This window comes from Ipomoea nil, unplaced genomic scaffold, assembly GCF_001879475.1.
Source record: "Ipomoea nil cultivar Tokyo-kokei standard unplaced genomic scaffold, Asagao_1.1 scaffold0805, whole genome shotgun sequence".
Lineage (NCBI taxonomy): Eukaryota > Viridiplantae > Streptophyta > Magnoliopsida > Solanales > Convolvulaceae > Ipomoea > Ipomoea nil.
The window spans coordinates 533,008-787,022 of NW_017617233.1; the positions used below are offsets into that span (position 1 = coordinate 533,008).

Here is a 254,015-nt window from a genome sequence, read left to right on the forward strand (position 1 = left end):
TCATATAATAACACTCATATTGTAATCTCGATTTTAAAATTATTATACTTTTTTCTTCTTTAATTATCTGCAATGTGGGCGATTTTAACCAGATTACTGAAGAATGAATATTCAACGCGAAATGTTATATTACAGAAATTCTTAACAGTAACTAAATAATTTCACAAAAAAGTCTGTATTCTGTCCCCACAAATGTTATATTACATAAATTCTTAACGGTAACAAAGTAATTATTCATCGGAGGGAATGAGAAAATTTAATAAAATTACTCAGTTCTTTTAGACAATTTTTGTAATATAAAATTTTATTTCAAATACAATAAAATTTGTTAATGGCTTGGTTAAAATTGTACTTTATAAATAATTAAAAGGGAAAAATTGATTAGAGTTATAATTTAAGGAGTAAGCTAAGTCTACAATATGAACATAATTAAAAGATTAAAATTGTCATTTTATTCCCTTATCTTTATTGAGTAATAATGTTACATCCTCTTTTAATTCCACCTCCTTATGTAATAATATTTGAATAATTTTTAAAAAAATATTTGATTAAAAAGTATGTGTATATATAAAATATTTGGTAGCGTTAACTATCACATCAAGAGGTAAAAAATTATGAGGTAAAATCAAGACATGAAAGTATCATTATTTTTATAAAATACTTCAATTCATCAATAGTTTAAGTGTCAATTTTTTAACCCTACAAATGTGTAATAACTTGCAAATTACATAGGAGAAAATGAAAAATAAATTACACTAAAAAAATTATATACAAAGAATTTGACCGGAAAGGTGTTGGTGAGTAGGTGGCATTATTGTAATTGAGTGTCTCAAAACTTAATTAATTAATCAAATTAATAATGAATATAGTTTAAAAATAGGCAATTTAATGATAAGCACAACAGTAACATTTGAATTAAGGCCTAAATGAAAAAAATTAAAAAAAAAAATAAAAATTGTCCACCAGCCCGGATTCTCCGCGGCCTTGTTTCAGACAAATTTTCTTCACTTCTGCCGCCAGTGCCAAAAGTCACTGCTTTCTCAATTACTGTTTTATTACTGTTCTCTCTCAAATTTTTTTATTATCCTTTTCGGAGATATTTAAAAAAAAAAAAAAAAACATCTTTTTAATGATAATTAAGTGCAGTGAAACATGGTCTAGTTTGACGCCGGATGGCAGCTGAAACCGCTCTTTTCTCCCCGTTATAATCCTCCACTTGCTTCCCCTTTTTTCTCCATCTCTATTCACACCAAAAACCATAAGCCCTTCCTTATTTACTCTTTTCTCTCCATACCCTTTGCGTTCTTTAGCCTGTTCTTCCCTGGGGAACCAGAAAGATTGAGTCTTGATAACAGCTTGCTTGCATGGCTTTGATCTGTAAAAATGGTGTAGCTTAATCAGTCTTGTCAGTACAACGTAACAACGTTTGTGTTTTTCTTTTGTTTGTTGTGTTTTTTTTTTTTTTTTTTAAATTTGTTTGTGATCAGAAATGGCTCCGGCGAACAACTGGTTGTCGTTCTCGCTTTCCTCCATGGGAATGCTGAGTTCCTCCTCGTCGTCGTCGTCTTCGCAGCTCCATCATGAGCCCACCGCCGTCAAAATTAACGCTCCGTTTGCCGCTTCCGATTCGCCCCATTATTACTTTGCTGATCATATCTATGGCGGCGGCAACGGTATAGTAACTAACGACTACTCTTTTCCGTGTTTTCTTAGTTCTTGCACTCTCGCACTCATGGGACGTATATATACATGTGTGGAAATGGTTGTGTTTCTCAGTCAAACGTTTTTGTTCTCAGAATCCTCAAAATAATGTTTTTTTTTGGCATGGGAAAGTGGGAAGACGACAAGGGAGATGGGAGCTTGTTTTGGAATATATTTCTGAGGTTTTTTCGTGTAATCTTTGTTGGGTTGCTTGGCCTAATATAGTTAATCTGTTTTGATTTTGTTGTGGGTTATATAATCCGGGTTTGGATTTCGAATCTAGTGTGATATGATGGTTCTGTGATTTTTTTTTTTCTTGATTTTCCGGCGGCTTAAGAGCTCAGCTCAGATCATAAGTTGGGTTTTCTTGATTTTCCGGCAGATTGGACGAACGGGAAAGGTCAGATGGCTGGTGGGCTGAGCTTGAATGGCGGCGGCGACTCGTCGGTGTTCCATGGGTTTATGGAGGAGGCGCAAATCCACCACCAGCCGCCGCCGCCGCAGCAGCAGAAGCAGCTGGAGGACTTCCTCGGCGGCGACTCAGCGGCGGCGTTGGTTCGCTACTCCGACAGCCAGACGGAGACTCAAGACTCGTCGCTCACCCACATCTCCACCTCCGCCGCGGCGGCCTACTTTAACAGCCGGCAAGATCTGCAGTCCATACCTGGAATTCAGGCCTTCTCCACAAACTCCGGCTCCGACGTCGACGACTCCGCCTCCGTCCCCCGGACTCAGGCCATCGCCACCGCCGAGTTCACCGGCCATTCCATCGACTCAGTGAACGCCCTCCCCTACTCCCAACGCCCCACCGGAGCTCTATCTCTCGCCGTCAACCCCCAGACCGCCGAAACCGCCATTGTTCCCGTCGACTCCGACACCTCCAAGAAAATCCCCGACACCTTCGGACAACGAACCTCAATCTACAGAGGCGTTACAAGGTACCAACAATCCAAAGATCAAATCTTTATCATCTTTTCCCCAGAATTTACCCACTTTTACATGCAAGATTCAAAGATATTCTTGACCCAAAATGAGCATGAACAGTAAGCATTAAAAAGTGGGTTTTCATGGCTGTAGACACCGCTGGACAGGAAGGTACGAAGCGCATCTATGGGATAACAGCAGTAGACGAGAGGGTCAAGCCAGAAAAGGGCGTCAAGGTACAGTCTTTCTCTTTCATTCACAGCCCCTTTAACTTTTGGCTCATATATTTATGTATATGAATGGATTCATATCATATCAGAGATGAGCATTTTTGACAGCTTTCAAGTCACCCTTTAATGGTGATTGATTGAATGAATGATGTTACTTTCCTTCATTCCATCAATGGCAACTATTCTGGGTAATTTTGTACATGTTGTTTGATCATCTTTTTCTCAGGTGGACTGAATCACGTAAATCTTGTCTTCTTTAATTGTTCTGCCATTATTATCGTTTCTTGTTCTCGATAATCTTGATAGCTACCATTCTCTGATCCTAATCTATGGTCTACAGTCTAGAAGCTATTGGGGGCTATGTTAGTTCCTTTTCTTTGTCCAGATAGGCCGCCAATTCCCTTCATGGTTTCTGGGACATCTCAGTTTTGTTGTCTTCTGCAACTCTTCTGATTCCATCATCAAGAAAATGAGAGATCTTAGATTTGTCCAAAAGTTCTTTAGCAGCAGCATCTAAATACACAGTACACTTATCTCACCCAGTCTCTGAACTCATCTGTATCTATCACAGATTTCAGATATCATCAGAGATTGCTTTTTCTTCAACTTTTACTTTTATTTTTTCCTTTAAAACCTCAAGGGGGGCCATGGGTTCTCATTAGGTTTGACCAAAGTCCACATTTTTGTTGTGTGCCACTTTCAAGAATGTGTTTTTGCTGCTGTAGCCTTAAGAAAGGGAAAAGATTGCTTTAATTAGTGTGGGATAAGCCTAAAAACACAAGAAACTAACATGACTGAGGTTGTTTTTGTCTTATGTTATGTTATTATCTGGGTGGCTAAGGTTTAACTCCAAACCTTAAAACATGACAGCTAAAAAGATGTATGGACCACAGCTGAGATAAACATGGCTCTAAAAATTTTAACTTGTTCAGCTATAATTGGTAGTAAGGCTGTTGTTACTAAAACAAACCTGGCATATGTAACATGTTTACGTTTCGTTGGTTTGTGCAACTTTAGTTGCGTGTTATATTTGCTGTTTCTAATGGTTGTTTTTGCCTTATTTTGCACGAAATGGGATGGCGTTTTCGCTGCTGCTATTCAAATTGTGATATTTCAGTGTATTTGGGTAAGTTTCCTTTATAGTTTACAGAAATTAAAACTGCTTCGAAGTTTGTATGATTTTGCAAGTACTAATGGCGGGTTGTATGATTTGTGTAGGCGGTTATGACAAGGAGGACAAGGCTGCGAGGGCGTATGATTTGGCTGCTCTGAAGTACTGGGGTGCTACAGCGACCACCAACTTCCCAGTAAAAAAACATTATTCTTAGCATCGATCATTGTTCCTCGTTTGATGAAAAAAGGAGCTGACATGAATGGTGAAATGCTGTTTTTTTGTTTCAGATTTCGAATTATACCAATGAACTGGAGGATATGAAGAACATGACTAAGCAGGAATTCATTGCCTCTCTTAGAAGGTTCGATTACTTAGCCTAATCATAGTAGCAACAAACTCGAGGAAATGCTTGCATATGTTGCAGTTAATATGGTCTTTTTGTAATGAATCTTCTGTTGTGTGTATCAGGAAAAGCAGTGGTTTCTCGAGAGGAGCATCTATTTACCGTGGTGTGACAAGGTTCGGGCTATTCTCTGTGATTCCTAAATTCTATTCGGGGGTCGTGTTTTACTAAACTTTTGTTTCCAGGCACCACCAACAAGGGCGCTGGCAAGCAAGAATTGGTCGTGTTGCTGGGAACAAAGACCTGTACCTCGGGACATTTGGTAAGTGTACATTTTCTCGCTACTCTAAGTAGATGGAGATGAGGTTCGAGGTTGAAATGTTGGTTTTTTTTTTATGGTGGCAGCAACCGAGGAGGAAGCTGCAGAAGCGTATGATGTAGCTGCAATAAAGTTTAGGGGAATGAGTGCAGTGACTAACTTCGAGATGAGCAGATACGACGTTGATACCATACTGAAGAGCGCCCTTCCGATTGGCGGGGCAGCAAAGCGCCTTAAGCTTTCGCTGGAGCCCGAGCAGCACTCCCCCGCTCTTAGTGGTGGCAGCAATAGCAGCAGCAGCATCAATTTCGGGGCAATCCCGCCTGTCTCTGCCATTCCTTGTGGTGTCTCGTTCGACTCCTCTGCTGCAGCATTGTACCACCACCACCCGACCCTCTTCCACCACCTCCACTCTGGTGGCAATGCTGACCTGTCTGCCGACATCCCCGCTGCGCTCCCGTTTCAGGCCTCCCCAGCTGAGTTCTTCATCTGGCCTCATCCATCCTATTAACATGAAAAACGAGCCTAGCCAAGCTAGCTCGAGCAACTTGGCATCTTCAGCAGTTATGTTCTGCTAGTATATGACCTTTCTCTCTTGTTTATTGCACCAAAAATTGAAGTAAACTGACCGCTCATCTGACCCGAGGAACAAAAAACAAAAACAAAAAACAAAAAACATTAGCATAGTAGCTTTAAACCGGGTTGGCTAGAAGTAAAAGGTTTTATTTAAGGAAGAAAAGCTTTAGTTTTCTAGGTAGAAAAGCTGGAACCTTTGTAAGTACCTTCTCTTCAGCTCTAGTAGTAGATGCTTGTGAGAGCTTCACAGGCATGGGGGGAACTCGTTGTGGAAAGTTTTTGTTTTTCTTTTCCCTATTTCCCCATCTTCTCGAGTTCCTCCCCCGTTATTTTGCAGCAGAAAAAAACTCACCAGAATGACAGAAACATTATATGTAATACAGATTTTAGGTTCATGTTTTCTGGCATAAAATGTCTGCTTTCTATTATTCATATGTTGTTTATGTTCATTTCAATCTGTTTTCATGTTCTTGTTGCCATGTTACAAGCCTCAATTCATAACCGAGAAAGGAATGGAATAGAGAAGGAATATGCAAAAACCGAAATGCAGTATGAGCATTTCTCCTTTTACTGCACCATTTTCTGCTGCGAAATATTTGTTCTTACAGACCATACTCATTTTAGAGCTAATAGATATATACATAGAATCACTCCATAACGAGCTGCATATGGCGATTTAGGTCTCTGAGGTAAGTTGTGGAGGTGTAGTCTTCCAAGTCGAAGGAGCCCAGGAGAAGCGCTCGCCCTTCTGTCGACTTGTGTTTCAGATCCACAGCCTCGCTCTCGCCTTTCAGGAGCTGAACAACCTGCAGAGTTTAGCATCTTTTAAGGTTCTTTTCGGTTTTGGGGGGTGTTAGGAGAGGTTTTTACTTTTTAGGAACATGTAGGCTTACCCTCTTCATGCTCGGGCGCAATTTAGGGAGGCAATGAATGCACGTCGAGGCTGTGAACATGGCACGTTTCATTTCAGGAACATCATAGGCATCTCCAAGACGAGGATCTGCTAACTCTTTCGTGTTGTTTTTCTCCAGCAGTGGTTTTGCCTAAATCAAAAAAACATCATAAGCCATCATGGTTCTAGGTTCCCCGCGTTTTCTATGATACTTATATGCTTACATACCCAAATAACGAGGCTTTGTCGTGATGAATCAACAGCACGACGCCCAGTAATGAGCTCCAGCAGCAACACCCCGAAGGCAAAGACATCAGTCTTCTCGTCAACAACCCCGTGCATAAAGTATTCGGGTGCCAAATATCTGAGAGCCAAGCAAAAATGAAAACAGATAACAAAGGATGATAGATGGTTTATGAAATTTGGCATTTGTCCCCATACCCGAAAGTGCCTTCTATAGGTGAAACTACATGGCGAGACCATTTCTCTGGGAGCCATTTCGCTAATCCAAAATCTGATATCTGCATCACAACACCATACAACAAAAACGAGCTTTGTATATATTCTTAACAACCCTTAACAGAACTAATTTAAAACCTGGGGTTCATAATCCTCGGTTAGTAATATGTTCGAGGCAGTAATGTCTCTGTGGATTATACGCTTCTGGCAATCCCAGTGAAGGTACTGCAAACCTTCTGCTACCCCGACAGCAACCTTAAACCTTATTCTCCACTCTAAACTCTCTTCTGAACCTGCAACGTATCCTTAAAGTATCAGAACAGTAACAACATACATACTGATCTATACTAGTCCGACAGATTCTGAGGATCAAAACGAGTAAATATAATCCATCACCGTGCAAGACAGAAGCGAGGCTGCCATGAGGAAGGTATTGGAGAACGAGGTGCAAACCGCCATCAGCACTGAAGCCAATTAACTTTACAGCATTCGGGTGATTGATATGGGCGATGATGCCCAGCTCAGACAAGAAATCTCCAACTCGATCATCATCGTTCTTGTCCTTTTTCGTTATCCTTTTCACTGCAACAACCTCGCCATCAGCTAAGCAGCCCTTGTACACCTCTGCATGACCCCCTTGTCCAATCAACTTATCTACAAAACACGTTAAGTCAATCAAAGTCTTCGACTTTCCAACTCTCCCCAGCTCAATTCATTAACATTAAATTCTCCAAAAACAACAAAGCTGATGTCAAACAATCCCCTTCAGCCACCCACCCCACCATATGGACTTTTATAAGTACACAAAAATAAGAGGCAACCTAGGATGACAGGGAATGACAGTAACTGCTAAATTGGCTTCAAAGGTATTGTTTTGGAGGGTAAAAAAATTTTTTTTTTTTTTAATGACATGATATTTTGAACAAAAATAATAATTTTTTATACATCTTACATATCTAACTTTATTTAAGGAATAGAATAAGGTTGAAACTACCCAAACTAACTCACCTAATTAGAATGAAGTAAGGGACTTTGACTTGTTAAAATATGGACTTCTTTCATGGGCAAAAATGGAAACTACCCCAAAACTCTACCCTTAGGCTTCAACTACTTTTGGCCTCAAAAGGCGAAGACCTTAGCCCGACAGGATTATAAAGGGGTAAATGACGGTAACATGATGGCCTCTTAAGTGATAGGACTCTGCTTGGTATTTACAGGGAGCCCATCACAAAATAACAGTATTTCTACGTCTCGACTGAACAAGATTATAGACAGGTAAATAATATAGACTGACGTTCTCTTATGTGATGTGAGAGTGATGATTCAATCTTAAGTTTGGCATCAATTTATTACTTGAGTACCAACTGAATTGCCCGTGTGGGTCCCCTCAACTACTTTTATGTTAACGTGGTTGATACTAAAAAAACATCATAGGAGTCAATGTTTTGCAGCGCCGCATTTGACTGCTTTGCTAAGGAGGTTAATGCTCCACCATCAAAAGTAAATGTGATCTTAAAGGTCTAAACTACACAAAAGTCTGTACTTTTTTCATGGCAAACAGAGACACAGAAACTGCAATACAATACACCACCATAGAAGAAAACCCAGAAAAATCTCATCTTTCAAGAAAATCTTAACATAAAAAATGGAGTAATTAAAGAACGGGTAATCAATAATGGTTACCAGGGCTAAAATTATCAGTTGCCTGAGCGAGCTCCTCAAGGGTGAAGCTTCTCCAAGAAGGTTTTGGGATTGGAAGATGACAAGAATCGAGTATGGTTTCCTCAGAACTGCGGATTCTACCCAACACCTTCTTTTTTCCGGTCTTCTTCTTCTTCATCATCTGCTCAAACCAGTTTTTCCAGTTCCAGTTCAGCCCTCTCAGGCCGCCGGCGACGCCGCCGCCGGGAGAGTGGGCGATTTCCTCCTCCGACCCGAAGCTTCCGCTGCCGAAATCGGAAGAAACCGATAACTGGCGTCTCTCCAAGACTCCCCTCGGCGATGAAGACTGTTCCTCCTTCTTCTCCGTCTTCCCGTCTAAAACCTCTGAAATATTTGCCTCTTTCTCGTACTTCTCTCCATTTTCACGAGCTTCAGATTCCTCTGCATTCATCGTTAATGGGTTAGCGGGAAAACGACGAAAAGATTCTACGAGAAAGCTTCGGAGATTCACATTAGAGCGCTCTGATACTGAAGAACATCGGACATGAATACAATCTCGGAGGGAATGATTTATATTTAGAATGTCGAGATTTTAGCAGTGGAATAATCAACGTGCCAAAATCAAAGCAAATTGCCTTAAAAGAATCTTGGCCGTTGACCGCTAATTTCGTGATTTTTGGCGCAACTAACGCACTCAAATGAAACGAACGATGAGTCAATAACCAAACCCAACCAAACTAACCAAGTAATTTCTTAGTTCTGCAAAGGGTATTTTGGTCCACTGACTATTGGGGTTGTGTTAATTGCAACATTTGACTTTCAAAAATGTTTATTTAGTACCTTGACTATGCAATTTCTATCAATTTTGGTCACGCCGGTCAAATTGCCGGCCAAATCTCACCGGAAAAATTTAATAGGTCAATTTATGAGGGTATTTTAGTAATTTTACTCCTCTTTTTTCTTCTCCGATGAGCTCCTCCATTTCCGGCGATGTTCTTCAGGGGATTTGGTGTGCTTTTGAGTGAGAATTTCACTGATGAGAGGCCAAATGGATTTTGAGTCCTTTTTGAGTGAGAATTTCACTGTTGGTTTGTGGATTCTTGCTTTGAAATTAATTGGTTGGAAATACAATACATGCAGGGCGGCGGTGAGTGAGCTGTGAAGTGTGAGATTGGGTTCGGCGAACACACAGACCCACAAATTAAAGATGGCTGCTGGATTTCCGTGCCGGCTGAACAATCCTCCTTCTTCATCACCGTCGGCGACTTCTCCGCGAAGAATTTTGGCTTTTCCTTGACCACCGCAGTGGGCATCTCATCCCCCGTCGACAACCACCCGGATTTACCAAAGCTTCCACTACGGCAGAAAACTGGGGGAGACGCCAACGGAGCATCAAAGTCGTCGAGCAACTGACGCCGAATAGATTCAAGAAGAAGTCACCGGAAATGGAGTTGCTCGCCGGAGAAGAAAGGAAAAATGTAAAATGACCAAAAAACCCTCATTATTTGACCTATTAAAATTTTCCGGTGAAATTTGGCCGGCAATTTGGCCGGAGTGACCAAAATTGATAGAAATTGCATAGTCAAGGTACTAAATAAACATTTTTGAAAGTCAAGTGTTGCAATTAACACAACCCCAATAGTCAGTGGACCAAAATTGAAATTTTCTCTTTGGAGTTTTATGGCTATGTTTGGTAAAATAATAATAATAAGGATAAAAATGAAAAAAAAAAAAAGGGGGAGTTACTAACTTATTTGTAAAACGTTACTTTAGGTAGTGTTTTAAGTTATAAGCTTATTTTAGGAGTATTACCAAATAAATATTCTAGCTTATTAGTAGCTTAATTAAATTAAACTATAAACTCCTAAATAAGCTATGTCAAACCGAGCCTATGTATGTTTCCCGCTTAGAGTTGACTAATACTAAGAGCATCCCCATTAGAAAATTTAGGACCAATTTTTGAGGAATAGTGGGTGAGGTGGAGGAGACTGGAGAGAGGATGAGATGAAAGAAAATTTGAGGTCGTCTTTGCAGTAAAATGGGGTTTTTTGTCGAGATGTGGACCCCATCAGCTTTATGAGCTGCGCAACTTGCGCGCCCAGCGAGCGCATGTCATGCACACGCTTGCTGTGACAAAAGGTTGAATGAGCTACACCTCGCGCCAGACAGTTTGTGGAGGATAAATTTTGACCAATAGGAGCTATATTTTTGCTCACCCACACTCCGGCCCAACAATTTGTGAGGGTAAATTATGACCAACAAAGGCTATGTGACCAGTTGAGTTGTCCATGCAAACAATCTCCAGAATTTCTATCTAAGGACGTTGAAGGAGGTAAATAATGAATCAACTAATCAGTTCTGTATTTTTCTTAAGCATACACCACTCATATTCCAATATTGTAAGACTAATATGCATATAATCCGTTCCAACTAAAATGGGTGGCCAAATTATTGAAACATCATTCTTATACTTAAATGTCATGAATTCAATTCTTGACAGTACTTTTTCGATCGAATCCGTCGCACAAAATATGCTTAGTACGATTTATTTCACATATATAGTTTATAGATTATTACACATGAATGGATTTTATAGACATATAATTAAGGCTTAATTTTAATCTTTTTAACATAAAACACACATATAATAGTCATTTTTTGTTACATGTAATATATGAACAAGCTGCTTATGAACTATTAAATTTATACAAATTCATTGTAAGTATTTTTTTTATTTTTTTTTTAGAAAACTTGTAAGTATTAATATACAAACATTTATTCATTTATACTTATGGAGCAGTGAAAATATATTTTATGATTTAACTTTTTATCTATATGAGCAGCTCAATTGTTCATATGAATGAAGTTTGAAAATAATAACATCTGAAAATAAATATAAATAAAAATATAACTTTTGTGTTCACTGAACTGAATTATCATGATTTACGTCCCCTAACTATAGCAACAACAATAACGATGAAAATTCTCAAAATTAGGGTGAAACCTCTTTGATTTGTAATCCCCTTGGTCAAAAGTTAGGAACCAATCTCTAGAAGTCAGGAATATGTCAACAGAGGTCACCAGTCACCACTCATCTTTTTAGTACATCTATGGAGCTTCGGAGAACCCAATGAGTAAAGAGCATGTCGGATAAGCTAGACCCACTGCATTATATTGTTGGACGACTAAACTATTTTTTTTTTTTTTTAATGATGATTGTAGATTATAATTGAGGTTATGTACTTATAATTAACATACTCCCTATTATATATATTCAGTCACAATATAGTGATTGTTAAGAAATTATTTAGGACTTAATTATAAACTGTTGTGGATTCCAAAGTTTGAAATCAAGATTATTGAAACTGACATGCATTTCTTTGTTGTTGGCCTAATATTGCCTTAATCTCCGGCCAAATGATACCAATATTCATCACCACAAGTTGATAATGACCTCTATCTTGAACTAATTAATCTTTATCAATATAATTTTTAGATTATGATGTTTGCTCTTGTTAAGTTACGTGTCCTGTTCATTTTAAAGTATTCGTATTTGCTCACATAAATACACAATCATTATCACTAAACCGTCGGAGGCGGTGGTGACAGTTATGCATAACTTGGATGATGATCTAGAGAATGCTTCAACACTTGTCAAAGACTGCAAATTCCTTCTTCGTAACTTCATTGATATTGAGTTCATACATACGCTAAGAGAATGGAATAAGTGTGCTGACCATCTGGCAAACATTGGGCAAACCGCGTCCTGGGGGACTACGGTGCTTGAGTCACCCCCGGGTTCCATCATCCCTCTCATCGAGGCAGGTGCCTTTGGTGCTAGTACTAGGAGAGTTTGGTAACTCTCTTCCCGTGTCTAACGGGTCACTCCACAATATATATATATATATATATATATATATATATATATATATATATATATATATATATATATATATATATATCACTAAGCCGTGCACTGTATGCTCATTCTGAGCGTGACCCACAAATCCACAATCACAAAAATTGTTATTGATTATCTAAATATATAAATTATGTACTCATATTTCATATCTCATATCTATTTTTCAACACTTAATATATTACCTGAATCAAAATAAAATAAAATATTTCATTGTAAAACAACCCTAATATGTATATATGTTACAATACTCACCCTTTGCATTGTAAATTGTTCCACTTCAAATAATTTTGCCAAAGAGACATTTGAAATATCTCGAAGATACAGTCAAATAAATTAATAAACAACCCTAATTCAAGTCAACAAGTGTTGGAATTTCCTAGGTGGGAAATGGACATTAAACCAAGTTTAACAAAAGCATGGGAAACATATGGGGCCTATAAGACATTTCGCATTAAACACATGGATCTGTATAATGTGGAATTGAGTGTTTCTATATTTCCACTTTTTATATCTTGGCTAAATAAATTTAATATCCGTTTAGAAACTTGTAAAATGTTTTTTGATTTTTTTTTTTAAATAATTCATGTTTAAAAAATATTTTAATTAATCTTTTGATCTTTAGATAAATATGGGAAAACAATTAGGTAAATAATTGTTTGGTTTTCGTATATACTTTGGAATTGGATTTGCATGCTACGAGTCTCGGGTCAGAATATGTTAAAGACTCCCACTACCACTACTTGATTAAACTTATCAAATATATTATGTGATTAAACTGTAACTATTCAACTATATAATACATAATAATATTTATAATATCTTATAATAAAATGATGTCAAAGACAGAAAAAATTAGTTAGGGATTGAGAGTTTAGCTAGACAAGACCAAAAGTTTGACAAATTCAATTCCTAACATCAGTTAGGATGGATGTTGACTTCCGATTACTTCAAATTCCATTATTATCAATATTTTTTAGGTGAGTTATTTTTCATTAAATAGCTATTATTGATTCAAAATGCTAAAATTCAAAAAAATATTTAAAACAGCTTTTTCAGTAAACTTTTTGAGAAAATAATTTTGCATAATTAGTTATCAGCTATTTATCTAACACTTATTTACAATCAGTTAATATATATTATCAACTAGCTTAGTCAAACATACTATTTTAATCAGCTAAAAGCGAATACATGATAGTGAATTTTTGTTGATAATGGTTGTCAGGTTGTTCCTTTCCCATGCACGCTTTAACTCACCTTTGTCGCAGCATATGAATCTACGTACTAGGAAACAATATGATTTGGTCATGTCTTATCGCATAGTTTATGGTAATTGCAACACTATAAAAAAAAAATGGATATTTCATGCTAGCAAGCTTGGTTAGGTTGTCTCTTATCCTTGTTCATATTTCATTTGACTATGTATATATCTTGACAAAACCAAAACCAAAACCAAAAACAAAAACATAAAGATCTATCTCAGGCTGTTTTGGTAGTCCAAATTCACTAGGTTGGGATATGATGTTGTGTCATGTGTTCAAGTGGTTTGGGTTGAGACTTGAGAGAGATGTAAACCAAATCCAATATAATCATCCTCTCCATTGTATGGGCTTATGACAACATTGCAAAACTATAAAATTGAGGCATATATATGATGTCAAACACCATAGAGTTGCCTACTAATATTGACAACATGTTGAATTTTAATTACATTGGCTCTGAACTCGCTATGTAAAAATGACATTAAATTTTATAATTATTACAAATTTTTAAGTTGTTTGTTTGTCTGGTGTGATAAACAAATCAGAGGTAACTAACATACCTTAAAAAGATTTACGTTTGTAAGTAAAGGTTCTCTTAATGAAAAATAGATTATTATTTCGGTTGTAAATTTTGTTTATATTTGTGTATATGTAATGTACAAAAACACACAATTTTATACTCCATGGCTATTGACTTTTATGGTTATTGTTTAAGGTTGACACATGTGGAAAGTGGATAGTGATTGAATTTGTACTTGAGTTAACAAAGGGAATGGAGATTGGAGAATGTAATCATCTCATGTGATAGTGTAACATTCATAGATAAAAACAAGTTTGATACATGATATGGATAACACACTAACACCAATTAAGTTGGTCAAACAATTGACTCGACAGAGCATCTGGAATAATGTCAATTATGGTAATTCAGCTGAACACAGAGATTTGATCTAGCTTTATCACTTTAAAAAGGTGTTTTTACACTATAGCTGGTGAGATTCGATCCTGAATCATTGCATTTAAATTTCACTAGTGGTCAACTGAGCTGTTTATGTGATTACTTAATGATTAGGAAGAAAGTGATGAGTTTTGGGGGTTTCTATGGCTGCGAAGGTGACATAATAACCTTTCCACATAAGCATCCTGCCTATCCTTGTCACAGAACAATCCCTTCATCTCTTTTATTTTATCTCTGTAAATCCTGCCGTCTTCCTCCGCCACCACCAGCCGTACCGAGTTCGCCACCGAGTCACGCGTAAACGACCCGTCTCTCGGGTCTCTCGGGATCGGATACCCCATCTTCTTCTCCTCTATAACCCTCGAGTTTATTCCCTGGTCCGACAAGAATGTTAACAGAACTAACGGCTTCTCAAACTGTATCGCCTCCACCACCGAGCTCCACCCGGAATGTGTCAAGAACCCGCCGACCGAGTCATGACTCAGTATCCTGAGTTGCGGCGCCCAACTCGTGCACACGACCCCGCGGTTTCTAGTGCGCTCTTCGAAGCCCTCCGGCAGCTGTACTGAGTTTGAATCGGTGTCGCCGCGCTTGGTTCTGAGAACCCAGAAGAATGGCAGGCCGGAGAGCTCTAAACCCAGTGCAATCTCGGTGAGTTCGAGTTGACTCGGTTTCACCTCGCTCCCGAACGCTACGTAAACTACTGACCGTCTAGCTTGATTATCCAGCCACCGTTTCGTCTCGTTCCATGACTCGTTCGTGCCGTCATCGCCGCCGTCAAAACCTGTCGTCGGCAGTTGCCCCACCGGAAAAACCTGTTTCCCGTGGATCTCCTCCAGGACGTTTAACCATTCCGGCTCGAATTCCGAGCAGCTCCTCACCGCCAAAACATCGCACCGTTCAGCGCTCGACTGGAAACGGAACAAATCCGAAACGTTGTCTTCATCGCCGGCCACGCTGTCGTTGAAAATCCTCAAAACTTCGTGAAGCCGATAAGCAACCGGCGTATCGAACCGCACCCATTTTGGCCGGACGGTGAATTCCTCCGCCGTCGTCCTCTTTTCATACTTAACATCCGACGGTCCAGGCCCAATGAAGCCCAATAAAGCGGCAATGTAGATACTGAAGAAAGCCGTCGAAACACCGAATTCCGACGCGACCTCCGGTACCCAGTAAGCATCGAAATCGAACAAAACCCAATCTGGACGATATTCTTCAAGAAACTTAGCCATGGCTTCTCGGAGACCATCGTGCGCTTTCTTGAGGTACTTCACGTCGTCGTACGGGAGGTCGATGGTGGCCTCTGCGTTTTCCGGCAGGTTTGGTATCGGCGGGAGAGGAAGCTTGACAAAATTGATGAGAGAAGCTAGGGACGGGGGGAGTTTGGGGAGGCGATCGATGTTTCTGGGAGTGGAAACGAAGGAGACTTTGTGACCCTTTTGAGCTATGAGCTTGGTGAGCTCTAGAAATGGAATCATGTGGCCGAAAGCTAACCATGGGAACATCACTATATGAAGCTTGCAATCTTGATCCGCCATTGATGGAGGGGGACTGAGCTCTGTTACTACAAGCTTTATGCTTTGTTCACTTAGCTACTTGTGATTATATTGGTATACATCATCTAGGCCAGCACTTTGTTACAAAGGAATTGAAATTCACGCTATTATATTAGCAATAATCAAACACTATTTAAATTGAAAAATTATATTTCACGATCATTTATTCAGATTAAGCCCACACTTATTATTCAATATGGAAGCCTGCAAGAAAGAGATAAGGTGTCACAACATGCCAAGTGCCAACAGCCATAAACAACTACACCATTGGGCCATCTCATCTCATCTCATCTCTATGTTGCAAATTTTCCCATAAAATATCATTTGAAGTTATTTGAGTTAAGGGTATTCCGAATATACTGATTTTGTCACGTTTAATCTTACGCTTTTAAATTTACCTCCCGTGGTCTTTTGACTTCAAAATTATTAATATTTGTAATCCAAGTTAATCACACGTGATCCTTCAACTATCAAATTTTAATCACTCATGGTCCTTTCAAAATGACCGTGACTAGTTAAAATTTGAAAATTGAAGAATTATGGATGGTTAACTTGTACTACGGATGGTAACAATTTGAAAGTCGAATGACCTTAGAACTAAACATGACAAAAACACTATACTCAAATGACCGTAGATGGTATTAACTCATATCATTTATACTAACCAATGGAGGAGCACTACCTTCTCAAAAAGAGTAATTTAGTGCGTGAAACATGATTTTTGTATTTAAAAATTAAAAGTGTGATTCTTATTTCTTACAAACATTCTCTCTGTTGTCATACAAGATCTTCTTGTTGTAGTTTACTTATGTCTAGTTTATAATTATATTTTTTTTAGTGAGTAAAGAAGAGCTAAGTTAGTTTATAATTACTACAAGAGAACAGAATTTATCTCATGCACACTATCCTTAATCTTCCTCTATTTTACATACTATAATATACATATTAGTTACAAGGAACACTATCCTTGTACCAAATATAGTTAGTGGCCTTACATGTAAGTAGTGAACTTAAATTTATTTACCTTAATAGAGAAAGATGTGGGACAACCATCTTATTACATGATTTATTTTATTTTATTTTATTGTTAGGGATGGACAAAGATGTTTATACCAAAATGCCATCGGTATTTGTTGCTCCCAACAATGTTTTATATTTTGGCATTTTGATATATCAAAACTCTAGTTTAAATCATTGATTACTAAACGTATATTTTGATAAATATTGATTGTGATTGATGGGAACTTCAATTACTTAATATACTATAATAATATTTAGTTAGAATAAAATATATCCCATCAATATAAAATTTTAAACTAAGTTAACTTTAAGGTGTACATGAAATTATAAAAAAAAAAATTATTTTTTTTATTTTGATAATTTTGTAATTATTAAACATTTATTTAATTGCATAGCAGACTTCATTTGACTAGTCTATATCTATATTAGATAAGAGTTAATATTGGTTTATTGTTTGATTTTTTAAAATTTTAAATTGGTATATACATGTGTGTTCGTTTTTAACTTTGTCCGTCCATAAAATGATACAAAATTGTTCATCAAGAATCAAATTTGATTACTTCCATTTTATATAGTTGATAAATGATATAACATAAGTAGTCAAACATTAAGCATCTAATATGACATTATCCATTTTGTATGAAAATTTATAAGTTAATATATACCCAGAATAGTCATTAACTGTGGTGGTTTTTTATCAATTCTGTCATGTTTGTCTTTTGTAACATAATATAGTCTCAAACTTTTGTGTTTTTACTCAATGCATACATTCGTTTACATTTCTATCCATGTGCTGTTAAATTCAATAATATTTTTGTAATTGCAATAATCTCTTCTCTTTTATAGGAAAGATCATTTACAGTGATTAATTAGCTTTTGTTTATAAAATTGCCTGATTAGTTTTGGGTATTTCCTTATTTTTTCTCTCAACTTTAACACATGATGAAAATATATACAAGTGAAATTATCTGATAACATATGCAACTAGGACTCTCTGGTGTTGCTGGAACCAGGGTTCGGTAACAACCTGATGACGTCAAGATTGCAATTCGAAGGTAACCAGGTGAAAGAGGGTAGATTATTGCAATTACAAAAATAACTTTAGATTTAACAGCAAATAGATGGAAATACAAATAGAGGAATATATTGAGTAAAATCACAACAAATTGAGATTAAATTAGGTCACAAAAAAGGTTAATTATGATTGTATACAAAATAAAATTAACAAATAATCCTACCAAAAAAAATTAACTAATAATATCTTAATTAAAAGAGGGTTAAATTAAGTTTTTTTTTTTTTTTTTTTTTTGAATGCTACTAGCTCTATTACATTGTAGTATCTGTTCATATACTTTCTCAACCTACTGAAACACAAAGAGCCAAATGGAAGTCCAACCCGGATACCATTAGACCACATAGTCCTGGTGGGTTAAATTAAGTTATATCATCTAAGTTTTCATGGAAAAAGACAAAAATAATTAAATGCAAATTTTATGGTACCGATTGTATTTGGTACACTCATGTGTTGTATATAATCATTTGCTGACTAGAATTACACACATAAATTTATCTAATGCATATATACTTTTGAAGTTTTAAGTAGTCATTGTGTGTATTTTTCATCACCCAAAAAAATAAAATAGTCGATGATCAAATTAATAATTTTGAGATTAAGATGACAAGTCAAGGGGTGATTGACTGATTGGGGACTTTTGTGCAAATTACGGAAATTGGGATGAAATTTAAAAATATTATTGCATACTTCAAACTACCATATTCAGCAGTTTCATTCGCTCTCCCCCGTGCTCCGACACTCGTCCTCCTGCCAGCTGTCAATCGCGTCACCTGATGTTCCCGCCGCCTAACGGCGACGGCTAACCGCTTCAACGTCGTCGATAGCGACCGCTCATTATATATAAGAATACAATACAGAGTATTTGTTCTTGGCGAATACACATAGGGAGTTAGGCAGAGGCTTTCTGGAAAACTTTCTTTCATTTCTTGCAACCTCCCTCCCGGCGCGAGCGGAAATAACGGAAAATGAGCAATCGCCGCGACCAGAAGGGAAAGCATCGAGCTGAGACGCCGCCTCGTCTGCCTCCGCGGCCCGTGATGAACTTCCGCATGCTCTGCCACGTGGATATAGTTGGCGGCTTTATCGGGAATAAGGGCACCGGAGTGGACACCTGGATCACAAAACCGGGTGCAGAATCGTAGTAATGAGGCCTATCCGGAACTGCCTCGAGCGAGTCATCAATGTAACCGGAAACGCCACTGTTGAGAGGGACATCGTTGTAAACGAAGGTACTGGTGAGGCGGAGCTGGTGCATGTTTCTGCTGCGCAGAAGGGTTTACTTAGGGTTTTTAGTGAGTTTTGGAGTTGGAAGGGAATGGAGGCAGGGAGGGCAGAGCAGTCGGGTGTAGATTGGTTGGAAATTCGTTTCAAATTAGTGCGGTAAGGAGGATACATGATGCTATTTGGAGGATCCATGGAGCAAAGATTCAGGTTATGAACAACAAGGAACATCTACCAGCTTGTATCTCCAAGGACGACGAGTTGATTCAGGTGATGTCTCTGACGTTAGTTTTTATGAGTAGAATCATGGATACTAAGTTTATCTTGAGTCTTGACTGAGAATCTTTATTGTATCTGATTCTTTGGCTAGTGTTCTCCTCATTATCTATTCATGTTTTTAAATTTCTTGTTAATAGCGGGGAAATGTTGCATTGTTTGCATAGGTCTTCTTCATGGAAAAAAACATATAGTCTTTTCCTTTTTGTTTCTAATTGTCCTTAATCTTCATCTAAGAATATTTTGAAATTGTTGTAGATAATGGGTGGAATTTTAGCTGTGAAGAGAGCACTAGTTTCTGTGTCTCAATGTCTCCGAGATTGCGCAAGAAGGATACAGGCAAACATGTCTCAAGTGCCACTTAATGAAAATCTTGCAGACCTCTTTTCTCTGGACAGTGCTGGTGATACATTTCCAGTCGGGCATTCAGTATCAAAATATGTTGAAAGAGTTCTTACCATAGATGAAGAGAATGCTCAACACAAAATTGCTTTTAAGCTGCTCTGTTCTAACAATTCAGCTGAAGGTGTGCTAGGCCAGGGTGGCTTTGTTATCCGTGCTTTGGAGAATGACACAGGAGCTATTATAAGCTTTTGTCCTCAGTACATGGGTCCAAAGATCGTGTTGCCACCATATATTCATTCGGGGTTCGCTTTGATTTCCATCTAAAGTATTGTCATTCATTAGCACTCATTTCTTTTGGTTATTGCTAGTGTTGTTACACAAAATGGCTGTCTAACATTATCTCTTTCTCCCTATTGGTACACATTCTTGTGTTAATTGATTGCTGGAAAATCTTCTTTAGAAAAGATATCCACGTGTTGCTTGGAACCCACCGCGTGAGGGGGCGTGTTGAACACCATATGTGGAACCTATATCAGTGCAAACTGTCCTTTTTCATCAATCTGCAGGCATCAGAGCTGATGTGATGTAACTAGAATTGTGGCAGTTGCAATTGTCTCCTTGTGTAAACTTGAAATTTATCCGCGAAGGCCGGCCTCTCTGGACAGTGCTCTTTTTCATCAATCTGCAGGCATCAGAGCAAACTTGTCCTTTTTCATCAATCTGCAGGCATTAGAGCTGATCTGATGTAACTAGAATCGTGGCAGTTGCAATTGTCCCCTTGTGTAAACTTGAAATTAATCCGCGAAGGCCGGCCTCTCTGGACAGTGCTCTTTTTCATCAATCTGCAGGCATCAGAGCTGATCTGATGTAACTAGAATCGTGGCAGTTGCAATTGTCCCCTTCTGTAAACTTGAAATTTCCGCGAAGGTTGGCCTCTCTGGACAGTACTCTTTTTCATCAATCTGCAGGCATCAGAGTTGATATGATGTAACTAGAATCGTGGCAGTTGCAATTTTCCCCTTATGTAAACTTGAAATTAATCCGCATTCAAGACACAAGAGCTGTTATAACATTTTCTCCTCCAGTAGATAGCTCTATTCGTGTTGCCACAATATGTTCATCCGAGGTTCGCTTTATTGTCATTCATTAGCACTTATTTCTTGCCCTATTGGTACACATTCTTGTGTTAATTGATTGCTGGAAAATCTTCTTCAGAAAAGACATGCAGTGTGGCCTTCTGCCCAAATTGCTATAATCCGAGTTTTTGAGAAATCAATGGAGGTTGCAATCGAATGGGGAGTATTTGCATGTTTTCACAAGGGGACAGTTGTAACTTGCAGGATTGTAGTTACATAAGATGAGCTCAAATGTCTGATTGATGAAAAAGCACAACTTTGCAGTGATATAGCGTCCACAACTGGTGTTGAAATAAAGCCCAAAGCCCTCACGAAGAAACCTAGTTTATCAGGATTTAGTTGCAAAAAATGAACATGTTATCGAGGTATTAGCATAAATGTTGATTTTTCCTTTGAGTTAACCATTGCTTCAGTGGTTCAATATGTTTGTTCTTAGTGTTGGGTAAGCTTGCTAATACTTCTAGAATCAAGCATTTCATTAAGAAGGTTTTCTCTTCTCCATAGATCGTAGGGGAGTACTTCAAGGTAAAAGTGGCTCTCATTCAAGTTACTTCTAAGCTAAAGGAGAATTTCTTCCTAAGTTCTATTTCTGAGGATGAGCAGTATCCAACCTCTTCAATGCCCAGCAATGAAGTGCAGTTAAATTTGCCTCCAGAAATGGATTGCATATCTGTGGAGATTGAGGTTCCTGCACGAAAGATGCATCTTGTATATGGCAACAATGATTCCACTCTCACCAATTTGAAAGAGGTAAAATCCCAATTTACCTTCCCGCTTTCTACTACTATTCTTTTATTAGTACTATTAGTTGGTTTTTACCGTTTCCTCTCCTTTACTTCTTAGGCGTCAGGCGCTCAGATCACAGTGCAAGATCCACTCCCTGGAAAGGTGATTATATCAGGCACAGATGAAGCAGTACAATACGCACACTCCTTACTTCAAAACCACATACTCCAGTGAATGCATTATAGTTAGTCAACAATTTTGACAACAAGTATCCCTTTCCAAAGAGTTCATAGCTGTCATACATTCACTGGCCTGGAAGTACATGTGTAACATCTCAATATGGATATACGCCCTGTAAACATTGTATACTTGTATTAGGGGTCTATTAGTCTTAAATGTTACCCCAGTCAGTTTTGTTCAACTTTAGCTTGTCAAGGACAGGGCAAATTGCCATGATCTATATTGTATTCAAGTAGAGGTCTGAACACTAAAGAATGGATTTGATAACCAAAGGGGTCATGGATATCATCATGGCTATCATCTTTCATCTTTTGAATCTTTCATCTTGTTAAGAGTCCCACATCTATAAAATAAGAGAGAACATATGGGTTTATAAGGCCATGGGTTAGACTTGCTAATTGGTTGGATTCAATCTTTTAGTGTGGTTTGGCCCATGTGCATTATAGCTCAGTTGAGTGACCATGACCCAATCTTAAATTATAACATGGTATCAGAGCCTGTTCGGTCCACTTTATAACATGGTATCAGAGCCTGTTCGGCCACTTTGGGTTCACCCGGTTATGGGTAGCGTCCAAGCTTAAGCCCACTTGTTCGGTCCACTTTGGTGGCGTCCAGAGCTTTCGTTTCAGGGGAGGGTCTGTGGGCTGGTCCAATTTCAAGTGGTCAACCGTGTTCGGTCCACTTGGTCCACTTTGGTGGCGTCCAGAGCTTTCGTTTCAGGGGGCACTTTGGTGGCATCCAGAGCTTTCGTTTCAGGGGGAGGGATTTCAAGTGGTCAACCGTGTTCGGTCCACTTGGTCCACTTTGGTGGGTGGCGTCAAGTGGTCAACCGTGTTCGGTCCACTTGGGCCACTTTGGTGGGTGGCGTCCAGAGCTTTCGTTTCAGGGGGACAACCGTGTTTCGTCCAGAGCTTTCGTTTCAGGGGGAGGAATTTCAAGTGGTCAACCGTGTTCGGTCCACTTGGTCCACTTTGGTGGGTGGCGTCCAGAGCTTTCGTTTCAGGGGGACAACCGTGTTTTGTCCACTTGGTCCACTTTGGTGGGTGGCGTCCAGAGCTTTCGTTTCAGGGGGAGGGATTTCAAGTGGTCAACCGTGTTCGGTCCACTTGGTCCACTTTGGTGGCGTCCAGAGCTTTCGTTTCAGGGGAGGGTCTGGTCCAATTTCAAGTGGTCAACCGGTTAGATTCAATCTGTGCATTATAGTCCAGTTGAGTGACCATGGCCCAATCTTAAATTATAACACCTCTATTTGATTAGTTTTTGAATTCCAACCTATATTGTACTCTGTAATTAAGTTCTGAGAGATAGGGGGCAATGGGGCATTGACTATCCCCGTACAAGACAATACAGTAATCCCAAGGTGGTGTGTGTGAATGCATCGTGTATGTGTGTATGGAGTTTTTACGGTGCCGTTCTTTTTGTATCAAGTACAACTATGTAATCAGTATTTGTGTCAACGGTACTTAACATTTATCTGGTACAAAAAGATATCAGTGTCAATGGGTAACTTAAGAGAGAAGTAGACAACACAAGCAAAGCATTTATCAATGGGGACCAAAAATAGACCCAACTAAAACAATCTTTCATAACTTTAATGAGAACATTCAAGATCTTTCATAACTTTAATGAGAACATTCAAGCCTCATTATTCTTGCTCCAAACATATAAGAACACTGGTGCTCATGGCCATGTGATTAAAATGAGGATGTTCATATTTGCATTCATAGAATATATCATTTTTCCTTAAAATTATGGCCTGACTTTAATAGACACTAACAAGATCCCACACATGGTACATACATGCAGCTTTCAGGACAGCTTCGATTTCTAGGTTATTTACTCGATCATAATTCATCATTTGACAAATTAGTAGTTTAAAAGAAGGCATCAAATAATACTAGAAACCTTCTAAAGTGTCGATCAGCAGTCGTGCTGTGTTGTACCTATTACAACCGCGTAGGTATAGCAGGTTGTATTGAGTATTGTTACCCAATAAAAGCTGCTACACTTATGTGGTTGTACTAGGTACAACACGGCACTGGTTCTGGTTTACACCGTAGAAGTTCTCATTACTCTTATAATCAACAACATTTCAAAGTGGTCCTATTTCAGATTGTCAAGACTGAGGATAGCATAACAAGTGTGGATATGGAGTTAGAGCAGAGGTATTACCAGCCTGTTTCTTGAGGTGACTAAGTAGTCGCTCCACCATGGAACAGGTGCCATCATAGTGCAGATATAGGAGTTGAAGATGAGAGCCGCTTTCCTGGAGATACCGATGAAGATGGGGGAGACATGATAGGGTGGACCAAACGGCAAACTAGTCTACTTTGCAGGCTTCCAGCTACCTCATTTCCAGAGTTTCATACCTCTTTTCTGGATAACTGTACATCATGTACCAGAGTTTCATACCATTAAAGGAATGGATCCTCTGCTGAATTCACTTTTTTTTTTCTGGCTTTGGTTCTTCATACTTTGTGAATGTTTAGTTGTTTACTGCGAATCGTTCTTTCTAGTATTAGGCAATTCGTTTTATATATATATATATATATATATATATATATATATATATATATATATATATATATATATATATGCTAGTCTTGAACATTGGTCCCCTATTACATGGTAACAACGAGAACATCAGGTCACACAAGGGGACAATTGTACCTGCCACGATTCTATTTACATCAGATCAGCTCTGATGCCTGCAAATTGATGAAAAAGGACAAGTTTGCACTGATATAGGTTTCACATCTGGTATTCAAATAAAGCTCATACCAAGAGACTTGCTTCATCAGGATTTCTTTGAAGAAAATGAAGAAGTGATCCAGGTATTAGCATACTCTACTTTAATCTACTTGATTAGAAGCATTACAAAACTTTGACGTATTTTAGTAATATTTTAGTAATGCACCTCAAGTTGCTTCTAGTATGGGTAGGTATTTGTGCATTTTTAAGGTGTGAAACATTGGTTGTTGACATAAGACACATCTGCAAATAAACTGCAAAACTTAAATGCTTTTAGATGCATCTTTGTCACTTGGATGGTTATTGGGTCTACAGAAATTGAAATATAAAGGTTTCCTCTTCCATAGATTGTAGGGAAGTACTCCAAAGTAAATTTTGCTCTCTTTCAAGTTACTGGTAAGCTGAGGAAGAATTTCTTCAATACCAGCTCCACCAGATTTAATGCATTCTACACAAGATGGCTGTCTAACAATCTCTCTGTTATCCGTGCTTTGGAGAATGACACAAGAGCTATTATAAGCTTTTGTCCTTCAGTATATTGGTCCAAAGATCGTGTTGCCACCATATATTCATTCGAGGTTCGCTTTGATTTCCATCTAAACTATTGTCATTCATTAGCACTCATTTCTTTTGGTTATTGCTAGTGTTGTTACATAAGGTGACTACTGTCTAACATTCTCTCTGTCTCCCAATTGGTACACATTCTTGTGTTAATTGATTGCTGGAAAATCTTCTTAAGAAAAGAGATCCAGAGTTCCCATCCGCCCAAATTGCTGTTGTCCGAGTTTTTGAGAAATTCATGGAGTTTGCTCTTGAATGCGAATTAATTTCATGTTTACACAAGGGGATAGTTGTAACTGCTAAGATTCTAGTTACATCAGATCAGCTCAGATACCTGATTGATGAAAAAAGGACAAGTTTGCACTAATATAGGTTCCACATCTGGTGTTAAAATAAAGCTCTCACCAAGAGACCTGCTTCATCATGATTTGGTTGAAGAAAATGAAGTGATCCAGGTATTGCATACTCCACTTTAATCTACTTGATTAGAATCATTACAAAACTTTGATGTCTTTTAGTAATGCAACTCAAGTTGCTTCTAGTATGGGTAGGTATTTGTCTTTTAGTCTTTGTGAGTTAACGTAATAGATAGCTAACGGATAGAATTATCAAACGATATGATTCAATGTGAACTAACAACGGAAATACTAATATCAAATATAGAAGTCGTCTGTATTGAAATACGCAGTTATGAATAATTTAGCCAAAGTAATAAGAATTAGGACTACCATGATTCCAAATACAAAAACTTCAATCATTTCACTTTTCAGGTGGTATCAGAGCACACCGTTCACATCATGTGGTATTAGAGCACACAGTTTACACCATTTGGTATCAAAGCACACAACCTCAATTGTCTGGTCAATCCCAGTCCCAGTCATTTGCTCAATACCCTAAATCCCCTTGTTGTTCTAAAAGTACCTTATTCTCATGCCCCCTAGTATGTTGATTTTTCCTTTGAGTTAACCATTGCTTCAGTGGTTCAATATGTTTTTTCTCAGTGTTGGGTAAGTTTGCTAATACTACTTGATACTGCTAATTATACGTAAGCAATATGGAATAACTCGGGACCGAATAAAGCAAGTAAATGTCTTTATTGATCACGGTAAAGGCCCTAAGTACAATCTACTTGGTTGCTCTGAGTACCGACTGACTGCGGTCGGGATTCTCTAACAACAACCTATCGATCGTCCAAAAGTCCCCTACACTGTAGCTACTGTAGGTATTTATAGCCGCTATGCCGGGGACAGGATTCCAGCCGTTCGGCATGCCCTCCACGTAGCCACCACGTGTCATCCTCCCGGGTGCCCTGTCTGTCGTCGTAGAGAGTCGCCACGTGTCTTTCGTCAGCTCTCTTGCCAAAGGGCTACCGCTCGGCGGTCGACACCGTCGCTCGGGCAACTCCCGGTCGGCTCCCGACCGGGTTCTTCACAAGGAGCCCGACCTGCTACCTGCAAAGACAAAGAGAAAAAGACAAAGGCTTCTCGGTCGTGGAGAAGCTATGTCGGTCGGGATATTCCCTACCACTACTAGAATCAAGCATTTCATTCTAAAGTCAGATTCAAGATTGTGCATTCTTAAGGTGTGCAACATTGGTTGTTTGACATAAGAAGAGTTTCTATTGTACGGGAAATTAAGGGAATCAGTCAAACTTCTTTAGACACATCTACAACTATAAATAAACTGCAAAACTTAAATGCTTTTAGATGCATCTTTGTCACTTGGATGGTTATTGGGTCTATCAGAAATTGAAATATAAAGGTTTCCTCTTCCATAGATTGTAGGGGAGTACAAAGTAAAGCTTGCTCTCTTTCAAGTTAATGGTAAGCTGAGGGAGAATTTCTTCCCAAGTTCTGTCTCTGAGGGTGTAGCATATGAGCAGTATCCAAACTCTTCAATGCCCAGCAGAAGTCACGATGAATCCAGTCAACAGTTAAATTTGCCTCCATAAATGGATCACGTATCTAACCTTTCTTCTCCTGAAAAATTTGTGCCCAACCTCGGTGGTCCTCATAAACTGTTGTCCAAAAAACAGGTAAAAAGACATCTCTTGGTCACTTTGTATTTCCATTCCTTTTAAGTTGAGTTCCACGGTGACCTCACTTTTTAGAGGGGTTTCTTCCTCAGAGGATGAATGAATGGATGTGAAAGGTGTAACAAATAAAACTGTGGAGATTGTGGTTCCAGAACGAAAGATAGATCTTGTATATGGCCTTGAAAGTTCCTGTCTCACCATATTGAAAGAGGTAAAAGCCCAATTTACCTTCCCGCTAGTCTTTAGCTTTCTACTACTATTCTTTTATTAGTACTATTAGTTGGTTTTTACTTTTTACCATTTCCTCTCCTTTTCCCCCCAATTATACTTTGTAGAGCTCAGGCGCTCAGATCACAGTGCAAGATCCACATCTTGGAGAAAACAGTGGAAAGGTGACTATATCAGGCACACCGGAACAAGTACAATTCGCAAAGTGCCTTCTTCAAGCCTTCGTCTATATTAATCCATAAAAACTACCACTTCAATACCAGCTCCACCAAATTGTATGCATTCTAGTTACAACAATTTTGCCGAGAAGTATCCCTTTCCAAACAGTTCATATAGCTGTCTGATGTTATCACATATGTGCTTGTTTTTATGGTTATTTTGAATCATCACAGTAATTAAGCTCTTTAATTTTGCTTATTTAATACATGTTTTCCTTGCTATTATCATTTAATTATGGTTCGCACTTGTTTTGAATATTTTACGGTGTTTGTTAGTGTTTTTGAACCATTTTAGGTTAAAGATATGACCAAGGGGAGTTCAAGGATGAGTTTGGAGCAATTTTGGATGAGTTCGGGGCCCAGTGGACTCGACGCGTCGAGCCAAGGGCTCGACACGTCGAAATTTTCCAGTAGCTAACTAATTCGCGCACAGGAAGTCTCGACGCGTCGAATATGCGTCTGTTTCTGGGATAAAAACAGACGCTTAAAGTGGCGCAGCTGGGCAAAATTCAATACAAGCGCGAGATCTCTTTTCCTAATATCAATTGCGCGGATTTCAAGGCTCATATCTCCATATTAAAAGTTAGCAATTCAAGGAATCTTCCAAATTCTAAATATCATTAAAGACGACAATTTCTTTATTTAAATATAGGAATTAGAATTTGAGTCCAATTTGGTACAAGATTCCTATTTCATCTCAACTTTGTACCCACTATAAATCCCTCCTTCCTCAACCCTAATGACAGAGACGGAGACCGAGAGAATTCAGAGATTCTTGGAGACAAGAAGGAGAGAAATCAAGAGCCACAAGTTGTCTTGGAAAGCAAGAAGAAGACTAGGGAGATTTGGGAAAATCGTCTGGTTAATTCTTGTACTCTTTTGATGATTTGTAATTCTTTATTTATATTTGATATATATAATTTAGTCATGCTTGGCTAAATTCTTTAGAGATTCTTGGGTAAAAGTGTTTATGAACCTATGTGCTTGAGCTCTCAGTTTCTTTAATATATTATTATTTGGGTTTAATACTTGTGCTGCAATCGTGATAATATTGTTTGATGCTTGTAATTAATGGCCATAGTTACTAGCTTCATAGCCATGTTTGTGTCACCAATGGGAGTTGGGGCATAAATTAGGGTACACACAATTGCACCTAATGGTTGGACCTTGGGAAAGGGGAACTTATTAGGGGAAGTTTATTCTAGATTGTTGCCAATCGGGAGATGGTAGTAATTAGGAATAATTGAATGCTGATCTTCGATCTTATTGGGTGTTTAAGCCACGGGAGTGGAAATTCACTAGGAATAGAGATTACGGGAGTAATTCGATTCCACTTTGCATTCCCACACAAATCTTAATTCCAAACTAAATATTGCAAACGATAATTGGCACTAGGTGATTAAATACTTGAATCCCATGAATCTCAACTTCTCTCTAATTGTTTTCAAAATCCTGAACCTCTGTTTTATTTTATTTATTTTATGCCAATCAATCATCTAAGTAATTGTTAGGATTAGCTCTAATGAATAAGTTAGTAACTAGTGCTTGATACAACCACTTCCCTGTGGATCGATAACTCGAACTCCGAGAATTATTTGTTTGCAAATATACTACGCATCACTGTCATACATTCACTGACCTGCAAGTACATGTATAACATCTCAATATGGATATAAGCCCTGTAAACATTGTATACTTGTATAATTGTATTGGGGTCTATTAGTCTTAAATGTTACCCCAGTGTGATCTATCTCAGTTTTGTTGAACTTTAGCTTTTAGGATCCATTGAGCACTTAAAAGAAAGATTTACATTTCAAAGAAATTATACCCAATATCTGTAAACAGGACACATTATTAGTCTTAAATGTTACCCCAGTGTGATCTATCTCAGTTTTGTTGAACTTTAGCTTTTAGGATCCATTGAGCACTTAAAAGAAAGATTTACATTTCAAAGAAATTATACCCAATATCTGTAAACAGGACACATTATTCGTTTTGATGGTTCTTTTCTGAATAACTGTACATCATATACCAGAGTTTCATACCATTAAAGGAATGGATCCTCTGCTGAATTCACTTTTTCTTTCTAGCTTTGGTTCTTCATACTTTGTGAATGTTTAGTTGTTACTGTGAATCGTTCTTTCTAGTATTAGGCAATTCGTTATATATATATATATATATATATATATATATATATATATATGCTAGTCTTGAACATTAGTCCCCTATTACATGGTAACAGACGAGAACATTGGCAGGCAGGAATGCAGGATTTGTCCCTTGTTTTGTTCTCAATTCATGTTTATATAATCCAATCCACATATATATAACCTTGCTATGCTAAATACTATATATGCCGTGATCTATGATCTCTCTTCTTCTGAGATTCCAAAGTTGGGTTTTAAGAACCTGTGATTTCGCATGAAGACAAAACATAAACATCATAAGAATTCCAGTGTTTTGATTATACAGTAGATTTTACTTTAATGTAAGTGCTTCTTTAGGCCTCCCCAGTAGTGTCAACACTGTTGCAGTTATGTGTCTGGAAGATAACCCTGCTGCTTCCATCTGATCTTGGGGTGACCCGTGGTCGATGTATCTATCAGGAAGAACCATTGACCTCAACTGCACACAAAATTCCAATCCCATAATGAATCAGAATCCGTTTTAAATGTTACATTCTGGAAAAATTAGGATACATACCTTAAGTGGTCCATCCAGTATGCCATTTAAGCTTAGGAAATGTGATACATGGGATCCAAAACCTCCTATTGATCCTTCTTCTACAGTGATAAGAATTTCATGCTCTTTAGCCAATCTTGTTATAAGATCAGCATCTAACGGTTTGCAGAATCGAGCATCAACCACTGTTACTGATATGTCAATGGAATTCAGCATTTCTGCAGCTCCCAGACATTGTTGGACTATAGAACCGTATCCCAAGATTGCAACTCCACTGCCTTCTCTCAGTATTCTTCCCTTTCCAATCTGTTCAATTTGAGCTTGTTTTAGTAATTCTGGTTTGGCTCTGTGATGAACTATTCTGAATTTCATAAACTAGTTAACTTGGTACCTCAAGTGGTGTTCCTTTGAGGTTAGGAGGAAGCGGTACACCAACCCCGTTTCCCCTCGGGAACCTGAAACAGGATGGCCTATCGTCGATTGCTGCTGCTGTGGCCACCATGTGCATCAGCTCCGCTTCATCTGAAGGAGCCATGACCACCATGTTGGGCAAGCAAGCCATGTATGTAATGTCAAATGCTCCACAATGTGTCGGTCCATCTGCCCCAACCAATCCAGCTCGGTCCATTGCAAACCGGACAGGCAACTTCTGAAGATCAACGTCGTGCACTACCTTCACATTCATATAATCAATTTCCACTGTAAGTATTCTGAATTGAAGCATGTGCTCCATCTCAACTAAAAGTCTAAGCTGATAGTTGGATTGCACATTAATGGCTATATGCTCACATTCTGAAGTACATTAGTAACCGGTCAAAATTGTTCACCTGATCATAGCCTCGCTGCAAGAATGATGAATAGATAGTGCAAAATGGTTTAAGGCCTTCTGTGGCTAAGCCAGCTGCAAAAGTGACTGCGTGTTGTTCAGCAATGCCCACATCAAAGCAGCGCTCCGGGAACTTTTTCTGGAAGTAATTGAGGCCGGTTCCACCGCCCATAGCTGCGTGGATAGCTACAATCTTGTCATCTATTTCAGCTTCTTTTATCAAAGATTCAGCAAAGTACTGAGTGTAAGAAAGCGTTGGTGATTTTGACTTGAATTGCTTTCCTGTTCTGGGATCAAATTGTACCACCCCTAAAAAAAAACCCGAGTTTAGTATATTCCATTCTTGAAAGGCAAAATCTTTTTTTTTTTTTTTGAGTTGTGTGAATTACCATGCATTTTATCAGCTGCTGCCTCTGCAGGGGGGTATCCTTTTCCTTTCTCGGTTACAATATGGATTAGAACTGGTCCCGGTGCTGGCATTGCTTTTACCTTCTGAAAAATGGTTACGAGATCATCAAGATTGTGCCCGTCTACTGGACCGATATAGTACAATCCTAGCTCCTCGAAGAGAGTAGACCCCGAAGCACTTAACATCCCCCTTGCATATTCATCTACTTTTGCTGCAACTTCATGTGCTCTCCCTCCAATTTGCTTTGTCACACTCTATAAACAGACCATATGTATTATTGTCAAGCCATATGAAAATTGAATTATATAAAGATGGATTTACTTACTTTTGCAGCCTCGCGGAGTTGTCTAAATTTGGGACTTGCTTGGAGTTTGGCTAAAGCAGTACTGAGTGCACCAACAGGAGTAGCTGGGCCGTCGAGTGTGGCTGTTGGTAAAGAAACTTGCTTGTTGTCGTTGAGGACGACGATGAGGTTAGTATCGAGAAACCCTGCATTGTTCATCGCCTCGTATGCTTGTCCTGCTGTCATTGCTCCATCTCCGATCACTGATATCACATTATTGTTCTTCCCCAATAGGTCTCTTGCCACAGCCATACCAACACCAGCTGAAATGCTGGTTGAACTGTGGCCTACACCGAAAGCATCATACGTGCTCTCGTCCCGTTTTGGAAAGCCTGCTAGTCCTGAAGTCTTCCTTATGGTGTGCATTTTAGACCTCCTTCCTGTCAAGATTTTATGTGCATATGTCTGGGTTTTTTTTTGTCTCTGCATTAGTCTAGTCTTTTGAAGAAAAAACTTTTTAACGAAATGGAGTTTAAGTTCTTACTTGATGGCCTACATCCCATATTACTTTGTCATCTGGGGTGTTGAAAACATGGTGTAGAGCCACTGTCAACTCCACCACTCCTAAGCTAGCGCTTAGATGCCCTCCGGTTTTGGCTACGCTATGCACAATCTCTGCTCTTAGCTCTGCTGCTAATTGTTCGAGATCCTAAATACAAAATTGACAGTAAATTAAAACATCATTAATGAAGAATGGTTTGTGTAATTGTGTGTACTACTGTTATACCGGTGTAGATAGGTTCTTCATATGAACTGGATAGTTGATGGTGTCTAGCAATGGTGTAGGGGGTTTATCACCTGAGAAATCAATCTCCCACCCGTCTTTTTCTTTTCTTATCATCATCATCTTCTTCGAATCCCCTTCTGGGCCGCCATCACAAGCTCTTATGCAAAACTGAAACAACAACACCATGATCGATACTCAGTCACTATTCCATTCAGATTCAGCCATTAAAAAAGCTTGAAAATCTCACCAACTAACCTTACTGCTTCCAATGTTGTTGTTAAGTCTTCTTCTAGCTGGTGTGAAGCAAGGCTGGTGTATTCTTGTGACTAGCCCGCAAGAAACCGCCATGTCTCACAACAATTCGATCAGCCTCAAACCTCAATCTCAGAGAATTTAGCCTTTAGGCTTTGAACAAGAAGCTAGGTGGAGTTATTGATAACAAACAAGGCCACGATTTATACTAAGCAGTCTGTGGTAACTTCCATGTAAAGAATAAAGGCATTTTCATCCCTGTAAGAGATTGGATCTGATTATTTTATATCATTTTTTTTAAAAAAATTATATTTTAGAGTATTTGATAAATAATTGTTAGTTAATAGCTGGTAGCTGATTGGGTTATAAGTGGGTTTGACTAGCCACTAGTTGATAGAATTAACTGTAGAAAAGTATTTGGTAAATTAGTTCTTAGTTGATTGCATGCAAAATGACTTTCTTAAAAAGCTGATTGAAAAAGCTACTTTGAACAACATTTTGAAACAATAAATTGTTATAAAAACTAATTAATCAAACACTCATATTAATTGTTTAACCAAGTAAAACAGTTAATAGTGATTAAATAAATCAAAATTAATTGATAGACTAATTATTGTCCCAAACAGGTCCTTTATTTTAGTTTAGTTGGTGTTTGGCTCCGGTGGGCAAAACACAGGCTGGCTGGTGTGGGATTACATAATCCCAATTTTATTGAAAAAGAAGCAAACTTTATGGCATCATCAGCAGTTGCAATATAGAGTAAGACAACTTGAGTAGATGCCTGACAACTATTGGATGTATGTCACTCTACATTATTAAAATTTGTGTTGTTACCTTAGCTCATGTGTTAAGTTGTGTGAGTCTTCCTTCCTTACAGATTTTAAATTGGTTACATATAATGTTTATGTAAACTTTCTTGTCTCTTTGTGCAGGAATCACTCAATTTTCTCCATTTCTCACAGCAACCTGATGCCATTGTCTGATGTCAAATAGAGGAAGCTAAGGTTTCTTGATGCTTATCCAGTTTGAATGTTCAAGTACCACGTTGCTGCCGGCATCTGGTTAACGACCACTATTCACTTTATATGACTTGGTCCGATCCCAAACAATAAGTTCTTGATACTTTGTTTTATTTACGAGAAAATTTATAGTCGCGACAGTTCACTCTAAGTGAAATTTATCTTGTGATTTTAGTCGACAAAGAATCATAAAGGAGGTAAACTAATCTGAGTTGTTCATAGTTATTAATCTCAAATTGAGAAGGCCAAGAAGGTGTTGGTTGCCATCACTAATGTGGTATGTGAAACTTTTAGACTACCACAGTAATTAAGTTTTGTTTTTACTTCTTTTTTATGGATTTATTTTGTCAACTTGGTGTTTCTTATGTGTCTCTTTGTTTTTCCAAAGTATATGCATTTATTGTCTCATATTTTCAATGTCTCATATTTTTAAGATATTGAAAATATGAGAAAATAAATATATATAATTTTGAAAAAACAAAGAGACACATATAAAAGACCAAACAAGATTATTAATATCTTTGAATATCTCAATAGATTACCTTTTTCAAAATTAGTTTTTGTTTTTGGATCCAAAAAGTTGGTCTTTAACAATAATTTACCAAACAGGCAAACATCTATATTAGTTGGGCAAATAGCTCAATAAAAAAGTTACAAGCTATACTAAAAAGTCATTTACCAAACATGACATATATCCCATGTCGTTTTTCATCCCTTAATTATTTGATGAATATAATGAGTAAATAAGATAGGTAAAATGAGACCTGGTGTATTTTTTTAATTTTTTTTTTCAAAAAATGGAAATGTTGCATAAAGAATTATATAAAGTATATTTTTAAAATTTGAACCCCTAATTTAAAGGACTCACCAATGCTCTTTTTCTAAAAACTGGTGGAGAAAGTAAATCGTTGAATATGCATTAACTGCATCACAACTGTTGGCAAAGTAAAGCCTCTCAATTTATTTTAACTTGGTAGATCAGTTGAGCTGCGTCCAAGGTAAGAGGAGAAGGATTCTTCTAATTTTTAAAATTTTATTTATTTATTTTTAAACATTGAAAATTATAAATGCTTGTTTGGTAATGTGATAATGTCGGACTACTAAATTTTAACATGTTAGTTTTACGTCACTAACACATTAATGTCTAAAAATGTAGTATATGATAAGAGTAGTAAGTCTTGTCATATGAAGAAGAAAGTTGTGCTCCTAATTCCCTATATAGGATTATTATTATTATTATTATTATTATTATTATTATTATTATTATTATTATTATTATTATTATTATTATTATTATTATCATTATTATTATTATTATTATTATTATTTAGTGAAGAGATAAATCCTCAACCACTACTATTTGAGAGTATGCGTTAGATAAACACAAATAAAATGTTTATTTTTCTTTATTATAGAAACACACAAACAAAGTAGAATTACGTAAAATGTGGTAATGTGCAAATATTACAAAGCACAAACTTTAACCGATTAAGCAAGAATTTCACAAAGTATAAGAGTTTCGATGACAAGCTAGTTTAATGTAGTAATGTGCAAGAATTAAAAAGCACAAACTTCAACCGATTATGCAAGAATTTCACAAACTATTTAAGAGTTTCGATGAGAGACTAATGAAACTAACGTTTAAAATTCTTCTCATTTTTAATCTCTAAAAAAAAAAAAAAATAGCCAAATTAAAGATTGTTCATTGTAGGAATCTTCATTGGGTTCTTAATTAATTAATTTTTGGGTATGGCAAACTGACAAAAGGGGAATATAATGAAGCCACCATTTTAATCACACTTGATTCTTCCAATTCCATATAATTAAAGACTTCCAAGTACTATGGTTTACATACGTAGTATGTATGATCGAATATTATTTAGTCATGGATGCTTATCTGCTTGGTTGCACTTTTCAATTTTGGGCAACTAAAAATTTTATTCTATGAAAAAAAAAAAAAAGTAAAAAGAGTTTTCAATTCTTTAATTATTTGTCTTCTATGTCAAAATTTACAAAATATAATCTCACTTTTGTAAGATTGTGGTGGATCATTTGGCAAAACATATATAATTAAGATTGGGAAGAATATATAATTAAGATTGATAGCACTTTTCATTATTTACACATAATTTTATTTTAACCAAAAAAAAAAAAAAAAAAAAAAACTCAATTATGAGAGTTTGTAATATTTAGAAAATTGACATATCATTTTTCTAGTTTTTTCCCCCTTTATTTTCCAACCGTTAGTTTTTTTTTCTTTTTTTTTTTTTTGGGTGAGATTTTCCAACCATTAGTAGATTGATTGCTAGCATACCTTGTTCTCTTTGATCTTGATATATATATATATATATATATATATATATATATATATATATATATATATATATATATATATATATATATATATATATATATATATTAATGGTGTTAATGATTGTCTTTAATTATATTATTTATAAACGTATAGGGACGTACTAATAAAGAACTAAATTGCACAAATTAAAGTAAATGAAGTCATGAACGAAATTATATTGAGTACAAGGACGTTCTAGGTACTTTAGTTAATTTAAAAAAATGTTTGGCCATTATTTTTATTTTACGCAAAACAAGCAAATAATTATTATTTTAATCTTTAAAATTATAAATAATTAGAGTCTCAATTGTACTATTATATAATTTGTTCATACCTACAAAGTCAATACACGTGTGTTTGTATAGTTTGAGATAACGAGAAACAAAATTCAATTAAAATACTCAATAAATAAAATTATTAAAATTTTAATTATAATTATGAAAATGAATAAATTATATTAAAATGATAATAAAATATCTTGTATAGAGAAGAAAATAGTATATATACCCTACAATATAACTAACCTTATATTATGTAAGGAAGCAAAAGATATGATTTTGAAGGCAATATTCAAGTTGGCTTTTTGCCCATAAAATTAGAAAATGATAGTATTGGCTTTGGACTTTTGTCCAAATTACAAAAAGATGTTGGAAAATGAAGTGGCACCAACTTATAATTATATATGAAATGTGTGTTACATTTCCCATGATTTATCATTTTCAAATCTTTATTATATTCCATATCTCTAGGTAGTTAGCTGCTTGTAGTATGTATATATGCAATGCACGCATTTGTGTGATATATATTGGAATTAAAAGCATTTGGATAACTTAGAACACAACGTAACATAACACAATGGGAAATGTTGATTCGGAAGAGGTGAACGAGTAGGTGGAACATAATTATATTTTTATACAAAAAAATTTAAGTTTAATTCTTGTTGACATTTTAAAAATGGTCCAAAGATCTCCTATCAACACTTCTCATAAATGAGATAACGTGATCTCCAAATTTATACTATACAGCCTAAGTCGATCATTTGGACCGAATACAACCACTTAGGTCGAGGTCAAATATATACCAAACCAACTGTATCCAAACTACCATATTGTAAAGAGAAATTTTCACTCATTAAAATCTTTTATGATGATTTTTTATTCTTTACTGTACCGATGATTTTACCCATCAGTAATGAACAGTTAATTTTCTTGAAGTGGTGACTGAGTAATCCAAAGGCCGGGCAAACCATATATCATGAAGAAGCTAAGGCGGCCATGTCCAGATGCTCTGATCTCTTCAACTCTGATCTTCTCATTGTCATCTTCTTCTCCATTATTATTTAACTAAGTACATTCCGACAATCTCATTTTATATGTATCAGATACACATATTTACTTGTCACCTACGTACTTCCACATATATAAAACTCGTATTCATATTATTTCTTGTTGTGACTTGTGATGATGCTTTCTTGTTATCATTGTACCCAAATTTTTAATATTATATATAGAGAGGATTCCATAATCAAGTGCGAACTAACCTTAATGTGCGAATCTGCGAACTACTAAAAGATTGCACCGCACTGGATACGATTGTACTGCAAAGTTCCTTCAGGCATGTTTGGGAGCCGTTGCGGTGCAATCCTTCCGTAGTTCACATATTAAGGTTGGTTCGCACCTAATTATGATTATATATGTATGTGTGTTCTGATCAAAATTAGGATTTTCATGAGAACGTGCAAACTAATTTTATTTGCCCATATAAGATGATCAAAAGTTGGAAAAAAAAAATACAGTAATATTTATGTAATTATAATTGTGAATTTGAAAATGTCAGTCAACTATCTACGAATGCAATGTCAAACATTTTTAAATGTATAATCATAATTACAAAAATGTCATTACCTTTTTTTCATAGATTAGTCTGCACGTTTTCAATCTAGTTCTTAGTCAGAGCTTGCAAATAGATGTAGTATCAATTATATTATTGCATTTATAGATTAGTGTATATATAGTGTTTTATGATTAATTAATTAATATTTGTAATACAACTAAAGAGATATTTCATACATTAATAATTAAGAATCTAACAAAAAAAAAAAAAACAAACTTTAAATAAACAAAACTAATTGCTCTCATAATTTTTTTTTTTTTAAATAATGCTTAGATGAATTTATTTACTTTTCTGTCTCAGAAGCATCCCTTAAGACTAATTAATTATGGGATGCTTATATAGACAACCATAATTACTCACAATAATTGTCGTTAATGATGTGATGGTTTTGTTTCTAGTCTTGATTAATGTAGTACTACTTCATAGTAAAAATATAATGGATCTTTCACTATTAAGACTAATGGAGTATAATATTAATGTAGTAATAAACTACTAATATATTAATGTAAAATTTTAAATAAAGTGCCGTAAGTATATTTTACATTTGATAAGCATCACTAACAAAGTATCAAATGCAAAACGCACCTAAAAAAAAGTATCAAATGCAAAATATACTTACGGCACCTTATTTAAAATTTACATTACAGTGGTCAAGGAATTGGTATGATATTCATAAAGTTTGAAGTTGATTTTTTGTGAGAGTTACATATTAGTCTTCTTAATTTGTATATTGGTCTTTTTAGTTTAAGTCGGTCAACTATGAGCAAGTTAAATTAATTTATTTCATTGTAGTTTTTTATTAATTAGAATCACAAGATAGATTTCTTGCACCTAGAAGCGTACATTCGGATAAAGACGACAAATTTTATGTAAATCTAAATATATAATATAATATATTATAAAAAATTATAAGAAAAATATTATTTAGAAAAAAAAAAAAAGTAGTGGAATAGAATAGATCAGAGGATCTTATCAACCACAATGTCTTATCCTCTAACTTTATACTCCATTTAGGGAATGAAACAAGAAAATGATAGTTTGAAAAAATAGCTTAAAATGGTATTATAAGTGGTTTTTTTGTTGGTATAATTATTAGTGGGGTTTATTTTTGATTTGGATCGGGTCAAAGTGGATTCGGGTTCTTTATAGTGAGACGAAGAGATTGATATATTGTACGCTCAAATCAGATAATGGGTGAATGAGAAATTGATTGTCAAAGTAGACTCATTTGAGTTAGAAAATTGAAGGGAAAAAGTAAGCTTTTGCCCCACATTGGTTTGGAAAGTGAGTTTGCACCATTATTTATACAAGAGCCTTTCTAAAATTTACTAAATTGTATAGCATAAAGCGGTGTTGCAAAAATTGGGCCTCAGCACCTAAGCGCTAGGCGGTCCTCGGCCGCCTAGTGATTTTTTCAACCTTGGCATAAAGGCTATCTATTGCATGCGCTTGACTTGTGTATGGAAAGAACGTTTTGCTCGACTCGTGCTAACCACCAACCCGAATCTATTGCATGCGCTTGACTTGTGTATGGAAAGAACGTTTTGCTCGACTCGTGCTAACCACCAACCCGAACCTACACCGTATCCCTTCGTCCTTTCCTTCGTAAGGATTATTATTGGGTTTTTTCAATGGTATTTCCTACAAATGATTTCCCCCCAAAGGAGTGTGCATGAACATAATTCTCGTACTTAAAGTTATGAATTTGGTTTGTGATATCTTGCCAATACCTTCTTGGTCATGTCCATCCATCTCTTGTGTGATTTGCAGGCTATTACATAAAGAACAAAGTTTATCAAGAATACACACCCAGATAGTGACGGCAAGTTTCTCTCGTCACCAAAACAAAAATAATATTTTTTTTTTGGAATAAGGGTCTATCATTGAATCATTCAACCACACACCAAAATACAATTAGGCCATCGAACTAAAAAAAAAAAAAAAAACTACAATTGCGTCCCTGAACAACAAATTCATGCAATTTCACAAAAAAAAAAAAAAAAAATTACTTGTTTACTTGTTGATATATATGCTAATGTGTCGGTTACCAAATTTAAAAATATTTTTTTAACTTTTATTTTAATAATTTTAAATTTAAAAAAATTAATTAAAAAAAAAAACCTAGAGACGAAGGTCCGATTAGCCATGGAGAATCCTTCGTCTCCATGGTTGGACAGAGACGAAGGGATCCCCTTTGTTCCTTGCTGGTCAGAGACAAAGGGGTCCCCTTCGTCTCCAGCCAGCCAGGGAGACGTCTCCATGGGGATTTTGTTTTTGTTTAACCTAAAATTTCTTGAATTTGGTCGAATAAAGTTTGTGCTATGGATGTGATTTTGGGCCAAGAATAAAGGTTAGGTAGTATTGCTAATTTATTTGTTATCAAATCAAAGAATGTGTATGTATTGCCATATTTGGGAGACAAAATTGCAATACTGCATGCATTACCATCTACTAGCCTCCAAACATGCTAAGCAACATAGGCCATGGTACACTTTCTAATATAAAAATTCCCCATTTCTTTTATCTTGAAAATCCACAGCCACTATCCTAATGTGAATTTCCTATTTCTTGTACAATGTTGTATGTAAAACTAATGATTTGGAGGAAGCCCTTCTAGACGAATGTAATCATACATTACCCCTCTCAATATATAATTTCTAATCTAAGAATTTCTCATTTCTTTTATCCCGGAGACAAGGAACTCACATTCATTGCTCGATGATATGAATCGCCCCATTTCTTGTACAATATTGTGTGAAAAACGTACTAATCATTTGAAGGAGGCGCTTCGAGACGAATGTAATCGTACATTACCCCTCTCCAAGGACTGGAGCCTCTTATCTGCCTGAGAAAGATTGAGTTGGTTCCAGTGGCAAGAAGAGACCCTGGAACATCAACACAGAATAGCCAGTACAAGCCATGAATCCCATGTCTGGCAATTGCATTGTCTCTGCCTATGAAACCAGTTGTGAAATGTGGGACTTCAACCTCTGGATCATTCACTCTAATCTGAAGAACATGCAAAATCAAAGATTTAATTTTGTCACCCAAAAAAAAGACCTTTCACTACTAGAAATTGTGGAATTTCCGACCACCTGAAAGTGATCTTAAATCAAGCAAAAAGTGGTCGGAAATAGCAACAAAGGTTTTTCCAGATACCAAAAGTGGTCGGAACAAGATTTTTGACTTATTTAAGATCACTTTCAGGTGGTCGGAAATTCCATAATTTCCAGTAGTGTTTTGGGCTATGTTAGAACCCAGAAATCTTTGTGTTTTATATGTACCTACATACCTGCAATTCAGCTTCATGTGCTGATGCCAATGCAACCCATAGGGTATAATGCCCAGACTCATCAACGTTGTCAACCTCGAACTCAATTGTCCATGTGGTCGGCACATATGTCTTGTTTCCTTCTTCCCTGCAAGATTCCATTACATTAAAGATTCGTGAGTTCTACTGAACGATTTGACTTGGAGACAAAATTGCACATATATACATACCCGAGTATATATCTATTAACATGGGCGAAGAACCAATCAATCTGATAACTGCGAGTTCCAACTGCAAAAACCAAGTCCTGATCAGGGTACAGTTCCGTGTACTTGTCCCACAATCCATACTGCCTGAACCTGCAGATCAAAATCCCAGAATTGCAGAGATGATATATATATGTTCTTATGGAGTTTATCGAAAAATGATGAGATTTTGCCTACTTTTCTGAAGTGTCTTCTGAGTATAACTGGTTCTTGAGAGTTGGATAAGGATCTGGGATGAAAAACTCTGCAGCAGTCCTGTCAGGGATCCCGATTTCCCACAACGTTGGACCTATTCTGGGAGGATCAAACACCAGATTCTCCAGCCTGGTTCTTGATCCTGGTGTGATTGTAATGTAGGAAGTGTATCTGTAATCTCCCATGAACCCAGGCACCCAAGCATACAAGCTGTAATTCCCTGGTCTCACATTCTTAATCAAGAAATACCCTTCTGCATCAGTTTCAGTCCAGAACTGATAGCCCTGCAACACACAACTAACAAATTAAACATCCTTAACCACTTATCTATATCTTAAATTCTCAGAAATATCGAATTGTGGGAATGAATATTCACCTTGCTTTCTACTTGCCATGATCCTGGATCGCCCGGAGCTGCAAGCCCCACAGAAGCCGAATTTGCTGTCATTAACCTTTCACTAACATAGCTGATCGATCCAAACCAAAACAAAAAATTTAAGGAAAAAAGTTGAGCCTGCATGCATTTTTTGGGGTTTCATGCATGCATATATATAAATGTACAGTTTCACTATCAGATCGATAGAGGTACCTGTCCCGGACTAGTAACCGGCCGGTTACTAGGCCTCGCTGTTGAGGTGGATAGAAGTCTTGTGAGTGCGGGAAATTGTATGGCCAGTTTTCGGTTTCTATGAACATCTGCTCCTTTGCATCAGCCCAGAGATCAAGATGATTGGTGGAATCTGAGTTTAAATACATGAAAACTGGGCCAAAAACCTTCTTCCATGGCTCTCCATTCCTGAACTTTAATCCCAACTTCTCTCCACCATAGTGTGTGCTGAAAAACATCTGTTCATTCGATTCGTTGCAATATGCAAACATGGTAAGAAGCTAATATAAGATCAATGTGTTTTGTCTCAATGTCTCATTTCATGTATATATATAAGCATGTATATACTTACTGATAGAGTGATTGGTCCGGTGTGAGAAGTGAGATCTTGTTTTACAGGTCCGCCATTTCGAAACTCATTGCTCGGAGTGATCATCCAGAACCCGGTTGGTAAGTCTGGATTTATCCACCCATGGATTCGGTTATCCTTGTTTTCCACTGAATATTGGTACTTGTCATCAACCTAAATGCAACAAATAACTTTTTTTCAGGCTCTGATACCATGTTATATGTATATAGAATTTATGAATCCCCTTTACCTCTCCATTGAGATCAGAGTTTTGTGGATTTGTCAAGAGAACAGCTTCTGGGTAATCAAGAACTTTTCCCATTTTTCTGTCTTGGGCAGTTGGCATGATCCTTTGCCTCTCATCAGACACAGCCATGTATTGGAACCTAACAACATATACAACAACATAACAAAGCAAACCTTAATTTATGCTTCAGTAAGTTGAGAAAGTAACTATGAACAGATACTACATTGTAACATTCAATAGTACTAAAAAAAAAAAAATGTATGTAAAATGCTTACAATTTTTGGTCGAGCTTGAACACAATTCGTCCTTGGTAGACATCGATGTCTGGCCAACCATCTAAACGTTCAAAAATACCATAAGAGTAAAACCCACTGCATCCACGCAACACCACAAACCTGCAAGAAAATTACCAACTTTTCTTATAGGTGATCGGAAATAACTTCCAAATTAAATCTAAAAGTGATCAAAAAGTTTGTTTGAAATATCATTTTTGGTCAGAAATTCTAAGTTTCTGACTATTAAAAAAAAAACATAATAAGTGACGTGTTTTGATACGAAGGAAGTATTATATTACACGGTACCTTTTGTCAAAGTTCATGGGAAAATTGGAGCCATTAGAAGTAGTATTATCCCATGTCCTAGTGAATGAAAGCTCTACTTTATCATCATCTTCCATTATTATTGTAAAATTACTCCCTTCAAGCCTGAAAATATATATATTTATGAGACTAATCATGTTTGTAGCAGGTAAAATTTCAAAGGATAAATTTTAAGGTAGCTGCATTTTTAAAGTTTGAACTTAAAACTTTTATGTTAAGTTGGAAGAGATTCACGTCATCTCATCCACATATCATGAATATAATATATATATATATATATATATATATATATATATATATATATATATATATATATATATATATATTGGAAAGAATGAATATAATATATATTATTGTTACCGATAGAAATTCACTATTTGGAGCAGTAAATTAATTTTTTTTTTTTTTTTTTAAAAAAAACTTACTTATCAATAATGATACCAGGTTTATCTGCTTTGTTCCAAACAATGTCCCAGTACCTAAATTAAATTTGTTAAAAAATATTATAATTATCGTAATAAAATATTTACAATTTATAGAAGGATAAATACATATGGCATAAAATTAACTGTTGATTACCCTCTGTAATTATCTTCCAAATGCACAGTTTCCAGTAAATTATCAATTCCATTGTACTGTATTCCATTGACCTGTCCACCAGGGGTAGAAAATGTGATTCTGAGCAGACCATTATCCACCACCACCTATACAGAAAAAAAAAAAAAAAAAAAAAAGTGTAAAAACTAAAAAGGTTAAAAAGTCTAAAATAATCCACAGTTAAAAGTCATGGGCAATTCTTTATTTTGATTATTTCTCTTAATTAAATTTATTTTATTTTTAATTAGAAATTTTAATTAAAAAATAGTTGATTATATTAAAGTAAGAAAAGTTGTACATACTTGCCCATCATAATCTTCCTGTCTATGCAATTGAACCCGTGGATAGGATTCCTGTTCTGCATGGATATGCTTCTTTGGAATTTTCCTACAAAGAAATTAAATAAATTAAATGCCACTGTTATATATATATATATATATATATATATATATATATATATATATATATATATATAGGGTACTATTGCCTGTGACCTTTTGCAAATCATACAAAATATGTAAAGTATACTAAGAAGATTTGTGTGATAAATTTGACTGAAAGAATGTTAATAATAATCGTACTCGTAACTTTTAAGGACGATAATAATGTTCAACTCACTTACCTCTCGCCCATATTTTTTGGGGGAATGTTTTGATCATCATTACAAGAAGGGATTCAAGGGATTGTTATCAAGAAAATGGGAATTCTACATTTCACGGGTTGCACATAGACAAAAGCATTACATAAGCATTGAGCCCCACTCAGTCACTCACATATATTATTACCCCCTACATTTATCAATACTTCTTGGAACTTTAACTTTGTACCTAAAACATGCACTTATAACGTGGTCCTTCTTAATTGGTTAAAATTAAAAAGTTATAATATTGGTCACATTGGTAAAATTTGAAAATAATAACTTAGAATCGAGTCTCACCAACGACAGTGTGAAAACAACTTCTCAAAGTGAGGAAGGTTTCTGATGCGCAATAAGTAAAAGTAATCTAGTATTTATGTTCAACTGAATTACCACGATTTACATCATTTCAGATATTTTGTCGAGTTGGAGCGTGGGAATTTTTAAGATCGGGGATTCAAAGTTTTGGGAGAACAAGGTATAGGAATTTTCTAAAGTGAGGGGTTCACATGTAAGAACTTTGGTGGCTGGAACCACAACTAATAATTGTCCTCCGACTATGGAATTGGAGACATGTTCACGAGACTCGATTGTGTGGCCATCACAGGTAAAGGAGATAAAAAAAAGAAAAAAATAGTTTAATTACATGAATGGGCATACTTGTACGATCTGCTAAATGACAAGTGTAGGGATAAAAGTGGTAATTCTGTTGCAGATTGAGAATTGGGCTATTTCAAAGTGTATCCATATAGACATAAAATGACAAATAAATTTGAATAAATAATTCTAATGCATTTCTTAAACTAACAACCGACTAACTTGTCTATAGTTGACTAGTTCAAACTCATAGAGAATCGAAGCCAGTAATTAATCACAAAGAGTCAAACTTAGAATCTTATAATTAGTAAAAGCAAAAGCTGCATTTAACCAAGTTTTACTTTTCTGCAATTCCCAGAATGCAAAAACAAGAAGGTTGGTGGAAGCTAACATGAACTCCATGAATGATGCAGTTTCAATTCTCGATGAAAAATGCAGAAAAAAAAAAAGATGAGAAAAGGAAGAAGGAGAAGAACCTAACTGCCGTTTCAAGGAACACTCTGTGAGCAAAACCATCTGAAACACAATCGCCAGCCACACAATCATAAGCTGCTGCCACGACCGCCGCCGTCTCCGCCGCCACACTCCGGCGCCGCCCTTCTCCATCCTCGCCGGCTCTGCAACAAAACTGCAAAAAGTTAAGAACTGGTCAATTCAAAATGTGGATATATATATATATATATATATATATATGGCACGTATATATATAATATACTTACTTCAATAATACTTAACAGACAGTTGTTGAGCAATGGCAACAGAAATGGGTGTCTGACAAAATGTAATGTGGCGGTCAGGTGTGAATCTTTACAAAAAAAAACACTGTACTCCTTACGTTATAAACATTCTTAACACTCGTATGTATATTATGTAAGCCCTCAAACTGCCCATCATAATCATGGACACACACATATATATACATATACATTCAGGGTTAGGTGAAAACATATTTTCACATAAAAAATAGTGATTATTGTTTTGATTTATTCTGTAATAATCAACTGTGGGTTCGTTGTTGAAAAATAAGTACAAAATGGACGGCTGAATTTTATAAATATTACCAACATAAAATTTTTACAATAATTACAAAATTAATTTCGTATTGTTTTTACTAAAATGTTCAACCATTAATGAACTCGCTGGACGAATTAATTATTTCATTGTTCTCAAGTTCATGTGAGAACAAGTTCCCAGATAAAATATGTGAGGACTGATATGAATGGACAGTTGAGATTGCTAAAAATAAATGAAAAATAAGTAGAGTCAATTTTATAAATATTGTAAACATGTGCTATTTTTACTAAAATCTTCACCATTCTTTATGAATACTTAGAGGTGATTGTGATTAGCTTTTACTTTTTACTGGAAGATCATGTTGTCCTAAAACGTGACGTATGAGATTGAGTCCTTGTTAAATACGTTGTAATAAGTCATGGTGTATAGACCCATACCATTGTGTTGCCACCAATGAACTAAAGTCCAACACCAAAAGTCGGTTTAATTAGTTTCCATTAAAATCTTCAACTTTCATCAATTTCAAAGTTTAGTTTCGAGGACATTATTGTTGCTTGCTATACTAGTCAGTCGTGATTAAAAAAGAAATAATCATAATGAATAAATGTAAATATGTTATCGTAAATGCTACAAAAAAAAAAAATTAAATTTTAAACTCTTGCAATATAAAATTCTTTAAAAAATCTTTGGCTCTCATGCTGTCTTCTAGTGTATTTGTGGTGCATATACAACCTGATCAAGGTTATATTGCAATTAAAACTTAAATCACACAAACACAATCTTATTAAAGAAGTAAAAAATATTAGAATCTCAAAAATTAAGAACAAACTATATGAATAAATGTCACTAAGAATTCAAATTGCTATTGAAGTTTAGCTACATACATAACAATAAAGAAATCACCTAAAAATATAGTCCGATCCCAAGCTTGTATTTTTGCGCTCTTCCTCTTTCTCCTTTTTTTTTTTCTTTTTTTTTTTCTCGGAAGAAAACATATGCATATATATAGGAAGATATAGGTTGAAACAATTTTTGAAAGTTTCTAAAATTGATGGACGTGGATTCCTTTTTACCATGACTTTTTACATTCTTAAATAAATTCAAATTTAGACTATGATCTCTTCAAAAACATTATTCTAACCTTGTGACTTTGTGAATTAGCTTTCCAATATAACTTAAATCATCGGATCACTCTAGGCAAATATATATGCTTAAAAGACTATATATGAACATATTAAATACAAGCCTTAAAGCTTTCCTAATATATAATAGGAAAGTTTCAAGGATTTCAAATCTCAAGGAGCGTTCAAGATATTTATTTATTTATTTATTTTTATACGTTCTAATCTACTAGTAGTATCTGTTCAGCATAATGGTGATTTTTTTTTTAGTTTTTGGTGTAATATAATGGCGATTTTGATAAGTGCTTAATTGCGATTATTTTCAATACATAATGTTTTACTTGTATCTCACTTAGTTTGATGAAATATGATGATAAATTTATTAATATTTGATTTTCATGACATTTTAAGTAAAAGTGACAAAATATGGACTATTGTGACATATTATTAGTATTTTTGGTGACATCTCCTTCATATGAAGTCCAATCGAAGTAATTCAAATGTCTATGAAAAATCAAGACCATCTTATATATGTTTCAACTCATAATCTTTTTAGAGGAATTTTAACCTTTTTTTTTTGTTTTTGGTTATAGATGTAATGTCACCGTTTACTAAAAAGGGTGAACTTTTTTTTGAAAGCTACTGGCTCTATTACATTGTAGTATCTGTTCATACACTTTCTCAACCTACTGAAACATAAAGAACCAATAATGCCTCCACTGAGGCTCGAACTCATAATCTTCCAAATGGAAGTCCAACCCGGGTACCATTAGACCACATAGTCCTGGTAAAAAGGGTGAACTTAATACTATATTGTTGCTTTTTTGAAAATTGTGGTATCCTTTGGAATATTTCACATTAATTCTTGGTTCACATTCATTGTGAAATGTGTTACGTTAATAAGGAAAAAGTGAATTGAGTTGTCTCTTTTTCATGTATATTTATTACATCCTTTGAATTTTGGCTCTTGTTTTGCACTTAGAAGAAAGTGACACATTGGAAAAGCATGTTATATTAAAAGGTTTCATTGATTTCATTATTGGAATATTGAATTGATTGGTTGGTTGGTCAAAGAAATTATTGGGAAGATTACGTTATGTCATTAACGGTTAACCTGACATACTGTGATTAATTGAAAAAAATGGACGATCATTTTCATTTATTTTCTTTTTGTATATTACACTAGCTAGTACTAGTATTCACATTTTACAAGAGACTAATCCAAGCTAGTTCCGATCGAGTTCCATTTGGAGATAGTTCTTTCAATTTTTATTTTTTCATTTTCTTCTTTTAATAAAATTTGTAGATATACCAAAGGTTTTACTAGCCGAGAGTAAATTATGGAAATAATGAAATAGCATTGTGGGTGAGTGTCATGTTATCATGTGACATCCAACAGCTGAGAAGTCGTCCAAGTAAAGGATATAAAATGGACTGCCCATGACCATAAAAAGTATATGGTACGGTGCATATATGTTTGGTTGCTTCTCCCCATCACTTGTACACTTTTGCGTTTAAGAGGTCAAATCGCACATTATTATTAGAAGCAAAATTAAATGTTAATTGATTGATGACCATTTGAGTTATCTTGACAGAATAATTTGGTTTAATTTTTCTGCGATTTCACGGTAGTTGGAGAAAAAAATAATTGTCACGAAAGAGATGATCAAGCAGTTGAATGAGGATTTCCATACTAGAAAGTAGAAAGTCACAAGTTCAATTTGTTTTTTCAACATCTTTGAGTTCAAGAGCGAGATCAGATTTACTTAATATATGCCTTTAAATAATAGTTATGGGTTTCTCTCGATTGAAAAAAAAAAAAAAAAAAAAAAAAAAAAAAAAAAAAAAAAAAAAAAAAAAAAAAAAAGGAGTTGGTTATGTCTTAGGAAATTGTTGACCTGCCTGCCATTCTTTTTCACGAGTAGGTATTGTTTGATTGTCTTCATTCAACAAACCGTTGAAACACATCCAAATTAAACGTACTACTATTGATAATCCTTATCATGGTAAAGGTCACATTAAATTAATTAAATGTACTAGAAATTAAGTTTCGCCTATAAAGTAGAGATAGTTTAGTATGAGCTGTTATGTTAGGACAAAGGTTATTGTCGAATTGAATTATAAACTAATTTTTATAATGTGATTACTCAAAACTCAAAAGATGAAATACAAAGGTGATAAAAATTTAAAATGACTTTCACTTTCATCTATTAGAAGCATTCAGAAAAATCAATTGATCTACTAGAGTCAAAAGTTGATCAGTAGGATAAGCTTGTATCAATCATTATTGCGTGGATCATGATTCATACAGTTGTGTGGACCAATAATGATTGATTTATTAGGTGGCAAGCCCGGCTAAACCAATGGACTAAACTCTCTTTGACAACTCTAGTTTCATAGAGATATATTTATTCAAAAGTTAATATTTGCGTAGATTAAATGATGAAAATTTATCGTGATTATAGTAAACTCACTCATTTTACAAGAAACCTGCAACCACTACCTGATAGTATTTGTATGATCATAAATTACACATGAGAAGAAAATTGTACTGAAAAGATCCTATGCGAAAGAGTTGATCAAAAAAATATTCACAAAATACGAAAATCATACTTTACTCCCTTGACCACTTCATCCGCTACTTTTAACTAATGTTGTTGGAGTGTCCTAACATTGTGACATTTAGAGGAAGTAATAAAAGACATAATTAATGTAGGTGTTACCCACTATTGCCGCTCCAAAGTCTAAACAAAAACCTAATGCGTCGTGACTAATAAGTGTTCTCAATTTATATAGATGTGGCGGTTACATTTAAATGTGACAATACCAAATAGTCGATATCGAAAAGTAAAATTTGCTCAAAGTCAGGGATGTAATATGAAAAAATTAAAAGAATAATACTAAATGTGACAATGTCATGTCACAATAGTCAAAAATTAAAAGTGAAATTTACTCAAAATTAAAATGTGTAATATGATAAAATCAAAAAAAAAATGATTAAATGTAACACTACCACAATAGTCGAAGATTAAAATTAGAATTTGCTCTATACATATATTTTTTAATCTCATTTCCTTTGGTTGTTGTGTACAACCAACCACATGACTAGCACTCACTCTGACATTTATAAGTGATGGAGACAAAATTTGTACACCATGTTAAACAATAGTCAACAACCAAGTAGCCATGTAGAAGAAGTAAACTAGGAATAAAGGCATAATGTGGTCCGGTTTCTAGAGTAGGTATTGCGCACTTTTGCCGCCCCATTGCCCAAATTAAAACCCAAAATTCTGCCCGATGGTCAAGCAGGTGAAGTATGATTATTATATTAAAATGTTATGAATTCAATTTTTGTTAACACCTTATGAATTAAATATATTGTATAATTTTTTTAATGTTATTTATTCTCTCAATAATTTATGCATTATTAAATATAAGTAAGATTTATCTGTTACAAACTTTCAAATAATGATTCTTCATAAAAAAAACACACACATAAAAACCTAATGCGTTATGACTAATTGTTCACAATGGTGACTAACTATATGCATAAAGCTGCAAAGATTCTATATCATTTCTTTAAAGTTCTATGCAATGATGTTGCTTTTAAGCTCAAAATCGTAAAGAATGAAGAAAGTAAATTGATGCTCGAGACTTTACGGTCAAGTATCACTAATTTATATCTTTTAACTTAGAATGTTATAAATAAATAGCGTAAATTGTAAAATAATAAATTATTTTTTCCGTCTACAAAATATTGTCTCATCCAACTAGACATATAAACATTTCAGGTAAAAACATCTATTAACGTAAGAATATGCAGACTTCTTCAGTAATGCACGATAATCGCAAGATGTGCCTCAATGGCAAAGTGTCGAAGTGATCTGAGTGCTTGCTTATTTTTCAAGATCTTATTCCTTATAAGGAAGGTTCGAACCCATAACATTTTCTAGCCACTATAACCACACTAAAACTTTTACCACTGAACTATGCCTCGAAAGCAAATCCTGTCATGTAACAAGTGCCACACATAACCGTCTTGCGTCCTAGTATTGGTCATGGCCTGACCAATCATGCGAGGATAGGCCGGTAGATCATGGAAAATTATTCTGTGAATCCGGATTAAAATATACACAATTTAACTACATAATTTTTATACTAAATGTTCATAATTTAAATTGTGAATATTCAACATGTAAATTATAAACATTTAATATGTAAATTGTGTATTTTGGATCTGGATCCATGATATAACTGCTGATAGATCATCTGCCCAACTCAAAAATGGCCCATTAGTTACCTGGGCCCAAAAACTGTAGCCCAATAGCGTGCTCGTGAATAGCCGCGGGCTTGGCCCAATAAGGTATGTGGTTTTATGTTTTTTTGATGACGTATATCGATTGGGTGGGGTCCACATCGAAGCAACATGTATGCCACGCGTCCATTCGCCAACCTCACCGCCATTTCACAGCTTCAGAACTGAACTTTCCAGTAATTCCAGGCGTTACTCCGGCAACCGCTCCGATGTCGACCGTGAAAATAACACCGTCGGCGATTTCACTTCCTGTCACTATCAAACAACTCGCCTACCTTCACCGCGGACCTAGAATTCGGACTCATTTCGCCGCAAACCCGACCCGTCTCAGAGCCCATGGCCTCCGAAGAGGCATGGTCGTCACTGCAATGTCTTCGGCATCGGACCCTGTCGAAGTATGCGCTAAGGCCTCCATCACTATTCCCGACAGGCTAGGCGACTGTAAGTCTCCGGTACTCCATGCATTGCTAACTACTAACTTCACACATTCACACGCATTGCTGCAATTTTCAATTGCCGTACGGATTAATTAGCTCCGGAAATGTTAATAACTTGTCCTGTATTAAGTAATTGCAATGAATGCTGAAGAATGATAGTTTGGATTGCTCTTCGGCTTCAGGTCCCTTTACTCAGAGGGTTTTGTTGACTTTAGAGGAAAAGCATCTTCCTTATGACTTGAAGCTGGTTGACCTAAGTAACAAACCAGAGTGGTAATGTGAATGCTGAGTATGTTCTTCTTGTGATTGTAATCTATATTATACGTTTTTTTGTTATCAGAAACAGTTAGAATAACAAAATTTCTATTTGAAAAATAATTTTCTTATAGGCTGTTCAAAATTAGCCCGGAAGGGAAGGTTCCTGTGGTGAAGATTGATGAGAAGTGGGTTCCAGATTCAGATGTTATCACGCAGGCGCTGGAAGAGAAGTTCCCTGATCCATCGCTGAAAACGCCGCCAGAGAAGGCTTCTGTGTATGTTTTGTCTATCATCTTTTCTTAGTTGAATCTTGAAGAAACAATGTTGAGCAGTCTTGTTCTGTTTCTTGTTGTGCATGTCTCATTCATAGGTATTGCATATTGTTAGGGTACACACTGTTCCTATGAGGCTCGGTATTCAAATCTGTGTTTGTTCTAGTATAGAGATCCTTAGATGTGTGACCAGAATGATCTATTCTGAACAGTTACAATTCCTTGCTTTCTCCATGCCCCCACAATGCACAACATGCTAGCTACTCATAAGCCTTTTCTATGAGACACTCTGACCTGCGAATTAGCGCATATGGACAATATATTCTCCTCTGTCCTCAGCTATAGTAGTAAGCAAGGTCTAGCTTTCAACTCTGTGTTTCCGATGTCTATAACATCTATATTTACTTTCGAGTTGTATATGCAAAGTTTATGTCTCTGGGTGAGTTGTACATTCTCACTATCAAATGAGTTGCTTCCTTGAGCATTTTAGGCCACGATAGTATTATTTCCTTAATGTGTTTTATAGTGGATCAAAGATCTTCGCCAAGTTTATTGGGTTTCTGAAAAGCAAAGACCCTGCTGATGGAACGGAGCAAGCATTAGTAGAAGAGCTGACTGCTTTTAATGATTACCTTAAAGAAAATGTAAGTCATTTATCTTAGTGCATAAATGTATATCGTTTTGGTAAATTTGGAGGCCTGTAGTGTGCATCACGGAGATACCTTTGCTTTGGCGTTGAAACATATCTTCAGAGAAGTGACTGATCATTTCATACCTTATTTTTGGAAGGGCCCATTTATCAGTGGAAATGAGGTGTCTGCTGCTGACTTGTCTCTAGGACCAAAGCTGTATCACATGGAGATTGCTCTGGGGCACTACAAGAAGTGGTCAGTCCCAGATTCACTTATCTATCTGAAGTCGTACATGAAGGTATGCCAAACTTATTCCTGTTCTTTGCAAGAGAGATTGATTGAGAGGCCTAGAGAAAATAGGACAAAAATCTGGGTCTTGAACTGATTCTTGTTCTCTATTCATAGTAGCTCATGTCCATTCCCTCAAATCCTCAATGATCTGTTATTATCTCCAAATTACTGGTTATGTCTGTGTCTTTTCTGTTCATTGAGTGTTCGATGTTAATTAAATTCATGGCATGAAGCCTCGTGGAACTGAATTTTGGACCTTGCTACAAGTGACTATAGACCCAATTTCTTGTTATGCGGGCAGATTTTGGGATAATTTCTGACTCGCTAGTGTTTGTAATGTGCTCAGGACATATTCTCCCGGGATTCCTTTGTCAAAACAAGGGCAGTGACAGAGGATGTAATTGAAGGTTGGAGACCAAAGGTCGAGGGGTAGACGAAGAAACATTTCAGGATTACATTACAAACCGAGGTACATGCAGATAGAAGTTAGCAACCCCACTCTTCTCTCATTTTTCAATATGGTTTTGACAATAAGAAATATAACTTTGTATGCTTCATTAACAGTCATATACACATTTGTGACACAAACTCGTAAATTCTCATCAAAAGATTAAGCATGCTTGTCTGATAAGCACTTATTATAACTAAAATTTCCAGTCTTGATGGAAAATGCATAATTCTATGTCTTCAATCCTTCACTACCATTTCTCTATACAGCTGATCTGCTCTACTTAGATTCCCCTTCTCCAAATGGCTAGAAATCAATTGTTTGTAGACATCTGAACTTGGAGTTGAGCATTGTGCTTTCATTAAACCTAGATACTTATCTGCTTCACTTAGTCTTCCATGTTTACAAAGACCAATTATCAACCAAGAAAACGAAGAAGAATTAGGAGAGATTGACCTATACTCCATCTCATAATAAAGCTTGAGTGTTGCTTCAGTGTCACCTTCTTTTGCATAACCAGCAAGAAGCTGAGAGTATGTATTTTCATCAGGAACGAACCCTTTATCTAACAGGACAGTCAACATCTCATCAGCCTCCTTTGCATTGCCATTTTCACAGAGCTTTTCTGCCAGTACATTGAAAGCCAAACAGCTAGGAACAAGCCCCATCTGCGTCATTTTCTCGCAAAACTCCAAGCCTTCCTTTAACCTTTCTGCATTTGAACAACCCTTTATGAGGCTGTTGAATGTCTCGAGGAACGGTTTCATGTTCATCCTCTCCATTTCCTGCACCACCTCAATTGCAGCCTCCACCCTTCCCTCTTCACAGTATGCTGAAATGAAGGCATCATACACAAAAGCATTCCCTTCAAACCCTCTCTTAACCATTTCATCATAAACCTTCCATGCAGAATCCAAATCACCCATCTTCACCTTCCCAAAAACAATCAAAGAATAAGAAACCGTATCAACTATCATATTCTTCTGCAACATTCTCTTCAACAACATTAACCCATCTTCAACCCTGCCATCTTCTATCATCCCATGGATCAAACAAGTATTCACAACCACCCCAGGTTCACATCTCCTCCCATGAATCCTGCCCACAACATCCACAAACCATTGCAGCCTCCCTTCTTTACACAGAGCACTAACCATAATTTTAACAGTGGTTTGATTAGGGTTTATTCTTCTCTGAATCATATCCCCATATATATCCCAAACCATACCATGCTTCTGAGATTTTTGCAGCACATGAAGCAGAGTATTATAGCTAACAACACTAAGCAGGAATCCATTCTCATCCAAGAACTTGCAGACATCAAGAGCACTATCTACCAGCCTCAGCTTAGAACAAACTTGAACGAACAAATCAAACACGAAAGGTACAGAATCAGTGATCCTATAACTTTCAAGCAGTGATTCAAGAACTGCGAAAACGTCTGAATTGCCCAATGAGGGTTTGGTCAACACTGACTCGAGCAATGCCTTGGCATCCTTGATGAGCCTGGCCTTGACGAGAATGTGAACCGTGATGCAGTACGTGGAAACCCCATGGCGAAAGCTGCCGAGTTTGGCTGACCAGTGGAAGAATTTCAGAGCTTGCTTCGCATTGGAAGTGTCTTTAAGATTGAGGAGGATTTTGTTGACGAGTGGGTGGGTGAATTGGACGGAATTGAATTGTTGGGCGAGGGATTCCCAGGTCTGGGTTTTGAGAAAGGAATTATAGACGGCGGTGGCTATGGCGTCGTCGATTTGGAGCGGCGGCGGCGGCGGTTCCGTCGGTGCTCGAGCGTACAGTTTGGAGGTTTTGGCGGCTGAACGGCGGCTGGCCACGGAGAGGAAAGCGCGAGACAAGGTGGTCATTACCGGCGATCTCAAATGTGCTTAAGTTTTGCTATTTTTGGTTTTGGAATGAAAAATTAAACCCCGATGAATAAGATAAAGAATTCACTTTTACCCAGGCTCCACGGCCGGCGCCGTCTTACACGGCGGAGATAGCAGCTCAGCTCAGAGTGAGATCTAAGGCACTGAACTATTTGGAAAACAACAATTAGGGTCCGTTTGGAAATCCAGAAAATGACTTCTGAAAAATGTTTTCTGAGTTTTCAGTGTTTGGATGCAACAGGAAAATTCAGTCAACGGAAAATGTTTTCCGTTGACTGAAGAAAATGAAGCCATTTTGGCGGAAAATGACTTCCGCAAAAATGTGGGGAAGTCATTTTCCGCCAGAATGTTTAAACATACAATTCTACTCATTTTTCCATAAAATAAACTAAATACTCCAAGTTTTCCAAAATGCAACCGAACACGGGAAAGTAAAATGTTTTCTGATTCATTTTTCAGAAGTCATTTTCTTGCTTTTCAAACGGACCCTAAGTCATCATATTTAAATAACCTCTAAATAAGTTACTAAACTCGGAAAAATGGCAATTAACATTTTTAAAATGTTAACTTTTAATTTTTGTTGACTGAATTGTCACATATTTATTTTATTTTATTTTACTTTTTTTTTATTATTATTACGGAGTATAATTTACATGGATTATTTGTAAGTAAATTCTTAAATTAGACATTCAAATTCTAAATTCTCTCTTCCCTAATTGTGATTTTTTCTTCTCCTTCACGTAAGTACTCCTTTCTCTCCGTTGAACATAATTACTAATCTTATCGAAGTACAAAAAATTACTAATTTTATCTTAAGTATAAAAAATTGTAGTTATTATATAATTATTATTAATTTCACTAGTATTTTCACACGTGCGAATTCCACCAGAGGTCTATTGTTTTTTGTGACAATTTCAAATTTAATCCCAAACTATCGTTATTAATTATTACATTTTATTTTATGTTATAATTTCTTACGTTAATATTCTTATTATTATTATTAACACTTAATTACTTTGAGATATTATTATTACCCCTTATATTATTATTATTATTATTATTATTATTATTATTATTTTCCTTTCAAGTTTTGTTAGTATATAATGCCGTGAGGCACAATAATAACATAATCATAATTAAATATTCTTGTATTCTATTCCGTGAATCACAATAATAATATAATAATAATTAAATATTCTTGTATTCTACCATAATTAAATAATTTGACCAATTAAAAAGAGAGATTCTTTAAGAATTGGACGGGAAGTTAATGTTCATGATTTTGTTTTTATATATAGTATAGATAGATTACTTTTATGATTCTAAACAATTATTTTTTATTATTATTTACACTAATTACAAATTATGGTTAATTAAATTTAACTTTTCAAATTATTATTAATAATTATTACATACTAATTAACTAACTGGCATTATAAATGATTAAAGAATTAATGAGGGTTAACAACAATTATACGTATATACTATCTTTTTTTTTCTCTTATTGCTACAATACTATACACATGCACATATAATACTATAATTTTTGACCTTTTAACTAATTTTTCTGTTCTAAAAAAAAACTACGGAGTAATTTTCTTTTTTAAAAAAATTAAAAAAAAAAACTAATTTTTTCTTAATCAAACATGTCTTTAAAAATGTCATATTATAAAAATAAAAAAAATAAAAAATCCAGCCAAGTGAGCCAAACGTGTTAATGATTATGCGGGTGCGGGTCGGGTGCAAAGACGAGCATGACCTTATCTCTGGATTGGGGCTTGACCAGCAGCTCGGCGTCGAAACTCTTGACGGTGCCTTCATGGGTGTTGGCGGCGATGTGGAGGAAATACTTGACTCCGACCACCATCTGCTTCTCCGCCTTCACCACCTCCATGAAGCCCAGCAAATGAACCCCCTCCAGATTCTTCGCTTTCAGCAGCCCCTTGTTGTACTGCGACACGCAGTACCTCCCCATCGCCTGAATCTGCTTGTTCGTCTTCACGCCCTTCACCGCCGTTCTCCCCCCGGATTTCACGTCCAGATGGACGGCGCCGTCCTGCGTCGACCTCCCGCCGTTCACTTCGCCACTTGACAAGGCTACGACCACGACGGAAACGGCGAGGAAAAGGGTCATCAGTCCCATTTTTTTTTTCTTTTATTTAAGTACGGGTGGGAAGAGTATATATATATGGATTGTGTATGTATAGGTGTGAGGGATAGCACAGTCGGCGGCGTTGGATGGTGCTGCAACAATGGTGGGCTGTCGTGCCATTTCACTCAGTTTAACGAAACCAAAAAAAAAAAAAAAAAAAACCCTTTAAAATACAATATTATTGTTAATAGGATATTAGGGGCAATCGTGCATCCGTATGTACCATGCATGGTGCATACGGATTCCAAAACGACGTCGTTTTATTAAAAAACACGCGTCTCCCCTTTAAAAAAAATTCAGGTTCGATTCCCAGCAACAACATTATATTGTTCATTCATTTTGAAATTTTAGTTCATAGATTATGGAATTATAGTTCATTGATTATGGAATTATAGTTCATCGATTATGGAATTGTAGTTCATCGATGCTGAAATTTTAGTTTATAGATTATGGAATTTTAGTTCATTCATTCTGGAATTTTTAGTTCATAGATTAGATTATGGAATTATAGTTCATCGATTATGGAATTTTAGTTCATATGTTGTTGCTGGAAATCGAACCTGATTTTTTTTTTTTAAGGGGAGACGCGCGTTTTATTAAAACGACGTCGTTTTTGCATCCGTATGCACCATACATGGTGCATACGGATACACAACATAATTTGCCTATTAGGGGGCGTTTGGTAGGGGAAGGTTAGATTACTAGGAATATTAGATGCTTATGTGTCGTTATGCATGCATGGCGCTGCGTACACTCAGTCGGAGCCAGTCAGCCGCCCGATACCGAGGTCGCTTTTGCCGCCGTTAGCCACACAACAGCACCATTGTCAAGTCTGTCGAGTCGACGCAGGCTATACTCATGCGACAAACAAAGCCACGGTAGGAGCGGTCCTCCTCGATGGGAATGGAGAATATATTTCGGCGTTCATCGCCTCTCTCTCGAATTGTTTCTCCCCACTCATGCCGAAGCATTTGCATGTAAAGAAGCTTTGTCATGGTTGAAGGATTGCGGGGAGCGGTCTATAGAGCTACGCACGGATTGCCAAACGTTACAACGTTATCTATCTTCCACAGCTGCCCCAGTTCGTTCGTACATTGGCTACGCTATTGATAGTTGCAGATCTTACTTATCATCTTTTGATTACTGTTTATTTAAGTTTATTCTTAGATCAGATAATTTTTTAGCACATATTTTAGCTTCTTTAGCTTTTGATCAGACTGATAGTATGTATTGGGATTTGGTCCCTCCTGACTCTATTTCAGCTTATCTTTAATATATACCACTTTGGTTGCTTTCAAAAAAAATTGTTGGGAATATTAGATTACTATGAATATATAGTTGATGATTTGTTGTTTATGTTATAATAGTTATTTTTACCTTAACACCCTCATATTACAAAGGGAAAAGTGTCAAATTTGCCCCCTAAGTCAAGTGGATAGTGCAATTGGGTCCCTTAAGTGAAAAAAGCTCCATTTAAGTCTCCTAAACTGGTAAAATTGTTCAATTAAGTCCAATATGACTTGTTTATCAGGTTAAATCGATATGGTGTTGACACGTGTACTTCTTATTTTATTTTTTAAAACAAATGTTTTTTATTTATTAAAAATTAAAAATATTATTTATTATAAATTAATTATAATAATAATAATAATAATAATAATAATAATAATAATAATAATAATAATAATAATTACAAATAAAAAGAAAAAAAAAACAGCTACCGGCTGTCTACACTAGACAGCTAGTGGTTATCTTCCTTCTTCACGGTCGTCTAAGGAAGGCGGCCATGGACATCTGGCCGTTTTCCTTAGACGGTCGTGCGGCCACGGCTGTCCGTGAAGAAAGAAGAAACCACCGACTGTCCGGCGTGGACAGCCGGTGGCTGTTTTTTTTTTAATTTTAAAATATTATTATTTTTAAATTAATTAATAAAAAAATAATATTTTTAATAAATAAAAAGTATTTATTTTTAAAAATAAAATAAGAAAGACACGTGTCAACACCATATAGATTTACCTGTTAAACCAGTCATATTGGACTTAATTGAACAATTTTACAGGTTTAGGGGACTTGAATGGAGCTTTTTTCACTTAGGGGACCCAATTGCACTATCCACTTGACTTAGGGGGCCAATTTGACACTTTTCCCTATTACAAATCACCTTGCGAACATGAAAATTTGTCAAGCTGCTACAATATAATGTTTTATCTTTTCCAAATTTATGTTTTCCCTTATCTAGTCCTCTTTCATAAAAATAAAATAAAGTTCAAAATCAAGCTTTCACCTTTCTATGGACAAAGAATAAAGCAAATAAAAACTTAAGCACAAAAAATACATTCAATAACAGCTAAATAGCATTTTGAGAGAATGACGTGCGTTGATGTCAAGGGCAAAGAATAATGTAAAATGACAAGGGAATATAACATTACCTATGATGAATAGGGGAATCATACTTCCTCCAAAACAAAGAAAAATCTTATGTGAATGCAATATTTAATTCCAAGAGAATGTTATATAACTCCAATCAAACATAAAAATGTTATATAAACTCAATATAACCTTAGTTATCTTATATACCGGAATGAATTCAAACGCCCTTAAGATTCGACGAATCCGCATGCAAATTCACTTTAATAATATATATTAATAAATTTATTTTTAATAATAGTAATAATTGCTTGATTATTTGCTTAGGGTGGGTATTAAAGAAGCTTAATATCAAGGACTTGATATCTAGTTGCTCCCCTAAGTGGGAGGAGTCTCAATGGAGGCAATTAGTTTTCCCTTTGTAATTAAAAAAAAAAAAAAAAAAAAAAAAAAAAAAAAAAAAAGCTTAATTAGAATCTCAGATTGAGCTTCTAATCCAATAACAATACACTATACTTACATGCAATTTAATGTCTCATACTCCAAAATATCTATAGATTTCATTAATTTATTATCTTCATTTCTTTGGTCGCTCCGCTATTTTATTATTGAATTTTTGGCTTAATTGGGGTATGATAATTCTTAATATATTCCTTATTATTATCATTCAAAAAAAAATTAAAAATCAATTATTAATTTTCATTCAAGAATTTCACATTCATATGTTGTACCCAAGATCACCAAATAAGGACCTAAACTAATATTGTAAACAACAAATTAAAATCAATAATATGATATATATATTATGTTTTACGTCACATTTCATCTTTGAATCTGGATACATGATAATAACACTTTTTGTATAATAACACTTTTTGTTTTTAGATTATACCGCAAAATTATCTGCAAAATAACTTTCTTTTTAAAAAAAAAAAAAAAAAAAAAAAATTCTAAGAAAAGCATATGAAAAATAATTTAAGAAAAAACATAATGCCATTTCAACATGTTAAAAGCATTCATCTCTGACATTGAAGGAAACTAACCAACAACATCGGATCCAATCCCGGCCGGACATCGTACGAATCCGGGAACTACACTACCGGCGGCGAACAGAAAAAAAAAAAAAAAATTCAAATTAAACCCAGCAGGAAGCTAATCGAAGCCCTTTCATGGATTATATATATATATATATATATATATATATATATATATATATATATATATATATATATAAATTAATACAAGCGGCGGCGCGAGAGAGAGGAAGGCGCAAGGGTGACGAGCTCCTTAGAAGATTCGCCAGGGCCGACATACATCTCGGCGTTGAAAGTCCTGACTTCGCCACCGGAGTTGGCGGCCTTGATGCGGAGGTAGTAGTTGACTCCGGCCACCACCTGCTTCTCCGCCTTGATCACCTCCGAGAAGGTGAGCATCTTGGCCGTAATCGCCGGATTGTTCTTCTTCTTCAGGCCGTTGTTGTACTCCGTGATGCAGTCCCTTCCCAGCTGTTGAATCTCCGCGTTGGTCTTCACGTCATCGATCGGAATCCTCCCGCCTACCTTCCCGCCTAGGGCGGCTCCTCCCAGCTGCGCGCCCACCTGCTCGCCGGAGATAATGGCTACCGCCATGGCTACCAGGATAAGGTTGAATCCTCCAAGTTTCGCCATTATATTAAGTTGTTGAGAATGAACGAACGAGAGATTCTTTATTCTTTATTTTATTTTATTAGCAACAGTAGAGATCTGTTGATTATTATTTTGAGTGTGGGGATGAAGGTGAGGGGGTTTGAGAGGTATATATAGTGGCCTGGGTTGGTTGTGAGGGATTCCACGTTAAGCGGCGGCGGGTTGTTGATAAGATCCGAGTAATCTGCATGCATGCAACGTAAATAACCTCCTTTACGCTGAAATTGTCCAAGATTCTTATTGGCAATGAATCTCGCCTCTCCCAGTTCCAACAGGCCCCGTCCACCAATACTCGTTCATAACCGTTTCAGTATCCCTTCAGAGTCCCAATGGTAATAGGAACGCCATCATAACATAGGAGGGCATAGCTTGGATGACATTTTTAAGGAGACCTCTACTATACTTTGTTTATGAGGATATGATATTGAACCGAGCTCACTATTTCAATAAGAATGTCAACCCACTTTTTCTCAAACCCCTACGGTAGTCCCCTCATTCACTTCAACTTTACTAATAACTAAATTGGCTTCATTGGAAGTCATAGTGTAACTAGCATTTGCTGCTGCAGAATAAACCAATTTAAAAATGGAATAACTTCAGCTTTACTAATAACTAAATTGGCTTCATTGAAAGTCATAGTGAAATTGGCTTCATTGAAAGTCATAGTGTAACTAGCGTTTGCTGCTGTAGAATAAACCAATTTAAAAATGAAATAACCTGCTCGATAGGGCACGCCCACGAATTTGGTCAATGTGCTTTGCTCATGTCCACTTTCAACTTCTTTTCAGTACAAAGTCCATCATCATCTTAATTGTCTTACAAACATCAATTCCACGTTGAAATTCCTTATTATAACTTCTTCCCAACCTCCAAATATCCTCACCACAAGCCTAGATTCTTACTAACACATCCAGCCCCGTTCATTTATAGCAACAGTTGGAGGCTACAAATTAATAAACTTGGGATCATATGATATTTTAACACCCTTGCTTTAATTTGTACAAATTCAATGTTGACTCTCAAAATATCTATAAATTTCATTAATTTATTTGCAAAAATCAATTTTTACAAAAAAAAAAAAAAAAATCATTTTTCTTTGGTTGCTCCCCTATTTTATTATTGAATTTTTGGGTTGGGATATGATATTTCTTCTTAATATATTCCTTATTATATCATTCAAAAAAATAAAAATCAAATATTAATTTTCATTCAAGAATTTCATATTCATATATATGTTGTACCCTCACGTTCTTGAGATCAGATCACCAAATAAGGACCTAAATATTGTAAACAACAAATTAAAACCAATAATATGATATTAGAGTACATGATAATAACATCATTAGATTATACCGTCAAATTAAGAAAAAGCATATGAAAAATACTATCTAAATTTCTATAATTTAAGAAGGAAAGTTGTCATCTTTCCAGAAAAAAACATAATGGCATTACAATATGTTAAAGCATTCATCTCTGACATTGAAGAAACTAACCAACAACATCGGATCCAAACCCAGAAAACGTGGTACGAATCCGGGAACTACACTACCGGCGGCGAACAGAAAAAAAAAAAAAAGGAAAAATCAAATTAAACCCAGAAGGAAGCTAAGCGAAGCTCTTTCATGGATTATATATATATATATAAATTAATACAAGCGGCGGCGCGTCAGAGTGGAAGGCGCAAGGGTGACGAGCTCCTTAGAAGATTCGCCAGGGCCGACCACCATCTCGGCGTCAAAAGTCTTGGTGGCGCCGGCGGAGGTGGTGGCCTTGAGGCGGAGGTAGTATTTGACTCCGGCCACCACCTGCTTCTCCGCCTTAATCACCTCCAAGAAGGTAAGCATCTTGGCCGAAATCGCCGGATTGTTCTTCTTCTTCAGGCCGTTGTTGTACTCCGTGATGCAGTCCTTTCCCAGCTGTTGAACCTCCGCGTCGGTCTTCACGTTATCGACCGGAATCCTCCCGCCTACGGCGCCGCCTCCCAGCTGCGCGCCCACCTGTTCGCCGCAGATAATGGCGACGGCCATGGCTACCAGGATAAGGTTGAATCCTCCAATTTTCGCCATTATATTAAGTTGTTGATAATTAACGTACGAGAGATTCTTTTTTTAAAAATTTTTTTTATTTATTTATTAGCAACAGTAGAGATCTGTTGGTTATTTGATGAAGGTGATGACGGGTTTTGAGAGGTATATATAGTGGATTGGTTGTAACTTTTGTGAGGGATTCCACGTTAAGCGGCGGCGGGTTTATGAATTGAAACTAACCTTAAAAAAGTGATGGAGAAATTTGTTACGTTGATAAGATCCGAGTAATCTGCATGCATGCAAATTCACTTCCATCGAGTAATTAACGGCTCTAATTAAATTAAAATTACCAGATGGCATTGTGTGAGAGACCATCCAATTAATCTCATCCATACGTCAAAACTATGTTCAATCTTTTGTTCTAACTAATTTAATTATTCGAGTAGCTTAATAAATATTTTTTGTGCCAAATATGTAACTTGTGGTGTGATGATACTCTTCTAAACGAAAAGTCAGAGGTTCAAGTTAAAGATGTTCATAATCATGTTGATCATATGATATGAATATAAGTAGGCCAAATTAGCCCACTTATGGGGTACGTGTTTGGTATGAGAAAATTTCATAATAAATTAGGTTTTTGTATTATTATACAAAGGTATTTTAGTTTTAATTTTATTCATTTTTTTTCCTTTTAATTTTCAACAATTCTGTTCATGTATACCAAACAATAGAATTTGAATTCTCACTTTATTCTTTTTTTTCCCATGAAATTACAATTCATTTCCTACCTAATTTCCTCCTTCTAATTAACCAAACGCCCCGTTGGATAGAGACTAACGCCGGCCCTGACCATGTGCAGTGGCCCCCCATATTTGGAGCCCATTTTTTTAAAAAAATATTTTATTTGTAATCTATTGTTTTTATACTTGATAATTTTTTTTTTTAGAATTCCTAGATTCATCTTAATTGTAATTGAAAATTGATAGGATATATCCCTCGGTACCGACCACCTACACGTCTAATCAAATCAGGATCGGACGGTTCTGGACCCGGTCTACAGGTCAAAGTCAAGGGTGACGGGTCAACCCTGAGCCGGGTCAAACCCGCCACCTTAGACCTATAAAAGGGCTTAAAGCCCTCTAACTTGGGGGATCAGATTTATTCATTCTGGATGAGCTCACTCTCTCTCAAATTTTCTCACATACAAGAGTATAACACTAATAAAAAGATGATTGAGCTATTTCTTGCATGTGTTCTTCCTTCTTGTTCATACATTCATATACACATATACATCTAGTACATACAACCGACATCCAGAAATTAGTAGTATCAAAAATAAAATTTTAGAAAGAATATAATTGACATCGAAATTTGGGTGAATAATTTAAAATTTAAATATGCATGAAAAATGTCATTTTTAAATTTAATTTTGAATTGTTGAACTTTTATGCATTATATTTAATATTTAATTTGGACAAAAATTTTATTTTTATTTTTGTCATAAAATACAATAACTTAAAGTCCAACTGAGTTTTGGACTCAAATAACTTAGTTATAGAGATTTTCTAGACTTCTATCTTTATCTTTCACTAACTCCATTTGTTAAACAGGATTTGGCTCAGAATTCTCCTTTTTTTTTTTTTTTTTTTTAAATTTCAAGGTTTCTTTGAATTTGAAAGTTCTCACTTAGTAAGTTTCAATTTCGCCATATCCCTTCTATTTTGAGATGAGATGAAGATCTTGTTGTGATGTCACATTATTCCTTTTTTTTTTGTTCTTTCACACTTGAAGATCTCGTTGTGATGTCTCATTCCTTCTTAGCATTTTGTTCTTTCACATTTATACTCAGACCATTCAATTCATTAGATACTGATTCCTATATCAAAATAGTGTTTTCTCTGTTGAGATATGTTTCTTACCTTTATAAATATATCTCTTCCTATATCTATTGGAATAAATTATTTCTTACTTTTATAAATATATATCTCCCTATGTCTATCGGAATAAATTATTAACAGCACACCTATTTTTAATAGAATGGTACTAATAGAGACCACAATTATGTATATATATCTTGTATTAACAAAAAACAATGCCAGCCATTACAACATGTTGAAGCATTATATTAATTATTATATATCCGGCCATCTTCAATCATCTCTGATCGATCTGGCATTGAAGGAAACTAACCGCCGGGGACTACACTACCTACATAACTACCACTAAACGCATGCACGCATGACAAAATAATACCGGCCAGCCACTGCACGCCACGGCGGCGCGGCGGCGGACTGACCAGGAAAAAAAAAATGAAAAGTATGAAAATCGATCAATTTTGTGTGGCGGCGGCGGCGGCGGGTGAAAAGGCGAGCATCTCCTTAGCAGTAGTTTGAACAGGCTTGAGCAGCAGCTCGGCTTCGAAGGTCTTCATCTGGCCGCCGTCGGAATCGACGGCGTTGATGGTGAGGTAGTACTTCTCTCCGGCCACCACCTGCTTCTCCGCCTTGGTCACCTGCGAGAAGCTCAGCCTGCTCAGCCTCTTCGCACCGCTCCGAGGACTCTTCGTCGCATACATGCGCTTGTTGTACTCCGTTACGCAGTACCTCCCCATCTGTTGAACCTCCCCGTTTTTCTGCACGTCCGGGACCTCTACTTTCCCGCCTGAGGCCGGCGGCAACCCCTCCCCTTCCGCCGCCGCATAGCCTGCTAACCCTACAACCACGGAAACCACAAGGACAAGCTTCACTAGTAGTCCTCCTGCAACTTTCGCCATTGTTGAGCTGAGATTTTTTTTTTTTTTTTTTTTTTTTTTTTGAGAATAATCTATCAACAGTCGAGATCTGTTGTTTATTTTGAGTGTGGGGAAGAAGATGAGGGAGGGAGAGGTATGTATAGGTCTGAGGGTTGCCGCATTAAGCGGTTTCAGTTAAGATCGAATTGAAACAGCCCTTAAAAAGCGAGAAAGTTGTTGATAACATCCCAGGAATTAATGGAAGAAGATGCTTAATTTTTATTTATTTTTTCTGTTTTAATAATGGAAAGTTTTAAAACATAAAAATAGAAAACAAACTCAAAGAGAATTTTGAAAGGATAAGAATGAAGAAATTGAAGATAAAAATGAATATCTGTCATTTTTTTTTTATAATCATATATAAAAACTAAATGGCCACTGACGAGAAAGGGAGCTTGAAAAATGAAGGACCCTTATCCACTTTGTTCTATGCGGATAAATGCTCCAACATTATTTGGGATTTTCCTTACAAAAATGGAAACGAAAAAAAAAAAAAAAAAAAAAAAAAAAAAAAAAAAAAAAAAAAAAGAGAGACCAATGGTATATCCTTATCCACAAATCCTCTTCAAAGTTGGCAGAAGTTTTTACATTATATTGGTGTCTCAGTTTTTCTTATAGACACGTAATTATTATCTAAGGACAATATGTATTGAATAAATTTTGTGTTATAATCTTAGTCAGATAGTCGTAATTGAAAAATGATTACAAAGATGTAACCATGTATTGTAAATTTAGTCGGTAAAGAATCGCAAGAGGTAAATCAACCTAGCTTAAGAGGTAAACACGACTGTGGTTTGTTTCCGATTTCAAACCGCCAGTTTAAGGTGTTTCAATTTCCAATTTTAAGAAATCTGAACCTAAATATTTTGGGTTCCGATTCTGAACTATAATTGATATCATCCTTCGGTTCGGTTCGAACAATAAGGCCAATAAATTGTTTTTTTTTTTTGTCAAATTTAAAACTTTGTGATCGTTAATCTAATAATCTGATCAATTCGACTAGAATTATGTTGTTGTCTCAGTTTTTAGACGTCGCTGTAGAATGTTTTTTTATATAAAATTAGTTGGGAAGATTTAGGTATATTCATTTATTGTCGTTAGCGTTGGCAAACGAGGGGCCACAAGCTAAGCTTGTGGTTGCAATTGCGATTGTCTCAAATTTTTTCCTGGACCCATTTTACTCCATCTACCTCAGCACCCTCGTCTCCATCTCTCTCTGGGTCAGAGGTAAGTGAGCTCCTCAACTACTCTCTCTTCTTGATTCTGGCCTTTCTGTTTGCTTCAATCTTTCGCGGTTTCACTGTGAGTTTTGTTCATAACTCAGCATTAGGAGTTAGGACTTCATTGCCACTCTAAACAGTATACATGTTAGTCTGAGTTTTGCTCATAAATGTTAGTCTGTTGCAGCTAAAGATTTGATCTTTTTCTTTGCTGAGTCTTTCTTCTTATCTGGGAAAACAAGGCTTAGTTTCAAGATTTTCTTGAAACTATCTGGTCATGTAACAGATGCTAGTAACTATGTTTCCTTTTCAGTTTAGTTATGTTTAGGGGAAAATATAGATTTCACTGCTAGGTTAAAAGGATCACAAAAAGGTAAATAAGTCTAGGTTGTCCATAGCTGGCGAGCTCAAACTAAGAAGGCCAATCAGTAACCCAAAAGAGGTGTCATATTTGGTCTATTGGTGTTAAAATTGGACTGAATTTGAGTGACCCTAAATGGAGAGGGTGAAACAATAGGGTATGCCTTAATAAAGACTGGAACTTTGTTTCTTGATAATACAAGTATAAATGAGTTTTTGGTGTCCTTAATAATTAGCCTGGCAAAAAGATGCGTTCTCTGTTGGTTGTTATGAAAGTGCCAGTGATGTGAAGAACAATGCTATTTTTGAAGAACTTAAGAATCTAATCGATAGGCTCATTTTCTAGATTGTTGTCCTGTTTTGAGTTGGTAAATGCCTTACTAATAAGAATATCATAGAATAGTCGTCCATTCTATTTTAAGCATTCTTTTAGTACAATAACGTTCTGCTTTCTATTTTCATTCAAAACTCAAAATCTTACTTTCAGTCTTTCACTGGATTTAGGCTTGAGAATCTTTGCTTCTGGGCTCGACCCTTCAACGTGAATCTTGTGCTAGCGAGGTCTAAACCGAGTCTTGCAGACAATATAGATAATATGGCCAAACCTCATGGGATTATCTATTCTTCTCCAAAGTCACCTCAGCATCCGAAAATATATGCCAAAACTCAAGTGATTGAGCATAGCAAACAAAGCAATGGCTATCTCTCAATGTTAAGACTCAAGTTGTCTAATAAGGGATTCTGGCGAGCTTATAGGACGCCAAGTGGCTACGTTGCTACCCGAGGATCTTCTCTTTGGTGTCATTCTGCAGAAACGCGCCATGCTGAAACAGAAGAACGTGTTAGAGAGTATCGTGATAGTTCAGACACATCTAGGTATGAGTTGTTCAACGGTGAATTCTCAATCAATTTTCTTCCACATATATATAGAAGGAATTTGACATAGATTGCGTTTTATTGTATCAGTAGGCAAGGAGAAGATAAGGATCCAGCCTCACTTGGAAAATCTGTTACTGCAAGCCCGGGAATAGCCGAAGCTTGTAAATTTGTTTACAACGATGCAAAATTTGTAAACGAAAGGGCTAAGAACGACATTGTGTTGCTCTCTCGGTAAATCTTGTGCCACATATTGCCTGCATTATCCTAACATTCATCTACATGCCTTATTAGGTTGAGAAAGTAGTTTATGAACAGATACTACATTGTAATAGAGTCAGTAGCATTTAAAAAAAAAAAGACTATAAACGAGAAACTATTCAGGTACTTCCTTTTTGTTCATTTAACAGTGGAATAATGAGGTTGGATGCTCGTGCACGCCAAGATGTTGCTATTCTCGGTTCAGAATTTCTTAAACTTGATGGTAGGAATATCTGTCTTCGAATTCTCGAGCCAATAATTGTAAAAATATGATCTTTCGCTTATTAACTAGTTACTAAGGATCAGTCTTATCAACATTTTTATTGGTAGCCCGAGCTAGAGAAAACACGGAGAAGATTGACCATGATGTCAAGAGAAAAGCGGAAAGGCTTCATCATGTTGCCACTGTAAGATATTTTTCCATCCGTCTATATCGAGATCTTTAAAAAATAAAAATAAAAAAATAAAAAGAGAGTATGATAATTCCCTAATAATAGCTATCTTTCTTGTCAGATTCTCAAGAACAAAGCTCAATCAAGATTGAAAATTGCTGCTGACAAGCATTGGAGCGATGGTGCTTTAGAGGTGCTCGTTCCTATCATTTTTATGAACTTCATATTCCGTATTAACGATAGCTTATTCCTCAATTCTTTGATGTAACGAAGCCTGTATAGAATTGCAATGCAATAATATCGAAAGAATAAAAAAGCATTTATCTTCTCTGATACTCAGGCTGATTTGCGACGTGCTGATTTTGCTGCCAAACAACGTGCAATGGAAGATGCCTTTATGGCTTTAGAGGTAATATTATTACATAAAGTTGCTGTATCGGCCTTTCTATTTTCTTGTTGTTGCTACTTAAAAAAAATTTCGTTCGTGATAATTATGACATCAATCCCAAGCATTTTCATGATTCGTGTTAGGGTTGTGTCTGTTTATGAATGTGTCAGTTTATGGATAGGTACTTACAGTTATGTGTTTGTATATATATAATTATATATGTACTATGTTTCTTTGTTAGAAACAGACAGATAATATAGAATCATACATTTTCTATATCTTTCAGTCTTATATACGTTATCCATTCCTTGATTCTTTATCTTTGCTTCCGCCTAACTGGCGGGTGGTTGTTATTCTCCACCTGCCAGTTCATTCCATCTTCCAAATTCAACAATTCGCATATTTCTTTTATGGCTTTGCAGTTTATCAAAAACATCCACGATATGATGGTGAGCAAGATGTGCCATTTGTAAGTTCCTTAGAGATGGTGCATCCTCGCTTTAATTATTAAGGATTAACTGAATAAATTTCGGCACATTCACCCTGGCTGTTTATCGTCTACGTAGGAAAAGAAGTTCTCTGAATCCCAACAAAATGACGGAGTGCATAACACTAGAGAAGAATGGGAAAACGCTTAACTTTCTTCCCGGGGAAGTGTCTGCTGAGCGTATTAGTGCTATTCAGGTTAACTTCTCGACATCTGATGGTTGTATTGGAGGTTCTTGGACTAAATTCTATCGTATTTGATGAATTATTACAGGAAGCGTATTGGGATATAGCAGCTGCACTTTCTGAAGCGGATGGGATTGACTACACTGATCCTGAAGAGGTATCAACATCAGTGGAATAACGATGTTTTGCACCCTTTTTATATAATCGGGATATGCATTGCTTCTTTCATTTACGTTTCCGTTTTCTATTACAAGCAGCTAGAGTTGTTAGTTGCAACGTTAATAGATCTCGATGCAATGGATGGTAAAAGTAGCGTGTCTCTGTTGGCCGAGTGTTCGAGTTCTCCAGATGTCAATACAAGGTTTGCCAACAACTCTATCGTAATACATTGGCTTTAGATTCTCGCATTCTTAATGGCTCGAGACATTAAAAACACGAGCTTTAATGCCTAGCATTGTAGAAGTTTGGTTCTTGACATTTTAACCTCTTCTCGATAGGAAAGCATTAGCTAATGCACTATCGGCTGCACCATCCATGTGGACTCTGGGAAACGCGGGCATGGGAGCTTTGCAGGTATGTAGTCATAGATTCCAGTCCCCGTCTGATGCGAACTTGGTTGGCCCGATCTTCTCTGTTGAGCATATAGCCATTAATGTGCAATCCAAGTATCAGCTTAGGCTTTCAATTTGGTATCAGAGCCAAAGGTCATGGGTTTGAATCTCACCGCCACCCATAAGCGACTACGGTCCACGTGTTGTTTGGAACCCACCACACACGTGAGGGGGCGTGTTGAGCATATAGCCATTAATGTGCAATCCAACTATCAGCTTAGGCTTTTAGTTGAGATGGAGCACATGTTTCAATTTTCACTTCACACTCTAATTTAAAGAATATTGGTGATCTCTAATCTCCTATAACGTAAACACTAGAAGCCCTTTTATTGTGTTGCAGAGACTTGCACAAGATAACAACCCTGCAATCGCTGCTGCTGCATCGAAAACCATCAACGAATTGAAGAGGCAGTGGGAAATAGAGGAGGGGGACAGCTGGAGGTTCATGGTGAACGGAAAATCACCGGAAGATGACGATGTAGATAGCTAAGAGGATATACAAACACGATAGGAGATGTGCTCAACAACGCAACCACGTAGATATTTAGACGAGGTACTGGATATGATCTATGGATTAGACTCGATTACTCGTTAATCATTGCAGTACTAAAGTTACAAATCATGTAAGTGTGAGTTGTGACACTCTTGTAGGGTTTTAATGAATAAAATCATTGAAAAATCATCTGTTCTTGGGTAAAGTAGATATCTGTCAATAGCCATTAAACCTGCATTTGGGTATGCAAAGTTCTCAGATTCTTCTGTAATGGGTCATTGTGATTAGTACTAAATCCTAAATCCTTTTGTATATTTTTCTGCTTTCGGCGCAGAGTGAAGAACTGTTGTATAAAAACTGGTTTTCTATCTGCATATCTTCACAGGAAAATATCTTAGCTTTACAAAGATCTTAGAATAAAAGATATGGCTAAAGCCATTGCTCAAGGACTTCTCTTTGATTTATGAGAAAGTCGGTAGTTGCTATCCGAAAATGTGTTCTGAGTAAAGCCAGTTTTGTGAGTTGTGACTTTAGTCACTAGAGGATCACAAGGAGGTAAATCAGTTTAGGTTACTCATAGCTGATCGGCTAAAACCAAAAAGGCTAATAGACAATTCCACCAGGGATCAGATTGTTAGCTTGGTAACCATAGGGTTCCAAGTTCGACTCCCAGTGGGAGCGCGTATCAGTCTTCTTGGTTTAAGTTGGTCAGCTATGGACAACTTAGACTAGTTTACCTTCTTGTGATCCTTTGCAGGTTAGGGTCACAAAGCGAGTTTTACTTAGTGTATGCCTTCAAATAGTGGTCACTCAAAAAAAAGAATTTTTTACGAGTCAAACTTGGAACGTTGTGATTACTCGTTAATAAATTGCTGAAAGACTTTTGTGCAATCATGGCAAGGCATGGCATGACATAGTCCCTTTTACATGGATCCACTTTTTCCCCATTGTTTATACCAACCATGCTTTAGCTTTCCATTATGGTGTCACTTTTTGACAGCCATGTCCCCATCCCTTCTTCCATTCTTCACCTTTTTGAGAAGATAAAGAAAAGGCAATGAGTGCCTCCACAAAACAAGAGATTAGGTATCCCGGATATGATGTTAACATGTATTCATTCTATTCATTTAATAACATAACAGAAGATAAAAATGTAATCCATAATTTGTGATAAAGTTAACCAGTTTTATGAGTAGTATGAATATATGAAATATAAAATAGCTCTTTTTTCCTTGCCAGTTCAATGGTCCCAAAGTTGTACCTTTTTGAACATGAGCCACCAGCTCATTATTTTGGCTATGGTGGCCCTCCCAAGGGCTTGTTTTGGCCCGAAAATCGGGCCATGAGCGAGTACAATAATAACAGTCGAGATTAGATCGAGCATAAGTTATTATTTATGCATTATGGGGTTTTTTTTTTTTCCGATCTCTAAAGTAAAGTTTGTCGAAGTAAAAGGCGTTATTTAGCTGCTTGTTCACTTTCGGTTTAGCTCCAACGGCTAGAAAGGCTCCCCGAAATGATATTATGCCCTTTTACTTAGTAGTGTTTAAGAAGAGAGTACAAACTACAAAACCTGTGTGATCTTCCCAGCAGGCATCAATGGCTGCCAACAAATTTGCAGCAATGTTGCAGAGAAGTGCCCATAGTATCACTGCAGTTTTAGTGTCTGCAGTTCTTGAGTGGATTCTCATACTTCTCCTCCTCCTCAGCTCCACCTTGTCCTACTTCACCGAGAGATTCGCCGCCTATTTTGGCCTAAAACCGCCCTGCAGTTGGTGTTCGAGGATCAATCGGGTGCTGCAGCCCGATAGGAAGAATGCACATTTCTGTCGAGATCTTTTCTGTGAGGAGCATGCTCGAGAGGTTTCCGAACTCGGGTACTGCTCGAATCATCGGAGGCTTGCTGAATCGGGGAGGTTATGCAGCGATTGCTCGCCTTCTAGACTGCCCGAGAATGCTGCAGAGAAGACCACTGGAATCTCTGCAAGTATAGGCTTCTTTACTTGGGTGAGTGAGAGTGCAGCAGAGAATAATAGTTGCAGGTGTTCTTGCTGTGATGAGAGCTTGAGCAAGAAGCTTGATCTTCCTTGCCTGCAGTTCAAGCCTTCTTGGGATATTCTTCATCAAATCTGGAAAACCAGAGTTGTGAATGATGACAGATATGAAGAATTCGAACTCTCTGCAGATCAAAAGAATGGCAACAGAGCCAAAAATGGTGATAATCTTGCCTTCCCTGATTCTGATACAGAGAGTTTCAGTTTCGGGCCAATAGTGGAGCAGGATTGTTCGATTTCAGTATCGAATTTCCCACGCTACCAGAAGCCGAGTTTTCTTGGCAGAGACAAGGCTGATGCAGATGACAATTTCCCAGGTAAAATTAATCTTGACCACTGTAATTTTATGAGAATTTATCTAGTCTTGAAGACCTTTGGTCTGGCTCTGATACCAAATTGAAGCGTGTGCTCCATCTTAACTAAAAGCCTAAGCTGATAGTTGGATTGCACATTAATGGTTATATGCTCAACACAGACAACCTTTTAATTGTGAGCAGAGCATGAACAGCAGCAGAACTGTTTCAGAATCCTAAACGTTGGAGCTGAATCTTCAGACAACATAGTAAGCGTGTTGGAAGAAGGCGGGGACGAGAATCTCACCATTGAGCAGCTGAAATCCGCGTTGAATGCATCGTATGCAGAGCTCGAGGAAGAACGAAACGCTGCTGCCATAGCTGCGAGCCAGACAATGGCTATGATCTCGAAGCTGCAGGAAGAGAAGGCTGCAATGCAGATGGAGGCATTGCAGTACCAGAGAATGATGGAAGAGCAATCGGAGTACGACCAGGAAGCGTTGCAGATCCTAAACGATCTGATGATGAAGCGAGAGAAAGAGAAGCAAGAACTCGAGAAGGAGCTGGAGACTTCCCAGAAGAAGGTTTCATATTATGAATCCAGAGAAAAGACGAGAAGGAGAAGTAAGCAATCTCCTGCTTCTCCTCCCAGCAGTCCCACCTATGAAGGGAAACATGACAACATTAGTATTTCCAACGTAGACTTGATCGCGAGGGAATCAGACACAGATTCCCTTGAGCATATCAGCGTTCTTGACAAATCGGTGATAGAGTTTGAGGAAGAGAGGACATCCATCTTACAAGAACTCAAGGAACTGGAAGACAGGCTTTTAGCACTGGCAGACGAAAATGGTACACTTGAGCATTTCCCAGAAGATTATGAGAGCTATGTCCATAGCTTCCTAGAACAAAATGGGAATTCAATTGGATCATCAGAGAGAGAATCATTAAGCTCCACAGCAAAGAATCTGCTGCCCCTTCTCGACGAAGAAGCAGAATCCATCGAAGAAGAGCTTGAAGAACACAGTCCTTCTGTGATGATCAACAGCAGACTTGCCATAATGGAGGAATTCGGGCACGTGTACGAGAAGCTACAAGCTCTCGAAGCCGACAAGGAATTTCTGAAGCACTCCATAAGCTCATTGAAGAAAGGGGACAAGGGACTAGATCTCCTCCAAGAAATTTTGCAGCATCTTCGCGATCTCAAGTCAGTCGAATCTGCAAACTAAGCCGGTATATCATATCACTTTTCAAGCTAAATTTATCAATCAAATACTAGTATTGATGGCAGAAGCTCACATTTCATTGTTTCAGTTCTGCAAGGACATTCAACTTTGCTGGAGAAAGAGACTCCCAGTTGTAATGTGCACTAGAATTTGTGTATGTCTGGCCATGGCTATCTTGTATGAATATACTGTTTTACAAAACTACATTTACGGTTTATGGTATAGGCCCAACGGTTTAGTAGGTCTGATAGGCTTAATTGACAATGACCCGAATCACAAATTTAGTGGTCCAATCCACGACGATTGACTTGGTAAAAAATAGTCGATAGAATAATTAAATTATCATCAAACTAGCCGTTGGAAGGATTATTATGATCAATATAGCCGTTAGAGGCACTATGGAGGAATAATTTTTCACCATCTTGTCGGACCAGGGTGTGAAGTCCTTGGGGTGAGGGATTTCGCCTTTTGTGGGCAAGAGCTTCTTTGATGTAATATTTATTAACATGATCAAAATGTTTCAGTGGAAAGACAAGAAATGTATGTAAGAATTGTCAGAGAAAAACATCCTAAAACAAGCAAAAGAATTGCCTGTAAAGCTACGGAATATTAGGAAACAATGGTTACAACAAATTGGGGTCAAATAATAGGCTATGGTTTTAGCTCTGCTCATGAAAGGCCATCAAACTGAAGAAGACTCTTCAATGCTTGTTTCTTCATTATCTTTCCATATAACCCTCTCCCTAACTTCATTGCTTTTTCCATCTCCAAAACCCCTCCACCGCCACCACCATGGCCGCTGCTTCTCTTCAATCCTCGCATTACTACCTTTACAATCCTCTCATCACTGCCTACACCATTCACCACACTATCCACCACAGTATCCATTGTTGGAATCTTGCTTCCCCATTTCCTCCTCAACTTGTCTGATTCGAAAACTTCAGAATAGGCTCCCCAGAATGATGCCCTCAAATACCCTTTCGCTTTTCCCTTCACCATCCATCTCCTCATGCCTTCCTCCAATCTGTAAACCACTTCTCCCATATCTAGTCCCTTCTTGAGAAACACTTCGATTTCTTGCAATGCTTGGTTGGAATGTAAACCACACTCCACTTCACACCTCCTGCATTTGCACGAAAATCCCCAGTTTTTTGCCCACCCTTTGCGGCTGCTGAAGGGTAAAAGCACGTCAAAATAGGCAAACGTGAGCTCCTCGCCTGCCTTTATGTCCCTGGAAGCATGAACTAGGATGTAATCGCCAATGTGCAAGCGCCTCACATTGGGATCGCAGGAGTGGTTGATGAAAGAAGGCAACAACCACAACCCGATCCCGTGGTAATGGCTGTTTTTGCCCAAAACCTTAGCAGAAACTGCTTCTTCAACTAATGAATTCACATCTAATATCCCTAGTATTCTTTTCATATCAAGGCTCTTCCCTGAAAAGCGACTATCGTCCGCCTCAGGCCTAAACAGATCTAGCTGAGGAACATCATAAGAATCCTCGTTTTCACCTACTGATAGCTTACTAATCAACTCCCAGGTTCGATTACATCTTGAGGTCAATTCAATTACCTTATCAACAAAGTTCTTCCAAATAACTAACTGGGCATCTTCATGATTGCCAGATTGGGGCATTATGCCCCTTTCAATAGCAACAGCCCTAGTGACCAGCAACAAAGTCCCACTCTCAACATTCCTAGTGGCAAATAAGCCACGCCCACTAATCTCAGATTTCCGGATTTCCACTGCCCCTACATACTCTGCAAGATCAGGAACCTTTTCGCAGAAGCGATTCAAGGCCCAATTTGAGAGATCAAAACCGCCGGTTCTGGACAAAGCCTCAAGGTTTTTACACTTTAGTATATAGTCATTGAGGATTTCACCGTTTTCAGCATCATGAACATCGAGATTAGCTGCTCTAAAGCAATCTAAGGCGGCGGTGTACCTGTTGAGGGCGAGAAGGATCTTACCTTTGCAGAGGAGGGACTTGAGATGGGTGGTGTCGATGTTCAACGCCTCGTCGCAGTCTCGCAAGGCCTGGGGGAATTGGCGGAGGCGGAAATGGGATTCGGCTCGGTTGGAGAGAGCTAAGCAGAGGGATCTTTGGAGCTTGGCGAGGTGATCTGAGCTAGGGTTTTGATGGAGGTTGGAGATGTGGGAATTGCAGAGGGAAATGAATTGGGAGTAGACATGGCTGCACTCTTCCCATTCTTCTGTCAGTAGAAGCTCTGTGGCTTTGGATCTCAGTTGCTGCATTCTCTCCTCCGACTCCTCCATCTCCATTGCTTCACGTTCTGCTTCTTTCATTTTCTGCTGGTCTGTGCTCTGTGTTTTGTTTAAATTTTGTGTATGCACCGGCAAATTTATATTCTATCTGTTTCTTGTAACGGCTATATTTGCGCTTTTCCTTCTTTACACTTATATAAAAAGTAAAATTCTACTATATAGACTCCCAAAATTCTACTCCCTCATTTATACTTTCTCAGGTGGTAAATTAAGATTAGTTATTTTCATCATGTGAGTCCACAGAAAAATGTCTACATCAAAAACATGTAAGAAAGAGTACAAGTTGAAAGTTTAAAATAAGAGTACACCAAGTATTTTCATTAAAAAGAAAATACACTTGAATCATATTAACAACCATTTTTTTAAATAACTAAAGTTTTCCGACAGACTTCGTTGGATTATATCCTGGACTCATCAACCTGCTCTTAGACCCTTCTGATGCTAATTTGACACTGATTGAGCTTTCCATATACTTTTGCGAAAGATGGCTATAGATTTGACATTAACAAAACATTGCCAAATCATCATCACTTTTTGTTAAAAATCTAGTGAATGTCAAATGAACAATTCCATCACTTCCTCAGGAAATACATTCCATCCCTAAGTTCTAACTTCTCCTCGGCCACGAGACCAGATAAGAAGCTCTGAAGCTGTTGGAGTGACTTATCGTATGCTGGATCAGCAATGCAAAACATCTGCAGTGAAAACATCATGTTTAGGTTATCTGTTCATATACTGCAATCCTTCACACTGGAATACAACTGGTATACCTTTAGGGTATTATGAATGCGGTCCAATGCCATGCTTCCGAAATTGGTAAGCATTCCCATGATAAATTTCTGCAATCATAATGTACACATGTTTAGTTATCCACACTAATGTATGTCATAGAAACTCAATGGAGATGCTCAGCAATGGCTGATAATTTTTTTGGACAATGTTATATGAAATTGGAAATGATAAAATTTTGAGTGTTCTAAGAGATAAGTTATTATTAATGTTTTGATAAGAATCAACCTAAAATTACTTGCCATCGTAGCTAAGAAAGATGCTAGCATTGCCAAAAGACAAAATCAGACTCACAATCTTTGTGCAAACATAAAGGAACTCATGCATGGCTTAAGCTAAAGCATATATATAATTAACCACTTTTCTTATGTTAGCTATCCAAACATAAAAAAGCGCGTTGCATTATGGATTCATTAACTATTTTTTGGTGTATTGCTCTATGTTTAGATGGTTTTCGAAATAAGTATCCGATTTCTATAGGGAAGGTACATTGTGCTACAGATTCCAATGAGATGCGGTAAAATCATAGGTAATCTCAGTAAATGTGCCGTCAGAGACAGCATATAATGAATTAAGACTTGCCAACAAAAGAAGATTCTAATGGTTTCTAGAAAGAACATGTATTTCGCTTAGCTAGAAGATTGCGCTGTGAATATTCCAAAAGCAAAAGTATTTTGCCCGTACCTCATAGACAGTCATTTCTTTCCGCAACTGGTCCTCAACAGAGGCTACTGATCTCTCTCTGTCTTCTTCGCCTGCCAAAAGTTCATCACAGTTTCCGCTACTAATACCAGTTTTACCAGTATCAGTCAATGCCTCCACCAGAGTAAACAGGTGATCACTAGAATCTGGTCCCACTGATTCTGCAAGAACCCCCTAAATGGCCAACCAAAATGAGAAAATCCTTCTGCCAGTCTACTCTATTCTCTGAAATTCTGGAAAAGTATTTTTGGACTGACCTTGCTTATCCAAAAGTTTATTCTCCTATTTAGAACATCCACAGGTGTTCCCAGAGCAGCTGCAAGATTTTTAGATGTCCACCTGACACCCCATCAAGACATACAAGTTCAGCCACAGCACTTTGCCAAGAATCTATCAAAACAGAAGCAAAGGAAAAACAAAGATGTTTTCCACATTACCTCTTTTGATCTTGAAATTGCATAATAATGGAAGCATGAAGCGGGGTGCATGTGAACTGCATTGCTCTATCTTCGAATTCCAACTCCAGCTAAAATGGAATAGCAATAAAGAAATTACCAAGTATTCAGGTATAGCAGAGAATAATGGAACAATACTTGTATATCAACAACCTTCCATACATATTGGTTGGAAAATCAAGAAGTAGATAACTACTTTGAAGAGAAACATGAACCACAAAAGATTTAGCAACCAACCTTCACTGTACCAAGATTTTTCTTCCAATGCAGCTTTCTTGGGGTCTTAATTTCAGTATATCTTTTTGAATAATCACTCAAGAGCTGGTCTACAGGCCCTGGTAAGCTAAGTGGCTCATCCTACCCAAAAAAAACACAAAAACAAATCAAATAAACATTACCAATAAAATGAAAAGTAAGAGAAAACAAAGCCCACAAAAGGAAGCAAAGGAAAACTATTGATGGTATTAACAAAACTAAGAGATAGATGAAGAACCACATTCCTGAAAAGACCAACTGAGATGCTAAGATATGTTTTTATAGTGACATTGAACACATAAAGAAACATGAATACGTGTACCACCAGAAATACACCATAGAATTAGGAAATAGTCTAAGCTGTCTTTAGTAACATTGGATATTCAAAATGAGATGAAGGTGGTCCCAAGACAAATGGTGCATACCTGGATAGGTGGCCAGAAATTTGAAGATAAAATTGTAGCATTAAGTTTGTCCAGAGGTATCTCATGCTCAGAAACTGTATGAGAGTAGCAATCGATAAATACTGGGACAACAAAATTCTGGTATGAGAAAGCATAAAATATACAGTAATAATTAAGCATTACCTGGCTGAGGTTGATTCTTGAGCGTTGCTTTTATGTTTGTATTTGTTCTTTTTGAATCAATCAGATCATTGAGCATAATTTCACATTTCTGCATGCTGCTTTCTCCAAAATGAATCTACAAATAACAAAGAAATTTTTTAAAATGAATATGTATGTCTGTATGGTGTGCAAACCACACACCACCACCACCCCACATCCCCACCCCCCCCACCCAACCCCCAATAAAATTATAAAAAAATAAAAATAAATAAATAAATAAATAAATAAATAAATAAATAAATAAATAAATAAATAAATAAAAAACTAGTATGGTCACGAATTACCTTGAGAAGTTCCAAAGTACGTATTTCTGAGTCAATGTCATAATCAGATTTGTTTAACAGCTTTTCTGCAAGCATTACGCGATATTCATTAACCAACTGATCCTTTGAACCTATTATGTTGACAATCATGCCAAGTATGTCAACTTTTCTTCGATGCCTGCTTCCCTTCAATGGGTCAGCCTCTAGAGGGTCAGGCTCCCAGCTTAAAGTGTTTATATCATAAGCAAAATATGTCAGTGGTCGAGCTCAAGCAGCAAAAAATCATTTTCTTTGCATGAATAGACTTATTCTCATATTGACCAAACAACAATAGGCATACCTTTGTGCATTCAACCATGCTTGTTTGTCGTCAGCATTAAAATCATCATCAACATTGGTATTATCTTGATTTTCTTCATCTCGGTTTAATTCTTCTAGAAGGCTATCCCCTGAGCTTCCTGCTCCATTGGGATTACCACCAGTCCCATCAGTGAGCATCGTCACAATGCACTTGATTGTGTCTTTTCTACCCCTCAGATATTCCCGTATTGGCTCACCAACAGCTTCAAGGAACACACCTGCTGGATCTATAGTTCTAAGTGCCTTGATTGTTGAGACATATTGATGCAATATGTCATTGGTTGAGGCACCAGCTGTTAGTAATCGATATTTCAATGATGAGATAAAGGAATCGACCAACTTTGAGTGTTGCCCAGTATATTCAAGACATTGTTTTAAGTCTTCAATAGCAGGAGAACTGTGAAATAGTTTAGTTCAAACCTCTGAGATATTACATAAGTAAAATTTATATCAGCTAATATGAAATGAAATACTTGAGGATGCTCATTTAATGAGCAATTTAATAAGAGCTCAGATTGAATTGGTACTGATAATCAGTGAAATGATAGAATGCATAAAATGCAAATCCGTAACCAAGTTAAAAAGAAAGATACAATTGTAAAGCCTTACTGATCACAGCATCAATCAGCATGCAACACACCAAATTGGCCAATATGAGTTCATCTATGTAGGTATCAAAAGGAAATAGAAAAGAAAAAGAAACGGATGATTTCACCTGTCTGGGTAATCCACAATGATTTCAAAAAGTTTGGCTATCCTTAGATCTTGCAAGGTCTCATAAGCATAATATTCCAACCGGAGTTTCCATCTAACAAGTCCCTCAGACGGAATTCCAGTTCCAAAATAACATGAAGAACGATGAGATGCAAGAGGTGATTTAAGACCAGAAGATGGACTTTCAATGCTATTGGAGTCACCAAGATATGCAAGAAGTGCATGCAAAAACTGGAGGGGCACTGCCTGCACAGATTTAGCTCAAGTGTAAGAAGCATCTATTCCAACAATCCAACATACTCCATAACTCACTTTACTATTCACCAAACTAATGGAAAATTAAGAAAAACCAAAGTTCAGTTTTACGAATTCAAATTCAGAATGAATATGAGAGACTGAAGAAGTTATCTAATATTCTAATCACATAACAGCTATGTTACAATCAACTTAGAGGGGCATAACACCGGAGGATATCAACATGAACCCACTAATCTGTCTTGCTAATAATTAGCAACCTACCTGGCATTTGCCCTGAGCAAAATTAGAGCCTGCATCGCTGAAGTAGGCATGACATATGTGCATTGCATATTTTTCATATTGATAAGAAAAAAACGATTGTCATGCCAACTTCTGAGTAAATGCATATGAAAAGCAAAAGAATAGTGACTGCATGTGGAAATAACCTGTATCCAGAGTTTGATAGATTCCAAAACAGAGCTTCTGTAATCATCACCAGCCAAATCATGAACCTTGGCCTGTATTAAAGACAAGAAAACAAGATTATCTGAGCCTAACAAAGTTATGGAAATATGGCAACTCAAAATATGGGAAAAGACAATCTATAGTCTAGAAATTTCAACAATATTCTGGTCAACTTCTGTGAATAAGACCAATCTGCTGGTTATAGAAAAAGAACACAGAAAGACAATTATCTAAAATTTCATACCTGTAGAAGTAAAAATATAGCAGAAGCATAGGCATCTTCAGCCATAGATGTAAATCCAAGACTTCTCAGATCACGAACAACCATTCCAATGCTCTTCACTAGTTTATTGTTCCCTGAAAACCTTGTTTGCTGGTGACTCATATCAATATCCATATCACTGTTTCTGTTTGGAAGTTTGCATTTCTCATCTGGATCCATGTCAACGTCAGATCCTAATTCATTTTCATCTTCACAACCGCCTGCTGCGATGGTGTTCAATTCCTCCAACCTTCCCTTGAAGTACCAGTGCAGTAACTCTACATGTAAATAAAAGTGTAATAGCAAATAAAGTTCACAAACTTCATATTCACACAAGTATATTAACTATGAAGCATTACCAACCCTCCCCCTCTCCTTCCTAAAAATATAAAATGGAAGGAGACAGACAAATTCAAGAGCCATAGCTTACTGGCATTAATTGAGGCGCATACCAGGAAAATGCCTAGGAAGACTGGCCATAAGAACCGAAGAAACCATTAGCTGATATTTTGAGAAAAGATAGTCTCGTTGGCGATCCATGGTGAGACACCCTTCTGGCGTAATCTCTTTGTACGATTGTAAAGCATGAATCAATAACAGTAGGCACTTCTCATGGTATTGCTTTTCAGATGATATCTCTTCCAAAGCTTTACATAATAGTTGCTGAATCTGATCCTCAAGGATCTGCTTGAACCATATGAAAATTTAAATGAACATTTTTAATTTTATGTATTGAAAAAACATAAAATTTCATTGCACCAAGACCACATGTGCATGCTTACCGGATCATTTGTCATTTCAAGTGCAGCAACATTTCTGTAAGGATCAAAATGCCTCCAAAACCTCGATGCACCATTTTCTTCAAAGGTTTTCTACAACATCATAACAAATGAATACAACACTTATAATTCATTACTAGTACTTTGCAATTAACAGCACCAAAAAGGAGCATTCTGCATTGCATAAATATTCTGTTAAAATTCACCAATATTATGAGAAACTCATATTTTTCCACTTTTTTCTCTCATCATTATGCAAAACTATATCTATAAATCATATAATAAAAAGACTCAAAAATTGTAAAATTAAAAAACAAAGACAGCGTTAACCTGAACTGAATGAAGGAAGTGATCTATAACCAGAGAGTTGAGGCCGTGGTTGCAGAGGCAGTGAACATTGGAAATGAGCTCGGAGTTGAGGGATAAATCGGCACTGCCTCGGAGTAGAGCTTCCGTAACGGAGCAAAAGCCACTCCAGCTCTTCGCAATTGCTTGGACAGAATCTCCGGTGAGAGACTCCAGAATCGCGAAATTGAAGGAGGAAGATGAAGTGCTCGTCGCCATTGCAGCGTCATCCATGGATTGTAAACGAAGAATGAACAGAGATTTTGGACAAGGTCACTAAAACCCTATAATTTCATTGGAAATATATTCCGTATGCATCTGAGGTTTAAAAATAGCGCCTAATCAATGTATAAAAGTGCCCAAAGTTAAACTTGCCTTGTTGACGTGGCTATCTACCTGGCTGAAAAATACTAGCTAAATTGATGAAGCAACATGTTATAATCAGGATGATTCAACGATCCCAATAAGTTTTCCTTATGTATTTAAATATTTAATGCTCACAACAAGTCATCCCAAATGAGAGGAAAATTTCTCATATTGCGACTCAAGATTCGATCATGCATCCTTTGGTGCAATATAATCTTTCACCCGAAAACTAAGTAAGTTATCTGTAAAGGTACAAATGCACAAATAGTAACTCATTTGGAACATACGTTTATGGGTTTCTTGTCAGAAACGCAAGTCCCGAATGAATTTCTTGAAATTTTTGAAAATGTTTTTGTTTATGGTTGGTCAACGTGAAACGCAAGTGGCACTTGCGTTTATTATCTTCTTACTACTGACGGTAGTTGTGTTTATTATCTTCTTACTACTGACTCAGATTCAATCATGCATCCTTTGGTGCAATATAATCTTTCACCCGAAAACTAACTAAGTTACCTGTAAAGGTACAAATAGTAACTCATTTGGGACCACTTGCGTTTATTATCTTCTTACTATTGACGGCACTTGCGTTTATTATCTTCTTACTACTGACGACACTTGCGTTTATTATCTTCTTACTACTGACTTCTTCTTACTACTGACGGCACTTGCGCTTATTATCTTCTTACTACTGACTTCCTCTTACTACTGACAGCACTTGCGTTTATTATCTTCTTACTACTGACGGCACTTGTGTTTATTATCTTCTTTGACTTCCTCTTGCTACTGACGGCACTTGCGTTTATTATCTTCTTACTACTGACTTCCTCCTTTGGTGCAATATAAACCGACGGCACTTGCGTTTATTATCTTCTTACTACTGACTTCCTCTTTGGTGCAATATAAACCAACGGCACTTGCGTTTATTATCTTCTTACTACTGACTCTATCAACAATGCCTCCACTGAGGTTGATCTCATGACCTCCCATATAAGAGAAGTCACTACATGACTTAAAATATTTTAACTTATTATCTTATATTTTTTTTTAACACAAACTTCAAAAGTCGTATACACAATATTTTAAGCAAATGTACACATGCTCTATACATATTGAAAAACTAACAAATTGTATTATATACTTTTAGAATATTTTGTGTTGCACTTTTGATTATAGGTTATATTTTGCATATTTACAGTTTCTGTTTTGCACTTTTATAATTCACGAAGTTTATTTTAAGTTACACTTGTAAATATAATAGCTTGCATATTTATTATTTGCATTGTATAATTTTAAAATTATAATTTTTAAACTTTACTTTTAAGTTACACTTGTAAATATCATAAAATTCACTTTATTCTTGTGGTGGACTTTAGAGTTGGCACGTTAGCACTTTAGAGCTAAGCTAGTTTGGGAATGCATTTTTCTAAAAGAACAAAAAATGAAAACAAAAGTGTAAATAAAACAGTGAAATTATTTGAGGCTAATAAATTCATTACGCTCAAATCACACCGTCTTTCTATATCTAAGATTCAATTTTTCTTTTTTTTTTAGCCTAAACTCATTTTCCAACCCAATATATAGACTAAAATTATTTAAGTTTTAAAATATTTCCAATTTTTACAATCCAATTGAAATGTTTCTATTTTTGTCAATTTCTCCTTTTAAAAAATATTATTTGGTAGTACATGTAATCACTGCTCCCATGATGTAGTACCCACAATTGTTATAAGTTTAACTCTCAACGAAAGTAGTTTCTTGAGCTTTCAAAAAAAAAAAAAGTAGTTTATTGACTTCTTTAGTTTGAATTGGTTAATTATAAGTAGCTTAAGTTGGTTTATTTCTTTATGATATTTTACCGATTATAAGATTATAATGTGATATTTATTAAGTGTACATACTCAAATAGTGGTCATTAGTATCACTAATTACCAAACAAAAGAGTTAATTACTGAAACGGTCCATTAACTATAGTGAAATTACCAATTTGATCAATCACTATTTTTTTGCCTAATTAAGTCCCTCAACTTTAAAAATCTTAATTAATTTGGTCATCCGTTTGTTTAGCCGTCAAACATTCATTTTTTAGGACCAAATTGATGATTTTGTTATAATCTAGGGACCATTTTGGTCATCACATGCACTATTTCCTTTCTTATTAAATCGAAGAGTTAATTACTGAAATGGTCCCTTGACTATAGCGAAATTATCAATTTGGTCCCAAGTAAATGGACTTCTGACGGCTAAACAAACGGAGGACCAAATTGATTAAGATTTTAAAAATTGAGAGACTTAAGGAAAATACTTAGTGTTCTCTCATTTTATACTCCCAACTTTTACTCACTCTCACAAGTTCTTGATGTAGACATTTTTCTGTGGACTCACATGATGAAAATTAACCAATCCTTGTTTGCCATCTCAGGGAGTAGAAACAAGGAAGTAGAATTTGGAAGTTTGTATAGTAGAACTCGAGACTTAATTAGGTAAAAAAAATAGTTAATGATCAAATTGATAATTTTGCTATAGTCAATGGACCATTTCAATAATTAACTCCAAACAAAAGAATGACAGGACACGTCACCAATCATCGCGACTCCAACATGAGAGATATTTCACCGTCTGATCTGGCTCGCACGGGTTTAGCTCAATGGTTTAATAAGTCGTATTTGGAAAGAGAGACCAATGTTCAAACCTAAAGACTGTAATGTAGAGATTATGTCTAAAATGAACAGAACTTTTGTGCTCATTAACATTTGACCTGATCTGCTGAGCCATTAAATCACGGTGATTTACATAATTTCAAATGATCTATCGAATCATTTGCAAATTCGAGTGTGGGATCTTGAAATTGAGGATTCAACCATTTGCAAAGATCTTTCCCTGTCTGATCACCGCCCTGCCCGCAATTCTCCGCCGTCCATTTTGTTCCAGACCAAAAATGCATTTTTTTTAGATCATCTCTCTCTCCTCCTCTCTCACTCTCTTTCTGGTTTCTTGACACATTACTACTGTGCTCTTGAAGCTGACGCTTGCTCGCTTTGTGGGGACTCCACAAAACACAAACACACACACTCTCTCTCTTCCTTTCCCTGCCAAGAACTTCCAATGGCGACTGAACGGGTCAACAGGCCTCCATCACTCCCTGAATACCCCGAGGTAAACCCACACAACCTAAATTTATTACTCATCTAACCTAACCTTTTCTTTTCTTTCTGTCTTCCATTTCTCAGCCTCATTTGCATCTTCTCCGCCAACCTGGCCTCATATCCATCCTTCTGTTCCCCTTCAAAGCTCCCCACTTTCTTCTCATCCTCTGATCTTCATGGGTCTCCTTCAAGCAAGATTGCAGGCTAGCTGGAGAAGCTGGAGATGGAGATGTTTCCATATACACTCTTTTTTAAAAAATAAAAAATAAAAAATCTTGCTGATAACTGGTGTTTTGAATCTTGGCTTGAGGAAGGTGGGATTTTTGAGTAATCCCCAGAAGAGAAAAAGGTGTTGGAAGGAGAGGGGGGGGGGGGGGGGGGGGGGGGCTTTTTCTGTAATGGAGTTTTAGCTTCTTTTTCTTTTTAGCTTTAATGGCTGCCATGAGGATCATCAGCAATGATTCCTTTGCTTTTTTGCAGATCTGCGGATGTTTTAGCGATTTTTGAGATAAAGTGATGGGTTTTGTTTTGTTGTGATTTTCTTGGTTTTCAGATGATCCTTGAAGCGATAGATGCGTTGAAGCAGAAGGAAGGAGCAAACAAGTCTGCGATTTCCAAGTACATTGAATCCAAGTATGGGAGCTTGTCGGATGCGCACACAAAGCTGCTGACTTTCCACCTGGAAAGAATGAAGCAGAGAGGAGATCTCATTTTCTTGAAGAACAATTACCTCAAGCCTGGCCCGGACGCGCCGCCGAAGCGCGGCCGTGGCAGGCCGCCGAAGCCCAAAGCCCCGGTGGCTCCGGGGACAATTTATGCTCCTCCCAGGCCTCGTGGCCGTCCAAGAAAGGACCCCAATGCGCCACCCACTCCCAAGAAGGCGAAGACGACGGCGGCGGCTCCCTCGCCGTCCAAGACCGGGCGGCCACGTGGCCGGCCGAGGAAGGTGAAGGCGCAGGGTGCACAGAATGGAGCAGATTAGCAGAAGGGATCGGAGCTAGGGTACATTGATGATTTCTTGATGATGATGATGGGTGATGGGTGGTGACTATGTTGTGTCATGTCAGTAGTTGTAGTACTAGGAAGGGTGATTTTCTTGGGGGGTGACTTGTTTGTTTCTTTATTGTTGTTTGTGTGATTAGTTATGTCTTTGCATCTGGATTGGGGTGCATGTCACTTGTTTAATTTAATGCCTACTTGTTCCCAGATTCACTGTAGAAGTGTGATGCAATGTTGCCCATTATCTCTAAATGCACAATTGCACTCCCTGTACTAGTACTGTTGTATTGTACTTTGTTCCCATGCAATATCTCTCCTACATACCATTCCTTGTACAAACTAAACTCCTCTTGTAATCCCCATCAAATCTAAGAGTCTTAATTTCCACTAAATTACTTATCTACGTAAGGGTTGTTAATTGGTTGCAGGGATATATTTATCGAATCTTTAGTGTTGATTGTGCTTGAGTATAGGGAGTAGAGCCCAGATTGCGCATCTGGGGCTTAAATCCATGACCTGCTATTTGGAAAAGTCATTTCATGCCATTAGACCACAAGGTCATTGACTTTCTGTCTCATTTTGATTGTCCAAAGAACTAATTGAGTACCAGAGGGAGAGTATAAAAGAATATTAATGAGGATTGGGGCAAGTAGCACAAGGTTGGTTGGGGAGGAAAGGCAGGCTGAATGGATAAGAAAAGATAAGGAATATATATATGTGACAGGCTCGTCGGACATGGAACAAACAATTTGCACAAACTAGATTGTCGCTGTTGTGAGAGAAGAGGATGCCATTATCTCTAATCATGTCATTGTCGTAGGCACACTGGCCCCACATGTTTGGAATCTTGATATTATTGTGAGTTGTGACTCGTCTCTCACTTACTGGTAGGGACAGTGGTAGCATATTGTTGGAATCTTCTTCCCTGGACGGAATGGCGTGCAGGGTGTAGTGATTCAATGTAGTCCAGCCCATGAAGAGATAATATGGACAATTCTTAGTACTACATTTCAAAAAAAAAAGCCATTAACTCTACTACCATTATCTTAACTGTATAGTCTTACAGTAGAGAGGATTAAACTTTGATAAGTTCAAAAAGATACTCATTAAACTCTGTGGGCGTTACCTGCGTTGTCTACATCTCTTCGAATTGGATTGAGAAGCCGCAACGGCAGCGTTTTGTTCGTGTGGAACTCTCTTCGTCAAAAGTTTGATCATCCAGTAGGAATAAATGTTGATGGTGGTCTGTTTCTGCGGGTACAGCACCAGCCTTGCTTTCTTGTTTCCTTTCTGGAGACATCTTTTGATTCTCACTACTACTACCACCAGGTTTTGCTGAGCTTTCACTGTCGATGGTGGATTGTGACGGTCCGCCATTGGCATAGCAATTGTTTAATCTCTGTCGCGTGATTATGGAGGAAAGGAGCTGATACCACCTTGAAAGAGCTTGTGCTTCTGCTTTTCTATTCTCTTCTGCCTGTCTTCTCTCTTCTTCTTCTGCATATGCCTGGGGAATAAAGCCAACAAATGCAACCATGTGAAGATGGAGGGAAAATGTAAAATAATTCAACACAAAATGCCACTTACCTCTAAAATTGCGTCTTTAAACTCAGTACACACCACAATCCCCTCAAATACAGGGACTGAACGCCCATTGCGGAAGTCAAATCCAACCATAGCAGGTGCATAATCTATTTCTAGTCTTTTTGCTACAACAAATATCCTTGGCAATCTCAAATGCACAGTTCCTGGTGGCAGGCACTTCTCAGACCAAACATCAACTTGACCACGCTCATTCTGAAGGCAATTCAAATTCCAGTCATTATCATTCCGACAAGCAAATCCATAAAGAAGAAACACAGCAGATGAATTACACTAACAAGATTGTCCAGCAAGCCTTTAGTGCCACTAAGAAAACAAATAAATTCAATGTAAACCCACACATCCCATCATTACTCAAGGAAAAATCCTAGATTACAATGTATACTAAACTGTTACATGGATGGAGGAGGGAACTTCTAAATTTTCATAAACATCACTGCATATGCTAAATAGATTTCCTTTCCTAAAATAATAAACTAAGATTTGTAATGGATTATACCTTAGGGACAATGCCATTGACTGCAGGAGGAAGACACAATGGTTCTGTTTGCCATCTTCCATAAAGTGCAGTAGTTCCACTAGGATCACCCGCAGCACTCTCATCATCTTCACCAACTAGTTCTTTGCTTTGCTTTTGAGAACGCTTTAGAACCTAAAGGGGTAAGAATAGAAAAGGCTACTAAAAATTTTGCTTAAAGTCTGATATACATGAATCCAGAAGAAAAAAATTGCAAGATTTATAACCTTTACAGGGAGTTCATTAGCTTTCACTTGCAGCCCATCCCGCAGCCACCTTTCCTTTGTATGCAGTGTTTGGACACAAGTTCGTGGGTATACAGGATGACCAGAGCAGAAACCCAGAACAGGCCCCTTTGGGTAAAGTATTTGATACTTGTTAAGCCATCTTTCAATAGCATATAGTTGATGGGTTCTGTAAGCCTGCTTACAATGAGGAATGTAAAAGTCAGAACCCACTTAATACAACAGGTTTCTATCACTCGGGGTGGGAGTATCATATGCATTGATTTTACAGTACCTGCTGATTGGTTGGTAGAGGTTCAGTCAATGCCCTAGTTTCCAACTCCATATCTTCTAGATCACTCCTAGATGCAGCAACAGAAGCCCTTGAAGAAGACTGAGAATATCTCTTCTCACTACATTCTTCTAATGCCTCTGAATTAAACTTTAAGGGCAAGGTAGTGCTCTCGAGTGGTTGCTCCCGCTTTGGATGACAGGTTCCATTCAATGGCTTTATACTCTCCGTTCCATTTGAACCTTCATGTTTGAAATGGCTTAAATCATCTACTGCTCCTGCCTCCAACTTCTTCAATGGTTCCAATACTGCATCCCACCAAAGTGAGTTTACTCTTTTTGACACTATTTTGTACCATTTTGTGCAGTATCTGGGAAAAAGGAAACATTTTCGGGTCACACATGTTTCTTATTCTGCAAGCAAGCTTTACTGACAGAATAGGTCAGACTTGGAGCACGGCACTCTCACAACTTCCAAAGTTCAGAGGTAATCTCTATGCAGATTTACCTCTGTTTTGGAAGAGGTTGTTTCAATGTTCTGAATCCATGAACCAACAGTCTAAGCTATAAACTTATAAGCTAATATGCCAATTGCACAACAAATTAGTCATTGGACTGCTATATGAGTGAACAAAAATGGTCAGGAACATGTCATAAGTCTCTTCTAGAGGGAAGAAGGTTGGAATTTCTTGTAGTTACAAGATTACATACAATAAGCAAACTTAAAAACCAGAGATTTGAAAGACACTTCAGCTTTTATATGCAATATATACTTAATATGTGCCATAAGCTTCACGCATCTGGTTCAAACAATAATTAAATGCTTACAACTTAAAAAATGGAACAAGGGACAATATTAATAGCCTGATGACAAATATAAATTCAAGTAGCCATAATTCACAAGAATATAAAATTAACTTGTAATTTCAATTTTCAATCTAAAGGAAACAACTACTATGAGTTCATCAATTGCAAGACAAGTTCAAAAAGGGTAAGTTTTTCACTAAGCTAAATATGATGAACTGGTGTACAAATGTATGTAAGATATGCTGATAGGATTTTAAGATGTTTTATACTTTTATATAAGCTCAGTAAGAATATCATGCTGCACCCAACGTCCCAACCCGACAACACATTATGATCAAATAGTGATCTAAAACAATTGAGAATTAACAAAAACCAATAAATTTAAAAAAAGACTTAACAGCACAAAAAGATTTGATACCTGCGGGTCACGTCTTTAGCTCCATTTCCAGCAAAAGCAATAACATATCTTAAAGGTATTTTACATGCAGCAGCAGCAGCTTCTACATTTTGCTCTCCATCAACAAGTGCATTTACAGCATCCACATGTACCCATTTCCCAGTCAAGTTCTCACTGCTGCAATAGACTTCTGCCCAGTACAGGGGGGCCCCTATTTTTTTCGATCCAATAGCAGTAGAAATTCCATGGGAAGATGCTGCACATTCTTCTGCTTTAATTTTCTTCATTCTTTTGTGAGGAGAATGATTTGATGAAGTACCATGTGCTTCCACCACATTTGGGACAAAGTTTTCCCTAGAACTTTCCATTGCTGTGGCAGAAAGTGCCATTTCTAACTGCATCTCAAATTCAACATCTCCTTTTCTTTTTGGTTGTTCTCTCTGCATAGGGCATGTATCACTGCTATTATTCTGAGCCTCAGATGTTGACAGATCCAATACTCTATGCTTCAAAGTATCAGCAAGAGATGAATCACTGGATTTAGATGTCTTTCTCAATGACTTCCCAGACTTAGTTTTTTTTGCATCACTCGAGGGACTTTTGCAAACACTGCCCTTGTCACTAGATGCCAGGTGTCCCTCAGGAGATTCAGGAGGATGACTTGATCCAGCAACCATCAATGTTGAGGTGTTGAATATATCTCTACCTTTCCTTCTAGGATCTTGATGACCTTGATCAGATAAATCAGGTTTATCCACACCAGGCTTCAAGGAGGCCACATCCAAGATGGATACAAACCTGTGAATAAATGTTGTTGTAATTGCATACTTCATCTGTGTGATTTACACTGGTACAAAAACTGTTTATACTTTATACAATGCTGCAGCCACCCAATAGGATCATTTCAGAAAAATGCAAGGAAAATGAGACCATTTTCTGCAGAAGGCCTTCTTGGTAAACTTTGGAAACAATGTAATAGCTACAAAGTAGGCAATTTTTTTACAAAGTAATAATCAAATGTACCTAGCTGTAATGTTCAGAGCCCTAAACAGTGCCACAGACAACGCAGCAACCTGCAAAAGATATATTTCTGTGAGATCTTCCCTCAGACAAGTGTAACCTTATATCATCCCTCTTCCACCAAAAGTGCAAACTTATTAAATTCTGAAGAACCATAAGTAGTAATGGAAAACAATAATGTTTCTCCATAATTTGACTGAAATTATTTCCACATAAGAATCTACAATCTACAAAATCTTATTCAAATACAAGACCAAAAGTTCAAAATGATCATCCTATCATCACATCCAAGATTTGAAAACTCAAGAGTAAAGAGAATAATTAATTACAATACAGCTAACATGAGCTTTCAGCAGCATCCAAGAAATAGCATAAAATCAGTAAAAGATCACAAAGAATGATGACAGAAACTATATATCTAGGAAATGTGTCAAGATGCAACATAATCATCATTGGTGAAATAATCTACTATGTATGTGTTTGGCAACTATTGTGGATTATAAATTGTAGAAACAGTGATTCACAAGTAACATGGGATCATTCTATTCCATAATATAGAATATAACCTTTGTAAGATGTAACCTATAAACACTAACTTTCTAAGGTTGCCCTCCTGATATCAAGAATGCATAGCACACTAATGGAAAATCTAGAAAGGCACCCAAATGCTCCTGCATAATATGAAGATGTATACCACTTCAGGGCTCCCTTCCTGAGATTCAAGGGTGGATCTCATGGCTGAATGTATTGATTTCTCAGTGGCACTTTGACCTCTAACATGGAAATGTTTATGAAACTGCATTTATTGGAGTAAGAATAAGAAGTTTGTCTTATGTGAAAAAGAATAAGAATAAAATCATAGAAACACATACCCAATTAACAAGAGGAGATAGAGCCTTTGCTGTAAGGTTTGGCATATCTGATATCTTCACCAAGTGTGTGGGGAGAAGTGAAAGTAAAGAAGCCTGCCATATTAAGAACCCTTTAGCGTGTGGCAAAATTGGATTGCAGCTAGCTGGATAAAAAAACTATGGATAGTGTACTAAAAACATAAGAATAAAACAAATGATGGTGTACCCATAGGAAACCTTAGAAACATTGTAAATGTATGATAAAAACAGATTAATCAAATAGTTTCTTCAGAAAAGGTCATTACTATGCAGTGGCATACAGAAAAGATAAACTCCACTAATGCATGAAGCAGTATAGTGGTATAGTGAAAAACCTGAATGAGAGGATCATTGCAAGCAAAATCAATTAACCTCCCCCGCCCTAGCAAACAAAGCAAGTGAACTTTATGTACAAGCTCAGCCAAATCCTGACATTAAAAGTATTAAAAGTTATCATGTTCAAATGGAAACAAAAGTGAATGATGGAGCAAATTATACTCACTACTACATTTTAATATGAAATACAATCAACCTTCTCTTCAGCAGTGGCACGACGTATGGTCTTCCGCTTGGCAGCATCTTCTGGAACATCAAACTCAACAGTTACTCCATTGGTTGTAGGTTGTTCTACATTATTTTCTGCATTTGAAGTAGGAATGAATCCATCTTCCCAATCCAGTTCATCTTCAATCTCAGGACTTGGCTGCTGACAATTTGTCCCTCCATCTTTCACTTGTGTTGAAATATGCTGCATTGTCTCCATGCCATCAGAATTAGGATCAAATGCAGTGCCCGTAGGCTGCTTGTCCTTTCCTCGTGATTCACTCAAATGCTAAGAATCAAATACAAGCAGGATAAAAACGTCAAGACAGGTAGCAATAAGTGTGAAAAAAGCATAACTATGTAGTAACATCCTAACATCAGGATGACCAATCCATCCAAGCAGATATATGTGAAGACATCAGGATGACCAATCCATCCAAGCAGATATATGTCAAGACAAGCAGCAAACCTTTCCTGTAGAATCACATCGGTGCAGGTAAGCATCATCAGTATCTGAGCCTCGAAATCCTCGGCGTGTCTTAGCTTTCTTCAGAAGCTTCCTCACTGCATCTCGAGATATATTTCCAAGAGTCTCTGAAAGCAAAAAAGTTCCGCCCTTGATATTACTACAATGTTTTAAAATATAAAGAAAACGTGGGGAAGAACTAAGCACGACTCATTTTTCACCAACTTCAATTATAAAAACACAAATGACAAGCCACAATGCAATGCAACAAACCGTTCTCGTCAGCTTCAACGGTAGAGCTGCTTTGTCGTTCTGAATCAATATGAGGCTTTCCGACCACTGCTTCAGCTGCCAAAAAACAGAAAGACATAATTCGGAATACAGCTATTGCAGAACCAAAAGGCGGCATCTCTTGTTAAAACAACACATTTCAAAATTCACTCCACTAGGTACCGTCAAGGGCATACATATACATATACGAGTGCACGTGCGCATTATCAAGTGAGGAAATGTGCAGAAATACGTAATCACGACGGTGGAATCCCTAATTATCTAAACACTGAATATCACTATCAAATAATGACACACAATTAGCCATTTCTCATGAATGGCATGAGTTCTGATGCACTCAACCTAAACACCTTGAAACATGAGCTCCGCGCCTGGAGTCGCTCGGTACAGGCGTGTGCGTGTGTGTCAGAGAGAAGGAGGGAGAGAGGGATACCGGTGGATTGGTTGAGACGCCTGGACTGATTTCTGGTTCTCATTTTCGATCGATCAATCGAGTCTGATGAGGTAGAGGAGGGCGTTTGAAAGGACGATGAGAAATGGAGGCGCGCGCTAATCTCCGCTTTCACCCGCCAGGCGGTTGTTCTTACTCATCTCTGTTCCGGAGCACCTTATATTTACACTTCAACTCTCATGTACTCATTTTGAGTTTGTGTATTATTATGAGCGGGGTTTATTTATTTATTTTTAAACTTCTGCTTTCTCGAATTAATTCTAACCTCACAAGACCCGTCTTTAGAGGTATTGTAGTAATAAATTTTGAGTTGCACAATCAATTTATCGAATCATTTTCTTATTCATGTTTTTAATGGAGTGTGAACACTAATATTATCAATTTGTTGCTCTTAAGTGCAACACCGAGTCATGAACGGTGTTTATTTGATACGTAAATAGATAATTAATTATAAATTAGCATTGATAATAAATGAATAGAATTAATATTAGACAAATGTTTATATTGCTTACGATTATTATATTATTGTCATGACCATGTGAGGAAAGAGGGTTATATATTTGTGCACGTACCCCATGTTTCTATAATTTTTTTTTTTTAGTTGCGCTAAGAGTTGAATTTTCATAGTCTTAGATTTTTTGAAATTGTAAGGTTTGATATAAACATGTATTTTTAGAATGTAGGATGCCTTCATTGTAGTCGCTAGGGAGACAACACTGAGCACTGGGTGACATGTTATCTAGCTGCGTTAGTCATATGAACTATGCACCAACCTCACGTGGTCATGTCCGTCTACCTCTTCGGGTCTTCAGCGTCCAACCTTGTTTATTTGCGCTCAAACCCTCTCCCTTCCACTTATAGCAATTTGATCGCAACTAACTTTCAAATAACTTCCCATGCCCTAATTCTACTGCACAAACTCATTAGGTCCACACCATGATCGCTCCTGATGCGGTATAAATCCAATGGGCCCGAGGCCCAAGAAAATAGGAGGAAATGAGCTAGAGGTTGGGTTTGCCGTAATAAGCCCCAAAAAGGGAATAAGAGGGAATCTATATTGTGGGCCATGAGCAGGCCCGGGGGAGAACGCAGCCGAATGAGGAACCGAGTCCCGGGAGTCAGCACAGACAACGGTCGGCACGAATGAGAGTCGGTTTAGTATATGACCGTTGCCATTTAAGGAACGCCATTTAATACGAGTCGACCCGGCCGTTGAGGAGGTCTAGTAACGGCGACCCAACGGCCCTTAGCCTTAATAGCTCAATTATTTCACATTTATGTTTGTATTTAAATTAGCAAGGGGCGGCCACCTATAAAGAGGCTCCCTTGGAGAGTGTAGAGTCAAGTCTTTGGGGAACCGAAAAAACTACCAAAAAGTTGAATATAGACAAAATTTATAGCTATCCCTCTTTTACTAGCTTCTAGTTTAATTTCTGATAAATCCACCAACTACGGTTGTGTAGGACCTCATTGGACCCAAAAGTCCTAAAAGCAACATCTCCGATATAGAGATTCATTAATTTTTTGTTTCACCACAAAGTATAAACCATGTAAATATAATGTACATTCTTTAAAGTCTATAAAAACAACTATGCATTATTGCATAACACATATCAATTCATGGAAATTGTCATTCTAGATAAGCCCAGGTATATGAAAGCAATTTATTTGCAACTTATGAATGAAATTGAAAGCAACCCAAGAACTTTGATTTAGCAATTTCACGGCAGGCCCAAGTCCAAATTGACGCCAAAACTGAAAGTCGGTCTTCTTCCACGCAATCCCCCCCAAACACCACTGCAACGCTGCACCTCCACTCTTCCTTTCCCAACGCTTTTTTTACCTTTTTCGGTCTCCCTGCTCTGCTACGCTTTTACACTCTTTCTACTCCATCTTCTCCGTCAATCAAGCTACATAATCATTATACTATACATGTATTTCGTCCTCTTTCAAGCGTCGATTGAACATACTGCGTAGCTTTGGTCCCCATCGACTAGTCCGCTTCAAAATCGCTGATTTTTTTCCAGAATTACTGTTTGGGGGTTGCTCCCAGATTCGGGTAATTTCGTGTTCGTGTAGTTTTTTATAGGTTAGCATCGCTAGTGCCTGCGAATTAATGTGATTATTTGTAAATTTTGTTGTTTGGTGGGCATGAATTTGTTGGCGCATCAATGTTTAATCTTGACCCGTATGAAATACATAGTATTTTTTAAATCATCAGTTTATTGCATATATTGTGTTTTGAACTGCTTTTGGTTTGTATTTTTTAAGTTATCTTTTACTCCATCTATAGATTTTTGTTAGTCAATGTCTTTGTTTTTTTAATGTTGGGAAAGCTGAAGTTTTAATGTTTATTTTGGATATAAGTGATGAAGCTATTGTTTTGCTAGTGATTCTGACAGTATTATTTTGCATGTGTTTGATCCCATCATTTACAGATTGTTATTTGAGATTTGGAGGTGCTGGTCTGCTTGCCTGGTAGTTTTATTGATATGGCCAGAGGTAGGGGACAAGGGAGGCCATGGCGTGGAAGAGGGTCTGGGGGATCACTTAGAGGTGGAAGAACTACTGGAGCTCCTCGTAATAGAGGGCCATTTGATCTGCATGCTAGGCCATCATCTCACACTATTGCCAAGGCAAGCTCAAAATAGATGGATATCTTTTTGATCCCTTAAACATTTTGATATGCTTATAAAAAAAATGAAGCATGTCCCTCTTTTGCTTAAGAAATTCCGTCATGAGAGATTCTGGTACTATTGAGTCAAGGAGAATTCCCACTTTGGCTTGGTCATAGTGTGTTATATCGTGGTGCAATTATTTGGCTATCTTTGAGATCTATATCTCTTTGCAGTATTTTCTTGATGGAGTTTTACAATGCATTAATTTCTGAAAAGCCGGAGGTCTTTGATGGCCCCATTGAGGCATATCTTGTTAAAACCAATCTAGAGGGGGATGAACTTTAAGAGCAGTCACTAATCCTTATTATTTAGTAGCAATTGAGGCAGTTCTCATTACTGCTTTAGATGGGAGTTTGTGAGGGGTTTGATTGCTGCATGTGGAATTATTTTGGATTCAGATGTTATGCTGCATCCCAACCCATGGCCTTCTGCAAAGGTGGCTTCCTTCTTGAACCTTGGAACTGGAGCTCTCACCTTTTGTGTTATAACTGGTTAATGTGCTGCAGATCAAATTCTCGAGTTCCGTTTACACTTATTTACCACAGTTGATTTCTCTTTGGGAAAAGTAACCATATAGATTTTCAGTGTAGCTTGATACAACTTCTACTATGATGGAACTTTGATTATATCTGATTTTTTTCCTGAAGATTGGTCAGTTATGTTATCATTTGGTAGTATGCTGACTCTTTTTTCCCAATCTGGATGTCATTTTGGGAATGCTTGCTTCAGTCTTTCCACAGAACAAATAACTTGCCGTGGCAGGGCCTTAGATCTACTGGGTTATTGTCAGGATTAGATACTGGGACAAAGTTATATGTTTCCAACTTGGACATTCTGGTTTCTAATGATGACATAAGGGTACAACACGAGCCATGTCTTTTCAATTATACACTGCAATAGTTTATTTGTAGAGGATTTGACAATAGTGGGACTTTAAACACAGGAACTCTTTTCTGAGATGGGAGAACTGATAAGATATGCGATCCACTATGACAAGTATGGACGCACCAGTGTAAGTTTAATATCTTATCGTATTGTTTGTTGGTGCATAATTTTATGTTAAGTGCTTTTTGTTGGATCTGTATTTTTATACGTTATTGCTTGACCAAGAAACCAACAATTTAATTCAAAACATCTTATTTTTGTGCATGGGTATCTTCTTTTGGCTTTCAACAGAGCAATTTTTTCAGTGACCTGTATGTCATGATGATTAGTTGAATATGCTTCCTTTAGGTGCTTTTAGATGGTTCCTTAAATAAGTGCAGAACTACAGTGCATACATTGGCATTTTTATTGTAGATAATAAAGTATACATTTCTCATGTATTTTTTCTCCCTTCTTCTTCTGACACCTGAAGGCTTATTACATGGAAATTATAATAAGTTTACATTTGTCTGATCTTTGCATTGTACTTTGAAAGGTTTGATGAAAGAAATAAGGTATGATAATTCTAGTTTTAGCATATTAATCATGTATTTCTGCTTTCATTTAGATAACTTAATCTAATGAGTTGTGCTGAATAGATTGTTTGCTATTTTCTATGATTGTCATGGTACATTCTGTTGTGGGCTTGTCTTTGTTATTTGCTTTGGCTTTTCACTTTCGTAGTTGGTAGTTTCAAGGTTGTTGAAGTTTGATTTGTCTGTTATATTATAGGGTTCAGCCGAGGTGGTTTTTGCAAGAAAAGGTGATGCGATGAAAGCAGTTAAGAGATACAACAATGTGCTGTTGGATGGGAGGCCTATGAAGATTGAAGTAATTGGCAACAAAGCAGAATTTCCTCTGCTAACTGATGTGAAAGTGGTTGGAGGTGTGAGTGGGAGACAAGTTCTCGTGAAGTATGTCTTGATTTATCCTCTTTTTGCCATGTCTTTCTTTCGTTTTCACCCATTCATCTTACATTCTTCCCCTCTTCCTCGTCTCTTTCATGTTTGAGTTTGTTGCATTTGGGTAGGTTATCATATCCTTAAATATGAGGATTTAGGGGGCAACTCCAACCAAGTTAGTCGGGTTGTTGGCTCGGTAACCACAATGTTTCATGTTCAATTCTCACTGGGAGCGGGTTAATGGCTTATTGGCTTTCTTGGTTTGAGCCGGTCAGCTATGGGCAACCTAGGTTGGTTTACCTCCTTGTGGTCCTTTATCAACTAGAGTCACAAGGTGGGGTTTATTTAGTGCACACTATTGGGTAGTGGCTGCAGGTTTCCCTCGTCACCCAAAAAAAGGGACTTAAAACCCTTTATTTCCAGGTTGCAAGAAGCTTTTTGGCATTTTATATTGCTCTATTTCTCTTTACCAACTTACGGGCCTTTCTTTTCTGACTTATTAACAACACACATGGTTACCTCATTTTATCACTGTTTTTGGGTGCCTCCCTCTCGTTTTGTTTGTTATTAAGCCTTCTCTAAGTACAAATGTACAATGTAATAATTGTTACTATTTTGGTTTGTTCAGTCAGGCACGCGGTCCTGCTTGGACAAAAGGTGCTGCCGGTGGTGGCGCTATGCAGGGTTCTGGGTAAGGTCTTGACTTGCGTATATTTTACCCATGTTTAGTGCTGAACTGCTGACTTTGTTCAAGTGCATAGAGAAACTAAATACGAAAAACGAAAATTTCAGTTCTAGAACACTAACATTATATTCTCTGTTTTTTTTTTTTTTGGTTCAGCCAAAGGGGTGGTGGGAGATTGAGGAACAGACGTGGCCGACGCCAAGGTCGTGGATGGAAGAAGGCGGCTGTTGACCAGTCAGCCGATGACCTTGACATCGAGCTAACTTGAGCGCATATTGTTGGTTCTGAACCCCCCTAATATAAGCTTCTATAGCTCTATAGGTGTAGCTTTGGTTTTAGTCACTTCTCAAAGAATGCTGCTGCTAGAATCATTCTGCTGGTTGTAAATTTGTTTTGTGAAGGATTCTTCCCAGTACCAAACAATGCTGTAGACAACCTTATCTTATGCAGTAATGTTTATACTAATCTTCTTGTGTTAGATGCAGTATGGGTTTAGTTATACCATTGTTGATGATGACTAATACTAATCAATTTGGCCAAGAAAACTAACGGTCACTACCTAGGTAAGTCTCGCTTTAATAGACTTTCAGGTACTAAAATTATACTTTTTTAATTGATTTGAGACAATCAACTGTGGTTCAATTAGCTATGGGCAAAAATTAAAACTGTCTGTTTATTTTTTACGCATACAAATACAATTGCTGGATAAATACGCATAAAGTACTGATGCATATAGTCGGTCTGTCACAGCCATCAACCTGACGAGACTAAATTACTTGTGATCAACTGTCTTGTTCGTACCGGTAGGCCTCGCAACAAAAGAAGATACTTTCGGATCATCCTTGGAATCGCCTCGAAGGAAAGCCACCCGGCTGGTCTACTGTAGGTTGACCGGTCAACCTACAATGTGACACAACCTGCAAGCTAAAAAACATAACTTACACGACAAGTTATAGGGGCCAACTTGCACTTGTAGAACGGCGATTAACAGCTTGCAGGTGAGCAGGTCTGATGGCTCTGTCACCTCGACTAGTCAACTTACGCATAGCTGCAGAGCAACCGCCTAACTAAGCCAACAAGAAGACGTCACGTCAAGCCACTTGCAGCAGGTGCATTAAATGCGTAGATCGACTTAGTTAGTATAAATAGGAGGGTCTCTCCCTCACTTCTCATCTTCATCTCAGTACAACAACTTTCGACTACTTGTTATCTTCACTCCGTAATAGCAATCTCCTCATAAATTGCACTCTACAATTGCAATCTGCATCATTTGCAGCAACCCACTTGTAACCACTTGATACTTGTAATACTGCTCAGCCTCAGATTTGCTCAATCATCACCCGGTAGACCGATCCCCAGTAAATCGACCGATTGACCTACGAGCGCCCTCTTCAACTTGTTCGCAAATAAACATATTCGTAATGTAATCATAACCCCAGTTCAATTTACGCTATCAATAATAAAAGAATTTGCTAAAATCGACATCTTAGAGAAACTCGATATATTTACAATATAGAAAAAACTGGTATAATTACAAATACAATATACAAGAATCTCAAAAACACTAGCAAAAAAAGGTGCCAAAGAAATTAGTGAATAGCATTGGGATCCCTATGTAGTAACAATTGCCCTGATTCATCTTTCTTGAAAAGCTTCTCAACTAGTTCATGCCAGTTAGTTCTGCCATGGATGAACTTAGCTTTAAGTTCCAACACATCTTCACTCTGCACATAAGGCTCTGCAATGGTGGTCTGCTCCACAAACCCTTCACACTCCTCCTCTTCCCCCATCACAACAGCATGAGGTATCTTCAAACTCACAGCTCTCTCCATTGCATCCTTATGCTCCCTCTCAAAGCTCTGCTGTCTTTCCATCTTCTGCAGTTTCGGGGCGTCCTCTCTACTCGTCTCCTTCAGTCTCTGTAACGCCTTCTCAGCCTCTCTTTCGACCCAAACAATCGCGTGATCAGAGGTTGCGTTGCAGGACAAGATAACATGCTCGAACCTCCCATCAACCGGGATCGCACTTCTCACTTCTGGAGGAAACCTCCCACATCTGCATCATCAACAAGGAAATAAACAGGTTTCAGAAATGATGCCATCACTACTTTAAAGTTTAAACCATTCTGCAGAGTGACTTACCTGCAGAATTTCCTTTCCACAATGTGATACATTCTTCCAGGTGCATATAATCTTCTGGGATCTTGGAGCTTTGCAGTTTCAGATACAAATGTATCTCTCATGCACACTAGAAATAGCAAGCAGGGAAGACTGTTTAAAGCATTAATGGCAGGCTTATTGGATTATCATCAAAAGATTCATAGTAATTCACTTCAACCAATACAAGGAATAAATAAAACAAAAACATGTCAATCCAGCCAAGTTAATTAGAGTATTAGACTATTGACTTGGTACCCATATTGTTCTATTTGATTCTCAGTGGAAATGACATTTTGACCTTCCCTATTTGGTAAAATAATTAGCTTATCAATCAATTTTGACTTATTTGACTACCGTTAGCTGTTTGACTTAGTTAAACAATTAATATGAGTGTTTAATTAATTAGCTTTTTGTAACAACTTATTGCTCAAAAATACTAAAATTTAAAAAGCTGTTAAAAGTAGCTTTTTTGATCAGAGAACAATTTTGTATATAATCAGCTAAACTAATTTACCAAACACTTTTCTACAATTAGCTAATGCTATCAACTAGTCAAACCCACTAACCTAATCAACTAATAACTACCATTTACCAAATACCCCTTTTTTAAGGTTCAATTAGCTATAAGCCCTAGGTTAGTTTAGTAAATCTAGATTGGTTTGACCCCATTGGAAACGACCTGTTAGCTTACATGGCTGCATATTGACTTTTTTTTTTGTCTAAATTGGATATTGACCTTTTTATTTTGAGGCGATTAGACTAGTTTACTTCTGGTCTTTTGTCGGTTAGAGTACCGATTTTCCTCACTCGCTAATGAAATAATAATAAAAAAAAAAAAACAAGAACTAACCAGAATATGGATGAGAATATATCCTCCAATGGGGTAGGTGTCCTTGGCAAGAAATCATCCTAGAACATTACACAAAGTGACAACCTATGAATCTCCGAACAAATTTGAACAAAAAGATTGAATCTTTGACACCCACTAACCTGCAGCACAATCGAGTGTATTACATCGGCGTACTTAACAGCCAAGTTGAGAGACATGCACCGCGACGGCGCCACCGCATAACACGCGATTAGATTCCTGGGAATACCGCCTAATCTATCCATATGGTTAACGACGATCACCGCGAGCAGGGCTGCCACGCCGGCGCCTAAAGAATGCCCGGCGAAAACCATCCGGTAGCTCCTTCCGGTGTCCTCCCAGAGCCGCTTTAAAGTATCGGACTCGCTGTTCAGAACCCAAATCGCAGATTTTAGAAGCCCGGAGTGGACGTATCCGCCGTCGAACATTTGCCGGCCGAGGCGGTTGTCGAGGAGGACCTTGTAGTCGCTCTCTCTGGCCAAGTGGAGGCCGCGGATCGCCAGGACTATCTCACGGTGGTCGTGGTCGAGGTATATCATGTACGGCGGAACACGGCCGCGCGTTTCCTCGTAGCTCACGCGCTTGAAGACGCAGTCAGGGTTTAGCCCGTAGCCGCCGGCGGGCGGAAACTTCGGACTCCGGAGATCATCCTCGTAGTTAGCGAGAATTGTACGGCAGAGCCGGGGAACTGGCGAGAATTCCTCGACGGTAGCTGCCGGCCACGAAGCACTATCGTCGCCGCCGACGTAAGTGCACCGCCGCCAACCCCACCGCATGCAGCCCGCCACCACCACGCTCCCCACCCCACATGAAACCGACATAACAGAATCCTCGGTTTCTTCTTCCTTAAGTTTTACGATCGATGAATTGAATTAGATTAAACGGAATTCTTTTGAATTTAAGCATTATATTAACGGAGGAATTTGAAACAAAAATATTGGAAGAAACGCGTTGAATTTCAAAGATTATAACTTTCTTTAATTCCAAAAGCTTCAGCTAAGCCGTTGAATCTTCTTCTGCAGTTCTCCATGGAAGCTTCTAAGTTCTAACACAGTCATTTCCATGTTTTTATAATGAAAAAACATCCATTAAACATGTTAAACGAATTTAATAGAACGTTCTTAAATTCTAATGTTGGGCAAAGCTTAAATCTTCCAACAAATTAATTTTATTTATTTGAGTAAAAACTTTTTGTCATTGTTCAAAGAGTACATTAAATCAATTTGGTTATGTATTTCGTGGGTTTGTATTAAATAAATTTTGATTATTCTTCAAATATATGCATAGAAAAAATTTAATTTTATAATTATCAAGAGTATACTACATAAATTTTGTCTTGTAATTTATTCCAAAGAGATAAAAAGTTTAAATTATTCTAACTAAAAAGTTTAAAATTAAGAAGACTAATTCCACCAAATTTCTGTAATCCACCATCCCGCTCGGGCTTCAAGGTCCTCAATTCGAAAACTCATGTACATCAAATTTTATTATCTCTAATCCATTTAGACCTTTGTATTTTTTTTTTTTAATGTTACTGGCTCTATTACAATGTAGTATCTGTTCATACTTTCTCAACCTACTCAAACACAAAGAACCAGTAACACCTCGAGGTAAAAAGATCATCAAATTTAAAACTTTAATTTTGTTTACTTTAATTATGGTCTAGAGGTAAAAAGATCATCAAATTTAAAACATTAATTTTGTTTACTATAATTTGGTATACCAAAATGGTATTTTGGTACCTTTTTGGAGATGGTCTAAGGCAAAAGGATTAAAAACCTGCCTAAAATTGTTTCAAAAACATAATTTTGGATTGTTGGATGAGAGGGCAGTGTTCTCAGTCGAAGGCCATATATTTTCCACTTTTGAGGAACAAGCAGAAGAACGACGACTCCAGATTGAAACAGAAGGTAAAAAGACCAAATCCCCAGCTTCCACAGAACTGAAACAGCAGAGCTCTCATCTAAAAGACTCATAAAGCTCGCCATGGAAGCGAGAACAAATCTCCAGCTCAACCCAAAGCCACCGCCATCTCCACCAGCCCTCTTTCGGTGTGGTTAAAGCAAATGAATCATCATCGAACATCAGCCCAGAAAGAAGATTAATGCTTGCTCTAATAATTAGAAAAAGAAAATGTGAAACCTAAGAGAAAACGCAAGAATCCACGAAGAACGAATACTATCTGCGTGTCCATAGGTATCAGTAAAACGGATTTAATTTCGCATCGTTTCGTATTTCCTCTGCTACTGAACAGATCAGAGGAAATCATAGTAGATGCCTTCGAGTATGCTCCACGAGATTAATTACGGCGAAATGCAGAGATCTTGATTCTTGGTTTCATGAGATCTGTGTGCAAAAGGAATGGAAGCGAGAGTATTTAATGGGGAGAAGTAGGGTTTTTAGGTTACTAAAATAATGTTTTGATGCCTTTACTTTTGAAAGGATTATCAATTTGCCTAAAATTGTTTCAAAAACCTAATTTTAGATTTTGGATGAGAGGGCGGGCAGTGTTCTCAGTCGAAAGGCCAAAGATTTTCCACTTCCGAGGAACAGGCAGAAGAACGACGACTCCATGATTGAAGCAGAAGGTAAAAAGACCAAATCCCCGGGTTCCACAGAACTGAAACAGCAGAGCTCTCATCTAAAAGACTCATAAAGCTCCCCACCACAGCGCCATGGAAGCGAGAACAAATCTCCAGCTCAAACCAAAGCCGCCATCTCCACCGGCCCTCTTTCGGTGTGGTTAAAGCAAATCAATCATCATCGAACATCAGCCCAGAAAGAAGATTAATGCTCTAATAAATAGAAAATAAAAATGTGAAACATAAGAGAAAACGCAAGAATCAACGAAGAACGAATGCGATCTGCGTGTCCATAAGTATCAGAAAAACGGATTTGATTTCGCATCCTTTCGTATTTCCTCTGCTACTGAACAGATCAGAGGAAATCATAGGAGATGCCTTGCGAACCGCATAACATTTTTTTAAAAGAGAAACATAGAAAGCAAAGATCTTGCTTCTTCTTCTTCATGAGATCTGTGTTGCAAAAGGAATGGAAGCAAGAGTATTTAATGGGGAAGAAAGTAGGGTTTTCAGGTTAGTTATATCATATGGGCGTGAAAACAGCCATGGGCTTTGCAACAATAAATATATAATATGGGCTTGCAATTATATAGATTTGATTATCGGGCATATATCACATAATTTTATTGAGGATATTAAGGCAATTGTTATACCATGGATAATGATATTCAATTAACATATTTTGTATTTATCGTTAACAGTTTTTGTATATGTAACAAATAACTTGATAATTGCTGACACATAATATAATAGTTACATGTACAAAAACTATCAACTGCAGCAATCGTTATGCTGTGCATCCGTATGCACCATGCATGGTGCATACGGATGTCAAAACGACGTCGTTTTGTTAAAAAACGCGCGTCTTCCCTTTAAAAAAATTCAGGTTCGATTCCCAGCAACAACATTATATTGTTCATTCATTCTGAAATTTTAGTTCATGGATTATGGAATTATAGTTCATTGATTATGGAATTATAGTTCATTGATTATGGAATTATAGTTCATCGATTCTGAAATTTTAGTTTATAGATTATGGAATTTTAGTTCATTCATTCTGGAATTTTTAGTTCATAGATTAGATTATGGAATTATAGTTCATCGATTATGGAATTATAGTTATCGATTATGGAATTATAGTTCATCGATTATGGAATTATAGTTCATATGTTGTTGCTGGGAATCGAACCTGATTTTTTTTTTTTAAGGGGAGACGCACGTTTTATTAAAACGACGTCGTTTTTGCATCCGTATGCACCATGCATGGTGCATACGGATGCACAACATAATTTGCCCAACTGCAGGTACAGAATGTGTCTAGATATAGAATCAGACTCGATAATTGCTGACACATAATATGATAGTTACAGGTACAGAATGTTTCAATTATATATATATATATATATATATATATATATATATATACACATAATTTAAAGGTTATTTTTAGACCACGGTCTAGACTTTGGTCCATGGTATAATTGACAAGTGCTTAAGTGTGTAATGGTCAATATTGTAATGTCGACCATGATCATATATACATTTTTAATACTTTTTTTTTTGAATGCTACTAGCTCTATTACATTGTAGTATCTGTTCATATACTTTCTCAACCTACTGAAACACAAAGAGCTAATAACGCCTCCACTGAGGCTCGAACTTACAACCTTCCAAATGGAAGTCCAACCCGGGTACCATTGGACCACATAGTCCTGGTATATACATTTTTAATACATTGAATGTATATTATTTGGTAATTTCAGTCTCAATGTATAAAATACCAATTTTGATCCCACAAGTATTAACGGTAAACCTTAAACCAGCCAAAAGCACGTATGCTGCAGCTCAAGAACATTCAAATGTACCAAAATACAACAACCAAAAAAAGAAGTTATTTTAGTACCCAATTTGAATGCATTCAACTACCCAAGGAAAGCCTGTTTCCAAATGTAAACTGGTTCTGTACAAAAAAATGACCATATTCTCACCAAAATTTTGCTCATCAAGAAGACCACCCCCCAAGGCTAGGCTCCATCATCCTACCTCCCCTTTCAATACGATCAACAACACTACATTCAATTATAACTCGTGCAGCCTATATGCAGGCTGGCTACAAGAGAGTCGCGCTCCATCCTAAAATCCCGAGCATGATGTGTGCCACGAAGGACTTGAAGTTCAAGTTCTGCGTCGTTTGGGAGCCTGACGTGATGTTAGCACCTATGCCCGAAGCTGTGCTGTTCAAAAACGTGCCATTTTTCCCGCCTCTGCATCACCATAGTTGCATATAGAGAGGGTAAGAAATTAAATAGGTTTATATATATTGTCACAAATATTCGTGAACTTAACACTGATTATATACTATATAGACAGAAATGAGAAATTACCTCCCGAATAGACATGAACCGTGGCCTGCAGCACCATGATACAAGAGTACAAAGTCAAGTTATGCTCTCATTTCACGAAATAGCAATGAAAAAAAAAAAAGCAGAAAAAATTAAGAAAGCTTACTAGGGTTAGTTGTAGTTACAGTAGCCACCCCGTTAAAGTCACAAGTCCCGGGGGCCTTCCCCATCTTCTGATAATAAGCGTCGAAAGCATATGTGGCGTGAGCTGCCACGGTATCAGGTTCATAGCACGGTCCTCCCTGCATCAATGGCGAACAAACCACTTTCCCCGGTCCACAAGCCCAATCGAGAGCAGCCTGCAGCATTTTATGATCAGCCCCTTCTTTCGCAATACAAAACGTGTCGTTTGTGGTATCATTTGCTAGCACAGATCCTGATCCAGTGAGGCGTAGGATATACACAGGTCTCCCGTCTGCATCGAACAATCCCCAGTTCTTCTCGGACAGAGGACCGGACTTAATGTCTTCATTATACAGCTCATAAATGTATGTACTAACAGCAATCCCAGGATGTTTTGGAGTCCCGGTTTTGTTTATCACGTGCTTTACCAAATTGCTGTTGTAGGTGTTGGCGTTATCTAACGTGGCATCGGGCTCGTGAGAGTCACCTCTCGATGGCCAGCCCGACTCGGACACCACGACAGGAATGCTCGTGAAGTTAAGATCAGCCATTGCAAAGTAAGCAGCGTCGACCATAGCATCAAACACGTTGGTATAGTGGAGGAGGGTGTTGGAATCCACGGCTTCTTTGGTAGCAGAAAGGGGCTTGAAGAGAGCATAATCGAGGGGAATAACGCCATTCGATTGCATATACTCGTAATAAGGGTATACATTGAGCATAAAAAACGAGCCAGTAGATTGCAGGAAATTAAGCATTGGGACCAAGACGGGTTTCCAGGAGTGGTTAAAGAAGGCCTGGGACGGGGGGAAGGAGTCGAGGATTATGGACGAAGCAAGAGGGCTCGAAACTTTCACTTGCCTGTCGAGGTTGGACGCCACGAGAGCTGAATGAATGAACCTGAGGGCAGTGACAAGGACACGCCCAGCATTTGGGAGGGACGATGGAACCTCGGACCCAACACAAATAGTTGTAATGTTGGTGGCTGGATAATGTGCCACAACATTTTGCGAGACCCAATTTGCAGCAGTGGAATTGGATTGCCCGATGCCAAGAAGCTGCTCGTTGGGGACCGAGATAGCAACGTTGATGCCTGTATTAGCAAGTGCTAAGAGCATGCCTCGGTCTGCATTATACAGCCTGACATGACGAATTTGCTGGGCTTTGAGAAGTGCAACTACTTGCGTCGGGTGTGGCATGTCTGACAGGTCGGTTCCTATGTTCACACCAACGAACGCATCTACGTGGAAAACCCCCACAACATAACACAATTAGTATCAATTCAGTTCTCTTCAAAAACCACACACATATCACAAAATTAGACATATCCTTTGTACATGTTAGAGACACTTGCACTTGCAAGATCCAAGTACTAGGTTTCAGGGAATATGAAAAATGTGGCAGTAATCCTTTCCACTTTAGGAACCAGTATCAATACAGCTTACTGCTCGAGGGTCAGGTCATGGCTTGATACTAAATTGAAGCATGTGCTCCATCTCAACAAAAAATCTAAGCTAATAGTTGGACTGCACATTAATGGTAAATAAAAGACACCACCTAAAAGACAAGATGAGCTGGAAACAATGCTCCTTTTGATTATGATCTTTTGTTTTGTTCTTACCTATGCCATACAAATCCTCCTCTATCAAGAGAAAACAATAGTAAAAAACAGACAAATGGGCAACACTACATGTGTTCTCTATTCGTCCAAATGTGTATAATGAAGATTGAAGACTAGCAAAGATTCCTTTCGGCTAAGCTAAGGCAATACAAAATCGACGAAAAATCAATCATTCTACTTCTTTCAAGCTTACATAAAACTACTGTCTAAACTGCAGACCTTTTTTTTCCTTAATGCACTAATGTTTTTTCTCAATGTCCTAACAAAGACAGCTGTTTTGTCCATCTTTTTTGCCTTTGCTTAGGTCCACAATTTTCTTGATTTCACATTTCCACTTCAAAAGACACAACAACAACCCCAGCCAAGTTAGTCAGAACGGCCACAAAATTACAAATTAGAACGACCTATTGGCCTTCTTGGTTTGAATTGACCATGGGTTTGCGTACCCAATAACCACACTCAGATAGTGGCTGATAGTTTTCCCGTCACTCGAAAAAGACACAGACATTAAGGTATATTGTAAGACAAAACATTAATCAATCCTAAACTATTAACATCTCTTTAGTTCAATGTTGCAGCTTTGCCTAAAGCTCACAGAACACTACTCCAGTCAACCTAGTACTAGTTCACACATTGAGTTCCCTTTCCTTTCAAATAAAATAGGTCTGCAGAATAAGATAAAGTGTACCTAATGTGCCATTAATGAAAAAACAACTACCAACCAAAATAGGGTTTTTTAAAGAACAAAAACACAAAGAAAATATCACATAAACATTAAGAAGTGCCTCACCTTCATCAGCATAAACAGCAGAAACTGCCAAGAACACCAGTAGCAGGAGAAAGAGAAACCCCATATCTCAAACCCAGTTCTTCTTCTTCTTCAACCTCTACAAAGCAAAAACTGGGGAGAAAAATGGCAGCCAAGAAACACTGGTGGGAAAGTAAATGCAGTGAGAGAGAGAGATTGGATACAGAATCAAGAAAAAGGAAGGTGTGGGGGTATTTAATTGAAGGGAGGGGAGAAATGATAATTGCACTGATCACATGGAAGTCTTGTCAGACAATCTACCGGTCAAGAATCCATCATTTTTGTGGTTTTTAACATTCCCCATAAGTTTCTCTCTGATCTGGCTTTTTTGAAATTTAACTGCCCCTCTTGCAAGTTGCAAAGGGCTAATCTTGTAATAACCTCCTCTTCGATCTTCTTCTCCACCTCCACTTTTCGCAAAGTCCCAGAACAGTGAACAGAGGAACAGCATGGGGCTTGGGAGTATCTGCTTTCATGGAAACAAAGCAACTTTGTTGGGAACCGTTACTGCCCTCTCTAATAAGGAAACTACAATTGTCCAAACCGTTAACTTTAAAACTACAAAGTTTTAAATTTGACACTTAATATAAACTAGGGAAAAGAGTCAAATTGGCCCCATAAGTCAAGTGGATAGTACAATTGGATCCTCTAAGTGAAAAAAGCTCCATTCAAATCTCCTAAACCTGTAAAATTGTTCAATTAAGTCCAATATGACTTGTTTAACAGGTTAAATTGATATGGTGTTGACACGTGTCTTTCTTATTTTATTTTTTAAAATAAATATTTTTATTTATTAAAAATATTATTTTTTTAATTAATTAATTAATTATAATAATAATAATACTTTAAAAATTAAAAAAAAATTCACCGAGCCAGTGGTTGTCTTCTTTCTTCACGGACAGTCGTGGCCATCCGGCCACAGCCGTCTAAGGAAGTAAGGAAGACGGCCAGACGTCCATGGCCGCCTTCCTTAGACGATTGTGAAGAAGGAAGATAGCCACTAGCTGTCCAGTGCAGACAATCGGGGGTTGTTTCTTTTTTTTTTTTTTTTTTTTTAAAATTATTATTTTTAATTTTTAATTATTATTATTATTTTAATTAATTAATTTATAATAAATAATATTTTTAATTTTTAAAAAATAAAATAAGGACACGTGTCAACACCATATCGATTTAACCTGATAAACAAGTCATATTGGACTTAATTGAACAATTTTACCGGTTTAGGGAACTTGAATGGAGCTTTTTTCACTTAGGGGATCCAATTGCACTATCCACTTGACTTAGGGGGCCAACTTGACACTTTTCCCTATAAACTATGACTTAAAACCAATCAAGATCCTTCGAGTACACTGGTTCTGTCACTTATGATCCTAAACATTCAAATTAATCCTTCGTAATCCTTGAAATTTTAAAAATGACATACAATAATTATGCTGTTAGTATTTCCCGTCAAAGCGGTGAAATGAAAGGACATTTAGACCTTTCACAATTTTCTCACGGATATCAATTAAGATCATAAAACAAAAGTTGACAGAAATTACGAAATCAAATTTATTTAGTATACACTCTTAAATAGAGTGATGGTGAATTTTCAAGTTATACAAATAAGGAAATCTGATGGTGAACCCTGAACAATATGTCTACGGATTCAATATTTATATACAGAAAAAATGTCATTTTTTGTGCAAAAAATATTATAAAAAATCAAATTTGGTATAAAAATGATATTATTTCTCAAAGAAAATATTCAATCAGATCAAGTGGGGAGGGAGTGGCAATGTGGTATTTGGGGCGCAAGTACAAGAGTGGGACCAGGATCCGACAACAAAGAACATAGCTTACACTGTCGGGACAAAGAATACAGCTGTTCTCCAACGGTCACATCATTTTACTCTTCACTTCTCACCCTTAATGGTAATATTGAACGGTTAATACTTTTTTTTTTTTTTGAACGGTTAATACTTAAAAATTGTAGTTTGCTATGAGTACTGGAGTGAGTGAAATATTTTTTTGGAATAAGGGTCAAATAGATCATTGAACTGCACATCAAATTACAATTAGATAATCGAATTAAAAAAATATGCAATTAAGTTTTTGAACTATACAAATTTCTGCAATTAGGTCTAAATTGACCTGTTTACCTATTATGTAGGTTTTAAATTTTAAAAATAATTTTAAACAAAAAAAAAAAAAAGACGGCCGGAGACGATTTCGTCGGACTTCGTCCCCATGGCTGAAGACGAAGTTCTTCATCTCCTGCCATTGAGACGAATCGTCTCCGGCCGTTCTGTTTTTTAATTTTTAATTAATTTTTTGTTTAAAATTATTTTTAAAATCCACAACTTTCACGTCAGCAAAGTATTAGGTAAACATGTCATTTTAGACCTAATTGCATGAATTTGTGTAGTTTAGGGACCCAATTGTACTTTTTTTGAGTTCGATGACCTAGTTGCAACTTGGTGTGCAGTTCAGTGGCCTATTTGCCCTTTATTCCTATTATTTTTGTATAAGAATGTTAGTAATTTGATTCTTACTCATATTTTTTTAGTCGAATTTATGTAATTTATAAAAATAATGTGCTTTTAATGTATTAAAATGCAAGAGATGTACATATTATATAATGTACATTCAGTACACAAATAATATACATTTAATATATTAAAAATATACTTTTTGTTATGGTCCACCCAGCACTGTGTGGATGGTGCACACAATAATTTGCCTGGAATATGGAACTCAAACTGGGAAGGCCCATGGATAGCTCATTGGACCTCCCATGAAATTAATATATGACCAAACTCAACCGCAAGGAGAGTGGTCCGTTGGGTATGCAATAGCCCAAGCACTCAAATTGGTGAACCCAAATCCAAGTTTTTGTTGGCTTGTAGGCCTTAGGGTTCATGTGGTCCAATGTGTAAACAAAACATCCAAACTAAACAATATAATGCTTAATTAGCTTCTCTAAAAAATAGTTCTATGGTTCTACCTTATCATTTCTTAGAGAACTAATATGGTGTCCACTAGGTAGGGATGGCAGTAGAGGTGACCGTGGTTGAAGGGGCAGACCGCAGACATCAGATATCTCAATTTTGTCAGACTAATCATGAACTGTATAAGCTTACTTTCTAAACTTATAAGAAGATAAATCGAATTCACCAAGTGTTAAGACGCACATTAGATTGATCATACATTTCTATGTGTAAGGGTTACAATATAATCATATGGGTAGAATCATACAACGTTAAGTTGGTCTACAGAGGATAATGTTTGTTTACATAAAGAATAGTAGTATGTGTACTTTAATTTGCTTTATATAATTATTATATATTATATATGATATGATAAAACCAGTCATCATCATCATCATTATTACAACTGAATAGTTGACACCATGTAACATTATTGTATAATTATTGTAAGATATAAACGATAATTGTTAATGTTCGTATTGTGGGCCTCCTACTAATAATATCATATGTCAAAAAGACAATAATAGAATAATATAAGAGCATAAAACCTAGGGAAAATATATTAATAATAATCAAACTAATAATGTATAATGAAAATCCATGTTACTTTAATTTACGGAAAAGTTTATTGTTACGTTATTACTTGAAAGTGCGTTTCTAATGGAACTTATCTTGTGAACTTAATTGGTAAAAGATTATAAGGTCAATAGATAACTCTCACATGATGAATTGAATTTAAAACCTTGCTATTATCATGTTAACCGTTTGATAAACTTGATTAGGGTTATAAAAATAAAAATAAAAATCCATGTTCCTTGCGAACATGATTGGTCCGTTAATGCAACATTATTGAAGAAAACAACTTTTTTTTTGGGTACATCAACTTACATAATTTAGATGTAAGCCTTACATCATATATATATTATTTTTCCAATAACCAATACACACCCTCGAAAACCTAACAAAGTAATTCAAGTGACAAATGAGTTCTGTTTGTGAGGGAGTATTCTGAGATAATAATTCAAGTTTGATTCACACAAGTGACAATTCCCCTTGAACGAGGATAAAAAAAAAAAAAAAAAAAAAAAAAAAAAAAAAACTTTTGAGTATATTCATGAGGAATATACCAAATATACACATTTGCATAGTGACTGTGGTTTCATTTGTTTTCCAAGAATAAACAAACTCTACGTACATACATTCATTTAGTTACTATTTTAGTATCATTATTTTAGTAAAAGAACCGTATTTCTCAATTCTCTCTCCTTTCTCTTTCTCTTTCACGTCACATTTGAATATTTGACCCTATAAAAGAATTTCTAAAATCTACAATTGGCAATAGTTTTGTCCATTTTTGAAGTACATTAATAAGGTTATTATCTGACATGGAAAGTTTTCCTTAAAAGATTAGTGTTTGTCATTATTGTACTAAAAGTTAGCATACATTAAGAATCTTCCACTTTGAAAGTAGTATATGAATGCATTCTTGTCCAATTCCGCGGCTTGCGCTTATTCAACGTTCGCATATGAACATTCAAAAGGGAGCAATCTACTTTTTTATTTGATACCACGTAAAAGATATATTCAATAAATTTATACACTCTAGAGCGATGACGGTGAAATTGTTGTGATAATCACGTCACTCCTATTGAACCTTTTAAAATCATCTGAAATTTATGTGGTTGGAGTCGTCCATCACTCTAACCACTCCAATTACCGTGCATCAAATCGACATGACGTATATCGCAGAAAAACCTAATATTCTCAACTAAAAAAAAAAAAAAAAGTGATTGGAAACCTAACATGGGTTATGGTTTGGACTTAGAAATCAAATTTCTAACCACTTACTGCACTTTGAAAATTAAAAAGAAAAAATTGTTTGTGGTTATTTTTGACTAGTAGTCAAAACTAATCGGTTACACTGAGCACCAAGATTGTTGAAAATTTTGATACCTTGGCCAACTATCAAGTTTATATTCGAATGTATTTGCCAAGAGATCAAGTTTAAAGATGAAGTCATATATGCATTGTACAAATTTGTATTATTGAATATTTTGCATGCTTAGAATCGAAGTTTGATCAAAACACAATTTAAACATGATTTCAAATGCCACCACAACACGCATCTCTTAACCACTAACCAATTTAGTTGAATTGAGACCAAAGTGTAATGAGTGTGGAAATATGGGATTTTTTTGCAATATATATATATATATATATATATATATATATATATATATATATATATATATATATATATATATATATATATATATATTAGCAGACCCAGAATTTACGTTGAGTGGGGGCGAAAAAACAAAGGTAAAATGAATTAAAAAATGATCAAATACGAATAAAATTGTTAAACAACTATGCCAACTAACATTAACGAATTCCCACCAAATATATTCGTCCTTTGTAATAGTTCCGAACTATTGACCTTTCACTCATATTTGAAGTTAAATAATGGTCTTACCATCTCAGTCAAACCTAACTTTGTTTAAATGTTTATGTTTAATATATATACCATTTATATGGCTACCCCCACTGTCTCCATTGTGGGTCCGCCTATGTATATATATATGAGATGACAAGAGAAATTCGTTGTTACTATTTGAAAGTGTACACAGAATAAAATTATGTTACGAACTTAATAAAAAACGTGTTTGCAAGCATATAAAGACTCTATATGTGACGAGCTCAATCGAGATAGTATTGATAAGAATTAAATTTATGACTTTATAATATATATAAAAATTATGTTTCATCTACTCAATGTATACATGTGTGCTTTGACCAACGAGAAAATGGTTTCCTTAGAGGCTTAGAACATTCTTTGACGATCAAGGTTTTCAAAAGCTAGTTTGTCGTTATTCGTATATATGCCTAGATTGGCTAGCTGTTCGGTCTGCATGCATGCATGTACCATCATCTTTTTCCAATGCGCGTCGAGACGAAAATGACAAAACAATAAATGTTTTCAAAAAAGTAAATAAATAAATAATTAAATAAAATTTCAAACATTTTACTAAAATGATACTCCTAGTCCTTAGGCTCTAAGTTTGTTTTGTTAGGTATTAGAGCCAAATCAGTGAATGAGGTGCATTTTATCTAGTTCAAAATTTTGTATAATATATAACCTTTCAAATTATATTGGATAAGTAAATTGTATTAAAATATATATATGAAATAGATTCGATCGAAACAGTATTAACAAAAAATAAATTTATAACATTTTGACATAAGAATCATATTTTATTCACTCAACCATATATTTTGGAGCATTTTAACACATCAACTTTGTCTCTCTACGTGTGGGTTAAGTGTTTGTGTGCCATTTACTTTGAATTTCATGGTTCATGGAAATTAAGGAAAGAAACTTCCATGTAGTCAAAGTGGATAATGTTGTTTTACGTTTTTTTCTCACAAATTTAATTAATGTGTATTATATTTAACTCGTTATACACTTATACATGACCATGTTTGGTGTGAGTCTCATCATCATATCATAATTTTGACTGAATTCATCTAAAAAACACAGTTCTCAGATCCCTCTCACATTAATGTAATTCATATTTTCGTATTAATACTCTTACTATTTACTGATATGTTGAGAGTGTTCTGAGCTTCTAACTCAAATCCAATTTTAATTTATGTACTAAAAATCACACATTTAAAATATTATGTTTTACTTACAATTATTCATTTGAACTTAACGCATTAACATGAGGTAATTAACATTATAAAAGAGTATATATTTACGTCATAATTAAATGTGGATTGAGACTAGTATAGGCTGACGACACTAAAGTAAGGTATTGGTGGCTGTTGAGAAGTCAGTTCAACAGCTCGAGTTTAATCTTATATAGAATCTAACACAACACTATTAGCAAATAAATAAATAAGATTAATCATATTTTTTTCTTAGGAAAATGACGTTTTGGTTCCCTGAGGATTCAACTCTCCAATTATTGGCTTGACTCTGATATCAAATGGAAGCATGTGCTCCATCTCAACTAAAAACCTAAGCTGACAGTTAGATTGCACATTAATGATTATATGCTCAACAGAAACACCGTGTAACTATTATGAACAACTACTTTTTAGTATCAAAACTTAAATTTTCAAAGGTAAAACTTGAAAATTCACCTTAAATTTATCTTTCCTTCAATATAATAAACGAGCTATTGAGATAAAACACTAGTGTATATATATATATATATATATTTCCCTTGTTCCTTAGCTTGTTCATACAAATTGAAAGCACCAACATTAACAAATCATGATGATCGAACAAAATATATAACGTAATACAAAACGTAGAAGCATCAATCATTATATTCAATTCCTTGGTTTAATTTATCTTCTTTGAATGCCCCAAAGATCGAAGACTATATCATCCAATCCAAACTTTGCAGAATAGTGTGAATTCATTCTCTTTGATTAATTAATTATATGATTAGATCATCGATCTAATTAATTATTGAATAAAACTAATCAGCTACAGTACAAGACAATAATAGTTGTTATGTATATATGTATATAACTAATCAGCTACAGTACAAAACAATAGTTGTTATACGAGATTCTTTAACAAAAAAAATTGTATATATGAGATTATATTCTTCTAATGTCATATATATTTCAAAAGATAATTAAATTTTATTTTTAAAAAAAAAACGTATCTTCATTTTAATGTAGTAGATCTCACATTGAAGATAATGTAAAGAAAATACGGTCATTTTTACCCATTATGTACTCCTAATTTAATGTTTAAGCGAATGCGGTTGTTTTTACTTGAGTTAATATCTTTTGGTTGTAATAATTACTCATGTATTTGATTCTTCTCAAAAGGTTGAATCCCCAACCCTAATGGCCCCCACACCTCAACTCGACAGATTGAGAGGATGTAAATCATGGTAACTCATGTATTTTATTGATGATGTATTCACTTGCTTGAAAGCGTATTGTAATATTGTAATATAAACTTGAGAGTTGTATTTGAATCCATATCCCCATATATAAGTGTCTATCGAATCAAGTGAGAACATACATTCAAGTGCGAATAAAAAAGAGTGCATCATACAAAATTAAAAAGTATGTCATATTTTATGTAAAAGCTAAGCATGCACACTTAAGAAATGTACAAAATTATAAAAGTGCACCATACAAAATTACAAAGTGCACTTGTTATTGAGTTGCACTACTTTTACATATCGTATGATGCATACGTTTTTCCTAGTACATTTTTTATTTTACGACATATTATATAAGATGCACATTGTAATTTTAGGCAGTGTAATTGACACTTTCTCTCTATTACACATGCAAATATGCAATGATGTTATTTATTAGATAGATTTTCTTATGCTGGAAATGACAAATAAGTAATAATATGATAAATTTAATATATACCTTAGCTTCTTGGATTATATACTTATCTGAGATCACTTAATTTCCTCTATCGAGTAACTAAGCTAATGACTAAACATATCAACAAAGCATAATTCTTTGAAGTAATCATCATCTTCCACCCATAACCCCACGTCATTGATGTAGTCATGATGCCAGTCAAAGCCCGGCAAGAAATCCAAATCTTCAAGAAGACTACCAACGTTGTTGTTGTTGTTGTTGTTGTTGTCAACAGATGAAACAAAACCGCCATGGCTGTTTGAAGGAGAGGATGATGATGATGATAAAGAAGTGGCCAGAATTTCATCTGGTGATGAGAAGAAGCCATTGTTGACTTGCGGTGGGTCAAGAGGAGTTGGGCTTGTCTCCATGTTCTTGTTGTCTTCTTCAAAGGCATCTGTAATGGTTGACTGATCCATCAAAGGAGTTTCCACCACTACCTCCCTGCACCTTTCATCCATTGTTTCTGGTACTGATGATTCTCTTTGTTTTGCTGTTTCTTTATTGTCATCATCAATGGTGGCACTGCAGAGTGGCCTGTGGGTCACAGGGTCGATCCCCATTTTCTTTAGCTTCTTCTTAATATGTGTGTTCCAGTGATTCTTGATTTCGTTGTCTGTCCTTCCGGGCAAATAAGAGGCAATCTTCGACCACCTGCGTCATCAACAATGTTAATTGGTCAGGTTGTTGACTTGCTACGTAGCTAAAAGGTTCAAGTTCAGTACAGTTTTAAAGATGTCCGGCCTATTGATTTTATGAGTGTGAGCGGGATTAGTTATTGGAAATTTATCTCTTTAACTTTTGATCATAAGACCCTAATGATTGTGAACTTTGAATTAGTTAAACAAAATATATAAAATAAAAGATATCATTCAAATTGGTATCAGAGCAAAAACCTGTTGCCTAGTTGAGCATGGAGGTCAATGACCATCTTCTCTTCATGGTCCGACAGAAGTCCCCTCTTCAAATCTGGTCTGAGGTAGTTTGTCCATCTCAATCTGCAGCTCTTCCCACACCTCAACAGCCCTGCATCCACCAATCAAACGTTTTCTTTAGAATTCATCAAGAACATGAATGAATGATGAGAAAGTGTGTGTGTATATATATATAATTATATATATGCTTGCCTGCAAGTTTAGGAACAGCTCTCCAACAACATTGACCATTTTTGAGGATAAAGTTGATGAGCTTATTGTCTTCCTCAGTTGTCCATGGCCCCTTCTTCAATCCTACCTTATCACAACATGGCTGCCTCCCCATCTCTCTCTCTAATCTATATATCTGTGTGTGTATATGTATGTATAGCTCAGAGAGAGAGAGAGAGAGAGAGAGATAGCTTTGGACTGGTAAGGCCAGGGAGTGGAGGCCACAGACATTTATAAATCAGAGAAAACGCGGCAATGCATTACCCATTTTAATAAATATATAATTTTTTTTGAAAAAAGTTTTTTTGAACAAAAATAAAATATTTTATTTGGACACACGTGGAGGTCAATACGGCAGCGTGTAGCCGGCACGCGCTGTTGTCATGTTTAGAAAACGCCACCTCACCCCACCGTCATGGGCTACTCCTGGTGTTAGAGAAGTGTTAGTAAATAAACAAGGTAAATAGAGACGTGTTATTTGGGAGTTGTGATGCAATTATTTAGAGATCAATTGGATGGCGATAAATTAGGGATGGAATGAGTTGTACCAAATTTTATTCTTTTAAATTTACTTTATAATATGACAAATATATATTGATAGATTATTCTTTTTATGTAGGCTTATAAAAGTGTCTATATTAGAATTTTAAATATAAAAGTAAAAATTGGGATAAAGAATAAGTGTATATATAGTATTTTCCGATAGAAATAGGCTAGGTTGGGTTGAGGTTTGAAAAATTAGACTTGGGTATGTTATGAGAACTTGAAGCTTGAGGAGTTTGAGTATATATGTAGATTTTTTTTAAGGTCTAAGTCTGAGCCTATAATAGGCCTAACCTGACCTAAAATATTTTTAAAGTATTATTTAATATGTAAGTCATTAAAGATACTTTATTGTAGGCTTTAAATAGGTTTGGAGTCTATTTAAAATCTACATGTTATACACTTTATAAGGCTTACATATTTGTAAAATAAAATAAATTAAACCTAATATAAAAATATAGACAAATAGTTGCAATCACAAGACACAAAAATTGTGAAGGTAGTGACAACAACAAGTATCATGAACCTCAATCGAATTTAAAAATAAAAAATAAAAAATATGAAAGTTGAAAATAGAGGATTTAGGTTTTAAGGTTTATATATAGTTGGTTTCATTTTGTAAATATAAAAACATACATACTCCGCATTAAGTAATATATATATATATATATATATATATATATATATATATATATATATATATATATATATATATATATATATATATATATACTACTGGAAATTATGGAATTTTCAACCACATGAAAGTGATCTTAATCAAGTCGAAAGTAAAAAGTGGTCGGAAATAGCAATAAAGGTTTTTTCCGGATACCAAAAGTAGTGGGAACAAGACTTTCGACTTGATTTAACATCCCTTTCAGGTGGTCGGAAATTTTATAATTTTCAGCAGTGATATATATATAATGTCGAAAGTCTTGAGGTTACCCTTTCAAATTAAGAGCAAACTAGATAGATCTTTCCTATCAACTACATGTAGTGTGATGGCTTTTCAATTACCCTTTCAAATGAATGACCATAGATTTGAACCTTGGTCTCAGGTGATGGGACCTTAAATTTTTTAAATTGTTTGAGAAAGTATAGAACATAACAGAGCAGATATTGAAGAATCATGGGATGGGAGTGAATTGTGATTCCTACCCCGTGCTAGTGGTCCGCAATTCAACTTGAAGATTTAAAGCTATGAAAAAGTAAAAAGAAAAAAAAAAAAAAAAAAAAGATTGAGGATGAAAAAGACAAAAGAAGATGAGGAGAAATTTCACTTTAATCTAGATGAGAAAAATGAAATATTTTTAGAAGTTTCTTTGGTTATTTTCCACTCAAATTAATGTCGTTTTTACAGCTAGAAAACAATTTGAGCATATTTTCAAAGTCTTCTAAGTGAAGCAAGTGTCTAGGTTTTGTCTCTATTTCCACCATGCTTGACCTAGCTAGGTTTGGTCGTTAATGTCACATGATCTTTTGTAGTGTGAATTTTCCCATTCTTTCATATATCTCTTTATGTCATTATGGCGTTTGCATGAATCATAAACAAGAGATTCCGTACATGAATATATATATATATATATATATATATATATATATATATATATATAGGTTCATTTACAGACTAGAGTCACAAGTCTGACTTCACCCATAGTGCATCTATCGCTACGTTAAAGCTTGGTTAATTCAACTCCACTCCACAATTTCACTATGAATTTGCATAATTTCACGAGTTCCATAAAACAATATTTGTAATATATATGTCACTTTCATCGTGTTGATGAATGGAGTTAGGAAAACATGTTGGTTGAACAAACCCTCCATGTACCACTGGATGCATTGCACAAATCATTATTGTATCAACTTCTGTTGTCTTGTCTTTGGCTGAAAACTATTCCGTATACCTTAATCTTGAATAATTTTTTTTTAAAAATAACAATAATAATAACAATAAAATCTTCAAAATTTTCCTGTAATTTCATCAAAGTTCTCAACTTTTTTGCAAATGGGTTTCTTGGAATCTCTCCTCAGCTGGCTTCGCAGGTATGTAATATTATTGTTTTTTTTTTTTTTTGGGTTATCGAACTTTTTAAGAATGTGTCCTGATAATCAGAGCTAACCAGTTCAAATCAAGAAAGCCAATAGGGTTACCGAATCAATCAACTTGACTAGGATTCCCCAGTTTATATATGTTGTTATATTATGTCTATATGCATTCTTTCAATGTTCTTCTGGATTATGTTTGCTAGCAAGAATGACAGTATTGAAAACCATTTTCTGGGAATTCATTATGGTCTCCATTATTGCAGCATATTCTTCAAGCAGGAGATGGAGCTTTCCCTTGTAGGGTTACAGAATGCAGGGAAGACAGCTCTTGTGAATTCAATTGCTGTGAGTAGTGGTGGTGCCTCGTTTTCTTTGCATTGTGGTTCCTCGTTTTCTCCGAAGCCTTCCTTTTTCACATGAAGTTTCTTGTTTGTCTGTGTTTCAGACAGGTGGTTACACTGAGGACATGATTCCAACTGTAGGTATCCCATTCTAATCACTATATATATTCTTTTACAACTTTTACGGGTCGATCAACATTGATACTTTTCATACTAAAAAAACATAAAACTGTTACTAATGTCGATTGACACTTTAAAATATAATAGTTTTCTCAGTAAACTGTTACTAGTGTCAATAGAAATAATAGTTATGTTGAAAACCAGATTGGGTTTAACATGCGAAAAGTGACAAAGGGGAAGGTGAAAATCAAACTATGGGACCTAGGAGGTCAGAGCAGGTTCCGGACCATGTGGGAGCGCTACTGTCGTGGCGTATCTGCGATACTGTAAGTTTAAGTTGATAGCGAGACTATATATACAGTAATCAGTAATGCACTGATACAGATTTTTCTGCATGCTCTGATACCAAATTGAAGAATGTGTTTCTGATACTGCAGATATGTGGTTGATGCTGCAGATAGGGACAGTGTTCCTATATCGAAAACCGAGCTGCATGAGCTCTTGGCTAAGCCATCTCTGGGTGGAATTCCTCTGCTAGTTCTGGGGAACAAGATTGACAAATCTGAAGCTCTTTCAAAGCAGGCATTGGTTGATCAAATGTAAGCTAGTTAGCTAGCTAGCTGCCAATTAAGGATTGGTTTTCTGCAAATTAAAGTAAAACATCCTCTGCAACACCTAATTAAGCATTCTTGATGTGTGTGTTTTTGTGTGACAGGAACCTTAATTCTATCAAGGATAGAGAGGTTTGCTGCTACATGATCTCTTGTAAGGAGTTTGTAAACATAGACTCAGTTATTGATTGGCTTCTGAAGCACTCCAAGTCTGCAAAATGATTAATAAGCTTTAATTTTGGCTTTTCTTGTGGAATTATTCATCTTGTAATGATAGTATTCATGGTTAATAATCTTGTGGACATAAAATGGTCATGTAATTGAAATAAGAACGGATTGTTTGTGGGCCCTATCGCGTATCAGTAGCGTGTTCAACAGGTGCATACATTGCACGCGTCTTCTGGACACGTTAGGATTTTAATAAAAAATCTAAATAATTGAAATGCTTTCAAGTTATTTTATTAAGAGATTTCACCGTTATGAATAGAGAGGGTAGTATGGTCGCAAAAAAAAAAACAAACAAACAAAAAAACAAACAAAAAAAAAAACAAAAAAGTAGTTGTATGACATTAAAGTGTTTAAAGACAAGAAGTGAAAAAAGAAGGCTCTTTTTTTAAGGAGAAGAATGGAATGGAAAAGGATATGATGAAGATGAACTATGCATGTGTGGATCCAGTCAAAGCCACTGCAGAAAGAAGTGAAAAGGGGGGCTTTAGTGATAACATTAATGTTTGGTTTGATCATTTCGAGGAACTTTGCTCGAATTTCAAGAACTAACGTTAAATATAACAAACTTATAAACAGTTTATTAGTCATCTCGATTTTAATTGATCAAATATATAATTGATTTCTACAATTGATTAACCTGTTCAGTTCGAGCTGATCGATTATAGCTAACCTAAACATGTTCTTTAAGATAGATTTCACTTAAAATACACATTTGAATAAAATTTCGAGATTTTTAGTGAATCAAAGAATTGTGAAGATCTAGATTTGGAGGAAACTTAGAATAAACTCACATGGGGCTTTCTGTTAGCTGGCATTATACATAGAATATATTGGGCAAGGAGAGATAAATGTCAGAAACAATCTTGTATTAAGAAGCAAAAAACCTAGAGATTCAAGAAAGAAACAATTGACAGTTATTGTACAGTTCACACAATTTAAGAAAAAGAAAAAAAGAATAATATCAGAATCCCCACCCTCCTCTAAGAAAAACACCTAAAACACCAAATCAAGAATTGAACAAAAAAAAAAAAAAAAGGAAATGTGAGGAATAGGATGTTTTGTTTCTTCCAGCAGCAACTGAGATTATGCAGATGGTTGTTGTTCTATGTCGTCGATTATATCGCCATGAGAGTCCTGGAAGCTAGAACGACAAAGCTCTTCGATTTGGCTAGTAACCTCGGCCATCGAAGGGCGCTGGTCGGGGTACTGAGCGGTGCAATCAACCGCGAGCTGCAGGAGCTGAACCATGTCCTCCTCGACGTTTTGGTACCTAAGAAGCTCGAGATCAAACACCTCAGCGCTCCACTCCTCTCGGACTATAGACTGCACCCATCGGGGCAGATCAACGCCTTCCTCATTCGTCAACGAATGAGTAGGAGCCTTCCCAGTAAGCAGCTCGAGGAGTAACACGCCAAAACTGTAAACATCCGCTTTCTGGGACACTTTACGAGGGTCTGTTACCTCGGGCGCCCTATAGCCATCCACACGGTTAGGTGTGGAGGAGGGGCCGGCGAGCTGAGCAAGGCCAAAGTCAGAAACACGACCCTCGTAGGATTTGGTCAGGAGAATATTCGATGACTTAATATTGCCATGTGAAGTGGATGGCCCTTGTGAATGGAGGTACGAGATCCCCCGGGCTGCATTTAGGGCAATCGAGGCTCTCGTTTCCCAGTTTAGCGGTGTCCTACCTGCTCCTTTACTACCTGTGAGAGTAAAAACGACGAAATCAAGAGAATCCAGTTAGGTGGATAAAGATACTCCCCCAACAAACCAATAGAACAGAACTCACGAGATCAAAAACAGAAAATAGCAAACAAATCAACCATCCTTCACCAAATGGAACCGAGCTTATAAAAAAACACGAAATTCTGCATCCAATATCTAACAAAGAGCGTGGAATAGCGATTATATGTAGAAAACGTTGTCAGGTGGCAGCAAGTTTAAGCAGTTATCTTAACTTCAACAAAGAACTATAACATGCAGCCTCGTCTATCTGATCAAACATAAGACAACACACACTCTCGAGATCCATAGATACTATTGAGATTAACAAGAACAGTAAACAATAATAATAGCAGAAAGGTAAAGAAGGCAAGATGTACGTGATTCAGCAATGTGCCTACGTCCACAGAAGTGAAACTATTCTTTTATTTTGGTCTATCCGTTTCACTCCTATTCCTGGTATTAGACAAACTCATATTCATAACCATAAGACAAACATTATGAGACAAACTTAACAGATAGATGCATACTCTTGTGTACATTTGCGTCTATTGTGTTTCCAACCGAAACAAGATAGCAGCTTTGATTAAATCTCACCAAAAGTTCAACATATCGCATAACTTGAACTATCATTGCAAGAGAAAATGCAGAACGAAAACGATAAAAAGTTATATAGAGCAGCAGATTGTGATCAAAATTCAAAACGAAGCAAATTCTCACCATGTAAGAGTGCAGATAAGCTTCCCATTGCAATGTAATCGTAAACGAGAAGCTTTTCGTCTCGGCTATAGTAATAAGCTCTGAGAGGGACAAGATTTTCATTGTTCATCTTCCCCACTTGTTCAATCTTCTCTCTGAACTCATTTTCAGGCACACTCACATCCCTCAGCCTCTTCACCACCATTGTTAACCCCATTTCAAGAACAGCTTTGTATGCGGTTCCGAAAGTGCCCTTCCCCAGCACTTCAGCTGACGCCTTCAACAGATCATCCAAATCAAAGCTCCGGGGTGTTTTGGTAAAAAACACCAAGTGCTTCCCGTTGCCGCCGGAAATGGCGTCCGCCGCCTTTCCTTTCTCCTTCTCTCTCGCCCCCAATGCCGCAAGTCCGCCGCTTCCGGCCGGATTTTCCGGCGGAATCTCGATCTCCGTCTGCTTAGTTGCCACCGCCGCCGATCTGGGTTCGTTTTCGCTCCTCTTTCGACACAGAAAGAATAGAAGGAGAAGAATCAATAGTAATCCAATGACGCAGCCGATTACAATTCCGGCGATAGCGCCGCCGGAGAGTTTTTTCTTACTCTTAGACTGCCCCCCGCCGCCGCAAAGATCCAGCGGCGGTCCGCAGAGTGAATTGCCCTGAAATTCACTCTCGGCCCGACCCGAGAGCTCCGCCGGAATCGGACCGGAGAGTTGGTTATTGGAAACATTGAACTGGACCAAAGCGGGTAAATGGAGCTCCGGGATCGACCCGGAAAACTGATTCTCCTGCAAGTAGAGAGTGGCCAAACGGGTTAAGTTGTTAATAGACGGCGGCAGAGGACCGGAGAAGTTATTGTGGGCGAGATTGAGGCGAATGAGGTTCGGTAAGGAGAAAACGGCGTCGGGGATTTGGCCGGAGAAGAAGTTGTGCTGAAGATAAACGTTTCTGAGGTCGCGTAGCGAGGAGAAAATGTCAGGCGGGAGCGGACCGGAGAGAGCATTGTACCGGAGACTAAGCGTCTGAAGGCCGGTGAGATTTCCGATACTCCCCGGCGGGATTTTCCCGGAGAGACCCATTCCGGGGAGGTGAAGCTCCACAACGAATTTCCTGTCGGAGGAGCACTGAACCCCCGGCCAAGAACACGCATTCGGCTCCGACAAGTTCCAGAGAAGAGCGCGGCCGCCCACGGCGGATCGGAGCGCCAAGAGCGCGGCGCGGTCGGCGGCGAGGTCAGCCGTCGTCGTGGGTGCGAGGAGGGAGAAGAAGAAGATGGAAATGGCGGCGAAGCAGCAGAAGACGAATTGAAACCTCATTTTCATAGTACAAACGTCGGAAAACTCGAAAAAAAATCTTAATTTTGTCGATTTTCTAGGCGACGCTAGTGTTCTGTCTGGATTGCTGGCTAGAAAGGAGTGGGCTTCATGTTCTTGCTCTTCTCCTTTTGTTGTCACTGTCAGATTCTTGAATTTATGCCCAGAAACAGCAGATTAGAGGCAACAAAAAATATTTCTGAAATCCAAATCACCATTCCCAGGTGGGTCATGCCTTCATTAATAACTTTTTACTCCAAACTTAAAATCACCCAACCATACCAGAAATTATTAAAAATTTCTCAATTTGCCTATGAATTTACTTAGTAGTTGAGACTAGAGTATATCTCAATTGACCTATGAACTAATTTTCGGTCCAAAGGTTCCGCAGTTATCACCAAAGACTGTGAAATGTGTTTTAACTGGTTTATAAACTTATTTTAAGTTAATTTACCAATTGAGAATGTGATATATGTCTTAATTAGCCTATAAACTTATTTTAGGTTGGAGGGTTCCACACCATTAGTCCCGGAGACTATTGGATGTGTTTTAACTGTCCTATGAACTTATTTTAGGTTTGATCTACAAATTGGGATTGCGAGATGTGTCTCAATTGACCTATGAACTTTTTTTACAAATTGAGGGGTCCTCCGACATAGTTGTATTAATGATAATCAAAATTGTTATTTTAATCACAGTTCATCCAAATGGCATTCGAAAAGAATTGAGTTAATCGTTTGTCCAAACGGGCTTTGAATTGGTCAAGATTTTAAGCGTATAATGTTTGAATTCGATTCGGTTAAGATGTGACATCTTTCCGAAGGGGTTTCTAAAAGTGGTGTTTGTGCATTCAAGACTTGTAGTTGTGACGCATTGAATGGTTGCAGATTGAGGAACAGTATTGAAATAACACAGGCTGGAGATGTTGCATTATTTAATCCACAGCTGTAGACATGCCTCACTCAATCACTAATAGTGACCCTTAAACCATCCCAAACTAAATAGTGACCCTTAAACCATCCCAAACTAAAATTTTGAATACAAGCATTTTTTTCATGGAACAACCTTAAATTTTCAAGTCAGCTGTCTCACCCAATAGAAGTACTTACAATTTAGCGAGTGAATTAGTCACTGTGTTCGACGGTAAAAATTTTAGTTATACCTAAAAAATAAACTTTTTAACATGTCGCACATAATAATACAATAGTCAATGTTCTCACTTTATAGTGAATTAACAATTTGCTTATCGATTGTTCTAAATTGTCATTTTTAATATACAAGCATTTTAGTACCATGGGTAGAGGAGTGAAGTATTTAATAATTGTCCTGAAAGTAACAGTTGAGTAAATGAAGCATGACGCTTGTAGTTAAAAGTTATGAATTTAATTTTTACCAATAACTTTTTGGTAGAGTATGTTATATACTTTGTGTAATTTATTTTTCTTATATAATTTATAAAATATTATGTAAGAGTGCAGTTTAATTAGTGCATATTCTTAGATAAGGAATGCGGTTTCATTATCTATTTATCTGTATTGGATAACATGCACATCAAGTCATCAACCTCACTTACTCCTTTTCAAAAGAAAAGGTGGGGGCAAGGAGGGAAATCAAGTCAAAAGGATCATTATGGAAATTATATCTTTATACCATTTTTTTTTAAAAAAATTACACTTTTATTTCTCGATTGTTATTTATTCTCTCATTTTCAATTTAAGAAATTCAACCCCTTAATTTATAATCAATATGAAAAAATCTACATAGTTAAGGTATGATTTTGAGAATTAACAAATTACAAATTTACCCCCAAAAATCACAACATTACCACCATTTTGCCACATCAAAATCTATTATGTAATTTTCTTATCTTAATTTCTTTAATAATTATTCCCAAATAAAAACCAAACTTTCAAAATCTTGTTCAAACCATTTTTGCTTTCAACAACTTTTGTCAGTGGGCCACAGACTGGGAGAAGAATACATTGGAATGGGTTCAGTGGTTCACCAACCATGACTGTGAAACCAAGCTCAACAAGGGTACAGAACTACCCTTCTGGGAAATACAGGATGATTTGTCTTCAATCAAACCCTAAACCTAATATTTGTATGTATATCAAAGCAATCTTTGATACAAAATCAAATTTCTTGGCATTTTCATATAATCAAGATTACAGATTCTTGTTTGCAGTAATCAAAACATGTTTTTAAGCCGCCCGAAAGGGGTGGTTGAGTGGATCGATCATAATTCTCATATTAGAAAGTCACCCTCTCGGTTAAGTCGGTCACAAAGAGTCTTCCTAGTGCGGTTTACTTCCCCTATATGATTTGCAGGCTATTAAACAAGAGTGAAGTTTACCTAGTGCTTACTCTTGAGTAGGGTTTGCAGAATGGTTGCGACTTCCCTTGTCACCCAAATAAAAAAAAAAACAAACATGTTTTAAGCCATCAACAATCCCTACAAAAGAGAGGACTGTTTTCAACCAAATAAACAATCTCGGAACACTTTCCAATTTCCATTGCTACAAAGGAAGTGTTTAGTAATAATGCAAGCAACCAAATCACAATATAGATCACATGAACACCCCATGATTGAAAAACCACTTTTGCATTTGCCCAAAAAGAGCCTAATGAAACAGGCACACCAAGCTCAACCATTAAGTTTGAATCTTAGGGCATGATAAAAAATATCAAATAGCATAACTGATGATGTGAAGACAGCAACAATTCAGCAGATCATAAAAAGAGGCCATAGACACAACTTAATGATATCAAGAGAGTTTTTAAAGAGACAAACTCAACCAAGTTGGTCAGGTTGTTGGCCTGGTAACCACAAGGTTCCAAGTTCGATTGCTCGTGGATGCAGCCTGTTGGCCTTCTTGGTTTGAGCTGATTATTAGCTATAAATAACCTAGCATCGTGGTTCTTTGCTGGATAGGGTGGCAAGGCAGGATTAACCTAATGCACACCCTCCAGACAAGTCGCAATCTTAGTTAACCAATTGGCTTCATGATCCAATTGTTTCACAAATCACAATGATCAATGCATTCCAATTTCATTTTATGTATATGCATTAGTTCTCAAAGAGTCACACTCATGATGGGGTGGGGGGACCTCTCATCACATACAATATGGTTCAATTATCAATTCTCTAGTTTTGATTAAACTTAGCCTTCAACATCAAGAACAAAGGCACCTAAAGAAATGATCAATTGGGAGGCCAAAAAGGCCTCTGAAGAAAGCATTCCCAGCTCATCAACAAACAGCCGCAATTACACAAATTAAGAGGAACAGCTAGCAAAAAGGCAAACACCAAATGGGGCAAATTAACCTCAAAAGCAGTAAACCATTATCGGATTAGAAGTTGCTAATTGACAAAATATATGTTCAAAAAGCTGAAAACAGAGCAGTAGAATAGAAAACTGAAAATCTCTCGGCGATCGATCCGAGCGTGAGAGCAAGGAATATATGTTCAAAAAGCCACTACACATTCCGTGAAATGAAAAGCAATAAAATGGCCTTATCTGATTCGAAAACTGAAAATCTCTCGGTGATCGATCCAAGCGTGAGAGCAAGGAATCACTCCCGGTTCTTAATCTTCTCCAAGCGACTGTTGAGCTGGTTGATGCGGACGACGAGGCTGGTGACGGAGTAGAGGAGCCAGTAAAATACGAGGGCGGAGGCGATGAGGAGGGCGTTGCGCTGAGACTTCATGATAGACTTTTGGTGGCGAAGGTGCTCCGAGGGAGAACACGAATCAGGCGATTCACAGGTGGGGCGAGTCTCGTACTTCCAGTAGATATCCATCAACAGGAAGAGGCAGAAGGGGACGATCGACATGAAAGGTTTGAGCAGGTTGCGCGTGACGGTGATCAGGCCCTTACGGAGCGGGTCGATGCCCGGAAGGGTAAGTAGAAGGAGCATGATCGCCTCTGCTCCGGCGGCGTAGCCTAGCACAACCCACTCCAACGCCATTACAGTTGTTTTGAATCGGAAATCAGAAATCGGAAATCGGAGCCTTTTTTCTGTTGAAAACAGAAGCCTAAAATGCAGGGTGATGAAGTAACCGTAAGGAAGAAAGGCAGCTTATTTGCTAAGCTGAAGCAATCCATATTCCCGGGTCGGGTTATGACTGGTCAAACAAATTACCTTTTTTTAAAAAATAAATAAATAAATAAATAAAATGATAATAATAATAACAAATTGCTTTACTTTTTTATAATTAAAAAAATTATAATTGCAATAATTAATAAGCAAGCCGCCAAAATAATTTCACATATTTAAGCTCATATCGATATTATACTGTAAATTATGTGACTGACATATACATTATTTTTAATATTTTAAAAATTTATTTTATATACTAAAAATAAATAATAATCAAATTAGTCCTCTAATTATATTAAATTTGAAAATTTTTTATACTTTTCAATTTTAAAAAGTTCAAAGCTGATTTGACGAGCTAATATGGCTTCCACATATATATTTTCTAAATAATATATTATATTAAATTTAATTTTTTAACTAGTAAGAATAATAATTATAAATAAAAAATAGAAAAATAAATCTTCTAAATTTTGTTGGTGGTTTGTTGTTGTCTCACCTTTACCACCGCTTATCGTCACTTCTCATCGTTAACATTTTTTGTCACCACTCACCGGAAAGAAGGTTGTGACCTTCAAGATTTGAAAGAAGACATTGCATTCTTATTTTATGTTTGAAAGGAGGTTGTCGTTGCCTTCTTTATAAATATGGAAGAAAGCCAACGCGAGCTTTTTCTAGACTAGAAGAAGGTAGCAACAACCTTTTTCCGAACTGAAAGAAGGCATCGACGACAACATGCAATTGGAGCAGTGACAAGTCGACAACAATGACAATAACGAGAGGAACGGTGATAGAAATTGAAAATATAATTTATGGTGTTAAAAATATTAATAATAATAAAAAACAAAAATAAAAGAAATTCACAATGATAATTAAAGTATAGCATTACATTAACTTCTAAATAACTTGTAAATTGAAGCTATAGTTTGAATGCTTATTTAATCTTTATAAAGCTTACAAACTAAATATCCGACAAAATAAATAATTGGTATTATTGTATTTATTTAATTAAGAAAACTTACATACCAAATATCCAACTAAGTCTACTAAAATTTTCTCACATTGTATATTTAAATGAAAATGTTTTTTTTTAATGCTACTAAATCTATTACATTGTATACTTAAATGTCAATCAACTAAATAATTAAGTGATATAAAAATCTTACTTTTGTAGATGAATAAATATTTACATTACTAATTTTTTTTATTATAAATAAATATATACATTATATATGGATCTTTATTATATAAAGATATACGGAGTACATATTATATTGTGATGATAAGAAAGATAATTCACGCGACAAGCCGTCTTTATTCACTATACTTATAATATAGATTTTTCAGAGTTTGCTGGTAATATTGATGTTCCTAATTTTAGATTGTTTGGGACTGGTATCCTTAGGTACGGTGACGGTGAGGACGCCATTGTCGACCTGAGCTTTGATTTGATCCACCTTCACTCCCTCCGGCAGCTCTATTTCCCGGGAAAACTTCCCCGTTGCTCCGCCTCTCTCCGCCACGTGCCAAACCACCTCCTTCTCCTTCCAATTCCCGTGTGCTTCGTCCTTCCCGCCCTCCGCCTTCACCACCAATACGTTCCCGTCTTCCACTTGCACCTTCACGTCCTCCCTGCTATACCCTGCAATGCAATCAAAACCCTAGAGTAGGTCAAAATTTAGTCGTGGAGTTGTAATTTCGATCGGAGAAGATGAAGAAGTTACGTACCTGGAACGTTGATTTTGAAGACGTGGGCGGTGGGAGACTCGATCCAGTCGAGGAGGGCGGCTGATCCGGGCGGAGCGCGGTGGTAGAATGTAGGACTCCAGAGAAAGCGCCGGAAAGGATCGCCGAAGAATGCCGCCATTTTCTCTTGTAAACTGATTTTTCGCAGCTTAAACGCTCTCTTTCCTTTCTGGTAAGGATGATAAATAGGGAGAGTGATGCAGAGTGTCTGGAAGATTCGGCAGACTTATCTAGTACATTGGAGAAGATAGAAGAAATGGAGTCTTGTATTTGGGTTTTCTATCTTGCGTAATAGGCCAAAGTTGTGGATTCAAAAATTAATGGGCCAAAATCATAAGTCATTATATGCACAATCGTTATGCTGTGCATCCGTATGCACCATGCATGGTGCATACGGATGCCAAAATGACGTCGTTTTATTAAAAAATGCGCGTCTCCCCTTTAAAAAAAATTCAGGTTCGATTCCCAACAATAACATTATGTTGTTCATTCATTCTGGAATTTTAGTTCATAGATTATGGAATTTTAGTTCATTGATTCTGGAATTATAGTTCATCGATTCTGGAATTGTAGTTCATCGATTCTGAAATTTTAGTTCATCGATTCTGAAATTTTAGTTTATAGATTCTGGAATTTTTAGTTCATAGATTAGATTCTGAAATTTTAGTTCATAGATTCTGGAATTATAGTTCATCGATTTTGGAATTATAGTTTATCGATTCTGGAATTTTAGTTCATATGTTGTTGCTGGAAATCGAATCTGATTTTTTTTTTAAGGGAAGACGCGTTTTTAATAAAACAACGTCATTTTTGCATCCGTATGCACCATGCATGGTGCATACGGATCCATGGCATAATTTGCCCCAAAGTTGTGGATTGAAAAGTTAATGGGCCAAAATCATAAGTCATTATATGCACATTGTAATGCTAATTATTGATTTTTGAGAAAATGGTTAAATAAGTCATTAAACTTTACCCCAAAAGTTAATTAGGTCTCTAAATTTTAAAAAAATACAATTAAATCATCAAACATGTCAAATTGGATCAATGAAGTCCAAAAATTGATAAATGACATGTTATTAGAGGTCATTTCGATTCCAATGTCCAACAAGGAATTCCAACGACCGGGGACGGCAAAAAAGCCGTCCTCAATCACCTTCTATTGCAGAAGGCGACCAACTGGTTGCCTTCACCAATAGAAGGTGACCGCGACGGCTTTTTTGCCGTCGCGTGTCGCGGGAATTGAAATGACTTGTAATAACAAGTCATTTATCGGTTTTTGTGCTTCATTGACTCAATTTGACATGTTTGAAGGTTTAATTGCATTTTTTAAAAGTTTAGTGACCTATTTAACCATTTTCTCTTGTTAGTTAATTATTTTTTAAAATGATCTTGAAAAGGAAAACATAGTGGATGAGGCATGATTCTCGTTTTAAAAGGTCACAAATTAGATTTGAACAAGCTGCATAAGAACTTTCTAGTGCAGATGTGGTTTGTGATTGTGAGCTACCCCGTATTAAACAAGAACATGATTTACTCGCTCCAATACACTCATGATTTACTCGCTCCAATACACTCTTTTAATTAGTGGATGTTGGTTTCACTCATCATCTAAATTTATAAATTTATATATAACCAAGGTTAAATCATACTCCGTATTTCCTAACAAAAAAAAAAAAAAAAAAAAAAAAACAAATGGGTAAACTACTATCCTATGACAAGATAAGTAATTAACTAAAACTAATGGTTTCCCTTCTCCTGCAGGCTATGCTTCCTCTGCAGAATCCATGGTTGGGGGAGGGAGAAAAGGGAGGCTTGGCTAAGTCCAATGGCTGAAAGTAAGCCTGCATTCTTCTGCTTCGTTACGTGCCCTACTAACGCTTCCAACGCCTCCTTCATCCACCATTGCTTGCAAGCTTTCCTGGCTTCCCTTACACTCATCTGCAATTCAATTCACTACAGTTTTCCTCAATCTTTAAGAAAAAAAATGGAGTTTTGTATCAGTGAATGCAAATGCATACCCATTTTCTATTGCGAATGTTCTCCTCTGGCCAGGACTCTAGCTGCTCTTTCACAAGGAGTGGAAACATGTGACCTTCACATGATTTTTTGCCTTTCTCAAACCTCCATGTTCCTAGTTTAGGCTGCAAATTATAAGGGTACATTAAGGAGATTGAGGTATGGTTTCCTATGATATGATAAGCAACAACGACATACAAGAATACAGGCCGGTGTTCTATCTCAACTAAAAGTTTATGCTGATAGATGTTTAAACTGACAATGATCGAGACCAACCTCAATCTCACCCACCACCCCGGCTTCCTCCACTGTCTCTCGCAGCGCTGCAGCTTCCATTGTTTCATCTGTTTTCCATCCTCCCTACCATCACCATGGTCAAGGTTGTGTAAAACAACAAGAATTTACACAAACAACACATATCTAATTCATATGACCTTAAACCAACTAGCCTTGTCTAGCGACAAAGAACTAGAAGGTGGTAAACCAGCATTGTTCATAGCCGATTGGCTCAAACCAAGAAGGTCAATAAGTAACTCCCAGGACAAGTTGAACTTGGAACCTCGTAATTACCAAACAACTGTCCGACCAACTTGACTTGAGTGTATCCCCAACTTATTATTTACTTTTGATTTCATGAAAAATCAAAAATCTTATTTACTGGCTCAAACCAAGAAGGTCAATAAGTACCTTGGGAAACAGCTTCACTTTGCGTTTTCTCTGAGGACTAATGACAAGAACTTCAAATGCATCCTCAGCCTTCAAGGATGATGTCTCACCACTATCCTTGTATCTATAGGGGACACATCTGCACAATCATAGTCAAAAGCATAAGAAAATTAAATTATTAGAAAACAGCATTACCTTGAATCTCAAAATCAACCTGAAAGCAAGAAATCAATATCCACTTATCCAGTATCCATTAACAAACAAAACTGACATTAAACTGCACTATCATTTGAATTTTCTGGGTTTTTAAGGAAGAAAAACATCAATTTTCTATGCATAATTCTAAACAGATGCATGCAAACGAAGACCTTTGCTTTTTTTTTTTCTCCTGTTCGGAGGGAAGGGGGAGAGAGAGGATGTACCCGACGACTTGACGGCGGCCATTGTCGTAACGCTGCATATGCATTCCGGTGCGTGCAGCGACGGAGGCGACGGTGGTTTTGAGGTCGGTTTGCATCGGCAGATCGTCGGAGAAGACAAAAACTGAAGGGGGTGAATTGGATTTGAGAATAGAAGAGGATGGAGAACACAAATAAACTGAAAGGGAGAAAAAATAGTTAATAATGATATATATATAGGAATAAGGTTCAAATAGACCACTGAACGTAACCTGAAAATGTAATTAGACCATTGAACGAAAAAAAAAAGTGTAATTAGGTCATTGAACACTCCAAATGTATGTAATTTTACCGAATAGTAGGTTACCAAGACTATGCGATCTAATGGTATTCGGGTTAATGAGTGATACCATAGTATACAAGAAACTTGACCTCGTATGATAGCGGAAGCATAACCGTGTTGATCTCCCGCCATAGTTGATGTTCCTGTTGTGTTGCCTCTTAACGGTAGACCGTTAGCCATGTTTTGCCTCAGACCTGACTCAGAATCCTAGATGGTGTATTGGTGTCTACGGAGCAGTCTGAGTACCGTAACTAAATGTGCTAACATCAATCATCCTGTATCCTATCAATCAATCCAAGATTATATTAGGCACAGAATCTGGTTGACTAACAACTACTAGTTATTAAGTCCAACCAAACTACTTAATAAGCTAGTCAAACTTGCACCACTTAATTAAGGCCCTAATATATAATATATAATATATATTATTAGAGAAAACTTACATTCTCCCACTTGGTGCAAGTATATATTATTAGAGAAAACTTACATTCCCCCACTTGGTGCAAGTACTAGCACAACCTTCATCAAAGAACAAAACACACGAATCATAATGGATGTTTCTCAAAATACATTATGTGCACACGAATCATATAAGGGATGTTTCTCAAAATACATTATGTGCACAACTAAAGGAAAAAACGCATCCAAATTGTACAAAAGAGTACACTGTATGATCTCTAAAACTTTATAAGCATGCCTTAAGTAGAGATCTCTTAATGTTAGCATAATGCTAACTATATTCCATGACTTCTTTATAAGTAGAGATCTCTTAATGTTAGCATAATGCTAACTATATTCCATGACTTCTTTATAAGTTAACTTTCTCAGTGGAGGAGTTTGGTTATTTGTGTTTCAATAGGTTTACCTACTTTCCTATGTCTTAATGCTGTTTAGGACGATTTGAGAGTCATTTTTATAAGAGAGTGAAATTCTTAAATAACATCTTATAAGGTCATACTTTTAAAAGTACAATCAACGTCTTATAAGATCATACTTTTAAAAGTATGATCAACGACCTTAAAATATATGGTCGAGTGGAGCATGGTTCTTGTACTTATGACATATTTAGTGAATGAAGATGAATTGCAATTCATTTTCTGCTTAATTGTATGAATGGAAAAAGTTGGAAGAACAAACATTTATAAACTTTTTAAAAAAAAATTCATTCTTAAAAAGTCTACAATGACTCCAATTACAAGAACATGAAATTAAGCTTACTAACTCCTACTTGCATCTTCCATTTTCTTCAAATTGGAGTCTGTCTGTCTGTCTAGGCTGATTGCAGGCAAATCTGCAATACCTCTACTACCCTTCCATCCATCCTAGCTTCATAACTCTTATTGCTTTGCTATATATCACACCAATTCAAATGGTTTCCCTTAGCTTCTCCGATCCTGCAGCCGATATGCTTCCTCTGCAGAAGCCATGGTTGGGGGAGGAAGAATTTGAGCTCCACATCTAATGGAGAAAAGGGTGGGTTGGCTAAGCCCAATGGCTGAAAGTAGGCCTGCATTCTTCTGCTTCGTTACGTGCCCTACCATCGCTTCCAACGCCTCCTTCATCCACCATTGCTTGCAAACTTTCCTCGCTTCCCTTACACTCATCTGCAATTCGACAATTCACTTACCAATTCAGTACAGTTTAATAATTGAAGCATGTGCCCCGTCTCAACTAAAAGCTTAAGCTGATAGTTGGATTGCACATTAATGGCTATATGCTCAACATTAATTTCGTCTTTATGAAAAATGGAGTTTTGTATCAGTGAATGCATACCCAATGTCTTTGGCGAATTTCCTTCTCTGGCCAGCAATCTAGCTGCTCTTTCACAAGGAGTGGAAACATGTGACCTTCACATGAGTTTTCGCCATTCTTGGTCTCAAAGCTCCATGTTCCTAGTTTACACTGCAAAAGGCCGGATTAATTAAGGAGATCAGATTGAGGTTTCCTATGATATATTTGCAACAACAGACAAGAATACAAGTCAGATGTTCTGTCTCAACTAAAAGTTTAAGCTGACAGCGAGACCAACCTCAATCTCACCCAACACCCCGGCTTCCTCAACTGTCTCTCGCAGGGCTGCAGCTTCAATTGTTTCATCTGTTTCCCATCCTCCCTGCCATCATCATGGTCAAGGTTGTGTAAAACAACAAGAATTTACACAAACAACACATAACATACATGCCAATATCTAACCCATATAACCTTATTTAATTCTTTCTTTTTCTTTGTTTTGTTTTTGGCAAGGGTTAAAAACCAACCAGCCTTTTGATATAGGTGACTGGCTCAAACCAAGAAGAACAATAAGTAGCTCATGAGAAGTCGAACTTGGAACCTCACGGTTACCAAGCCAGCCAACTGTCCAACCAACTCGGCTAGATTGAATTGTGCCCACCTTATTTACTTTTGGTTTCATGAAAGCCTAACTCTGAATACTATACACTGAATGTATGTTCAGAATCATTGGATGAAGTTTGAGGTTTTTGAGTACCTTAGGAAACAGCATCCCTTTGCTTTTTCTCTGAGGACTAATGACAAGAACTTCAAATGCATCCTCAGCCATCAAGGATGATGTCTCACCACTATCCTTGTATCTATAGGGGACACATCTGCACAATCATAGTTTAAAACATAACAAAATTATTAGAAACAGAATTAGCTTCAAGATCAAAATCAACCTGAAAACAAGAAATAACTATCCATCCAGTACCCATTAACAAACAGAAATGACAAAAAGACAACCAATTCAACATCCTTATTTAGTTTCCCAGATATTCCTAAGACCACTGTTATATCAATTCTCTCCCATTTCATATACATAATAAACTGCACTATCGTTTGAATTTTCTGGGTTTTCAAGGAAGAAAAACATCATTTTTCTGTACATAATTCTAAACAGATGCATGCAAACGAAGAACTTTGTTTTTACCCGACGACTTGACGGCGGCCATTATCGTAACGCTGCAAATGCCGGCCGGTGCGAGCAGCGAGGGAGACGGCGGTTTTGAGCTCCGTTTGCATCGGCGGACCGTTGGAGATGACAAAAACTGAAGGGGGGGAATTGGATTGGAGAATAGAAGAGGATTGGAGAACACAAATAAACCGAAAAGGAGAAAAAAGGACCGATAAGAAAGCTGGACAGGAAAAGAACGAGTCAAATAATGTTGATCTCCGTGAAGCAGAAACAAAGGGACAAGAAAGGTCTATCGCAGAAAGCGTTCATGGCTCCAGTTTGTAAGGTTGTCAGGTATTTATACGGGTAAAACGTGTCCATGACTAAGCACCTCGGGTCCTGCAGTTTCATTTATTGCTTTCTACTCCAAATGTTTTTCTCTCCTAGGCCCCCACACTAGGGTCCAATAGAGCTACTAATTCAGATGAACATAAAAATTAGACCTTTACTCATTACTCACAACGAGTTTCTCATTTCGAGAAATTGTTCTTACACTACGACTGATGAGACTCTTAAAAGTATAATTAATGGCCTCAATATTATAAATTGAAACATTTTCTTTGGCAAAGGTTGAATCTCCAACTCCGGTCTGACAGAACATTTGGGAAGATGTGAATCACGGTAACTCAGCTGAATCACAAAGGCTAGACCTTGCTCCTACATTGCCGGCTGATGAGACTCGTTCCATGGTCATTCAATCGTTATGCTGTGGACGGTTCTATGTTCATAATTATAAAGCTATATATTCATAATTACGGAACAATATGTTCGTAATTATAAAGCTATATATTCATAATTATTGAACTCTATATTTACAATTACAGAACTCTATGTTCATAATTACTGAACTATATGTTCATAATTATAAAATTATTATTCATAATTTTTAAATTTCATATTCACAATTATTGAATCTCTATATTCATAATTATGTTCACAACTCTATGTTCCTATTTATAGAATTATATGTTCATAATTTTTGAACTATATATTCATATGACAGTTTTGGAATCGTGTTCACCTTGCAAGGTGGACACGGTTCCACAACATAATTTGTCCTGATCATTATTTCCAAACTTCACTCCTATGAGTAATTGAGCTGCCCATGCGGACTAAAGTGAAACATGATTATATGACTTAAGAGTCACAAGTTTAATTCTCACTAACATTATTTTGGTTCACTCACTCTGCGGACCTCCCGGGCATGAATAACCTTAAATTTTAGTTTAAATATGGGTCTGGTTCCAAGTTCTACTCTTAGGTCCCGTTTGGTTCGTGGAAAATATTTGAAAGGAAATGGAATTGAAATTCCATGGAAAAGAAATTACCGGAAAGATTAATTACATTGTTTGGTTGGTGGAAAATAAATTACTGGGAATATCGATTTCATTGTTTGGTTGAGTTTAGAATTGTAAAGAATAATGAATATAACGACAATTATACCCCTACATAATAATAACAACAACAATAATAATGGTAATTAAGAAAAGTTGGTGAGAGCATAGTTGTCTTACTTGTTTTCCACGAAAAATAAAATACCAAGGGGGGACTATGGAAAATGTTTTCCTCATTTTTGAGGAAAATGTTTTCCATGAACCGAACAAAGGAAAATCTAGTTTTCCTCAAATTCAAGAAAAAAAAATTTCCATGAACCAAACATGCCATTAGTTCCCAAAACATACTTGCATTCTTTCTTTTAAAAAATTGTTTTTATACAAGTATATGATTATAGATTTTAGAATTATCGACTTTTCTCGTAAATCAAAGATACATTTTTTGTTATGAATTTTGAAATTATTTTTATACAAGTATACGATTATGGATTTTAGGATTTTTTTTTAAAAATATAATTATGGATTTTGGAATTGTTTTTATATGGTTATGGATTCTAAAGTTTTGTTTATATGGTTATGGACTCTAAAGTTTTGTTTATATGGTTATGGATTCTCCACTTGTCCATATTCACCATGCATCATAAATCTCCGGTTTGGATCTATCTTGCAAGATAATATTATAATACATGTTATTTTTTTATATGTAAGTTTATTTTGAATGTGTTACAAATTATTTTTTTATATGTACTTTAATTTGATTATTAAGGTCCTTAAGATAATGTAAATCTTATTAATTGATAATGAACCTCTAGTATAATACTAATAAACTATAATACATATTTCAACTCATGAATCTATACAAATTATTAAATAAACACATAATACACTACGTACAAATGAACTCAATTCCACTCAATTACAAATAGTTTTTCCTTTTGTTAATTTTTTTTTTTAAACTTAGATTATCTCAGCTTTGCCAGACTAATACTAAGCCCACCGGACCTTATTCTTAAAGTCACAACAGAAGTAAATCGCGAGTTGCACAATTAGTATACTGGTAAGATTATAGTCTTCATGTGCGCATAAGAGATCCAATCCAGACATTCCATCATCATTGAGCTTTTTTTTTTTCCCTATATATACATGTTTCTAGTGGGTCGAACCCCCAAACTGCCGCTTCCAATCACGACCTTTAAGTCAGATGACGAACCAATTATGCTAAACCTGGGGCTATATTATACATTATATTTGTTAATTCTTGATAGAATAATGCTACACTCCTCTCTTAATTCCATCACTTTACGTACTGATTCATTTTATATTTTGATTAATATGTAATTTATTTTAAAGTGATATTCGTTATAATTCACGGTACGTAGCTTATGGATGAATAGCATTATTATTCTTCCTAATAAATGCTGAGTTCTGTTATTAAAAGAAAAAAGAAGAAGAAAAAAAAAAAGTATTCTTCAGGAGTACTATGTAAACTTCACTAATATGTAATAACTCGTGAATCTATAGATTCACTCGATCAAAAAAATATTGACAAAAATTAAACTTGTAACATTAAATTATGAGAATCATGTTTTACACATTTGATAGACCTCATATGATCTTGATTATATTTATATATTATATATATATTCCAGAAGATTTACCCTATCTTAATTTTTCACAATAATAGTATTTTGATTTTCCACCATGCATGTGATCTTCCAGGGTGATTCCAAACCCCCCACCCCCACCCCACTGAAGAATAAAGTCAAAATTCAGAACGTGTTTACAAAATATATATTATATATTGGCATTTCGTCATGGTGGTGAAACCATTGATATAAAATTAGGCTGTGTGAATTATATATATAATCAAATTTGAATTTGAATGGAATAGTAATTTAGTAGGAATGGTATAATCATATATATTATGTATTTGATCGAGACAATAATATAATTTTTTTAACTAGTTGATAGTTTTAATCAGTTCAAAATGTCGAAACAAAAGGTATATGTGAAAAAATTAAGTGCCACAAATTACATGGGTGATGGAGGAGTGTTAGGATGGTGGATATAGAACAATAAAGCTGATATTTTTTATTTTTTATTTTTATAAAAAAAAAAAGTAGTTATACGACTATTGACAAATATTACATGATCTTAATTTCAATCTAAATGTAATCATGACATAAGACTTGATTGTTCAATTCTTTGCCGTTATATAAGTGCTTGGCCTCAAGGGGTGGGTGAAGCCACCCATGTCAGTGGTCCGTAGTAAATATTGGTCAACTTTTGTTTCAGTATAGACATGTGCTCTTACGTTAATATAATACTTCTTTGTTCGTATCTAATGGGTTAAGTGACTTGAGCCTTATTGGAGCAACCTGATGATTTATATTTCATCAATAATATAATTTTTGTTTAAAATTTAACATAAATTCATATGTGAATAACTATTTTGAAAGTTTATTAATTAACAATTTGGTTTATATTCCATCAATAATCTATAATGATGTCTCTTTCTTGAGTTTCTTCTTAGTTTCTAGTAGGTAGTATGAACAAATTAAATGATCTATAACGGCGCCTAATTAACATTGGACACGAATATTGGTTGCTTGTTTGACGAGGTCAATTGAAATTACTAAAAATTAACTTTTACCCCTTATAGGAGATGACTAAATTCACAAACAAGTTAAGTAATCAATAATAATGTAAATAATCTTGAAATCGATGATCGAGAGGATAAAATATAATTTGAATATAATTCTAGAAGATTACAAGTTTGACTCTGCCTAACACCATCTTATTCAATTTTTATATACTAGGATTATTTGAATATACAATTCGGTAGAATAATGATGCAAATATAACAAATTTCATGCCTATGTGTCAAGATTCTTTATTTGCCCTTTAGGCACGAGAGTTAGTGTCTAACCAACTATAATATACAGTTGTGTGGGCTACGATCTAAAAACACATAAATTACATTATTCTAACTCATAAAATACATTATTTTAACATATAAGGTACATTATTCTAACTCATAAAATTTATTATCTTACTCCAGAAATTTCATTATTCTAACATATAAAGTGCATTACACATTATTGTAATTCATAAAATACATTATTCTAATACATAAATACATTATTTTATTCCAGAAATTTCATTGTAATTCTATTTGACCCGTTCTTAGTTATAAAATCTAGAAACCTAAAAGTCAGAAATTTTTAATGTACTATTTGTAGTAAGACAAAAAACATTTACTTTGCGAAATATGCAGAAGTTGCATTGAAAGCTCAATTGGATTGAAAAAGAAAAAACAAAGCATTTCTTTTTTCTTAATAATATCATGTTATTGTCAACCTGATTACTGCATTCATGGATCTGGTGACCATTTGTTCCCAGAAATTTGCATGAAACTTCCACATGAAAACAGTTGAAATTAATGGTGAAATATATTTGTTATAATATAATACGGAGTATAATCTAATCTAATAGAGACAGCTGACTCCTAGATGTCAACGAACTTGTCGGCTACACTACAAAATTATAGAACCTTCATCTGGAAATGGGAAAACCCTTATTTTAATGATGTTTTTGTATGATATTTATGTGTTTATTTCACACTTATATGAGAGATTATATTGTTGATTTAATTGGTTATATGTATATTTTATGGGTGGTCACAAGTCAATGTTATTATTTGTGTAATATGCTTGGAATATATCCTCACAATATTATTTAAAAGAATAGTACATGTTATCGATCATATGGTTCTTAACAATAAAAGATCCTCAAATTAAAGGTAATATAAATTATGAAAATGATTTTTTAATTTATTTTTTTGTCACACTTATGAAATTTTGTGTCTCTCAAGTTCTTAAATAACTTGAGTTAAGAATATAAAATTTCTATGCATTTAATAGCTTGAACCACCAAGACTATGTGGTCTAATGGTATCCGGGTTGGACTTCCATTTAGAAGGTTATGAATTCAAGCCTCAGTGAAGGCTATATGAACAGATACTACAATGTAATAGAGCCAGTAACATTCAAAAAAAATAGGTTGAACCAAACTCATCCATATGTTATAAACTTTTTTAACTAGTATAATATTTATAGGAAATATTTCGGTGCAGGGTCTCAATGTTGTCATGTTTAAGAAGAAAATATGGGACAATTTTGAAAAAAAAAAAAAAAACACTAAATCTTGTTTCTTTTTCAATTCAACCGTTCAATATAACAAACATACTTGATGAAGTTATTATTAAGTAACTCTACTGACCTAATAACTCGAGTGCCATAGGCTGGTAGACATTTTCCAATTGAGTAATGTAAAAAATCCGCCCTTGATAGGCAAGCGTTGTCACTAAAAATGGTCACATCTGCCACCACCACTTCACCAACCATCACATTTGCAATCGTCATGTGCCACGACCAACCTGAGTGTCTGACCATGGAATTGAACATCACGTCAACTTCATTAGCAACCTGTCATCTAGAAATAATCATAGTTTGGTTCGAACTGGGTATGGTAGAACCTTAATAGTAACCAAAACCCTCCGTACAATCTTGATTATGGTTTGAAATCGAAACCCCATAAGGTTCATATTTCGGGTTCTAAAATATAGGAACCAAATGGTTAAGGTTCATAACCGGGAAAAAAAGTTTAAATTTAAATTTACGCTCAAATCAGTATTACTATTATTTTTAAAATAAAATTCAAAATGTTTGATCTTAAAGTTATTTTAAATTTTAATTTAATTTTTTTTGAAAAGTTGAACTTAGTCTTGATAAAATTAATTTAAGTGTAAACTCAATATTGTTGTTGTTTATTTAACTTAGAATTCTAAATGTATGTTTAATCTTAAACTTGTTTTATAATTTTCTTTTAAAACAAATAAAATCTTACAAATAAGAAGTCTAATTGGGCATAACTTATTAATTTCCTTGCATGGTTCTAGTTCCTTGTAACTAGGAACTTATAATTATTGGTTTGAAATCAGATTAAACCGTGATCATTCCTGATCTTACCTGCACCTCTTAGATAAATAGAGCATACTACCAATTTTAGAAATTTTAATTTTATACCACTTGCATTATATACCCACCATAATCGAGGGCATTTCAAGATCAGAGCTTCAATCATAACATGTTATATACTATTGTATCTAGATTATTGATTGCCTACTATTATCTATTTTTATATATATATAAAAACACTTTCTATTCAATATAACGTGTCTATCAAAATTTACTACGTAACGTATTTTGAATTGTCACGTATACTCAGTACAAATAACACTATCCATACCCACATCCTTTTCTTTTTTAATACCAACCACAACATACAATGCCATCAAAATCACTCAAATTAATTTAGGATTTTTTTTTTAAAAAAAAAAATTTAAAGAAGTATGGACAGACCATGTTGTTCATTAATGGTGTGGCCCCATAATTCTTCTTCTAGACCAACAATGTGAATGGACGGCAAGGAAGAGCATATAATAATAAGTCTAATAGAAGATTTTTTTTCATGAATATTATCCTAAGTCCTCAGACCATGCATTTCATTTCATTGTTTATTGTCTTGATCCTACTTGACATATATACATGATAAAACAATATAATACTTTTAGTTATTATTGTTGTTGGAGTATCTTCATTTGTGTGGAATATGAAACACCTCAGTCTTTTCGAATACAAAATACAAAATGGTTGGGAGGAGATACATACCTAACTTTTTATAAAAATTTGATTTCTAGATTTTAAGTATTTCAAACTTCAATAATTGTATTAAAAATGTAGTTGATAAAGTTTGTTAGCAGTCACAGAGTGCAGGGTTTAATTCTATCAGTGACAAAAATGAAGTATGAATTTAACATTATTGTGGTTATTAGTGTACAAGCATTCATAGGCATGTATGTTAACTGAAGTATATCATGCGATTTACCTTCTCCTTTTGTCTCTCGGACAGAGCAATGAGTGACTTAAGTTTTTCTAGTGATTATAAATTTTTCTCTATCATCTAAAAAAAATTGTAAAATTAATTTTTTTTAAAAATACATGTCCTTTTTTCCCTACCTAATATTATCCTAGTTCTTATTCGTTGCCCATCATGTTGGGTCACATGGGGATGCATATAATGTTTGGTTTTTTCTTGACTTTTGAGATTGTGACTTGTGAGTCTCAATTTAGTAGTTATTAGTTAAGACAGGATTCTAAATTCATGAACTATTGAGAATAATTTTGTGTCGACATGCACTTAGGTTTATGGTATTTTAGTACTTATTATGCATGAATAAGGATGCTTAGCATACATTTATTTATTTATTTTTGAAAAAAGCATACATTTATTTAAAAATGTTATAATTAATTATTGTTGATATATGAAAATTTGAGAGAGCAAAATACTATAGCGAACAAGATGACAAACCGAGTGTTTCAACATGACAGAAGACTAAAGTGGTTCAGTGAATCAACGTGAATTGTTTTGAACATCATTTGATAAGAAGAGCTTGGCGTTCCCTACTATAACATACTAATGCTTAGAGAGGAAGATAGTGTTCGGATTTATGGTTACTCCCATCTTTTGCATTTTAAAAAAATGTTTAGAGCAAATTCTACTTTAATAATCCCATGATTATTGGGAAATTGCTGCATTTAGTCTTTGATTTTTATTTGATCACATTTTATTTCATTACTTTGTTGACATTGCGACATTTGGTCATCTGTTACAATTTTTATCCAATTGGATTTAATTTATGGGGCACTTTTAATCTTCTATTCATATTTTAAAAATGTTCATAAATAACCTAATAAAGGTATAATCTGAAAAAAAGAAAATTTTTCATTTAAAAACTCTTATCAAATTATTATTTAGTATATCTGTTATGAGTATTTTTCAACCTGACGAGAAAATTAAAATTATAAAAATACTAAATTATCTTAAAAATTAACATTAATTTAATGAAAATTGTAATAGAAGACCAACTATGACAATGTTAGTAAAATTGAGCCTAAATGCAGTCACATTAAAAGTCAAGGACTAAATATATCAATTTCATAATAGTTATAGGACTAAAAATACAATTATCTCATTATACTTACATTGTAATATTAAAAAAAAAAACAATACAAATAATAAATACATGTAAAAAAAAAGGAAAAAAAAAAGGTTTAAAAAATAAATAAATATTTATGTCAACCAAAAGCATTTGTGATGTCCAAATATTTGGGCCTTTTACAATTCAGTCCATGGATATTCTTAAATTGTCTGGGCCTATTTGAATATTTAATAGTTATGAAGTATGAATTATGGTCTACTTTAATATAATGAATAATCTTATTTTAATTATTAATTAATTTATAATCTCAATTATAAAACTAATTAATATTTTAGCATTGATGGCATATGCTCATCCACCTAATGAGTTCGGTAGGCTCAACTGTTCATCGACTTTGGACATAACCCTCACGTTATTGTTGTTGAAGTTCAAAATTTAGTTTCTTCTCTTAAATATTATTATTTACCGAACCATTAAGCAAAGTCCGTGGCCAAGATAAGAGCTACTAAGTATTATAGTTGTCGCTATCAATTAAATGAAAGCATTAATCCTCGTATATGTTCATAATGACTATATATTATTCTATAATGAACGGTCAAAAGTGTCCATTATTACACCACGAAAGCTTATAATTTACCATGAATACACTGTTCATCATCTATAATGGAACAAATTGATCCATGGTATGTACGGACTAATAAGTTTGCATAAATAACAAGACGTAAAATAGTAAGGGAAAAGTATTGTAGTGATATTTTGTAGATTGATGTAAGAATATTACAAAAAAATATTGTGTAAGAATAAAACATGATTGTCTAAACTAAGACAATGCAATATTTATACAATGAAGATCCCCACGAACTCGTAGAATTGTGGTGGGCCAAAACACCAAGTCAAGATACACACGGTGGGCCGCGAGAACGAATCAAAGCCCACCATTCCGGGGTTGACTTTGGAGGCGGGATTTGGGTTCCCCAACCTTGGGTTCGGGTCACCTATCTTGGTCCGAATCGTCTATCTTGATTTGGGTCATCTGTCCTGGTTTGGGCCACCTATCTTGGTCCAAATCTCCTTTTTGATTTAGGTTGTCTATCTTGAAAGTCGGATCTTCATTATTGGATCATTTTCAATATTTTCATCAATCTACTATATAAAAGCACTCTATTTCTTTCAAAGAATAGTTGCGTACTTTTGAAGTTTATTGGTATTATGGTATATAAATATAAATTGTAAGTTTGAAGACAAAGGACTCCCCCATAATGATTGGAATAAATCAGTCATCCTCAAAGTTGCTTCACACGGAATTCTCATATTGCTTATCTTTCTAGACAATCCCATTCAACAAAAAATTTAAATATTTCAAATTTAAGTTTTTATAAATAGAAGTATAAGTATTGAGACAACTTGGTTGAAATATACTATTAAATATCTAGAACTTAGAGATTTTTAACAGAAGTATAAAAAAATATAACTTACTTTGATTTATGGGGAAGCTTGCAGGCTATAACAGCTATCCGAATATGTATTCTTGGTGAAAATTACCTTAGGACCCTAGCTGACAATAGATCACAAAAAAGGAAAAACTAATCTAATGTCAATAGACAGCTCTCAGAAAGAGTTAAATTTAGAACTTCAGCTCGTGACAAATGATATCAAATTACAAATTTACAATATGTTAGATATGTATTTATATAGAAGCCAAACTTTAGGTATGGGACAAAACAACAACATTAGAGGTTGAGTGGTCATAAAGCTAAGGGAACGAGGTAATTAAAAAGCTACTATATGGAGAATGGAAGTAGACTAACCAACTATAATATATTAATATGAATTGGAATTTGGGAATGATGAGTGTGAATTGTGAAAGAATGAATTGAAACGACCTAGGATACTTAACCTAGACAATCCAACAGCAATACGTTATTGGAGGTTGTTATACAACTATACACGACAGTCAATGATGAAAGTGGCCTTTGTTATTATCATCTACCTAGTTTTAGTTAAGGAACAATGTTGATTCTGGCATCTATATATATATATATATATATATATATATATATATATATAGTTATCATGTTTGTAAATTGACATTTTCAATATGAAGGAATTGATCGAGTCTATATGTATTTTTCACAAATAAAACATGAGAGGTAAATCATGTGCAATCGAGATGATATTAAAAAGAATCAAACTCGTAATTTGTGATATTTAAATACGAGAGTCGTGCTTCACACACGACTACTGGAACGTTTGAAAGGTATACTATATTTTCCCTTGTCATATGATTGATGTGGCCATAAAAAAAAAATTGGATTTCTAGTACATGATTACATATTTGTACCCCATAGTTGTATACCACGCATATTAATATTGTAGTGCGTGACAAACGGAAAAGCATTCTCGAGAGAAGATATTGGTCATATGATGCTTGGAATTAATTAAGAAATAAAGGGATAAGATAAGGTGATAGAATTTGTTATAAGTATATATCATGTTACATAATTTTATATGATTATATAATACAAGTTTTTTTTTTTTGGGGGTCATTTTTAGTCTCTTATGTATTTGTTAGATTTTCATGGTTTTATCCTTTTAAGGTTAGCATTATTCAGTCACCATTTCAATTGTTCTCAAAGTTTCGCTCACTCGTGCGTATATCATTCACAATTTCATATCATAAAATAACTAATAAATGATATATGCATTTATTCAGTCACCATTTCAATCGTATAATAATATAGTAATATTTATCAAGTATCTTGTGCTCTGATGACATGTAGTAACCTCTCTCATGTGAAAGATTATGAGGTCGAGCCTTAGTGGAGGTGTTGTTGACTCTGTATATTTTATTAGGTTGAGAAAATATGTTTGAACACATACTACAATGTTATAGAGTCAGTAACATTCAAAAAAAAAATTGCAAATATAACTCTCTAGGCATCCTTAATCACATTCAAATATTACTTATATCATTCACAATTTCATATCATAAAATAACTAATTATTGCCCGTCAAATGGTGTATTATATAAAGTAATAGTTTTGCCAATGATCTTGTGATCTAGTGGCACGAAGTAGCTCTCCCAAATTGAAAGTCATGAAAGTGGACAGTATTAACTCTTTGTGCTTCAATAGGTTAAGAAAGTAAATGTGAATTAAAAAAAAAATAGGGAAAATGGTCGAATAGGCCCTCAAACTATTGCTCAAAAGTCAATTAGGCCCTCCAACTTTTTAAAGAAGCAATTACACCCTTGAACAATGTATTTTGATGCAATTAAGCCCAAATACAGGTAAATGACCTGTTATCCCAGGTCATTGCAAATCCGACGACTTTCCGACATATTTTCAGGCAAAAAAGTGACCCCTCCTGGAGAAGGCCACCCGCCGGAGAAGGCCACCCAAATCTGGGTTGCCTTCTCCGGTTGAGAAGGCCACCACTATGGTGGCCTTCTTGCCAGAGAAGGCAACCCAAATCTGGGTTGCCTTCTCCAGTTGAGAAGGCAACCACAGTGGTTGCCTTCTCGACCAGAGAAGGCAACCCAGATTTGGGTGGCCTTCTCCGGGAGGGGTCTCCGTGACTGGCGATCGGTCGCCGGTCACTTTTTTGCCTGAAAATATGTCAGAATGTCGCCGGATCTGCAATGACTTGGGATAGCAGGTCATTTACCTGTATTTGGGCTTCATTGCATCAAAATACATTGTTCAGGGGTGTAATTGCTTCTTAAAAATGTTGGAGGGCCTAATTGACTTTTGAGCAATAGTTTGAATGTCTATTTGATCCTTTTCCCAAAAAAATATAGTAATATTTTCAAATATAGCTTTCTTTAACTAATAATTTGAAGAACCATACAAGACACTTTTACAAAAACTATCCCTTTTAAGTTTTAACCATTACTTGAGCCAAATATCTTGTCGTTTGGTGACATCACTGTTACTTTTCATATGAAAGGTATATCACCAAAAGAAAGAACCGGTTATGGAAGAAAACTATCAAAGGATACAATAATTTACTTTGAAGGGAGAGTATAGTTCAATGAAAGTTTTAAAATAATATAGCGTTTCAGAAAATGTCACGTAACATCAAAATATGGAAGAATCTATAATTTTCATAAATGTTACAAAAAATATGAGCTAAACACAAAATTTAAAATCCTCACATTTTATAAGATGACCTCACATTCCTTTGAATCAAACAAAGAGAATATAATATTACAATATTTATATTCTTAGGTTATATGAGATAACTTAAATCTAACATCATATTAGTCTTACATTTCAGCAAGAAGAATTAAAAACAAATAATCTGAAAAGAGTTGGTAAATAAATAGTGATATTTTCCAATTACTCATCTCAAAGCTAAGTGCTACATTACAAAACGTGGAAATTTTACTCCGTAATGAAAAGACAATCTCAACCAACATTTTGGGAGTTTGCTATTGACTTATGAACCAACTACAATCATAGTAATTATTATTTTTAACAATAATGGTACAAATATCCTTTTAAAAAAAAAAAAACTTTTTATTAACGAAATACACTTTGATTGATTAATAAAAAGGATAAAAAAAATTATTAGAGTTGATACTTAATTTAGTCATTGATTATAATGATTTTTTTATTTTTTTATTTTGTGCTTAATTGAATTATGGACTTTGATAATTTTATCTTATTGAGTCATTTGTTAGGATTGCTTGGTAATTTTTCTCTTTTAATACCCAATTTAATCATCAACTATAGTAGCTTTACCTAATTTAGTCCTCGACTATAGTGATTTTTCTCAATTTGATCATTAATTCTAACAACCAACAGACGACATACCTTACATAAGACTCAATAATTAGGTAAAATCATCGAAGTACATAACCCAATTAAGCACAAAAAAAGTCATTTAAGACTAAATCGAGAAAAATTACTATTTCTGAAGACTAAATTTGATATTAACTCAATCAGAATATGTAATGAGAGACTCGAAAGGAGTGACTGAGTGAGTGAAACATGATTCTTAACTAAAAAGTCACGAATTTGATTCTTGCCAACAACCTCTTGATCAAACCTATCGCACATAGTCTTCTAAGTACGTTTTATCTCTTATATAGTTTACAAATTAATACACAAAAGCAGAACTTCCATACCCTCAAATATTAATTACGATTTTTCCTCGCTGCAAAAAAAATAAAAAAATGTAACGATAATTTTGTCCACAAAAATACATTTATGATTTTCTAATTCCCAAAATCAATCAAAACAACTTGAGTGACCCCCCACCTATGTTTTATGGACCATTAATGTCCCTTACGTGTCTCTAATAATTACGTACTTCTCCAAATTGCATATATATCATATGTTGTCATCGTCAATCTAATACCATGTTTAATCTTTAAAATATTCATGGAGTAATAAAAATAAACATAAGGCATCGACAAGAAAAGGGCCCTATAAAGTTATAAGGAACTAAAAAAAAATATGTAAAAATGATGTATCAGTGTCCAATTAACATTGACATTAGCCTCTTACTAGATCAAACACTCTTATAAGATACAACTCAATACAAAATTTTCAAGAACAATACTGTATGTGAGTCAATTTAATCAAACCAATTCAATCTTGTCGATGGAGAGACTTCATTTGCCTCCAAGAGATAAAAATAAAAACATCTCACACTACAACCAAGACATCGTACACGACGTTATTAGGGCTGCTCTTCAAAACCAGAATTGTTAATTATTCTAATATCGGCCACTCTATGCTAAAAGTCACAAATTCCTTCTCCAAAGGTATTGAACATAATAAGTTCATCTACCACAATTATTGTCCCTAATTGACATTTCGCACAACCGTCCATATTAATTTTAGTAATCATGGTAAGAAATTTTTTCTATAAATCAAATTTCTCATTTCAAACTTGTCTTTAAGATTACCAAACACGTCCGAAGCTTCATTAGCGTTAGAAGATTGACTTTGATTTACTCTTGCACTTAATTGTTTTAATTGGTAACCTCCTTATGTGGTGTCTCAATCAGTTTTTCCGCAAAACACTATGGTTATCTTTGGTAATATAGTTAGCCGGTCAATTTTGACTTATTTGACCACTATTATTTGTTTAACTTGGTTAAATAATGTGTTCGATTAATTAGTTTTTTGTAACAGCTTATTGCTCCAAAATGCTAAATTCAAAAAACTGCTCAAAGTATTTTTTTTTTCGATCAATTTTTTAATAAAGTCATTTTGCATGTAATCAACTATCAGCTAAAAGTTAATTTACCAAAAACTTTTCTACAATCAGTTAATGTTATCAACTAGTCAAACTCGCTAACCAAATCAGTTAACATCTATCAGCTCAAACACCCCCTATATCTCAATATCTCATCATACTCCTTATTTTTCCAATACGAAAAAGATTCAAAGAAACATTTATAAAAATCATTTTTTGAATGATGAGAGCAACACAGAATCATTATATGAGAATAGTCCGCAAATCACACATGAGATATTACAGTTTAAATTTTAAATTTATTATTGGTATTATTATTTTTTTTGATGAATTTAACTCCATTAATAAGAGTTAACTTAAATTATTTATATTTTAATATCATATTTATATATATTTAAAAAATACATTAAACTTTATATTAAACACAAAATCAACTAGAAAATCAAATTAGGAAGATGATGTGCCATGGTCTCGAAAATCATGCTATACTTACTGGCACCTTTTTTGAGGCAAATCAATACTTCTTATTTTTTAATGAAAAGAGAAACTCATAGTCACTAGATTATATGTGATAGATAAATAGCGTTCATATGTAATAACCCGCAAATTACACATGATAGGTAAATTACACTAGAAAAGTCATGTGCTAAATACGAGAATTATGTTTCACTCATTAGATCACCTTTTATGCCAATTCAAGATTATTTTTTTCCTAAATACGGTATTAAATCATTAAGTTAAATTTGCGCTGGCAATTCAAGATTATTCTTGCTATGAGGACAGGATGCGTATAAACAGATCAGGATTCCTTATACACCAATAAATGTATAACCTTTGGTCGATCTAGAAAGTCAGAAGTCTAGGGAGAACATTTTAACCAGACTTTTGAATACAAAAATTCCAAAGAGACTTTTGAAAAAGAATTAAATGGATATTTTTTTTGAATATTTTAAATTAGAAATGTTATCCTTCTAAACTACCACGTTTCTATGATTAAAATATTTTATACTTTTCTTTTACAAAACATTAGCATATGCAAAAGTAAGTCAATGAAGATGTCAATTATTCTGCTAAAATTACATATTTAATTTAATTAACTTCTAATTGCCAATCACATTGTGCTCAAATGACATATAGTGACATCTCACATGTGGGAAGTCATAAGATCGAGAGAAAAAATATGTTTGAACATATATTACAATGTAATAGAGTCAGTAGCATTAAAAAAAAAACATTTAATTGATTTAAACCGTTAGATCATGATCGCGTCGAGATCGAGTGGAGTACAAGCAGATCTTTTCCCGCATGATTCGCGAAGGGGACGAAAAGTCAACTTTTTCTGCTGAGCTAAAGTCCTGCCACGCAATCATATATTCATATCAAGCAGCAAATGAATACACGCGTTGACGGAGGCGCGTGACAAAGTCAGTTGTTATCCAATGCTCCAAGCACGACGTACAATAATACAATTCCGTGAAATTGTGACTTTCAAGGTGGCGGCGGGCCCATGGATTAAGAGATTCCAACTCCTTTGTGTTTTGGACTTTTCCTATCCGACGGCACGTGCCGGTAAACACTATGCTGGTCCTTAGGCACTGTTTTCCGCGCCCCACTGCAAAAGTTTTATTTTTTGAAAGAGTTTTTTCTCAAAATGGTCCCTCAACTATTGCTCATTCTCAATTTTGCATTTCGACTTTTAATTGCACCCAATGTGGTCCCTTGACCTTTAAAAATTCCCCCAAATTGGTCCTCCGTTAGAAATTCCGTCTAGTGAGTGTTAAAATGAAGGGCATTTTCGTCCATTTACCTATTATATGTCTAATATACTCTGAAAAATAGTCAAGAGACCATTTTGGGAATAGTCGAGGGATCATTTTGAGAAAAACTCATTTATTTATTTCATTTTTGTTTATTTCCATTTTTGTAAGACTATCAAATTAGAGTTTCTATACATTTCTTTTTACAAATATAAATAGTTAAAATCCACAATCAAACCTCAAAATTTTAAACTTTCTATACAAATTTGTTCCTTCTGTCTAAACATACAAACTTTTCCTCTAATCCTATCAAGTTTTACAATAAGTTATGTAAATTTCAAAAATATAATACTCATATACTTTTTATGTTCACACACACACTAAAACTTCAATAGATAATCAATCACTATGTATCATATTAAAAATTATTTTTACCATTGAAAATAACATTACTATTTTTATCAATTTAGACACCCAAAATGTACTCTTCACTTCTCGGTCACTATGCATTTTGAAAATAAAATTATTATTTTTACAATCAATCGCTATGCTCTGACACTTCTTCGTTCGAACTGAGAAGTACGCGTCACTTCTCGGTCAATGACAAAATCTTAGAAAATATTTTTGGAAAGTTGGCTTAACTTAGCTTGTAAGGCCATTAGTTTCATTCCAAAGTTAGTACAAATCATAGCTACCATTTCCAAATGCCTATCTACCCAGAAATACATCATGCTAAAGAGAGTCTAGAACTATGGCTATCAATTTTATGTCTTAAAGGACAAGTAAAATAAACCAAATGAAAAAATAATTAGCACAAAACAAACAATTCTAAACCTAAAGTCACATCATTTACCAATATTACAAGTTCTTGTCATTTTGAAATTTGTTTGTATTTTATATATGAATGTTAATAAACTTAAATTTGAAAGTTAAACTTGTTTATCAAAGTAAAAATAATAATAATTTTATTTTAACTATAAAAATAATATGTAATGTAATACATAGTGATTGATTGTCTTTTTAATATGATTATATATATATATATATATATATATATATATATATATATATATATATATATATATATATATGAACATAAAAAGATAAAAATAAAAAGTATATGAGTATTTATGAATGTTACGAAATTTATTGTAAAACTTGATAGGGATAGGGGAAAAATTTGTACGTTTAGATAAAAGGAAAAATATTGTAGAGAACGTTTAAAATTTTGAGATTTGATTGTGGATTTTAACTATTTATATTTGTAAGAAAAAAATGTATAGAAATTCTAATTTGATAGTGTTAAAAAAATGGAAATAAATAAATGAGTTTTTTTTCAAAATGATCCCTCGACTATTCCCAAAATGGTCCCTCGACTATTTTTCATAGTATATTAGGCATATAATAGGTGAATGGACGAAAATGCCCTTCATTTTAACACTCAATAGATGGAATTTCTAACGGAGGACCAATTTAGGGAAGTTTTTAAAAGTCAAGGGACCACATTGGGTGCAATTAAAAGTCGAAATGTAAAATTGAGAATAAGCGATAGTCGAGGGACCATTTTGGGAAAAAACTCTTTTTTGAAATAATAATTTATAGAGTTAATATCACTTTTGGTCTCTTGACTATCATAACTGAGTAATTATGCTGTGCATCCGTATGCACCATGCATGGTGCATACGAATGCAAAAACGACGTCGTTTTATTAAAAACGCGCGTCTCCCCTTAAAAAAAATATTCAGGTTCGATTCTCAGCAACAACATTATGTTGTTCATTCATTCTGGAATTTTAGTTCATAGATTATGGAATTTTAGTTCATTGATTCTGGAATTATAGTTCATCGATTCTGGAATTGTTGTTCATCGATCCTGAAATTTTAGTTCATAGATTCTAGAATTTTAGTTCATTCATTCTGGAATTTTTAGTTCATAGATTAGATTCTGGAATTTTAGTTCATCGATTATGGAATTATAGTTCATCGATTATGGAATTATAGTTAATCGATTCTGAAATTTTAGTTCATATGTTGTTGCTGAGAATCGAACCTAAATTTTTTTTTAAAGGGAGACGCGCGTTTTTAATAAAACGACGTCGTTTTTGCATCCGTATGCACCATGCATGGTGCATACGGATGCACAGCATAATTTGCCATCATGACTGAAGCACTTTTAGTCCTTGACTATTATTTTTTTCAATTTAGGTGCACGAATTTCTAACTAGTATAACTTTTGATTCTCCAATCCAATTTTCTGGTCACATATTACCGGAATTTCAAACGAAAAAATATTGTGTTGTAATTAGAAGGATATTTTGATCCTTTTAAATTTATTTCATTTTCCTCTTTTATTTTTTTGTGCCATGGAAATAATGCCACAGTGATTTTACCAGATTTTGTAGTTGTGTAATTGAATTCCTTTTCTTCTAGAGGTATTTGACAAGTTTTAATTATAATTTTAACCAGAATTTTCAAACCATAAGTGGGTTAACATGTTTTAGTAACTCTTTTACATTTAGATTAGATAGCTTGGAAGAAATTGCTTACTTTGCTGACAAAGTTGCTTAGAGCATTCACATTTGTTGGGGAGAATAGGGGATAATGTAAGAGTGATTAGGAAAGAGAAGATGGGAGGGGAGAGAGAAAAAAAAAGAAAAAAAAAAGGAAAATTAAATTAAAAAAAAAAAAAATCAGACTGACGGGCGCGTGCGCACTGGTGACAGCCACGCGTGGCTGTCACCAGTGGTGACTTTTGTGGTGGGTCCCATCATTTCTGCATTATCTCTTCATTTGCAGACCAATTATTTCTCACATTATCTCTTCCCCACATTAGTTATTATCTTGGGTGGGGAGAATTCATTCTGAAATATCTCCCTATTATCCACAAATGTGGATGCTCTTAGGTGTGCTGACAGAGTTGAGGAAGAAGAAAAAAATAAAAGAGAAAAATGAGATAAATTTGAAAGGAGTAACATACTATTCTAATTATAACACAATATTTTTTTGGTTGAAATTCTGATAATATGTGGCCGAAAAATTGAATTGAATGATCAAAAGTGATAATAGTTAGAAAGTCATGCACCTAAATTGAAAAAAGTAATAATCAAGAACCAACAATGCTTCAATTATGATAGTCAATAGACCAAAAGTGATATTTACTCTAATTTATAATAAAATCAAGTTCGTAAAACATTATTCTCGTATCTAAAAGTTACGAGTTTAATTTTTTACTACACTAAATATGACAATTTCTCACTGACCTCATAGGGATACCATATCCCTGCTCTAGGGACGGAAAGTTGTATCCATTTCTTATCAGGGATGAGTATATCCCTCCCTACCATGCCCCCATAAATAATGTATTATTAAACATAACAATTATTGAAAGTTGAAGTATATTTGGTAGTAAGGTTTTATTACGAAGAACAAGTCTTGGAGATTAAATCTTACTAATTACGTTTTGAAGTTTTTTTTTTTTTTTTTTTTACAAGGTTAATTTGGGATGGAGATTTTTATCATCAAAAATTTTTCACAAGGACAGGAATGGGCGGGGTCGCAAGATTGTATAGAGATTGTGGAGTATACTCTCTCCCTTATTCCGCCACATTGTCATTTTTGGTCAATATTTTCTTAATCGAGCTAATGGTCTTCTTATAATATTTTATGTTGTTTGTGTGGTTTATAAAATTTATTACTTGCACACTTTTATAAGTTATGACTGTGGATTTTCCTTATCACTTAAAGGCCCTATTTGGTAAATGGGTGTTAGCTGACAGCGAATTGAGTTAATTAGATGGTATAATTAGTTGATAACATTAGATGATTGTAGAAATGTGTTTGGTAATTTAGCTGTTAGCTGATAACTGTTTGATATAATTTCTTTTATAAAAAAAAGTTAATTAAAAAGTTGTTTTGATTAGCTTTTTGAATTTTAGCATTTTGGAGTTACAAAAAGCTAATTAATTAAACATTTATATTATTTTTTTTAATCAAATCAAACAAATAATAGTGGTCAAATAAATTAAAATTAATTGATAAGCTAACTATTTAATCAAAAGGTGTCAAAATTAAATGCTAAAAAACCAAAACTTTCACCTTACTGTTGCGTGTTTTACGGTGTTACAATTTCCGTTTAGGTGGTAGGTGCGACCGGCAAAACAATTAGCCGGTCCCACAAGAATCTGTGAATAGATTCCTACATTTCCACCTACCCTGCAATTTGCTGAATTTGTTTCTTTGGTATCAATTATCTAATTTTATGTTTTTTTCTAAGGAAATAATCTAATTTTATGTTATATACTGCTTTTTGACATACCAAACAACTATTATTAACAATGTGTATAATTATTGTATAAAGTTATTTGATAAATTGATTTATATATATTTTGAAATTTAATATTATATGATTTTTATTTCTACCGCAATACATGTCATTTTCAAACTATTTTATTTTTAAAATTAATTTAAAATAAAATTTTATAATAATACACTTATAAGTTATACTTTATAATGTTAGGGGTGGGAATGGCAAATTATGCCCTGGACCCGTGTCCACATTGAATTGTGGACACGGGCCCAAAACGACGTCGTTTTTTTAAAAAAAACGCGTCATTTAGTTAAAAAAAAAAATCACGTGCGTTTTGCCGTTAACGGCGTTATTTTTTTTTTGGATTATGAATGTACAGTTATGCCGTTATGAATATACAGTTATGCAATTATGAAATTATGAACACAGAGCTCTAACATTATGAACTTACAATTATGAACATATATAGTGATAAAATTATGACCATGGAGCTTTAAAATTGTGAATATAGAGCTTCGAAGATTATGAATGTACAGTTATGGAGTTATGAATGTACAGTTATAGAGTTATGAATCTACAGTTATGGAGTTATGAATCTACAGTTATGAGATTATGAATCTACAGTATGGAATTATGAATGTACAGTTATTGATCGAATTATGAACAAAGAGCTCTAACATTATGAACTTACAATTATGAACATATAGTGATAAAATTATGAACATAGAGCTCTAAAATTGTGAACATAGAGCTTCGAAAATTATGAATGTACAATTATGGAGTTATGAATGTACAGTTATGGAGTTATGAATGTACAATTATAGAGTTATGAATGTACAGTTATAGAGTTATGAACGTACAGTTATGGAGTTATGAATGTATAGTTATTAACATATAGTAATAAAATTATGAACATATACTCTTACAATGAAGCGGTCTGAATTTTTTTTTAAAAAAAAAAAAAGAAAAAAAAAGGAGATAACAGTGCCTGACGGCACTGTTACCCGTGTCCAGCAAGCATGCTGGACACGGGTCCAACGCATAACGATTGGGTGGGAATAGACCAGGCCTCTTCGTAGGGGCCTAAGGCCCGACCTATTTAAGGCCTACATAGGCCAGACTTGTTTAGTAAAAAGGCCAGACTTAAGTCTATTTTGAAGCCTATTAAATTAAACATGTCAGACCTATTTATATCAAGCTCGGCCTTCAGGTCTACAGGCCTAGCCTATTCACACACACATATATAATTTATTTGTAATATTAAGTTAGTATATATTCTATTTTATACTTAATATATTTTTATATTTGCAATATAATTCTAAGTATATATAATTATCAAACCCTAACTCTCCACCTCCAAAATCGCATTTTAAATTCTGATTCAACTATAAACATTGTTGTTAATCCTATTATAAGTGTTCTTATTATTTAATTGTTCTTACCGTTAAATATTTAATGAAGTGTCACGACTTAATTATGTGAGTTGATTGTTAACTATTTATAATATTATATAGGATGACAATCAATAGTACAATTGAATTCATTCCTAAACAAGTTAACAAGCATGTTATAGTTGTAACTTGTTTTATTTTATTTTATATATGGTTTAATACTATTATGTTTGCATTGTGACGATATACTTATGTAGTTATATATTAATTTTGTATTAGCTAGGTATATTTCTTAAATTATTTAGAAATACTTATTAAAGTTTTTAAAAAGACTTAATATATAGGTTTTAAATAGGCTTAGAGCAGAACTTACTTTGAAGTTTTTTTTTTTTTTTTTTTGGGAGATAGGGGGAGGGGATGACCCTAGTGATCAGTTGCTACTTTTTTTTGCAAAAGATCTAGCATAATCTTCTCGCAAAATGGCTCTCATCTCTATCGGAGGTGTGTGGAACTCTATCCAATCGCAACGTTTACTCGGGACAATTTTAGCTAGTCAATCCGCCACTTAGTTGAACTTGCATGGGATATAATCAAGCCTCAGCTCCCAGTCTTTCGACAGCCAGCTTTTGCAAAGTTTGGTAATTTCGCCACATGGACCTAGAGGTTCAGGAGCATCTTTAATCCATTAAATTTCATTTAGAGAATCACTAAAAAGATGAATTTTCCTTAAATCAGTTGCCCAGGCCCATCGCATGGCTTTGAGGATGACCTACATATTAAACATGCTTTTAAAAATATTTTAAGCCAGGCCAGGCGAATTGTCGGCTCAGGCTTAAGCCTAACAAAAAGTCTACATACAAGCTTAGGTCCAGGTCCAGGTCCAGATCTAATTTTTTAAAACTCGGCTCAACTCGGCCTATTTTCACCCCTAATAATATTTATGTGAAAGGACAACAACAATATTATTTTCCTTTCAAAAAAAAAAAACAATATTCGTTTGTATTTTTTTTCATTATATTTTTTAACCAACAAAATATTGAAATCAATTCATGAAGTACATTCTTTTTGGTTCATTATATTCCAAATGTTTTTTTTTTTTAATTTTTATTAATTCAAAATTCATTTGATGAACTAAACATGATATTAAAATTAACATATCTTTTAACTTTTTTTTGAATGCTACTAACTCTATTACATTGTAGTATGTGCTCAAACATATATTTTAACTTTATTTTCATTATAACTCCCGTTCAATCAATAGAATTAAGTATGTGATAAAAATTTATACTTTATAGAAAAATATTTAATATTTTCAAAATAATATAAACGACGATACTACATTATAACAGAGTCGGTAATACTAAAAAAAAAAAATTAAATTTTCTCTTTATAAACCAAGAGTACCAAATAAGGAGCGATAATTAGAGAGTAGTGAAGCCAGTGAAGCACTTCCGAGATTCTTTTATTTTCATAGGAGTCCGTACAGTATATTTTTTCCGTGGGACCCAGAAATTACGGAAATCTTTTATTTTTTGAAAGCAATTTTTTTTTTCTTTTTTCTACACAGCTATTCTGAATTGTTTTATGAAAACAATACGCTCACAGCTTTATAAAATCTCTTCTTCTTCTCCTCTTCTTTCTCCATCTTCCCCTGCATTCTCGCAAAGACTCTGTTCATACTAGAAGTCTCCCAAAATGTCTCTGCTCTCAGATCTCATCAACCTCAACCTCTCCGATCACACCAACAAGATCATTGCTGAATACATATGGTGAGTCAGTCTCCCTCGCTGCATTATTGCCCCCCACCCCCTCTGTTTAAGTTCTGTTTGACCATTTCTGGGGTTGTTTTTAGCTCTGTTGGATCTAGTTTTGTCTCTGTTTTACGTTGGATCTGTGTACTTGCTTGGGTTGCCGCTCGTTTCATCCTCTGTTCTTTAGTCTGCTTTACTATGCTTTTCATTTTTGGGTTTGTTGTTCCCCTGTTTTCTTTAACATGCTCTGATCCGTTCTGGGAAGTTTATATACGTAACGTTTTGAGTTTTTTTGTCATTATTTTCCCATGTTTTAATGATATGTCTGATTTGGTTCTGCTGTTTTACTAGTAACTTCACTTTCTGTGTGTGTGTGTGTGTGTGTGTGTGTGTGTTATTTTTTGATTTTGTTCTTTTGGATTTTGAGTATGTAAAGGAGTTGGTGGGTAGCTGTTTTGCTATGCCATGATGGGTTGTGTAAAAATTGAATCTTTGGTTATGTTAGATCACTTTGATTAAAGATCATAGTCTAAGTCAAAAGGCTGATCTTTAGTAAGAACCATGGCTGTTTTGATGTCCATTCATATCTCAATATTTCTCAACTTTTTTTGAATAGGATTGGTGGATCTGGTATGGACCTCAGGAGCAAAGCCAGGGTATTCTTCTTCTTCATATTCTTCCAATCTTCCAAGAATCTTTTTTGGGTCAAACTAACATATTTGTAGCTAGTAGGGCTTTCTTTGATTCTTTTTGTCTTGGTTTCTTGCAGACCCTTCCTGGACCTGTATCAGACCCCTCAAAGCTTCCAAAGTGGAACTATGATGGCTCCAGCACAGGCCAAGCTCCTGGGGAAGACAGTGAAGTGATCTTATAGTAAGTTGCTTTGGATCATTCATTTGACTGTGTTTTATGCTTGAGGTTCATTGATTTGACTGTATATGTTCCTTTGAAATAGCCCTCAAGCAATTTTCAGAGATCCATTTAGGAGGGGCAACAACATCTTGGTGAGTCAATTTATTGCTTTGCTGGATAGATCAGTGGATTGTGATTGCATTAAATTCTGCAGTTGAGGCTTTAAGTATTAGTGTTGACCTTTTCTAGCTGTGTTTGGTAATGGCGTGTCTCTCTTCTTTTTAGGTAATGTGTGATGCGTACACTCCAGCTGGAGAGCCTATCCCAACCAACAAGAGACATAATGCTGCCAAGGTTTTTAGCAACCCTGAGGTTGCCAAGGAGGAGCCATGGTACCATGATTTCTGTTGTGCCATTTCACTTTTAAGGTTGTGTTATGTTTTTTGTTTGGAATTAGGAGTAATAGAAAATTTTGATGTAAACTAGGTATGGAATTGAGCAAGAATACACTCTCCTGCAAAAAGATGTTAAGTGGCCTCTTGGATGGCCTGCTGGAGGTTATCCTGGACCACAGGTATATGAATTTAAGCTTTTATCCTGCAAAAATCTATCGTTTTGGTTATTTGGTTTGTGTTTTCTACGCATTTTAGTTGCTTAAATTGGTGTTCTGATGATGAATGGATTCTGCATAGGGACCATACTATTGTGGCATTGGAGCTGACAAAGCTTTCGGGCGTGACATTGTGGACTCACACTACAAAGCCTGCCTTTACGCGGGGATTAACATCAGTGGCATTAATGGAGAAGTGATGCCCGGACAGGTTAAAAATCTCTTCGTCTCTTTCAGCCTCGGGTTTTTCTTCTTTCTGTAAGTACTGATTTGTGTTCTGATTGCTCGGTGTTGTGCAGTGGGAGTTCCAAGTTGGACCCGCTGTTGGCATCTCGGCTGGAGATGAGTTGTGGGTTGCTCGCTATATTCTCGAGGTGTGATACGCCTTTCTTTCTTGAATGTGCCCTTTACCATCTTCCCAGGAATCCCAGCACCTTGCTTACTGCTAAATATAATTCTGCTGTTTTTTGCAGAGGATAGCTGAGATTGCAGGAGTTGTGGTCTCATTTGACCCCAAACCTATCCAGGTGAAGTTTAATGTTTGCTGCATTTAAGGTTGTTTTGGATTTTGGATGCCATTTTTGCTGTTTTTATTGATTATGTTTGGTTTCTTGTCCCCCCATGACATCTAGGGTGATTGGAATGGTGCTGGTGCCCACACAAACTACAGGTAATGTTCATAAGTTTATAGTCTGATGTTTCATAAGTTTATGGTCTGGTCTTCACAAAATAACATGGAGATGATGCTTTTTTTTTGCAGCACAAAGTCAATGAGGAATGATGGAGGATATGAGATCATTAAGAAGGCCATTGCAAAGCTTCAGTTGAGGCACAAGGAGCACATTGCTGCATATGGTGAGGGCAACGAGCGCCGCCTCACCGGGAGACACGAGACAGCCGACATCAACACTTTCAAATGGGTACGTTTCCCTTTCGGGGTTTCCACGTTAAAAGTTAAAAGACTGGTCTCGTGTGCTTGAATCGACTAACTGAACGACCTGGTTATGTATTTTTACAGGGAGTGGCGGACCGAGGGGCGTCGGTTCGTGTGGGCCGGGACACGGAGAAAGACGGCAAGGGCTACTTCGAGGACCGAAGGCCTGCTTCAAACATGGATCCTTACACTGTCACCTCCATGATTGCAGAGACCACCATCCTGCACAAAGATTGAGCCATTGCATGATGTTTGTTGGTGGGATATATTGTGTTTGGAACAGAAACAAAAGCATTGTTGTGTTTTACAAAAGCCCCTTTTCTTAATTGCTTGTTTTCATTGGGGTTGTCGAATGATGTGTTTTTGTTTATGGATTGTGCTTGTGTTTTCTTCTGCTAGCAAGGCTGATTTAATGTGGCAATGGTGTTATTGGTGTCACACAATCACAATATAGATTCGTCTTTTACTAATAAGGGTTATTTTAGTCTTCATCGGTCTATATTATTAATTTTAAATGTGGTAAATGATCACAATTTCATATTAACACTTGACAATTTCAACGGTCTATACTTGGACACATAAAAAAAATTAGAAAAATAAGTAAAGGGTCATGGTTGGATTTTAGGACTAAATTGGATCTTATAAAAAGAATGACTAAAGATGGATTACCACTTATAAATCTAGGACAAAAAATAGAATTAACTTTATAATTAACAAGTAGCGGTGAGTTATGCACTGGTGATCTTATGTTCAGTCCTAGTCTAGGTTGTTGGACTCGACCTAAGTGGTCGGTCCATATTCAGTCCTAGTCTAGGTTGTTGGACTCGACCTAAGTGGTCGAGTCCAAACCTATTTTAGTCAGAGACATTAGGAATGCGTCATTTTACTTATAGAAAGTACAACTTGGAGGATCTTGATCTAAATAGGAGATTACTTTCCTTATGTTTGAAGATGATTAATTTGAAATTAACATTCGAGAACAACATATCTTAACAAGACCAGTTTTATTATAGTGTACATGTAAACAAAATAGAAGTATTCCACCCTAATAACATCATGATCCAATATTGTTAGTGTATCCAAATATATATACAATACTACAAGCTAAATACTTTAAACTATATATACCTATTCTCACAACGTCCCCAACGACTCTATAAGAGATCACATTTTTAATTCACACACGTCAATATTTTTATCATCGCTTTTTACTTATAACGTACTTTCTGATAATGACGGTAAGCTTTTCTGTAACGAAGTTTAGTATACTATTGCTAGTGACTAAGCTTTGCTACAGTCTGCTTTTCCGAACCCCACACGTTGACTAACCAAGTCAAATTCCACCCAAAGATTTTGTTGATGGAAGTTTCCAATGATGTTACTTGCCACCCCAAGTGATTCTGACCGTCCGATGCCAAGACAGTGGATCCCACGGCCCACGCCGTCTAGAATCCTGTCCTTCCCGATCAGAATCTCCGCCCCGTTGTCGAATTCGAAGGCCATGTCGCCGATTAGGTTTCCGATTTCCGCCGGGTTGTTGCCGTCGAAGCACATGTCCAGGCTTCCGCCGTAGACGTACCCCTTTTTCAGCTTTGCGCCGGCGAGGCGCACCACTTCTTCTCTGATCGTGTTGTAGGCTGCTTCCACTAGAAACGTGTACTCTGTGCCGGAATCTATCATGGTCTGGCCGGAGCCGCCGGCGTCGGGGCGGAAGACGCTGGGCGGGATGTTGAGCTTTTTGCCGCCGATTTTAATCCCCAACAACGCGACGGTGTACGCCAGTGGATCAAGGTTGGGCATGCGTTGGCTCTGGGAGAATGTCAGCAGGTTTATGTACTGAAATGTGCCGGAGTTTGGGTTCCGGCCGAGGTAGAATGTTCCGGTGGGCTTTATTGCATGGTCGCCTTGTCGGACCGGCACGCAGTAAGAGAATCTCTGTACCTATTGAAATTAACAGAGAAAATGAATCAATAACAATGACAAAAAATAGGTTTCCAATAAAGAAGATGCTCTTCTTCTGTTTCATTTTATCTATCTTATTTACTATTTATTGGCCAAATTAATTTTTTTTCTTTACTTAATTTTTAGTATTTTTTATTTTTAAATTTAATTTTTTATATTTAATAATATTTTAATTATATAAATTTTATATATTGATATTAAATTCAAGTACTCAACATGAAAAAATTAAATTAAAATAACTCCAATCAAGTTTGATTAATAAAAATAACCGACATCATATTTATTTGTAACATTAAACATTTACAAAATTACCCATAGACATACCTTAGCTTGGGAGGCGAACGATAACCGCCCACGGTTCATTCCCAAAATACCCTCAGCCTGGCCGGACTCCGTCGTGCATCCGAGGACCATAGGAGGGGTAGTCTGGGACTCGGAAAACGAAACTTTTTCCCTGACGAGATTGCCCTCCGCGTAGGTTCCATCGGCGTAGAAGTAGGAATAGTGGCAGAGCTGCTTCTGGTCGCACGAAGTCGGGAGGGTAAAATCGGGAATTCTCGGTTTACACACGGGGTGGTTGCAGGGGAGAACCGAGAACGAAGACGACAACGACGGGTCAAACGACGTCGTCGGAGGCGGCGCCTTCGCCGGCGGAGCTTTCTTGTGGCACTGAATCCAAGAAAGCTGGCTCCCGGTGTCCAAAACCATCTGTTGATCCTGCGCCGGCGTCCCTATCGGCAGCGTCACCACCAGCGCCATCGAATACTTGAAACTCGACTTGTAGTTCAACGCCGGCGCGTCACCGAGCCGCCGAGAAGAAAGGTAAATATTCCTAGCGGAACCGCCACGAGACAACGAGGTTGAGGTAAGAGGAAAGGAACCAGACAACAAGGCAAAGGTTCCGAGAAAGTTGCAGGAAACAATAAGACAGAAAAGGAAGAAGAAAGAGGTTGCAGAAGCCATGAGGAAGTGAAAAACTGAAAATGGTGGTTTTAGTTTAACAGAGGGTTTAATCTTTATTGTTTCCCCAGAAGCTAAGGAGACGATATTTAGAGAGTACGTGTTAGTTGTGGGGAAGGAGAGTGATGAGAAGAGAGGTATTTATATGGTTCCAAGTGGGGATGAAAACGACAACATATGTGTAGCAGTGGAACGCCAAAGAAGAAAAACACAAACAGACAAACCAATTCAAAACGCGGTTTCTTATACTACAAAGAAGAGGATGTCTGTTCCAAATTCTTCTGCCCAGAATCTGCTTCTTACGTTGTACCGATCATCCCTGTGCTTTTGATATTGTTCGATTAGTTCTTAGGTGATAGATTGTGTGAAAGTTTTATTTAATGTGTAGGGTTACGTTTCTGGTGGGTATCCGACATTGATCTTCCTATCTAATGAGCTGATGTGTTACTGCGATTTATCTCTCAACTATCTTGTTGAGGCAGGATGAAAGATTACTTTCTTTTCGGCCAGAATTAGAATATTTAGATGATGGTTCAACAATTAAATTAAAGGGAATTAATTCCTATGGAACCATACCCTTTTAGCTGGCTCTTACTTTTTCTTTCAAATTAAGGGAGTTAAGATCCAACAATGACTAGAAATTGCTGTAAAGCATAAAGGTGATGAAGGTTGAAGGGTACTTAATCTTGGTAAACGTACTTATGTATGTAAGTATGTACATAGGATCTCAAACATTAGTGCCATGGATGGGATACATATTACACATTTACACGAGAATGAGATTTATGGGTTGCGAATTTTTTTTAGTAGTAAACTGTTAGAATTAAAGTAAAAAAATATTGGTAAGAATAATATGGACTATTCGTTTTGGGGTAATATATAATTGTATTCTTTGGACCATAGATGATGGGATGGATTCCTAGCTTGGTCTTGAGTCATACAATACTGTTACTTCTTGAATTGTCTTTGTGCCTATATATAGTGTGACACTAGCTAAATTCCATGTCTTTCGTGACCAATGTCTCTTATGTTTTTTCCACATCTAACCACAAAAGTAATGTATCATCCAATAACTTGTTTGAAGGGAAGATAGAATAATTGAGGATGGATGCATGGAATAATTCAAAATTCATGAACAAAAATTACTGAAAATATTAGTTATATTGTTTGGTTGGTGAGAATGAAATTATTTAGAATATTTATTTCATGGTTTGGTTTGATTATATACACAAAAATTATAATAAAGAGAACGAGAATAATTATATTTTGTCTTACTAGGTTGAATATATATATATATATATATATATATATATATATATATATATATATATATATATATATATATAATTTATTTATTTATTTAAATTATTGACGCGAGCCTTCTTTTTGCTACCACTAGACCTAAGGTATGACTCCATTTTTTTTTTGTACCCAGGATTTTTATTGACGGACGTAGTATTAATCCCCTCACTGAATTTTAGGTACCTGGATCTTTTGAATATGACAATTAGCTTGAAAATTTAAGGCTACTCCATACCCAATATCAAAAATGAACCTTTACCTTTAATTTGGTTAATGATGAATGAATTCCTCCCAGTCAACCACACCCCAAATTTAGGGCATGACTCCATGGCAGAGCTTAATCTATATATGTCGTAGGGTTTGCTAGCCAACCAAACTATTGTCTTCCATAAACACTATCAAAACTCAAACAAAAAAGTTGCAATCAAACCCACACGAAATAGGCTAAAAGTTTTAACACCAGCAGGGCTGGCTGGCTGCTAGCTATGAGCCAGCCAGATGGCAGCACGTACGAATTGAAGCAACAATCTTCATCACCATGAACAAGTGAGAACGCAATCTGTCACCAATTAATTGGGGTTTGTTATTGTAGGGTGATGGTGTGCTTGAGTCCCATTTGGCATGAAGATTCTCTCGTGCGTGCATATATGCATGTCACATTCGCCCACTAATTATAACCATTTATGGCCTCCTCGCTTTCCGTCACAGGTCGTCTCTGAGATGGCGACTGATTTTTGACGCTTCCCCATACACTTGCGTGCTTCGGGTAGGTTCATTATATGTGTGATTAATAGCCACTAACTTTATTTGATTGTGGTTAGCCGACGATTGCCTTTCATCCTCTCAATCATGCCTCAATTGCATGCACTAATAATACTTCCATAAGTATGGTTAAAACTCAATCTTCCTAGTGCAGTTTACCTCTAATATCTCTTTAGTAGGTGTAGTTTGTGGATTATTACATAAGAACGGGTTTATTTGTAATGCATATTTTTGAATAGCAGTTGCGAGTTTTTATCATGCACACCCACACTGTGCAATTTTAGTGCACATCTTTAAGAGCGGGTGCGAGTTTCCCTCATGCACACCCACCCAGTGCACATCTTCAGGTAATGGTTGTGCCAATGAATATTTTCGAGTAGTGATTATGAGTTTCTCTAATATACACTCTCGAGTATAGTGGATGCATGCACATCCTCTAGTTTGCGAGCTATACATGAGCGGGTTTAGCCCTTGCACATCTTCGAGAGTACTGGTGCGAGTTTCCCTCCTGTACACCCACCCAGTATATATCTTCGGATAGTGATTGTAAGTTTTTAGTTTCCATCTTGCACACCCTCTAAATTGTGTGCTCTTACACGAAAACAGGTTTATCAAGTGCACATTCCTTTCTACACACCACCCAATGCGCATCTTTGGATAGTGACTGTGAGGGATGCAAGAAGAAGTTTCTCTAAACACGAGCAAGTTTACCCAGTGCATACCTTGACCAAAAAAAAAAAAAGAGAGAGAAAGAAAGATGGAGAAATACACGTACTATACTAAGAAAACTCTATGCAATGGTATTATTAAAAATTAATTAAATTTATAACTTTCTGATAAGAAAATCATGCTCCATCTATTTGATTACCCTTTACATGCTTAAATTCATCATTTTTACATGTCGTATAGGGGGTGGCAAGATATTTTTAATGGGAGTGATAGCTAGCGAGAATTCACCTGAGGAAGTAAAGAAAAAAGCTAAGTCATGTAAAGTGAATTTGGGATAAACAAAAAGTTGATGGAATGGCGTGGCTTCATGTCGATCAAAGTTATCCATCACGAGTTTCATGATAGAAAATGATTTGATGGAGATAGGTAAGCCAAGAGAGAGAGAGCATGGGGAGTTCACACACCTCATATGATCCACACAAAATAAGTAAATAAATAAATAAATAATGGAGCGGATTTATTTTTATCAACACTCTTACCTTGGAACTTATCAGCCAGAATTTTATTAATGTAATTTACTTCTTTTGTGTTATTTGTATACTATTATACAAGAGTAAATTAGCCAATGACCTTATGATCTAGTGATATGATTATTCCAAATAGGAGGTCATAATTTGATCCCAGTGAATTCAAATAGTGATTACAATTTCTCCTTTACCTTTGTCACGCAAAAAAAAAAAAAAAAAGACTAGATATTAGACATTATAGTTGTGGTTGGTATATAAAGACATATTTATCTTCTATTTTTATAGTCATCATATATCTATGTATTTTGGACACATGTCAACTTATAGTATAACACGTTATGAATAGTGGCGAAAATTGAAAATAGGAAGATTAAACTTGAAATAATTTTACAACTACATAATTAAATTTTTATAAATTAAAAATCATGATTTATATTTGAAAATTTCATTATATTTAAGAGATGCTAAATGGAATTAACTATTGTTGATATATTGAAAAAGGAGCATAAATATTCTTTAATTAGCCCATTAAATTAATCTCATAGTTTGTCCTTTGAGTTCAAATGCATGAATGTTCCTTGATCACGAGAGCATAGCTTAATGTTTTTTTTTTTTTTTTAATTATGGGATATTAATTTCTTCTCTTTTGCATAATATATATCATAGTACATATATAATATCATAGAAATCTTAGCAATTTCATCATGAACAAGTTCAATGAAGAATTATTGATTGTACGTGGGAGTAGATTGTAGGGGCCAGGTGGCACTATATGTTTGAATTAACAAATGATAATAATCTAAGCAATAGAAAACCATGGGTAGTCCATTTTATCAACTCAAGTCTGCCTCATGAATAGGGGACATAATAATTTAATTATAGCACTATTCAATTACTAGGTTTTGGACTTTGCTTTCTAGCTATGTGAAAACATGACTACAATAGAGACTCATCAACAAAACATTTTACTAGATTATTAGTTAGTAATGTAATTTTCTAAACGATGGAAATCATCCTTCACTATTTCAAAGTATATGGGGGATAAATTCTGCTTCTATATAATAGTCGTCTGTAAATTATATAAAAGATTAAGGTAAACCGCACTAGAAAGATCTAAAAGTGTGTATCATGTAATCCCACTCCTAAATTTGTGATCTTTAGGTGATAGATCTCAGCCCAACCTTTGGACACCAAGCTCAACATGTCTGACTCGGTCTTGGCCTGACCTACGCCCACATCCTCGGACTCGACTTTCGCTTCGTCATCGATTCGAACTCGTGACCTCGGCCGGATTTCAGCGTTGCATTATGCTTACTTCCCAAAGGGTCACCCATCTTGGGACTATTGTAAGTCATCTGATTGACATATCCTACTTAAAACCAATTGGTGATAAGTAATTGAACATTAATCATTTAAGTACATACCTCCATAGTTCTCGAATCGAGCAGGGGCTAAACTTGACCAACTCGATCGACACTCAACATTAAGTACGAGAATTATACTCTATTTACTTCGTCATTTCTTTCAAGGCCAACGTACTTATTTTTATAACATAAAAGTGTGTGTTCCATTTATAGTATTTCTTAATTATGTGCAAAATTAATTGTTTTAATATGTAAATATATCTTAGCATCGCTCGTGAGATTACACTAGTTTATTATGTAAGTTTCTAACATAATAACATGATACTTTGCTTCTCGTTGGATTAATTGTAAACTCGGTTGATTATCTAAAGGTGGAATCATGGTATCCTTTGAAACGAGAATAAATAATGTAATGATTATTTCACGAAATTAGATTATACTCATAAGTAGGACCACGTTATCTTTGATTGTCCATAAAAAAAAAAAAAAAAAAAAAATTAGGTTGGTACAAAATTTAGATGTCTTTAGTGTGAAATTAAATCTTGTAGGATAAGGATGCATCAATTATTTTTGTTGTATTTGTTATTTTTTCAATTTATTTGATTTTTTATGTACCTAAAAATATATTAGTTTAATTAATGTTGACATAATTTGATTAATTAATTTCGTTTTAGATAATCAAGTACCAACAAACTAGAATCCATGAACATAAAGTCATATGTTGCCTAATACTACTGTTTATGATTTTGGAATTTAGTCGGCTGCTCAGAATGTTTGTTGCAATGTCTCTGTCTTGTAACATTGTATAACTTGAATGAAAAAAAGAAAAAAAGGGAAAGATATTATTTTAAGCAATACAATGATATTCATATTCAATTTTAAAATTTTATAACTACTTGGTGAAATACCGCGCGTCATGGTGCTTTTCCTAACCAGTGAGACCGGAAAGTCAACCCCACCTGGACAAAGTGCTGACATGTAAAACATCTCTTAAGTTATCCCATCAGCTTGATAAATTATTTCAGTAAAGACATATGGCGTAATCGACTTAATCTACTAGTAGATACTATATCGTCACTAGGTATCCCTTGTTGGCCGGATTTTGTCATGTATCCCATAATTCAATGTTATAAAAGTTGGCTCACTCCTCAGAGGAAGGGACTTTTGGACCTAAAGCACTGTAATCGCCACTGTTAGTATCTCTCAACATGTCTATAACTTCTCATTCCCGACCACAAACTCTAGAGACTTTTTTATGCACTAGAGTTATATATATATATATATATATATATATATATATATATATATACACACACACATGCACACATATATAATTAATTAAACACTATATTTATCCACATTAATACATAAATTCTCAACTAGCTTAGCATTTTTCTTTTAATTGCTTGATTGTAACTTAAAAATCTATTAAAACTCCTTAAATTGACAAAAAATGTGATTTATTCAGCAGTCTACTTCTAATTTGGTTGACAGGTAAAAAAAATTGCTCAACATAATTATACCAACATCTTTGATTGGGATGTGACTCAAATCTGTGACTTTCCATATGAAACGATAACACTGATGGCGCCATCAAATCACAAGTTACTTAACAAGTAAAAAAGAATTTAAATTATTTTTTAAACATAAGATCGAAAGTTTGAACTACACTTGTCATAAGCATAAGCTGACTGAAATAGTCAAACCTTTGAATGTTTTTGACAAGTAAGAGAATAATTAAGCAGGCATTATTACTGTAGTTGGAATGCTTATCTTGATAGTTCAATCATCAATGCATGCACTCAATAATTTATTTCCATTGACCAAGCAACCCTAGGGGCCACTACTAAATGCTACATACTCCATAGTAGATAATGAGATAATCAACCTACTACAATATTTATTTATTTATTAATAATGAGAGAAACCTATTGTCGTTTTCGAATGTGTTGATGATAAATTTCATTCTTGTATAATAGTTTGTAAATTATATAAGAAAAATAAAGCGCACTATGAAAACTCTGTGCGATGAACTCGACCAAGAGAGTCTTGGTAAAAATCGACTACCACTGCTATATTTATGAGCATTATAATTATTGGAAGAATGAGCATTATAATTATTAAATTAGTATTTATTATTAACAGAAGAGAAATTAAATATTTCCCCAAGGAAATCTCAATAAAATTTATGGATTTATTTTATTTTTATTTATCTAATTATATTCTTTCTACTAGAAAAAATTTTAAGATGTTGATATAACATTCTCAATTTCTCACACAGCTATCCAACCTTTATGCATAACAGCAAGATTATTGAATATATATTCCCCAGCATATTGTAAACTTTTCGTAAATATTCTAAAAGGGAATTAATCCTTTAGTAAGGTTATTAATAGAAACAAATTAAGAATGAGTGGTATAGACAATATGATGGTGTTACATAATTTCCTAAGTGAATAAAACTTCACTTCACTAAAGGTTGAAAACTCGAAAAACGAAATTCAAAAATCATTTTCCTGTTTAACTATCAATGAAAAATACTCATCGGGTTAAAGAAAAAATTACTCACTTTATCAAAAAATATATTTCTAAATTTTTTATCGAAAGGTATTTTTTTAATCTCACCATCAATTATCTCTCTCTTTATGAGTGATGTCAAATTGAGGGATTAGCCAGCCATTTGGCTAGTTATTATTGGAACTGGATTGGGCTAATCAAACGATAAAAATCTTGGTCCCACCAGGCCAATAACCTAGAAGATTAAAAATTATTTAAAATTTTTTCTTCCATTTCTTTAGTATATGCTTATCACATTTACTAACAACCAATTAAAATATGAATTAGGCTAAGTCGGACTAGACAATAAAAATTTTTGCCTAGCCCACAATCCTTTAAAAAAACAAATTAGTTTTGTTTTAAATAAATAAAAATTCTTTAGTTAATAATTATTACATTTATTAATGTCTAATTAAATTTGAGCCCCCCCACCCCCTATTTCCAATGTCTTTAGTTCATAATTATTATATTTATCATTTATATATTTATTTTTATTATAATAAGTTAAAACTTATTTATTTACATCTTTTTATTATAATTATTATTAATCTTTATAACTATTATAAATTTTAATTTATAATTTTATTTTAGTATAAATAATTATTATTTTCATCATTAAAATATTTGATATTTTATAGTAAAAAAAACTTTAGAATAGATGTATGTTCGTGTTTAAAAAAATAAAATAAACAAAAAATATTATTTTCTTACTTTTATTCAAATTCCACCAAAAAATAAAAAGAAAATATTTTTTAAAAAATAAATAATTTTTTAAAAATATTTTTTAATAAATATTTTCCTTATTTTTAAACAACCTTTAATTGGATGTGGAAAAATTCAATATCATCGCCTATATAGAGTTCAAACTTTAAACCAACGGTTGATGATGAATTGAATAAGTCAATTTTGGGTAGATGAAGATGATGATGATGAATTGAGTAGACCCCCACGTACGTCGTCATACTTTTGACTTTGGGTCAAAAAGGCCTCGCCCGCTAGGGTTTAAGCCATAGAATTATTATGCATGCCCATACCACTATACTTGTTTGGGTTATCCATGGACTATATTTTCAACCCTAGCTGGTCGGCTAGCTTCTATCTATATCTGATATCTCCATTAAGTTGTGTTATCAATACAATTTTTTTTGGATATCAGAGAAATCTTTTTGTCATTACTTGAGTGTATATATTGAATAAATTATATTTATGTGTAATAGTCTATAAATTACACGTGAAATGATCAATCGAGAGAATGTTGTTAATTATAATTGAATCTTGATTATTTAGTGCGAGAATCATATATATTTCATCTAATACAAAATTTTGACTTTAGTGAGTGTTTGGTAAATAGTTATTATCTGATTGAGTTTGACTAGTTGATAGCATTAGCCGATTGTAGAAAAATGTTTGGTATATTAGTTGTTAGCTAAAAGCGGATTATATGCAAAGTGACTTTCTCAACAAATTGATTGAAAAAGATGTTTTGCGCGGCATTTTGAATTTTAGCATTTTGGAGCAATAAGCTATTACAAAAAGTTAATTAATTAAATACTCATATTGATTGTTTAACCAAATCAAACAGTTAAAAATGATCAAATAAACTAAAATTAACTGATATAGGGTTGCATTAGTGTTTCATGTGAAGTCGAGAATCAATATGAGTATTTAATGTCAATTGGCTGGTCCAAAATTGCAATGATCAATTGGCACCTTGACAAGATGGTGGAAAGTGAAATTCGTACTTTTAATGTCCATATTTCAAGCATTCTGATGGGCCAGATAAGGCCCTAATGAACCCAACACCTAAAGCCCAGTTATTTCTACAGTTGTTTGTAACTTAGATATAGGCCTATCTTCAGCATGCAAGCCCGATTTCATTTCATTTTATTATTTGATAACTCATGTTTCCAGACTTATACCTTCTAAATGAAAGTCCAATCCGAGTACCATTAGACCACGTAGTCCTGGTATATCCTGGATCTTTATGAATCCATTCCAATTAACATATTTTGTACCTATAGTTAACCATTTTCGTATATATAAACAAATAACTTGATAATTGCTGACACATAATATGATAGCTAGAGATACAAAAATTGCAACTGCAGGTACAAAATATGTCAACTATAGATACAGAATCTGACTTGATAATTGTTGACACATAATATGATAGCTACATGTACAAAAACTATCAATTGCAGGTACATAATATATCAATTATAGATACAATGTAAGGTAGACCCTAGTCTATGGTATAATTTGCCAACAAAAGGTACTATGTAAGACGACAAATTATAATGCGAACCATCTATATTATAAAGTTGACTACTAGTAAACATTCAATTTTAGTATATTGAGTGTTTATTTTAAATGTATTATACATTTACTTTTAAGTAATGTATTAAAAATGAATATGTAATACATTCAAAATGAATATTCAAAAAATAACATGTAGTATGCTGAAATTAAATTTTTAATATATTTAAAGTGAACATATATAGCATTGTAAATCTATAAAGTCACTATTATAAGTTCATAAAATTACCATTATTGATTTATAAAGTCACTATTGTAAGTCTGTATTAAGCTCAAATCGAGAAGGTTAATAGGCAGCTCCCAAAAAAAGTTGAACTTGAAATATTGTAGTTACTACTTGACCAATTCAACTAAGATTGTCCTATGCACTGAATAAGCTCCTCCGTATTATAACCCTAGCCAATCGATAACTGATCCAGCTCAAACTAAAAAGAATTGATAAATCACTCGTACCGAGAATCCTTGTAATTATCAAGTTAGACTAACTTAATTAGAATTACCTCCAATTTTTTATCCAATACATGAATATTTGTATCTCGCAATGTTACTAGTCCAACATAACATAACATAGATTGGACACGGCCAAAATATCATAAAAGTAAACCGCTTTAATCCATTGACATGCAACGACCGGTTTCGGTTTCCAACTGTCTTCTAGGGTTTTCAGTGATTAAACGTCACCCACCGTCCCTTTCCCTCCATTCTCTCTTCCCTCTTTCTCATTCTCAGAATCTCAGGTATGCTTCTCTTTCCCATTTAATTTCACCTGTATACCTGCATATGATTTCGCTTCTATGCATATTACTGCATTTCTAGTTCAATACTATTTCTCCGTCAATGGCAAGACCCCTCCTCCATCTCTGTTCCTCTTCCAAGAGAAACTTCTTTAGGGCCACACTTTTTCCCTGCTCAAACCGTTTCCTCCATGCCCGCACTCCAGAATCCAGGAAATTTCAAGATTACCCCTTCCATGAGCCCAGATTACCACCCCAGCCTCAGTTCTTGCACACCCACTTCGCGCAATTCACAAAGTTTGGATTTTTAAGTTTCAGTGGACGCCATTTTTCTGCGCTGGGTGGAAATGATGGTTCTTGTTCGAGTCCAGTGGAAAACGTGGAGGGTGAAGCTGGTAATCTGGAGTTGGGGAAGGAGGAGAATGAAGATGGGAAGGTTGGGTGTGAGAAAAGATTGGATTTTGCTCATATAGCGGGCCGTGATCCAGTGGAAATTTATAGGGAGCTCAGAGATGCCAGCAAGGGGGAGAAGCAAACCCGGGGAGATTGGGATTCCTGTACTGAAATTTTTAGGGGTTTTGCAAAGTCTGGATGGGCATCAAATCAGGCATTAGCTGTTTATATTGGGGCTTCATTTTTCCCCACTGCAGTGCTCAAATTTCGTAAGTTTTTCTTCAAGAAATGTAAGACTGATATTGTTAAATATTTAGTCTCCCTTGGCCCTTCTCATGAAGCTGAGAAGTTCTTGTTTCCAATGTTTGTTGAATTTTGCTTTGAGGAGTTTCCTGATGAAATTAAGAGATTTAGGTCTATGGTTGAGTCAGCAGATTTGACAAAACCACATACATGGTTCCCATTTGCGAGGGCTATGAAACGCAAGATTATATATCACTGTGGTCCGACTAATAGTGGAAAGACGTATAATGCGCTTCAGAGATTCATGGAAGCGAAGAAGGGGATCTATTGTAGTCCACTAAGGTTGTTGGCCATGGAAGTTTTTGATAAGGTTAATGCTGTAGGGGTTTATTGTAGCCTCCTCACTGGGCAAGAGAAGAAGTCGGTTCCATTTTCGAGTCATGTTGCTTGTACGGTTGAGATGGTGTCTACAGATGAGTTGTATGATGTGGCTGTTATTGATGAAATACAAATGATGGCAGATTCGTGTAGAGGATATGCATGGACGAGGGCTTTGCTTGGGTTAAAGGCCGATGAGATACATTTATGTGGCGATCCGAGTGTTTTGAATATTGTTAGAAGGATTTGTTCTGATACGGGGGATGAGTTGGTAGAGCAACATTATGAGCGGTTTAAGCCATTGGTGGTCGAAGCAAAGACCCTTCTTGGGGATCTGAAAAACGTAAAATCTGGAGATTGTGTTGTTGCCTTCTCGAGGAGGGAAATATTTGAGGTTAAATTGACAATCGAGAAGTTAACGAATCATCGTTGTTGTGTTATATATGGAGCATTGCCACCGGAAACTCGTAGGCATCAGGCTTCGTTGTTTAACGATCCAGATAACGAGTACGATGTCCTGGTTGCTAGTGATGCGGTAGGAATGGGATTGAATCTAAATATTCGACGGGTTGTGTTCTATAATCTGTCGAAATATAATGGTGACAAGATTGTCCCCGTTCCAGCTTCCCAGGTGAAGCAAATTGCTGGAAGAGCTGGTAGGAGAGGAAGCAGATTTCCCGAAGGATTAACTACCACTTTGCATCTGGAGGATTTGGATTATTTGATCGAGTGCTTGAAGGAGCCTTTCGATGAAGTTAAGAAAGTCGGGCTCTTTCCGTTCTTCGAGCAGGTTGAGCTATTTGCCGGGCAACTCTCAAACGCCACCTTCTCGGAGTTACTCGAAAAGTTTGGAGCAAATTGCCGTTTAGATGGTTCTTACTTCCTATGTCAACACGGTCACATAAAGAAAATAGCTAATATGTTGGAGAAAGTTCAGGGGTTATCTCTCGAAGATCGTTTCAATTTTTGCTTTGCCCCGGTTAACATCCGAGACCCGAAAGCAATGTACCATCTACTAAGGTTTGCGTCATCGTATGCCCAGAATCTGCCCGTTAACATAGCCATGGGCATGCCAAAATGCTCTGCCCGTAATGATTCGGAGCTCTTGGATCTCGAGACTAGACACCAAGTATTGTCTACTTATATGTGGTTGTCTAATCACTTTGAATCGGAAAAGTTCCCGTACTTTAAGAAGGCCGAGGCAATGGCAGCGGGCGTTGCTGAATTACTGGGCGAGTCACTGACTAAAGCTTGCTGGAAACCGGAATCGAGATCAGGCGGAAAACCTAGGATGCAGGACAAGGATAATAGGTATGTTGAGCAAAGGCCACTCATTAGTTCATATGATAAGTAAGTTCTTATTAGTTCCGGTTTAAACATGGTTTTAGGGATACGCCTTTTCCCTTTAAAAATCTCTACAAGAATGTAAATGGAATTCGGGAAAATTTTCCCGTTTAAGTGTTTAACACTACCTTGACACCTTGTAGGGAAAAGCGCGAGAAATCATTACCAGGACAGCAAGAGGAGAAGAAGGTTGCTGCACAATGCTCCTAATGAGGTATATATTCTCGGGTTTTATATTCTCAGATTGTCATTGTTTCACGTTTTAACTGTGCTTTGCATTTCAGGTAGCGGGACAGAAGGAAATGGATCAAGATTGTGCATTTCTCGACAATAGGGTCTCATGTGTGTTTCTTGGCCAAAACATACGCTTTCTCGATGGAACGGGATACCATTATCGCCATACTTCATCGGTTTATTGAATGCCATACGCCCACCGGAATCCAGATGTTTACAGTAATAGTAAGTTCTTGGCATTGGATGAAGAGGGATGATTGAAAAGAAAACTTGTTGAGGGTATAAGTTAAGTTTTTATGTAGCTAATCCTATTTGTAGGTAGAGCTTCATACTCCTTTTCTTCTTATACAGAACAAATGGTGATAGAAAGTATTCTTGCTGTGTTAAAAGCCTCCCCCAGAGTACATTCTTTTTGACAGTATTCCATATGAAAAAAAAAAAAAAAAAAAAAAAAAGGGCAATTTTTGTCACTTAAGTATATAGCGACGATTCTTTGATCATACTCGGAATCCAGATGTTCTTTGAAAGGATAAGAATATCCTTTGTCAAAAGTTGATTTAACATAAACTAACCGAGGATTACTTTAGGTAACATTTTCATAGTTTTTTTGAAAGCAACCAAAGCGGCATATGGCATATATTAGAGATAAGCTGAAATAGAGTTCCGCGGGATAGTATTCCAATACATAGCAGTAGTCTGACCAAAGGCGGTAGAAGTTAAAGTATGAGCTAGTAAATTATTTGATTTAGGAATGAACTTGATTAAACAATAATCAAAATAAGAAATAAACGATTTGCAACTATCAATGACATAGCCGACGTATGAACGAACTGGTCCAGTGGTGGAAGACAAATAGTGCTGCAGAGTTGGGCAATCCGTGAAAAGCTGTATAGATCGCTCCTCGCGAAGCGATCTCTGAGCCATGACAAGGCTTCCTTGTACACAAATGCTTCGGCCATTAACGGAGAGAAACAATATGGGAGAATGGCGTTGAAAGCTGCAAAATACCCTCCATTCTCGTCGTGAAGTACCGCACCAACCGATGCTTTGTTTGTCGAGGGGTGAAAACCAGCATCGAAGTGGCACATCCGAAACAAAGGTGCCGCTGCATGACCCGTGCCGGTAGAACTGATTGCGATAGTCTCGGTAGAGCTGGGCGCTGCAGTGACCGGTTGATGACTGCTGCCCGGATGCACTTGTCGCCAAGCGTGCAATGCGGTAATGGCCATCACCACTAGCTTTCTCGGTGTCGGCAGGTAAGCATCCCAAACCGCACAATTTCTCGCCCTCCAAATATAATATAGAATAGCAGTTGTGAACATAATTTCATTAGTGTCTAGGATATTCATAACTTCACCAAACCAAGAATGAATAGTATTTGTCACAATATTGGAGATTGGAAGGTGGGATTCACGCCATATGGAGCTTGCAAAATCACACAATACCAAAGAATGCATAGTATCCTCATGAGTAATCCCACACATAGCACATGGGATCAATCTCCACCCTCTTTATAAGGAAGTTGTTGGTAGTGAAAAGAACATCACTTAAGGCTCTCCATAGAAAAGTTTTTCATTTTGGGGGAATTTTAAGTTTCCATAAAGCAAGTCATTTATTAAAAGTGCCCTCATTATCAACATAATTTCCAACAATGAGTCTATAGCCACCTTTAACAGAATAGCAACTTTTAGGATCCCCATGTCAAAACCAAGTGTTTTTATAGTCCGGGAAAATAGGTATCTTCGAAATACGAGCCGTGTCCGTAGGATGAAAAATATCAGTCAAAATCGAATGATCCTATAAATCGGTATTTGGTCACTTAACTAAATCGAGCAAAAAATAGAGACTTCATTTTATAGTTAAGTGATTAAATCAAGCAAAAAATGGAGACTTTTACAAAAAAATCACACCTTCTACTATTATGTATGGTAGCAACGCCAGTCAATTGGGGCATCTCAGTCTGTACCATAAGTAAACATCTTCAAAGTTAATGACTAAATCGAGCAAAAACAATAGAGACTTTTACAAAGAAATCACAATAGTCAAAAGATCCGAACTTGTATAATCTATATTATGTATAGTAAAAAGTGACAATTCTTTGATCATACCTGATAGTACTAATCCCCGGTTGTCGGTTCAATGTACTGTATGTAATATGTATATGTATGTAAGCAATATATGAACAAGGAGAAATAGCTCAAATCCTTCTCTTATTAAATGTGTTCTTTTATGTAGATGTATGAAGAGAGAAGGGAGAGCATAGAGAGAGAGTCCAAAGAGGGATCCCCCAACTAGGAGGGCTATGGGCCCTTTTATAGGTTCAGGAGGTGGCCGGTTTGAGCCATTCCGGGTTTGACCCGTCACCTTTGACCCCGACCCCATACCATAACCTGTCACCTTTGACCCCGACCCCATACCGAGACCCGAATTGTTTGACCCCGACCCGACTACAGACGGGAACATGAACCCGGGGTATATAACCTATCATCAACCTGCACATGTCGCGGATCGTGTAACCTGTTTTTCCAGTCCGAACCCTTCCTCGCTAACTTGTTGTCAGGACAACCAGGGATTAGTACTATCAATATAGGCTTCTACTATTATGTATGGTAGCAGAAAGTGATGATTCTTTACGATTCTTTGATCATACATTCATACCCACTATTGTTATGTATGATAATAAAAAGTGTCCATTGACATCACCTCATTAATTGCAAGAAATTTGAATAATTAACTTTTCTTCAAAATACAACTCAACATAAACATTTAAAACATGTAAAAATGATCATGCAGATAAAGCCTAAAAGCATAAACATAGATAAGCATAGACTCAGATGTGGTGTGGTGTAGAGAGCACAACATTTATATCAAATGTGGGAACAACCACATTGGTAGGCAGCCTGTTAAGGAAAATTACAGGAAAAAAAGGTACAAACAGCAAACCAAAATTACATTGCCATTTATGAGAATTTTATGTATGGCACTAAGGTTTTCAGGTTTGCTGTTTTTCCTATCCTTTGTCCTCAGTAAAGAATCCATCACAATTCAATTGAAAAAAAAAAAAAAAAAAAAAAAAAGACAAAAGTGCATGGAGACTCTTATTACAGGGTCTAAAATCACCACTCACTTCTTCAGCAATGTCGCGCTGCATTGTGCCATGATCTTTGATGCTCTGGTTATCGAGTCTGTCATGTAGAAGTTGTCTATGGCAGGTTTAAATGGGGCGGGACTTATGGCTTGCTTGCATTCTGGCTTCAAAAGGGTCGAGAATGTTGCTGGTTGTCTCTCGTCTATCTCCAACAGGTTTGGTGCAACAGTCCTCATCCGAGAGCGGATTGCCCCAAGGGAATCATAAGGCAGCGGGACACCTGCAACCTCAGATAATGCTCTAACTATCTTCCAATCATCCCTAGCATCACCGACTGTGGGTACTGCTGGTACTGAGGTTTGAGCACATCCTTCTGTATTTACAAAGGTTCCTTCTTTCTCGCTAAAAGCTGACGCTGGGAGGATCACGTTGGCACGGTACACACTGCGGTCACCATGGTGACCTTGGTAAACCACAAAGGCATCACTCGGGAGTTTATCGAGGTTGACATCATCAGCACCCATCAAATACAGAAACTTTGCAGAGTCTATGCATTTATCAGATTCTGGCACGAGCCCAAGGTCAAGAGCTGCAGCCTGGGCAGCGTTCAGCAGCAATACATTGAATCCATTCCAATCAGGTCTAACAACGTTTGCTTTTTTTGCAATATTCTGAACAGCAGCAAAAACTGCATCCCGATCTTCCCTCTCGAATATACCAGCACCGACAATGATGACCGGGTTCTTGGCATTTGAGAGGGCTGAGAAAAATTGATGGCGACCTTCGGCAATTTCAGTTAGGGTTTGAGGTCCTGTGCCAAGATGTTCATGATCATAGTTGAAGTCAGAAGCTGGGCCAATATAACCAACCTTAGCTTGCGTTGCACGAACTGTTTTACGGATTCTTGCATTCACCATTGCAGCTTCGACTCTTGGCTGGCAATCCAAGATGAAAAATGCATTACATACAGAAAAAGGCCCGAGGAGAAAAGTATTGTCATCTCATATATGCCATAAAATTATTTCTTCCATTTGTTTAATAGCAACCTAAATGCTAAAACTCAGACTTGTAACAGGAGGCTATTGAGAAATCCAAATTATATTTATAAAAAATAATAAAAATAAATAAAAAGGTCAATTGACATTTACCTGGGTACCAACCAAGAGGAAAACATCTGCTTTCTCCAAGCCACTTATGCCAGTATTCATAATATATTCAGACCGCAAATCAGCATTTGGAGAAAAGCCATTTCCCTCGCACAGGACGTTGTTTGACCCCAATCTATTCAAGATATCCTTCAGTGCGATCATGGATTCTGCATCAGACAGCTTACCAGCAACTCCAACAATTTCCTCGGGCTTAACTTTATGTATAACGTCAGCAACCACAGCTAGGGCATCACGCCAGCTCACAGTCTTAAATCGTCCATCTGCCCCCCGAATCATGGGGTCATTTAACCTTTGCCTCTTCAAACCGTCATAAAAGAAACGTGTTTTATCTGATATCCATTCCTCATTGATGTCCTACACAAGAAAATTTAGAAATTCACTACACCAGCTTATACTGTAAAAACCAATAATAGAATCTTGCACAATTGATATGGTCATAATTTGACCTTTGAAGAGTTGACAAGTTGAGAGCAACATCAAGACTCAGCTTAGGCATGCCTAGGAAAAACATACACAGAAAACCAAGAAACTACAGAATCCTGATAGAAACATCATGAAAGCACTTGAATCTATAAAGCAAGAATTTCCAGAACATAAAGAGTGGACTCATAGATTCACACAACAATTCAATTTGATAAAAGTACCTCATTCAAACGTGGCACAATGCGCATAACCTCGGGACCCCTACTGTCAATTCGAATATTTGAACCAACAGCATCTGTAACATCAATGCTCTCTGTACCCTTTAACTCCCAATTTCTAGCTTTGAAGGCAAAAGGCTTTGAAGTAAGGGCTCCAACAGGACAAATATCAATAACATTCCCCGAAAGCTCACTTGTCATCAAATTCTCAACATATGTTCCAATTTCTTCTCCACTACCACGACCCAAAACACCAAGATCCTGCACACCAGCTATTTCAGTTGCAAATCTAACACACCTGTTAGAATAACATGGCCATATCAGATCAAAGTTTAAAGCCATATCATCAAGTCAAAATCATGTCCACATTTTGACAAACTGAAACATGTGTCATATAACCATTATTATACACAAAAAAATCACCCAAAAAAAAAACAAAAAAAAAAACAAAAAAACAAAAGGAGGCAGCATAAAGTAAAGTATTTTGAGAACTCAGATAAATTTAAGCACAATAAAGAAACAGGTTGAGAACTGTGCATTACATGCTGGAAATTAATTACAAACATACCTTGTACACTGAATGCACCTGGTCATCACGGTCTTGACCAATGGACCAAGATTCTTGTCAACCACAGATCTCTTCATTTCAGTAAAACGGCTCCGATCAGATCCAAAAGCCATAGACTGATCCTGGAGATCACATTCACCACCTTGATCACAAATTGGGCAATCTAATGGATGATTGATCAGCAAAAACTCCATTACTCCTTCACGGGCCTTCTTGGCAACAGGTGTATTTGTTTTGATTTTCATTCCTGAGAAATAGTTTCCAAATAATTAGTAACGTCAACCAAAAGAGAATTAATCAAAACATTCAATTATTAAACCTACTTTGATACTCATATTAAAAAGAAACAGAATGCTCGGATTACACAAGAAGTCAAAACCAAAGCGCTTTTTAACGGGTTGGATTTGTATCCATGGCTATTTGTCCACCCCTCTTCTCTCTCTCTCTGTAATCTGTTTACTCTTCTGTGTAATGCAATGGAGTAATTTTATTTTTATTTTTAAATTAAAGCTCTTTATATTTCTTCGATTATGATCCAGTACACCAGAAACATGGAATATAATAAGCATAATATAGGCTAAAGACTAAAACCCATAATGTGCAAATGCTAAATAATTAGAAGTATATTGCATTTCATACTTCATACAGTCATAAACACATGAGACCAAAATAATAAATAGATAAATAAAATTCCAGTTGTTAATTCCATAACTATTACTCAGAAGAAGATTTCCTGAAAATTTCAACTTTCATTCTTATGAGACACAATCGGCAATAAATTTTTACACCAAAGATCCGTTATGGCAACAAATCACTAAACAGTTTCCGCTCTACAATTTTTCTATAAGTTGCAAATAACTGAAAAACCAAATATCATGACCTAAAAGCAAAAGGCAGGATCATAATTCACATGAAATTACAAAGTTCTAGTTTTTCTCCTAAAGATTGAATTTTAATTAAAAGGGAGTGGAAGCAAATCATAAACCGAAAACGAGCTGGAGAAAACGCATGAAAAAAAATCCACAAACCTGGGAGTGCGGGCATAGCGCAAGAGGCAACGGGTTTGGGGGACTTCTCGACCTCGACGAGGCACATACGGCAGTTTCCGGCGATGGAGAGGCGGCTGTGGTAGCAGAACCTGGGAATGTCAACGCCGGCGATCTCGCAGGCCTGGAGAACCGTCATCCCCTTGGGGATTTTGACCGGGTAATCATCAACGAACACCTCGATGGCGTCATCCGGGTTGGGGAAGTGGACGCGGGCGCCTCCGACGGGAGTCCGCTTGGGTAGATCCGGCGCCGCAGGCTCTTGAGCAGCTGCAGCCTCGGCGTTGCGGAGGTCCGGCGTGGAGCCGATTGACCGGAGGAAAACGTTGCGGCCCGCTGAGGAGAAAACCCTAGAAGATCTAAGGGTTCGAGAAGCGAGTAACCCCAATCCCATTCTTCTTTGTTGTGTTGTCTCTCTTCTCTCTTGGCTTCGTTACAGTGTCGAGAGAGATGGCTGTGAAATGAGGAGCGTGGCAACCAGATGATCCCTCTGCAAAATCGCTTTAACTGCGAATTTGGGCTTTCGGGCCATTAGGTCCGAATCTCAGCTTTAACCCATCGGCCCGATTTCAACCTTTTTCTGTTAGAAGACCATCCGAACTTTTAGTTTTGGTTTTTTTTTTTTTTTTTTTTTTTTTTTTTTAAATGTATAAACCTAATCATTGTCTATTTGTTACACCACACAAGACACAAAAATAACGAATCAATGTTTGATTCATTACCCTATTAATATGTTATGAATTGAATACACCTATTATTTTGTTGGATTTAATTGTATATTTTAAGAAATAAAAATATGATATTAATATGTCCAAATTGACTATCGTGTCAACCTGTTTAATTCATTTAAAAATTATAATTGTGTTTATGAGTCTAATAAATTAAAGTTGACAAGATATTTTTATGTTTAGTTTTATCGTATCAACCCATTAGTGAATCCTCGAGTACATCTACAAGTAATATTCATTGAAGATGGGAAATGATTAAATGGACCGTTTACCTAATACAGATTCAAAAATAAGATTACAATTTCATCACTTTCTTAAGGTTTCTATGTTTTCATGACCATTACAACATAAGCCAGATCGAACTGTAAGAGCTACCATAGCGTAAACTTGGATTATGATCGTGTCCCGGTTGCTCTCAGAACGAACATATAGCACGCAAGAACTCTCGAGAAGTTTATTAGTGTCTGGCATCAAGTACTGGACAACCCGAAGTCCTGTTCAGCTCGCTTTAGCACAGACGTCACCCTGTCGAAGAATTCCGGCTCGCTCTCCTTTATATCTTCCAGAGACTTGGACTCGTGTTCTTCAGCCTAAGCGAGAAAAGGTGGAAAAACGAGAGAATAAGAGAGGTTTTCTGAATGGTTTACATAAGAAACATGTTTGTTTATTACCTCTTTAAATCTTAGAAGGATCAAGTTGGACACGGTCGCTGGCTTTGTCCTGTCCCATCTGAAAAACGTATAATCGATGTACGAATTAGAGACGGGCAATAACCAAGAAACTAAAGAGTTGGATAATCGATTGGTCCCTACCTCACAAGCATCAATTCGTTTACCGAGCGCCACATTGCACGCCCAACCTCTTTGACAGATTCGTCCCTTGCGCTTCTCCCATGCCACAACTCTTTAGCAACATACATAACTTCTTCAGCATCTACCTTAAAAATAGAAGACATACAAACGATTATCATTATCAAATTACATATAGACAGCATTCTATGCGATAGAGCCAAGATTGTGTGACAGTGTGAGATTATCACGGTTTCATGTTCTTACACTACAAATAATGTGAGTTATGTTGAGCATATAACCATTAATGTGCAATCCAACTATCAGCTTAGGCTTTTAGTTGAGATGGAGCACATGCTTCAATTTGGTATCAGAGTCAGACCAAAGGTCATGGACTATCAGCTAAGGCTTTTAGTTGTTTCTATGGAAAGATAAATCAGAGACTATTTTTCATGATACAAATGAAATTTTGAGGTCCGGTACCTCCACTTGCATGGCTGTTCCGTAAACCAACTCTTCATGCTCTATGAGACGGTGGTGCAATATATGGTAATGATCCATGTCAAAATTGACCACGGGCTCCATCTGAACTTGCAGCCCGGCAAGTTGTGTCGCAACGTATGAAGCCATGACTTGCCCAAAAATCGCAGGTATTGTTCCTAGAACTGGAATGATCCGAACCCTAAAACCTGGCACTATCTGACATCCAAGTATCAAATTTAGAACGTGGGCCCTTCACAATAAGAGATGACTACCGAACAACATTGTAAAAAAAAACACCAATTTTGTCTCCAAAAGCATAAGCAATTGACGCATCAATCTCTAAAACAGTAGTAACATTCTTACCTGGTAATCCGAAGGATTTTCTTCTTCTCCACTCGGTCCTTTAAATGGAAGAAGCTTTGCTTTAGGCTTTTCTAAAGAAAAAACTACCGGAATGCCACCATCAATTCCATGGTCTTTCCTCAAGCGGTGTCTTACCTGTGCAATTGAATAGTTTAATCAGTAGCATGCATCAAGATTATATAGAACACAATATTATAGACCGTATAAAAAATTTAAAAAAAAAAATATTACAGCTCGAGATAGTGGATCATTAGTTGACTCTCTTAAGTCAGCCACACGTATTCTGGTGGGATCTGCCCGTGCCCCGGCTCCGGTTGCAGACAGCACTTTCAAACCCCTACGTACACATGCAGCAAGAAGTGACACCTGGCAAATATATGAATAAACACAGTTAGTGGACTAGAACAAATCATAATTTATAAAACTTGATTAAGGGGACTTTCGTAAGTGGATAAAAATGACAAATATTAGTAAATGAAACTAAAAGATAAACTAGATTAGGGAAGATGAGTGGAATAAAGCTACCTTTGTGTCAATGTTATCAATACAGTCCAAGACAAAATCAGGATTGCCAGAAAGAATCTCCTCTTCAGAGGATGAATCATATAACAGAACTTTTGCATCTACATGACACTCCGGAAATATTGATTGGAAATGCTTCTTAAGGCACAAGGCTTTTGGGGTACCAACATCCTCTCTTGTTGCGACAGCATGTCTATTCAGTGATGAAACTGTCACCTTAAGATACAATCACTAAATGAGGATCCCAAGCTAGCACTAAAATGAACATGATAATGCCAATTGTGAAAAATATACACATAACACATGATTAGCAAGTGACTAAGAACTAGTGTTCGATAACATGTTATATGGCATTCTTGTTGTAATATCTAACACTAGGAGGTTGAGGTTCAATAACATTACCTGGTCAAAATCTACAAGTAGTAACCTGCCAACCCCAGACCTCAAAAGCATATTAGCAGCATGACTCCCAACTCCTCCAAGACCAATTACCACAACATATGATGCAGTCACTTTTTGTTGGGCATCGAGGCCAAAGAATTGAATATTCCTAACGGAACCAGAAAAGGAAGAAAAAAAAAAAAGTGATTTGCTAAATAAAAGGTAAAAGATAAAAGTTCAGATGGAAAGAGAAACCACCCAGCTTAATGCCATCTTTGTGCATAAACCGAACCCATATTAGAACCTAGATGGCCTCAAATAGGAAACAAAGGAAGGGAACACAGAGATAATAGCAGGGATATGCATAGATTCCATAATTGTATATTTGTATATAAGTCTTTAGCAAGGCTATCCTATGCAATGGGTTATCATGAAATGCAGTTCTTCTACTCAAACTAAATTCCCATGATACCTGGTTAATTGCTCACAAACTACTTCATCGCTTAGCAGATCGGGATTGATCATTGTAGGATTATCTCCCCGGAAAAAAGTAGGACCTGAAGATATTATATAGATAGAAAGCTATTGTAATTATGGGATATGCATGCTTAAAATCCTGATTCTTTCTAACTAAAAGAAAAAAGCATTGGAAAAAAATTGTCAAATTCCCCTCTACTTGTAATTTAAAAGATAAAAAATAAAAAGGCAACCAACTGTATAACAAAAAATTCTATGCACCTAAAAAAAAACATTAGCAATAACATTATAGAAGATGACAAAACAAATATTCCACCATTTCAATCCTTACTCCTTAGGATAACCTTATAACTAGGATTGGTTTTCAGCAAAGAAGCACAAAAAGAAAAGCTGTAAAAAGTATGTTAAAAAACAAAAAATACCATTTGCTTTAACTGCCTCTTTGATAACCTCATGCTTAACCGCCCTGCAAAAATGCACGTAATAGAACTTCGAAGATAAATTAAGCAGTTTTAGTGATAAACAAATGAAACAAAATTAATTTTAAAAAATGGATGTTTGGGTGAAGGCGGATTTACCTGGGGAGGAGCTTGAAGAGAGAAATAGTAGCGGCAGAGCCGAGCAGAGCTCCAGCTCCGATCAAAGCTAGTAACTTCACTTTGTCTTCCATCTCACTTTCCGTTTAATCGGGTAATCGCCGTCCCGGAGGTTTTGGTTTAAACCCCTTGTATGAACATGGGCCTAAACCCGAATAGGAAGCAACTTTACAAATGGGCTTAATTGGGCTTCTCGCCCAAAATAAACAGCATTGATAATACCAAATAATGAAATCAATATTCTGAGTATTATATTTTCCATAAAGTTTTCACAATTCTTTTCCACGAATCAAATTTTGTTGAAAAATGGAGTAAATTCCTCAATTTCATTAATCTTTCATAAAAATGTATTTGACTTTGGCAAATTAACATCCTAAGGTGCAGTCAATATAGAATAACCAAAGGCCTGCAAAACCAGTGACAGTGTAGGAGCAATCTCTCAAAATGAGAGCAGCTCTTTGTTCGTAGTAAGCAAAAATCTAGCTTCTATATTCTCGTTCACGATTCTATTGCACTGAACAACCGCGCTGCTCGTAATAGATTAACTTTCATGCTAGTTCTTGCTCCCCCGCCTTTATCACGGAGCCGTACGTGGAAATAAGTGATCATCAAAGGGTTCTTACTAAGAAAATTCTTGATTACGTTTAGGTTTTTTTTTATTGAATCATCGTGGTTCTAGTATGAATCCGAGGGCTTAAGTCATTGTTTCAAATCTGATAAAGGGCAGGGAATAAGTGATCATCAAAGGGTTCTTAATCCTTAATTACGTTTAGGTTTTTTTTTTTATTGAATCATCGTGGTTCTAGTATGAACCTGAGGGCTTAAGTCATCACTTCAAATCTGATAAAGGGTTTTTTTATTTTCCACGAAACTCCTGCCACATTGGAATTTCCAACCAAATGTGTCTTTGTTCCAATCAGCGCAGATTGACTGAAAGCAGAAAACATTCCACTGACAATCGTATTTTTCACTATCTATGAGTCAAATCAATTCGTATTCAAGGTTATAAAATACTAGATGTTATTTATTTGGTAGTATGAGTATGAAATTTTGAAATTGAACTTGTCCAACTCTATTTGATTATTCAAAACTTAATTAGCTTGAACTTGGACCCATCACTTGCTCATTCAAGGTCGACACTACAGTAAGTATATCATAGTAAGACAAAAACAAACATTAGCAAAACTCAGTACAAATTAAAGCTAAGGTTCTCCAACACCTTAGTCCTTAGCTAGCCATGGAAGCTCCTTTGATATGCTGAGGTTGCCGGAAGTGCTTTTGCGCCGCCGCATTCTCGCCACCTTCACTGTGAGTTTGATCACACAGGACCCCTACAAGGGCGTTCAGAGCACATCCCAGAAGGGGCACACAAGAACACAAAGCGGCAATCTGTTGCAGATTCATGGCTGTTTAAAGCTCTGCAGAAATCCGATGATCAAAAGAAATGTTTTCTGAGTGTCCGATGAAAAGTCAGAAAAGCAGTACAGACTATTCTTTGGTTCTTTAGAGTAGTGGTGATTGGATGATGGAACTAGTGGACTACACCTGCTATATATATACCAATTTGGTGGGACCTAAAAACTTGGAAAATAAGCTCCCATGGTCGTCATTTGCTTGGTCCTCAAGCACAACATTTCTCTGTTCTTAATTTTCTTTATTATCTTTTGCATAATGTTCACAGCTCACATGTGAATTTAGCCTCCTAAATTGACTTGTTTGACAAGTCTCTTCAACTTAAATGGATGCACCAATGACCAATATTCTTAGGAGAGTTTTCCCCAAATGAAGACCGACCAAGTCTCATCACCGTCACAAAAATATCAGTAATTAATACTCTTAGGAGAGTTGTCCCAAACTGAAACAGGCTACAAAATGTAGCATTTCAGTTTTTAACGGTTTGGAGCAAATCACTGCTCTAAACCGCTAAGGAACCAAACGATTTGTTTTTTGTGTTTTGACTCTGGTCAAAACGTGAAAATAACGGATCCGTCAAATTTTTGACTGATTCGCCATTATTTACCAAACAAGTCCATAATTGAAGTAATACATCCTGATGATGATATGGTTTTCATGGATATATATACACCATGCATCTTTTGCATTGTGGAGATAGATATTTCTTCTGCTATCCACTCCTTTGATACGAATGAGACGGATCGGATTGAATATTTATATTTTTGGTGAAGAGAAGTGGAGAAAAGGATAAGAAATGAAGTTTATTCATGTCATATTAGCGTGACTTTAGTGCTTCTAGCTTTGATCTGTCGTTGATTGTTTGCACGAGGAAATCGTCCAACATTCATTGACAGATCAGTGATCACCTTATGGTGTTTAGTAATTATTATTATCACTTGAAGCAAAAGAAGAGATGAGAGGGTGGGTGACAAAGAAAGATCAACACTATGATGTGAATGAGAAGCAAATCACCCGTTAAAGAATTACATGTACGTCCCAATAATTGAGAATATAAAGAGAAATGTATTTGGTAAATGAGTGTTAGCTGATTGAGTTTGACTAGTTGACAGTATTGTAATTTTCTCTCACGATCGGAGCTAGTAATACCAATTAAGTTAATTACTTACTACAATCCATAGTACCTTCCTCCAATTTTTGTCACTTCTACTCAACTATTTCTAATCCCACTCTCGAAACTCTTAATCCCGTTATGACATCGGTCCAATCTGAGTTTAACTTATTTTTCTCATCAAGACAAACCTCCGCTAATCACTTTTAAACGTTTTAAATTGTAGTGTTTGAACATTGATCACCATATATATGACTTCTTCTTTTTTTTTTTAGTGTGAAATAAACTTACAGTTACTATTCGAAATATACACGAGATAAATCGTACTAGAAAATCATGTGTGACAAGTTCAACTGAATGTGTTTTGATAAGAATTAAACCTGTACCTTTCTGATACAAAAATAATGCTCCACCCACGCGATAAACCTTTTGAACTAACACTCTCTTATTAAATTATACAAAGACTATGAGCATGACTGACAACCAACTAAAATTTTCCGGAGTTTCTTAATTGATTGTTCCTACATTTGTGTATTCCTCTTTCCTTCAATAATATAGATATATTATATTTTAATATATTTTACAAAATATGATAACATTATTTGAAAGGTGACAATTATTCTGTGAACCAAGACTCAAAGATACACAGTACAATTTACCTTTTAAAAATGTGATGACCCTGTATTGAAGTCATAAATTTTCAAAATATAGAAACACAATTTATATTCAAGTTCACAATTTCAATACTAAAAATACACAATTTAAGAGCAGAGTCCACATTGCAAGGTGGACCCTGTTCCATGGTATAACAACTGGTGAAAGGCACAATGAACCTACTCTTTTGTAAGCATTAATGGAAATATAGCATATGGAAAGATTGCATTAATATTTCACTCTTGCAAGTTGCATACAGTAGTAGCTAGACTGATTAATTATTAAGAATTAAAAAAAAAAAAAAAAAACATGTGAAAATTCATTGCAGAACGGCGTCAACAGACGGCCAAATTATTGCTCCTCCGGCGGCAAGTAGAAAATAGACGGGCGTTTGGGCTCGATGATCTCCACCGTTCCTTCCAGCATCTTAGCCACCTTCCCCATCGACGGCCGTTGATCTGCCCGATCTTGAAGGCACCACATCGCCGTCTTGACCATCCGATTGACCATCTCAAAGTGGGCCCGCGTATCGTAGGAATGCTTGATCCGAGGGTCCAGAATGTCCTCCACATTCATCTCCTTGTACACCTTATCAAACGCCCAACTTGGCAAAAACCACAAATCACTATCCACCTTAGATGTGCACTGGTCAAAATTCCTGGCCCCACACACAATCTCCAATAAAACCAGCCCGAAACTGTACACGTCAGCTTTGGGCGTAATCGGGTCAGCCCGCATCCACTCCGGGGCTATGTACCCCGGAGTGCCACGGAATCTTGACATCGTCATAATCTCTTCCTTCTTCTTCAGCTTCGCCAGCCCGAAATCTGATACTTTCGGCCAGAAATCGTCGCCCAAAAGTATGTTTTCGGGCTTGATATCGCAGTGGAGAACCCACTCCAAGCATTCTTCGTGTAAATACGCAATGGCCCGGGCCACCCCCAACGCAATCCGGTACCTGATATTCCAATCAAGAACGGGCTCGGGCTCGGGCTCGGGCTGTGGGCTTATTGGAGATTCTGATTCTGCAGATTCCGTCTTGTCGGATGAGCCGCCGCCGACAAGAACCGGCCGGAATAAGAATTTGTCTAAGGAACCATTCGGCACGTATTCATAGACCAGAATCCTCTTCCCTTTCTCGGCGCAGAATCCCCATAGCCGGACTAGATTCAAGTGGTGCATACGAGCAATAATGGTCACCTCCGCCCAGAACTCGGAGTCGCCGCCGGCGACGTTTTTCAGGCACTTCACGGCGACGGAGCGGCCATCACTCAGCTTCCCTCTGTAAACATCGCCGTAGCCGCCTCTCCCGATTTTTTCGCTGAAATCCTTGGTGGCGTCCTTGAGCTCGGAAAAGCTAAACCGTTTGGGCCCCACCGCCGGCATAACTTCCAATCCAAACGTCCTCGCCATGTCCCTGTACTTTATGTACTTTTTCAGAAACGCCCAGAAGAAAAAGACGCCGCTGATGAGCTCCGCCGCGAAAATGGTGGTTATTATGGCGATATTCCTGGCGGTGGCCTTCGACTCCTTCGGCGGCGGCGGGAGGCTTATTCTCACCGGACATGAAGTTTTCATCAAACCAGTCATCCCGGTGAAATTCGACACATCGGTCTCCGAACTATCCACTCTCAGAAACATCACCGTCTCCGTCCCCGGCGACCAGAACCCATAATCAAGCGTTTCCAATTGCAGCACGCAGTAGCCAGTCCCGTCATATTTCATCATGAACCCGAGACAATTCTTCTCATCTAAACATTTTTTCCGGCAATCCGTGAAGTTACCCGCCTTAAGATCCGTCTGGTTAGCCCCGCCGGTGAAGTTCACGAAATCCAGAGACAAAAACTTGGTCTTGCCGGACATGGTGGTTTTTCTTTCGCAGGAATCATCCGAAGATGTCTTTTTCCGGAACCCGGGTGGGCATACACAGGAAGTTTTAGCAGTGACGACGTCGTACATGCAAATAGAGTTGTTCCCGCACGCGCCGTGCACGTGACAGAGCTGGTAAATCGCCTGCCAGACGGCGGTCCAGTTGCCGGAGTTCCGGTCAAAGGCGTAGACTCTAAGGTTGCCGTCATTATCGAGAACCAATCTTCTCAGATTCTTTTGGCCGTAATCTGAACAGTACATTACATTCGGGCCGATTTGATTAAGCGAACCCTGTTCATCTAGCATCAGAATCTCGCCATTATTGACGGTCCAATAAGAATCGTTCTTTTCAGCGAAAATAAGATTGGACTTTAGGAATTTGAATTTCCCGTTCTTGGAAGTAATAATGGTGCCGTTGATCGGCTGCAGGGGGAGAATAGTGTCCGTCGGATTAGAAAAACTCTCCCACCGGCCAAACGCCAAGCTTCCATTGTCGTGAATCAAAAGCTTCGCTTTTGCTTCACGCGCCGTCCCGAAACCGGACGGGGCGGTGAAGTTGAGCTCTCCGGCGGGGGTTATGAAGAGTTGACCGGAGGAGTTTACCGGGTGGTTTTCGTTAGCGGACCAGACGACGGCGCGGGGCGAGTGCGATGAGAGGTTGTAGTACCAGACTGAGAAAACGAAGCGGTTGGGGGCACTGTCGGAGGGGTGAAAGCCGGCGGCGAAGGTGGAGTTGGGGGAGATGAGGATTTGGTTTTGGGTGGGCGTCCATGGAGGATTCGAAGAGGAAAAAGAATGGATTATCTTTGGGTGTTGTTGGGATGAAGTGAATTGAGGAATGAAGAGGAGAATAACGAGGAAGAAGAAGAAGATGGAGGTGGGAAGAGACATGGTTGAGCTTGGAGCTTCCATGGAGATGGAGGAGGAGGAGGGCGGCGATGGAGATGACGGAGGTGCGCCAACTGGGGCGGCTTTTCAAGAATGGATTTGCGTTGACGCTTGACCGTTGAACTCCGAACCCATGAGAACGTAATTGGCAAAGAAAAAAAAAGTGATATTTATAACTTTACATTAGTGCAAGTCTGCAACTATACAATGGATATTTTCTATTTTCTTATTTTCAAATGTTGAATTTCTAATAGGAAGGGTCCCACACTCACTCGATAAAATATTTAAGAGGTTGTAAATCAGGACTCAATAATTTAATGACTATTACAGGATTAAATGCTTACTTCCAAAATTCAAACATTGATTTTTCTCTTAAATAATGCCTACTAAAATTAAACCATTGAGTTAAACTTGTACAGACATACATTTTTTTATTTTCATTCAAACGATTCACCATATTTAAAATTGAAACTTAAAATTGATCATGAAATATCACAGTAAATGAGAAATAATAATACAGAATTTATAAAATAGATACACCCATTCAGATTTCTCCATGAAAATCTGAAAATGAAAATTGAAAAGAAAGAAAATGGGAGAAGACCGGACTTCTTCTTTCAACAGTGTCTTTTGATTTTTGAATTATATATATATTGACTTACTATTTAAAATCTCTATTGCTTTCGACTAAAATCTAAATAATATTAATTAATGTTATCTTAAGATTGCATGTCGTTTTAATATATATATATATATATATATATATATATATATATTGGTTTCTATGTGCATCAAGTTTTTGAGGGGCTCATTCAAAACTTACTCAAACTATATGCTTCTCGTGCGGCCGATGCAATTTGCACCATTAGGTATGCATAAATGTAGCACACAATGTTTAGAAATGCACCTGAATGAAATGTCAAAAAATGCACCACATATCAACAAAATACACCGCACATAATGATGTATTTTTAGACACTTTACGGTGCATTTTGCATACCTAATTGTGCAATTCGCAACAATTGCACTGTTTACGCAAGAACCTGACCATATATATATATATATATATATATATATATATATATATATATATATATATATATATATATATATATAGAGGTTGAAATGAGAATTATATTTTTTCTTCTCCCAAAAGGATCCCCAATCCCAATGGCAATAACATTTGCCTATTTTAGGCATAATTCTCACATTGTCGATGTCAAACCTTGGTCTTTCCTTTCAAATACTGCATACTGAACAATTGAGATAAGCCCGTGCTGGTAATAATTATATATATATATATATTTTTGTAATAATGGATGGACTATTTTTATATGTCTATCTACTATGGTCAATAGTTAAAAATTAAAAGAAAAAATATGATGACATTTTTTTTTAATTATTATGGTTGTATATTTAGAACCGTTTAACAATGCATTTTTAAAAATAATTATAAATGTATTGTTAATTTTCTACAAACGTAACTGTATTGTTTATCATTATTTAAGTAATTGAACATTGATAATTGATAATAATTTGTATTTCTCCAAGTGTACAAAGGTTCCTAACGTCTTCATTCCTGTTGTGTTCGGGCTTGACTAAAGGGAATGAGGTTCCGTTTTCTAAGTTGAGAAGGTCGGATGACTCGCCCCGAGCCCCTGACCTAAGATGGTCGGAAAAACCCAAAGGTAAAGAATTGTCGCGGACTAAGCCTGTGCTTGGTGCTAGGTCGATGAGAAGGTCGGATGACTCGCCCCGAGCCCCTGTGTTCGGGCTTGACTAAAGGGAATGAGGTTCCGTTTTCTAAGTTGAGAAGGTCGAATGACTCGCCCCGAGCCCCTGACCTAAGATGGTCGGAAAAACCCAAAGGTAAAGAATTGTCGCGGACTAAGCCTGTGCTTGGTGTAAGGTCGGATGACTCGCCCCTAACCTAAGATGGTCGGAAAAACCCAAAGGTAAAGAATTGTCGCGGACTAAGCCTGTGCTTGGTGCTAGGTCAAGTCGAAGTATTTAAGCTCTGCATAGCTATTAACGCCTCCACTAAGGCTCGAACTCACAACCTTTCAAATGAAAATTCAACTCGGATATCATTAAACCACATAGTCTTGGTATATTCCCTATCAATGATTCAATGTATATCATAAATGTTTCTAATCAATGTTATATTGTACGTAATATGTTAATTAAATGTATAATAAGGCAAGTGTATATACATAATCGAGACGATGGTCCACAATGCATAAATGATATAATTTGCGGGTTTGATTGATTGGGCCGTTCAAGACCCACTTATTTAGGCAATTGAATTAGGTAGAGGGTCCATCCAACCCGGCCCATTTTGAATTATTGGGCTCAGAGTCAGAGGGACCATGTTTGGTGGACAAAAATTCGGCCTAGTGACCCATGGATTTGGGCCCATTGTATCCCGATACATCAGACGAATGAAATCAAATTTGATTGAATAAACTTCTTCCATTTTATTCTTATTATTTTAAACTCAAGTGATCCCAAACGTACTAATTCTAAGTCCATACAGAACCCCGCTTCTAAAGTCATTGTAAAAGTAAATTGTGAGTCGCGTAATTAGTTCACCGATCATATCTTTGCCTTCAGTCATGAGGCGATGAACCAACTACGCTAAATCTAAGGACAACTTCTCTATTATTATAAATGACAATAATTGTGCTCACTTGATAAACCTTATTCCATGTTTAATTAAGTCATAATTATAAATTAAATAATACATCTTTTACATATATACATCATATATAAATACGCTTTCGTACCTCAAAGGCTCAAAAAATAAAACTTTCAAGATAAGATTTATTCAGCTCAAGACCATTAACGTATTCCCCTAATATAATATTACAAATTATACGTAATCTTAAACTTATCAGGTACTCCGGGCCACTTGATATTTGCATCTCATAAGATGAAATTAATACAATTGTGTCTTGATTAAAACTAATTCACACAATTTTCAATAGGAGTATATATCTACATCATTTGAGATAATATAACTGAATCCGGTCGAGACTGATCTAATCGAGTTTATGTCAGTCTCATTCGATAACAACTCTCTCACGAACATTTCAACATAAGTTTCAGTTATAATATATATTTAATTTGCATCCAAAGAGATTAGATTAATTTAGTCGAGTCTTAGTAAATACTAATGTAATCGTGTTTTAACTAATTCAATTGGGTTTTGATTGATCTCATTCGAACACAACTCTCTCAAGAACGTTGTTGCATTAGTTATTCTTTTGCTCATAATATATAATCATACATCCCATAGGATTAGACTAATTTATCTGAGTCTCAATCGAGATTAATATAATCAAGTTTCGAGTAATTTAATATTATTTCAACTAGTATCATTTAAAAATAATTATCTCAAAAACACTATTGCATAAGATATTGTTTTGCTCATAATATACAACTTTACATCCCGTGAAGTGAGACTAATTTAGTCAAATTTCAGTCTATACTCAAGACTAATATAACTAAGTTTCGATTAGTCTTATTTGAAAACAACTTGTTCATGAGCATAAGATATTGTTTTGCTTAGTATATACAGTCATATACTGTATGCATCTCTTGAAATGAGACTAATTTATCTGAATCTCAATTAATACTAATATAATCAAATTTCAATATGTTTCATTCAAAAAATAACTATCTCAAAAATGTTGTTGCATAAATTATTGTTTTGCCCAGAATATACAATAATAATCATAATTTAATCCCTAGATACCAAATATAATGGGAAAATTTGTACATGTGTCTTCCATTCCTAAATCATGCACATGATGAGGAGAGGGAAGTGTTATGCACTTAAGTTGGGGAATCTAATGCCAATGAAAGATACATCAAACTTCTCGAGCATATTCCACCTCAAGAGTTGGACCAAACTAATCCAAGAAATATGCTAATTAACAATACATTTGCAAGGACAAATGGACAATTGTATTATTTATTAAAAAAAAGAAAAAAAATTTAAAAATAAAAGAAAAGAAAGAGAAAAGCAGAAGCACTAACCTTAACATGGTGGAGGAATGTATACCCAATTAACATTAACTTAATCAAGATTTGGATCCTCTTGATTATACTAACTTATCTTCCCTTGTCCCAAGACAAATTGTATATTAATTTGTGGATTAGTGCTTAGATACCTCATTTAAAAAAAAAAAAAAAAAACTATAAGGAAACCCACAATCACTATCTAAGACTGTGTATGGATAAACCTAGTATATGTTGCTTATAAAGACCGACTCAAATAAAAAAGGTTCATTAGGATATTCTCATTTGGAGTCGAACTTGAAATATTGTGATTACTAGGTCGACAGATCATATATATATATATATATATATATATATATATATATATATATATATATATATATATATATATATATATATATATATATATATATTGTGAGTAACCTAGTTACAATCACTACTGGAAATTCTGAAATTTCCGACCACCTGAAAGTAATCTTAAATCAAGTTGAAAGCCTTGTTCCGACCACTTTTGGTATCCGGAAAAACCCTTGTTGCTATTTCCGACAACTTTTTACTTTCAAATTGATTTAAGATCACTTTCAGGTGGTCGAAAATTCAATAATTTCCAGTAGTGAATCACTATCTGAGGATGCGCATATATAGGTAAATCTGACATTGTAACCATAGTCAACGTACAATCACAATGAAATAAATCAGCATAAGTTGTTTATAAGAGAACAGTTCAAATCATATTGTGACTAATAAGCCAAAGAGTCTAATTAATGTTGTTGGAGATGTCCGCGCTAGATACCTATGTTGTTTGTTTAGTTTAATCCGAAGGGGTTAATGATGCTTAGCGTAGTTTAAGGGATAAAAATACGTTTGAGCTTTGTCTCGAGCAGCGTTTCAAAGCGGCAACAACGTGCAGGTGTCGGTAATTTATAAGATTAAGCCAAAGGCTGTTACTAATCTATGGTTTATGTTGGGTTTACGGAGTCACGTGCCGGTTGTGTGACGTACATGGGGGACAAAAGCATGGTACTAAAATGGCTTCAACTTTAGTTTGTACAGATCACAGACTGGTGTTCAACTTGTGAGGTCTAGGGATGTAGGTGTACTTTGTTGAGGAATACGATGTTCTTCATAACTTTTTTTTTTTTTTTTTTTTTTTGCAAATTAAAAAAAAAAAAAAAGTTTAACAATTTTAATAACCTAGGTGTTTTTCACATTTTCACCATTAAATATATGACTGTTTTCATTCATCTGTTATTACATTATTAAGTTAAAAGATTTTTTTTTTTCTTAGATCGCAAGAAGATAAAATTTTTATTAGAAATTTTTTCTTTAGATCATCAGAAAGAGAAATTGTTAAAAAAGACTTAACTAACTATGCAAGTTAGGAACACGTATAGGTCACATAACACATACCCATCATGTACCCCATACAAATTTCCAACTCAATGATATTATATAAGCTTATTTTGTTGGGAGTAAAGTGTAATATTATAAGACGGTGTTATGTAATTTGATTGCAAGAAGGTAAAAAATTTGAAAAACTCAACTACCTATCCAAGCTAGGGGCACGTAGCTGCCACAAGGCACATACCCATCGTGACGCCCATAAGGATTTGGTGAAGAAAAACTGTACGGTGTTGTATTACTCGTTGGTATTATGTAATTGAATTGCAAGAACGGAAAAAGCTCAACAAACTCAACTAACTATGCAAGCTAGAGACATGTATAGGTCACGAGACACATACCCATCATGTCGCCCATAAGAATTTGCATAAGAAAAACTATGGGAGTATGGGTTTGTCCATAGCCCAAACTCTTCCAGCAAAAGATCAGCTGTTTGATTTTGTTCAACGAGGTTGTATAATGTAGTATTGCTCATGTAATTCAATTGCAAGAAAAGAAAAAACTCAAAAAACTCGACTAAATCACGAGGAACATACCCATCATATCGTCCATAAGAATTTGGTGAAAGAGAAACCATGGAGTTGTCCACCACCCAAACTACTCCTGGAGCATATAGTATTACTCGGTGGTGGAGTGTAATTGGAACATAAATTATTGTAGGTGTCATTAACGACAGGCGCACGAACAGGGAAAGTAGGAGCAGACAGAGAATCTTTTAGGTGGGACTACTGAATATGAATGACTTGAGTAACGGTTTTGCTCTTTGTGAAGAGGTTTTAGCGTATACCCATAGTTCCTATGTTAAGGTTTCTTTGTTTTTCAGAAACACCCCAAGAATTAGCACACCCCTCTCTCTCTTCTCTCTCTCCTCATGTCATCTTCCTTTTTCTGTTTCCTTAATTTATCCCCACCACCACTACCCATCTTTTCTCTGACTTCTCTGATGTCTGCACAGACCCCCCACCCCCCACAACCTCAAACCTTTGCTTTGCCATAATTAAACACCACCCCCCACCCCACCCCCTAACTTTTTAAGGTTTAACTTTGAAGTGGGCCTTTTGAGACATACCCATGTTGTCCTTGATGATGCATTACTAGTCTACTCCCACAACTCCACCACTCCACACACAGGGATGCATGTCTGCTACTCTCAAGCAACCTGGTTAGTTAGTTGATGTTCTTGTTCTTGTTTGTTTCAATTTCAAGATTCTTTTTTTATTTCCCCCTTTCAATTTGTAGTGTTTCTTGTTTCCTTAGCACTATATGTTTCAAATCTTGATTTCCCATAGGTTTCTTATCTGCAACCTAGTATGTATGTGCTTTCCCAGGATGTCTGTCTTCTTGTTGGATGTAGAGTAAAAAAAAAATCTTTTGTTTTTCCATCCTTTTTCTGTTGATCTGGTAAAAGTTATAGATCTTTATTGAATGGAAGTGTCAAGATTCTGTATCTTCTCTGCTGTTTAGCAAATCAAACTTCAAGAACAGCATCTAACCCTATGGTTTATCAGTAGAAGTTTATAGATAATCTGCTGTTAAAATGAGTTCTTGAGGTCTAATGGCTGCAATATCATTGATTGGTGTTTCTGGGATAGAAAACTTTGATTGAATCTGTGTTTTTTTGTGGTGAATTTAAGTTGCAGAATGGTGCAGTTTCTTGCATAATTGATATCTGAAGAGGGTACTGATAAGGCAGGCTTGTTTGTTACTAACTAAATGCAGAAAAATTGCAGCAATCTATCTTAGCTTGGGGTGATCTTTAGTATGATGAAGGGTTCAGATTTTGATCTTGAAGTGGAGGCTTCATCTGAGAATGATTATGATATCATCAGCCAAGTTGGTTCCAACGTATCGATCCAAGAAACCTTAACTGATTCGTCGAAGATGTCTGGTCTCGGGGCACTTCAGTTGAGCACATCAGAGCCTGTTTCTCTCGACCTGTCCCTGGGGTTTAAGCCCGGGTGCTTGGACGAAATGGCCGGCGGGGGGCAGGGGGGGTCTGCAGCGTTCTCGGTTTCCAGCACGAGTGAGAGCAGCAACGAGCTGACGACCCAAACCACGGGATCAGCCAACCCGAGAGTGTTCACTTGCAACTTCTGCAAGAGGAAGTTCTATAGCTCCCAGGCGCTCGGGGGCCACCAGAACGCCCACAAGAGGGAGCGAACGCTGGCCAAACGGGCGATGAGAATGGCTATTTTCTCCGAGAAGTATGCCAGCTTCGCGTCCCTCCCCTTGCATAGCTACACAACAGTAGCAGCAACAGCAGCAGCAGCAGCCAGATCCCTCGAGATCAAAACGCATTCTTCGCTTCATGGCTTTGCACCAACGATGAGGCCACTCGATTTCAGAACCTACTCAAAGTTCGAGCCCACTTTGCTTAGCCAGCCAATTTATGTCGAAGATGACGAGCCTAAGATGTTGTGGCCAGGCAGTTTTCGCCCCGAGGCTGCCTCAACTATGAACCATGTAGAAATGGCACAAATTCTGGAAACTGACAACTCTGCACCGGATCTTACACTCAGGCTTTAACCAGTTTCTAACACTAATAGGCCTCTCTGTACAGAGACACAAAAAAAAAAGAAAAAAAGTGTACACTACTACACATTTTCCAGCCAATCTTGACTTTGGATTACTGTCATCTTTGTCCTCACAACAACATAGGACTCCTGCTCTTAGGAGCCAGTATCTTGTCTTTTGATACTTTCTGCTTTCCCCAACATGTTTTTAGTTAACAGGTTGATGTATTGGAATCTTAGTTCATTGTTGGCTTTTGACAAAAAACCAAAAAAAAAAAAATGCTTTCTTTGTGAATTTGTTCTTGTTTTCTTAACCATCCCTTGAGCTTTCTTATGTTCTTGTTCAAACTCACCTTAAGTTGAATGTGTTTTGAACTCGAGACCTTACTCGAGCCTAGTCAGTTATTGTTCTACTTTTTGGATGACGAGGGAAACCTGCAGGCATCTACACGGTGAGCCTAGCTGGTAAAGGACCACAAGAAAGTAAACTGACCTAAGTTACCCATAATTGACTGGCTCAAACCAAGAAGACCAATAGCAACAGCAACGTTAGGAAGGAGACAAACAAGATAGTGATGATGACAACAGGACAGAGAGAGTATGGTTGCAAATGTTGTCATTGCTTTTGGGATCATGGGACACAAGTTGCCTGTGGGTGTCTTCATCATCAACTCTCACTGGGCACTACCACAAACTTGGCATGGCTGCAATTAGCCAAACAGAAATCCATTCCCTCATCCATTTGCCTAACCATTTTTGGAATTGTGAATTGAATCATGCTGCCTGAAATGACTTGTTGTGAGAGAGACATGCTGCCTGAAATGAACTGCAGCCATCCTCTGATGTAGAAAGCAAGAAGCTTTCACATGCAGGGCAGTGAATTGCAAGTCTGTAACAGCATGCTCCTTGGCTTGCTCCAGAGTTTCAATGGAGGAGTAAATTGCGAGATGTGTAATTGGCAGTTAGCAGTGTTGCAAAAATCACGTCTAGGTGCTAGGCAGTCTCCAGGCAGGTGCCTAGCGATTTTTTCAACATTAGCAGTTAGTAAACAAATTTGTCCACAAATCTCTCATCCCAAGCCCCCAGGGCTCTCACCCCACACCCCAGACTGACAGGATAGTGGAGGAGAGGACTAGTGGGACAGTGCCTGGTGCTCACCACATTAATTGTAACTCTTACATTGAGGCTGCTAAGAGTTTAAGTCTAAATCCGGCGTCTACGCTGACCACAAGGGCAAATTATTGTATGGACCATGGTCCACACAATGTTATGTGCACCATAATAAAAAGTACATTTTTAATATACTAAATGTACATTATTTTTGTACTGAATGTACATTATGTAATATAATGTACACTCAGAACAAAAATAATGTACATCCCCTGTATACAATGTACATTATTTTTGTACTGAATGTACATTATTTTTATACTGAATGTACATTATTTTACAGTAAATAAAAAATAGTCCACACAACTTGTATGAACCATGGTCCACACAATAATGATTGGACCACAAGTTAGTAAGCAAACTTGTTAATACAATAGTCCGTCAAAATATCGACTTTGAAAGTATACTTCGTGTTTAAGAGCTCTGAGTTAAGTCTTTTTAGAGTAAGAGTCGAACTTTGTAAGTACAATATGACTTGAATACTATAGTGGTGCAGGCTGCATACAAAAGGCCAATATATGAATAAAGGCCCATTGAATTACCAAATAGAACCCAAAAACACAAGTTGTAAGCCCAGCCTGTTTCACATGATAATGGGCTTTAGTCTTCAATAAGAAATTTTTGTTTCTGTTCCATAAGTGGGTCAATACCCATTAAATATCCCAATATGGGCCAATTAAGCCCACTTAACTAAAACCCAATCATTGAAGTAAGCCAATTTAAGGTTCTTGATTTAACGGATAGTTATGCTGTGGGCTCGTGCCCAGCGTGCTTCATGCGCACGGATAACGGTGCCGTCAGGCATCGTTGTCTTCCTTTTTTTTTTTTTTTTTTTTTTTTTTCAGACCGCTTCGTGCATATATTCACAGCTTTGTGTTCATAATTTCATAACTGTACATTCATAATTCCATAACTGTACATTCATAATTCTATAACTGTACATTCATAATTCCGTAACTGTACATTCATAATTCAATAACTGTAAATTCATAATTTTCGAAGCTCTATGTTCATAATTGTAAGTTCATAATGTCGGAGTTCTATGTTCATAATTTCATAACTGTACATTCATAATTTCATAACTGTACATTCATAATTCCATAATTGTACATTCATAATTCCATACTGTATATTCATAATTCCATACCGAACATTCATAATTTTCGAAGCTCTATGTTCATAATTGTAAGTTCATAATTCCATAACTATACATTCATAATTCTATAACTGTACATTCATAATGTCATAACTGTATATTCATAATTTCATAACGAATATGCCGTTAACGGCGTTTCGAACAAATTTTTTTTTTAAATTAAAACAGCGTCGTTTTCACGGAAAACGACGCCGTTTTAGCGCCGTGCGCACCTTGCAAGGTGCGCACGTGCGCATAGCATAATTTGCCTGATTTAACCATATAGTACTCTTTCCGTCTCATTTTACGTGTCGAGTTCGATTGATGAGGTTTGACTGAAATTATTTATATTTTTTTAATTTTTTATAATATTAAGTTTAAAATAGTATGTGAAATTTATATTCGACTCATATTGACCTCACATATCGACTACATTGATCCAAACGAGTGCCATATAGACTCCTCTTCAACCCAAGTCTCACTGCTCGTTCCCGATCGAGCTTGATCGGGAAGTTCATTAATGTGACTAGTAGCTAACCCTTTTGCCCTTATTGATCATGGCCTGATCGATTAGTCAAGCACTTGAGAAGATTGATTGCCCACTTGGTCTCATTCCACTTGACCCATTAATCATCTCGGACCCATATCCCCAACACACAAATGGTTGAAATTAATTACAGGTGACAAAGAATATTGAATTGAATTGAATTCCAAATTTAATATAATCCCTCCATTATTTCCCATCCAATACCCCCATCTTCATTTCACCCAAACATCCCATCACAGACACACACACATATGACATATGACAGTTGTTTAATCCGATCTGATCTGATCTACAACTAACATTTGGCTCCACTCTTCACAACCCCCAAAGACCCAAAATACAAGGAAAAAAAACCCAAATATGAGGGGGGTGAAAACCCACAAAAATTGTATATATAATAGTGTATTATGGTCTATATATGATCAAAGCTAAGCGTTACAATTCATGTCTGCACGGGTAGCTTAATTGATTTCATAGTTACAAATTGTGTGCAAAGATGCAAGATCAGGTCCTAGCAGGCATAGTGTGAACTTCAATTCTCGTGGACAATAACACATATTTTTTCACCTAATGGCCACTTAGTCACGTGCCCATTACTTAATGGTATGTAGGGGGTAAATTCTGTCTTGTAACTCTAAGTGACAATGGATCATAAAGAGATAAATCAGCTTATTGCACCATAGTTGATTGGCTCAAAACAATAAAGTTAATAAATTGCTTCTACAGTCTGACCTACTTGACCAGGGTTACCCTTCCACAATGTGGTTGGCCCGGATTCGAAACCCTTGGGGCGAGAGAGTTTTATCTTTAGTGGGCAATGGCAAGAGAGTGACAGTTCATGGGTTTGGCATAGCATGGAGTGTAGAGTGCGCCAAAAAAACGCAATGGTCGCGCTTTAAATGCGGGGAAGACAATTCCGTCAGCGCCTTTCGTGAAGGACAATGTCAGCAGCTGCTAAACCCGAGAGGTGAAAGCTCTTTCACCATCTCCCTTTTCTGTGTATGTATCCCCATCCCTCTTTTACCAAACATCAGATCACACTCTTCCTTTTTTACTACTCTCTCGCAAACACAAAAACTAATACTCCTCATAATGTCATACGATGTGGTTGGACGACATGTCTTCCCTTCTTTCACCTGGCCTGCCCGGACTGCTGCCTGGCTGGCTTGCTGTTTTGGGTTGTTGTTTTCACTTTTCCAGAATTCACATCCACCCGGATCAGGTGTTAAGTGTTAACCAACAAGAATGTTTGGTAAGATTATTGACTCATGTTTTGGTTTAATTTTAATTATGATATAATATATCAAAGATCCCAACCCGGCAAGCCAATCTTCACATTTACTGCCCGCTTGGACAGCTCAGTTGGTTACATGAGTGGAGTTGAATTGGGAAGAATGACTAACGATCGAGTCTCACTAGCTGCAGTGTGGGAGCAGCCTCTCAAAGTGAGAGGAGCTCCTTGTGTGCACTAAGCAAAGGTCTTAGCCTCATGTGGATAGCTCAGTTGGTTACATGATTGAAGTTTGGAAAGAATGACTAGAGATCGAGTCTCACTAGCGAAGGTCTAGCCTCTCAAAGTGAAAGGAGCTCCTTGTGTGCAGTAAGCAAAGGTCTGTGTTCAACTGAGTTACCGTAATTTACATACACCTATCAGGCCAGGGTGTGGGGCCCTTGGAGTTGCACACTTTAGCTTCCATGGCCTATTTACGGGCTAATATGCTGTACTGAGACTCCGTCTCACCTGACTTTATTTCAGCTCCAGTAATCTATCATCCGTTTGTTACTTTCAAAAAAAAAAAAAATTCTCACAATACCTTTACCATAAAAAAAAAAAAAACACTCCACAATATATATTTGTTGTCTTGACTTATTAATCATAATACTGAAAATGGAAATCTTCTTGATTTTTGGTGTAGTCTTTTTTTTTTTTTTTATGGATATGATTGAGTGGTGTGTATAAAATGTTGGATGCATGTAAGCTTAGAAATGGTTGGTGTATGTGTGGGATATATGAGAGAGAGAGAGAGGGGAAGGGGGGGGGGGGGGGGGGTATGTGTCTGAGGGAGTCAGAAAGAGGTTAAAGAGAGACCTATATATCTAGGGCAGTGGAGTGTCATAAATACAAAGTGCATGCAAATTATGAAACACAAATGTCTGTTCTCTCATCATACTGTCATCATGGCCTCGTGATGGCAACTCCTGCTCTCATGGCTTTAAACTTTAGAGCAGTAGGGGTTGGTGGTGTGAGACAAAAGCTTGGTAAAAACTCCCCCTTTATTTTCTTTCCTCAGAAGTAATGCATTATTATTCTCGTACCAAAAGTTCACGTGTTTAATTCTTACCAGTACTTTATAAGTCGGAACACATGGTACTTGACTTTCTTAATGCGATTACCTCACATGTATGGTTTACGAGCTATTATATATATCGGAGTTAAATTTATCTAGTGTGCATCATCATATCGAGTAGTGACTTCGAATTTTTCAACTGTACTCCAAGAAAGTAAAACTCCTACCAAGTGTCTAATTTTTTATAACACAGGTTTCCAGCTCCTTAGACTATACACTGGACTCCATGAAGGTAACCTATCCCCAAACTCATAAGAAGGTAAATCGAGTCATTCTAATTTTCAAACTCAATATCAAAATGTATACATAGTGCACAAGAAATCCAATACAAACCTAAACTCTCATTATTCATGGCAGAAATTGAATTCCCTAATATTTGTTTTAGTGAATGAGAAAGCCCACTTAAGATTTTCTTCCAATAGAAGAGAAAGAGAAAAGAAACAAAATAAAAGTTATAGTATACTTTTAATTTGTTTGAATGAATCAGGAGTTCAATAAGGACTTCCTACGGAAGTCTTAACTCGATTCCCCCTTGCTTCACTTTACCCCGAGTGTATCATGTAGACAAAGATAAAAAAAAATAAATTAATTAAGAAGTGAGAATATATGTAATATTATTGAACCGGTAAAGAGTCCTTATGTATCCCTCAACTCTCCTTTTGCATTTATTACTCTTCATTCTCTTTGTGGAATGGGCCATATTGGGGACCCCAACACTGCCAGCAGGGTGAGAGTGTGTCAATGAGTTGCTATTTTTAGTGTTTGACTAGTGCTTGTTAGCTTTTACATTCATTATTATTCACCACCACTCTTAATTTGATAGCAACAAATTACAAGAATCTTATGGTGTACGGAGTACAAAATTTGTTAGAGAGGAGTATAACATTTTTTTTGTTGTTTCAAACACTTTGAAAATGTTTTTTTTTTTTTTTTTTTTTTTTTTTTGTAATTAAAAAAGTTTTGAACATGGTAACAAAGAGTGTTGTTTCTAGCTGGCGTTGTATTCCTACTATCTCCTTTGTCATTTGGTGTATGTTAATGCAACCACCAATGGTCATTATTTGGTTGTCGGTGAAGATATGCACTAAGTAAATCACACTTATATGGGCTCGACTGAAAGGGTTTTGGTAAGAATCAAACTTATCATATTTAGGTATGACAATCATTATCTAATACCCATTCTATAATTTTCTACTTTAACAAAATATAGATTGTAGTATTTTGATTTACAAGAAAACTTATAGTACTTGAAGGTTCGTTGCCCGCAGTACCTGAAGGTTCATTATGAGTAAAACCAGTATGGTAACCCTAGCTGGTATTTGTGTTTAATTATTGGTGTCATTATGATATGATGCAAAAAAAATTTGCACAAACTCTCACATACACTCAACTCTAATGGCTGAACAGGTGGTGGTGACATGCAGAGGAGGTAGCTAGATAGGGGAGGTGGTGTATGTGTATGTGTGTGTGTATATATATATATATATATATATATATATAGAGTGTGGTCTTTTTCATTGTGGGTGAAAATGGTCGGTCGCCAAAAGGATAAGAAATACTGAGCTTTGTGTTCTTTCCTTTTAGTTCCACCCTTAGTAGCCCTACACCACTGTCACTCTGTCATTTCCCTCTCACAACTTGTCTAGGCCTTTTCCAAGGCTAATATGCTCTCTTTTTTGTTCATTCTATTAACATCAATGTCTTTTTTATGAAATATTAAGTATAATTATATATGTTATTTTCGTTATATCGGAGGTTGAAAATGTTGTCTTGAATTTGAAACTCGTTTGAAAATATTTATGTGTCATTTTCTAATAAATTAAAAATTTCTGAAGATATATGTTTCAGTCCATTTTGTAATTAATTGGAAAATTAAAAACACATTTTGAGTCCAATTTTGATTCAAAAAATTCTTAGGTCAGAATATGTATTTGATTTCTTTTTCCCCTTATATCTAAAAAATGAATTAAAGTTTATATCACGTGAATAAAATAATAAATAAATATTTGAAGAATTTTGCCGACAATCGAATATGATATCAGAGATTATAATGGAAGGGAAAAAAGAACATCATTATTCTACCTTTGCATCAAAGTCAAAAGCAGCATATAGTCATACCTTCTGGTTCCATTATCTCAGAGTTTAGCATGCACGTACATATTGACCTGTGACCTGACCTAAGAGTATATTTTTTTGCACCTTTTTTCATGGGCTCTAACACCTAGTTGCTTTGGATTTCAGTTTATGTCCACTTATATAATGTATGCTATTATAACTCAATTCAGTCTGGACACAGCTAAACTGGTTAACCAACTCAAAATAAGATTATAAGCTTTACTTTGCCAGTTAATCCAGTTATAAACTTATACGGTATAGGGTTCGGGCATGTAGCTAGACCAGTAATTTACTAGCATTCGGCATTTGGAGGTCGGTAGGTTAGTTTTCTTTAAAATTACTTCTTAACATTTATTTTCAAAGTGAAAAGATTTTTATAAAAATAACTACTTATATTTACTTTTTACAGTGAATTGTTCGACAAAGAGTATCATTGGACTACATATTGGAGAGTCGAGTTTAACATCTTGCCATTGGACCAGCAAGTATAAGGAAATAAAGTTGTGCATTCGCTACCACTATATCTTTGATGTAGTGATAAGCGCTTGATCCTACAAGTATAATGTTATTGTTATGCGGAGGCAAGTATTAGAAAATAAAATTGCATCTATTAGTTATAACGAACTTTTGACATAGTGGTAAGTATACTGAGTTGTAGTGCTTGCACCAAGTGGAAGAATGTAACGTTTTCCCCAATTGCTATTATTATAACATTAGGATAAGTTATGATAATATTAATAAGGAAAAACGTTACACATTTTGCTACTAGACATAACTTTTTGCAGAATAATAATTAAGTACACGATCATGACAACTATATATAGGTTCAAACAGTTAATTGAAAAGAATCAACATTTTAAATTTTTAATCTTGGTTCGATTTATAAGCATTACAACCCGATTTCCCATTAGTCTGATTCTTATTTCTGGGATTCTGAACCTCCCGATTGTATTCGTTCATTATTTACTTCTACGAATTAATAATAGTTTTAATTTTTACTTTCCCAAAAAAAAAAAAAAAAAAAAAAAGATAACTGAGAAACACTACTCCATGCAAGATAGGAAAATGAATAAAAGTGGAGAAAGTAAGAGATCACACACACACACACACACACATATATATATATATATATACACACACACACACACACACACACAAAAACACGACTTTATGTAAAGTGATTAAATTAGCTTTGCCTTTTACAGGCATTAGTAGGTGTTATTGTGGTAGACCAGCTCTGTTGAAAATGAAAGCCTGTTGCTATTCACATTCGTACCTTCATGTGCCACACTGACTACGAGAGGAAGATAAACAATAGGGTCCATTCAACGAATAGCAATTTTTTTTTTTTTTTTTTTTTTTGAAAAACAATACAAAATAAATTGACTTTTATAAATATTTAAAATTCAATTATTTATAAAATTAATTTAAGAAATATTGAGTGGAGTCTTGGAGAGACATGTCATGTATCTTGTCATCGAAATGACACTAATTGCTACAGAAGTATAAGAAAATAAAATTGCACATTTGTTACTAATTATAACTTTTTGAGTGCCGGTAAACACTACTTGATTCTAACAATTAGTGTCAGAGCAAGTCACGAGTTTGGAATTAAAGTCGGGAGGGGATTTATGAGCAACGACTTGGAGGGCCGAGGAAGTAAAGTAGCTTTCGCTGCTAGCTATAATTTTTTCCGTAATTTTGTCCTTTACTTTTAATATTATCGAATTGGATCTTCCGACTATCAACTTCACACACATTTTAATTCTTCATCGGTTAATTTTTATGTTTCGACCGGAGGTGTTAAATTCAGGGGCATATATGTCTAGCTTTACATATCATTATAATTCCTAGCTAATTGGGTAAATGTACATAGTTAAAAGACAAAATCGGGTATTTGTGCATGATATTTTTAGGACCAAATCATGTATTATCTCATTTCGTTATTATTAAAGGAGTAATTTCAAGAGGCTAGAAGGATACTAGTTGTCTAATGTCGCATTACGAAAAATCTTGTATTATTTTCATTCTCGCATCTCTAAATTTCTTGATTTTATGGTGGGTCTAGACTATAAAATTATTGTGCTCTATTTAAAAAAGAAGAAGAAAAAAAAAGTGAAATCAAATCTCTAATGCTTGCTAAGGTGTTAGGATAGGAATGAACAAAGTAGTGGAATAAAATAGTGAAAAGGGTCAAATAGGCCCTCGAACGTTACCTAAGAAGTTAATTAGACTCTTAAACTTTTTAAATTAGCAATTAAACCTATTAACACTGTATTTTTGTGCAATGAAATTCAAAAATCAGTTAGTTACATGCTATCATGTACATGTCATTAGGGTTTAGGTCAATATTCAGGCCAACTCCGACAAATACTTTTTGCAATAAAGCGACGATTCAACGGAGAAGACAATTGGGTTGCCTTCTCTCCTGAGAAGGTAACTCATAGTTTGACTTCTCCCTAAGAACGCTACTCATGTCGCCTTCTCCAGTGAGAAGGCGACCCATTTGGGTCGCCTTGTCATCGAAGAAGGCTACGTTCTCACATAAGGAATGATTTTCATATGATTCGTATTATATATACATACATACATACATACATACATACATATATATATATATATATATATATATATATATATATATATATATATATATATATATATATATATATATATATATATATATGATTATTTTCAAATACAAACTCCTTTAAAATACAAATTCCGCTTAAAATACAAATCGTGTGCATGTAAGTATGTTAATGTGTGCACGAGCAAATCTCAGATATTGTTGGCAGTGTGCCCATTGGTGCATGTAAGTATGTTAATGTGTGCACGAGCTTTGATGGATGGTTGTGATTTTTTCTTTTACGGGATGTGTGCATGTAAGTATGTTAATGTGTGCACGAGCTTTGATGGATGCTTATGATTTTTCCTCTTACGCGTTGTATGCATGTAAGTATTTTAATGTGTGCACGAGCTAATCCCAAAAATTGTTGGCCGTGTGCCTGGTGTGCATGTAAGTATGTTAATGTGTGCACGAGCTCAAGTTTGTATTTGAATGCAATCCTAATATATATATATATATATATATATATATATATATATATATATATATATATATATATATATACACACACACACACACACACACTGGTCAAACAATATGCACGAGGTCTGAAATCAAAACCAATTGCCTCTAAAACTATAATTAAAATTTCATGCCCGCATGGGTAGCTCAACTGGTCATAAAGGTGAAACTTTGGAATAATGACCAGGGATCGAGTCTCACCAGCGGCAGTGTGGGAGCAACCTCTTAAAGTGAGCCTCTATAGTTCATGTTCAGTTGAGTCACCATGATTTACACCCTCCCACAACCTCTTAAAGTGAGCCTCTATAGTTCATGTTCAGTTGAGTCACCATGATTTATACCCTCCCAAATGCTTTATCGGGCCGAGGTTCAGCCTTTGGAATAATAATTAAAGTTTCAAAGGTAAACGGGTATGATATGATCGGGCCGAGGTTCAGCCTTTGGAATAATAATTAAAGTTTCAAAGGTAAACGGGTATGATACGTGTTGTCATTCAGCTCACAATTTTAGTGTCATCTTTTTTTTTTTTTTGAAAACATTTTAGTGTCGTCTTTGATTATATCAACTAACGAACAGTTAATTTGTCTACTTACTATGACTAAATGGACACCATATAATGTTACTGCAATAACTGAGCTAAAAGTCATTAAAGCATTAGTCTAGAGGATGAAAATCTTACTTAATATTTGTTTTTCGTAGTGTAGTGTAATTCAGTTTCGGTCACGCACATTATATAGGGGTTCGAGTTAAGATTGAACTCTTTGTGGCAGGAACAATATAATTCATGAACGAAAAGTATCATTTTCCCATTCGAAATGATTTTCAATGTTTTCAATCAAAATAACGTCTCAAAATATATACCTACTCAAAAACTGATTTGACAATATGTCTTTATCTTCCTCAGTAAACCAAAAAAAAATAAAAAATTATTAATTTCTTTCTTTTATCTAAGGTAGACTTTGAACAAGTCGTGTTGTAGCAGTGCAAAGAGACAGACAAGATATCTAAATTTTATTCAAGAATATAGTTTGTGTTCATCATAACTATACCTAGGAATATTTCATACATTCAAACATTATACATCAATAGAAACAAGTGAAACAATCTTTTAACAACCCCCAATTTCACGTGTTGCAATGGGCCATAACAATAGTCATTTTCTTAGTGAAATGTCCAACTTTAATAACAACCCTAAAATCAATTTTTTTTTTGAATAATAAATAAATATACCAATGATTAGAAAGGACAGATAATAGAGAACAATTTAAAAAAAAAAAAATTAGTGAAAATATTGTGATATAACTGAAGATATAGACCATGAATAGAAATTGGACATGAAAGGAGTAAGTAAAAGAAAAGAAATTGGTCATGACAAGTGGCCTAACTCTTAACAACCACGCAAATTAAAAGGGGGAATTATTAGTTCCGAAAGGGTGCGTAAGCGGGTGATCGAAACATCTAAGTTTGACTTTTTGAGAGAGTTGTATATTGACATTCTCGACTTGAACCGGTACAATCTAGGCTGGTTGATCATCTTGTGATCTTTTACTGACTAGGGTATAGGGTCACAATGCGAGCTTCACACGAAGAGCACATTCTGATAGGGATTGCAGGTTTTCTTGTAAATAAAAGTGGATGGAGTATAATTCTCGTACCTGAAGGTTCGATTCTTGCCAATAACCTCTAGGTCGAGCCCCTTGCAAAAGGTTTTTCTAGTGCGATTTACCTACAAGTGCAAACATTTGAGTAATGATTGTGGGTTTCCTTGGTCATCTAGAAAAGGATAATTATTAATTGGACAAAAAACGTAATCCTGTAGTGTCAAATTCTTGTGAGGACTGTGATCCACGTAACTGTGTGGACCATAAATACAATATACATTTTTAATATACTAAAAGTACATTATTTGTGTATTGAATGTACATTATTTAATAATATATAAAAATTCATGTATTTTCAAATAATATACTTTTAATATATTAAAAATGTACTTTTTATTTATGGTTCACACAAACGTGTGGACAATGGTCTATGGAATAATGATTGTCTTGTAGTAAACAGATGTTGTCACATACAAAATAATTGGCCAACAAGAGCCAAGGATTAAAGTTATGAACAGCCAGCATGATGGGTTATGTAACAATTTTCTATCTATGATTAAGACTATATAATCTTATGAAACATCTTTTAATCGGACGTTTGACCTTAGTTTTATGGTACCACATCACTCCCTATCTTCTTATCCACATATAGGAGGTTGGGTTATATAATCATGGTATTATATTGTATAAAGTAATTAATATTATATAAAGTCATCCTATGTTTAATTTCAGTTAAATTACTTCATATTTTGATAAATATATTACTTTAAAAATTAATGTACATAATAGTACTAGAAAATGTTAAGTTGTGACAGATGACGGGTTGAGTGATATTGACGCTCGTGAGCAGCCGATAAGGTTGCTAGTAGAATTATAGGTAGTTTTCTAGGGTATTCTCATTTGTTGGAATAGAGGGTACAAATGAGTGGGCTTAAAGAGCGATTTTAAAGTGATTATTGACTATTAAAAAAATAAAAATTAAAAGAGTGAAAATCAAGTGTTGAGACAATCATATGCTTGAATTCAAGCAATAAAGAAACTCTTGGACCATGATTGGAGATGTTAATATGACATTCTAGTAGCTTGGATTTGGACCTATATATGTGTTTAATGCCTTACATTGACATTTGATCATCCTAATTTAATTACTTCCAACCGATAGATATAGTAGATGTTGTTCAACCTCATTTTTTGGTAATTTGATAGTTTTTTTTTTTGATAATAGGTGTTGTAATCTGATATACTTTCACCCGATAAATTTTGTTTTATCTTCATCTATTCATTTTTTGTGTGCCAGTATTATATTTACTTTTTCATTTTATTAGCTTAACTATTCACAAGTAATATCTCTGATAAAGTGTGGATGTAAAATTCGAGTGTCTATAGCTGCTCATATCCAAGTCAATAAATATCATTGAGACACCTAGCTATCTAGTTAGGTTTGGAATTTTTGGATGATATTCCTTTGTCAAGCTATATGTCAATAAAACCATGTTTTGTTCTCTTTTAACTACAAATTAAATTCTATTCTAATTATAGATAAGAGGAAACAAACAAAACATATGTTTTTCTAATCACAACATTATATATTCACAAGACTTACTCTGTTACTGCGATCTTTATGGGGTCGTTTACTTCATTTCTCTGTTTTTCCATTTCCAGTTTTTCATTTCTCCATTTCTCCAGTTTTCTTTCTCCATTCTTCCAGTTTTCCATTTCTCCATTCCTCCCGTTTTCAATTCTCCATTCCTCTAGTTTTTAATTTCTTAAATTTTTATTTTATTATTAGTATTTTTTATGCGCGATGCCCAAGAAATAGGTGCCCAATATTAGTCCTTTATATTAAAATTTTAAATTTATTTAGATTTTAGATATTTAAATTATTGTAAATAATAATAATAATAATAATGTAAAATATTTTTATAAATTTGATATTTATATTTTAGGAAATAACTAGCATATAATTCTAATATATATATATATATATATATATATATATATATATATATATATATATATATATATATATATATATATATATATATATATATATATATTATTGAAGAATATAAGAAAAATATATGGTGGATGTATGTGTATAGTAACAATATTGGAAAAGTAACATAAGTTATAATGATAAGCGTGTGTTTGCCCAAAATATTGTATAATACAACTTTTTTTACACAATGTATAAAAGAATTTTTTTTTTAAAAAAAAAAACGGACATAAATGAAGGGCATAATAATAATAATAATAATAATAATAATAATAATAAAGGATGAGGGGAAAAGAAAAAAAAAATGATAATAATACTAAAAAGAATTTAATTAGTAATAAAGGAAAGGGAACGCATGAGCAGCCAGCAAGGAATACGGGAACGCAACAAGCAAGAGTCGATCCCTGGATCTCAACGGCACTGTTTACGCGCATTTTGCCATCTCTCCAAATGGAGAAGTTGGTTTTTTCTTTCTCCAAAATCCTTAAGAGATATGGAGAATGGAGATAGAGTAAGAATTTGGAAGAATGAATTTAGTAAACAAGTTTTCCAATTTTCATTTTTCTACTTCTTCAATTCTCCAAATTTTCAGAAAATTCTCCATTTTTCCAAGTTAGTAAACGACCCCTATATATCTTTCATATCTCCGGTGGTTATCAATCCAAGACAATGTGTCATTTCCTTAATGATACGCTGTGCCCACTCAATCCTCTTAGAATTTTGGTGAAATATCATATCATATCATGATTGAAAATTGAAGGCAGAACACTATATAAAATTTAAAAAAATAAAAAAATTGTTTGTGATCTCTAATCTTACATTGTTATTGTGCTGTGGACATATGATTGGCTAATAATAAGCTGGCTAGAAATATGGTATGCATTCAAATCTTACACACGTACATTGTATATATATATATATATATATATATATATATATATATATATATATATATGTTTATATTTATGTGAGAACTTACCTTATTGTGTGAACCTGAGAACCAGTGCACACCCTTGATATTGTATCATCCAACAGTCCAGGACGCGGTACACAACGTGTGTACATTGTGTTATAGATGACATGCATCGTCTACTAATCTAGATAAAGGGTACGTCCAGATTGATTTTCAAGTTCACATGTTAACATAGGTTCTCTCTCTCTCACATACACACACATATATACTCTCTCTCTCTCTCTCTCTCTGTCTTATTTTAGTTGTTATGTTTACTATTAGTTAGTCAAATTGACTCTTTTTTCTTTGTTAAATTTTTTAGTATTTTTTTTTAATATTGTTGACTCTATTACAATATAGTATATGTTCATACATATAGTATTTTTAATTATTAAAAAAATAATTTTTAGAGTATTTTATAGTATTTTTAATATAATTTCTAAATATATAAATTTTAGATACTAATACCAAACTTAACATATACAAAATTAAATTAAAAATAACGTCATTCAAGTATTGTTAATTGAATCAGACACATAAAATGAGACGGAAAGAGTATATATATAATTTTAAGTATATTTCTAAGTTTTATACCAAACGATTGAACACACTATTTTTACAAAAAATTATTGTTAATACTAAATATTTAATTTGATTCAAATTATTATAATTTCCATTTCCATAGTTGAACAAAACACCCTTTATTGATTGTATTATAATTATTCGTTAAATAATATGCTCTCACTGTTTTAATTTATTTATTTAAAAAAAAAAAAAAAGCAAAAGGAATTGAAGGGAAGGCTAATAATATTACACATTTAGTATATCAAATAAATTCAGTGCTAAATAGTAACTTTGCTTTTGTTGGATCCCTAGATAGACCATACAGGATAAATGTTACAGCAAAATCCAGCATGATGGCATGGTCTCACACATTAAATAACTATAATTTTTTTAATAAAAATAATAATTATTATATTAATATATCTATTCTGTGAGGTACAAATAATTTAATAAAGTCTGAATCTAACCCTATTCGAGAGTAACTGGGCAACTCTTATATCTAACCCTATTCGAGAGTAATTGGGCAACTCTATTAAGAGGGGTGTATTCAATCATGATTTTTGTAGAGTTTTAAAGATTTTTAAAATGATAGATTTTAATAAACTTTGAATGATTTTCATAGAGTCGTTCAAAACTTTTTAAAACTTTATAAGTCTCTATAAAAGTCTATATAAAAAATATTCATAGGCTTTTATCAATTTTTTATTTTAAAAAGTCTACAAAAGTCATTGAAATTCTAAATTGAATACATCCTTACAAACTTTCAATGATTTTGATTCTTATCATTTACAATTTTCTTACAAAACATTTATAATATATCATAAAATTCTTCTTATTATATAATTCTTCACCCACATCAACATTCTCAACATTATTATTTTTATCCATAGTATGTTGAGACTTATATGCTAATTACTTATATATATTATTAATAAACATAAAAAAAAAAAACTATTTCATTATAAATTCATAACAATATTGAACAATAAAATTTATAATAAAAGACTTGATCAAATAAAATATTTAAAAATATAATTATAAGTTGCATAAAATAAAAAAAATAAAAATCTAATATTAATAATATATATAAAATTATACTTGATATATTGCTAGGCATCACGCAAAGAACTATTATTTGTAATAGCCAGGGCCGTCCCTGGCCTTGTTTGGCCAGGGCATGTGCACAGGGCCCCCAAATTTTGGGGGCCCCAAATGTATGTATGTACTTACATTATTACATACGCTAGCTAGCAAAGGTGACTCAGTGAGCATATAACTTTTGTGCCTCCAAATTTTTGGGGGCACTTGTATTAAAAAATATATATATATTATTGTATATTTATCTTTTATATATTAGTGTTGGTTTGACTTATGTACGAAGAAATTAAGAAGGTTTAAAATTCTAAAAAGCTTACGTTTCTAATTCCAAAGAATTTGATTTACATATAAAGTTATAGTACTATAATTTATAGGAATTGAAGCGGACCTATTTGACTATTGTAAAATTATTATATATAAAGAGTCAAAAATTACTCTTATTCATATTATAATGCATACACGCAAGATTTATATTCACAACGCAGGAATTCAATCTCAGTAATCATTAATTTGAAGTGTGTTATTTGTGTATTTGACATTCTCAATTTTTTTATTCTTCACAGATGAAAGTGTGTAAGTTAAATATTTTAATTCTTTAATTTTATTCAGAATTTTTAAATTAGTAATTCAGTTAGGAATTTAATTTTTTGATAGGTGAATAACAATATAATTTCTTGTATTTTGATGCTACAATTGCAATATCAAATAGTGTTGACTATTTGCATTACTGTTGTTTTATGCATAAAAAAGTTTTTTAAAGTTGAAGTTGTTGAAATCTTACTTACGATCAAGTATATTGTAAAAAAGATTCAATAGATTGGTGAATGATTTTACATCTAAATATGCCTGAAGAAGAAGAAGAATGTCACTTTTAATTTCAAGTGAAAATTAGAATAATAAATTTTTTATAGACTATTATATATTGTGGTACTATACAATATAATATATCTTTTATATATTTACAATTATACAAAAAGGGTCATCTTGAATTTTCGCACAGGACCCTGATTTTCTTAGGAACGGCCCTGGTAATAGCAATTTGAGACTGCAAACAATAACAAGGTGCTACTGTTTGCAACCCCAAGTTGTTGTTGCGAACAGTAATTCGCTATTCGTAGTAACCTGTTGTTAAAAAAAAAAGAAAAATATATATTACGAATATAAACATAAAAATAATAAAAATCAAAATATATAAGTATTTATATGAATATTATGAAACATATACTAAAATTTGACGATGAAAAATTTGCTTTGTTCATATATTTAGGGAAAATTAGAGAAAGTTAGGGATAAAAAATTCATAGAAAATCATTCTAAAAAAATTCATAGAAAAAATAAAAATCAATATAAACAAGCAATAATGTTGTAAAAATAATATTATTTTGGATTTTTAGATGAAGATTCTAAAGTTCAGGAGAGAGAAAAATTGGTAGAGTTTAGGTATAAGGAAAATATAGGATAATGAAGAAAAAAATAATTTTATTGAATTTAGATAGGTTTATCGAGTTTAAATAAGGAGAAAAATAGAGTTTAAATAGAGAGATTAAACATTCAAAGTTGTTAGAAAGAAAATTTGAAATCTTGGGGTTGATGGTTGGATTTCAACTATTTATATTTGAGAATGAAAAGTCTACAAAAGTCTTAAAATTAAAAAGTCTACAAAAGTTCATAACTTTTTGAATACCACATGACTTTTAAAGACTCTTAAAGACTCTTTAAAAGTCTTAATCGAATACCACGTGACTTTTAAAGACTCCTTAAAAATCTTGATTGAATACCGCCTGACTTTTAAAGACTCTCTAAAAGTTTGAATTGAATACCTCCAAACTTTTAAAGTTCATAAAAGTCTTTAAAACTCTATGAAAGTCATGATTGAATACACCCCCCTAAGAGCGCATGTTACTGACTTACTGCAATAATAACTCTAATCTATCTTTCGTTTGGATAGATACATAATTCTTCATATTTATATCTAACGGTAAGAAACTTACCAGAGTTTCTAGAAAAAGTATATTTAGAATATCGTATTTTGAGCAACCCCTCTCCGGGCACAGGGGCTCAATATTTATAATAGTCTAATATAATGAATGCAACAACTCCATGTAATTAAGTACAACGGTTACAATTACGGGTATAACGGCCTCCTAATAATTGTGTCGCTCTCTTACATAAGTGTTCTGGATGGCACTCCATAACTTTTGCTTCTTTATAAGTCGGCGTACCAATAAGTGCGTTGAGCTCTGCTTTAAGTGTACTGTTTCATCTCCTCTCTTTGACTCTGACCACTACAATTTGATTGTCTTTACTGCTTTGATGGGTTAGACCAAGAGTGTCGGGTCGGATCGGGTGCTTTGTCCAACTATTCGGGTCGGGTCGGCCTTTTCTCCTTGGGCATCACTCGTTAGAGTTAGGCTTAATATGTCCATTGGTAGGATATAAATAAAGGTAATTTAATTAATTATTAGCATATATTTTACTACAACATTAGGTAGAAAGGACCCACGAAGAATATATATATATATATATATATATATATATATATATATATATATATATGTGTGTGTGTGTGTGTGTGTGTGTGTGTGTGTAAAATTGCACATGCTAGTGAATAAAAGTATAAAATCATCTAAAGAGCACTATCACATATGCATTATGTAACATTCTTTTCAACTCCGAGTCCCATTTAATGGCATCCATGTGCGGGGAATTCATGTGCCATATATAAAAGTCTTTATACATAGATTTTGGGCTTATTGATATAAAATAAAAGTTAAAAAAAAAACTTAAACTTCTATACTTTGTAATAATAATATTTAAATCTTTTAAATTTGATATTTTCGTATTAAATTTTGAATTTCAATAAATTTTATAATTCGATAGATTAAAAAATGTATGATTCAGTATAATTATAATCTTGACATGTTTGTTAGTGGGTAATAGATTTAATAAGACTTGACTAGTTATTCAAGAGGCATTATTGGCTTTTTCATTTATATTTTGTAATACAATAATGCATACTTAATGACATAATTAAGGAGTATGGATAGGATATATAACACTAGACTAGTCCGAGAAAGCCCAACACGATATAATATAATAGACATGGTGAGGACAGTGGTAGCATAGAACACAAACACATTTCTAAAGAACAAGTAACTATTATGGACCACTGTACTAACATAGATAGTCACGCCCACCGCTAAAAAAAGATTGCTCCTCTTGTGCAAATACGAAGCAAGAGTGGCAAATGTTTAGCTAGGAGTGGTAAGAAGGTAATAGTACTCTAATTAATACCTTTTTTGAAACAAACATAAATAGCATTCATTAAAGACGTAACAAATCAAAGATACAAGTCGGTGTGATCATATTCCACTCCCCGGAGACAGCCTCTGAAACGGTTGCCCGAGCAAGCTCATGAGCCACACGGTGACACTAAATCCATTCGAGTGTAGACTTCTTGACAACTTGAGCGGACTAAAATCATCAAGTATATATACTAGCTAATCAAGAAGCAACATGTTAGATCAAGTGAAAATTGTTTACCTATCTCTTAATTGGACATAAATAAGAGTTTAAACCATGTTAGAGTTTAAGCAAATTAAACTAAGAGACTTAATTGCCTAGTGCTTGGGTTAGCCTACCAAGCTCAGCACACAACTAGTAAGCTCTTCTTCTCTATAGTATATTGCTAGACTTGTAGACTATCATTGCAGCTATTTATTTAACTAACTTACCATTTAACACTATCAGATTGAATTGAAGTGATGACTGATCGTATCAACCACATTGTCATGTAAATAATTAACCAAATTGATCAATTGCGTATCTAGACCATTTCTCTATAAATAGTATCTCCCGCATATCTATATATTTTTTTAACATCCAATAAAGAGTTTAAACACATTAGAGATTTTGGCCCACGTTATTAATATGCTAAATCAACTTTCACCAATAATTCTACCATTAAATATTTTTTCAAATAGACAATGCACACCTAACTAGTTGTTTGGATCTAAGAGAGCAACCAAGTCCAAGTGTTTAGACACACACAATGTGACTTTGACATTTTTCTTTATTATTCTATCAATATAAAAGGTATATAATAATGTGCCATATTATTTTGATAGGACTAATTTCTTTTTTGGTTTTAACTTAGTTTTGGATATATACATATACATGCGTTTATTTATGGTAGGAATATTTGTATTTGTTAATTTTTTGAAATCTAGCTAGGGCTATAATATGAAAGGGGGTACATACATAGATGTTGTTATGATATTAAAGGTGAAAAGAAGTATAAATATAATAATAATAATAAAGCCAAATTGCCCTAAATGAAAAGATAAGAAGGGAATACACAAGGAGATGAATATAGAAGCCTAATGCATTAGTAGGTTGTCTTTCAGGTGTATGTACATATACATATTTAACAATATTACAATATAGTACTACGCACCACTACTAGCTACCAAACAAACACCCCTTTTGTTGAATTTCTCTCTTTTGTGACCCTGTGGGACCCACTTTCGCTCTCAAGTAGTCCTACTCAATAGGTCTGCTTGGCTACTTGCACTTTCTTCTTTTTAATCTTTTTATTTTATTTTATTTTATTTTATTGTAAGATAATTAAAATAATTGGATATGCCTCAATTGTATTACTATATGTCCTGAAATGTTTGTATATTAGTGTTTATAAATTTATTTTGATTAGTTGATGACCAGTTGAAATGTGCCTTTGTGGGCCGATAATTAAAATCATATAATATAATATCTCAGTTAGTCTAGTGTGAAATCGTTTTACGTGAGAAGATAATACATTTTAACAAAAATACAAGGCAAAATCTCCTATTAAAAGATTTGTAGGACATGTCGAGTTACTAATAAGTGAGTAACTCTTCAACCCGTAATATTACATTTTCATCAAAGTAACACATTTTTTCTTATAAGTAACAATCAACCAATTTATCCATGATTAGTATTACGTTTTTTCTTATAAGTAACTATTAAAATCCTAAATATTACATATTAATTTAAAAAGTATTATATTTTTTCTAATAAGTAACAATCAATTTCTCTTTAATTAATATTATATTTCTATATAGACCTGACCCGTTGCATGGATATAAATTCATGAGACGATTTCATAGGAGAGTCACCTAAAATATAATAATTTTTATTGTTTAGCAATGAAAATTTTTAAATGTTTATGTTTTAATGAATAAGTAATACTTTTAAGTAAATTTTTAGTACATGTTGGCTCATAAAAAGCATTACAATAATTAATATTCCTCTAATGTGAGAAGGTCTCGTACAATTTATTGTTATATAATATTAGGTTTTTCTCTAATATATGCATCGATTGAAATTGATATCAAGTTGTATTCATGTAAGTATGTCTGACATGACTTTACTAGGTACTATAAGTACTAGCTGCTAATATATAGATTATTGATAGTACCTAGTATAATCAAATATACCTACATAATTATACCAAGTATAATGCGATATAAAAATTTACTACTTCGTATAATATTATAAAATGTATAATCACTATTTAATAGTGTGTACTGCATAAATCTCGATAAATTTGGAACATTATAATTACCAAGCAACCAATTTGACCAATTTGATTGAAATTGTTCTGTAATTTAATTGAATATAAATTTTCATGTCATTGCGAATTACTGTCAAGAATAATTATCATATTTTATAGTATAATCATGAAATATCACATTCATAATCATCAAATTATACTAAAAATGTTTTCAAATAATATCAATAATTTCCTCAATCGGAAGTCTAAACATTCTCAATATAAAGGGATTATAACATCCCACGTTCAATCTTAGCCTAAAATTATTGTGCATTTGTGCTGCCATTAGAAAAAAAATAGAGTAAAAATAGATATCATAAGAAAATTAGCTCGTTATTCCAAAATCGATAAACATAAACCCAATGATTCGAGCGAGTAAGTGTAATGGCCTCGGCCACTCAAAACCAGTTTTTTTTTTTTTTTTTTTTTTTTAATTATTTTTTAATTTTACAAGTGATTGAGAACTCAATATACAAGGGACCATGCATACACTCCTCTCTTGTCTTGTTTTATTTTTTAAACAAAGTTTTAAAATAAAATTTAATAAGTATATATTAATTACTTATCATCTATAAAATAAGTAATGAAAAATAAAAACTTATTATAATTATTATATTATAAATATAAATAAATTAATTTTGTATTTAATTTGTTAAAATTTTAAATAAAATAAAGTTTAGCAATTTACAAAAAAAAAAATATTGTTTATATGTTTTAATTTGTACAAATGATGTTAATAACTATTACATTATGTTATGCAGCTTAAAAGTTCAATTCTTACATTAATAACTAAGTTAATTCCATTCTTAGTTCAAAAACCCTATTTATTTATTTATTATGTTATGTCATAATATATTGTAATGTACAATACGGTTGCGTTTTTTTTTTTTTTTTTTTTTTTTTTTTAAATCGGTATTATTAGTACGGAAATTTCATATGAGGTAGATATATAGTACTTAGGGTTAATTTCTAATTTCATTATTTTGTGTATCCCTTTTCAAAAAAAAAAAAATACTAATTATACTATCGAAAATATGGGGAAAAAAAAAAAAGATCTTGTGTGAGCCCGTCTCACGGATCCTTGTCCGTGAGATGTGTCAGGTCAAAATAAAAATGTAATACTTACACTAAAAAATGTAATACTAATCAAGAATAAAGTGTTTATTACTTATATGTGAATAAAGTATTTAAATACTTTTATATTTTGATCTAAAGTATTACATTTTTCATCAAAATGTATTACATTTTTTCTGATAAGTAACAAACACTTTATTCATGATTAGTATTACATTTTTCAATATAAATATTATATGACCTGACCCAACTCATCTCACGAATAAACATTCGTGATACGGTCTCATAGAAGTGTGACCCCAAAAATATATATTACCTTTGCATGACATGCATTGATTTGTGGAAACAAAATAAATAAATACACACACACACATAGGGGCACACTGCGGAGAACCACTTCCTAGGAGAGAAATATTAACCAATCAGAGTCATCCATATGGAAGATTTAACAAGTTTGAATCAACAATTAGAGGGGAAAAAAATTGCAGCAACATTTTTAATTTGTTAATGACTCAAACTATAAAGTGCAACTAGTAACATTACAAAAATACAACTTTTAACACTATATAGTACAACTAAACAAAGCTATTAAATCAAGACCATGTGATCTAATGGTATCCGAGTTGGACTTCCATTTGGAAAGTTGTGAGTTTGAGTCTCGCTAGAGGCGTTAGAACAGATACTACATTGTAATAGAGTTAGTAGCATTTTGCACTTTTGTAAATAAACTGCAACTATATATTAATAATATATACTATAGAGTGCAACTAAGCAAAGCTACAAAGTTAATTTGTTCATTGCATTTATACATATGATGGGTGTACCTACTTTGTGGCATTGTTAGTTTCACTATATAATATTGTTAATTGCACTTTAAAGTTTGAGTTATTTACGAAAATATCATTGCAATTTCTTCATCTTTTCTTACTTTAAAGTCGTTAGATCTTTTTAGATTAACTACTTTAAGTGGTTCCTAGCTTAGTTCTTTCTGGTGGTAGAGTCATATATATGCGAGTATATATATATATATATATATAGATTAATTGGTTCCTCACATGCAATGCAAATGTGACTGACTTCAACGGTCTCGGTTGCCAACGAAACAAAACTGTCATCTTAAAAAAATTACCCGTACATTAAGAATTAACTATACTTACATCAATAATTCTATATAATTGTAGGACAAAAAATACCATGTACGTAACTCATTATTATTATCATTATTATCATTATTATTATTAGCTCTCCATTGAATACAATTTTTTTTTCTCTCTCTTATTTGCTAGGAATATTCAGATAATTTTTCACGTACACATAACTATGCCCCATAACTTATTGTAGTGTGACTCTTCGACGGATATTACTTGTAGACATACTTGTAGTGTCATTTTCGTAGATATACTCTCTCTCTCTCTCGTAAAGAACACAAGACCCCAAATCCCTCCTCCCCTCCATTCCCTTCTGCATTTCTTTCTCCATTTTCCCTTTTATTCCATTTTCTTATCCTTCTCTTCAACTGCACTCTTCTTCCCCTTTAATTCCGAACCTCAATAATCTTCATTTTCTGCAAAACAACTCTCTTGTTCCTCGTCTTCTTCATCATCATCGTATGAGTTTGGTCGTGTTGAATTGCCATCTGTGTTGTGTTCGTTGGGTTTCTTGAACTTTTTTGTTGTTTTTAATGATTGTGCAGCTGGAAACAATAATTGTCGAATTTTGAGTAGGTGTTTTGTAGTGAGAGTGGTTTTTGTGTTTCTTGAAAGCTGCAAATTTTACTTTAAAAAGAAAGATGCCCTTGGAAGGGGTTTTCATTGAACCCTCTTCTTCCAACCCGGATCTCTCCCTGCATATTAGCCTTCCCGTCGGCGGCGGGAATGATCTGTCGGCCGGCAACGTCAAGTCGGCGGCGGCGGCGGCGCAGATGTACACCGACCTGTCGTTGGCTCGTCCGACAACAACGAATGACCTAAACGAGGAGAGACAGTTCGTGAGGGGGACAAAACAAGGAGGACAAGGACACCATCTTCTTGCTGCTTATCAGACCCATGGATTTCAGAGCGGAAATGATGGGGTTTCCGGCGACTTAGGGGGGTTGTCGCCGCCTATCAAGGGAATTCCCGTGTACCAGAGCCGGGGGTTTCCGTTCTTGGGGTCGGATCGTCATCCTAGATACGCGGATCCGAAAATCTGTTTCCACTCCTCGCCATATTTTAGCGGCGGAGGATTGGATCATTTGTCGGTCTTGAACAACAACAACGCTACGGCTTCGGCGGCGGCGTACGGTAGTAGTTTAGCGGGAGCGGCGGGGAGGTTCAACGGGCTATCCTCGCCGTATCAGTTGCCGCAGCACCACCACCACCAGTACGGCGTATCAGCAGCTTCCCATCACCACCACCTCAGCGACGTCGCTCCGCCGTCTCACGGCGGCCTAACCATGAGATCAAGATTTTACCCCAAACTTCCGGCGAAACGCAGCATGAGAGCCCCCCGAATGCGCTGGACCTCCACCCTCCACTCCCGCTTCGTCCACGCCGTCGAACTCCTCGGCGGCCATGAAAGTAAACCATCTTATCTTCTTCCCCCTATATATATATATATATCCACCCTCTATCTGCTCGGTCTATGTTCTATCTGCTTGGTCTATGTTTTGTCTCAACTAAAGTCTGATAACACATTTATCTTTATATATATTATATATATGTTGAACGTACAATTTTCATCTCTTTCCTAACATTCAACGTAATAAAGACTGAATTTCCGGCATTAAAACTTTGCAGGAGCGACTCCGAAATCAGTACTGGAGCTAATGGATGTCAAAGATCTCACTTTAGCTCATGTCAAGAGCCATTTACAGGTAAACACCAAATCAAAATTCAAGAAAAGTTAAAGAAGAACCCATGAAACACTGTTTCAAACTATGGATCTTTTTCTCTCTTTCTCTCTTCTCTCTCTCCGGAACAGTAGCCGACAGTGAATGAGTGAATGAATGTACACAGTAGAAATGAAGTCTGACCTTCTGATCTGACGGCAGACGACGCAGAAAAGAAGAGAGAGAGAGGAGAGAGAAAGTGTATGTATGTGTGTATTAGAACAGTATTCATATTCAATTCAGACAAAACTCAGTCATCATTTCTCAATAATACAACAACTGGGTACTAACCTATCTTCCTGTTTCACTGAACTTTTTATCGAACATTGACCTCGTGATTACTCATGAAACCAAACTTTTTTTTTTCCTTAAAAAACTAAAAAAACAATCTTGTTTTTCTCAAATCGGTTTGCCATTTGCCAAATGCAGATGTATCGAACCGTCAAAACCACAAGTAGTAAACCTGCGGCATCCTCAGGTAAATTCATATTATATATATTTCTGTTTAATTTCTTTTATTGATATGATACATTATTTATTAAATTTCTGGGCGGTTTGAAGGCCAATCTGACGGGTCAGGGGAGGAAGATCAGTCGTCGCTGGGCAGCGCCGGCGGTGATCGCTCCGGCGTTCACCAATTCATGGACCAAAGGGCTTCTCCATTGCAACCCGAACCCGAATTCCTCTCTCCCACCGCTCTTTGGGCCAACTCTTCCAGGTAATTCATTACCAACATTATACCCAAAGTACTTAGCTATTAACTTATTTTGAAACGCTATTTAAGGAAACGTTTCAAAATAAACTATTTTAACCTCTTCATGGTTTAACAAACATAGCTTTACTATAGCTGTTTTGAAACGCTAGTTAAGGTAACGTTTCAAAATAAGCAATTTTAACCTCTGCATAGGTTTGCTATAAGCTCTATTAAACGGAATCTTATATATTTGATGAAGGTATACTATGTTTTAAATGAGGGTGGTATGGGAGCAAGACATTATAGAAGTTTCCATAACATGATATATATGCAAAGAAACAAAAAACTTTTTTGAAGTAATGATGGAGTGATGAAAAGGGTTTTACTTACTAAGCTTGCAGATCAGAAGCAGCAGCAGCAGCTTTTGCTTTTTTCTTCTGCTTCAACTTCTTCTTTTCCCCTCTTTTAATAATGCCAGACTAAAATCACTAAATCGTATGGTCTCACTGTACTATGTTTGATTTTTCAAGTAGTTGTGTCTGTTATATACGAGTAGTAATCTTGCCTCTATACACAATGTCAAATTAAAAGAATGCTTATTCAAACATTATTTAAATGTATATTCACTTATGTATTTTTTTATTTTTTTTTTACAAGTAAACGTATTTTCTATTTTCTTCTCATATTTTTCATATTTTTTTATTTTTTTTTATAAAAAAATAGTTAGTAAATACATCAAATGTGTTCTTTACTGTTTCTACAAGATTTGAGGAGGAAGTAAATTGTTGTATGTGTCTCAACTGATATACAAGTCTCAAAATACTATATATATATATATATATATATATATATATATATATATATATATATATATATATATATATATATATCTTCATTTTTTGTTCTTATTAAGATTCGAACCCTTTATTTTGCTTGGGGAGAGTAAATGTATACATGTTGTCTTATTATTGGGATTTAAGACTTGTTTCCTTTTCTTTTGACTTGTAGTAACTATTTATCTAGGTTTTCGTGAATTGAACAATTTAGGGAGGTGTGAAATTTTGTTGTTTTTATTCTCTTGTCAAAATTCAAAAAAGATGAGCAGTGTATGTGCATTCCATTCCATTGCATTATGCCCATGCATGCTCGTGTGCCTGTCTCTACTTTGATTAGACATATATACCATATATATATATATATATATATATATATATATATATATATATATAACTAATAATGCCTTCATTCTTTCCCTCTACCTTAAGCAACTACTTATATTATCATCACACAATTTTTTTCTATCCTAAGGGATGGGCAGCGACTTAGAGAGTCGAGAGCTGAGTTTAGAATCCTATCATTATAAAAATGTGACACTGATTGGTATAAGTATAAGAAAATAAAATTATATGTGACAGCCCTTTTAGCGAAGGGGCCGGGGCATGACTTTTGTAATTGAATGTTACAATTTTGATTTTTTCCAGCACTTTCTCAAGCTTACATTAGCATCAAAGAATATTTTAAGATCAGAATAAGATTTTTCTCCGTATATATAGTGTCGTTATTAATTTAATCTGGAAAGATTGATAATATGTTGTTGTTGACATTGAGCAGTGGAGAAGGATTGTTGGAGACTAGTTCAAATGAAACAAATGGGATGAGATCATCTTCCTTTCCAATGCAACAAAGATCGGAACACCATCACATCCAGGTATTGTATGTTTTCAAACATGGTTAGTTGTGTCTAATGTTTCATGATGTCTGATCTGCAACATCGCAAGCTATCAACAATAATGGTGTTCTATCAACTTATCACACTATATATATATACATACATATGTATGTATATATATATATATCTATGTTGGTGCATGTGTGCAGGAATGGGAATCTGAAAGGCCAAAGAGGTGTATAGGGTCCGGTTGGGAACAAACAAATCCCAGCTTGGAATTCACACTAGGCAGACCAGACTGGATTCATAAGGATCATCACTAAAAACATCATTGGTTGGAGCAGCTTTTGTTTTGTTTTTGGTTTTTTTTTGGGGGGTTTTCTGGGGGTTAAGGTTAATTATTGGGATGAGTATAGAAGGAGATCATCAGATAATGTTAAGTTGGTTTACAGAAGCAATGGCCATCTGCATGCATTCTAGCTAGCTAAATCTCACTCGAGTTAGCAGACATGAACATGATGATTATCTGTTGATGTTTCTGAGGTTTTTCAGGGCTGAAAAACACAAGTTCACACATTTTCAACATCATAGTAACCTCAAAGTTCATGTTACATTCTTGACTAGCTAGGATCTTTTTGTTAGGGTTGCACAATTCATCAACCTCAACTAGTTTTTGAGTCAATCAACTATGGGTTGGTTTACCTTTGTCAGCTTGTAGGGTTAAAAGACCGATCGAGAGCTTCACTTGAAGCTCACTTTTAGTTATCTTTTTATGGTCCTTTGGCGGCTAGAGTTACAAGGCAGAGGGTTTCACTCAAAGTATATTTTTAGGTGGCTGCTCCAAACTTTCTGGTAAATCAAAGAATAATTAAACTAATAAATGGTTTCATCAAGGATATGATAAGAAAGAAAATATAAACAATGTTAATGGCATTAACAATTTAGGAAAAGATTTAATTCCCTTAAATTTGGTTGATGTAAGCCCTATATCAGATTAGCTAGTCGGTGTGGTGGTATTTGGATAAGTATTTGTGTGCACTCTAATGACACATGTTTACATGCACCTTGTGATGAGTATTACAAAGATTACAACAAGGTTACCAAAGGCCAGTCTAATGTTCAAGATTTTGAGCAAACAAATAGTGTCAGAATCGGAAATAAAAAGAAATAGTCCTCCGAGCCTCCGCCGAACAATTCCTCTCAACATGCATGGCTTACTCTAATATCAATTGTCCGATCAAGTATTTACCATTACACTAAAAACTATAACTAATTAATAGATGATATGTAACTTTATTTTCTTATAATTGTGTAACAGTAAACGCCACATTTCGATAACAAGATGGTATACTTGGTCCTCCAAGCCTTAACTCAACATATATATATATATATATATATATATATATATATATATATATATATATATATATACACACATACAATAACATGGTTGATTGAGTTAGATTCTATGCAGGTTTCCGGTATAAACCTGACTTGCATCCCATCTGACCCCTGCGAGTTTATTTATTTATTTATTTATTTTTAACTCACCTTGACCCATCACTCGCTATTGATCAAAAGAAATTGATCGATGCAATTCAGGTGAAAATTTTCGAGACGAATTGAAATTTGGAATAAGGGTCAAATAGGCCATCCAACTACACACCAATATGCAATTAGGCCACTGAACTTAAAAACCTACAATTAGGTCCCTGAACTACACAAATTCATTCAATTTAACCTAAAATGACTTGTTTACTTGTTAATGTGATGACGTGTCAGTTTTATTTAAAATTAATTTTTAAAATTTTATTTTAATAATTATAAATAAAATAATTATTTTAAATTTAAAAAAAAAAAAAAAAAAAAAAAGTTCGCCGGAGATGAAGGGAACCCTTCGTCTCCGGGCAGCCAGCCAGGGAGACGAAGGGTCCCCTTCGTCTCCGGCCGCCATGGAGACGAAGGGGATCGTCTCCATGGCCGGTTGGAGACGAAGGAGACTTCGTCTCCGGCTAGCCATGGAGACGAAAGGGACCGTCTCCATGGCTAGCCGGAGACGAAGTCTCCAACCGGCCAGGGAGACGATCCCCTTCGTCTCCCTGGCTGGCTGCCCGGAGACGAAGGGGACCCTTCGTCTCCCTAGCTGGCTGCCCGGAGACGAAGGGTTCCCTTCGTCTCCAGCGGGCTGTTTCTTTTTTTTTTTTTTTTTTTTTTTAGTTTAAAATAATTATTTTATTTATAATTATTAAAATAAAATTTTAAAAATTAATTTTAAATAAAAAAAATCGACACGTCATCACATTAACAAGTAAACAAGTCATTTTAGGTTAAATTGAATGAATTTGTGTAGTTCAGGGACCTAATTGTAGGTTTTTTGAGTTCAGTGGCCTAATTGCATTTTGGTGTGTAGTTGGATGGCCTATTTGACCCTTATTCTTTGAAATTTTCATCCCTAATCACGTGATGAGCTAACTAGTAGGCAACAATTTTCTCCAAGTTGATGCCGAACAATAAATATGTTAAAATACACAGTTTGGATGATTTTTTGATAGGTCAAAATGGGTTGAGGAAAGAATTTTGATTATTGTTCAACTCAGTCGAATTAACTATTGGTTATTTTGAATGAGTTAGAAACATGTAAGTTGAAGAACAAGTAACTTGAAAATTTGAATTGATCAACTATTTTGACCAGTTATAAAACAGTACCGAGTTACAAATTAAATTATATCAAATTTTAATTATTTATAAAATTGTGATAATTTGCTGTTAATTTGTATAAACCTTTACCCATGAATTATGGATAAGATAGTAGGTGTTTCTCCCTCTTTAACTAGAGGTGTTGGATTAGTCTGAGTATGGTACGGACTTAAAAAGTGTCTCTTACAGTTAAAGTCTACTCAGGACACCTCATGGTCTTACAAAAAAACTAGAGGTATTGGGTTCTGTCGGAATAATACTACTACTCTCAACCCTCAGCTCGTTTTCTACTCCATTTTTTACACTTAGATAGTTTGTTATTGTATGCTTCCTTTTTTATTCTTTTCTTAGGTGATATGCTATTTTCTACTTCATTTTTTACATTCTACTTACATGGTCTGCTATGATTTATCCAAAAAAAAATGTAGGTCATAGTTTTTATTTATTTCTTTTCTTTTTATCAATAATGACAAGTGATAGAGTTTTACTCAATAGGAGTAGTATATATAATTTTTTAGATTCTATCATGACTAGCCTCGGTGATTCTAGTTGACTAATATTAAACAACCTAAGGTTAAACCAAAAATAAATAAATAAAAATTGTATAAACCTGTATGCACATCAACCCATGTTGGACTCGACAAATTATGGTCCACACAATATTATGTGGACCATAATAACAAGTACATTTTTAATATATTAAATGTACGTTATTTTTGTACTGAATGTACATTATACAATATAATGTACGCTCAGAACAAAAATAGTGTACATCTCCTGAATACAATGTACATTATTTCTGTACTGAATGTACATTATTTTTATACCGAATGTATATTATTTTACTGTAAACAAAATATGATCCACACAAGTTGTGTGGACCATGGTCCATACAATAATGATTGGTTTGACTCACTTTAAGAGCAAATTAAAAATAAATCAATGTAATTGACTCATCTCATATAAAATGAATAGAAAAGTGAATTGGGCTTGATAATATAAGCCCAATAATAATATTTTTTAAACTAAAAAAGCCCAACACGTAAATTGTTGGGCTGGAGGCTTGATAAAAATAAGCCCAACTTGTAAAAAGCGGAGAATTATTTTGTAGGCCCGAGTTTAAAAATACACAATTTATATACTCAATGTTCACAGTTTACATATTGAATGTTCGCAATTTTATATACTAAATGTTCACAATTTTATATATACTAAATGTTCACAGTTTACATACTGAATATTCACAATTTAAATTGTGAACATTCAGTATATAAATTATGTATTTTGAACCCGGGTCTATGAGATAACTATTGGTAAAAACGTCACGCCTTTCTTAACATTAGAATTGTCAAAATAAACTTTATCCATTGAGCTAGCTCGCGCCCACCGCCATGGAAGTAAGGAGGTGGGTTTTTATTTTGGTGGGGTTCAAAAACCAACCCTGCACGAGCCGTGAACTTTGGCAAGGTTGGGCATGGTTGAAAAAATCACTAGGCGTTTCTCGGGTGTTCGGGAGGCTCCTAGGTACCTGCGTATTTATTTTATTTTATTTTTTATTTTTTAAAGTTATGTTTAATTTTTATTTATTTTTTAAGACTAATAATTATAAATTATTTAATAATTTAATAGTTAATACTAAAATATTAAATATTAACCTAAAAAAAAATAGACCCACTAGTTAAATAACTCGTTTAAAAAAAATAATAGTTAATCGACCGACTAGGCGGCCTAATCGGTGCCTAGAAGGCTTAGGCGGTTAGCGCCTAAGCGGCCTAGCCACCTAAGCACCTAGTCGGCCGCCTAAACCACTGATTATGGTGATACGCTAGGCGGTCGGCCAACGCCTAGACGAGATCTTTGCAACACTGAGGGCGGGAGGGTTTGAGTTTGGCCCGCCAAATTAATAAATTAAAAAATTTATTTTCTAATTTTCTTTTTAGATAGTGAGAATTTTTATTTTTACTTTTTATTTTTTATTTTTTATTTATTTTTTTTTTGAAGAAGATAGTGAGGAAAATGTATAGTTACTACACTCCAAGTGTATATGTTTGGTAAATATAGTTCATTTGTAAATAATTTGTAACACTCTACAAATTACACTTGGAGGTAAATCGTATTAGAAAAATTATACACAATGAGTTTCATAAAAAAGATATTAATAAAAATAAAACTTGTGACATTTAAATACGAAAATCATTTTACACTATTCGACCACCCTGTTTCGATGCTTTACTGGTTTTTTTTTTTAATTTATTTTTTTAATTTATCATTTAGAAAGTTAAGTTTCAAAATATTTCAGAAAGTATAAAACATATATTACATTGTAAAAATTCACGACTATTTAAAAAAATATTTAAATTAATTTCTATTTTCTAATTTAATTTTCTAAACCCCGAAATCCTACTCTTATTCCTATACTCTGCGTCTCTGCTGATCTGCTCATACTCCCATCTCCCGCTGCTTCGCCCCTCGGCCCTCAGGCACTCTGTCGAACGACGATTCACCGCTGTTCACGCTGTCGCTACGGTCCTACCGACGCCAGGCTTCCACTGACCACCGTCGCCGCTAGTCTGATTCACAATTCACAAAGCTCCTCTTTTCCAGGTAAATACTTTCATTGTTCATTTGTTTGATTAGTGATTTAGGGTTCACAAAGCTCCCATCTTTGTAAGGCAAGCATAAAAGGACCAATATTTGTTTCTATTTTTGTTATGTTTTGGTGATTGAATTGGTTGCTGGCTGCATTGTATTTGGGGATTCTCTAGCAAAAAAGATTGGCTATGTAATGGAGAAGACTGAAATGCATAAGGGAATCTCTGTGTGTGTGTGTGTCAAAAATACTTTGATTTTGAAGTTCTGGATGTAGAGGGAATAAATAACAAATTTACTTCATTCCTTAATAAACAAGACTGTCTGGAGACTTTTTCCTGCATTTCTTTGTTCCTTTCTAAAATCTAGTAAATGAAATATATTATCTAGTTACGCTATTATGTTCTTGTTACATTATGTGGCTTGATTTAAGACACTGTTTTTGTATTCTGATGCATGTGGTTAATGAGATAACTGTAAATAATGCAGGACTGAGGTAGAATATATAGTTGTAGCAAGTTCTATTTTTAGATCTGTACTGTAAATTAGAAAGATTGAATGCAATGAATAAAAGTGCAGATTGGGCAGCAGTTCGTGAAAAAACTCTTTGGAAAATTAGAATAACGCTTTTTAGTGATGTAATTGAAATATAAAGATAATGTGCATCAGTAATAGCAATGATTAACATTAGAAAGAATTTTAGGGTGTGTTTGGTTCAAATATTGGAATCGGAATGGATGGGAGTCAAATACTTGGTAATGGTAATGAGTTTAAGAGGCCGTTTGGTACTTTCCCATCAATTAAATTCCCGGGAAAATGTTTCCAAGGAATATGTTTGATAGGAATAACTTTATGGGAAAATTAATTAACATGTTTGGTGTTACCCTGAAAACATAACAATTAAATTATTTGGAAAATTAATTAACATGTTTGGTTCGTTTAAACTTCCTTAGAAAAATTTGTATAATCTCTAATATATCCTTTCTATAAACAAACATTAAAAAAAAATAACAAATAATCGAGAGTTTAATAATTCCATATTTAATACTTAGACAATGACCTTTTTTTTTTTTTTTCTCCTTTAATTTTGATTCCATTGTTCAAAAGTAGAGGAGTAAAAGGGTAATGGGTTTTGTAATTACTACAAGATTTGATTACAATAGTAGGATAACAAAAGTAGGCAAACAAACATGGTAATGCTTATCAAAACCCATAGTAGGTTACAAAAGTCCCCAACCAAACACCACCTTAGTGTTATAAATCTTTTGAAATTAAAGGTTTAAACTTGGGACTGACATAATTATTATTTATGGGAAATCTTCTGTCCATAATTTATAGGATTACTGATTACATGTTAGGAAATATGGTAGGCCATAACAAAGAATACATCAATCCTTTTGAAATGAATTCACTTGGAAGAAAAGAGAAAATAAAAAGCAGCAAAACATATACTATTAAACTAGTTCAGGTCTTGAAAAAATTTCAGAACGCAGATGGGTATTATCTCATAGTTTATTTTTTATATTGTTTTTTATTTTTAATGTGTTGTTTATTTGAACGATATTGATTTTTAAAGAAGTTCTTTACTTTTTCAACTCTACTGAAGAAAATTCCTGCTTCCGCTCCCGACTCTTGCAACCAAGGGAATGAAGATATAAATTGAGTGAACTGTTGTTGCTTCAGATGCTACTGAATGTGAATTGATTCAACAAAAATGTCATTTTTCCGAGTTTTTGGAAGAACCCAAGCGCTTCATTCTTTTAAAACAACTCTTCAGCTTCACTCTTCAACATCCAGGTGATTATTTAGTCATTTATGCGTGTGTTTATGGGATTGTCTTTCTAGTGTGTGGAAAAGAATTGGGCTTTACTATGTTTCTGGTGATGAATGTGTCTCTCTTGAATCAGAAACTCTCTTCAAATTATTGCGCCAAGATACAGCCTTTTTAGTGTTGGAAACAATGGGCGCTGGAAAGTTTCGAGTTTTGGATGTGGGAGCCTGATGCCAAGGTGTGAATTCCGATCAGTAGTTGATAGCAACATTCCGTTCTCCAATTTGGGAAGGCATAGTACAGCAAGGTCTTGTTCAATGTTGAACTTTCAGCACCAGTATGCAACTAAAGCAGCTTACACCGAGAAGAAATCTAAGAAGATGCTCCTTTACTTAACGGGATTGGTTTTTGCGATGGTAGGATGTAGTTATGCTGCAGTTCCTCTGTACAGGAGATTCTGTCAAGCTACGGGCTATGGGGGTACGGTTCAACGCAAGGAGGTAGAATCAAGTGCACAGTCCACTGCTTTAATATAAATAGATACTCCGGAGATAGATAGAAGTCTGTTGCCCTCTTGATATGACGATAGTCTTACTGTCTTGCAGAGCGTTGAAGAAAAGATTGCTCGCCACGCCATAGATGGAACAGTTAGTACCAGGTATTAGTTTATTTCTTAAACATTAGGGCACTTTCCTTAGTAAGCTAAAGCATGGATCTTGATTGTTCTAATGTTGTCAGGGAGATAGTTGTACAATTTAATGCTGACGTGGCTGATGGAATGCCGTGGAAGTTTATTCCTACACAGCGAGAGGTGCCTTCTTGATGCAGTCATCATCGACCTGTGTGTCCGTTTGTTTTATTTGAGAATTCTTTAGTGTACAAATTGTGTTACTTGTTTCATGGAAACGTTGTTTGTTCGGCCTGCAGGTAAGGGTGAAGCCAGGAGAGAGTGCCCTTGCCTTCTACACTGCCGAAAATCGAAGTTCAACTCCAATTACGGGTGTATCTACATATAACGTCACTCCAATGAAGGTATATGTGTAAAAACGTCGTTTAGGACATGTGTCATTCATTCAGAAGTTTGAGAATGTTAAATGTTGTAAGATCTCCTATCGTTTCAGGCTGCTGTGTATTTCAATAAAATACAGTGCTTTTGCTTCGAGGAACAGCGTCTACTTCCCGGGGAGCAAATTGACATGCCTGTAAACTTTCTTCTCAACTTTGTCTTAAAGAATCGCCTTTTTTTTTTTTTTTTTTTTTTTTTCCCTGAAAAAAATAACTTACTGATCAAATTATATGTGGTAGGTATTCTTTTACATTGACCCCGAGTTCGAAACAGACCCGAAGATGGATGGTATCAACAACATCATCCTCTCGTATACATTCTTCAAAGTGTCTGATGAATAGCAATTCTACTCATAGTGTCAGTAACCAGTATCATTGATTGACACTCCCATGCATGACATGGTGAATAAATTTCCCCCCTTTTTACTTCTTCATGGAAACGAGGGATTTGGATATTCATACAGTATGCTATATCTATGCTCGTGTCATTCACAGTTTAACGACGAGCTATTGAGCATTTCCTTCACAGCTTTCTTGCTTTAAATTTCATCATACCTTCAATAGAGGCACTAACTTGCAGAGAAAAAGCCGATTGCTGAACTCCTCTCCTCTCCTGCAACTCATCCTCTCTTTGTCTCCTAAGAAATTTTTTTCCAGAAAGAGATTATCGACTTCTGCTAGGTAATTCTTCTGTTCTTGAAACGTAGGTGGCAGTAATTCTTGGTTTTTACCCATGCTCTGTTTAAACATGCGAGAAAGATACCACAGGAAAGATGGGCATGTATTTCAGTGACCCAAACAACGTGTCTTTTGTACTATGGGAATCACGAAACCGCCATTAATGTAAAGGGTTGTGTGCACTGTGTTTGTCAGTCTATCTATAATGTCCATTAAAGATGCTGGAGATCTTGTCTTGAATCAATTTAGTGCTGCTACTCTAGTAGTAGTATGGCCAATGATGCTTCCTTTGAATTAATGTCTTCCCCATTTATGGCTTGTCAAGAAAGAGTACGTTTCAGAGCCTCAGTTCTTGCAGCCTTCTTCTTCCTCTCTTTTGGTCCAGTTCTTTGCCAGCCTTTGGGGGGGGGGGGGGGGGGGGGGGGGCGGTGCTCTAAGAAAATTAAATTTAGTTATATGAGACAGATAATCGTTTCTGTTGGGTTGGTAACCACAAAATTTCAAGTTTGACCCTCAGAGCAGCATATTCGTTTTTTTTTTGTTTGAGCTAGTCAGTTATGGGTGACCTAGATATGACCTATCGGGCTAAGACAAATTTTTAATGAGTCTTTGTTAGTGGTCTTATCGTTGTACCAAAAATAAATAAATAAATAGAATGGGCAAGACATTCATTCTCTCCAGAAGGTGGGTGCAGCAGGGTGGAGAATGAATGTATTTGTCTTTGAACAAAAAAACAAAAGAAAGTTAAACCTGGGCTTGAATTCAGCTTTGTTATTATTAACTTCACATGCAAACAAGACTCTCCACCTCATGTTTTCCAGATTTAAGACAGAAAATTATTGAAACAGGACCCATCTTGTCTTTATAGGCTGTTTCATCGCTATTTCCTAATAATTAACCACTGCAATCATTGTTGCCACTCCTAATTCCTAAATCAATTACAATCCCTAATTTCTTACTCAATCACAAACTTAATGACCCATCATCGCTCATATCCTGAATACTGATAAAGAAGGTAAATCGTGAAAAAGAAGGTAAATAGTGAAGGCGCTAGGCGCTAGTCAGGCGCCTCCGACTTAGGCGGTTGAGTAATTTGAGTATATTGTCTCCATTTTTCCCATTTAGGGTTGTGTTACACTATTACAATCCCACAAACTAGTCAACTACATATGTTAGATGGTTAGTTGAGTACATGGCTAGAGGAATATAGAAGAGGAGCAACTGAGCAGGCAAAAAATACCACTCTGCCGAGTTGGGCGCCAACTAGGCGCCTAGTCAATCAGCCAACAGGCAGCCGCTTAAGTCAATTTTTACAACACTGATTTTAACTGACCTACACGTTCCCAAATACTTTCATTTATTGTTTTTTGAATACAAAAAATACATAATCTCACATGTTTTCATGATTGCCATTATTTATATGAATTTTAACCTTATCTTTTTATTTCTTACATACCGTAATACTTACAATCATCTTGTATCACCATCACTGCCGTCTGCCTACATATTTATTTTTACTACCACCTACTCATATATCTTAACTATCAATACCCACTATAGCATACATACGTATGCCGTATCTATGTATCTACCACCTTAACTACATTTGTTATCATCATTCGTAACAATATCCACTATTATCTTTTGGCTTTAACCCCATTCTACTTACCTAATAGTGTTGTATATATCCCATTTTTATCGAAAGATGACAGGTGTTGGAGCATAGTGGAGCGAAACGAACAGGATTCGCTAAGTGGGTTAGGGGTGTGGGGGTACAATATATTAAGGCAGTTGTTTAGTATTTGTCTTAGTAGCTTTATTCTCTAATAGTTTATGGTTCCTTTAGAGTATGTCTATTTCTTGTTATAATTGCATGCTTTTTCTTTTTTGATCTACTCCTTTGTTATACTATATATTTGTGCTCAAAGCTTAATAAGATTACCCATTCATTTATACTTTACATGGATGGTGCTAAGGTGTTATCCACACCAATAAGCTCTTGGGCGCAAATGTTGTCTACTTCTTCGGCTGTTGTTGATGATACTAGCTAGTTATTGCCGGTTGGTTGGTATGCTCTAATATCTCACAATTACTCGTCCTGATGTTGCTTTTGCTATTAACTGGTTGTCTTAGTCCATGCATGCTCCTACTGACTCTCATTGGCAAGTTGCTAAGCGTGTTTTGCGTTACTTAAAAGGCACGATCCACCATGGTTTAATTTGTTTCTTAAGGTCGGTATGTCTCTTAGTTTGACTGCCCTTTTATATTCTGATTGGGGATGTGCTCGAGAAGGTGGACGGTCCACAACCATATATGTTGTTTATTTTTGCTCAAATGTTGTTTCTTGGAAGTTCGTTAGGTAGAAGTCAGTTTCTCGTTTATCAAATGAGGCTGAGTATCGAGCCTTGTTTGTAAGAAATCGGTGTTCCACTCCCGCATGAAGCACCTAGCGTTAGATTATTTTTTTGTTCGTGAACGCGTTGCTGCGGGTGAAGTCTGTGTGTGCCATATAAGTTCGAAGGAACAGGTTGCTGATGTCCAAAGCCACTTGGTCGAGCTATGTTTGAGTTCTTTCGTTCCAAGATTGGTATTTTCAATGGATCCTCCATCTTGCGGGGATGTATTAAGGCAATTGTTTAGTATTTGTCTTAGTAGCTTTATTCTCTAATAATTTATGGTTCCTTTAGAGTAGGTCTATTTCTTGTTGTAACTGCATGCTATTTCTTTTGTGATCTTCTCCTTTGTGGTACTACTTAATAATATCATCCATTCATTCATATATACTTTACACAATACATGAGCAATTTTGTAAATGTACCGTTAGAATTGTCTATAAATATAATACTTGTAATCATAAATGTTTTATCATCCAATTAATAAAAGAACTCATTCACTCCTATGATAGTAAGCTCTCGGCCAAACAACATAAACTCTTCTTCTTTTTCCTTTTCTGTTCTAAATTAAGCTTGGGATGGGGTGCCTTCGAACTTTAAATACAAAATTTGTTGATGATTAGGAGTTCAATTACAAATTTATTATATAGTATAGATCAAGCAAGATTATGAGTTTGGAGTTGTAACTTTCATACATTCAGCAGCATAATAATAGAGTCTCATTGACAATTATATGAATTAGAATATTTGTACATAACTTGATTTACAAGCCACAGTTCTTTAAAAAAAAATTAAATTAAAATTAAAACTCACTGTCAAATTTATATAATGTCAAATAATTGGAATGTTGATGTCATCTCAATTCCCTCCTAATTATTCACACAAAAAATCACAATACAAAATACATACACATGTTATATATTTACTTATTTTTCAAATTTAATTTAAGTATATAATTTGTATTTATAAATTTCACAACACACAGACTCAGAAATTCATAACATAAGATACCATTAGTAATTTATTTCAGATACAGAATTCATACTCTTAAAGATACAAAATTTCATAACACAATATATAAACTCATAACATAAGACACGCACACATACACCAGCGTCCATAATAAATTGTGAGCCTTCTCACAACATAAAATATTTACACATACACTAAAATCTACAATACACTGTGAACCTGGTCCATTGTATAATGATTGATTTGTAATGGGGTTAGCAATTGATGCACAACTAATAAATATAAAAAGTCAATTGCCGCATGGGATATAAACGCTAATTATTAAATTGTAAATTCAGAAGGGGAAATAACATTTTAAAATGATATACGTACATATACACACTGATCTGACACACATGCACGTACTATACAATGCTATATATAAACTAAGAATTGTACCAATTACTTTAAAGAACAAAAATAAAGAGGATTATACATGAGCACGATTTATCCAATATACACCATTAGATACTGGTTGATGATTTACTTCGTGGACCATTCTAGGTTTAACTTCAAATAATGTTTCCGAGAAAACTTAAGAAATTACACCCATAGCTAAATTGGTTGGGTAGTTGGCTTGGTAACTATAAAATTTCGATTCACACTGAAAGTCAGTTAGCAAGCACAAAACATAGTTTATCCAATGCCCATTCTAGATCCTGGGATATTGACTGCGATTATCCATTTAAAAAAATGGAGAAATTAAAGAATGATATTTCTATATATATATATATATATATATATATATATATAGAGAGAGAGAGAGAGAGCTCAGAAAGATGAGACCTAATTATAGTATCAGTATCGACCACACAGATCAATATCCTATGGTAGTTGAATATAGTATTCCCATTCCTTTGTAAATGTGAAAAGCCAACTTAGATTCCTCGGCTGCAGCCATGCTCGCCACTCACACAATCTCCCTTCCTTCTTCTTCTTCAGCACCTACAAATACCCATGGCGTCACCACCACCGCCAAGAGGAAGCGAAAGCCCGCCGGAACTCCAGGTCCGATCCGTTTCATCATCATCTTCAATTACTCTTCTTATCATCTTTTCCCTTTCACATTTTTATCTGATCGATCTTAGCTTGTTAATCAGTAATCAGAATCTTCTTTACTTTCTGCTATTATTTTCGATTCTTGTTCTTATTTATCTCAACGATTTGTAGCAGATCCTGATGCAGAAGTGGTGTACCTTTCTCCGGAGACGTTAATGGAGTCCGACCGCTACGTGTGCGAGGTCTGCAACCTGAGCTTCCAGCGGGAGCAAAACCTGCAGATGCACCGCCGCCGCCACAAGCTGCCGTGGACCCTCCACAAGAACGAGCGGCCGCCGCACGAGGCGGCGGCCGCCGCCAGGAAGCGGGCGTACGTCTGCCCGGAGCCGAGCTGCGTCCACCACGACCCCGCGCATGCACTGGGCGACCTCGTCGGGATAAAGAAGCACTTTAGGAGGAAACACACTAACCACAAACAGTGGGTCTGCGAGAGATGCTCTAAAGGCTACGCCGTCCACTCCGACTTCAAAGCTCACCTCAAAACCTGCGGCACCCGCGGCCATTCCTGCGACTGCGGTCGTGTCTTTTCTAGGTTTCTTTCTGATCTTAATTTGTCTTATATAGGGATTTATATAGGGATTAGGAATATGAGTTTGTGTTTAATTTCTTTCTTTCAACCAAAAAAAAATTAAAAATTTCTAGGGTTGAAACATTTATTGAGCATCAAGATTCATGCAAATCGAGAAGAAAAGAAAGCGGCGGCGATCGTCTCCATCCGCCATTAAAACCGGCAGCTTTCTTCCCACCAATCTTCAACCTGAATCTCAATACTACTGCTGAACCTCATTCACAATACAGATTAATCTCCGAGAGAAGAACAGAAGCTACATCAGCGAAAGAATTGATAATATTCCCAGTGCATAAAGACGGAAATAATCTATCTTCACCTTCTTCTTCTTCTCCCCATCGCCATACCCTGGAGCTGCGAGAGCTCTTTCCATCCAAGAAAAACGAAGAAGCAACAGCTAATTCCGCCGCCATTGACGACGAAGAAGAAGATCATAACACGCTGCTGCGGCGAGCGTTGATTCTGAGAAATGAGACTAAAGCGGTGATGAAAGTGGCGATGGAGCAGAAGGCGAAGGCGGCGGAGAAGAGGAAGCAGGCGAGGGTTCTAATGGAGATGGCGAACCAGGAAATGGAAAGAGCAAAGAAGATGAGAGAACAAGCGTTTGTGACTCAGATCAGAAACGCGCAGCTGCTGCAGAAAGATCGTTTAACATGGCAGATGCTGATCGGTTCATCCAGCGGCGCCGCCCAACACAGAATAACGACGTGCGATTCCTGCAAGCTCAACCGCAGCACCAAAGCCTTCCAAGAATCGGCGGTGAACTATTACTTTCCCCCTGCCATTACACATGGTGAAAATGGGGACAACAACACCCTAATGTTGTTTCGACCGCCCTAAATTGCACCCTAATCTCGAGATCCTCGGGATATTCTAATTCCCACATTGTATCTTGTACCATGGATTTAGTTGCTTAGCCATGTCAAATCTGTCACTTCCTCCGACACTTTTGTAATACAATGTTAAGAATAAACAAATGTTTTTTAGTAGTGACCAGGGAAAACTGGCAATTATTATTAGAAAGTGTGCATTAGATAAATCTTGCCTTCTGATCTTAATCAGCAAAAAAATCACAAAGGGTAAACTAGCTTAAGATGCACATAATTCACCCGCTCAAAACAAGAGCAATAAATCACTCTTACTTAGAAAATAGCCAATTTAGTTGGAATTGTAATTGCCCTGAACTAGGAGTTCTCACTCTTACGGAGAGAACGGCCAATTTAGTTGGGATTGCCCTGAACTATGAGTCCTCACTCTTACTGAGAGAACGACCAATTTAGTTGGGATTACCCTAAACTAGGAGTCCTCCCTCTTCCTGACAGAACGGTCAATTTAGTTGGGATTGTCCTGAACTCCCCAAAGGGTAGTTGGCCCTTTTTTGGGACAGTTGGCTTGGAAATTTAAGGTTGCTACTATAAAGGCAAGGGATTAGTTTGTAACGTTGTTTGAGGAGCATTGCATGGTGGGGTTAGATAGATGAAACCATGTGATGAGAAATAATGATTTGTGGGTTGTGTTGCGGACAAGAACCTGAAACAAGAAGGGTGGGTGTACGCTTGTGGATTTAAATTTGGTAGGAAGAATAAGAAAGCGTGCAGGAGTGTGCAGAAGGAAGGAGGGACCATATATATATATATGCAGAAGAAGATGAGATGAGAGGGAGTAATTAGAGAAACAAGAAAAAGTGAAAGAGGGGATTAAAGCTGTGTTTTCCATGTTGCTCTTATGTCGTTGTCGGAGGTACGACGCTAATTTTAATGCCCATTAAAGGCTCCATGTTTTTCAGTGCCACAATTTGTGAGAGTCCGCAGCCTCTCCAGTCCCTCTCAGCTCCGAACAACACGCGCAGACACCCACCCCCATCTCTCAAAGACCACCTTGAGATATGGTACCAGAAAAGATCCTTTTTTTTTTTTTCTTTCTTTTTGTGTGTTCTTGATTCAAAATTTGTATTCTAATGTCCTTGCCGACTTCAATTTGTTGAGACATCATTCTCATTTGATTCTTCTAAAGGGTGAATGCTCAAGCCCAGACCAGCAAAGAGCCCAAATCCAATTGCTAGTTCAATACGAGAACCCACCGAAAGTAGACTCTGAGTGAATTTTAAATCAGTCAGTCGAACTTCAATTATTGAGGTTATTAAGGTTGTCCCTATTGATTACTTCACTTAATTACTCCCTACATCACTATTTCTTTTTGTGTGTTGGTGGGTAATTACAAATGTAAAATAACTTTAATAATACTAAATTAAATTATGTGTTTAGTTGCAATTACAAGAAAAGAAAACAGATCTTTTATAGGCTAAAAGTTTAATCACTATTGGTATGAGAATACATTTGAAATTTCAGTATGAAATAAGAACAAATTTGACTTTGGTTATAAATCTCTGGGTTTCAAGGCAAAAGGGGAAAGCTGACACCACCTTTTCTTGATGTTGTCACAAACATCACACATCATGCAAAATGAAGAAACCTATTTAGCTTTTTAGCTTTTGTTTCCTGATACATTTCATGGCACACCCACATCCACACTATATATATATATATATATATATATATATATATATATATATATATATAATTCACTAAAACCCTAATCATATGTAACTTCACTCATTAATAAATCTAATTAAGAATTAACAGCTCTACTTTGTAGGCTATTAAAGCTACGATTTACCTTTTCTTCTAGACTCTAAGTATGAAATTCACCAAATAAAAGCTCTAATCATATATTACATGTGACTATAAAGACATAGCTCGATCAATTAGTTAATTAATTAAATTACAGTTAAAACACATGCAATTTATCTTTTTTACTCAACTTTAGAGTTGTGACAATGGGACCATCAAAATTGAGTTGCAATCGCCATTATGCCTCGAGAGTGGACCCAATCAACAGAAAAAAACCTACTCATAGTTTCACAATATAATTATTGGTATATACATTATTATATTATACATAGTCCTTAGTCAAAAAAGTGTTGTGTACTATACCCACCACCCAGGCCAGTAGCATCGTTTTACTTTTTGTTTGGTTGCATGCAGTCCATGTGAGGTATAATTTGTGAGTGAGTCATCAGTCATGCATGACAAAGTGACAAACTTTTTTATAATTGTGAGAATCTTTTATGATACTCCTTTGTTTTAACAAGGTATTGTCTTATCTAGTT

The 254,015-nt window shown here is 35.6% G+C and overlaps 34 protein-coding genes across 52 annotated transcripts; 13 read left to right on the top strand and 21 right to left on the bottom strand.

Annotated features, from left to right (window-relative positions):
• The first annotated feature begins 1,185 nt into the window (after positions 1–1,185).
• On the top strand, positions 1,186–5,635 carry LOC109177933 (AP2-like ethylene-responsive transcription factor AIL6). Of its 2 annotated transcripts, none has more exons than XM_019327433.1 (9): positions 1,186–1,673; positions 2,081–2,639; positions 2,779–2,861; positions 3,973–3,981; positions 4,074–4,162; positions 4,257–4,330; positions 4,438–4,488; positions 4,558–4,634; positions 4,718–5,635. In XM_019327433.1, the coding sequence occupies exons 1-9, from the start codon at positions 1,490–1,492 to the stop codon at positions 5,140–5,142; spliced, it is 1,551 nt and encodes a 516-aa protein (XP_019182978.1). In that variant the 5' UTR covers positions 1,186–1,489; the 3' UTR covers positions 5,143–5,635. The 2 variants fall into 2 exon arrangements, with proteins under 2 accessions (XP_019182978.1, XP_019182979.1); XM_019327434.1 differs by having other exon boundaries at positions 1,187–1,673; positions 2,084–2,639.
• Positions 5,636–5,736: 101 nt separating this feature from the next.
• On the bottom strand, positions 5,737–8,833 carry LOC109177934 (receptor-like cytosolic serine/threonine-protein kinase RBK1). 3 transcript variants are annotated; one of them, XM_019327437.1, is made up of 8 exons: positions 8,610–8,833; positions 8,242–8,564; positions 6,955–7,212; positions 6,697–6,851; positions 6,541–6,620; positions 6,328–6,463; positions 6,101–6,250; positions 5,737–6,013 (listed from the first exon to the last, which is right to left on the bottom strand). In XM_019327437.1, the coding sequence occupies exons 1-8, from the start codon at positions 8,669–8,671 to the stop codon at positions 5,855–5,857; spliced, it is 1,323 nt and encodes a 440-aa protein (XP_019182982.1). In that variant the 5' UTR covers positions 8,672–8,833; the 3' UTR covers positions 5,737–5,854. The 3 variants fall into 3 exon arrangements, with proteins under 3 accessions (XP_019182982.1, XP_019182981.1, XP_019182980.1); XM_019327436.1 differs by having other exon boundaries at positions 8,242–8,572; positions 8,606–8,833; XM_019327435.1 differs by having other exon boundaries at positions 8,242–8,833.
• Positions 8,834–14,394: 5,561 nt separating this feature from the next.
• Positions 14,395–16,055, bottom strand: LOC109177964 (UDP-glycosyltransferase 91A1-like). Its single transcript, XM_019327481.1, has one exon. It carries the CDS (start codon positions 15,895–15,897, stop codon positions 14,470–14,472), a length of 1,428 nt encoding a protein of 475 aa, XP_019183026.1. The 5' UTR covers positions 15,898–16,055; the 3' UTR covers positions 14,395–14,469.
• Positions 16,056–29,939: 13,884 nt separating this feature from the next.
• On the bottom strand, positions 29,940–33,260 carry LOC109177951 (probable 1-deoxy-D-xylulose-5-phosphate synthase 2, chloroplastic). 2 transcript variants are annotated; one of them, XM_019327462.1, is made up of 9 exons: positions 32,990–33,260; positions 32,735–32,902; positions 32,492–32,656; positions 31,990–32,412; positions 31,645–31,918; positions 31,257–31,564; positions 30,821–31,102; positions 30,451–30,735; positions 29,940–30,372 (listed from the first exon to the last, which is right to left on the bottom strand). In XM_019327462.1, the coding sequence occupies exons 1-9, from the start codon at positions 33,080–33,082 to the stop codon at positions 30,226–30,228; spliced, it is 2,145 nt and encodes a 714-aa protein (XP_019183007.1). In that variant the 5' UTR covers positions 33,083–33,260; the 3' UTR covers positions 29,940–30,225. The 2 variants fall into 2 exon arrangements, with proteins under 2 accessions (XP_019183007.1, XP_019183008.1); XM_019327463.1 differs by having other exon boundaries at positions 32,735–32,891; positions 32,990–33,047.
• A 7,344-nt stretch (positions 33,261–40,604) lies between these two features.
• On the bottom strand, positions 40,605–46,557 carry LOC109177908 (rhamnogalacturonate lyase-like). 4 transcript variants are annotated; one of them, XM_019327400.1, is made up of 15 exons: positions 46,336–46,557; positions 46,098–46,233; positions 44,685–44,769; positions 44,365–44,489; positions 44,211–44,264; positions 43,768–43,890; positions 43,462–43,581; positions 43,190–43,325; positions 42,943–43,113; positions 42,573–42,829; positions 42,360–42,450; positions 41,966–42,267; positions 41,753–41,881; positions 41,544–41,670; positions 40,605–41,260 (listed from the first exon to the last, which is right to left on the bottom strand). In XM_019327400.1, exons 2-15 carry the CDS (start codon positions 46,220–46,222, stop codon positions 41,018–41,020), a joined length of 2,088 nt encoding a protein of 695 aa, XP_019182945.1. In that variant the 5' UTR covers positions 46,223–46,233; positions 46,336–46,557; the 3' UTR covers positions 40,605–41,017. The 4 variants fall into 4 exon arrangements, with proteins under 4 accessions (XP_019182945.1, XP_019182944.1, XP_019182947.1 ...); XM_019327399.1 differs by having other exon boundaries at positions 46,098–46,244; XM_019327402.1 differs by having other exon boundaries at positions 46,332–46,557.
• A 5,653-nt stretch (positions 46,558–52,210) lies between these two features.
• LOC109177910 (glutathione S-transferase DHAR3, chloroplastic) lies at positions 52,211–54,523 on the top strand. The gene is made up of 6 exons (XM_019327405.1): positions 52,211–52,507; positions 52,686–52,776; positions 52,893–53,036; positions 53,560–53,677; positions 53,823–53,963; positions 54,303–54,523. Exons 1-6 carry the CDS (start codon positions 52,276–52,278, stop codon positions 54,387–54,389), a joined length of 813 nt encoding a protein of 270 aa, XP_019182950.1. The 5' UTR covers positions 52,211–52,275; the 3' UTR covers positions 54,390–54,523.
• On the bottom strand, positions 54,479–62,568 carry LOC109177909 (pentatricopeptide repeat-containing protein At1g66345, mitochondrial). 2 transcript variants are annotated; one of them, XM_019327403.1, is made up of 2 exons: positions 62,155–62,568; positions 54,479–56,142 (listed from the first exon to the last, which is right to left on the bottom strand). In XM_019327403.1, exons 1-2 carry the CDS (start codon positions 62,474–62,476, stop codon positions 54,644–54,646), a joined length of 1,821 nt encoding a protein of 606 aa, XP_019182948.1. In that variant the 5' UTR covers positions 62,477–62,568; the 3' UTR covers positions 54,479–54,643. The 2 variants fall into 2 exon arrangements, with proteins under 2 accessions (XP_019182948.1, XP_019182949.1); XM_019327404.1 differs by lacking the exon at positions 62,155–62,568 and adding an exon at positions 56,377–56,434 and having other exon boundaries at positions 54,479–56,301.
• A 1,292-nt stretch (positions 62,569–63,860) lies between these two features.
• LOC109177628 (cysteine proteinase inhibitor B-like) lies at positions 63,861–67,466 on the bottom strand. 2 transcript variants are annotated; one of them, XM_019327043.1, is made up of 2 exons: positions 67,100–67,458; positions 63,861–64,377 (listed from the first exon to the last, which is right to left on the bottom strand). In XM_019327043.1, the coding sequence occupies exons 1-2, from the start codon at positions 67,292–67,294 to the stop codon at positions 64,141–64,143; spliced, it is 432 nt and encodes a 143-aa protein (XP_019182588.1). In that variant the 5' UTR covers positions 67,295–67,458; the 3' UTR covers positions 63,861–64,140. The 2 variants fall into 2 exon arrangements, with proteins under 2 accessions (XP_019182588.1, XP_019182589.1); XM_019327044.1 differs by lacking the exon at positions 63,861–64,377 and having other exon boundaries at positions 66,569–67,466.
• Positions 67,467–68,542: 1,076 nt separating this feature from the next.
• Positions 68,543–72,628, top strand: LOC109177963. The gene is made up of 13 exons (XM_019327480.1): positions 68,543–68,614; positions 69,380–69,768; positions 69,859–70,002; positions 70,179–70,252; positions 70,345–70,436; positions 70,543–70,614; positions 70,762–70,830; positions 71,232–71,278; positions 71,376–71,493; positions 71,570–71,638; positions 71,739–71,842; positions 71,979–72,054; positions 72,433–72,628. Exons 2-13 carry the CDS (start codon positions 69,488–69,490, stop codon positions 72,580–72,582), a joined length of 1,296 nt encoding a protein of 431 aa, XP_019183025.1. The 5' UTR covers positions 68,543–68,614; positions 69,380–69,487; the 3' UTR covers positions 72,583–72,628.
• A 1,203-nt stretch (positions 72,629–73,831) lies between these two features.
• LOC109177700 (myosin-binding protein 2) lies at positions 73,832–76,451 on the top strand. Of its 2 annotated transcripts, none has more exons than XR_002053617.1 (3): positions 73,832–74,956; positions 75,137–76,245; positions 76,290–76,451. XR_002053617.1 is itself a non-coding variant. In XM_019327131.1 (3 exons), the coding sequence occupies exons 1-2, from the start codon at positions 74,185–74,187 to the stop codon at positions 76,159–76,161; spliced, it is 1,797 nt and encodes a 598-aa protein (XP_019182676.1). In that variant the 5' UTR covers positions 73,832–74,184; the 3' UTR covers positions 76,162–76,165; positions 76,247–76,403. The 2 variants fall into 2 exon arrangements, 1 of the variants encoding a protein (XP_019182676.1); XM_019327131.1 differs by having other exon boundaries at positions 75,137–76,165; positions 76,247–76,403.
• A 173-nt stretch (positions 76,452–76,624) lies between these two features.
• On the bottom strand, positions 76,625–78,571 carry LOC109177701. The gene has a single exon (XM_019327132.1). The coding sequence runs from the start codon at positions 78,463–78,465 to the stop codon at positions 76,828–76,830; it is 1,638 nt and encodes a 545-aa protein (XP_019182677.1). The 5' UTR covers positions 78,466–78,571; the 3' UTR covers positions 76,625–76,827.
• A 163-nt stretch (positions 78,572–78,734) lies between these two features.
• Positions 78,735–85,060, bottom strand: LOC109177697 (anaphase-promoting complex subunit 2). 2 transcript variants are annotated; one of them, XM_019327128.1, is made up of 16 exons: positions 84,682–85,055; positions 84,355–84,444; positions 84,025–84,256; positions 83,555–83,850; positions 83,292–83,363; positions 82,610–82,854; positions 81,875–82,291; positions 81,556–81,757; positions 81,233–81,347; positions 81,071–81,144; positions 80,628–80,747; positions 80,373–80,461; positions 80,193–80,274; positions 79,918–80,109; positions 79,215–79,283; positions 78,735–79,139 (listed from the first exon to the last, which is right to left on the bottom strand). In XM_019327128.1, exons 1-16 carry the CDS (start codon positions 84,928–84,930, stop codon positions 79,017–79,019), a joined length of 2,667 nt encoding a protein of 888 aa, XP_019182673.1. In that variant the 5' UTR covers positions 84,931–85,055; the 3' UTR covers positions 78,735–79,016. The 2 variants fall into 2 exon arrangements, with proteins under 2 accessions (XP_019182673.1, XP_019182674.1); XM_019327129.1 differs by lacking the exons at positions 78,735–79,139; positions 79,215–79,283 and having other exon boundaries at positions 79,927–80,096; positions 84,682–85,060.
• Positions 85,061–87,970: 2,910 nt separating this feature from the next.
• LOC109177708 (HMG-Y-related protein A-like) lies at positions 87,971–89,548 on the top strand. The gene is made up of 2 exons (XM_019327140.1): positions 87,971–88,215; positions 88,759–89,548. The coding sequence occupies exons 1-2, from the start codon at positions 88,165–88,167 to the stop codon at positions 89,185–89,187; spliced, it is 480 nt and encodes a 159-aa protein (XP_019182685.1). The 5' UTR covers positions 87,971–88,164; the 3' UTR covers positions 89,188–89,548.
• A 217-nt stretch (positions 89,549–89,765) lies between these two features.
• LOC109177696 (DNA repair protein RAD4) lies at positions 89,766–96,870 on the bottom strand. Of its 3 annotated transcripts, none has more exons than XM_019327127.1 (15): positions 96,686–96,870; positions 96,235–96,309; positions 95,965–96,089; positions 95,485–95,784; positions 95,288–95,380; positions 94,935–95,027; positions 94,757–94,858; positions 94,066–94,115; positions 93,064–93,840; positions 91,843–92,209; positions 91,551–91,745; positions 91,306–91,458; positions 90,792–91,001; positions 90,331–90,711; positions 89,766–90,129 (listed from the first exon to the last, which is right to left on the bottom strand). In XM_019327127.1, the coding sequence occupies exons 1-14, from the start codon at positions 96,726–96,728 to the stop codon at positions 90,340–90,342; spliced, it is 2,955 nt and encodes a 984-aa protein (XP_019182672.1). In that variant the 5' UTR covers positions 96,729–96,870; the 3' UTR covers positions 89,766–90,129; positions 90,331–90,339. The 3 variants fall into 3 exon arrangements, with proteins under 3 accessions (XP_019182672.1, XP_019182671.1, XP_019182670.1); XM_019327126.1 differs by having other exon boundaries at positions 89,766–90,207; XM_019327125.1 differs by lacking the exon at positions 89,766–90,129 and having other exon boundaries at positions 90,179–90,711.
• Positions 96,871–98,415: 1,545 nt separating this feature from the next.
• Positions 98,416–102,370, top strand: LOC109177705 (THO complex subunit 4D). Its single transcript, XM_019327137.1, has 7 exons — positions 98,416–98,762; positions 99,142–99,339; positions 100,111–100,239; positions 100,325–100,393; positions 101,038–101,219; positions 101,836–101,898; positions 102,049–102,370. Exons 2-7 carry the CDS (start codon positions 99,196–99,198, stop codon positions 102,158–102,160), a joined length of 699 nt encoding a protein of 232 aa, XP_019182682.1. The 5' UTR covers positions 98,416–98,762; positions 99,142–99,195; the 3' UTR covers positions 102,161–102,370.
• A 990-nt stretch (positions 102,371–103,360) lies between these two features.
• Positions 103,361–105,799, bottom strand: LOC109177703. The gene is made up of 4 exons (XM_019327135.1): positions 105,042–105,799; positions 104,902–104,960; positions 104,034–104,162; positions 103,361–103,947 (listed from the first exon to the last, which is right to left on the bottom strand). The coding sequence occupies exons 1-4, from the start codon at positions 105,738–105,740 to the stop codon at positions 103,482–103,484; spliced, it is 1,353 nt and encodes a 450-aa protein (XP_019182680.1). The 5' UTR covers positions 105,741–105,799; the 3' UTR covers positions 103,361–103,481.
• Positions 105,800–109,339: 3,540 nt separating this feature from the next.
• LOC109177702 (glucan endo-1,3-beta-glucosidase 2-like) lies at positions 109,340–112,926 on the bottom strand. The gene is made up of 4 exons (XM_019327134.1): positions 112,435–112,926; positions 110,010–111,263; positions 109,886–109,910; positions 109,340–109,765 (listed from the first exon to the last, which is right to left on the bottom strand). Exons 1-4 carry the CDS (start codon positions 112,496–112,498, stop codon positions 109,612–109,614), a joined length of 1,497 nt encoding a protein of 498 aa, XP_019182679.1. The 5' UTR covers positions 112,499–112,926; the 3' UTR covers positions 109,340–109,611.
• A 7,875-nt stretch (positions 112,927–120,801) lies between these two features.
• Positions 120,802–122,169, bottom strand: LOC109177704 (protein ODORANT1-like). The gene is made up of 3 exons (XM_019327136.1): positions 121,964–122,169; positions 121,733–121,862; positions 120,802–121,490 (listed from the first exon to the last, which is right to left on the bottom strand). Exons 1-3 carry the CDS (start codon positions 122,094–122,096, stop codon positions 120,902–120,904), a joined length of 852 nt encoding a protein of 283 aa, XP_019182681.1. The 5' UTR covers positions 122,097–122,169; the 3' UTR covers positions 120,802–120,901.
• Positions 122,170–124,494: 2,325 nt separating this feature from the next.
• Positions 124,495–126,018, top strand: LOC109177707 (ADP-ribosylation factor-like protein 8c). The gene is made up of 6 exons (XM_019327139.1): positions 124,495–124,570; positions 124,837–124,918; positions 125,019–125,051; positions 125,239–125,360; positions 125,472–125,633; positions 125,750–126,018. The coding sequence occupies exons 1-6, from the start codon at positions 124,533–124,535 to the stop codon at positions 125,865–125,867; spliced, it is 555 nt and encodes a 184-aa protein (XP_019182684.1). The 5' UTR covers positions 124,495–124,532; the 3' UTR covers positions 125,868–126,018.
• Positions 126,019–126,720: 702 nt separating this feature from the next.
• Positions 126,721–129,893, bottom strand: LOC109177698 (probable inactive receptor kinase At3g02880). Its single transcript, XM_019327130.1, has 2 exons — positions 128,316–129,893; positions 126,721–127,576 (listed from the first exon to the last, which is right to left on the bottom strand). The coding sequence occupies exons 1-2, from the start codon at positions 129,610–129,612 to the stop codon at positions 126,957–126,959; spliced, it is 1,917 nt and encodes a 638-aa protein (XP_019182675.1). The 5' UTR covers positions 129,613–129,893; the 3' UTR covers positions 126,721–126,956.
• Positions 129,894–133,077: 3,184 nt separating this feature from the next.
• LOC109177711 lies at positions 133,078–133,687 on the bottom strand. Its single transcript, XM_019327142.1, has one exon. It carries the CDS (start codon positions 133,573–133,575, stop codon positions 133,180–133,182), a length of 396 nt encoding a protein of 131 aa, XP_019182687.1. The 5' UTR covers positions 133,576–133,687; the 3' UTR covers positions 133,078–133,179.
• A 1,355-nt stretch (positions 133,688–135,042) lies between these two features.
• Positions 135,043–135,679, bottom strand: LOC109177710 (15.7 kDa heat shock protein, peroxisomal). Its single transcript, XM_019327141.1, has 2 exons — positions 135,433–135,679; positions 135,043–135,346 (listed from the first exon to the last, which is right to left on the bottom strand). Exons 1-2 carry the CDS (start codon positions 135,569–135,571, stop codon positions 135,048–135,050), a joined length of 438 nt encoding a protein of 145 aa, XP_019182686.1. The 5' UTR covers positions 135,572–135,679; the 3' UTR covers positions 135,043–135,047.
• Positions 135,680–137,168: 1,489 nt separating this feature from the next.
• On the bottom strand, positions 137,169–142,015 carry LOC109177712 (nudix hydrolase 18, mitochondrial-like). Its single transcript, XM_019327143.1, has 6 exons — positions 141,976–142,015; positions 138,558–138,732; positions 138,157–138,274; positions 137,746–137,829; positions 137,472–137,594; positions 137,169–137,391 (listed from the first exon to the last, which is right to left on the bottom strand). Exons 2-6 carry the CDS (start codon positions 138,650–138,652, stop codon positions 137,191–137,193), a joined length of 621 nt encoding a protein of 206 aa, XP_019182688.1. The 5' UTR covers positions 138,653–138,732; positions 141,976–142,015; the 3' UTR covers positions 137,169–137,190.
• Positions 139,946–142,128, bottom strand: LOC109177706 (nudix hydrolase 18, mitochondrial-like). The gene is made up of 6 exons (XM_019327138.1): positions 141,803–142,128; positions 141,365–141,482; positions 140,906–140,989; positions 140,650–140,778; positions 140,197–140,480; positions 139,946–140,149 (listed from the first exon to the last, which is right to left on the bottom strand). The coding sequence occupies exons 1-5, from the start codon at positions 141,892–141,894 to the stop codon at positions 140,256–140,258; spliced, it is 648 nt and encodes a 215-aa protein (XP_019182683.1). The 5' UTR covers positions 141,895–142,128; the 3' UTR covers positions 139,946–140,149; positions 140,197–140,255.
• A 23,325-nt stretch (positions 142,129–165,453) lies between these two features.
• Positions 165,454–168,530, top strand: LOC109177843 (glutamine synthetase cytosolic isozyme 2). Its single transcript, XM_019327311.1, has 12 exons — positions 165,454–165,655; positions 166,254–166,293; positions 166,407–166,510; positions 166,593–166,641; positions 166,775–166,881; positions 166,976–167,063; positions 167,182–167,310; positions 167,399–167,473; positions 167,573–167,626; positions 167,732–167,769; positions 167,860–168,019; positions 168,118–168,530. The coding sequence occupies exons 1-12, from the start codon at positions 165,582–165,584 to the stop codon at positions 168,268–168,270; spliced, it is 1,071 nt and encodes a 356-aa protein (XP_019182856.1). The 5' UTR covers positions 165,454–165,581; the 3' UTR covers positions 168,271–168,530.
• A 545-nt stretch (positions 168,531–169,075) lies between these two features.
• Positions 169,076–171,063, bottom strand: LOC109177842 (aspartic proteinase PCS1-like). The gene is made up of 2 exons (XM_019327310.1): positions 170,320–171,063; positions 169,076–169,974 (listed from the first exon to the last, which is right to left on the bottom strand). Exons 1-2 carry the CDS (start codon positions 170,956–170,958, stop codon positions 169,315–169,317), a joined length of 1,299 nt encoding a protein of 432 aa, XP_019182855.1. The 5' UTR covers positions 170,959–171,063; the 3' UTR covers positions 169,076–169,314.
• A 10,000-nt stretch (positions 171,064–181,063) lies between these two features.
• Positions 181,064–184,223, top strand: LOC109177724 (DExH-box ATP-dependent RNA helicase DExH18, mitochondrial). 3 transcript variants are annotated; one of them, XR_002053620.1, is made up of 4 exons: positions 181,064–183,510; positions 183,687–183,762; positions 183,828–184,136; positions 184,178–184,223. XR_002053620.1 is itself a non-coding variant. In XM_019327157.1 (3 exons), exons 1-2 carry the CDS (start codon positions 181,289–181,291, stop codon positions 183,751–183,753), a joined length of 2,289 nt encoding a protein of 762 aa, XP_019182702.1. In that variant the 5' UTR covers positions 181,064–181,288; the 3' UTR covers positions 183,754–183,762; positions 183,828–184,170. The 3 variants fall into 3 exon arrangements, 2 of the variants coding, with proteins under 2 accessions (XP_019182702.1, XP_019182703.1); XM_019327157.1 differs by lacking the exon at positions 184,178–184,223 and having other exon boundaries at positions 183,828–184,170; XM_019327158.1 differs by lacking the exon at positions 184,178–184,223 and having other exon boundaries at positions 183,687–183,757; positions 183,828–184,170.
• Positions 184,224–186,619: 2,396 nt separating this feature from the next.
• Positions 186,620–190,812, bottom strand: LOC109177725 (NADH dehydrogenase [ubiquinone] iron-sulfur protein 1, mitochondrial). The gene is made up of 5 exons (XM_019327159.1): positions 190,272–190,812; positions 189,244–189,490; positions 188,679–188,973; positions 188,014–188,388; positions 186,620–187,800 (listed from the first exon to the last, which is right to left on the bottom strand). Exons 1-5 carry the CDS (start codon positions 190,681–190,683, stop codon positions 186,901–186,903), a joined length of 2,229 nt encoding a protein of 742 aa, XP_019182704.1. The 5' UTR covers positions 190,684–190,812; the 3' UTR covers positions 186,620–186,900.
• Positions 190,813–191,234: 422 nt separating this feature from the next.
• On the bottom strand, positions 191,235–194,904 carry LOC109177726 (tRNA threonylcarbamoyladenosine dehydratase). 2 transcript variants are annotated; one of them, XM_019327160.1, is made up of 11 exons: positions 194,610–194,904; positions 194,454–194,497; positions 194,027–194,111; positions 193,576–193,723; positions 193,177–193,389; positions 192,883–193,017; positions 192,652–192,786; positions 192,289–192,504; positions 191,830–191,954; positions 191,689–191,746; positions 191,235–191,607 (listed from the first exon to the last, which is right to left on the bottom strand). In XM_019327160.1, exons 1-11 carry the CDS (start codon positions 194,699–194,701, stop codon positions 191,488–191,490), a joined length of 1,371 nt encoding a protein of 456 aa, XP_019182705.1. In that variant the 5' UTR covers positions 194,702–194,904; the 3' UTR covers positions 191,235–191,487. The 2 variants fall into 2 exon arrangements, 1 of the variants encoding a protein (XP_019182705.1); XR_002053621.1 differs by having other exon boundaries at positions 191,555–191,607; positions 191,830–191,950.
• A 3,093-nt stretch (positions 194,905–197,997) lies between these two features.
• LOC109177723 (G-type lectin S-receptor-like serine/threonine-protein kinase At1g34300) lies at positions 197,998–200,725 on the bottom strand. The gene has a single exon (XM_019327156.1). It carries the CDS (start codon positions 200,584–200,586, stop codon positions 198,157–198,159), a length of 2,430 nt encoding a protein of 809 aa, XP_019182701.1. The 5' UTR covers positions 200,587–200,725; the 3' UTR covers positions 197,998–198,156.
• Positions 200,726–206,805: 6,080 nt separating this feature from the next.
• LOC109177527 (zinc finger protein 4-like) lies at positions 206,806–208,794 on the top strand. 2 transcript variants are annotated; one of them, XM_019326902.1, is made up of 2 exons: positions 206,806–207,148; positions 207,717–208,794. In XM_019326902.1, exon 2 carries the CDS (start codon positions 207,748–207,750, stop codon positions 208,510–208,512), a length of 765 nt encoding a protein of 254 aa, XP_019182447.1. In that variant the 5' UTR covers positions 206,806–207,148; positions 207,717–207,747; the 3' UTR covers positions 208,513–208,794. The 2 variants fall into 2 exon arrangements, with proteins under 2 accessions (XP_019182447.1, XP_019182446.1); XM_019326901.1 differs by having other exon boundaries at positions 206,807–207,148; positions 207,706–208,794.
• A 24,756-nt stretch (positions 208,795–233,550) lies between these two features.
• Positions 233,551–237,636, top strand: LOC109177753 (transcription repressor KAN1-like). The gene is made up of 6 exons (XM_019327194.1): positions 233,551–234,341; positions 234,561–234,637; positions 235,082–235,130; positions 235,214–235,370; positions 236,958–237,054; positions 237,225–237,636. Exons 1-6 carry the CDS (start codon positions 233,573–233,575, stop codon positions 237,336–237,338), a joined length of 1,263 nt encoding a protein of 420 aa, XP_019182739.1. The 5' UTR covers positions 233,551–233,572; the 3' UTR covers positions 237,339–237,636.
• Positions 237,637–242,142: 4,506 nt separating this feature from the next.
• LOC109177754 (cytochrome c oxidase assembly protein COX11, mitochondrial) lies at positions 242,143–246,055 on the top strand. Of its 2 annotated transcripts, none has more exons than XM_019327195.1 (8): positions 242,143–242,316; positions 243,908–244,098; positions 244,209–244,572; positions 244,678–244,730; positions 244,811–244,883; positions 245,000–245,104; positions 245,194–245,274; positions 245,378–246,055. In XM_019327195.1, the coding sequence occupies exons 2-8, from the start codon at positions 244,016–244,018 to the stop codon at positions 245,477–245,479; spliced, it is 861 nt and encodes a 286-aa protein (XP_019182740.1). In that variant the 5' UTR covers positions 242,143–242,316; positions 243,908–244,015; the 3' UTR covers positions 245,480–246,055. The 2 variants fall into 2 exon arrangements, with proteins under 2 accessions (XP_019182740.1, XP_019182741.1); XM_019327196.1 differs by having other exon boundaries at positions 243,985–244,098.
• A 3,909-nt stretch (positions 246,056–249,964) lies between these two features.
• Positions 249,965–251,839, top strand: LOC109177751 (protein indeterminate-domain 16-like). Its single transcript, XM_019327193.1, has 3 exons — positions 249,965–250,227; positions 250,393–250,810; positions 250,921–251,839. The coding sequence occupies exons 1-3, from the start codon at positions 250,119–250,121 to the stop codon at positions 251,684–251,686; spliced, it is 1,293 nt and encodes a 430-aa protein (XP_019182738.1). The 5' UTR covers positions 249,965–250,118; the 3' UTR covers positions 251,687–251,839.
• Positions 251,840–254,015: the final 2,176 nt, after the last annotated feature.

What these genes read in the sequence shown, in the direction of transcription:
- LOC109177843 (XM_019327311.1), top strand. Translation starts at nt 165,582, where the DNA reads ATGTCTCTGCTCTCAGATCTCATCAACCTCAACCTCTCCGATCACACC. An exon ending in GTTGCCAAGGAGGAGCCATG is followed by an intron (nt 166,882 to 166,975) that starts GTACCATGATTT and finishes GATGTAAACTAG; the next exon opens with GTATGGAATTGAGCAAGAAT. An exon ending in TTGACCCCAAACCTATCCAG is followed by an intron (nt 167,627 to 167,731) that starts GTGAAGTTTAAT and finishes CATGACATCTAG; the next exon opens with GGTGATTGGAATGGTGCTGG.
- LOC109177951 (XM_019327462.1), bottom strand. Translation starts at nt 33,082, where the DNA reads ATGGCGGTTTCTTGCGGGCTAGTCACAAGAATACACCAGCCTTGCTTC. An exon ending in TGAAGAACCTATCTACACCG is followed by an intron (nt 32,657 to 32,734) that starts GTATAACAGTAG and finishes TTTTGTATTTAG; the next exon opens with GATCTCGAACAATTAGCAGC. An exon ending in TACTGGATGGACCACTTAAG is followed by an intron (nt 30,373 to 30,450) that starts GTATGTATCCTA and finishes TTTTGTGTGCAG; the next exon opens with TTGAGGTCAATGGTTCTTCC.
- LOC109177908 (XM_019327400.1), bottom strand. Translation starts at nt 46,222, where the DNA reads ATGGAGAAGGGCGGCGCCGGAGTGTGGCGGCGGAGACGGCGGCGGTCG. An exon ending in AGGAAGATTATGATGGGCAA is followed by an intron (nt 44,490 to 44,684) that starts GTATGTACAACT and finishes TTTTCTGTATAG; the next exon opens with GTGGTGGTGGATAATGGTCT. An exon ending in ACTCTGATCTCAATGGAGAG is followed by an intron (nt 43,114 to 43,189) that starts GTAAAGGGGATT and finishes TGTTGCATTTAG; the next exon opens with GTTGATGACAAGTACCAATA.
- LOC109177963 (XM_019327480.1), top strand. Translation starts at nt 69,488, where the DNA reads ATGGCCAAACCTCATGGGATTATCTATTCTTCTCCAAAGTCACCTCAG. An exon ending in GGAGCGATGGTGCTTTAGAG is followed by an intron (nt 70,615 to 70,761) that starts GTGCTCGTTCCT and finishes TCTGATACTCAG; the next exon opens with GCTGATTTGCGACGTGCTGA. An exon ending in AGCGTATTAGTGCTATTCAG is followed by an intron (nt 71,494 to 71,569) that starts GTTAACTTCTCG and finishes GAATTATTACAG; the next exon opens with GAAGCGTATTGGGATATAGC.
- LOC109177701 (XM_019327132.1), bottom strand. Translation starts at nt 78,465, where the DNA reads ATGAAAGAAGCAGAACGTGAAGCAATGGAGATGGAGGAGTCGGAGGAG.
- LOC109177703 (XM_019327135.1), bottom strand. Translation starts at nt 105,740, where the DNA reads ATGTCGGTTTCATGTGGGGTGGGGAGCGTGGTGGTGGCGGGCTGCATG. An exon ending in TACACTCGATTGTGCTGCAG is followed by an intron (nt 104,961 to 105,041) that starts GTTAGTGGGTGT and finishes GTAATGTTCTAG; the next exon opens with GATGATTTCTTGCCAAGGAC. An exon ending in GTGGAAAGGAAATTCTGCAG is followed by an intron (nt 103,948 to 104,033) that starts GTAAGTCACTCT and finishes TTGATGATGCAG; the next exon opens with ATGTGGGAGGTTTCCTCCAG.
- LOC109177705 (XM_019327137.1), top strand. Translation starts at nt 99,196, where the DNA reads ATGGCCAGAGGTAGGGGACAAGGGAGGCCATGGCGTGGAAGAGGGTCT. An exon ending in ACAAGTATGGACGCACCAGT is followed by an intron (nt 100,394 to 101,037) that starts GTAAGTTTAATA and finishes GTTATATTATAG; the next exon opens with GGTTCAGCCGAGGTGGTTTT. An exon ending in GGCGCTATGCAGGGTTCTGG is followed by an intron (nt 101,899 to 102,048) that starts GTAAGGTCTTGA and finishes TTTTTGGTTCAG; the next exon opens with CCAAAGGGGTGGTGGGAGAT.
- LOC109177723 (XM_019327156.1), bottom strand. Translation starts at nt 200,586, where the DNA reads ATGGAAGCTCCAAGCTCAACCATGTCTCTTCCCACCTCCATCTTCTTC.
- LOC109177698 (XM_019327130.1), bottom strand. Translation starts at nt 129,612, where the DNA reads ATGAAAATGAGGTTTCAATTCGTCTTCTGCTGCTTCGCCGCCATTTCC. An exon ending in CTTATCTGCACTCTTACATG is followed by an intron (nt 127,577 to 128,315) that starts GTGAGAATTTGC and finishes TTACTCTCACAG; the next exon opens with GTAGTAAAGGAGCAGGTAGG.
- LOC109177842 (XM_019327310.1), bottom strand. Translation starts at nt 170,958, where the DNA reads ATGGCTTCTGCAACCTCTTTCTTCTTCCTTTTCTGTCTTATTGTTTCC. An exon ending in CGTTCGCCTCCCAAGCTAAG is followed by an intron (nt 169,975 to 170,319) that starts GTATGTCTATGG and finishes TAATTTCAATAG; the next exon opens with GTACAGAGATTCTCTTACTG.
- LOC109177702 (XM_019327134.1), bottom strand. Translation starts at nt 112,498, where the DNA reads ATGGGGTTTCTCTTTCTCCTGCTACTGGTGTTCTTGGCAGTTTCTGCT. An exon ending in TGTAACTACAACTAACCCTA is followed by an intron (nt 109,911 to 110,009) that starts GTAAGCTTTCTT and finishes ATGGTGCTGCAG; the next exon opens with GCCACGGTTCATGTCTATTC. An exon ending in GGTTCATGTCTATTCGGGAG is followed by an intron (nt 109,766 to 109,885) that starts GTAATTTCTCAT and finishes ATGGTGATGCAG; the next exon opens with AGGCGGGAAAAATGGCACGT.
- LOC109177725 (XM_019327159.1), bottom strand. Translation starts at nt 190,683, where the DNA reads ATGGGATTGGGGTTACTCGCTTCTCGAACCCTTAGATCTTCTAGGGTT. An exon ending in AGGTGCATTCAGTGTACAAG is followed by an intron (nt 188,974 to 189,243) that starts GTATGTTTGTAA and finishes TTATTCTAACAG; the next exon opens with GTGTGTTAGATTTGCAACTG. An exon ending in TTGTGCCACGTTTGAATGAG is followed by an intron (nt 188,389 to 188,678) that starts GTACTTTTATCA and finishes TTTCTTGTGTAG; the next exon opens with GACATCAATGAGGAATGGAT.
- LOC109177710 (XM_019327141.1), bottom strand. Translation starts at nt 135,571, where the DNA reads ATGGCGGCATTCTTCGGCGATCCTTTCCGGCGCTTTCTCTGGAGTCCT. An exon ending in CTTCAAAATCAACGTTCCAG is followed by an intron (nt 135,347 to 135,432) that starts GTACGTAACTTC and finishes ATTGCATTGCAG; the next exon opens with GGTATAGCAGGGAGGACGTG.
- LOC109177706 (XM_019327138.1), bottom strand. Translation starts at nt 141,894, where the DNA reads ATGCAAACGGAGCTCAAAACCGCCGTCTCCCTCGCTGCTCGCACCGGC. An exon ending in AAGGGATGCTGTTTCCTAAG is followed by an intron (nt 140,990 to 141,364) that starts GTACTCAAAAAC and finishes TGATGATGGCAG; the next exon opens with GGAGGATGGGAAACAGATGA. An exon ending in GGGTGTTGGGTGAGATTGAG is followed by an intron (nt 140,779 to 140,905) that starts GTTGGTCTCGCT and finishes GGCCTTTTGCAG; the next exon opens with TGTAAACTAGGAACATGGAG.
- LOC109177704 (XM_019327136.1), bottom strand. Translation starts at nt 122,096, where the DNA reads ATGGGGAGGCAGCCATGTTGTGATAAGGTAGGATTGAAGAAGGGGCCA. An exon ending in AGCTGTTCCTAAACTTGCAG is followed by an intron (nt 121,863 to 121,963) that starts GCAAGCATATAT and finishes TGGTGGATGCAG; the next exon opens with GGCTGTTGAGGTGTGGGAAG. An exon ending in CATGCTCAACTAGGCAACAG is followed by an intron (nt 121,491 to 121,732) that starts GTTTTTGCTCTG and finishes TTGATGACGCAG; the next exon opens with GTGGTCGAAGATTGCCTCTT.
- LOC109177708 (XM_019327140.1), top strand. Translation starts at nt 88,165, where the DNA reads ATGGCGACTGAACGGGTCAACAGGCCTCCATCACTCCCTGAATACCCC. An exon ending in CACTCCCTGAATACCCCGAG is followed by an intron (nt 88,216 to 88,758) that starts GTAAACCCACAC and finishes CTTGGTTTTCAG; the next exon opens with ATGATCCTTGAAGCGATAGA.
- LOC109177696 (XM_019327127.1), bottom strand. Translation starts at nt 96,728, where the DNA reads ATGAGAACCAGAAATCAGTCCAGGCGTCTCAACCAATCCACCG. An exon ending in AGGAAGGGAGCCCTGAAGTG is followed by an intron (nt 94,116 to 94,756) that starts GTATACATCTTC and finishes TATCTTTTGCAG; the next exon opens with GTTGCTGCGTTGTCTGTGGC. An exon ending in GCTAAAGACGTGACCCGCAG is followed by an intron (nt 92,210 to 93,063) that starts GTATCAAATCTT and finishes CCTTTTTCCCAG; the next exon opens with ATACTGCACAAAATGGTACA.
- LOC109177909 (XM_019327403.1), bottom strand. Translation starts at nt 62,476, where the DNA reads ATGGCGAAACTTGGAGGATTCAACCTTATCCTGGTAGCCATGGCGGTA. An exon ending in CATCAAGGCCGCCAACTCCG is followed by an intron (nt 56,143 to 62,154) that starts GTGGCGAAGTCA and finishes ACGACGCCATAG; the next exon opens with CCACCGCCGTCTATAATTCC.
- LOC109177933 (XM_019327433.1), top strand. Translation starts at nt 1,490, where the DNA reads ATGGCTCCGGCGAACAACTGGTTGTCGTTCTCGCTTTCCTCCATGGGA. An exon ending in CAGCGACCACCAACTTCCCA is followed by an intron (nt 4,163 to 4,256) that starts GTAAAAAAACAT and finishes TTTTTGTTTCAG; the next exon opens with ATTTCGAATTATACCAATGA. An exon ending in ATTTACCGTGGTGTGACAAG is followed by an intron (nt 4,489 to 4,557) that starts GTTCGGGCTATT and finishes TTTTGTTTCCAG; the next exon opens with GCACCACCAACAAGGGCGCT.
- LOC109177964 (XM_019327481.1), bottom strand. Translation starts at nt 15,897, where the DNA reads ATGGCGGATCAAGATTGCAAGCTTCATATAGTGATGTTCCCATGGTTA.
- LOC109177753 (XM_019327194.1), top strand. Translation starts at nt 233,573, where the DNA reads ATGCCCTTGGAAGGGGTTTTCATTGAACCCTCTTCTTCCAACCCGGAT. An exon ending in ACTCCTCGGCGGCCATGAAA is followed by an intron (nt 234,342 to 234,560) that starts GTAAACCATCTT and finishes AAAACTTTGCAG; the next exon opens with GAGCGACTCCGAAATCAGTA. An exon ending in ATGTCAAGAGCCATTTACAG is followed by an intron (nt 234,638 to 235,081) that starts GTAAACACCAAA and finishes TGCCAAATGCAG; the next exon opens with ATGTATCGAACCGTCAAAAC.
- LOC109177726 (XM_019327160.1), bottom strand. Translation starts at nt 194,701, where the DNA reads ATGGAAGACAAAGTGAAGTTACTAGCTTTGATCGGAGCTGGAGCTCTG. An exon ending in ATGATCCACTATCTCGAGCT is followed by an intron (nt 192,787 to 192,882) that starts GTAATATTTTTT and finishes TCAATTGCACAG; the next exon opens with GTAAGACACCGCTTGAGGAA. An exon ending in AAAATCCTTCGGATTACCAG is followed by an intron (nt 192,505 to 192,651) that starts GTAAGAATGTTA and finishes CTTGGATGTCAG; the next exon opens with ATAGTGCCAGGTTTTAGGGT.
- LOC109177697 (XM_019327128.1), bottom strand. Translation starts at nt 84,930, where the DNA reads ATGGATGACGCTGCAATGGCGACGAGCACTTCATCTTCCTCCTTCAAT. An exon ending in ACTTCCTTCATTCAGTTCAG is followed by an intron (nt 84,445 to 84,681) that starts GTTAACGCTGTC and finishes ATGATGTTGTAG; the next exon opens with AAAACCTTTGAAGAAAATGG. An exon ending in CAAGAATCAACCTCAGCCAG is followed by an intron (nt 81,145 to 81,232) that starts GTAATGCTTAAT and finishes ACTCTCATACAG; the next exon opens with TTTCTGAGCATGAGATACCT.
- LOC109177754 (XM_019327195.1), top strand. Translation starts at nt 244,016, where the DNA reads ATGTCATTTTTCCGAGTTTTTGGAAGAACCCAAGCGCTTCATTCTTTT. An exon ending in GATGGAACAGTTAGTACCAG is followed by an intron (nt 244,731 to 244,810) that starts GTATTAGTTTAT and finishes TAATGTTGTCAG; the next exon opens with GGAGATAGTTGTACAATTTA. An exon ending in ATAACGTCACTCCAATGAAG is followed by an intron (nt 245,105 to 245,193) that starts GTATATGTGTAA and finishes CTATCGTTTCAG; the next exon opens with GCTGCTGTGTATTTCAATAA.
- LOC109177712 (XM_019327143.1), bottom strand. Translation starts at nt 138,652, where the DNA reads ATGCAAACCGACCTCAAAACCACCGTCGCCTCCGTCGCTGCACGCACC. An exon ending in GGCCGCCGTCAAGTCGTCGG is followed by an intron (nt 138,275 to 138,557) that starts GTACATCCTCTC and finishes ATGATTGTGCAG; the next exon opens with ATGTGTCCCCTATAGATACA. An exon ending in AAGTGAAGCTGTTTCCCAAG is followed by an intron (nt 137,830 to 138,156) that starts GTACTTATTGAC and finishes TGGTGATGGTAG; the next exon opens with GGAGGATGGAAAACAGATGA.
- LOC109177751 (XM_019327193.1), top strand. Translation starts at nt 250,119, where the DNA reads ATGCTCGCCACTCACACAATCTCCCTTCCTTCTTCTTCTTCAGCACCT. An exon ending in AAAGCCCGCCGGAACTCCAG is followed by an intron (nt 250,228 to 250,392) that starts GTCCGATCCGTT and finishes GATTTGTAGCAG; the next exon opens with ATCCTGATGCAGAAGTGGTG. An exon ending in TGCGGTCGTGTCTTTTCTAG is followed by an intron (nt 250,811 to 250,920) that starts GTTTCTTTCTGA and finishes AAAAATTTCTAG; the next exon opens with GGTTGAAACATTTATTGAGC.
- LOC109177724 (XM_019327157.1), top strand. Translation starts at nt 181,289, where the DNA reads ATGGCAAGACCCCTCCTCCATCTCTGTTCCTCTTCCAAGAGAAACTTC. An exon ending in ATGCAGGACAAGGATAATAG is followed by an intron (nt 183,511 to 183,686) that starts GTATGTTGAGCA and finishes GACACCTTGTAG; the next exon opens with GGAAAAGCGCGAGAAATCAT.
- LOC109177707 (XM_019327139.1), top strand. Translation starts at nt 124,533, where the DNA reads ATGGGTTTCTTGGAATCTCTCCTCAGCTGGCTTCGCAG. An exon ending in CGTGGCGTATCTGCGATACT is followed by an intron (nt 125,361 to 125,471) that starts GTAAGTTTAAGT and finishes CTGATACTGCAG; the next exon opens with ATATGTGGTTGATGCTGCAG. An exon ending in CAGGCATTGGTTGATCAAAT is followed by an intron (nt 125,634 to 125,749) that starts GTAAGCTAGTTA and finishes TTTGTGTGACAG; the next exon opens with GAACCTTAATTCTATCAAGG.
- LOC109177711 (XM_019327142.1), bottom strand. Translation starts at nt 133,575, where the DNA reads ATGGCGTTGGAGTGGGTTGTGCTAGGCTACGCCGCCGGAGCAGAGGCG.
- LOC109177700 (XM_019327131.1), top strand. Translation starts at nt 74,185, where the DNA reads ATGGCTGCCAACAAATTTGCAGCAATGTTGCAGAGAAGTGCCCATAGT. An exon ending in TGCAGATGACAATTTCCCAG is followed by an intron (nt 74,957 to 75,136) that starts GTAAAATTAATC and finishes AATTGTGAGCAG; the next exon opens with AGCATGAACAGCAGCAGAAC.
- LOC109177910 (XM_019327405.1), top strand. Translation starts at nt 52,276, where the DNA reads ATGTCGACCGTGAAAATAACACCGTCGGCGATTTCACTTCCTGTCACT. An exon ending in CTAAGTAACAAACCAGAGTG is followed by an intron (nt 52,777 to 52,892) that starts GTAATGTGAATG and finishes ATTTTCTTATAG; the next exon opens with GCTGTTCAAAATTAGCCCGG. An exon ending in ATCTGAAGTCGTACATGAAG is followed by an intron (nt 53,964 to 54,302) that starts GTATGCCAAACT and finishes TAATGTGCTCAG; the next exon opens with GACATATTCTCCCGGGATTC.
- LOC109177934 (XM_019327435.1), bottom strand. Translation starts at nt 8,671, where the DNA reads ATGAATGCAGAGGAATCTGAAGCTCGTGAAAATGGAGAGAAGTACGAG. An exon ending in AACTGATAATTTTAGCCCTG is followed by an intron (nt 7,213 to 8,241) that starts GTAACCATTATT and finishes CGTGTTTTGTAG; the next exon opens with ATAAGTTGATTGGACAAGGG. An exon ending in TGCGCCCGAGCATGAAGAGG is followed by an intron (nt 6,014 to 6,100) that starts GTAAGCCTACAT and finishes TAAACTCTGCAG; the next exon opens with GTTGTTCAGCTCCTGAAAGG.
- LOC109177527 (XM_019326902.1), top strand. Translation starts at nt 207,748, where the DNA reads ATGATGAAGGGTTCAGATTTTGATCTTGAAGTGGAGGCTTCATCTGAG.
- LOC109177628 (XM_019327044.1), bottom strand. Translation starts at nt 67,294, where the DNA reads ATGGCGAAAGTTGCAGGAGGACTACTAGTGAAGCTTGTCCTTGTGGTT.